Source organism: Mastigoproctus giganteus, chromosome 5 (assembly GCF_048544385.1).
Source record: "Mastigoproctus giganteus isolate SK-2022 chromosome 5, ASM4854438v1, whole genome shotgun sequence".
Taxonomy (NCBI): Eukaryota; Metazoa; Arthropoda; class Arachnida; order Uropygi; family Thelyphonidae; genus Mastigoproctus; species Mastigoproctus giganteus.
In genome coordinates, this window is record NC_143579.1 from 25495821 (window position 1) to 25784178 (window position 288358).

General features: G+C 37.2%; 1 protein-coding gene across 1 annotated transcript; it reads right to left on the bottom strand.

The window, feature by feature from the left end:
- Window positions 1–23781: 23781 nt before the first annotated feature.
- Window positions 23782–237768, bottom strand: LOC150085249 (centrosomal protein of 120 kDa-like). The gene is made up of 19 exons (XM_090374498.1): window positions 237513–237768; window positions 181033–181374; window positions 148133–148330; window positions 136769–136885; window positions 124644–124736; window positions 113403–113616; window positions 105998–106214; window positions 104647–104796; window positions 104211–104331; window positions 97159–97226; window positions 91306–91426; window positions 77515–77667; window positions 70416–70505; window positions 67920–68012; window positions 64907–65019; window positions 55049–55097; window positions 42343–42465; window positions 41760–42004; window positions 23782–24148 (listed from the first exon to the last, which is right to left on the bottom strand). The coding sequence occupies exons 1-19, from the start codon at window positions 237756–237758 to the stop codon at window positions 23782–23784; spliced, it is 3120 nt and encodes a 1039-aa protein (XP_090230624.1). The 5' UTR covers window positions 237759–237768.
- Between the last annotated feature and the right edge of the window lie 50590 nt (window positions 237769–288358).

Sequence of the window (288358 nt, forward strand, 5' to 3'; positions counted from 1 at the left end):
TGTCCACACATGTTATTAGTGGAGTCCCTCAGGGTTCATTGTTGGGTCATTGTTGTTTTCTGTATTTATAAATGATATTGATGATGGTATATCAAGCTTAATGTCCAAGTTTGCAGACGATACGAAGGTTGGCAGGGTTGTTAAGGACACTAATGACAGTATGCTGCTGCAACAGGATCTAGAAAAGTTGAGCAGATGGGCTGGGAGGTGGCAAATGAAGTTTAACACTGACAAATGTAAAGTACTACATGTGGGAAGCAGTAACCCCAGAGTAACGTATAAACTCTGTAGTATTACACTGACAGTGGTAGAGAATGAAAAGGACCTCGGGGTAATTGTGCAGGCAGATATGAAGTTTTCTGAGCAGTGCAGACGGTCTGCAAGAGTAGCTCATAGTGTCTTGTCAATGATATACAGGAATTTTTCTAGCAGGGATATGGAAGTGATTATCCCCTTGTATAAGGCAATGGTCAGGCCACACCTTGAGTACTGCATACAGGTCTGGAGGCCTCATTTTAAGAAGGATGTAGAGCTGTTTGAACGAGTACAGAGTAGGGCAACAAGATTAGTGAATAGAACAAAGGTTTACTCTTACGATGAAAGGCTTCGATTTTGCAAATACAGTGTCTGGAGACTAGGCACCTGCAAGGTGATCTGATTGAGGTGTATAAAGCTTTGAATGGTTTGAGCACATGCTCAATGCTGATAGGATTCTTCCTCTTGCTCAGAATTATCATCTGAGAGGGCATAAATTCAAATTGAGGAAAGACAGATGTGCCAAAGTTTGCCTTTAGCCAGCGGGTAGTTTGTTGGTGGAGCAGACTTCCATCCTTTTTTGTGGAAGTTGATAGCCTAAATGAATTTAAGGCTCAGCTGGACAGGTATTTGGAACGAACGAAGGGGTGCAATGGGAGCGTTTTTTTTTTTTTTTTTTTTTTTTTTTTTTGGTTAATGCTGCATAAGCTTGCTTTCTTGCATCATATACCTTTACTAATGCTAATGCTAAAACTAGCAACATCAGACTTTCACTTATTTCCTAATTTTTAAAAAAATATCTGCCTGGCATCCATTTTAGTTCAGACAGTGACATTATTGCTGCAGTGGATGGATTCCTAGAGGCCAAAGAGAAAACTTTCTTGGCAGCTGGAATCAAACGCATTGCAGCATTGGTGGAAAAAGTGTATTACTCCAAAGGGGACTATGTTTGAAAAGTAAATGTTACCAGACTCCTCAAATAAACTTTTCAAATATCCTTCCTATTTCAGGTGCATTTCAATTTTTTTCCGTTAAATTAACTTTATATAATTACTTTTATAATTTAATATAAATTATAAAAGTAATTACATAAAATCACAAATAAAGTAATTATATAATTACATACTATTTAGAATGCCATGTAAATATAATTAAATTATAACATAATTTAATTATATATACATAACATTCTAAATAGATGGCGTTACGAAATTTAATGAAATAATTGAATATTATCCGAGATACATTTTCAAAAAAATAGATAAACAGCCCGAGATACAGATTAAAAAGTAATTGTTGGATTTCTATTTATTCGATTTTAATGAAATTTGAAATAGCTCGACAAATATTTTTAAAAGTGCCAAATATAAAATAACATAAAAATCGTTTAATTTAGAGTTAAAAAGATGTTATACATGGGTAGGCAGACAGATCAGGGGGCTCACATCTGTTGAGTATGGGCTTGGCACACCCAGGGTCCTGAGCTGGATATCGTCATTCTTCTCTTGGCGACTCCTCTCACAGGGTAACTCAGGAATTTTTTTGCCTGGTGCACCTTGCACCAGGCAAAAGTTTCAGCTTCCTTGCACCGTATGGCGGATAATAATAATATCAGATGGACATGCCAAAGCTAATAGCAGCTTATGTATTTGCAAAGGCGCCTGAAAAGATAATTTGCAAAAAAAGAGAAAAAAAATTCCTTCCAGATCATAAAATTGTCGTGATGATAGCAAAATGAAATAAAAAAAAAATTAAAAAAAAAAAAAAAAAAATTTAAATAAAAAATAAATTTTTTATTTTTAAGTAGGTAGGTGACTAAATGTCCAAAACAACATCCCAACCCCAAAAATGTATTGGGGTTGTTTTATCCCGTTTTTTTCTTACAAAACTATTTTTCTGAACTAAATATGGGTGGTTTTAATAATAATGTATAATTTTGTTAATTTAGCATGGTAACGAAGGTTATTGTACATTTAACATTTTATTTTCTGCCCATTCAATAAAATGAATTGTATATGTATGCCTTTGTATAAGAAGCTATTCGAAGATTTGGTATTTAGCATTAGCTAAATACCAAATTTTTAGTATTTAGCATTAGCTAAATACTAAAAATGTTGACCCCACATAATAATGGGAAAAGGAGAGGACAAAAAAAAAAAAAAAATTAGCAAGGGCACATGATGCAAAAAAGCAAGCTTATATAGTATCAGCCAAAAAAAAAAAAAAAAAAAACAACACACAGACCCTTCTCATTCCACCCATCCACTCACTCCAAATGTTTGTCCAGTTCTGCCTTGAATCTGTTTAAGCTATCAACTTCCATGACTGATAGAAGTTTGTTCCAGCAATCAACTGACGGCTGGCTAAAGGCAAACTTCTGCACATCTATCCTACAACTGTCTTTCCTCAATTTGAATTTATGCCCTCTCAGGCAATTATTCTGAGCAAGAGGAAGAATCCCATCAGCATTGAGCATGCTCAAACCATTCAGGACTTTATACACCTCAGTCAGAACGCCTCACAGGTGCCTAGCCTCCAGACACTGCAATTTGCAAAACTTAAGCCTTTCTTCGTAAGAGCAGCCCTTTGTTCCGTTCACTAATCTTGTTGCCTTTCTCTGTACTCGTTCCAACAGCTCTACATTCTTCTTAAAATGAGCCCTCCAGACCTGTACACAGTACTCAAGATGTGGCCTGACCATTGCCTTATACAAGGGGATAATCACCTCCTTATCCCTGCTAGAAAAATTCCTGTATATCATTGACAAGACACCATGAGCTACTCTTTCAGACTGTCCGCACTACTTAGAAAACTTCATATCTGCCTGCACAATTACCTCCAGGTCCTTTTCACTCTCTACCACTGTCAGTGTAGTACCACACAGTTGATACATTACTCTGGGGTTACTGCTTCCCATATGCAGTACTTTACATTTGTCAATGTTAAACTTCCGTTGCGACCTCTCAGTCCATCTGCTCAACTTTTCTAGATCCTGTTGCAGCAGCATACTGTCATTAACAACCCTGCCGACCTTTGTATTGTCTGCAAACTTGGACATTAAGCCTGATATACCATCATCAATATCATTGATGAATACAAAAAACAACAATGAACCCAGCACTGAACCCTGGGGGTTTCCACTAATAGTCCACATTAGTCCACAAAGAACAGTGTCCATTGATTACCACTCTCTGTCTTCTCCCCCTCAACCACCCCTTTATCCATAGAAGCAATTTGCCTCCAATGCCACACTGCTATAATTTGTGCAGCAGTCTTCCATGTGCAACAGTATCAAAAGCCTTTCTAAGATCCAAATACATAATATCAAAGTTATTCCCTGCATCCAGTTCCTTTGTGACGTTAAGCTGTCTGGTGCATTTTGTCATGGCTACACTCATGGAGTAAGAGCACATCAGCTTTTCCAACATCTATGGCCGCTTCTGGACTAATATATGGGCTAAAAGGCATAAATACTGGACTGTTGATGATTGAAAAGCTATGATGTACTCTGAAAAATCCAAATTTTGCCTATACTTTAACTGTTATGAAGTGGATCTCCCTACTTGAAATTCCAAGCAGAATGAATCAAACTAGCTATACAAATATTCTGGATGATTAGGTTGCCTTTTGTTGAACGTTTGATGGACACTCATGATTTTGATAATTCTTTATTTCAGGGTGGCAACTCTCCAGTTCAAAGGGCCTTTACTGTTCTAAACTAGCACAAGGAACATGAGGAATGGCAAAGAGTCAGCTAGTCAAGTCATCACATATAAATCCTGTAGAGACCATCTTATGCAGAATGGACTAATATTCATATAAACTATTTAAGGGGTCTAGATGAATCCTTACCAATGAGAATTTAAGAAGTGAGTTGTGCTAAAGGAGGAGTTGCACATTGTGTAAATGCTATATTTCAGTGTTTCGTGCTTATTTCCTTTTTTTTCCCTCCCTTTGTGACTGACTTACTTACTCTCCTTTGTAAAATATATTTTGAATTTTGTATTTCTACAGTTGATTGATATTACTGGAAACAAAAACAAAAATCTATTTGTGCAGTGTTTTACAAAATGACATTACTCTTGCTAATATTAGGGTGCCTTCTAGAAAGCCAATAGATTTATAGATTGTTTAGCTTTTTATAGCTAGGTCCCAATTTTTCTTCAAGCTGTTTTGTCCCAATTTTTTCAACTTAGAATTTGTTTTGTCCCAATTATTTTTCAGCTAAAGAATTCATTTTGTCTTGGTTTTCATCTTTGAAAATCTACAGCCTTTAGTACACAGGGCTGAATCAATTCTTGAAAACATCACAATGATTATTGTTTTCGGCTTGTTTACAGACTAGGTTTACGATAACACACAATCTTTTAATAACCCATGCTGAAAGTACCTGTGCATTAAATATGGCAACTTACACAGGGCCTTATTCACTTTCAAACCTCAGTAGTTTCTGTTAGACTCTACAATGTTCAGATACAGCAGACCAGAAGATTGTGAAGAGTTTCATGAAAGTATCTACATGCAGATGGAATGGACAAGCAAGTGCAAATGTCTTATTACGGGTGACTTCGGTCTGCCCCAGATTGATTGGAATAAATTATTCAAGTACAAGGGGATATCAAAAAGTTTGTACCCTGACCTAGATAAAACATCAGTAGGGAGATGCTGCTTTTAATATAAGTTGTCTATATATTCAATAAACTAACGTGACATTTCATTCCCGCAGGTGATCATATGCCATAGGTGCAACCCGGTATCTGAAGAAAAATGCTATTTTTTGACAAAGTGGAGTATCAAGCAGTGATCAGGTTCTTGCATTTGTACAGCAAGAAAGCTCAGGAAATTGATGAAGAAATGAAATGAAATATGTATGGGCAGAATTGTTCGTTCTATGGCACTGTAAAAAAGTGTAAATGGGAGTTCCAGTGCAGCCGTACAAGTGTCTTTGATGAGCCAAGAGAAGGGAGGCCATTAAAATCCACAGACAGTGAGACTGTTGTAAAGGTTTGGCAACTGGTGGTGAGTGACAGGCAATTCATTTCATTGCAAATGCAGTGGGAATTAGTTATGGGCTGCATACAGCATTTTACATGACCATCTGCACATCTGTCTCTGCATGATGGGTACCAAGATTGCCGACGCCTTTGCAGAAGCAATGTTCTCACCAACTGTTGTATTTGTGTAATGCGGATATTGAGAACTTTATTTGGTCGGTGACAAATGACGAATGCTGGGTATACCAGTATTATCTGGAGATGCAAGACATGTCAAAGTAGCAGAAGCACACCTCCTCCCCACCTCCCCAAAAGGCAAAGACCACTCCATCTACGAAGAAGGTGATGTTGTCCATGTTTTGGGATGGAAAAGGGGTTATCCTGACAAACTACCTACCTTGTCATTCCACACTTACCGGAGAATACTACAGAAATATTTTGAAAAAGTTATGCAATGCTTTGAAGGTGAAAACGCATGGAATGTTAACCAAAGGTGTCCATCTTCTGTCAGACAATGCACTGGCTCACATGTCAGTTGCTACCAACAACTTTGTTGCCCAGTGCAACTTAAAACTACTGCAGCATCCATCCTATTCTCCTAACCTAGCACCGTCAGACTTCTTGTTTCGAGAAATGAAGAAACCATTGCATGGAAGCCACTTTGATTCATCTTAGAGGAAGTTATCAGTGAAGTGGAATCGTGGTTTCAGGCAAAATATGTGGAAATTTATGATCAAAGCATTAAAGTTCCTGTGAAGTTTCACCTTTCTAGGGCTATTATTTCTAGGTAAGGGTATGAAATTTTTGATATCCTCCTCATATTAAGTTATTAAAATATTAAGTTATAAAGTATTAAGCTACTTCCCCATGTTGAGTTCTCCTTGGGAGGGAAAATCAGCAGGGAAAAAAAGTTTTAAATAAACTACATTATTATTTGTATGAGTGTTTTTGAGAAAATACTAGGGGTGAGAATATTCTTGACTTCATCATCACTCACAAATCAGATGACATCAGAGAGCTTAAAGTACAGGAACCACTGTCAGGTAGTGATTATGCAATCGTCCATAGGAAGATGAAGAAAGATGTTGCAGTAGTTAAAGGTAAAGGCATGAATTTTAACTTCAGAAGAGGGAATTTTGATAGTTTAAGGTACTGTATGGCACCTATTAATCGGCTGGATTTTGGAATACCTTTAAAGCAAAAATCAGAGAAGCCATTAGCATTATTAGAGGCATATGATGCAAGAAAGCAAGCTTATGCAGCATTAGCCAAAAAAAACCCCACTCCCATTTCACCCCTCTGTTCGTTCCAAATACCTGTCCAGCTCAGCCTTAAATTTATTTAGGCTATCAACTTCCACAACAAAAGATGGAAGTCTGTTCCACCAACCAACTACATGCTGGCTAAAGGCAAACCTCTGCATATCTATCCTACAACTGTCTCTCCTCAATTTGAATTTATGCCCTATAAGGTGATTATTCTGAGCAAGAGGAAGAATCCCATCAGCATTGAGCATGCTCAAACCATTCATGGCTTTATACACCTCAGTCAGATCACCTTGCAGGTGCCTTGTCTCCAGACACTGTAATCTGCAAAACTTAAGCCTTTCTTCGTAAGAGCAACCCTTCCTTCCATTCACTAATCTTGTTGCCCTTCTCTGTACTCATTCCAACAGCTCTACATCTTTCTTAACATCCTTCTGCATACTTCCTTAAATGCATACCATTAAGAAAATAATGCAGGAGGGGTATGCTGAGATGGATGAATACAGAACTGTCTAGTCTAATAGAGCAGAAAAAGATAGCATGGGAATATCAATAGTATATCTGGATTTTAGCAAAGCATTTGACTCAGTCCCTCACGAGAGGTTACTGTACAAGCTGGAACAGGTTGAGATTATTGGAAAGATTTTAAGATGGGCCTGGGTGGCTGCAGAGCAGAAGCAGAGGGTTGTGATTAATGGATTTTTTTGAGATCATTATTATTGGCCATACAGTGCAAGGATTGTTATTATTGTTATTTGGTTTTTTTTAGGAGCATTAGCAACTAAGGCCATATTGCTCAGGGAATATGCGGTGGTCATTCCCTGACCTTTTCGCATCCTCCGTATTTGGTGGTGACGGGCTCGAACCCCGGTCTAATCAAGAAGCGTGTGCTACGCACTGCTGCTCCTTCCCACCTGGCTACGGAGGCGCACAGTGCAAGGAAGCCTGAGGCTTATGCTCAAGACCTTGGATTTGCCAAGCCCATACTCACGAGATGTGAGCCCCTGGGATAAAATTGGTGTATGTCAGAAGTGGGGATCCCTCAAAGAGCAGTTCTTGGACCATTGTTGTTTCTGATTTTCATAAACATCAATGAAAGGATAGGTGTGATGTCAAAATTTGCGGACAATGTAAAGATTGGTAGAGTTTTTAATGATCAGTGAGAAGCAGTGCTCCTTCAGGATGACTTGAACAAACTTCAAAAATGGTCAAAAAAGTGGCAGCCATGTTTTAATGCAGTAAAAGCAAGGTCTTACACTTGGGAAATAGCAACCCCAAAATAACTCATACAGTTGGTGGGGTTGAATTAAAAACAGTAAAGGAAGAAAGGAATCTGGGAGTTAAGATATGGGCAGATATGAAGTTTTCTGAGCAGTGTAAACAGGCAGCCATGACTAAGACCCATGGTGTCCTCCTATTGATGATTTATCAAATGTTGTTTTTCAACAGATATCAGAATAAACTCAGATAGTTTTGTCAATGATAGATCTTACAGATGCTGGATGCTTGAAGAAACCTACTGTCAAGCCATCCTATAGGGTCTGACAAGCTCTGTCCTGTGCTCTGCTGCTCCCACAGCCCAAAAGGGGACTCGCCTCCATGAATATTGAAAAATTGTATATAGATGTATAGACTATTTTATTCTTAATTACACTTTGTAACATCATCATTGCTCTATGCATATGTTAATTGTTTTCAATAGTATGAATCAGAGCTGTAATACTCAATACGTTCTACGTAGAGTATTACAGCTCAGATTCTTTTTAATTTTTAATTGTGTTAAATTGATTTTTAATTGTGTTAAATTGGTTTTTAATTATTTATTTTTTACTCTAATGTAAGTTTTCAATTTTTTCGTTTTAATTTCTGGAGAGTATCATACGGAAGTGTTCTACGTACTATATTGAGATAAACTCCTCTTATTATTTTACAAATGTTAATTGTTTTCATATATTATTACATTATTGATGTTCTGTATATTTGATACTACAAAGATAATACATGTTTAGTGTTATGTAAGCCACATGATAACTTTTGTAATTTTATTGGTTGATACTGTTTATTCCTCTTTAGTCTGTTCAGGGGGGTGAACTAATATGGTAATAAAGCAAATTTTAATAATTATTATTCTGTAGAGATAGAGAAGCCATAATCCCACCACATAAGGCAATTTGAAATACCATATTTGAAATACTGTGTTTAAGTATGGGGGCCTCATCTGAATAAACACTGAACTTTTTGAAAGAGTTTAGGTGAGATTGACAAAAGGGCAGCTGTATGAGGAAAGACTCTGATTATGTGGGCTACAGAGCTTGGCAACTAGGCACCTCAGACTGACCTGAATAAGGTTTATAAGGCTCTGAGAGAGGTAATTAAAATGAATGAAGGTGAAATTTTCACTGTTACAAAGAATTCCACAACTAGGGGCCATAAATTCAAATTAGAGGGGAAGAGGTTTAGACTAGTATTACAGTGTATGTTTTCTTTTACCCAAGTGGATCATTGATTGCTGGAACAAGTTGTCTTCGGAGGTAGTTGAGGCTGACAGCTTGAATAAATTGAAAGGTCAACTGGATAGTTACCTATGTGAGGAGAGGAGCACATAATTTGCATTTTCTTATCTACTTGTTTTCTTTTTTTTTTTTTTTTTTTTCCAGTGCAGCAAAAGCCTGTGGCTTTCTTGCACTATATGGTGAATACTATCTCCCAATCCAAAAGGGACTTTGTACTATGAAGATCCATGCAAATTCTGGTTTACTGTTTTTCTCTTTGTATAAATAAAACTCCTTGTTCCCATACTTGACTTTCTTCACTAGCAGTTTCTCATACTCAGATTTTGCTTGTCTAATCAGTTTGTGATTATTTTTCACATGAACTTAAATATTATTATAACGTTATTAATAATAATTATCATGATTACTACACAACCAGCTGTGGGTAGGAAGCTATTTTGCTTCTTTTTATAACCCTCTCCCATTTCACCCTCCTCCCATATTGGGTGACCAGTCAGAATATGGGATGTGTCTTTTGGCCCTAGGTGTTCACAGGCTGATTTGCATGTTGTTTCGAAAGAAAAATTTGGAATATTTCATTGGGGAAACTTTATACCCCCCTGCATGAAATTGGCTAATTGTAGTCAGTCAGTCTGTCTCCACTGGAATGAAGAGGCCTAAAGAATTTCTCTAGTCACAGACAGGAATTGAACCCAAACATCTCATTATTATTATTATTATTACAGTGTATGTCACTTATTGTGATCATTTATGCTATCACTTCTATGAAGTTCCAATCATATGTATACTAGAATAATAGAAAAAAATTACATTTATTGTAATCAGTGCTTCAGTTTTTGTTATTGCCTTATTGCAGTTTATGCATGTGCAGTGGAAGTGATTACGTTACATCACGATTTGTTCTTGAACTGCAACACATTGCACATCTCGTTACTGCTGTGTTGTTTTGTACAATTTGTATGGTTATTGGTGTCATTACTCCATGAAAGAAAGTAATGTGTCTGTACTCCTACCAATATGACTGTTTTACAGTAGAGCATTAAACCTTTTCTAATTATTTTGATTTTAATATATATTTTTTTGGTTTTCAGTAGTTGTATGGATTTCCAGAAACATTATGACAGTTTCATTTTTATTGATGACTTTCTCAAAGAATAGTGGACAGTCAAAGTATTTTTATACTGATTGATTTTTAATGTTTTCTATCTGTCCACTTCCACCTTTTTATGTACACATTTCCACTCTGCATTGATAAACAATGATGAACAGGTGCATTATTGTTTCATTGGTTAATGTTAGCTATATTCCAAAGTGATCACAATAAGTGGTATCCACCGTATATGAATTTGTGTCTCCTAATATTCTGTAACTAAACAATATCTGATTTTAAATTAGAAATTATATGAATCTAATTCTACTTGTCATTGTACTGATTTTAATAAAGTTTTAAATAAAGTTTAGACTCCACAGTAAATCAAGTTTGGTTAGTCTTTACAATCTGGTACACCTGATCAATCCTTGTGAGTAGCAGTGATGGAAAGGCGTAACCCTTCCCACTGGTTGCTTTTTACTTAGCATTAGTGGCATATACTGAAGAGGTCAGAGAGCTTCCAATCATTGTGAGGAAAGCAACAAGTAGGAGGGGGAGGACTAGGCCTGTCAATCACTTTTGTTCACAATGATCAATCAGAATGGGTACCAAGTTGTAGAGACTACCTAAAGTTTTGATTCCAAAAGATCTTATGATTCTTCAATAAACAGTCTTCCCCCCCTCCCCCCAGAATGCTGTTTTCTTTTTTCTTTCAGCAATGCTTCACTGTTGTGTGTCACCAGTATGGCCTGCAAAGCACTTCTGAGTTTGATGCCATTGGTTTAAAGCATAATAATGCCAGTCTTCAGAGTGCTTGCACAACTGCTGACACCATTAAAGATCTGGATTTTAAAGTAATACCACACTCTTGTTATTCTGACTTGGCTCAAAGTAACATCCTCTTTTTTGTACTACTCAAACAGGCATTAGACAAAAGCATTTCTACTCCAATGACAAGATCCAGAAAGTAGCCAAAGAAATTTTACACTAATGGTGGTATTCAGGCATTAGTTTTGCAGTGGAAGATATATGTTGCTAGAGAAGGAAATGGTGTGAAAAATGATGAAAATCCTTAACACAGGTTTGAATAAAGAATTGTTTAAATTTCACTCTTCTCTTATTTTTAATGCCAGGGTTTATTAAAATATTTGGCAAAAAATGTCTGTTTTATAAAACATTCTGTGTGGGAATTCCTTTTATGCAGCAAGTGTTTACATGGAAACATTTTTTTTATGTTAGAACTTATGTGGGTTATATTGTAATACTGATTTACTTCAGAAAACAAATGGTCCAAAGAAGGCATGTAAAACTTCAACAATTTAATGTTTGAACATAATAAATTAAACAAACAATACATACAAATCAAGTATTGTAAAAAATTTACAGCAAAATGCTATATTACACTGGATACAATTAATGTCTCAACCAGAAACTGCAACTTCTCATGATCATTCTTGAAATTGCTCCTTAGGATGCAAAGTGATGCTTTTTCCCCCCCTATTCACACACCACAAATTTAACCTCTTATATATCATCACTTTATCAAAAATTTCAAAATGTTAAAATGACAATAAAATAACACATTGTGAATCTAACAAGAGGTATAAAATTATACAACATACCAAGATTTATATATATTCATCCAATATGTGAGCAGATATGCATATATTGGAAGTCCACTGCATACATGTATTACACACACACACAAACTTTTTTTTTACATTCACTGTTTTAACACATGCACCGTGCTTACAAAACTAAAGAACAATCTTATACATAATAGTAAAGCAAGATGATAATCTTTTAATTAATGATATGTACAATTTATGGAAAGAAAGTTAGCAAGAAAGGCTGTGGTTAATCTGTGCATTAAGTACACTTTAGGGAAAAGTTGGATACACAAATAAAAACTCGCTAATTTTTCTTGAACAAAAACAAAATGTAATTCACATCAATGTGTCATTTAATCTTTAAAACTTCTGCTGAGTATTCACAGGAATTAAGAAGCAAAAAAAAAAAAAAAAAAAAAAATTGTACAATGAAAAACATCTGTACACACATCAATGAAAATTAACCCTCTGAGGGGAGCACCCTGAGAGAGTATGCCAGAGGTGATTCTTTATAATTTAAACAAAATCTATATGAGTGATCTGCATCATTGTTATTCGAAAAGTTTGGCCATAAAAAAAAAAATAAAACCCATCTTTTTGAGCATACTCATGCATATTAATTAACTTGTGTCGAAAAACAAAACTTTTAAATTAGCAGCATCTTTCCCATCCAATTACTGAAGCATGCTGCCATCACATTTTATCCATGCATCTCCCAATGGAAATGCCTGCTTATTTCTGATATTGTTTACATTTCTTGATGGAAGACAATTCATCACAGCATGTGAGTTATTCCATTTTAGTTTCAAGTTTTGTTTGCCAACAGCAGAGATAATGACCAAATGTGGTGTTTTTTAACACGTGAAAAAAAATGTCCACAATGCGTGCAAGAAGGCTCTTTTCTTTAAAAAATTATGTTTTTAATATAAAAAATGGATTATACACAATTGTGTTCATAACAGATTGAAAATAAAAGGTGGCATCCAAAAGTGAACAATATTAAATTTTTTTGACAATTTTAACGTTATAAAATAGCATATCTTATCCCAAGATGTTAGAAGGAAATTTGTTTGTTTGTTTGTTTGTTTATTTGGTTTTTAGGAGCATTAACAACTAAGGCCATATTGCTCCGGGATATGCGGTGGTCATTCCCTGACCTTTCCGCATCCTCCGTATTTGGTGGTGACGGGCTCGAACCCCGGTCTAATCAAGAAGCGTGTGCTACGCACTGCTGCTCCTTCCCACCTGGCTACGGAGGCGCCTAGGAAATTTGTATGCCCATCAGAGAGTTAAGAATAACAAATGGTGAGGATGATCTTACTTGCAATTGGTTTGAATGTACTATTTTTAAAAATTAAGTTTGGGTTTCAAACTTTAAAATAATAATCGTTGCAAATGCTGATGGAATTTTAAGAAAAATGGTAACAAGTTAGCAGGATGGCTGCATTATATTCAGAGTTTTTCAGGTAATTAATAATTTAAATACACAGTAGGCCTATAGAAAGCAACTCATGACATGATGAATGTGCATCATTACTGGGTGTTTTTTTGTGTGGGGGGGATTAATGGTTTAAATTGAATCTAGTGTGGGAAATATTTGCATTCTGTCATAGGAGTTATCTTCTTGAAGGCCTACAAGCATATTTATAGTTATGTTTGGCATGCAGTGCCTGGGTAGGATGTGACCAGCTGTTAGTGGAAATAGGATAGGGAGGGTCTGTGTTTGATGACCCTTTAAGGGAGAATATACAGAAAGATGCCAAAGAAAATAATGAAAACACATTAGTAGAACTAGTGATTTTAATGTGGATATAAAGAAGGTTCATATCAAAATCAGTAAATCTGTTTCAAACATGGCAATTGTAAAAGGAAATAAGCTTTATATTTTTAATTAAAGACTCAGATTAAAGATCCTGTTAGGTTTGTATTTATATACAAATGATGTAATGGAATGCAACCTTCCATTATCCAAGTTAATATAGCACTCTGTGTTCTCTTATTTTTCTTTTTATTTTATGGAACAGAATAAGAGTACGTCTGCCTGGTGCAAAGACTGATGATGGATGTTACAAACTAGATGTCACTTCTTAAAGGCAGTACGAAACCTTTCTGGCATTTGAAGTTAAAAAAAAATGTAATTTATTAAAATTATGTAAGTGTGAATTTCAGTATTCTCCTGTAGTATTTGCTTTTCTGCATCGCTATTTTTTAATTTGAAAAGTACAGCCAAAAAAATTCATTGGAGTCTGTTTATGTACAAAGTGTGCTGCATGGTAGCTTCTGTGTTAATTTTTCATAGTGCTTTGGTTTCAGTTTTGCTCACTTTGTGTCTCAGGAAATTTTTTTTTTTTTGAAAAAAAAAAAAAAAAAAAAAAAAGAGACTTATTAAAGATATCATATGTTTTTGTTTCCCCGGTAAATAATTTCTTTTGAATAACAGGGCTGTTGTTAAAATATTATTTATTCTGAATATCTAATACAGACAGGCCTCGCATAACGCGAGTTCGATTAATGCGATTTTCAGTTAACGCTATTTGAAAAATTATACCACTTTTCACTTTCCACGATGCAAATTTCCAGTTAACGCGATCTTTTTTTTTTTTTTTCCATGCGATAGTTGAAAAAGATTTGAATTGTGCGTTAAGCTTACCGCGAATCATACGGTCAATTAACAAACGTTTGCCTGCTACCCGCCTTGGTGTGTTCCATCAACTATCGGAAGAAGACGTGTTACTTGTTTGTCTCCTGCTAATAAAGTCAATGCACACTTGCATAAAAATTAAAATTTTTAAATGAGCCAGATGAAAATGCTACCGCGAAGGACATAACGGTAAAAGAATTAGATTAGATGAAATCTTTCATATCGCATAGAACCTCAAACAAAAGATTTGAGGTTCTCTGTGATATTTATTTCGCCAGGGCCCAGAGAAGATTGTTGTCGGCTATCGGAAATTGATTGATGAAAAGAAAAAGTCAACACTGTTCAAATATTTCCGCAACAGTCATTTCTTCATTGTGTATTTTATGTCAGAATTTCCCAAACTTTCTCGGTTCATGGTGCCCTTAGTGTCTCAGTAATTTTTTCAAGGTGCACCCAGACCAAAAGAAATACCTAACAGTCCCGTTTAGTAGTTAGGTCCAAACAACTTAATAAGAAATGTTGAAACCGTGAACTACCTCGAGCTAGTAGTTCGCGCAGTGTCTGACAGATGTTGAATATCGCTGTGTTTCCCTCGAAAATTTAAAATATTCCACGGCGCACAGTTTGGGAACCGCTGTTTTATGTAATAAACATTTAATTCCCTAATTATTTTCATTATCTTTTACATTGTATACAGCTAAAAAGTTATTTAAAAGGTATTTTTAAAATTCTTTATGGACATTCCAGAAGGTCAAGGACCAATTATAATTTTTCCTATTGATTATTATATTCGATTAATGCATTTCCGTTTTGCGCGATGCACTTGCGGGACAAATTAATCGCATTAATCGAGGCCAGCCTGTATAATGCCATAATGAAGAATAAATTTATAAAGTGCAGTTTCCAAACTATTTCTTGCCTTTTGTCCCATAAAAGCTAAATAATGTATAAAGTAAACCATGCACTCACTCTTGGATTTTTTTTTCCCTCCCACACCCAATACAGAATTAAACTGGAGATTAAGAATTATCTTCTGAGAGATGAATAACTCAGTCATGCTTAGGGGACACTGACCATGTATGACAATTTTCAGATAATAGCATATCAAAACGATGTCACCATAATATTAAAAATCATCCAATTATAGTAAAAAATTGTATTGGAAGAGGAAAATTTTCATATTGTCATGATTTGATGCAAAAAAAAAAAAAAAACCAGCAACATTCATTTTTTATGTCTTTATCTTATTAAAGAAGTTAAGGAGAGTTATTTTGAGAATGGTTTAATTTCTGGAGTTGACTAATGAAAGGGAGAAGGAATGGAGGTATTGTAACATAGAGTGGGGGGAGGGGAAGTTTTCACATTCATATCATAAATGAGATGTGATTTAACTGAAAGCCACTGACTTCTGATTCTTAATACAGATGATAGTACCAATGAAAAGAATTATTTGGGCTTTAATCAGAAATTATATAACTATCTATAAAAGGATCACATATATGCAAAAATCAATATTTTGAAGTTTACAGTTATCCAAGAATTTCTTGTCTCTACATAAAAAAATAATGTAACATATCTGAGTTACGTAACTACACTATGTGCAATTTTCTAATCTAAAAAAGTGGGCAACAATAAAACAGACCAGAGACTAATAATTATAATTACATTCAACCAGCACAAAAATCAGAATGGATTTTTCATATTTAACAAGCAGGAATACATAACTTCCAAAGAACAGTAATATGCATCTAAATTATATTTAACTACATTTTCTACAAAAAACATTACATCTAAATGGTATTTTAATCATCTGTATGTGTAAAATAGGAAAATATTAAATTTCACAAAATCTGTATAACTACTAAATGTAGTTTACACATTGTAAACACAAAATCACAGCTTATGACACAGATTGGAATCATAGGAAGACCGCAGTCTGCTGCATTTAAAAGAATCCATATCATCCATATATCATCAGTGTTCAGTAAACTATTCTTATACTTTACTGATAGTTACAGTGTGCATGTTATGACATATAAGAATGTCTTCCACGACGATATAGTGGGTTTGCAAATTGCCGTGCACTTTGAAAAGACCCAGTTCAAATCCCATCAAAGAATTTTGCAATACATTAAAACTTAAATTACCCAAAAATCTAGGTAATTTTTATTACGCCTAAAGTACTGTGTTGGAAACATATTAATGCATTTTAAACTTATATTATTCAAAAACAAGACAACTTTTAAAATCATCTGAATTTACTTTTCATTTTAAAAGAAACAGTACATAGTACATAAAGAACATTATTATATTATCTTAGATTGCCGGTTGATTTTTACAATGTATTGAGGATTGGGAAAGGAAAATCACTTAGTTTTGAATGATTGTCTTTTTTATTGCACAAGGTTTCCGGTGGGTAACTGAGCAGTTTAAGAACATGATTTTTTTTTTTTTTTTTTTTTAATTTCTGGTAAAGGATTTTGGGATTCTTCTTTTGATGCCATCTCCTATTGGAGATTGACGATTGCAAATATGTAATTTTCGAAAAGGCAAAAGTTAGGATAGGGAATGAAATTCTATACCAGCTATTGTCTGCCAAATTTTTATAAAATGAAAAATGGATAGGGGGAGTGGTTCATTAAACAAGGATTTGGAAAAAAAAAAAAAGTGTCAGATGAGCACAGAATTAAAAGTAAAGATGACATATACTAATTTAGTTTATAAAAAAGTGGGGAGGGGGGGGATCAGCAGAACATTCTAATTTATGGAAAACAACAGTCAAGGCTTAAGCATGCCTTTCTAAGGTGCGGTGCTAGCCAAAATAATCAAATAGAGATTTTGGAAGAAAACAGAGATGTTGGAAGACATAAATATTTCTAAGTTTACAAGGCTGTGCTTCTAACATTGCTTCATTCAACTGAAAAGCATGCTGGTTCAGTGTGATAACAGCTGAACACACGTGATGCAGTCCATTTTGTTGTCAAACAAAGCTTATCATCAGTGTTCTGCAAAAATCAGAGCATGAGAGGTATGTTCAGTATCTAAGAAACATATTATTGGAAAATGAAATTGGCATTTTTTTGAGTTGTTTTGTTTTCCCTGTGTATGTGAGGCAATACAATGGTAACTGAGCAGTGGTGTTACAGTGATATCACTGTGTATCACTGTAACTTGGTGTTACAGTGATACACAGTTTAGCTAATCTAAGCATGTAAATGACAAAGTCAAAATGCTATTCTTATAGTTTACTGATAGTTACAGTGTGCATGTTATCGTCCATGTTATGACATCTAAGAATGTTTTCTACGACGATATAGTGGGTTTGCAAATTGCCGTGCACTTCGAAAAGACCCAGTTCAAATCCCATCAAAGACTGGAGGAATTTTTTAGAACCTCTTCAAATGTTGCTGTAGCTAGCTGGTCTCACTGCTTGAGATCAGCTAGCCACAAGTTATGCTACGTTTTTCAGCCTGCACAACAAGCAAATTTTACTTTGAATACACATTTGTATTGACACAGTACACAATAAACATTATATGAAGTAACATAATATAGAAACTCGTGCACTATTACCAAAGTAGCCAACACACCCAATACCTCAAAGCAACAATACAGCAGAGTTTTTAAAGATTTTAATAAATTTAAGAATAATAATAGAGCAGACAACAGTAATGTGGGCTTTACGGTATGGAATGTACAAAATTGGAAGGTGGAGGAGATGCTTAATGTAGAAAGAAATTGTGGATGGATATGCATAGATATGCATAGGCTACCAAGACCATCTATTGTTTTACACAAAAAAAATTTCCAATAGGTCCATAGCATACCTCGGTTGTTTTTCTTTAAAATTGCGGCATTGAGTGCTGCTGATACCACAGAAAGAGACACAGGAGTTTTACTGAAAAAATAAAAAGGTGCTGGAATAAGACCAAGACATGGAGAATCAAGATCAACACCAAAAATTAAAATTCACTTCTTGATCCTTAAAAAAATAAACAAGTCAGTGTGGCAGAAAAATATTGAGAGGAAGACTGACACTTTGTAGAGGAGAATTATGAAAGCATATTTTTGAAACTAGCCACCTGGTGTCAACACAATGCATTTTTAAATTATACTGTATACTTTTTCAAAGTAAAATATAAGTATTAGAAGGCTTAATGTCTTTCTTGTTGCATTTAGATTTATTTTGAAAGATGGGTGAAAATTTTGCCTAATGCTATAATACAGCACCTCTCAACATGCCATTACAGAAATTTAAAATAGAATTACTGTAATAAGAAGGTTTTTCTGTAAGTAGATTATACATAACTTGCGATTTTCAAGTGATTGCTGAATTTGGTGAGCACTCCTTATTCAGCAATCACTTTTCATTCATAAATTATGTAATGTAATTTTTTTAAAATTTCAATCACCATTATTTCCTATAACTTCAAAACAGTTTTAATTACCTCTTGAGGTAATCACTTTATCTTCAACACTTAAATGCATATAAGATATTTTCTGGAGAAATATTCCAATTGTTATATTACATAAGAATAGAAGGCAGTGTTTAAAGATAGGGAATAAAACTGAAAAACCTTCACATTAATTTAAACTTGAATATATTATAGAAAAGTATTAGCATTAGCAGAGGCATATAATGCAAGAAAGCAAGCATTTCTAAATCTTGACTCTTCCTGTGTATTTAATAACTGTCTGACCATTACTCTTTTATTTCTTTCTTTCTGATGTTCCTACTATTCTGGCATCTTCTAGGCTTGGTAACCTATACACTTAACACACAACCTTTTTCTCTGATACATTTAACTTTTTTGGTTTGCTTGCATGTGATACATTTTTAAAAAAGCATATATTTTCTTTACTTTCTTTTTAAGCTTATTTCATTTAAAATTATTGCGTCCATCCATACTGCTTTTTATATTACATTAAATATAATTTTTCTTTTTATTAATCTTGTTTTATTTATATATATAAAGTATGTGTGTGCACACACACATGTACTACTGCAAGACAAAACAGAAAAACATTAAAATATAAGAATAGCAGAACATTTTCAGTGAAATTAAACAATATCTAAAATGGTGTAATCCATATTTATATTATCATGTTATTTCTAGTTTAAGTGGAAAGCTTTTTAAGTTTCTGTTTTGTAATATTTAAATGTTAAAACTATTTATGCTAAATCTAATTAAAAATTAAAGGGTGAAATTGATTAGAACGAGAATAGCAAATATTTTGGCTTCCTGGGACCAATCAGTTATGTATCCAGAAAATTTTATTTAGAGGGATATTTTCACAGACACAAGTTGGCATGGGCTAGTCAGGCTCACATAAGCCTGTCATTAGATTTTGGATGGGTGAAGATTTTGAGTGGCTGTGTCCTGGGGTAATGTGTGGGGACACAAATTTGCACACTGCAAGATCGAGCCTGTATGTTGCCATAAAAAGTGCACTGTGCAATTTGATGGTAAATTGGCTGCAATAAAACAGTAACAATGAACTGTAAACTCTTCTGACTTTGGTCTTATAGAGCATAAATGAAAATTTATTTAATTATGTCTCTGATTTTAAAGCATCTCTTACCAAGAGCAATATCCTTACCAAATATTTAAAAAAAAAAAGTGTGGATGTATTGGTGATGTATTGGAAATTACAGTATAGCAGTCATTTGGCATATAATGTACTCCTACTCTCATTTTTGTTTTCCCAGTACTTATATCACACCAAACTGATTCTATGTTACATGGCTCACCCACTTCAACTGGCTGCACTGCTTTAAGTTCTATGTGCTTCTTAACCAAGAGTATATCTCTGGCATCCTGTCCGAGTGGCATTATGTTTCTGATATCTTTATGTCAGCATTTCATGACTTAACTAATACATCATATTCACCAGATTTATTTACTATACGTCTAGCATTAATGGATAAGCAACTAAATGTGTGCCTGTCCATGTTTTTAGCAACCAACACAGCCCATGTGAACCCCAAGCAGGCCTTGTAATCCCCCTACACCCTGCATTCCAAGCTAGTGCATGTCCTGGTAGAAGCAATACAAGGATCAATTTTTCCTCTGCTTGTGGCTGCTTTTAAGCTATTAGTCTGTGTAACCTCCCCCCCCCTCCAAGCTAGTAGTTTTTTAACTTGGTTAACACTGCCTTAATAGCATCAGAAATTCTTCTTCTTCCATTCCTTCTATTTAAGTATGTCTCATCCCTGTAAAAACAGGCTCTCCCATTAACAGCTGAGATATTTGATTTTTGTTTGTTAGTTAATCTTTAGGTTTCAGTTGTGTGTTGAAAATATGGTAGTTCAAGTTAATTAGTATTAGCTGAAATTTAAATTCAACTACAGAGTTTCACAAAACTGTGTAGTTCATTATGTAGAAAGACAAAAAAAATGGCTTCGTCAGCTAAAAGAATAAATTTCCCCAAAAAATTCATGCCCATTTCTGCTTCAGATGTATACTTTAATTATTATTTTAAAGGCCGAGATGCTTAAAAATTAATATTTTAAATACTGTCTGTACTTAGCAAGTGCACAGTATAATTTAATACGGCTTTTATTTTTGATAATACAAATATTATGGGAGGAGGAATAGTTTCCTTATTTTAGTTAAGAAATTCCAAAGCAAATTTACTCTGTTTAACTTTCTTAATATCCATTCAAGTGTCAGTAAGTTAACAATCAACTATTTCTGAAGTAGTTTTGTTTAAGCAAAAAATTATAATTGAAGAAACTGAAGCACTTCTTCCTGTAGGTAAAAGATGCCTTTTCAAAAAGAACAGCTGAACAGACTAGTACATTCTGACATTTTGTAGTACATTCCTTCACGCATCATTTAGACAGCAGTTGCTATCTGTTTTCACAGTCACAAAACTTCCTTTTTTGATAAATAATTCTTTATTTTTCTTCTGCGAAACAAAGGCAGATTTTACACTATGCAGAGAGAAATATCTCAGTTTCTTCAATTATAATTTACCTGCACACAATAAGCACTTTAAAATGATGGGTTTATTATGTAATTAGAAAGGACTAGTTAACTAAGACCATCAGCATGTCATGTATAACTAATTGTCTTAACAATAGGCTTGTAAAACCTGCCAACAACAACAGGTGTGAGCTGGCCTGACTAAGCATGTGGCAGCATGCCCTTTGGTATAATATTATATTCAATTTGACATTCGTGGAAGAAAAAACCCTGCAGCATTATTATACCAGCTGCAATTGGTTAATAGTGTCCTATGCAACCCATTTTTAATAATGTAGTTCTTGAAGTTTGCAAAATGATTCAAAACAGCTTTGAGAACAAATTAAAAAACACCATAATATACATTATACAGAAGAAAACAATATTTTAATTATGCTGTTACAAATATAATGATATATCATTTTTTATTTACAAACTGTGTAACTATGGAATACTATACCAGCTGCTTTAAGGATGAAAACATGTAGTCATTTCTGAAACATCAGTATAATTAATGTATTGTTTCTCTTATGTAATGCATATTGCAATGTTCTTTAAGTAGTTAATCTTAGCTCATCATGTAATAGCATTTAGGCACTATATTAGATCTCAAATGTGTTCTAAAAAGGACATTACATGGTTTTTTTTATCAAGAAGTAATATCAAAGTGAAAGGTAAAGCCCATTTGTTATGTAAAATTTTTTGTTTTAATTTACAAAAGTTACAGAAAATAAGAAATGCTGCACTCATAAAAGTAAAGCTTTATCCCAACACAAATTTTTTTTTTTTTTTTTCTAGTTCCAGCTTAGTCTATTACATTTTCCCTTTCTTTTCTATTAGTTACACCTAATAACAATATTCTGAAAGGGACCTAGAAATATTGCCAATTCCGTTAAGTAGATAAATTGTATTAGAGCAAAAGTTCACTTTTATGTATACAATTGCATTCTTATTTTCTGTAACCAACTTTTACACAGTACAATTTTGATAAATGAATGAATAAATGAATAGTTATTGAACAAATAATCAAATGGTTCAATTGGTGTTTTCCTTGCACTTGAATATGATTTCTTGAACTATATCAGGGTTACAGAAGAGACTGTAATCACAGTTTCAACTTTTAATGGATTTTGAGAAGTCAGAAAGAGGGAGTGTTGGATTCAGTGGAGGGGAGGGAGAAGAATTCAAAGTATAGAAAAAACTTATTTAGTATTAGAAAAAAACAGTGCTTGATGATCCACCCCTTCCCCCCCAAAAAAGATTTATAAAATGCCCTCATTGAGGTAGGTCCTGATTCAAAAATGAGGGGGGTCCAGTCTGCTGGAGCAGTTTCTTTCTAGAATATTCATAATCTGAACTTGTGTATAAATGAATATTTACAAATGATGTGTTGCATTAATTACATAATAAAGATAGCATTTTCTCATTATGAAAAATGAAAATTAATATAAATCCTTATTAGAGTTCTTATAAATTCTTATAAAGAGTTCTTATATCAGATTTGAAATCTAGAAATGATTTTCAAATGGGGAAAGAAGTAAAAAAAAAGTTTTTCTAAGTGATAATAAAAAAGGGCTGATTATTTTTGGAGTTACTCTCATTTAATGATGCTACCGTAACTTATACTATTTATTTTTATGCAGAGAAGAAGCACAGTGCCTAATCTGTACTCAACAATAGAATTTAAGAGATGGAATGGAAATATAAAAAGATGAGTTTCTAGAAGAAAGGGAGGTAATTCCTAAATCCTTACAAATCACGTTGAAAGCTAAGTGAAGTATTAAATATACCTATTTGAGTCTTGCTGTACTTTTTTGTATTGCTATTAATATGTAGAGATTGCATGTGAATGCATCATGGAAGAAATTTAAAGGGCTTTATGCATATACTGTAGGCAACTTATATACATTCCTCTTGCCTTAAATTAAAAAAAAGAAAAATACTTAAATTTAGGAAGAAACCAATGTCCTTTCTTAAAAGGAGTAACAAAAACTGCTACTACAGAAAAGAATATTCCTAATTATAAGGTGGACTTATGTTTCATACAGAGTTGCACTGCTGCACAAAAGGTTTATACAAAAATAGTAGAATTTTTCCATTTTGAAAATTTAAGAAAACCAAAATATCATAATCAGTGGTACTAGTGCTGACTGTAATCTAAAGCAAGCATGATAAACTTACTTCAAACTTTTCTTATTCCTATGAACTAAACCTGATGACTTTCATATTCTATACTTCTATATGTCCTCAAATTACTAATTCTAAACTATTATCATGTTTCTTTTGTTAGTTTGCACTTTTGTTATTCAGAAATTTGTAAGAAAGAATCCCTTTAATAAAGATGGGAAAGATAAGGGTGGAGATTAAATTACATGTACCACAGAACTGCAATAAGTGTTTAAGGACAGAATGCATTCAAAAATAATGTAAATTCCTTTTTAAATGCTATCTCTTATTTAAAGACTCTTGTATATCACGTATATGATTGTTAAATTCAACAATAACCTTATCGTGTTCTGAATAACCACCAGTGTTCATTAACATATCTCTTTTTTTAATTAGTTTTTGAACATACTCATTAATTTTCTCATCTCTGCCAGATGAGCTTAGAGATGAAGATGGAATATTTCCTGGAATGGTAGCAGTTGTGTTAGTAGTGGTACTAGTGCTGACTGTATAGTCAGCCGTAGTCACTGTATTCATGACAGTTGTAGCTGCAGTTGTAACCTCTAAGGATGTTGGAGAACTATCCGATGAACTTCCAGATACAGCTGATGGTGGATTGTGTATCCTGGATAACAATGCTTTTAAGCTAGGAAACAGATAGTATTTTTTGAAATATTTATAATTTTATATTTCATTAATTACATAATTAAAATTTAAAAATTTATAATATACTACTAAGTAAAGAAGAATTAAATTTTTGCTGTATTTTTCATTAAGAGCCAATTTTTTTTTCTTTTTTTAGTGTTAATTGTGAAGACAAAATTTATATTTATAAAAATAATAAAAAAAGTATGCAGATACATTACAATATCTCGACTGACGAATACCATGCTTTCCCCAGAAGAGTTCCTAAATTGGAAGTGATTTTCCCATAGATATAATGGAAGAGTATGTGCCATTTTTTTTTTTTTGCATCTTGGTTAGAGTATACTAAACCTGCAGTATAGTATAGTATTAGAATGGACAAACAATGAACCAATTCATCAACCAGTAAGAAAGTTACTGGTTGATGCATTCATCATTTAGTTCTTTATTCTAAATACATAGTGTTTTTATACAAAAACACTATGTATTACACTTTTTCAATGTAGTCGCCAGACAAAAATGGCACATTTTTGCCACCTCTCAATAAGTGCAATTACACTTCTGCAGGTTAGTTTTGTAGAAGTCCTCTGACTGTCCTTCACAGCACAACTCAGCAGCAGAAAAGAGGATGAAATCTGAGGTTGCAAGGTTGGGGGAATAAGGAGTATGCAGCAATATTTCAAACACACATTCATGGGCATGCTTCACTCAGTATGCAAGGAATGTGGAGGGATATTATTATGGAGCAAGTGTGCACCTTTTAACAGCTTTCCCTGTCTTTTTTCTCTTATAGCAGCATGTAGATTTATGAGGTTGGAATAATACAGTCACAATACAGTCCTTTTTGAAGTTGTGTTTTGAATCTGTTAGCACTACACCCTGTTGATCCTAAAAAACTGACAGCATCACCTTGCCAGCACTTGGTTGCACCTTTGCCTTTTCGGGAGGGGGGGGGGTGGATGGAATTATGCATGCTTCCTTATGGATCCAGGTTTCATCCATGACGACTAGCCATGAAAAACTCCTCTTGCTTTTCCTGGCACATCAACAATATTTCTTGTACACAATGTGCCCTTTCCTTCTTCTGGTAAGTCTGGGAACTCATGTAGATCTGCAGCTAGTTCTTTAATGCTAATATGCTGATCTTCCAGGATTAATGCCTCAATTTTTGCAACACTCTCTTCTGTTACAGCAGTTGCCAGGCATCCTGGACCAAAGTTCTTCCAATGAATTATTTATATCAATGTGCAACAACACTAACTTAGAGAGTCTTCTCCATAAACAGCAATCATTTCTTTGTGGATTAATTTGGGTGTTTTCCCTTCCAGAAAAAGGAACCGAATCACTGTTCTCTATTCCACTTTATTCATCGTGACACTTCACTTCATTCAGCACTGCAAAAAAATAAAAAAAATAAATAAAAGGGCAACCCATGAATTGTCAAATTGAAATCGAAATTTGTGTGGTTGCTATGGAGATTTCAAAGTATCACATCTTTCTATCACTGCTTCTGGGTAAATACAAATATTTTTGAACCCCCCTCATATCACAGTAAAATCAAAGTGCAGTGTACTGACATATTATCCTTGTAGTAGGCACAGTGGTTATGACCACCATCCTTTTATACTGTGTGGTTTCAGGCAGAGTGCCCTGGGATTCTATCACTGCTTCTGGGTAAATACAAATATTTTTGAACCCCCCCTCATATCACAGTAAAAGCAAAGTGCAGTGTACTGACATATTATCCTTGTAGTAGGCACAGTGGTAATGACCACCATCCTTTTATACTGTGTGGTTTCAGGCAAAGAGTGCCCTGGGATCCTTGCCCATCCCCACACTCAAAAGGTTTTTCATTCAGCAAAACAGGAAAACTGACCAGTATGTGCAATTTACAGACAAAATGCACTGATACTTCACAGCCTCAGTAACTCTGGTACAAAAACAAACAAACAACTTACATGTGTCAATAAGATTTCATCCTGAAATCTAGCAATCGTATGGCCTTAGGATTGACAGATTTGAGAAGTTCTACTGTATGTAATTTATATATTAAAATTTATGTTGTTTTCTAAATTTCCCTGGTCGTAATTAGCATTAGCATTAGCAGATGCATTTGATGCAAGAAAGCAAGCTTATGCAGCATCAGCCAAAAAAAAAAAAAGTAAAATAAATAAATAAAAAATAACCACTTCCACTTCACCCCTCTGTTCGTTCGAAATACCTGTCCAGCTGAGCCTTAAACTTATTTAGGCTATCAACTTCCACGACAAGGGATGGAAGTCTGTTCCACTTACCAACCACCCGCTGGCTAAAGGCAAATTTCCGCACGTCTATCCTACATCTGTCTTTCCTCAATTTGAATTTATGCCCTCTCAAGTGATTATTCCGAGCAAGAGGAAGAATCCCATCAGCATTGAGCATGCTCAAACCATTCAAGGCTTTGTACACCTCTATCAGATCACCTCGCTGGTGCCTAGTCTCCAGACACTGTAATTCGCAAAACTTCAGCCTTTCTTCGTAAGAGCACCCCTTTGTTCCATTCACTAATCTTGTTGCCCTTCTCTGTACTCGTTCCAGCAGCTCTACATCCTTCTTGAAATGAAGCCTCCAGGCCTGTATACAGTACTCTAGGTGTGGCCTGACCATTGCCTTATACAAGGGAATAATCACCTCCTTATCCCTGCTAGAAAAATTCCTATATATCATTGGATATATAGGAATTTTTCTAGCAAGCTACTCTTACAGCCCGTCTGCACTGCTCAGAGAACTTCATATCTACCTGCCAAACCACCTCCCAGGTCCCTTTCATTCTCTACCACTGTCAGTGTAGAACCACAGAGTTGATACGTTGCTCTGGGGTTGCTGATTCCCATATGTAGTACTATACATTTGTCAATGTTAAACTTCATTTGCCACCTCTCAGCCCATCTGCTCAACCTTTCCAAATCCTGTTGCAGCAGCATAGTGTCAGTAGTGTCCTTGCCAACCCTGCCAACCTTTGTATCGTCTGCAAACTTGGACATTAAGCTTGATATACCATCATCAATATCATTTATAAATACAGAAAACAATAAAGGACCCAATACTGAACCCTGAGGGACTCCACTAATAACATTAGTCCACGATGAGCAGTGTCCATTGATTACCACTCTCTGTCTTCTCCCCCTCAACCACCCCTTTATCCACAGCAGCAATTTGCCTCCAATGCCACACTGCTCCAATTTGTGCAGCAGTCTTCCATGTGCAACAGTATCAAAAGCCTTTCTAAGATCCAAGTATATAATATCAAAGTTATTCCCTGCATCCAGTTCTTTTGTGACTGCATCATAGCATCCAATCAAATTGGTCAGGCAAGACTTCCCCTTAACAAAACCATGCTATGTCCGAGCTATAACTGAATTCTTGTCTAGATGATCCTGCAGTGCTTCTTTAACCAGTGCCTCCATTAATTTTCTGGGAACAGAAGTTAAACTCACAGGTCTATAATTACTTGTGACAGCCTTTGATCCTCCTTTGTGAATTGGGGTCACATTTGCACATCTCCAGTCCATGGGTACCTCCCCTGAGTCCAAGGAAGCTCTCATAATTATGGCTAAGGGTTTGCTTACTTCCTTTGCTGCCTCCTTTAATATAACTGGATAGATCCCATCCACCCCAGGTGCTTTTCTTGTGTTTATCTTCAACAATTTCTCCTCCACTTTACTCTCAGTTATTACAAGATTCTCTAGCTTACTGCCAGAGTTGAATACACCTCAGGCATTCCCCTCGCTGAATAACTCCTCATGTTTGAATGTAGATGCAAAATATTCATTTAGTTTGTTAGCCATCTGAGCAGATCATCAACAGTTGAACCATCGATATCAAGTGGACCAATCTGATTCATCCCCTTCCTTCTAGAGTTTACATAAGTAAAGAACTCTTTGCTGTTTTTCTTCGCATCCCTTGCCAAGGATTTCTCGTAACCTGCCTTCGCCTGCCTAACCTCCTTTGTAACTTGGTTACAGATCAAATTGTATCTATCATAGGCTTCTGTGTCTCGTGTTAATTTGTATGTATCCCATGCATTTTTCTTCTCTGCCATTTGCCTCATTAGTTCATCTGACATCCATTTAGGCCTAAACCTTGAACAATATTTCTTAGTTGGTATGTAAAGCCTAGTAGCTTCCAAGATAAGTTCTTTGAATGCTTCCCATTTTGAATTTGCTGTTGGTAACATCATCAGTTGATCCCGCTGTATAGAATTTAAATACTGTCTCAGTCCATCGTAGTCGCCTTTACGAAAGCAATACCCCTTCCCTTTACCCCTAATGGTAGTTACCTCTTTGAGTAAATCCCACTTCAGAACACTGTGATCACTACCACCTAGTGGTTCATTTATCTGCAGATTCTTAATGCATGAAGAATCACTACTGATAATCAAATTAAGAGTATTACTCCCTCTAGTTGCCTCCCGAACATGCTGATGTAGAAAACAATCATCCAATAAATCCACAAAAGCCTTGCTAGTGTGTGAGTGACCAGGCCCCAAATTCCAGTCAATATCTGGGAAATTAAAATCCCCCATTATAAGACTCTCTGATTTACTGGCCCACTCTATTTCTCTGTACAGTTTCTTATTATACTCATCAGAGTCATTAGGCCTATAGCACACTCCTACTCTCAATTTTGATCTCCCAATGCTTATGTCACACCAAACTGACTCGACACTGCACTGTCCAGCGATGTCGACTGGCTTCACTTCCTTGGATTTTATGTGTTTTTTAACTAATAGCATAACCCCTCCTCCCTTCCTATCCTGTCTATCCTTTCTGTAGACATTGTACTCCCCAAATTCCAGTTCTGCATTCCTTATATCTGTGTGACACCACGTCTCTGAAATCCCAACAATATCTGCCTTTGATGTTTTGAGCAATACCTCAAATTCATCAAATTTATTTACTAAACTCCTAGCATTGGTGTACACGCAAATATACATGCACCTGCTCTTCCTCTTAGCCACCCTAACACAACCCATGTGTTTACTTGTACTCCCATGTTTCCCAGCAGTCTCTGAAATATCCTGCATCTTATTTTCCAGGCTGCTGCTCATTCCAATAGAAGAAGTGGAAGAATCACTTTCTCCTCTGCCAGTGCCAGTAATAATGATCTAATAACCTATAATGGACAAATATATCAGGAAGAGCATTTTCATTTGTTGCATTGTTCCATCAGTTCTTTCTATCATAAAAATTTCTAAAGAGAGCTCCACTTGTCACAGTGGAACAATGTGACAAATGGAACTCTTGCCTCATGCTAAAATGATTATACATGTATTTTCAAGTAATACTGAATAAATACTTAAATTGCTATTATTATTTGTGACTTTATAAAAATTTTCATACTCTTATTTCACAAAAGTTTATGCCAGCCTGATATACTGAACATGTTTATAAAATATTGGTTAAATATATAAATGTTGAAAATATTTCATTCTTATTCATTTTACTTTTGAAAAGTAAACATACTGTAGAGATGTTAAATTGAGGAAATGTTTTTAAGTTTGAGCTTTGAGTTCATAAATTAAATTTGCAATCTCAAAGATATCAAATGTTCGTAAACAGTCCATAAATTGGGAGATCACTATATTTAAACAACCATATTACACTAAGGTACGATGGGAATACAGGTATACAGTAAAATACATTATAGATATAAATAAATAAATATCAGTTTACTGGGTAAAAACTTTTACAAGAATTGCCCAGTGTACCGCTCAAAAACCACAATGATACAAACTCAGTGAAGTTTTTTGAAAGGTGTCTTCACTAGCATCCCTCCCAACTAGAACATCTCATACAAGCTATATCTTCCCTTTGAAGATAATGGTCCACTAGGATAGCTCTGCAAACATATACATTATCCTTTATTGAAAAAAACTCACCAATTGCACCATCTGCAAAATAAGCAAACCTGAAAATCTCATCTTAATAGCTTACAGCAGTGGAAATTCTTCACAGGAATATATTGAAGCCTGCACAGCAACTGAACTGATTTTATCAATATTTTTTCTATGATGTTAGTGGGATCTAAACTAGTTCCCTAATCCCTCTAGATGTAAATGGTTTGAGAACCCAGTTGAAGGCTAGATTCTCGACTTATCAGTGAAGAGTAGTACGATACATTATTCCTGGGTTCAGCTGACATACTTCCACACCAATTTCAACAGGCTGTTTTTGCATATAGGAGTCAAGCAGCACAGACAACTGATCACTGTACATAAAGACTCCTCTCATGAAGCATTCTGTAGAAGATATGGCTAAATACAAGTTAAAACCGTGAAGCAAGTTGTCATACTGTGAAGTCTCTACGATGCCTCAAAATTAGAGCCAGATAACAGACATGTTGCATGATGATGACTGTTAATTATGCAACACCTGTCTTGGACAGATCTTCAATAGGCAGTTTACATGTTTTTAAGACCTGTCCAAGGTCCCCCACAACTCCATGTATAACTTTGTTTTTGGGATTTAAATTAAAAAAAAAAAAAAAAAAAAACAACAACAACAACAAAAACACAAATGTTCTTTTCTGTTTGTATTTTAGCTTTTGTGCACCAGTGTACATGACAAGTCTTCTGGCAAATACCACTTTTTAGGGTAAAACTCTTAAAAAGAAACTCCAGAACATTAAACAAATCACCAATCTAAATAGATATCCAAGTAATGCCACTAACACAATCACTGATGGTACCATAAAAAAGCAACCAGCAACAGAGCTTCCATTAACATCCCAAAAATATCTAGAATAGATATTTTTAAAATCTTAGAAATTTTTATATAACAATATACTCTAAAGGCTCTCTATCTTTGAAACAGGACTATGAGGTAATTCATAGACACCCCTCCCCCAAGAATCCTATCAATCACTACAAATAAAGATATAATGGTGTTTATACAAGTAAGTCTTAAAAGTATTATATAGGATTCTATACCCTTCAATGCCATAGTGGTTAGGAATCTCAAACCATCAGTTCTATCGACTAATTCTACTTATCATTAAAGAAAAACATTTTATGAAGAATGCCTCTTTTCAAGGGATATTCTGCATAAAATGTTTCTTTAGTACAGTGATGAATAGAAAGCAAGAGAATCCAGTTTAACAATGAATATTTCAGTTTTTTCAAAGACAGAATTTTTACAAGTCTAGATTTTAAGAATTCTATCAAATCTATTATACAAATCTGAAGCCTTTCTTTTGACACAGAATCTACCTAATGAAGAACCACTTCTATAGCCATTCCTCCAACACAGTCCTACTGAGGTAGTCCCTAATTCTAGTGAGACCACTCTACTTTGCTTTTCTAACTGCCTGTTTTTGAGTCTGCTGCCATGTGACATCAATGGGCCGCTGCTTATTGAATTCAGTGTATCCTGATAAGGATGCAATGAATTCAGAAAGGACAATGGTGCACTTGTACATATATATTCCTTTAAAACTTTAGGCCTTAAAACTGTAGTAATGTTTATAAATTTATTATGAGCATAAACAATACATAATCAAATTCCCGAATGGCACTGAAAACAGGTCCCAGATGAGTTACTTTTTAGCATATGTGCATAATTTGTTTTTTTTTGTTTTTTTTTTTTTTTTATGAAACCCCCAAACACAAGAGGTATTAGAACCTATAGTACTTAGTACCACCTTTGCCACGTCCATCTGTCCACATGCAACAACTTGACTTCCAGTGGACAGATTTTTATAAAATTTTATATTTGCACCTTTTAGAAAGATTTGTCAAGCCATTCGAAATTTCATTACACTTTGAAATAATAATTGTTGAAATCCAACAATTATTATTTTTTTGCTTGTCCATCTGCACACAATAACTTGACTCTCAGTGGATGGATTTTCGTGAAATTTTATATTTTGGTCTTTTAGAAAGATCTGTTAAGCCATCCAAAATTTCATTATAATCAAATCAATAGATATCCAACAATTATTTATTTTTTCCTACATATCAATTTCATCATTTATTTTTTCCTACATATCATGATGAAATTGCAACAATAATAGCACCAACTGATGATATCATCAACAGATTGTCAGATTTTAAGGATTTAAGAATAATTATTATTATTCATGTTTGTTTAATATCATTCACTAATGATATTAAACAATCACGACCAGATAATTTGTTACATAAATGAAAAAAATGCTGCAAGCTAGATCAGAATATATGTGCCTGCAATTCTGCCCAAAAATGATAGGAGGGATTATATGCTGAAAGCCTTGTGGATTAAATCAAGACTTGAGTGAATCTGCAAGACTGTAGTGGCAAAACATTTATCAGTGTGGCCCACAGTGGCAGGAAGAAGGAATCTATTTTGTAGAGATGATATTCTTTTGAACAAAGTTGGTGCAAGGATTTTTGCCAGTATCATCGAGGATACCTTAAAAGTTCAGGAAAACTGCTAGTTGGAGGGGGGAGAATGGTAACATAGACCCACATTTATGTGATCATACAAGTCAAAGTAATGCTTGCACATATCTCAAGGATTCTTGTTTGTTGTCACAACAGCCAACGTTGCCAAAATGTTCGGAGGGTGAGAATGTTTCAAATCAATGGGAAGATAAAGCTAGGGAAACAAGCCTAAAAACTTAAAGGATGTGTCAGCTTAGTAAACTATAGAAGAATACATTGTTTTAACTGTGTCTACAGTAATGTCAGGCAGGTTGTCAATAAAATGGGTGAATTTGAACTCCTGATTAGGACAACTACTCAGGACACTCAGAAATTGGGGATGACAAGTTCCAATATGGTATGTATAATGTATTTATGAAAGAAAGGAAAGATAGAAGGGATGGTAGGGTCATTAGAATTAGTAGAGGCATATGATGCAAGAAAGCAAGCTTAAACAGCATCAGCCAAAAAAAAGAAAAAAAAAAAGAACAAATGTTTGTCTAGTTCAGCCTTGAATTTATTTAAGCTATCAACTTCCACAATGACAGATGGAAGTTTGTTCCAACAATCAACTACCCACTGGCTAAAGGAAAAATTTTTGCACATCTATTTGACAACTGTCCTTCCTCAATTTCAGTTTATGCCCCCTCGGGTTTGTAATCTGAGCAAGAGATAGAATCCCATTAGGGATTCTATCTTTATATCATGGCAATATCATGGCAACTCGTTGTGAAGGTATTCACAATATGAGATATAACTTAAAACGATGCCGTTTTACCAATATTTTGATTTATTCAGATATAGCTATGTATTTCTGATGCATTTGTACTATATTTATACATAGTCTAGACTCCTTCATAGCTTGAGGCTTATGCCCTAAACGCTTGAGTCTGAACAGTAAATCTTAATTGTTTATACAGTAACGTTAGAAGTGTCGTCAATAAAATGAGCGAATTCGAACTGCTGGTTAAAACAAGTAACGCGGACATAATAGGGCTTACAGAGACGTGGTGCCACCCGGAAATTGGGGATGATGAGTTTCAGTACGGCTTGTATAATGTATTTAGGAAGGATAGAGTAGATAGAAGGGGTGGTGGGGTGATGCTTCTTATCAGAAGCAGCCTGAGTGCGACGATAGCTTTCCCGGATTCAGACATTTCACATGCTAGTATAGAGTCTGTATGGTGTGAGATAGTTGGAAACAAAGGTATAATGCGAGTAGAAGTTATCTACAGACCAGGTGATTGTGAAGATTATGACAAAAGCCTCTACATGCAAATGGAATGGGCAAGTAAGCGTCAATGCCTTATTATGGGTGATTTCAATTTGCCTCTAATTGATTGGAGTAAATGGGAAGGAAACTCGACATGGGGAACAAAATTTTTAAATCAACTAGATGACTGTTATTTGTATCAACATGTCAGGGAAAGTACTAGAGAAAAGAATATCCTAGACCTCATCATCACACATGAATCAGATGACATAACAGGGCTGATAGTAGAGGAACCAGTAGCAGGAAGTGATCACGGAGTTCTATGGTGGATGATGACGAGAGAGGTAGCAGAAGTAAAAGGCAAAGGAATGGGTTTTAATTTCAGAAAAGGAAATTACGATGCCTTAAGGTACTACATGGCCTCTATTAACTGGGTAGATATCGCGCTGAGAATGAATACAATTGAACTGTGGTACGCTTTTAAAACATTAATCACAGATGCCTTGAATGCGTATATACCATTAAAAAAATACTCCATGAGAAGGGTTCCAAGTTGGATGAATAGTGAAGTTGCCACATTACTTGAGCAGAAAAAGGTGACATGGAAAGGTTACAGAGCAATAAAAAGTACTGAAACCTATAACAGCTACAAGGTGATCTGTAATAGAGCCACAGAAAAGGTTCGACAGGCAAAGACAGTTTATGAGAAATCACTAGCAAACAGAGCAAAGAGGGGGGATAAAGAATTCTTCATATATATAAATGCCAAGAAGAGCAGGACAAACCAGATCGGACCTTTACGTAAGGGAAAGGGGATAGTAATAAATACACCAGCTGCCGTTGCAGATGAACTCAACAGTTATTTTGCATCGATATTTACAAATGAAAAGACTTTTGTGGCAATGGGAAATTGTGGGAGCGAAGTTGAAAAATATGTAATTAATGATATTGAAATTTCGCAAGATTATTTAATGAAAAAACTTTCGAGCCTACAGACCAGTAAGGCTCCTGGAGTTGATGGAATATACCCTATAATCTTAAGAGAGGCAGCAAGCGAGTGCATTGAACCATTGAGGCTAATTATGCGAGCATCACTAGACTCTGGGGAGATTCCCTTGGATTGGAAAAAGTGCAAATGTATCTCCCATACATAAGGGTGGCTCTAAAAGTGAAGTTGGAAATTATCGACCTGTCAGTCTGACTTCAGTAGTAGGGAAAATCATGGAGGCAATGATCAAGGGTGGAATTCAGGATCATTTGGATCGAATTGAAATTCTCAAGGATACTCAGCATGGTTTTGTAAAGGGAAAATCATGTTTCACAAATCTGGTTCGCTATTTCGAAAGGGTCACTCACGAGCTGGATTTAGGGAATAATTTCGACATTGTTTATTTAGATTTCAGCAAAGCTTTTGACTCAGTCCCACATGAGCGGTTGCTTTATAAGCTGAAACAGGTTGGAATCACTGGGAAAATCCTTAGATGGATAGAAGGATGGCTCCAGGGCAGGAGGCAGAGGGTTGTGATAAATGGCTATTCCTCAGATTGGGTTGATGTAAGAAGTGGGGTTCCCCAAGGATCAGTATTAGGACCACTGTTGTTTTTAATTTTCATAAACGACATTGATGAAGGGATAGAGGGCGTGATGTCTAAATTTGCAGATGATGTTAAAATTGGTAGAGTAGTTAATGATCACTGTCAAGCTGAGCTTCTCCAGAGAGACCTAGATAGACTTCAAGAATGGTCAGAAAAATGGCAGCTGTGCTTTAATCCAACAAAGTGTAAGGTATTACACCTGGGAAACAGTAATCCGAAAAAAACCTATTCACTTGGTGGAGTTCAACTAAACCCAGTACTGGAGGAAAGGGACTTGGGTGTTACGATACGGTCAGACATGAAATTCTCTGAGTATTGTAAACAGGTTGCAAGGAAGGCCCATGGTGTCGTATCGATGATCTATCGAACTTTTGCAAGTAGAGATAGGGACGTGATAATCCCATTATATAAGGCTTATGTTAGACCACACTTGGAATACTGTGTTCAAGTATGGAGACCGCACCTAAAGAAAGACATCGAGCTTCTTGAAAGGGTGCAAAGAAGGGTAACTCGTCTGGTGAGATCGGCAAAAGGGCGTCCTTATGAAGAAAGACTTCGAATATGTGGGTTGCAGAGTTTGGAAACTAGACACCTTAGAGAAGATTTGATTGAGGTGTTTAAGGCTCTGAGAGGCATCAGTAAAATGAATGAGGACAAAATTTTCAAGATTATAAATGATGCTAGAACTAGGGGACATAAATTCAAGTTACGGGGGGAAATGTTTAGATTGGACTGCAGGAAGTTTTATTTTAGCCAGCGAGTTATAAATTACTGGAATAAGTTGCCTTCATGGGTGGTAGAGGCCGACAGTTTGGGGAAATTCAAAGGTCATCTGGATAGTACTTTCGGGTAAGGGAAGCGCATAGGATGATAGGTTTAATTTCCTTTTTATTTATATTTTATTTTATTTATTTATTTTTATTTATTAATTATTATTATTTAGTTATTTATTTTTTGTTTTTATCATTGTTTTGTTCGGATTTTTTTTTTTTTTTTTTTTTTTTTGTGGCTGGTGCAGCATAAGCCATAGGCTTTCTTGCACCATGCGGCCGTTACTAATACTAATACTAATACTAACTGATTGGAATAAGCGTGGAGGGGAACTCACCATGGTTAACAAAATTTTTAAATAAGCTACATGATTATTATTTGTACCAGCCTTTAAAGAAAATACTAGGGGTAAGAATATTCTTGACCATCATTACTCATGCTATTAATTTTATTAGTGGAGTCTCTCAGAGTTTGGTGTTGGGCCCATTGTTGTTTTCTATATTTATCAATGATACTGATGAAGGCATATCAGGCTTAATGTCCAAGTTTGCAGATTGGTTGATTTGGTGTTTAATGGCACATTGGCAGCTGAGACCGTAATGCACCAAGTCAAACCAATTTTGCAGATGACACAAAAGTTGGCAGGGTGGTTAATGACAGAAATGACGGCACGCTACTGCAACAGAATCTACAAAAGTTAGGCCGATTGGCTGAGGAATGGCAATTGAAGTTTAATATTGATAAATGAAAAGTACTGCATATGGGTAGGGTAATCCCAGAGTAACGTACCAACAGTGTGATAGTACACACATAGTAGTGGAAAATGAAAACGACCTGGGGGTATTTGTGCAGTCAAATATGAAGTTCCCTGAGCAATGCAGACATGATGTCAGGACAGCTCATGGGGTTTTGTCAATGATATACAGGAATTTTTCTAGCAGGGAAAAGAGGTGATTATCTCATTGTATATGGCAATGGTCAGGCCACATCTTCAGTACTGCATACAGGTCTTGAGGCCTCATTTTAGGAAGGATATGAAGCTGCTCGAACAAGTACAGAAAAGGGGAAAGAGACTGGCAAGCAGAACAAAGGGGTGCCCCTACTAAAAAAGGTTTCAGTTCTGCAAACTGCAGCATCTGGAGAGTATGCATTAGCGAGGTGATCTGATTGAGGTGTTTAAGGCTTTGAATGGATTGACTAAGCCGAATGCTGATGGGATTCTTCCTCTTGCTCACACACATGCACGCACGCACGCACGCACGCAATGGGGCACAAATTCAAATTTAGGAAGGATGGTTACAGAATATGTGCTGATATTTGCCTTTAGCTAATAGGTGGTTGATTTTTGGAACAAACTGTTGTTGTTGTGGAAGATGACAGTTTAAATAAATTCAAGGAAGAACTAGAGAAACTATTGGAGGGAATGAATAAGTGAAATGGGAGGCATTTTTTTTTGGTTGATGCCATATAAACTTGCTTTTTTGCATCATTTGTCACTGCTATGTTCTGTAAAGATCATAATTCCACTGTATGAGACCACATTTAAAATACTGTGTCCAAGTATAGAGACCTCATCTGAAAAAAAGACTTCTTGAGAAATGGCAATTGAAGTTTAACATTGATAAATGCAAAGTACTGCATATGGGTAGCGGTAATCCCAGAGTAACATACCAACAGTGTCACACTACATACATAGTAGTGAGACTAATAACTGAGCTTCTTGAAAGGGTCCAAAGATGGGTAACTCGTGGTTAGATCGACAAAAGGGTGACTGTACAAAGAAAGGCTGAAAGGCTATAGAGTTTGGCACCAGGCACCTCAGAAGGGATTTGTTTGTTTGCTTAAGGGTTTTATGGTGCATCAGTGTCTGAGGCTATAATGCACCAAGTCAAAGAGGTATAAAATCTAAAAATATAATATTATCAGTATATTTAAGCTGTTTTCAGAAGCTGTTTTCTTTACTCAGTCAGTGTGAATGGGCTGGAAGTGGTCTCAAATTGAAGATATTTCTTTCTAGGTGTGCACAAAGTTGTTAAAATTTAAAAATTCTGAATAGTTTTATTTTATGGGATGGGCCAGTTTTGTACTACAAACGAGAATAGTTCAACATTCACTTCATAGATGGAGCCACAGGAAGATGTTAATTGTTAAATAAACACTGTCTATGTCCCCACGTTACGCATGTGAGCTCATACACCCATTGCCATTCATTACATTTAATACGTTCAGAACTCATCATTTTATTGTTATTAACTTCGAGTTTGTTTTTTGTTTTGAGTTTATTTAAGATAAGTAATTTAAGGATTTAGAAGTATGTCACTGTTAGAATGCAGAAGATTTGCCCATCCCGAAATGCTACTCTGACTGGTCACGTTGAATGTACCTTACGGCAAAGAAGAAACACGCCTTCTCGTGTTTCTGCAAATGCATTCAGGATCGTTCTGAAAGACAAATCCTGAATACATTTACACGTATATGTTGATACTACATGAGTACTATATTTCTTTAGGACAGTTGGAGAAAAACTCTGCTACCAATTGCTAAATTTTTGCAACGGGTACAGCTAGCTGTAGCCATTGCGTACGATAGGCCTAACCGATCTGGTCTCAAATTGAAGATATTTGTTCCTAGGTGTGCATTCATATTTGATATTTATTAGTTAAAGCGGTCCCAGCCAACCAATGGCAACCCCACTTTCCTAGGTGTGCAGAAACATGCCAAAATATAAAAATTAATAACAAAAAATCTGAATAGTTTTATTTTACAAAACTGGTCAATTTTCTCTACTAGCACTGCCTACTTTAAAAGAATGAATAGTTTTCATAACAGGTATAGCCATTGTATACGATAGGGATAACCGATTTGGTCTCAAATTTTCCTAGGTGTGAAGAAACATGGGAAAATATAAAAATTCCGAATAGTTTTATTTTACAGAAATAAGAAATGAGAAAGGATTCAACATGTACTGGCTTATCTGCTCATGATCAAACATTAAATAGATTTCTTTAGGACAGCTAGAGAAAAACTCTGCTACCAATTGCAAAATTTTCACAATGGGTACGGCTAGTAATTAATATATTGTTGTTAATGATATAAAGCATAAAACAATAAAAGATTCTAGATAAAATTATATAAATTAATACGTTGTAAAAACTTAAGTATATGTGACATGTTGTCATTGTCTGATAAAATCTGTCTGAGTGTATAAGGCTAAGACAGATGGGTAAAATATAAAAAATGATCATTATTAATGCACGAACATTCAATTAAAATATGCCCGACTGATAAAATGGCGTCACAATTTCTACACATAGGACAATTGTCTGCCCTCAGTAGATACCTCAGAGGGAACCAGACTTAGATTTATAAGGCTCTGAGGGGGGTCAGTAAAATAACTCAAGATGGAATTTTTGCTGTTATAAAGAATTTCAGAACCAGAGGCCATGCATTTAAATTACTGGGGAAAAGGTTTATACTAGATTGTCGGAAGTCTTCTAGCCAGCAAGTCATTGATTACTAGAATAAGTTTCATTCACAAGTAGGCTGAACAGTTTGAAGAAATTCAATAATTACCAATATGAGAAGGAAGTGCATATAAAATAAAATTTTATATTTTATTTTATTTTCCTTTTTTCCCCCCTTCTTCTTTCTGGCTGGTGCAGCAAAAGCCTGTGAATTCCTTGCGCTGCATGGCTAATAGTAAAACTACTGTTTTGTTTGGAGAAATGAATGGGCAACATGGTGGATGCGTAGAAACAAAATTTTCTCAGTTCAGGCATTAAAGTCATTGCTTTTTGCTCATTCCACTTTGTTATAAATTATTATTACAGCCACTCCCTGGCTTACGTAATACTTGACTTATGGATATTCGACTTTATGCAAGTTTTTGCCGGCCGATGCAAACTAAAAAAAAAAAAAAAAAAAACACGTGGAAATGTATTTTGCATCCTGTAGGAATAAATGGAGGTATCTTGAAAATATTGTAATGTGAACCCAATAACACATTTTTTTTTTGGTAATTCATTCTAAGACCTCTCAGAAGTTGAAATTTTTTGCTATATAACTAAGCTATTTATCTCTCTAAAAGGTCACTTTTATAATGGAAATTGCACTACACTTTCATTGTTGGCATATGTTCCATTATAAGAATCAATTTTGAATGCTTTTGTGATATTTTTCTAAAACACATTTCTCGAGGTCACTATGTGTTTCAGAAAATGTGTTGCACTTTCCAGTTTATTGGGCTTTTCTGTTAGCGCAATCTATTATAAATAGGTAGTAAACTTGATCTTATTGCATTTGCAATAATCCTGATAACTGAAATTGTGTGGGGGTTTTTACGTTATTATATTGAAATGTGTTTTCCCTTCACTGAAATTTTCAATCATATAAAAAACATAAATAAATTTTCAGCATTTTCTCTTCATTCTTATTTACTTATTACAATGGTGAAGGGAAAGGGAACAATGGAAAGTGTAAGTGCTGACAGTGCTAGGAAATAAAACAAAATTGATTTAGAAATGAAGATGATTAATTAAGACGTACGAAGCAGGACAAAGTTTGTCACCTACTGCACAGATTTAGGTCTCGCTGCTTCAACAGCAAATGCTATTTTAAGGGACAGTGTGCGTATAAAAGAACACGTTAAAGGATCAATGCATTTAAGATCAACGGTGATCACATAACAGTGTTCAGGTGCTATCTCAAAGATGGAAAAGCTATTAATAATATGGATGCAAAATCAGATTCAGAAGCAATGCCCCTGAGTCCAATGGATATTCAAGCAGTATTTATGAAGATATTAAAGATAAGTATGGAGAACCCCAAGGCAAGTTCATGGCAAGCAATGGGTGGTTTAATAGGTTCAAGCATTGCGCTGTTTTCCAAAACATTAAAGTATGCGGTGAAGTTGCCAGTGCCGATTCTGCAGCTGCAGAGAAATTTTGTGATGTGTTGGAAAAAACCCCTTCTAAATCTCCACAGCTCTCAACTTCTGCGGTGTGCTTATCAGCTGGAGAGTTAATTCTGGCAACGACGCTCAAAAGGTAAAACTTGCTGACATTATGTCTGTCTCCTCTCTGTTTTTGTAATTTTATAATTTTGAAATTTTTGTAATTTTGTACACTTCTGTAATTTTACCTATTACATGAGATAAAAAAAAATTGAATAAATAATTCTATTTACATGTTCGTTAAACATTTATTTTTTGCTTCAATCAAATTCGATCAAATTTGCAAGTGCTGCATAAGCATTTAGGAAAATTCTGACTTATGTAGAGTTTCGCGGAACGTAACCCTTACGTAAGTTGAGGAGTGGCTGTATTTGCTAATACGCCTGAAATGTCACATACTGACTGCATACATTAACTAACATGTTTATTTATCATATTACTTTTCTTCAAAAAAACATATCAGTTTTTAATTATAAATTATTTGATTTAATGTAGATTTTCATGCTACATAAGAGATTATATTCTAATAGTTGAAGGATAGTTTAAATGTAATGTAGATGGGATGGGTTGAGAAGCAAGATGGTATTGTTACAGTTTCTATACTTTTATCATCATAAAACTTTTGCTTAATAAAGTGCTTACCTGTCCACCTGTTCTTGAAATTTGGCTAAAACTTGTCTATCTAACTGAAGAGTCCCTTGCTCCTCTGCAGCCCAAACACATTGATGAAGTGTTATAAGTTCCTCATTTTTCCTCACAAGTTCTGCCTTTTCCATGGCTCGTAAACGCTGCTGCAGGATAGAGATCTGTCTTAATGCTTGTGTCAACTGCTGTTTATACTGCTGTTTTGATACTTTAGCTGATTCAAGCTTCTTGTAAAGCTCGGTCTAATGAAGAAAAGCAATTCTGTATTACATTTAAATTAGAAATTAAACGAGAATGACAGTTAGCCAAAAAAAATTTCGCCTTTATGCATGTGCAGTAACTAAGTAGTGTAGTAAGTTTCAGTGTGCATAAGAAAGACTCAGAAATTCTCCTTTAGGTTTTCCATTTAATATTACATATGAAATCTGAATAAATAAAAATGGAATTTCAAAAGTAACGTTTACGTAAACTTAATTTAGCGTCTAAAATAAATCAAATTTTATATATATTATATATATATATATTTTTTTTTTCCCCTCAATAATATATGGATATTATATAAAGCATAAAAACACAATACCTTTTCCATGTTCAGTATATTTATCTCTGCTTGCAGCCGTAGTTCAGGTCGGGAATTTTGTTTTTCCTGCAAGGTCTCAATGACCTGATTTCTTTCTCTCAATTTTTTGTCCAATTCTGTCATCTAAAAATATGATACAAATTAGTTCGAATGCTGATTAAAAGATTACAGATTACAGCTAGTATTGCTCCCTCAGAAACATAAGAAAAACATATCGACTATAAGATGGCTAATGTAATAAGAAGAAAAAAAAAAAAGCAATGTTGTCTTACAGCTGAAGATTGTAACAATATTATTTAACTATGATGTGGAGGGGGGGACTAGACTCAGTTAAGACATTTTAATAATGCAGGTATATAGAAGTTATTGAGAAAAAATATTTTCTGTCCCAAAATTAATACAAGATTTACTTTATAATTAAAATAAAATGAATTGCATTTCAGGAAATTTTTCTTGCCTTTTTTTAAACGATCTTGTTAATTAAAAATATTAACATGATAAGATCAATAAACTGACATATTTCTTAGCAAGATGGCACAGTTATCCTATCATAGTTATAAATAAATCAGTTTATTTGTATAAGGAATATAGTGTATACCAATATTCAAAACTCAGATGCTCTGAACAGCATGCAGGACAGATGAGTGACATTAAAGAAAATGTAAAAACACATTTGAATTTGTAAAAAGAAAAGCAAACCTATTATAATACAAATATATAGAAACTACACATAACAGGGATATTTATATATATACTACAACGTTCATTAATAATATGATTACAGCCTAGTTTTATACATCTTGAAATCAGGAGAATAAATATTTTTTAAGATAAGAGCTGGAAAATTTTAATTAAGTTTTATTTTTAATAGGAATCAAAGATGGTTTCATTTCTAGATGGGATGTTCTATACTAACTTGGTCCAAATCAAGGGTGAACATTGTATAATTTTAGTTTTCTAAAAGTGAGAAGAGATTTTAACTGAATAATCCTTTTCAAGAGAAGAGTAGCCTAAATTAAGGTAGATCTGAGATCTGAATTTAGTGTAACTGATAACTTGATTGAGTTCCATTTTGGAAGTTGGTAATTCTGAGAATAGCATTTTTTCTTAGATAATGAGGCACCAGCCCAGATTTCTGAGCTGTCTGTTTGTCTGTCTGTTGGATTTATTGGTGCAAGGGCTACTAAGGCCATAATGCACCTATCTGAGCTGTATGTCACTAAAGAAAGCAGGAAGCTGGAAGCATATCAGAGAGGAACTTTAGGTTTGCTATTATGGACCATGTTTTGTCTCATAATCTCTTGTTTTTTTCATAGAGGAAATTCTGAGCTGGTAAGGGTGAGCACAGAAGAGCATTTTATCATCAAAATGGATCCTCAGATCCTTGTGGACAGAGACCATTAGAACAAGCGGGAAATTAAGGAAAAAGGATCACCTTTTTCTTTGTGAAAGAGAAATGGACAGATTTCTAAGCATTAATTTTAAGACCAAAATCCATAAAGTGTTCATTAGTAGTTTTTAAAAACTTATTATTATATTGTAAGACAATGAATCAAATATGTGTGTAAAATGGTCCATATTTTTAGTTATCTGCACAGAAGATAAATGGAATACTAAGAATAAGGGAAGTAAGGAAACAAGGGAAGAAAGAAGAAGTGCAGACAGAGTCCCACCTTGAGGTATGCCAGCAGAGATAGATTTCAGCAACACACAATCTTCATAGAAAAAATTCAAAGTATAGTTAATTAGTGAGGCCCTTATAAAAGTTGATGTCAACCTGTGATACCATGGAAGTTCTCAAGATGGATTTAGATTTGGTTTTATGTTTTAATGCACAAAAATGACTAAGACTATATAATGTACCAGTACAACTCAAGAAAAAAAATTAATTTATCAATGTTAACTGTATCCAATGCAGAATGTATATCTGTATAGACCATATCTAGCTGGCTTTATGTTCAAACATGTTAGTAATGAGAAAAGAAGATCAAAAAAGATTAGTAATGAGAGATATATACCTATTTTGATTCTTAACTATTTCCTAACATTATGGAAGGAATTCCATAATGTATATTGGGAAATTAAGTTAGAAGAATTCGACACGTAAGCAGGTGAAGTTGAGCATTTTTTTTTTTTTGCAATAGTTTTAGAATAAAAGAAGAGGTACAAATAGGCCTGAAATCTTTTGATAAAGAGGTTTTAACTTTTTATATGGGAAAGACATATCCTATGATGAAAGTGACAGGATAACTTTTTAATCAACAAGGGCAAGAACAATTGCTTGAAATATAGGTTGTCATAGAGTAACCAGAAACCCAGAAACTTATGATCACGAATAAAAAAAAAAAAAAAAAAGAGTATTAAAACCTAAATTCCAGAACAATTAAAAAAAAAAAAAAAAAGGTGGGGTGGGGTGGGGTGGGGGGAGTTGAGAAATTTTCCATATTTACATCATATTTTCTCTACAAATGAAAAGGAAATATAAAAAAGAGAAAGCATGGTTTAATATATGGTAAAAAAATAACTTCAGTAATAGATATGAGAATAAATTAAGTAGTATTGCAATAAAATTAATTAGGAGTCAAGGGTTTTACTTATTATAATTCATTGAGAATTACTTAATTAAAATCTGGAAGGGAAGTAAACTTTCTGGGAAAATGTAAAAGACACACGAATACTGGTAGTCTTCTGGCAAAAACAGGAAAGTTAACCGGTATGTATTAATGCTTTCTACATATAACAGCAGTGGTGAGCTATAGTGGGCTCACGAGAGCCCATTGTTATTATTTTTTTAAATTTGCGAGCCCATTGTTGAGACGATCTTTTTTTTTTTTTTTTTTTTTTTTTTATTTGCGAGCCCATTGTTGAGATTTATTTTACAAATGAAATCCTGAATGCAATTATTGAGTATCCAGAACCGAAACTACAGTGGGGTGAGCGGGACCCCATTCCCAGCATTTTAATGGCGCAGTCGATCGGTTATGTATTTTAAAATTGCTTCATTTTTGATTTAATTACAGTCGGACCTCTGTTTAATGAACTCCTTTATAGCAAATTTTTTTGATTCCCCTTGGTAATTACATAAAATAGTTTCCACCGAACAAAGAAAATTTCCATGTAATGAACGGATTAGGAGAGACAACTGTGTATGCATTGTTCTCACCTCTGGCCTTTAAGCAATTTAGGTAATTAGAAAGTGCGAATTAAGGGTGAAAGGGATTACCGTTTCACAATGTTAGTGGTGTCCGTAAAACCTATGCAGTCACATACCGAGAAGTCGCGCTAGTCAATATACTTTCCATAGCCAATCAGAGGATTAAGAAGATTCTCGACACAGATTATAGCCTCTGGTCAACCTGTGTTGTGGTTCCCCTTTACTCTGACAAACGGACATATGTTTTTTGGAGACATGAGTGATCCATGCCTTCCAATAAATTTCTCATCTGTGTTTAGATGGTCACAGTAGCTGAATATCCGTGTGATTCCGACATTTTGCACTGTATTCAAAGAACTAGTGACAGTAGCAACGTAGAGTGGGGATTGAGGCAACTAAGATATTATATAAGCTTTACGAAGATGAAATGTCGGCAGATTTTGAAACTTTGTCGAGCCTTTCACTGTGTAGAAAATGCTCTAAAATATAATGACACACAGGCAATAATTAAAAAAAAAAAAACTGTATCACCAATCTCCAAAAAACTAGCATGAATTAAGGATGACTGCTAAAGAACTTGATGTGGAAACTGTAAAGATCGGTCGTGTGTTCGGGCCACGATGGGCAGCTTTTAGCTTGTGGACGGCAATTGTGGGTTGGAGGAATTATCCCGCTTTGTGCAAACATTTTGAATCAGAAGTTAAATATTCCGGATTATTAAATCGACTTTTAAATTTGGAATTTCTTAACCATTTAGCACGAATGGTTGACATCCTGCAAGAGCTCTCTTACCTTTCAGAAGCTTTACAGAATCACTATGGTAAAAGCAGATAAATTAATTCTTCGAACTATCAATGCTATTGCTAATTTGAAAAATTCTGAAGGAAATTATGAAGCTAAAATTGAGAGCATGTTGAAGTGGAAAGAATTTGAAGGAATCAAAATTGAAAGTAAAAAAATTACATTGTGACAAGTTATTAAATGCATTGTTTTATCCTTAAAGGATAACTTACTAATGGAACAGGGTGATTTTAAATTAAATAAAGAAAATAACGATATCGTGAATATGAAAGAACTTTCGTCTCGGTGGCAAGACAGTGAAAACAGAATAAGAAATTTAAGTTTTCTGATAAAATATGAAATAAAAATTAATGATTTTAGAGATTTTGTCGAAGACAGTTTATCTTTAAAATCGAGTAAAATTACCTTTTCAATTAAGAAAGCCAGAAATATCTTTGAAACCATTGCCATTAGCAGTGCTGAAGCTGAGTGAGCTTTCAGCATAATGAATACTATTGAGTGAATGAATGAATAATGTTGACAATTAAACATGTTGAAATGGAAAACCATTGCTTCAATTTGATCCGGATCGTTACATCAAATCATTCCTCTGTAATCATCGCTCAGCTATTGAGCAAAGCAAAAGACTGACAACAAATATTAATAAAGAAGTAAATTGGCAATTTTTAGAATAAATTTTTCTTGAATATTTGTGAATAATTTTTTTTCATGCAATCTGTGATTTTTTGTGTACTTTTTTCTAGAAAGTTTGTTTTTTATGTAATATTTGTTTTTATATTGTGGAATGCTTTGTGATAGTTTTTATGTTATTTGTAATATGGGAAATATTTCATGTTATTTTTTATTCGCAATATTAAAATTTTATCATGAAAAAAATATATCCATTATATTTCCCTAGTTGTTAAAAAAAAAGTTGCGCATATGCCGAGCACGTGTGATAGATGGTTTATGCGAAACGTCCTCCGCATTTCTTTTAGGCATTTTGATTTGTATATATCGATTACGAAATAAAAGAGCTTTTTTATTATAAATATTTTATTGATCATTCACAGATTTTCATAATTTCTGGAAGACAAGATACAATGGATTTATGATAACTAAAGTAAGAGATATGTATACTTGTGAGTGCAACGTATTTAAATATCTCTGTAAAATAGCTAGCACCGATTGATGTACCGATCTTGTAGTTGAAGCGACATACGCAACTGTTAGGGGCACCTAACAATGGAATGTAACGAAAATGCGAGACAACAAAAAAAGAAATTGTTTACAAATATTAGTATTGTTGAAATCATACTTACTGCAGTAGTAACTTCAGAAAGCATGATTGTGACGTCATACTATTCAAAAATTCTAAAAAGTTAGAACTCCAGACACCGTCGTATCCAGTTATCATCGTAAGGCAGGGCATAATGACCAGGTTTTTAAGTTTTTTTTTTTTTTTTTTTTAGATAGACCTAGGAACATTTTACACATACACTTATATGCATGGTTAAGGAGGTAATAAGCCACATCTGTCCCCCCTAAATTCGCCCCTGACTCGAGATATCATACAGGTCACGAAAAATGCATCATGCGCTATAATCACAGTACTAGTAGTGCAAGTGTGGGAAGCGCCTCTAGTGGAAACCGCGAATGACGTCACTTCTGTGACCGATCAAATTTACTCAGTAGAAAGTCGGAAAAACTGAAAGCCTATTGTTAAAATATTCACAGCTCACCACTGTACAACATGGCTTAATTTTTAATATAATAGGACTTCATTTTTAATAGCACAAGGGGGAAAAAATGCAAAGTCTAACTTAAGGCATTGATTTCTCAAACTGTAAGGTTACAATTTGAGAGACAAGTTATCCTACATTGTACTATTAATATTACTACAATGTAAGACAACTGGCTAGTCGTTGTCAGTAATTCTATTGTCAGGAAAATGGAAAATATATTCGGCAAAAAGGATAGGTGAAATAGGACCACGATATGTCTGCTAGGGACAAAAGTTGATGATGTTGCAGAGCAGATATCTTTTAAGGACACAAAAGGTGATATTGTTGTATAACATGGCTGTAAAATATGGGTATAAGCACTAATGACATTAATAGTAGGAGATCTACAGATTTACTAAAGAGGTACAGGATTACCCAGGTTTTCAACAATGAGTAATGCTACCCAATGTTGAAAATGATGCCAGTTAGGTTTAAATTTGAAAGTGTCTGTAATTCTGCCTATACATGATAGGAGAGAATATATGATGAGAGTCTTGTCGATCAATTTGCCCCTGGAGATATTGTGCAAGGCTCATGGAGTATAATTTTTCTCAGTGTGGTCTATGCTTGTTAACAAGAGAGACTACTTCTACAGGGATGGGACACACTTAAATAGAAAGGTTGGAAGAATATCTGCTGATGCTATTCAGGCAGTGTTAGGTGGGTCAGAAAACTGCTAGCTTGAGGAGATACACAGACTAATAGATTAGCAACAGTATCAAAAGCTTTCCTGAAATCCAAATATATGATATCAAAATTATTTTTTGCATCCAATTCCTTTGTAACCACATCATAATATCCTATAAAATTTGTCAGACAAGACTTTCCCTTAACAAACCCATGCTGTGTCTGAATTATTGCTGCAGTCTTGTCTAGATGATCCTGCAATGCATCTTTAACCAGTGACTCCATTATTTTACCCGGAACAGAAGTTAAACTAACTGGTCTGTAATTACTCGTGTCACCCTTCGATCCCCCTTTGTGAATTGGGGATACATTTGCACATCTCCAGTAAGTGGGAACCTCCCCTGAGTCCAAGGATGCTCTGATTGGATACCACGTCGTAGTATCCAATCAGATTGGTCAAATACTTAACAAACCCATACTGTGCCTGAAGTATAATTATGGCCTTGTCTAGTTGACCCTTCTTTTACCAATGACTCCATTAATATCCCTGGAACAGAAGTTAAAATAAGTGGTCTGTAATTACTCATGTCACCCTTTGATCCCCCTTTGTGAATTGGGGATACAAGTAAGAAGTAAGAAGGAAGTAAGTGATCAACTCTAACAATAGTTTCCTGTTAGAGTTTGATAAACTTCCGGCATCCACTTCCCTAAAGAACTCCTCGTATGAGAATGTGGATGCAAAATACTCCTTCAGTCTGTTAGCAACCTGAGTAGGCTCACCAACTGTCAAATCATCGATATCGAGTGGACCAATTTGATTGATCCTCCTTCTTCTAGAATTTACATAATTAAAGAAGTCTTTGCTGTTTTTCTTTGCATTCTTTACCAAAGATTTCTTGTGATCTGCCTTTGCTTGCCTGACCTCCTTTGTGATCAATTACAGACTAATTTATATCTACCATAGACTTTTGTGTAGCCTGATAATTTATATGCATCCCATTCATTTTGCTTCTCTGCCACCAGGCTTATCAGTTTATCTGACATCCATTTGAAGAGAATTTATTAGTTGGTATGAAAAGCCTAGTAGCATCTTTGATTAATTCCTTGAACACTTCCCATTTTGAATTTTCTGAGGGTAATAGCATCAGTTGGTCCCACTGTACAGAATTTAAAAACTGTCTGACACTGCTGTAGTCACCTTTAAGAAAGCACACCCCCTCCCTTTAACTTTGATGGTAGTTACATCTTTATGTAACTACCACCCAGTGGTTCTTTTATCTGCACATTTTTAATGCATGAATAATCACTGCTGATAATGAGATCAAGAGTATTACTCTCTCTTGTTTCCTTTCTAACATGGTGCTGTAGAAAACAGTCATCTAAAATCCACAAAAGTCTTGCTAGTCTGCGAGTGAGCAACCCACAAGTTCCAGTCAATATCTCGAAAGTTAAAATTCCCCATTATAAGAATTCTGATTGACTGGACCACTCTATTTCTCTGTACAGTGGTTTGCTATACTCATCAGAGTCATGAGGACTATAACACACTCCTATTCTCATTTTTGCTTTCCCAATTGCTTATGTCACACCAAACTGACTCAACATTGCACTGGCCACCCATGTCAACTGGATGCACTGCCTTAGATTTTATATTTTGGCATATTCTCTATACAAAATATGAACTAATAATGGCAGGAACTGAAGCCCATATCAATAAAACATATATCAATTAATGATCTAAAGAAATTGATCATTCAAAAGCACATGCATATATGTATATTTTAAAAACACTACAAATATGACTGAACTCAATAAAAAAGTACATCTTTGGTAAAACCATAAAAGATATATTTTCCTTAAAATATACTGGAAAATAATAAAAATTGGCAGGTGTGAACATGAATCCAATGGTTTGTTATAATAGCACTGTGTTTTTGATAAGTCTGGTGTCTCAGATGTCATTTCTGATGACTGTTGTTAATTAAACTTGGTTTTTATTTGTACATAGTGTTTGTGTTATTTCTTTGAAATGTGTTAAAATAAGATGAAAAACCTAAAATTCTATGTAGAAAGTTTTCTGAGGGCCAAATTAAAAAATTTTTAAGAAAAAGAAAAACATAGTGGAATATGTCATTGATAAAAAAAAAAAAAACCACAGATTTCTCGTGAAATAGGGAAGTCAACAATTAAATATTTTAGAAGGGCCAATTAAAGCTAGTTTCATTTATTTTATGTCGTTACAGTTAAAGGCAGCCCCCTCAGCCTATGGGCTTTCAAATCGCAGCAATGAACTCTTCGTTAATGTAATTAAATATTTTCCATGGAAAGGCTAAATTCAGGTTTAGAGCTTATTTAAAAAAAAAAAAAAATGCATAATGTTATTCTTATGCAACAATTTCTAAAAGCAATAAATATGACATAATATTTAAATTAATTTTTTTTAAAAAAATCTGAACTCCTATCAAGAACAGAAAGCCAGGGGCAGCTTATTCTCAGAAGAATATCAAGTGCTACTAACAGCCAAAAGAAAGCATCTGTGATACCAAAACTATATTACTAATATGATAAATTAACAGACAGAAACACAATAACACAAATAAAAGTAATATACTACTCATAATACATTTTATAAATCAAAATTTTATTATTGCAAAATTTATTAATTCAGTGATAAATAAAAACAGTTTAAAATACTGCTTTACATGTTTAACTCAGTGGTGAGCATGCAATTGGTGGCAGTGATTACAGTGTGCTGAAGTGGGATTTACTCAGAAGTAACTACCATCAGGGGTAAAGGGAAGGGTTTTTGCTTTCGTAAAAACGACTACGGAGGTCTGAGACAGTATTTAAATTCTATACAGGAGGACCAACTGATGATGTTACCAACAGCAAATTCGAAATGGGGGGCATTCAAAGAATTAATCTTGAAAGCTACAAGGCTTTACAAGCCAACTAAGAAATATTGTTCAAGGTTTAGGCCTAAATGGATGTCAGATGAACTAATGAGACATGTGGCAGAGAAGAAAAATGCATGGCATACATAAAAATTAATGGGTGACATGGAAGCCTATGATAGATATAAGCTGGTCTGTCACCAAGTCACAAAGGAGATAAGGCAGGCAAAGGCAGATTATGAGAAATCTTTGGCAAAGGATGCAAATAAAAACAGCAAAGAGTTCTTTACCTATTTAAACTCTAGAAGGAAAGGGATGAATCAGATTGGTCCACTGGATATTGATGGTTCAACTGTTGACGATCCTGCTCAGGTGGCTAACAAACTAAATAAGTCTTTTGCATCTACATTCACACATGAGAAGTTATTCAGGGAGGGGAATACCAGAGGTGAATTAAACTCTGGCAGTAGGTTAGATGATTCTGTAATACCCGAGAGGAAAGTGGAGGAGAAATTGTTGAAGATAAACATAAAAAAGGCACCTGGAGTGGATGGGATCTATCCAGTTATATTAAAGGAAGTAAGAAAACCTTTAGCCATAATCATGAGAGCTTCTTTGGACTCAGGGGTGGTACCCATGAACTGCAGATGTGAAAATGTGACCCCAATTCACAAAGGAGGATCAAAGGGTGACACAAGTAATTATAGACCTGTGAGTTTAACTTCTGTTCCAAGGAAATTAATGGAGGCACTGGTTAAAGAAGCACTGCAGGATCATCTAGACAAGTCTTCAGTTATAGCTCAGACACAGCGTGGTTTTATTAAGGGGAAATCTTGTCTGACCAATTTGATTGGATACTATGATGTGGTCACAAAGGAACTGGATGCAGGGAATAACTTTGATAGCATATATTTGGACCTTAAAAAGGCTTTTGATACAGTTGCATATGAAAGACTGCTGCACAAACTGGAGCAGTGTGCCATTAGAGGCAAACTGCTGCTATGGATAAAGGGATGGTTGAGTGAGAGAAGACAGAGTGGTAATCAATGGACACTGCTCTTCGTGGACTAATGTTATTAGTGGAGTGCTTCAGGGTTCAGTGTTGGGTCCACTGTTGTTTTCTGTATTTATAAATGATACTGATGATGGTATATCAAGCTTAATGTCCAAGTCTGCAGACGATATGAAGGTTGGCAGGGTTGTTAATGGCACTAACGACAGTATGCTGCTGCAACAGGATCTAGAAAAGTTGAGCAGATGGACTGAGAGGTGACAAATGAAGTTTAACATTGACAAATTTAAAGTATTACATATAGGAAGCAGTAACCCCAGAGTAACGTATCAACTGTGTGGTACTACACTGACAGTGGTACAGAATGAAAAGGACCTGGGGGTAAGCGTGCAGGCAGATATGAAGTTTTCTGAGCATTGCAGACGATCTGCAAGAGTAGCTCCTGATGTCTTGTCAATGATACACAGGAATTTTTCTAGCAGGGATAAGGAGGTTGTTATTCCCTTGTATAAGGCAATGGTCAGGCCACATGTTGAGTACTGTATACAGGTCTGGAGGCCTCATTTTAAGAAGGATGTAGAGCTTTTGGAACGAGTACAGAGAAGGGTAACAAGATTAGTGAATGGAATGAAGGGTTGCTCTTATGAAGGAAGGAAGGCTGAAGTTTTGCAGATTACAGTGTCTGAAGACTAGGCTTGTTTGTTATTTGTTATTTTGGTTTTTAGGAGCATTAGCAACTAAGGCCATATTGCTCCGGGATATGCGGTGGTCATTCCCTGACCTTTCCGCATCCTCCATATTTGGTGGTGACGGGCTCGAACCCCGGTTTAATCAAGAAGCGTGTGCTACACACTGCTGCTCCTTCCCACCTGGCTACGGAGGCGCCTCTCTGAAGACTAGGCACCTGCGAGGTGATCTGATTGAGGTGTATAAAGCCTTGAATGATTTGAGCATGCTCAATGCTGATGGGATTCTTCCTCTTGCTCAGAATAATCACCTGAGAGGGCATAAATTCAAATTGAGCAAAGACAGTTGTAAGATAGATGTGCGGAAGTTTGCCTTTAGCCAGCAGGTAGTTGATTGGTGGAACAGACTTCCATCTTTTGTTGTGGAAGTTGATAGCCTAAATAAATTTAAAGCTGAGCTGGACAGGTATTTGGAACGAACGGAGGGGTGAAATGGGAGTGGGTTTTTTTGGCTGATGCTGCATAAGCTTGCTTTCTTGCATCGTATGCCTCTACTAATGCTAACGGCCATTATACTATAGAATGTGCTGTCTTTCAAGTGCACATTTTTTAAAACCTTGTACTGGAAAGAAATAATTCAAAATTGTATGCTTTTTGACACTATCCTAAATTTTAAATGTAATATGAACTCAACTAAGAACATTTCTTTTTTTTTCTACATTTTCACATTTTCAAAATAATACCATTGGCTCATGTGCATTTGTTCTTGGCATTAGCATTAGTAGAGGCATATGATGCAAGAAAGCAATCTTATGCAGCATCAGGCCAAAAAAAAAAAAATGCGCTCCCATTTATCCCTCCATTCATTCCAGATACCCATCCAACTCAGCCTTAAATTTTTTTAGACTATCAACTTCCACAACAAAGGATGGAAGTCTGTTCCACCAATCAACTACCGGCTGGGGTTCTTAGATGCCTCCATAGCCAGGTGGGAAGGAGCAGTAGTGCATAGCACACGCTTCTTGATTACACCGGGGGTTCGAGCCCGTCACCACCAAATACGGAGGATGCGGAAAGGTCAGGGAATGACTATTGCATATTCTCAGAGCAATATGGCCTTAGTTGCTAATGCTACTAAAAACCAAATAACAACAACAACAAGCTGGGGTTCTTATTCAAATTCACCTCCCTTCTTTGGGTGTAGCATAATTTTTGCCATTGGAAGAAGACACATTTTTTAGGATCATGCAGCTCAGATTACCAGATAGCAGTGGCACTTGTGAAATTTAAACTAACATGTCCTTTGTTATTGGCTCTCAAGTTATTTACAGTGGCACATTTCATTTTCACTTGTGAAAACAAAACTCCCATGTTCCTTGATATTGGCATTTGAATTATGTAGTGCACACCAACAATTCAAGTTGGTCCTAAAGCATGCAACGGTAGCATTCTGTCAGAATTGGCAAGTTTGCTGATTTGCTATTTTATTTAGCAAGGTTACAATTATCAACTTTGCTAATTTTTAATGATCACATGCAATAGGTTTAATAAAAATGTGTTATTTTATTAGTTTAGGGCCAAACTTCATTAACAAAACAATTAATTACACAGATCGAAAGGAAACATAAGTAAAGAATACTAAAATTGATACCGATCACTTTGATAGATAATTTCTATTTATATTTAATAGCCACATTAGCACATTTTAGATATGTGCACCCATCGCAGAGTCAAAATACTTAAAATGTTAATTGCAGAATATTCTTTACTTGATGGAGGAGGTTTTTCTTTTCTTCCTGTAGTTCTTCAACTTTCTTTCTGAAAAAAAAAAAAATAAATAAAATAAATAAATAAAAAATAATTAATTAAAATATTTATGTACAAAACAATAATATTCATAATCACTCTGATGGTACAAATCAGCCATTTTGGATTATCCAGTTTTCCATTTACTATTTTCCTCCATGCTATACTATTTTCTGCTAGCTATTTAGTCAACATCAACCCCACTTCCTCTAATGCTTGCTTGACACTACTGTTCCACCTTTTTGTTCCCTCTAAACCTACTATTTATAAATTCATTTTTGCTCTGAACATTTGTTAGATAACCTTCCTTCTCCTATATTTTTGCACGCCCATACCATTTTAAGTTTTCTCAACTTACCATTTATTATATATGTATTTTTATTTAAACATTTGTAATAAAGTTCTGCCATTCCTTCCATCTATTAGTTTCATTTATTTTTCCTAAAATCCTCATTTCTGACATAGGTATTCCTTTATTTCTCACCCAGCTCTCAACTGGGTGAGAAATTTGGGGAGTACAATGTGTACAGAAAGGATAGATAGGACAGGACAGGACAGGAAGGGAGAAGAGGTTATGCTGTTAGTTAAGATACACACAAAATCTAAGGAAGTGCATCCAATTGATGTTGGTGGACAATACAATGTTGAATCTGTTTGGTGTGACATAAGCACTGGGAAAGCAAAAATGAGAGTAGATGTGTGTTATAGGCCTAATAAATCTGATGAGTATAATGAGCAATTGTGCAGAGAAATAGAGTGGGCCAGTAAATCAGACTGCCTTATAATGGGGAATTTTAATTTCCCAGAGATTGACTAGAATTTGTGGGTTGGTCACTCACACTAATGCTTTTGTGGATTTATTGGATGATTGTTTTCTACAGCAGCATGTTCGGGAGGCAACTGGAGGGAGTAATACTCTTGATCTGATTATCAGTAGTGATTCTTCATGCATTAAGAATCTGCAGATAAAGGAACCATTAGGTGGCAGTGATCACATCGTGCTGAAGTGGGATTTACTCAAAGAGGTAACTACCATCAGTGGTAAATGGAAAGGTTTTTGCTTTCGTGAAGGTGACTACGGTGGTCTGAGACAGTATTTAAATTCTATATAGTGGGACCAACTGATGATGTTACTAACAGCAAATTCAAAACGGGAAGCATTCAAAGAAATAATCTTGGAAGCTATTATGTTTTTCATACCAACTAAGAAATTTGTTCAAGATTTAGGCCTAAATGGATGTCAGATGAACTAATTAGACATGTGGCAGAGAAGAAAAATGCATGGTATATATATATATATATATATATATAAATTAACAGGTGAAACGGAAGCCTATGACAGATATAAGCTGGTCTGTAACCAAGTCACAAAGGAGATTAGGCGGGCAAAGGCAGATTATGAGAAATCTTTGGCAAGGGATGCAAAGAAAAACAGCAAAGAATTCTTTACTTATGTAAACTCTAGAAGGAAGGGGATGAATCAGATTGGTCCATTTGATATCGATGGTTGAACTGCTGATGATCCTGCACAGGTAGCTAACAAACTAAATGAATATTTTGCATCTACCTTCATACATTAGAAGTTATTCAGGGAGGGGAATGGCAGAGGTGTATTAAACTCTGGCAGTAAGCTAGATAATCTTGTAACAAGTGAGAGTAAAGTGTAGGAGGAATTGTTGAAGATAAACGTAAGAAAGGAACCTGAGGTGGATGGAATCTATCCAGATACATTAAAGGAGGTAAGCACACCCTTAGCCATAATTATGTGAGCTTCCTTGGATTCAGGTGAGGTACCCATGGGCTGGAGATGTGTAAATGTGACCCCAATCCACAAAGGAGGATCAAAGGGAGACACAGGTAATTACAGACCTGTTAGTTTAACTTCTGTTCCAGGGAAATTAATGGAGGCACTGGTTAAAGAAGCATTGCAGAATCATCTAAACAAGACTTCAGTTATAGCTTGGACACAGCATGGGTTTGTTAAGGGGAAGGCTTGTCTGACCAATATGATTGGATAATATGATATGGTTGCAAAGGAACTGGATGCAAAGAATAATTTTGATATGATATATTTGGATCTTAGAAAGCCTTTTGATACTGTTGCACATGGAAAACTGCTGCACAAATTGGAGCAGTGTGGCATTGGAGGCAAATTGCTGCTATGGATAAAGAGATGGTTGTGTGGGAGAAGATAGATTGATTGATTGATTGATTGGTTTGGTTTTTTATGGCGCATTGGCAGCTGTGGCCATAATGCGCCAGTGAAGATAGAGAAGACTAATCAATGGACACTGCTCCTTGTGGACTAGTGTTATAAGCGGAGTCCCTCAGGGTTTGGTGTTGGGTCTATTGTTGTTTTCTGTATTCATTAATGATATTGATGATGGTATATCAGGCTTAACGCCCAAGTTTGCAGACAATACGAAGGTCGGCAGGGTTGTTAATGACACTAATGATAGTATGCTGCTGCAATAGGATCTAGAAAAGTTGAGCTGATGGGCTGATAGGTGTCAACTGAAGTTTAACATTGACAAACGTAAAGTACTGCATATGGGAAGCAGTAACTCCAGAGTAACATATTAATTGTGTGGTACTACACTGACAGTAGAGAGTTAAAAGGACCTGGGGGTAATTGTGCCAGGAAGATATGAAGTTTCTGAGTAGTGGAGACGGTCTACAAGAGTAGCTCATGGTGTCTTGTCAATGATATACAGGAATTTTTCTAGCAGGGATAAGGAGGTGATTATCCTCTTGTATAAGGCAATGGTCAGGCCACACCTTGAGTACTGTATACATGTCTGGAGGCCTCATTTTAAGAAGGATGTAGAGCTTTTGGAACGAGTACAGAGAAGGGCAACGAGATTAGTGAATGGAACAATGGGTTGCTCTTATGAAGAAAGACTTAAGTTTTGGAAATTACAGTGTCTAGGCACCTGGGAAGTAATCTGATTGAGGAGTATAAAGCCTTCAGTGGTTTGAGCATGCTCAATGCTGATAGGATTCTTCCTCTTGCTCAGAATAATCGCCTGAGAGGGCATACATTCAAATTGAGGAAAGACAGTTGTAGGATAGATGTGCGGAAGTTTGCCTTTAGCCAACAGGTGGTTGATTGCTAGAACAAACTTCCATCTGTCATTGTAGAAGTTGATAGCTTAAACAGATTCAAGGCAAAACTAGACAAACATTTGGAGCAAGTGGATGGGTGAAATGAGAAGGGTGTGTGTGTGTGTGTGTGTTTTTTTGGCTGATGCTATATAAGCTTGCTTTCTTGCATCATATGAAAATATATCAATGTAGTGTTAGGTAGGTTAAAAAACTGCTTGTTTGGAGGGGAGGGGTATATATACAGAGTAATAATTTAATCCTTTGTGATCCAATGTTGCATCAGATGCACCTTTCTGTTTTGCCAATTATATAGCTTGTTTTCCACTCTTCTGAAGAAGTTGGTGTAATTATTGAACTGCATATAAATAATTTGCCAATACATTCAATAGTTAATAGCCAGTGGCTGCAGTTTGTTTTTCATTTTTACTGTTCACTACATATTTACTTTCTATCAGAAACTAAATGTTTTAGTTATGGTGTCAATATCTTGTAATGAAAAAATTTCTAATGAAAAATTGCTATAACTTTCTGAATAAGAATTTGATTTACTTTTGTCGGATAGTGAGGATGATGTTATTTTCAATCCTGATGATATATCTTGCAGCAGTGATTAATAATATGATGATGACCTGTCAACTAATGCTGGTGTGGGAAATTGAAGACCAAGGAAAATTAATGTTGTTTCATTCAAACAATTTCCCTCTTCTGTTTCAAACTGTGGATTTCATTCGAGTATTCCAAAAATCAAACTTGAATATTTTGAATGAAAAAATAATCATGCTAAAGAAAATCTTTCAGGTAAGTTAGCATTAGTAGAGGCATATGATGCAAGAAAGCAACCTTATGCAGCATCAGACAAAAAAAAAAACACCTCCCATTTCATCCCTCCATTTGTTCCAAATGTCTGTCCAGCTCAGTCTTAAATTTATTTAGGCTATCAACTTCAACAACAATAGATGGAATTGTTTCCCACCAATCAACTACCCGCTGGCTAAAGGCAAATTTCTGCGCATCTATTCTATAACTATCTTTCCTCATCTGTGCCCCCTCAGGTTCTTAATGTGAACAAACGGAAGAATCTAATCAACATTCAGCTTGCTCAACCCATTCAAGGCCTTATACACCTCAATCAGATCACCTTGCAGGTGCCTACTCTCCAGGCGCTGCAATTTGCAGAACTTAAGCTTTTCTTGGTAAGAGCACCCCTTTGTTCCCCTCACCAATCTTGTTGCTCTTCTTTGTACTCATTCTAGCAACTCTACATCCTTCCTAAAATGAGGCCTCCAGAACTGTACACAGTACTCTAGGTGTGGCCTGACCATTGCCTTATATAACTGGATAATCACCTCCCTGTCCCTGCCAGCAAAATTCCTATATATCATGGACAAGACTCCGTGACCTGCCATGGCAGCCCATCTGCGCTGCTAAGCAAACTTCATATTCAACTGCACAATTACCCCCAAGTCCTTTTCACTTTACCTGAGTGTAGTATCACACAGTTGGTACATTTCACTTCGGTTATTGCTACCCATATGCAGTACTTTGCATTTGTCGATGTTAAACTTCAGTTGTCACTTCTCCGCCCATTTTCCCAACTTATCTAGATCCAGTTGGAGTAGCATACTGTCTTTGCTGTCGTTAACAACCCTGCCAACCTTTGTATCATCTGCAAACTTGGACATTAAACCTGATGTACCTTCATCAATATCATTGATAAATATACAAAACAACAATGCATCCAACACCGAACCCTAGGGAACTCCACTAATAAGATTTGTCCATGAAGAGCAGTGTCCATTGATTACCACTCTCTGTCATCTCCCACTCAACCATCCCTTTATCCATTGTAGCAACTTACCCTTAATGCCATATCTCTCCAATTTGTACAGCAGTCTTCCATGTGCAACAGTATCACAGTATACTTCCTGATTGTTCCATATGGTGTAACTGGGTTTCAGTTTCAATAAATGAATTAAAGGTTTTTTTGGTGCAATTGTCAATACGGAACTAAATGAAAAACATCTATAAAGGAATACTGGTGGATTTCATTTGATCATTGACTGATTTTACACTAGCATTCAACTAGCAGAAGAACTATATAAACTGAATATATGCATAACAGGCACTGTTATGGAAAGCAAGAATTTTTTACTGATAGAGATCAAGATGACAAAGAAAATTTAAAACACAAGAGTCATTAGTTTCCAAAAGGACGATATAAAGTTTAAGTGCTGGAGTGGAAAGACAAAAGAACTGTACCTATGCTTTCTACTTTCTTTGATACTCAAACTGTGGTCACAACAGGTAAGGTAAAAGGAGGGGAAATCTTAAATATTGAAAAGCCAGTTGCTATTTGTGAATATAGAAAAAATATGGGAGCAGTAGGAGAGCTGACCATTACTGTGTGAGTTATTCTTTCACTCAGAAATCAATGAAATGGTGGAGAAAGTTGATTTTCTAACTATTAGAAGGTTTAAATTGTGAACAGCTTCATCTTGGTGAAGGTGACGGATTCATCTAAAAAAAAAACAAAAAAAAAATAAAACTTCGTCACAAGCAGTTTTGAAAAAAGTTGCTTGTTCAGCTAGGAGATGTCCAAAATAAGAACGTTCTTTCTAGAAAAAGGCCAACAAGTTCAGATTCCAAAGAGATTGAATGGCTGTTGTCATTTTGTGATGAAACAAGAAAATTCAAATAAGAGGAAAGACCTGCAGTATGTAGTGACAGAAGAGTTAGTGGTGGAAGAAAACAAACAGTTTAGTATTGTGAGACATGCTCCAGAAAACCAGGATTGTATCCTAGTGAATGTTTCAAGAAATACCACACATTTCTCTCCTCATGTAGGTAATTATCCAGTTGACCTTTGAATTTCTGCAAACTGTCACTCTCAACTATCTATGGAGGCAACTTGTTCCGGTAATCAATGACTTGATGGCTAAAAGAAAACTTCCTACAATCTACTTTAAACCTCTTCCCCTGTAATTTAAATTTATGGCCCCTACTTCTGGAATTCTTTATAAATGAAATTCTGCCTTCATTCATTTTTAACAACCGCTCTCAGAGCCTTATAAACTTCGATCAGGTCCTCCTGTAAGGTGCCCAGTTGCCAAGCTCACTCTGAAGCCCACATAATTGGAGCCTTTCCCTGTATGGTTGTCCTTTTGCCAATCTCATTATGTGAGTTATCCGTCTTTGGACCCTTTTCAAGCAGTTCATTTTTTTTTCAGATGAGGTCTCCATACTTGGATAGTATTTGAAATGTGGCCTTACAATTGGCTCATACAGTGGGATGTGACTCTCTACAGGATAATGTTCGATAAATTATCAATAGGTCACATTGAGCTTTCCTGGCCACCTGTTTACACTGCTCATAAAACTTCATATCTGTATGTATCATAACTCCCAGATCCCTTTCTTCCTCTAATGTTTTTAATTCACCCTCACAAGGTGTATAATTTATTTTGAGGGTGCTATTTCCCAATTGTAAGACCTTGCATTTAGCTGCAAAACATAGCTACCACTTTTTCTGACCATTTTTGAAGCCTGTTCAAGTCATCCTGAAGGAATACTGCTTAGCCCTGATCATTAATTAACAACTCTCCCAATCTTTACATTATCACTTTTTCTGACCATTTTTGAAGCCTGTTCAAGTCATCCTGAAGGAATACTGCTTAGCGCTGATCATTAATTAACAACTCTCCCAATCTTTACATTATCTGCAAATTTTTGCAACACATCCTTTATCCCTTCATTGACGTTTATGAAAATCAGAAACAAGAGTGGGGCAAGAAGTGATCCTTGGTCAACTTGTGGGATCAATGGATATTCTTCAGGTTGGTGTAATGTTAGTTACACCAACTTGAAGAATATCCATTGATCACAACCCTCTGTCTTCTACTCTATATTGTAAATTTAGATAAGTTTTATGTTGACCAGTACTTTCACTTCTAATTCTATTTCCTATTATAAACTTTTCTCTTCGTTTTCAGGGGAAGTCTCTCCTTCCTCCCCTCTTTTCTATTACTTTTCCTCCCTTACCTGTTCCCACTTCTCCCACTAGATGCCTTTCCATTTCACATATTCTTTGAGGTCTCCAGCTAGCTCTGGAAATCTCAGTATGTTTCTCACTCTGATAAAAGTCCTTTGTGCACCTCCACACAGCTAGGGATGGAAGTCAGGGACCAAGTGTTCCCTGCACCCTGGCTGCAAAGTCACCAGGTGCCAGCACTTGCATGCACACAAACTGGCTTCTGTCTTGCAGATGCTACAGTGGCATATAGGGGAACTCTGGAGACTGCTTACTTTAACTAATAACACTTTGTCTTTTGCTCTGCAGCCAGGCTTAGAATCTTTCCAGTAATCCCAACATGTTCCAGTTATATATAGTAACCTCTCATACAGTAAAATATGAGATAAATCCACTTTGGACTTATTGGTGGCAAAAGTGTATTGGCCACTTTACAGTTGATACACTTTTGCCACCAATGCTGTAATATGTTGATTCCAGCTTCAAACAATGTTCTTTCATGGGCCACCAGGAATGCATCAATTGTAGCAATGACATCAGTGGGAAAATGGATGCCAGCCAGGTACTTTTCAAATTAGAAAACAAGGAAAGTTCAATGTGCTACATCTGGTGGATATGGAGGATGGCCCAAGATTTCAAAGCCACACTAATGCAGTGCAGCCAGAGCAATGAGAGATTTGTGTGCAGGAATACTGTCCTAATAGAACAAGATGCAAATATCTCAAAAGGTCTGCATAATATACCCTTGTGACTCTCTAGCCTTGCTGGAGATAATCCACTAGTAACACTCCATCAGCATCCTAAAAACCTATGCCATCATCTTTCCAGCAAGAGGAACTGACTTGGCTTTCTTTGCAGGGGAAGAAGGGCTGTGTTTCCATTTTGGACTTCTCCTTTGCCTACATATCTCATCTATGGTTACAAACCTTGCAAGAAAAAATGCTGGATCTGCTTGAAAATGACGCAAATATTTACTTGACTTGGAATTCTTGTGTGTTTTTCATCTGCTTTCAATAATTTTGCTGACACTTTTTTCATAGTGAAAACCTCATGCCAACACCTTTTTCATAGTGGAAACCTCTGTTATTGTGCGGTACACATTCAGATGAGATGTCCAAGACACTGCAATGTACCAAACTGTCACTCGTCGATCACTAATCACCAGCACACTGTCAACTTCTGGAGAGATGGACATTGTAGAACTGGAAGTGGTTCATCTTCCAGGCTCTTCCTCTCTTGTTTAAATTCTGCTGCCCACTACTTAACCATGAAATAGCATATATACATTAAGTTTTTAGAGACAGAATTAGCAGAAGTCTATCTAATACAGATTGGGAGTTACAAGGTTCAGAGAATGAGATAGATAACTACAGATCTGTCAGTCTAACCTCTGAGGCGGGGAAAATAACAGAGTCAATATCTAAAGAAGTAATGCAAGTTCATCTTGATAATAGTGGAGCCATACAGAATGGGTTTTTTAAAGACAAACCATACCTAAGCCATCCGATTAGCTTCTGTGAGGTGAATGCAAAGAATAATTCTGACATAGATTTCATTAAAGCATTTGACACTGTACCACATGTGCAATTATTGTATAAATTGAAGCAATGTGGCATGGCCACTGCACTTCATGGATTAATGTAATGAGTAGGGCTACCACAGGCATCAGTGTTGGGCCCTTACTGTTTTCCATATTTATTCAAGCTTGATATCCAAGCTTGCTGATAATTCAAAGGTAGGCACAGTGTTTAATGACAGTAATCAAGGCATGCTGCTCCAAGAAAATGTAGATAAACTAAGCAGATAGGCTGAAAAGTGGCAACTGAGGTTTAAAATCAATAAATGCAAGGATAACTGCTGCCCAAGTGCAATAAATGCATTTGAGCAGTAGTAATCCCTGAATAACATACCACAGGTAGAACCAAACTCAAGGTATTTGATATGGAAAAAGACATGGGTAATTATACAGTATGACACGAAATTCTCTGAACAATGCAAACAGGCAGCTAGAACAGTCCATAGGATTCTTTCATTGGTGATATAGGATATATGCCAACAAGGACAAATAGGTGTTTATCCTATTGTATAAGGCAATGGTTAGGCTACATATGGAATACTGCATACAAGTTTGGAAACCTCATTTTAGGAAAAATATCAATCTGTTAGAAAGTATGCAGAGAAAAGCACCAAGATTAGTTGGTGACACAAAAGGAAAACTAAGGTTCTGTAAATTACAATCATTGGAAGTGCGGTATCAGTGTGGTGATCTAATAGAAGTGTAAAAGGCTTTAAAAGAGTTAAATAAACTAAACACTGATATCATCTTTACTTTTTTTTTTTTCAGATGACACACACACATGCATAAAAGGGGATATAGTTTTAAACTGGAAAAGGATAGTCACAAAAGAAATGTATGGAAATTTTCATTTATCCTGAGTAATAATTGATTGTTATAATAAATTTCTACCTAATGATTGGAAGTGGGTAGTCTGAATAAAAAAAAAAGGTGGCTTGAACAAATTACTATGAGGAGTAGGCAAATGTTGGGTAATTTTTTTGGTTCGTGCTGTATAAGCTTTTCTTCCTTGCAATTTGTTCCCAATACTAATACTAATAAACACTAACCTCTGTAATTTACATGTCAAAAAATTAATTATAATTTATTAGAAATTGAGTTAAAAATATTTACCTTTCCATTTCTAGTAAGTGATCACATTCATTCTTTATACGTGATACAACATCCTTTGTTTCTTGTTGCTGTCGGTGCTGTTGGTGTTTTAAGTCTGAAGTATCCCGGACTAACTGCAAACAGTATCAAAATAAATTAATAAATAAACTTATCACAAAACTTTCATTTATTGAGTTTTAGTTTTCTGCTTTTAAGAAATTGTTATTATTTGTTTTGTTATTTGTTTTTTTTAGGAGCATTAGCAACTAAGGCCATATTGCTCCGAGATATGCGGTGGTCATTCCCTGACCTTTCCGCATCCTCCGTATTTGGTGGTGACGGGCTCGAACCCCGGTCTAATCAAGAAGCGTGTGCTACGCACTGCTGCTCCTTCCCACCTGGCTATGGAGGTGTCCTATTAAGAAATAACTGTGAAGATAATTACATTGAGTTATATGGGTGGTGGATGGAATAATGGAACTACTTATTAAAAGTCATTCAGTATGGTGTTGATGCAGTATGTATCCAGGATAGGACTGATACAGTTTACAGAATCCACTAAACTGGAACTGTCCTACAGAGATCTGGCACCATTCATCAATAAAAAAAAAAAAAAAGAAAAAAAAAAGTTGTTAATTTGAGCAGGATGGATGGTGGCAAAAACCCGTGTTGTGAATACTGCTGCTGCTGCTCCAGAAGTCCACACAAATTTTCTATGGGACTGATATCAAGGGACTGCAATGGCCATAGCAGATGGTAACTTCATTCCTGTGATCTCTGGACAACTGCTTAACATTATAGATTCTGTGAATCATAGCACTGTCATCCTGGAGGACATTCATTCTGGTAGAGCAATAATGCTGCAGCATGGAGTGTAGATGATCACTCCAGATGCCTGCACAGCTCATGCTAGTAAGATAGTCATCTACTGGGATGAGTATCTTTCTCTCTCTGGAGGGGAGACACAAGCTTTGGTAATCTGACCACACCAGTACAGAACCACTCAAATTCTTGATTACTGGACGTGGACACTTCAAAACTTATGGTATCTTTGGCTGTCACCACGTCTGTTCACTGTGAAAAAGTGAAGGGAAATTCTCAGATCACATCATACACTCAGTGATCTGTGGCCTATGTTCCTAGCAACATGGGGCATATTGACAGGTAGTGGTGGTGGGTATTATGAGCACAAAACCCAGCCAGAGTATCCATCTTTGTGTAGCTCTCTTCTGACCATCATTACGGAGACAGATTGTCTGTAACCCAGACATTCTGTATATATGTGCAGAATGAATTCTGCACATATATACTTGGTATGCCATTGCTTGTCTTTTATGCTTTACAATCCAGACTAATAACTTGAAGTCTCTGTTGACACATATGCGCTGTCTGCTGTTACATTTTGATGACAATGACATCTTCTTGTCTTTCATGCTGACATTTTATGCCTTTGAGGCAGTTCCCCATGAAACATTAGTGAGTTTCATGTCTTTTTCACAAATGCTTCCACCAGCCGCCACGCTCCAATGATTTAATTCTATTCAAAGTTGCTCTTTTCATACCCACATACAGAGGAAAGCTGGGAAGCAAACTGCATGTCGTAACATCTTCAGATTTTCATACATGTCATGGGGTCCTGGTAACCAAAAGTTTCCATTATTCAGTTCATTAACTGTAGTTTGTTCAAGAAATGATATTTTTAGATTCATATTTTTATAAACCTTTCTTCACAAAAGTGATTATGGTGGATATGACTAAATTTATAGGCTTATTTAAACAACAAGATATTTATTACATTCCCTGAGAACATGATTTATATAAGGGAGCACAGTTTGCTTGAGAATATAATTTATATAAGGGCTATTTGAAAAGTAAGGTAGAAGATGCTTTATGAAAATAAATTCACAGGACAATGAAACAACACATAAATGAAGGCACATCAGTGCCTTTATTTATGTGTATTCATTTCTTGAACACATCAACCGTATAGTTTAACATTCTAAGTGTTATTTCCTAACTGTAATTGTGAACAGTCATTTGCATCTGTAAATATTTGAAAAAGCAAACTAATACTAACCTGTAATAAAATTACTTGAGGAGTAAGTAAGATATGCTAAGGCAGACTGATGAGGAAGTGAAGCGTAGTATTAATTTTGAACATGTAAACAAAATAGAAAGGCATTTGAACTGTATTTAACCATAAGTTTCTTTCAAGAACTTTTTTAAGTTACCTTATAACAGAAAGAATATGAACCTGAATGTTTCCAGATGGGTGGCAAGTAATGGAGCAACCCTGCTTTGAAGTTTCAACAAATGAAGATTAGATACTTTGCTTGCTGAACATGAGACTTTTTTGAAACATAAGACAGTTTGAAACTGATAATCAATGCATTTGCTGACCATAATGAATTTGTCACTAAAATTTTTAACAACTGAACTTTACAGAATCAAATAAACCATAGCACACATTCTATGAATGAAAGAAATGCACAGTCGGTAATTTATGTATTTGTTTCATCTGCAGAATGTTTGTTATAGAGAAAATACATAAAAACAATAATTTCATTCAAACTAGACATACTTAATACTACAAAAGGAAGACTTTTAATTATGAAGAGGATAATTTAATTATAAAAGAGATTTTGTTTCAGAAGAGAAAACTTTCATGCCAACTCTCTGACTTTTTCATTATACTTAGGTGATCCAGTATCACTCTTGCTATCTTTCATTGGAAAAGATTTTAGTAAAATTGTTTGCAATGGTCATGTGCATTTTTTTTTTTGGAATGATTAGTCTTTGAATCTTTTCATGGTCAACAGAGGTTTATATTTGGTATTTTTCATTATATTCAGTGCAACAACTGATCACCTTGAAGAGCTAGTATTTGACATATTAAAATCAACTATACCATTCAATATTTAGTTAATTTTACATTATTCACTAAAAAGAAAGAAACATGTTTTGTGCCCCCTATATATATATTAGTGAAGAATAATTAAGCTATCAGAGTCTGTAATTTCCTTTTGAAAGTTACCTCAGCTTCTCGATCTGCCAAACACCTTTTCTGCATGGTGGTATCTGCTAAAGCTTGTTTTAACTTTTCTTCTAAATTAATACATTCTTGAAGCTAGAAAAAAAACCACAGCATTTTCATAAAGTATATTACATTTTATTTATCTGTAATATAACAAAATTCTGCTTAACGGGTAATCAGAAATGGATCAAGTGTAGGTAACTGAATTGCAAACTTAGCTAATCTACTTTTTTTTTTTTATCATATAATATCATTAAAATCCTCCTATCCAATATAAATGAATTTTATCAAACACAGAATACAGTTTCTTAGGGTAGAAATATTAATGTGAGATACTTTTCTTGATGATTAGGCCTGACAAAATAATTCAAGATGCCACAAATTATTAAGTAGTTCCATTATTTTGTAATACTTAATATACAATAAGATTCACTTGATAACAACAATTTACGTTTCATTATAAAAAAAAAAATTCTATATATTGGCATGGGCAACTATAAATGATAAATACTATTTTTAATATTTAATAATGGAGCCAGAGAAGGAGGGGGGGGAGAGAATGATATATGTATCCCAAAGTTTTGATAATGCATGAGGGTTGAACAGAAAGTAAGGTCACAGGGACTTAATATATATCAAACTAGTGCCTATAAATTATTTGCACGCACGCACGCACGCACGCACGCGCGCGCGCACACACACACACACACACACGCACACGCACACACACACACACACACACACACACACACACACACAAGTTCGAAGAGATTGTCCACTGATTAATCAAACTGTTCATTTCAATGTTAAAGAAATTTAGATTTTTTGTATATAATACTCTATTTTGTTTTCTTGGTTGTTTGTTTGTTATTTGGTTTTTAGGAGCATTAGCAACTAAGGCCATATTGCTCCGGGATATGCGGTGGTCATTCCCTGACCTTTCTGCATCCTCCGTATTTGGTGGTGACGGGCTCGAACCCCGGTCTAATCAAGAAGCGTGTGCTACGCACTGTTGCTCCTTCCCATCTGGCTACGGAAGCGCTGTTTTCTTGGATCCTAGTTGATAAATCTTACATTAGTAATATAATGTGAATGAAACTGAATAGTTATTCACTGCATCAGGCATAAGTAGTCCAATAGCAAGAGTTTAGAGTACTAATTAAACCTTATTGTATATTTGTAATTTGTTTATTTCTTGCTTGTAATCTATAAATAAATTATACTTTTATTGAATATATTGATATATTTTTTTTATTTATTTAATTGTATCTAGCAGTAAATATGTTTTCCAATAGAAATAATGAGCATAATGTTATCAGGATGGTGTGAGCTTCAGCAGTGGTTCGACCACCAGCTGTAACAATGATAGTGGTGCATTTTGTTTTTTATTTGTGAAAACAAATTTTTGATTTGAAAAAAGCACATAGATGCCTTGAAAAGCAATATGAAAAGTAAATGCCTTGAAACTTTGGTGGCTCATTTTGGTGGAGAGTATTACCATACATAAATTGGGTGGATCACCAGGCACTCATTACTCTGGTTCCAAGCAAGATAATCTTAGCAAGGGATTCATCTGTTCGAAAAATTTGTGAAAACAAATTTTTGATTTGAAAAAAGCATATAGATGCCTTGAAAAGCAATATGAAAAGTAAATGCCTTGAAACTTTGGTGGCTCATTTTGGTGGAGAGTATTACCATACATTAATTGGGTGGATCACCAGGCACTCATTACTCTGGTTCCAAGCAAGATAATCTTAGCAAGGGATTCATCTGTTCGAAAATTTGCAAATATTTCACTAATAAAAATATATGGAACAAAACCAGAGTATGTCTCCTATGTTTTATTGAATATACTGATATAGTTTTGTAATTTATTTAATTTTATCTACCAGTAAATATGGTTTCCACTAGAAACAGTAAGCATATGGCTCAGGATGATGTGAATTTAACTCAGTAGTGGCTGTCACCAATTTTAACAATAATGATGGTGCATAGATTGAAAAACCCAAAATTTTATTATTTTTTTGTTAGACGCAAAAAATAATGATATTACTAACCAGCTAATCTGTTCTTATGGAAACTAAAGGGACTATGATTATCGACCATACACAAGCTAATGACACAAAACAAACAGGGCTGAAGACTTGATTGCAAAATATAAGGTATTTCTAGGTCAAATTATTTCCCCTATCTCTCCTTTAGGTTAAAATGACAGTGTTAGCAAGTCAAAATTTTCTTTCTTAATAATAGTGTACACTTTTAGGACGAAAATTCCATTATCTTTCATGTCAGATGCACTCTAAAATCAGTCAGTAAAATAATTTTAGCACCTGTAGCCTTCACTGTAACTGTATCACAACTTCACAGACATTTTATAGGAGGGTATTGAACATTAATAACACTAACTTTTGATAGAGGCAAGGTAGCTACTATTTTTGCCAGTGTTTTTATCTCTCTCTCACACACAATATACAACCTGCAAAAGAATATGCTAACCTTTCTTTGCATCATCAACTCTCTTTCTGTATCACGTCGTTTCCACTCATTAGTTAATGCTTGTAAATGTTGCTTTTCTTTTTCTTTTAGCTAAAAAATGATAAAGATGCATTTCATTAGTAACAATAAATAAAGTAATTTTATGTCTCTGAAAAAACAAAAAATTTATTATATAAATGATAGCAATCAACAACATATATATTTTATTACCATAGAAGTGTCAATGAATTTGAAGCTACCAGAATAAGAAAGAAAGTTTATAGAGAATCAGCAAAAAAAAAAAAAAAAAAAAACAACAAAAAAAAGAACCCCTTCCCATTTCACCCAACCATTTGCTTCAAAGCTTTGTCTAGTTGTTTGAATTTATTTCAACAATGAACACATCCACAACGAGAGATAGAACTTTGTTCCAGCAATCGACTACCTGCTAGCTAAAGGCATATTTCTGCACATCTATTCTACAACTGTCTTTCCTCAATTTGAATTTATGCCTTCTCAGGTTCATAATCTGAGCAAGAGAAAGAATCCCATCAGAATTCAGCATGCTGAACCCATTAAAAGCCTTATACACCTCAATCAGATCACCGCACAGGTGCTTAGTCTACAGATGCTGTATTTTGAAGAATTTAATCCTTTCTTGGTAAGAGGACCCCTTCATTTCCCACACCAATCTCGTTGCCCCTTCTCTGTACTTTGTCTAGCAATGCTACATCCTTTCTAAAATGAGGCCTCCAGACCTGTATACAGTACTCAAGGTTTGGCCTGACCTTATACAAAGAGATAACCACCTCCTTTTCCCTACTAGCATATTTCCCTATTCCTGTATACACCGCTCAGAAAAAATCATATCTGACTGCACAATTACCCCCAGGTCTTTTTCATTCTCTATCACTCTGGGTGTAGTACCACACAGTTCATACGTTTCTCTGGGGTTACTGTTTTGCATTTGTCAATGTTAAACTTCAGTTGCCACTTCTCAGCTTGTCTGCCCAACCTTTCTAAATCCTGTTGCAGTAGCGAACTGTCATTACTATCAGTAACAATCCTGCCAATCTTTGTATCACCTGCGAACTTGAACATTAAGCCTGATATATCTTCATCAATATCATTGATAAATATAGAAAATAACAATGGGCCAAACACCGAACCATGGGGTACTCGAGTAATAACGTTAGTCCGTGAAGAGCAGTGTCCATTGATTACCACTCTCTGTCTTCTCCCATTCAACCATTCTTGTATCCATTATAGAAACCTGCCCTTAATGCCATACTGCTCCAATTTGTACAGTAGTCTTCCACGTTTACACAAGTAATTATAGACCTGTTAGTTTAACTTCTGTTTCCAGGAAAATTAATGGAGGCACTGGTTAAAGAAGCACTGCAGGATCATCCAGACAAAACTTCACTTATAGTTCGGAAAGGGAAAGTCTTGCCTGACCAATCTGATTGGATACTATGATGTGGTCACAAAGGAACTGGATGCAGGGAATAACTCTGATATCATATATTTGGATCTTAGAAAGGCTTTTGATACTGTTGCACATGGAAGACTGCTGCACAAATTGGAGCAGTGTGGCATTGGAGGCAAATTGCTGCTATGGATAAAGGGATGGTTGAGTGGGAGAAGACAGAGAGTGGTAATCAATGGATACTGCTCATTGTGGACTAATGTTATTAGTGGAGTCCCTCAGGTTCAGTGTTGGGTCCATTGTTGTTTTCTGTATTTATAAATGATACTGATGATGGTATATCAAGCGTAATGTCTAAGTTTGCAGATGATATGAAGGTTGGCAGGGTTGTTAAGGACACCAATGACAGTATGCTACTGAAACAGGATCTACAAAAGTTGAGCAGATGGGCTGGAGGTGGCAAATGAAGTTTAACACTGACAAATGTAAAGTACTACATACGGGAAGCAGTAACCCCGGAGTAACGTATCAACTCTGTGGTATTACACTGACAGTGGTTGAGAGTGAAAAGGACCTTGGGGTAATTGTGCAGGCAGATATGAAGTTTTCTGAGTAGTGCAGACGGCCTGCAAGAGTAGCTCATGGTGTGTTGTCAATGATACACAGGAATTTTTCTAGCAGGGATAAGGAGGTAATATCCCCTTGTATAAGGCAATGATCAGGTCACACCTTGAGTACTATATACAGGTCTGGAGGCCTCATTTTAAGAAGGATGTAGAGCTGTTGGAATGAGTACAGAGAAGGGCAACCCTCTGAACAGAGGATTGCTCTTATGAAGAAAGGCTTAAGTTTTGCAAATTACAGTGTCTGGAGACTAGGCACCTGTGAGGTGATCTGATAGAGTGTATAAAGCCTTGAATGGTTTGAGCATGCTCAATGCTGATGGGATTCTTCCTCTTGCTCAGAATAATCACCTGAGAGGGCATAATTTCAGATTGAGGAAAGATAGATGTAGGATGGATATGCGGAAGTTTGCCTTTAGCCAGCAGGTAGTTGATCAGTGGAGCAGACTTCCATCCTTTGTTGTGGAAGTTGATAGCCTAAATAAATTTAAGGCTGAGCTGGACAGGTATTTGGAATGAACGGAGGGGTGAAATGGGAGCGTTCTTTTTTTTTTTTTTTTTCTGGCTGATGCTGCATAAGCTTGCTTTCTTGCATCATATGCCTCTACTAATGCTAATGTGCAACAGTATCAAAAGCTTTCCTGAAATTCAAGTATATGATATTAAAATTATTTTATGCATCAGTTCCTTTGTGACCACATCATAGTATCCAATCAAATTGGTCAGACAAGACTTTCCCTTAATAAACACATGCTGTGACTGAAATATTACTGCAGTCTTGTCTAGATCAGTGTTTCCCAAACTTTTTTAGTCATGGAACACTTTTCATTTCACAATATATATTTACGGAACACACAAAACACAAGTTTAGTGGGAGTCAAAGAAACGTTTGCTAATATTTTATTACATACGACACACCGTGTAACAAGCATCTTTATTTACACATGTAAAGCCGAAATTCAAATAACTGTCATCATACTTTTGTTTTGGTCTTTTATTAGTTGGTACCTGTTTTTTCGATTCGAATTTTTTGGGAACAAACGGCTGCGATTGTTCGTCCTCACTATGAAGTGTGACAATATTGTGCTCGTCTTCATTGACCACATTACAATACTAGAAGTACTTGCATCTCATTTTAAAGTTCCTTTTTCAACCACAAATCCATGGTAATTTATTTTAATAATATTTAATGATACTGATAATTATCAAAAGTTTTTTATTCAAGGAAGTAAGTTTAGTTATGATATTGGTTCGCTTCCCCCTCTTCTTCAATCCGTGTACTCCAACTTAAATCGCATACTTCTCCAAGCAAAAGCCCGCCAAAATAAAGTGTTCCGCAGTCTATCTGACTATTAGTTTATGCCAGTATATTAATAACCGAAAAATAATTGTTAAAAATTATAATGATACAAAAGTGGTGTATGCTACAAATATGCAAAATTTATTTATTTTATTTTATTTTAGTATTAGCAGAGGCATATGATACAAGAAAGTAAGCTTATACAGCATCATACAAAAAAAAAAATAAATAAATAAAAACCTTCCCATTTCACCCATCCGGTCACTCAAATGTTTGTCTAGTTCAGCTTTAAATTTATTTAAGCTATCAACTTCCACAACAATAGATGAAAGTCTGTAATTCTGTTCCAGCAATCAATTACTCGTTGGCTACTAAAGGCAAACTTCTGTACATCTATTCTACAACTGTCTTTCCTCAATTTGAATCTATGCCCCCTCAGGTTTTTAGTCTGAGCAAGCGGAAGTATCCCATCAGCATTGAGCCTGCTCAAACCAGTCAAGGCCTTATATACCTATATCAAATCACCTCGCAGGTGCCTAGTCTCCAGATGCTGCACCTTGCACAACTTAAGCCTTTCTTCATCTCACCAATCTTGTTCCCCTTTTCTGTACTTGTTCTAGCAACTCTGCATCCTTCCTAAAATGAGGCCTCCAGACCTGTATACAGTACTCAAGGTGTGGCCTGACCATTGCCTTATACAAAGAGATAATCACCTCCTAGTCTCTGCTAGCAGAATTCCTATATATTATTGCCAAAACTCCATGACATGCTCTGGCAGCCCATCTGCACTGCTCAGACAACTGCACAATTACCCCTAGGTATTTTTCATTCTCCACTGCCCTGGAGAATGAAAATTTTAAAATTTTAATTTTAAATTTTTAAAATAATTTTTTTATTATTTAAAAAAAATTGAAATATTAATTATGATTTTTCATGTAACACTTGTTCACATCTCAAGGAACACTAGCGTTCGGCCAAACACAGTTTGGGAAATGCTGGTCTAGATGATCCCGCAATGCTTCTTTAACCAGTGACTCCATTATTTTTCCTGGAACAGAAGTTAAACTAACAGGTCTGTAATTACCCATGTCACCTTTTGATCCTACTTTGTGAATTAGGGATACATTTGCACATCTTCAGTCTATGGGGAACTTCCCTGAATCCAAGGATGCTCTCATAATTATGGCTAAGGGTTTGCTTACTTCCTTTGTCACCTCCTTTAATAAAACTGGATAGATCCCACCCACTCCAGGTGCCGTTCTTAAGTTTAACTTCAACAATTTTTTCTCCACTTTGCTCTCATTTATTATCATTTTGCTCCCTGTTAGAGTTTAATAAACTTCCATCCTCAACTTCCCTACAGAATTCCCCATGTGTGAATGTAGATGCAAAATACTCATTCAGTTTGTCAGTGATCTGAGCAGGATTATTTACAGTTGATTCATTAATATCAAGTGGACAAACCTGATTCATCTACTTCCTTCTAGAGTTTATATAGGTAAAGATGTCTTTGCTGTTTTTCTTTGCATCCTTTGCCAAAGATTCCTTGTAATCTGCCTTTGTTTGCGTAACCTCCTTTGTAACTTGATTACAGACTATATACAGATTATATCTACTGTAGGCCTCCATGTCGCCTGATAATTTATATGCATCCTATGCATTTTGCTTCTCTGCCATGAGTCTCATTAGTTGATCTGACATCCATTTAGGCGTAAACCTTGAACAGCATTTTTTTAGGCATGAAAGTGTAATAGTTTCCAAGATGAATTCCTTGAATGCTTCTCATTTAGAAATGTGTTGTTCGTAACATCAGTTGGTCCCATTGTATAGAATTTAAAAACTGTCTGAGACCACTAGTCACCTTTACGAAAGCAAAAACTCTTTCCTTTACCGCTGATGGTAGTGACATCTTTAAGTAAATCCCACGTCAGTACACTGTGATCACTGCCACCTAGTGTTTCCCTTTATCAGCAAATTCTTAATGCATTAATAATCACTGCTGATAATCAGATCAAGAGTATTACTCCCTCTGGTTGCTCCTCGAACATGTTGCTGTAGAAAACAATCCTCCAATAAATCCACAAAAGTCTTGCTAGTGTGTGAGTGACCAACCCAAAAGTTCTCGTCAATATCTGGGAAGCTAAAACCCCCATTATAAGACATTCTGATTTACTGGCCCACTCTATTTCTCTGTACAGTTGTTGATTGTACTCATCAGAGTCATTATGCTTATATTACACTCCTACTCTCATTTTTGGTTTTCCGGTGCTTATGTTACACTAAACTGACTCACCATTGCACTGTCCATCTATATCAACTGGATGCACTTCCTTTGATTTTATGTGTTTCTTAACAAACAGCATAACTCCTCATCCCTTCGTATCCTGTCTGTACACATTGTACTCCCCAAATTTGATTTCTGCACCGCTTATATCTGTGTGACACCATGTGTCTGATATCTCAACAATATCTGCCTTTGATGTCTTAACCAGCACTTCCAATTCATCAAATTTATTTACTATAATCCTAGCATTGGTGTATATGCACCTGTTCTTAATCTTCATTACCCTAACACAGCCCATGCATTTACTCGTTTGGTTGTAAAACATCTAGTTTGGGTTTGGTGGGGTGCATGGGGGATAGGAAAATGGTGATTCTAGTCATAACTTCAAATCCATGTCCTCAAATTTTAAGGGTACAGCTTTAAAATTTCTTTTCAGGGTAACCACCAGACCGAAACAATTGGCTATACTCTAGAAGAAAACCAGATCATTAGGTGTATAATCTTACTGCCTTTATTCTGCTAACTGTGAATGAGTCTGATTAATGACCAACTTTTACCTCACCTACATCAATGTGCTACAAACAGGCAAACTAATGGAATAGACTTATCTGGGAAAATAACTAAACCTCTAAAACACTTCTGAATTAATTTCATCAATATATATATAGTATCAGTTCTAATCTCAGTAATTTCCATATCTGTCTACTGTGTTTCTCTGAGTCCAAACATCTTCTCTGACAGAATTTCAGTTATTGATTTCCTTGACCCTTCACTTATCTCATTTATCCTAATTATATGTTCTATGATTCCTTCCCCTTCAAAGATAGTACCAGTGTGTATGTTTGCTCCAGTATTCTTTCTCAGAGATCCCCTAACCTGGATTTTTTTTTTTAAATTCAAATTGTTTTTATTTCATTCTGTTAAATTCATTTGTTGGACAATATTTTCTGAATTTAGTGATCCACATACAGTTCTCTCCTACTTAGCATTCAAAATTATGCAACATTCTTAAAAACAAATTTGAGAATTCAGATTATTGGGGTGTGAGGGTGATTTATGAATTATAAAAAATCAGTCACCTAATTAAACTTGAGGATATAATGTGGAATTACTATTAAGTAGGTTTAGTAAGGACACAGTACCACATGAAGTATTTAATAAGTTTAACTGGAACAAGAGGACAATTATTACACTGTACTATTGCAGCCTTGGAGAGATTGTGTATCCCCCTGGACCCAAGCAGTCTCACTCAACAAATAAATAAATTGCTTATGTTTTGAATTTCTGTGTTGAAGTCCATCTTCAGGCCTGGCTTTTTGGTTTAGGGTAAGCATATAATCCTACTCTGAAAACAGAAATGTAGCCAATTTATTTGGCTACATTTCTGTTTTTGTTACTGGGACTATTGTAATAATTGTCCTATCGTACCAGTAAGCTAATTAAATTCATGTGGTAAAGTGTCTCTACTAAATCTAATCACTCACCTGATTTCTAAAGAGAACTTTTTGCTGTTCCTGCCATAATTCTAGTTCTAGAGCAGCTTGCATCATTTCATCTTCCGTCATCCTGAATACTTTTTGGTCCAAGCCCAATTCACTTAACTTTGGAAACTGTCCATCTGGTTTTTCACTAGAACACTAAAGTGATAACAATAGTAAAGTTTAGATATATATGAATTATAGTGCAATAAAAACCCAATATAACTTTTAAAAAAAATCTTATTATATAAATACATCAAATTTTTTGCTTTGATGACAATTGAGATGACAATTGAGATGATTTTGATGACAATTGAGAAACTACAAATAAAAGTTTATAGTCAAATTAATGATTAAAAGTACATAAAATCTGAATACAGATTATTTTTGTTAATGCAACTAAGGGAAGTAGCTTAAAGCTACTGAGGCCTCAGGAGTGGATGGCATACAGTTATACTAAAAAAAGATCTCCCTGGATTGAAGAAATGTTGATGTTGTCCCAGTCCATAAGGGAAGACTAAAGAGTTTGGTCAGGCACCTGCTTCCCTTTGTGATATATCTGGTAGGAGAATGGCAGAATTATTTAAGAAGTACGAGTCAATGTTGAAAAAAAGCCGTGAGTTAGGGTTGAATTTGAAAGTGTGCAGTTCTGCCCAGACATGATAGGAGAGGTATATGATGAGAGCCCTGTCAATCAATTTTGCCCTGGAGAGATTGTGCAATAATTGCTGATGGTATAGAGGCAGTGTTAGGCGGGTTGGAAAACTGCTAGCTTGAGGAGAGGGGGAACACAGACTAATAGATTAACAGCAACCACTGGAAGAGGTGAAGGTGAATCTTGCACTGTTTCTATTGGAATGAGCAGCAGCTGGGAAAACAAGGTGCATTGGAGTACAGCAAACTCCAATGCTAGGAGTTTGGTAAATAAATTTGACAAATTTGAGGTTTCGGTCAAAACATCAAAGGCAGATATTGTTGGGATATCAGAGACATGGTGTCACACAGATATAAAGAATGCAGAAATGGAATTTGGGAAGTACAATGTATACAGGAAGGATTGACAGGATAGGCAGGGAGGAGGAGTTATGGTATTAGTTAAGAAACACAAAATCCAAATAAGTACAGCCAGTTGACATGGATGGATAGACAGAGCAGTGTCGAGTCAGTTTGGTGTGACATAAGCACTGGGAAAGCAAAATAGAGAGGAGTGTGTTATAGGCCTCATGATAGGCCTAATGACTCCAATGAGTATAATAAACAGCTGTACAGAGAAATAGAGTGGGCCAGTAAACAGAGTGTTTTATAATGGGGGATTTTAATTTCCCAGATATTGACTGAAATTTGTGGGTTGATCATTCAGACACTAGCAAAGCTTTTGTGAATTTATTGGATTGTTTTCTATAGCAGCATATTCAGGAGGCAACTAGAGGGAATAATACTCTTGATCTGACTATCAGTAGTGATTCTTCATGCATCAAGAATCTGCAGATAAAGGAACCACTAGGTGGCAGTGATCACAGTGTGCTGAAGAGGGATTTACTCAAAGAGGTAACTACCATCAGGGGTAAAGGGAAAGGTTTTTGCTTTAGTAAAGGTGACTGCAGTGGTCTGAGACAGTATTTAAATTCTATATAGTGGGACCAACTGATGATGTTACCAACAGCAAATTCAAAACGGGAAATGATGGAAGCTATTATGCTTTTCATACCAATTAAGAAATATTGTTCAAGGTTTTGCCCTAAATGGATGTCAGATGAACTAATGAGACATGTTTTGATTTTTTTTTTTTTTTTTTGATTTGGTAGTTGTTGGCGCATCGGCTTCTGTGGCCATTTTGCACCTCCCAAGGTTTTTGCAGTACTTTGATCCAAGCCCGAGGCTGGAATCGAACCCGCGACCTTTGGGTTGCCGGGCAGGTACTTTACCCACTCGGCTAGCCCGGTCGGCTAATGAGACATGTGGCAGAGAAGTAAAATGCATGGAATACATATAAATTAACAGGTGACATGGAAGCCGATGACAGATATAAGCTGGTTTGTAACTTTGTTACAGAGGAGGTTGGGCAGGCAAAAGCAGATTACGAGAAATATTTGGCAAAGGATGCAAAGAAAAACAGCAGAGAGTTTTTTATTATGTAAATTTTATGTTTTTTATTATGTAAATAATAAAAAAATAATAACTCTTTGCTGATTCATCTCCTTCCTTCTAGAGAAAGAAGGGGATGAATCAGATTGCTCCACTTGATATCGATGGTTCAACTGTTGATGATCCTGCTCAAGTAGCTAACAAACGAAATGAGTATTTTGCAACTACATTCACACGAGGAGTTATTCAAGGAGGGGAATGCCACAGGTGAATTAAACTTTGGCAATGAGCTAGATGATTTTGTAATAACTGAGAGCAAAAAGAGGAAGAAATTGTTGATGATGAACATAAGAAAGGCAGTGGGGTAGATTGGAATCTATCCAGTTATATTAAAGGAGGCAGCAAAGAAAGTAAGCAAACCCTTAGCCATAATTATGAGCTTCCTTGAACTCAGGGAGGTACCCATGGACTGGAGACATGCAAATGTGACCCCAATTCACAACGGAGGATCACAGGACAACACAGGTAAAATAATTACAGATCTGTTAGTTTAAATTCTGTTCCAGGGAAATTAATGGAGGCACTTGTTAAAGAAGCACTGCAGGATTGCCTAAACAAGACTTCAGTTATAGCTCGGACACAGCATGGGTTTATTAAGGGGAAGTCTTGTCTGACCAAATTTGATTAGGTACTATGATGTGGTCACAAAGGAACTGGAAGCAAAGAATAATTTTGATATGATATATTTGGATCTTAGAAAGGCTTTTGATACTGTTCAACATGGAAGACTGCTGCACAAATTGGAGCAGTGAGACATTAGAGGCAAATTGCTGCTATGGATAAAGGGATGGTTGAAGGGAGAAGACAGAGTGGAAATCAATGGACACTGACCTTCGAGGACTTGTGTTATTAGTGGAGACCATAAATTCAAATTGAGGAAAGACAGTTGTAGGATAGATGTGTAGAAGTTTGCCTTTATCCAGTGGGTGGTTGATTGCTGGAACAAACTTCCATCTGTTATTGTAGAAGTTGATAGCTTAAATAGATCCAAGGCAGAACTAGACAAACATTTGGAGCGAGTGGATGGATGAAGTGAAGTTTTTTTTTTTTTTTTGTCTGATGCTATATAAGCTTGCTTTCCTGCATCACATGCCTTTATGAATGCTAATGCTAATACTACAAAAAGTATCCAGATATGGTGGTTTCATACTGATGTTGCTACTCACTTCAACAGCAAACAGTATGCCATTACTTCAACAGCATATCCAGTCCTCTTTGGAAGAAGTTGTATTTAAGTGGTATTCAAAAATTGAACAAGTTAGTGCATAGTATCATGTTAATTCATAGTAAAACACCGAAGTGGGTGAAATGGCATCGTCCTTGTTGTATCTCATATTGTGAATGCCTTCACAACGAGTTGCCCTGATATTGCACTACCTCGAATAAGCAACACTTCCCCAGTGGAGAAGACTAACGTTACTTATTCTTGGCGGATACCACCACTAGTGGGTGGTAGTGCAATATCAGGGAAACTCATTGTGAAGGCATTCACAATAAGAGATATAACAAAAATGACCCCACTTCACCCACTCTGGTGATTTACTACCAACTAATAAGATGCTATGCACTAACTTGTTCGATTAGTGAGGTTTCAGTAGTCTGTGGCTATTAGTTCTAAAATCTTTTTAGTGGTATTCACAGCAAGTTTCAGTGGCATTGGCGTGCGTGTTGTTGAGCTAAAGGCAGCAGCAGAAATGTTTGCAAAGCATTTGAAGTTATACAATTTTACTTGCAGATCAGGATGGCTGCAGCGATTTAGACAGAGGCACAATATCACTAATAGAAAGCTTTGTGGTGAAGACCAAAGTGGCAATGTTAAAGGTGTTGAGCCATTTAGAAAAAAATTAAATGAAATAATAATACAATCAAGACAAACTCTTGACAGTTTCTTCAAACCTTCATTATTACATTCAAAAACAAGTACAACTTCTGAGTCTTCTATCGATGGATAAATGTATTGTCTTTTTATTGTTTATTTTTTTTAAATATTGTTTATTTATTTTTTAAATTTATTTTCATGAGCACTACCTATATCATTTAATTTTCCATTTATTTGTGTTCTAAGTTTTTTTTTCTCTTTTAAGGCTATCTTTTGCTTCGCTAATTGCGACTATCGCTTGATCTGGATGACCTCCTCCCAATTAATCCAGATTAGCAAGGAATTACTGTATGTTTTTACTGAAAAAGATGGAGGCAAACATTTCTGAAACATATGGTTGATTAATGTGGCATAAAATTAAATTAATTATGCAGTATAGTGAGTGTTTATTACTAATATTGTTTGTCATTGCATTCACTAATTAAGTCCTTCAATCTTTCAAATTTATGGACATTTATTAAATTTTTTTCATCTTTCTTAATTTAAATACATGGGACGTGTTAGAGTAACAAAGAGTAAAAACAGTTGCATATAAAATTGCATGTACACTAATGCTAGGAGTATAATAAATAAATTTGATGAATTTGAAGTGCTGGCCAAGGTATCATTGTTGGGATATCAGAGACGTCGTGTCACACAGATATAAGGAATGCAGAATTGGAATTTTGGGAGTACAATGTGTACAGAAAGAACAGACAGGATAGAAAGGAAGGAGGGCTATGCTGTTAGTTAAGAAACACATAAAATATAAGGAAGTGTATCCAGTTAACATGGATGGACAGTGCAAAGCTGAGACATAAGCACTGTGAAAGCAAAACTGAGAGTGGGAGCATGTTATAGGCCAAATGACTCTGATGGGCATAATCAACAACCTTACAGAGAAATAGAGTGGGCCAGTAAATCAGATTGTCTTATAATAGAGGATTTTAACTTCCCAGATATAGATTGGAACTTGTGGGTTGGTCACTAGCAAGGATTTTGTGGATTTATTGGATGACTGTTTTCTACAGCAACATGTTCGAGAGGCAACCAGAGAGAGTAATACTTTTGATCTGATTATCAGCAAAGATTATTCATGCATTAAGAATTTGCAGATAAAGGAACCACTGGGTGACAGTGATCACAATGTACTGATGTGGGAATTACTTAAAGATGTAACTACCATCAAGGCTAAAGGGAAGGGCTATTGCTTTTGTAAAGGTGACTACAGAAGTCTCAGACAGTAGTAGTGGCATGTGGTGCAAGAAAGCAAATGTATGAGTTTATGCAGTATCAGCCAAAAAAAAAAAATCACATCATTCCTTCCAAATGCCTGTCCAGTTCCTCTTAAATTTATTTAACCTATCAACTTCCACAATGACAGATGGAAGTTTGTTCCAGCAATTAACCACCGCTGGCTAAAGGCAAATTTCCGCACATCTATTCTACATCTGTCTTTTCTTAATTTGAATTTATGCCCCCTTAGGTTCGTAATCTAAACAAGTGGAAGGATCCCATCAGAATTCAGCGTGTGCTCAACCCATTCGAGGCCTTATACACCTCAATCAGATCACCGCGCAGGTGCCTGGTCTCCAGCCACTGCAATTTGCAGAACTTAAACCTCTCTTGGTAAGAGGATCCCTTCATTCCCCTCACCAATCTTGTTGCCCTTCTCTGTACACGCTCAAGCAAATCTACATCCTTCCTAAAATGAGGCCTCCAGACCTGTACGCAGTACTCAAGGTGTGGCCTGACCATTGCCTTTCCCTGCTAGCAAAATTCCTATATATCATTGACAAAATCCCATGACCTGCCCTGGCAGCCTGTCTGCATTGCTCAGAAAACTTCATATCTGACTGCACAATTACTCCCAGGTCTTTTTCATTTTCTACCACCTTAAGTGTAGTACCACACACTTGGTACGTTTCTCTGGGGTTACTTCTACCCATATGCAGTACTTTGCATTTGTCAGTTTTTAAATGCGGTACAGTGGGATCAACTGATGATGTTACCAATGTTGAATCCTAAATGGGAAGCCTTCAGGGACTTAATTTTAGAGGCTACTAGGCTTTTCGTTCCAACTAAGAAATACTGTTCAAGGTTTAGGCCTAAATGGATGTCAGATGAACTAATGAGACTCGTGGCAGAGAAGAAAAATACATGGAATGCATATAAATTATCAAGCAACACAGAAGCCTATGGTAGATATCATCTGTATATAGTCTGTAATCAAGTTACAAAGGAGGTTAGGCAAGCGAAGGTAGATTATGAGAAATCTTTGGCAAAGGATGCAAAGAAAAACAGTAAAGACTTCTTTACTTATATAAACTGTAGAAGGAAGGGGATAACACGACGAATCAGGTTGGTCGACTTGATATCGATGGTTTGATTATTGATGATCCTTATCAGATAGCTGATAAACTGAACGAGTATTGTGCATCTACATTCACACATGAGGAATTCTGTAGGGAAGTGGAGGACATAAGCTTATTAAACTCTAACGGGGAGCTAAATGATTTTGTAATAAATGTGAGTAAGTGGAGGAGAAACTGTTGAAATTAAACATAAGAAAGGCACCTGGGCTGAATGGGATCTATCTGGCTATATTAAAGGAGGCGGCAAAGGAAGTAGAAAACCCTTAGTCATAATTATGAGAGCATCCTTGGACTCTGGGGAGGTCGCCACAGACTGGAGATGTGCAAATGTATCCCCAATTCACAAAGGGGATCAAAGGGCGACACAAGTAATTACAGACCTGTTAGTTTAACTTCTATTCTGAGAATCATAATAGAGTCACTGGTTAAAGAAGCATTGCAGGATCATCTAGACAAGATTGCAGGATCATCTAGACAAGACTGCAGTAATACTTCAGGCACAGCATGGGTTTGTTAAGAGGAAGTCTTGTCTGACTGACCAATCTGATTGGATACCATGATGTGGTCACAAAGGAACTGGATGCAAAAAAAATTATTTTGATATCGTATACTTGGATTTCACAAGGCATTTGATACTGTTGCTTATGGACGACTATAGTACTAATCGGAGCAGTATAGCATTATGGGCAAGTTGCTGCTGTGGATAAAGGGATGGTTGAGTGGGAGAAGACAGAGAGTGGTAATCAGTGGACACTGCTCTTCACGGACTAATGTTATTACTGAAGTTCCCCAGGGTTCCACGTTGAGCTCATCGTTGTTTTCTGTATTTATCAATGATAGTAATGAATGTATATCAGGCTTAATGTTCACGTTTGCAGACAATACAAAGATTGATAAGGTTGTTAGTGACAGTACATTACTGCAACAGGAACTAGAAAAGTTGAGCTGATGGGCTGAGAGGTGGCAACTGAAGTTTAATTTTGACAAATGCAAAATACTGCATATGGGTACCAGTAAACCCAGAGTAATGTACCAACTGTGTGGTACTACACTCAGGGTAGTGTGGAGAATGAAAAAGACCTGGGGTAATCGTGTGGTCATATATGAAGTTTTCTGAGCCGTGCAGACAAGCTGCAAGAGTAGCTCATTGGGTCTTGTCAACGATGTACAGGAATTTTTCTAGCAGGGATAAGGAGGTGATTATCCCCTTGCATAAGGCAATGGTCAGGCCACACCTTGAGTACTGTATATAGGTCTGGAGGCCTCAATTTAGGATGTAGAGCTGCTTAAACATGTTCAGAGAAGAGCAGTGAGATTGGTGAGTAGAACAAAAGGTTGCTCTTACGAAGAAAGGCTTAAGTTTTGCAAATTACAGTGTCTGGAGACTAGGCACCTGCAAGATGATCTGACTGAGGTGTATAAGGCCTTGAATTGTTTGAGCAAACTCAATGCTGATGGGATGCTTCCTCTTGCTCAGATTACGTACCTGAGGGGGTAAAAAGTTGAATTGAGGAAAGACTGTTATAGAATAGATGTTTGGAAATTTGCCTTTAGCCAGCAGGTGTTTGATTGCCGGAACAAACTTCCATCTGTAGATGTGGAAGTTGACAGCCTAAATAAATTCAATGGAGTGAATGGCTCGGTGAAAGCCTCAAAACTGAAAAACCAAGTGCAAACTACTCTGGTTAAAAATGACATTGTTTTATTAGGACACTCCATTGTCAGGGAAACGGGGAATATTTTTTGTAATAAAGATAGGTGGAGCAGAACCAGGGTATGTCTGCCGGGAGCAACTATTGATGATGTCACCAACAGATTGTCAGATTTTAAAGGGGGTAAAGAAAATATTATTATTCATGTGGGGACAAACGATATTAAATGTACAAAATCTGACGATTTGTTGGAAAAATACAGGACCATGCTGAGGAAATGTCGCGAGCTAGGCCATAATGTCTATGTTTCTGCAATTCTGCCCAGACAGGATAGGAGGGTTTATATGTTAAGAGCCTTGTGGATTAACTCAAGACTTGAAGGAATCTGCAAGGCTTTAGGGGGTAAATTTCTATCAGCATGGCCCACACTTGTAGGTAGAAGGAATTTGTTTTGTAGAGACGGGATACACTTAAACAAAGGTGGTGCAAAAGGTTTTGCCAGTATTATAGAGGATACCTTAAAGGTTCAGGGAAACTGCTAGTTAGGGGGGGGGGATGTGGGTAATACTGACATGCGTTTATCTGATAACATTGGTCAATGTAACTCTTGCACATACCTTAAGAGTTCTTATCTGTTACCCCAACTGGACGTATTATCTAGATGTTTTGGGGGCAAAGACGTTTTACGTGAGCGGGCAGCTAATATCAGGGAAGAGAGCCTAAAAAACTTCAAGGGTTGTGTTAAGGTTGTTAAATATACAAGAAAAGTAAATCTTAATTGTTTATACAGTAACGTTAGAAGTGTCGTCAATAAAATGAGTGAATTCGAACTGCTGGTTAAAACAAGTAACGCGGACATAATAGGGCTTACAGAGACGTGGTGCCACCAGGAAATTGGGGATGATGAGTTCCAGTACGGCTTGTATAATGTATTTAGGAAGGACAGAGTAGATAGAAGGGGTGGTGGGGTAATGCTTCTTATCAGAAGCAGCCTGAGTGTGACGATAGCTTTCCCGGATTCAGACATTTCACATGCTAGTATAGAGTCTGTATGGTGTGAGATAGTTGGAAACAAAGGTATAATGCGAGTAGGAGTAATCTACAGACCAGGTGATTGTGAAGATTATGACAAAAGCCTCTACATGCAAATGGAATGGGCAAGTAAGCGTCAATGCCTTATTATGGGTGATTTCAATTTGCCTCTAATTGATTGGAGTAAAGGGGAAGGAAACTCGACATGGGGAACGAAATTTTTAAATCAACTAGATGACTGTTATTTGTATCAACATGTCAGGGAAAGTACTAGAGAAAAGAATATCCTAGACCTCATCATCACACATGAATCAGATGACATAACAGGGCTGATAGTAGAGGAACCAGTAGCAGGAAGTGATCATGGAGTTTTACGGTGGATGATGACGAGAGAGGTAGCAGAAGTAAAAGGCAAAGGAATGGGTTTTAATTTCAGAAAAGGAAATTACGATGCCTTAAGGTACTACATGGCCTCTATTAACTGGGTAGATATCGCGCTGAGAATGAATACAATTGAACTGTGGTATGCTTTTAAAACATTAATCACAGATGCCTTGAATGTGTATATACCATTAAAAAAATACTCCACGAGAAGGGTTCCAAGTTGGATGAATAGTGAAGTTGCCACATTACTTGAGCAGAAAAAGGTGGCATGGAAAGGTTATAGAGCAATAAAAAGTACTGAAGCCTATAACAGCTACAAGGTGATCTGTAATAGAGCCACAGAAAAGGTTCGACAGGCAAAGGCAGTTTATGAGAAATCACTAGTAAACAGAGCAAAGAGGAGGGATAAAGAATTCTTCACATATATAAATGCCAAGAAGAGCAGGACAAACCAGATCGGACCTTTACATAAGGGAAAGGGGATAGTAATAAATACACCAGCTGCTGTTGCAGATGAACTCAACAGTTATTTTGCATCAATATTTTCAAATGAAAAGCCTTTTGTGGCAATGGGAAATTGTGGGAGCGAAGTTAAAAAATATGTAATTAATGATATTGAAATTTTGCAAGATTATTTAGCATTAGTAGAGGCATTTGATGCAAGAAAGCAAGCTTATGCAGCATCAGCCAAAAAAAAAAAAAAAAAAAAAAAACCCCACTTCCACTTCACCCCTCTGTTCGTTCAAGATACCTGTCCAGGTGAGCCTTAAACTTATTTAGGCTATCAACCTCCACTACAAGGGATGGAAGTCTGTTCCACCAACCAACCACCCACTGGCTAAAGGCAAATTTCCGCACGTCTATCCTACATCTGTTTTTCCTCAATTTGAATTTATGCTCTCTCAGGTGATTATTCTGAGCTAGAGGAAGAATCCCATCAGCATTGAGCATGCTCAAACCATTCAAGGCTTTATACACCTCTATCAGATCACCTCGCTGGTGCCTAGTCTCCAGACACTGTAATTTGCAAAACTTAAGCCTTTCTTCGTAAGAGCACCCCTTTGTTCCATTCACTAATCTTGTTTCCCTTCTCTGTACTCGTTCCAGCAGCTCTACATCCTTCTTGAAATGAGACCTCCAGACCTGTATACAGTACTCTAGGTGTGGCCTGACCATTGCCTTATACAAGGGAATAATCACCTCCTTATCCCTGCTGGAAAAATTCCTGTATATCATTGACAATACTCCATGAGCTACTCTTGCAGCCCGTCTGCACTGCTCAGAGAACTTCATATTTGCCTGCACAACCACCCCCAAGTCCCTTTCATTCTCTACCACTGTCAGTGTAGTACCACAGAGTTCATACGTTGCTCTGGGGTTGCTGTTTCCCATGTGTAGTACTTTACATTTGTCAATGTTAAACTTCATTTGCCACCTCTCAGCCCATCTGCTCAACCTTTCCAGATCCTGTTGCAGCAGCATAGTGTCAGTAGTGTCCTTGACAACCCTGCCAATCTTTGTATCGTCTGCAAACTTGGACATTAAGCTTGATATACCATCATCAATATCATTTATAAATACAGAAAACAATAATGGACCCAACACTGAGCCCTGAGGGACTCCACTAATAACATTAGTCCACGATGAGCAGTATCCATTGATTACCACTCTCTGTCTTCTTCCCCTCAACCACCCCTTTATCCACAGCAGAAATTTGCTACCAATGTCACACTGCTCCAATTTGTGCAGCAGTCTTCCATGTGCAACAGTATCAAAAGCCTTTCTAAGATCCAAGTATATAATATCAAAGTTTTTCCCTGCATCCAGTTCTTTTGTGACTGCATCATAGTATCCAATCAAATTGGTCAGGCAAGACTTCCCCTTAACAAAACCATGCTGTGTCCGAGCTATAACTGAAGTCTTGTCTAAATGATCCTGTAGTGCTTCTTTAACCAGTGCCTCCATTAATTTTCCTGGAACAGAAGTTAAGCTCACAGGTCTATAATTACTTGTGTCAGCCTTTGATACTCCTTTGTGAATTGGGGTCACATTTGCACATTTCCAGTCTATGGGTACCTCCCCTGAGTCCAAGGAAGCTCTCATATATTTAATGAAAAAACTTTTGAGCCTACAGACCAGTAAGGCTCCTGGAGTTGATGGAATATACCCTATAATCTTAAGAGAGGCGGCAAGCGAGTGCATTGAACCATTGAGGCTAATTATGCGAGCATCACTAGACTCTGGGGAGATTCCCTTGGATTGGAAAAGTGCAAATGTATCTCCCATACATAAGGGTGGCTCTAAAAGTGAAGTTGGAAATTATCGACCTGTCAGTCTGACTTCAGTAGTAGGGAAAATCATGGAGGCAATGATCAAGGGTGGAATTCAGGATCGTTTGGATCGAATTGAAATTCTCAAGGATACCAGCATGGTTTTGTAAAGGGAAAATCATGTTTAACAAATCTGGTTCGCTATTTCGAAAGGGTCACTCACGAGCTGGATTTAGGGAATAATTTCGACATTGTTTATTTAGATTTCAGCAAAGCTTTTGACTCAGTCCCACATGAGCGGTTGCTTTATAAGCTGGAACAGGTTGGAATCACTGGGAAAATCCTTAGATGGATAGAAGGATGGCTCCAGGGCAGGAGGCAGAGGGTTGTGATAAATGGCTATTCCTCAGATTGGGTTGATGTAAGAAGTGGGGTTCCCCAAGGATCAGTATTAGGACCACTGTTGTTTTTAATTTTCATAAACGACATTGATGAAGGGATAGAGGGCGTGATGTCTAAATTTGCAGATGATGTTAAAATTGGTAGAGTAGTTAATGATCACTGTCAAGCTGAGCTTCTTCAGAGAGACCTAGATAGATTTCAAGAATGGTCAGAAAAATGGCAGCTGTGCTTTAATCCAACAAAGTGTAAGGTATTACACCTGGGAAACAGTAATCCCAAAAAAACTTATTCACTTGGTGGAGTTCAACTAAATCCAGTACTGGAGGAAAGGGACTTGGGTGTTACGATACGGTCAGACATGAAATTCTCTGATTATTGTAAACAGGTTGCAAGGAAGGCCCATGGTGTCCTATCGATGATCTATCGAACTTTTGCAAGTAGAGATAGGGACGTGATAATCCCATTATATAAGGCTTATGTTAGACCACACTTGGAATACTGTGTTCAAGTGTGGAGACCGCACCTAAAGAAAGACATCGAGCTTCTTGAAAGGGTGCAAAGAAGGGTAACTCGCCTGGTGAGATTGGCAAAAGGGCGTCCTTATGAAGAAAGACTTCGAATATGTGGGTTGCAGAGTTTGGAAACTAGACACCTTAGAGGAGATTTGATTGAGGTGTTTAAGGCTCTGAGAGGCATCAGTAAAATGAATGAGGACAAAATTTTCAAGATTATAAATGATGCTAAGAACTAGGGGACATAAATTCAAGTTACGGGGGGAAATGTTTAGATTGGACTGCAGGAAGTTTTATTTTAGCCAGCGAGTTATAAATTACTGGAATAAGTTGCCTTCATGGGTGGTAGAGGCCAACAGTTTGGGGAAATTCAAAGGTCATCTGGATAGTACTTTCGGGTAAGGGAAGCGCATAGGATGATAGGTTTAATTTCCTTTTTATTATACTTTATTTTATTTATTTTTTATTTATTAATTATTATTATTTAGTTATTTATTTATTTTTTTTTGTTTTTATCATTGTTTTGTTTGGATTTTTTTTTGGCTGGTGCAGCATAAGCCATAAGCTTTCTTGCACCATGCGGCCGTTACTAATACTAATACTAATATGAAGAGTTTTTTTTTTTTTTTTTTTGGCTGATGCTGTATAAGCTTGCTTTCTTGCATTGTTTGCCTCTTCTAATGCTAATGCTAATTCCTTCCAAAATGAAAACTTAACTATACAATCCTAGAGTACTTTTAAAATAGAAGCTTTGCTATTTATTATTAACTGGAGCTTAATATTATTTTAGTTTACTTAGACATAATTATAGCCCTGACATTTTAAAAAAATGTGCCATCATAGAAAACAAATCTGAATAAATTTGCATTTAGTAACTATTACATAAGAAAGTAAACTGATATATACTATTCATGATTTACTTAGAGAATGCAAACCTTTTTTTGGTTTAATAACTTTACATACGTGATATAAAATTATTTTTTTAAAATAATTAAAACTATTAAAAGCTATAATAGTGGCTATCAGAGAGAAAGAAATAGAACTTCTTCCAGCGTTCACAACCCAGTATTTACAACAAAGAAATACAGAATGACAAATGCTAATAATAATCATTATACCAGTTAAAAAAAAAGAATAATATTTGATTCCTATGAAAAGAATGCATACTTGCTTAGAATGACAACTGTTACTATGTGAATGAAAACCATCCACTGATGCTGATGTAGGAATCTGTGTAACACCCATATCATCCAAGCTCATAACTGCATACAGTTCTGCCACTTCTTTCCTACAAACAAAAACATGTTTGCAGTGCATTCATAATAGCAAAGATATGTTCTGAGGTCTATAATCAAATGAAAAACTTTTAACTACAATAAATCTTTATAACAATATGCTAGCCAACTTTATTAAAATTACACTGGATTGCCAATTACTCTTTTTTTAAGGCTTTGATGCATTGAATACTTTGATCATAGTGCACCAGTTCATATGGTCTTAATCATGAATTATATCTGTACAAGTGTGTGTTAATTTTCATGTTTTTCAGACTGAAAAACATGAAACAACTTAGGAGAAGAAATCCCTACTCCTTCAAATGAGACTGGCTAACTACAGTCTCAATTAAAATTTTCTCCTTAGAAAGGTTAAATAAAACTACAACAAAAGTTTGCAGAAACAATCAAAGATAAACATGTGCTGTCTCCTCACTTATATACAAAAGTTAAAAAAAGTAGTGGCAGGTTTATTTACAAGTACTGTGTATATCAGGGGTGGCCAACTTAATTTGTGATGCGATCGGATTTTTTTCTTCAAAATGTGCCGCGATCTACCATCACAAAAAGTTCAATCAACACATATTGAAAAATGCTGTTTATAAATTTTAAAATTAAATACAATTGAAAATTCTTATTTTAAATTCATGGGTATTTAAATTTTTAATTTATGTAAAGTTTGTTTCTTAATGTCATCTGCCAAGCTTTCAAAATTGGGGATATACTGTGATAAGGCTAACTGTAAAGAATCTTCTGTATGCAAGTCCGTAAAAGTAGAGGAATTCTCTGTCTTTTTTTTTTTTTGTTTGTTTCCAAAAGTCTTTTTCTGATGACCTGGCTTTTAGGAAGATATTGTTCCATGATATAAAAATTTCATTTTCAAGTAATATTTTCTCCATGTGAAAAATCTCAGTGATTTTTTTCCTGCAATTTGTTTCGTATCTAAGCCGACCTTAAATGGACAAGAAATATATTGAACATATCTTCAATTGTTTTAAAATCACTGAATCTGGTTTCAAAATCATCCACAACTTTCTCAATTTCAGAAACATATTTCTCACTATTAATTTCAAAAACAGGATATTTTTGCAAATGATCTTGAATATTTGCAAAATTATTGAATTTTTTTTCTTTGAGATCCTTAGCCATTGCCAAAAATTGATATTTATATACAGAAATACTACTAATCATGTCACCCACATTTTTATTTTTTCCTTGTAATTCCAAATTCAGATCACTTAATTTACTGGTAAAATCTGCCAAAAAAGCCATATCATACAACCACACCGTATCTTGCAGCTGCTGATAATCATTTGCCCTTTGATCGACAAATTTTTTAATTTCATTCAGCAAATTTTGAAATCTGCAGAAACTTACCCCAACTCAGCCACCTCACATCTGTGTGTAATATCAGATCTGGTTCACTTTCATCGAGGTGCATTTTGAAGAGTCTCCTTTTAAGAGATTGTCCTCCGATGGAATTCACGATTTTGAAATCTATATACATAATACTTTTAGTATTTAATCTTTTGCTGGCTAACATTTTTTGGTGGATGATACAGTGGTAACTAAAAAAATCTGGTAATTCATCATTCTTTTGGCACAATGCGATGAATCTGTTAAGATGTTCTGCCATTGCTTTAGCTCCATCTGTTGTTATTGATATGAGCTTACATAGTGGTAATTTAATTTTTTCAATAAAATTTTTGAATTCATTAAATATATCAAGACCTCTAGTTCTTTCTTTTAACGAAACCACACCCAGCAATTCTTCTCTAATGGCAGAATCATCTAAAACAATATGAATAACAACGAGCAATTGAGCTGTATCACTGACGTCTGTAGATTCATCCAGTTGTAAAGAAAAGGAAACACAATTAGCAATATGAGCATGCAATTGTTCGCTCACATTTTTACTCATTTTTTTGATGTCGCATTACAGTATTTCAAGATAATTGCAGATCTTGAAGGGCACTTTTAATACCATTTTTGTTCTTAAAATTTTCAAAAAGAGAATCTATTATTTTTTAAAAATGCGTCTTTGATGAATTGACCATCAGAAAATGGTTTGTACTTTTTTGCAAGAAATGACTCACTTTAAATGATGCTTGCTACAGTTACTGCTTTAGATTGTAAATTAGATTTTACGAAGAAATTTTGTGCGAATAACCTAGTTTTAAGCTCTTTTAATTTATTTTTTCTAAGGTCACTATTAGGCAAAAAAACCGATTAGTATTTACCATGTAGTGCTTTGAAGTGCCTTTCTAAATTTCCTTTTTTGGGTATAGCCATGGAAGCATTGCATATCAAATAACATTTTTATTTTATCACTACAAAAAGAGTATTCTAGTTCCCACTCTTGATGAAAATGATATGTTTTATTCTTTTTCGTAGTATTAATTTTAAATCAAAGAGTATTAAATTAACGCATAAGCACTTTCCAGTTATTAATATTAAGTAAGCTAAATAAGAATTCGACACATATGTTATGCTCTCCTCAACGTAACTGTGTGAATTTTCGCTAGACAAGCCTAGCGGCTGCGCAGCGACAAGAGTGGTCATGTGGTTCAACAGATTTGTAATAAATGTATGCAGTGGGGCACATAATAATAATAATAACATTTAAATTTTGACTAATCTCTTTTTTTTATATATTTAAAATTAGTTGTGTTCGACCAAAATTAAAGCTGCGATTGACATGTTGGCCACCCCAGCTGTATACGATGTTATAGTCCCTTAATGTAATCTCGAATCTCCAACTTTATCTCAAACACACAAAGTACAAGGGTGGGGTCAATAAGTTAAAGGAAGAGGGAGGAATTTATGATGTACACTTGTTGTACTACCAGTTACCCATTAACGTACCTAATAACATTTTGCTGATGTTTTTTGATCTGAAGATATGGATGGAAAAAGTGACAGCCATTTCTGGTAATCAGTGGCAGATCCAGAAAAAAATGACAGGAGGGGCACCATTTTGTGCACTATAATGGCGATCACATTAGCATCAGTGTTGTCAACTGTAGTCAGCTGAAAAGAGTTGAGACACAATGCAAAAATAAATAAAATCTTTTGTTAACAATGAAAAAAAAAAAAAAAAAACTTTTTTGTAGATGTAAAATTGGGATTAAATTCCCTAAAGGGAATTCCCTTTAGGGGTTATCAGTTGGCCACATCTATTCATTGAAAACTCCTGGCAGTCTATGGGGGCCAGACATTTGATCAAAGCAATGTCCAGAGGTGGGCCCAGTGGGTTTTGAGAAGGTGACTTTAACATCAAGGCCAAGCCAAGAACTGGAAGACCAACATTTGTCATAAACAGTGAAAACAATGACCTCATTGACCAGCTCATTCAAAATAACAAGTGCATAACCACCAGACAAGTGATGGATGCTGTGAAAATGTCAAAGGGAAGCGTTTTGACCATCATCAACATACAGGTACAGAAATATTTGTTTTTGGTGGATACCTAAGCTGCTCACACTAGAGATGATGGCTGTGAGGAAAGAGATCTGTGAAGATCTTCTGGAGAGGTTTGGTGCTGGTGGTCCTAAGTGCTTTAACACGACTCTTCCATTATGACCCACAAACCAAATGCAAATCCATGAATTGGGCAACTCAATATCACTTGTAAACAAAAAAGCCAAAACTTTACTTTACAAATTGACAAAGCTTATGGTCACCTTCTTCTTGGATCAAAATGGCATCATTTTTATCAATTTCTTGAAAGCAGAACAGCTATGAACAAAGAAATATAGTACTTGTCCCTGGAAAAGCTTAATCAAACTCTGAAAAGACCTGACTGAATCAACAAGACATCAAGTTTCATCAGGATAATGCAAGGTCACACACAGCACAGATAACACTCTCAGAGATTGCCCAGCTGGGGTGGAGTATAATGTCTCATCCACCATAGGGCCCTGACCTTGGCCCAACAGATAATTTTTTGTTTGGTAGACTGAAGGCATACCCACATGGTAAGGCATTTGAGGATGATAAGGAACTCATTTCTGACATTAAACATTGGTGTAAACGTCAACCTCCTGATTTTTACAAAGTGCATTCACTGCCTGGAAAGAACACAGGAGAAAATGCCAGCGAAAGTGTTTCTTACATTGAGTGATATTTTCACAAAGAGTTGAAATATTGTATTTTACCTATGTGAAGTATTGTTACAATATCTCAGATAATAAAGATGTTATAGCTTATAGTGCATTACTTATTGACCCACCCTAGTATCTTGGAAAAGCATTTGCACCCCCAGCAATATGACAAATCTTGGAAAAGCATTTGTGCTCAGCAATATGACAAAAGTACTACAATTTTCTGGAGACAGCACCAATCACCTTGCACGATAATGGTATTTTACTAAATTACATAACTGCACTGGAATGAATTTATGAAACTTGGACTAGATCTTAGAAATCTGAACTCAATGCCAGTCTAATGAATGGTGCAACCAAAGTTCTCCTTGTTCAAAAATTCATACAGGAACAAGGAAATGCAAAAGCAATGTTGATTGTTGCATACAATGGGAATGCACGCAATAAAACATACAGTTAAGTATTCCAATACCAGAAATCAGAGGGATATGCAAAGATGACAGAAACAATAAAATCAAAATAATAATATTTGCTGTTCAAATTACAAATTTATGGCAGGTAGAACAATATATAGGATTAGGTTCATAAAAGGATGAATCAAGAGTTTTAAAGGATGATAATGCCTTGGTGTTTATCTCAGTGATAACTATATTATTATAATGTGAATTGTTATCTATAAGTGAACTACTGGAATTTATTATATTATTGTTTATGTTTGAACTGCTTATGCAACTGTCAATTAGGAAAGTTTAAAATTGTCTTTTTTAGTATTACTAAATAAAAAGACAAACTACACATCTTACAGGAAGTTGTGTAGTTAATAAATAAATAAATAAATCAAATAAAATAATGTAATTTACAGTGAACATAAAAAAATAATTATTCACATAATATTTCTCTGTGGTGATATCTACAGTTCATTATGGTGTGTGTAATCACTGTATTATTATTACTATTAACATCTATTTATTTCCGCAGAGGAATCACCATGGGATGGCTACCAGGAGGGTGTAAGAGCTAAGTTAAGGGCACTATGGGAAAAGCAATATGAGGTGTGGTGAATAACTGAGTATTCTGACCTGGGAGGGGCAACGTATAACTCAAAAAAAATTTATGTAAATGTTCATAATGCATAACAAAAAGTTGTTGCAAACAGCAAAGCTAGGTGTATAATTTATTTTACTTCTGTCGAGTTTTGAACTATGATTGATAGACCTGGAAAAAACCTGAGCTCTATTTTATAGTTTACAAGCATGCATCAGTGATCAAACTGAAGTATTCAAAGAAATAATTGGCAATTAGAAGTGGTTTAGTTACTTCATGTAGCTGAACCACTGTGGGAGTGCAAATGAGAATAATATATGGAATAATTGAATATATTTAATTATCATAGTTTAACCAAATTACTTTTAAAAGCTAGAAAGTTTTCTATTTGAATGAAAATCATAACAAATAATTATAAATACAAAGATTATATCATTTAATATATGAATAAATGGTACAGATTACATTTTTATATGGGAGAAAACAAGTCTTTAATCATTCTAGAAAATGCAAATAAATAGAGAAATAAAACTTTATAAGACAAACAAATCTAATCTGAAATAATACTTAAAAATAAAATGAGTGATACATTTCCTTACCCATCTAGGGATAAAACTGGAACTCTGCAGCTGCTGATCTTTCGTATTCCTGTTTTACCATGTTTATTCTGGAAAAAAATTAATTATATTGTTTAAAACAATATACAAGTGTGTAGTTATCAAGGATGTGAGTACTACTAATAAAATAATTAACCCACATTCACGAAGTGCAAGATAAAACTATTTCAGACTTTTTATTTGTTTTTTATTAAGAATATGTCTATCAAAGGCTGTTAACTGCTGATTTTTTATGTTTTCTTCTTGTGTAAACAGGTATGCATACAGTTCAAAATACAAATAAGAAAATTTCAGACAGGTCTTTTAAAATTGAATGCAGAAAAGCTACCCAAGTAACTTGATTCTTAATAAATTACAAGTTTGTTTTCAATGGATAATTAAAAGTATTAGCATTAGTAGAAGCATATGATGCAAGAAAGAAAGCTTATGCAGCATCAGCCAAAAAAAAAACTCCCATTTCACCCCTCCATTCGTTCTAAATGCCTGTCCAGCTGAGCCATAAATTTATTTTGGCTATTAGCTTCCACAACAAAAGATGGAAGCCTGTTCCACCAATCAACTACCTGCTGGCTAAAGGCAAATTTCCAGACATCTATTCTATAACTATCTTTCCTCAATTTGAGACTGTGCCCCCTCAGGTTCTTAGTCTGAGCAAGAGGAAGAATCCCATCAGCATTCAGCTTGCTCAACCTATTCAAGGCCTTATACACCTCAATCAGATCACCTTGCAGGTGCCTATTCTCCAGGCACCACAATTTGCAGAACATAAGCCTTTCTTGGTAAGAGCACCCCTTTGTTTCCCTTCCCAATCTTGTTGCCCTTCTTTGTACTCGTTCTAGCAACTCTACATCCTTCCTAAAATGAGGCCTCCATACCTGTATACAGTGCTCTAGATGTGGCCTGACCATTGCCTTGTATAATGGGATCATCACCTCCCTATCCCTGCTAGCAAAATTCCTATATATCATTGACAAGGCTCCATGACCTGCCCTGGCAGCCCATCTGCACTGCTCAGCGAACTTCATATTTGACTGCACAATTACCCCCAGGTCTTTTTCACTTTCTACTTCCCTGAGTGTAGTACCACACAGATTAGTACGTTTCTCTTCGGTTATTGCTACCCATATGCAGTACTTTGCATTTGTCAATGTTAAACTTCAGTTGCCACTTCTCAGCCCATTTTCCCAACTTATTTAGATTCAGTTAGAGTAGCATACTGTCTTTACCATTGTTAACAACCCTGCCAACCTTTGTACCATCTGCAAACTTAGACATTAAACCTGATATACCTTCATCAATATCATTGATAAATATACAAAACAACAATGGGCCCAACACTGAACCCCGAGGAACTCCACTAATAACATTTGTCCACGAAGAGCAGTGTCCATTGATTACCACTCTCTGTTGTCTCCCACTCAACCATCCCTTTATCCATTGTAGCAACTTACCCTTAATGCCATAACTCTCCAATTTGTACAGCAGTCTTCCATGTTGTGCAACAGTATCAAAAGCTTTCCTGAAATCCAAGTATATGATATCAAAATTATTTTTGGCATTCAGTTCCTTTGTGACTACATCATAGTATCCAATCAAATTGGTTAGACAAGACCTCCCTTTAACAAACCATGCTGTGTCTTAACTATTACTGGAGTCTTGTCTAGATGATCCTACAATGCTTCTTTAACCAGTGATTCCATTATTTTCCCCAGAACATAAGTTAAACAACAGGTCTGTAGTTACTTGTTTAAAGTAACTAAAAGTAAAATTTAGTATTATTAAAATAAGAAAAATGTTCTATGATTTTAAAATAGTTTAAAAACAGATGGGATTATCAAAAATAATTTTTACTATTATTATTCTTTTTAGAAAAGGTGAGGAAAGATAACTACAGATTGGATTTATGAAAATTTGCCTTTATTCAAAGAGCTGTTGTTGTTTGGGTTTTTCTGAAATATGAGTTATACAGTCACTCCCCGATTAATGTAAGGGTTGCGTTCTGTGGAACGCTACATAAGTCAGAATTTCTCTAAATAAATATTTAGGGAAATTCCGCACTCGCAACTATGTGCGCTGAATTTGATAGAAGCAAAAAAGAAATGTTCGATAAACATGTAAATAGAATTATTCAATTTTTTTTATCTCATGCGCAGGAAAAATTACAAAAGTGTACAAAATTACAAAAATTTCAAAATTATAAAATTACAAAAAGAGAGAGGAGACAGATAAGACAGACTTGCTGTTATGTCTGTCTCCTTAGTTACTGCCCAACTAAGGAGACAGACATAACAGCAAGTTTTACCTTTTGAGCATTGTTGCCAGAATTTACTCTCCAGCTGATAAGCACGCTGCTGCGGAAGTTGAGGGTTGTGTTGATTTAGAAGGGTTTTTTCCAACACATCACAAAATTTCTCTGCAACTGAAGAATTGACACTTCACTGCGTACTTTAATGTTTTGGAAACCAGTGATGCTTGAACCTACTAAACCACGCATTTCTTTCCACGAACTTGGCTGGGGGTTTTCCGTACTTATCATTATCATCATAAATACTTCTTCCTTGAATGGCCATTAGATTCAGGGGCATTTGCTTCTGAATCTGATTTTTCATTCATATTATTAATAGCTTTTCCATCTTCATATAGCACCTGAATGCTGATTTGTGATCACTGTTGGGGCAGACTGCCCCCGGTGTGAAATACGTTGATCCTTTAATGGTATTTTATATGTGTGCACTGTCCCTTAATATAGTATTCACTGTTAAAGTAGCGAGACCTAATTCTGTGTAATAGATGACAAACTTTTTAATCATCTTCATTTCTAAATCAATTTTGTTTTGTTTTGTTTCAAAACGAAACTTGCACTTTCCGTTGGTCGCGTTCCCCTTCACCATTGTAATAAGTAAATAGGAATGAAGAGAAGATTCTGAAAATTTATTTATGTTTTTTATATGATTGAAGATTTCAGTGAAGGGAAAACACATTTCACCATAATAATGTTGTTGTTGTTGTTTTTTAGGAGCATTAGCAACTAAGGCCATATTGCTCCAGGGATATGCGGTGGTCATTCTCTGACCTTTCTGCATCCTCAGTACTTGGTGGTCACGGGCTCGAACCCCGGTCTAATCAAGAAGCGTGTGCTATGCACTGTCGCTCCTGTCCACCTGGCTACGGAGGCGCCTACCATAATAATGTAAAAACCCACACAATTCCAGTTATCGGGATTATTGCAAATGCAATAAGATCAAGTTTACTACATGTTTATAGTTATATGCACTAACAGAAAAGCCCAATAAAGTGGAAAGTGCAAATTGTTTTTATTTTTTTATGGTAGTGACCTACAAAATTTGTTTTAGAAAAATATCACAAAGGCGTCCAAAACTGATTCTTATAATGACGGAACATATGATAATGATAATGATGTAGTGCAATTTCTATTATAAAAATGACCTTTTAGAGAGATAAACAGTTTAGTTATATGGCGAAAATAACAATGTGTTATTTGGGTCACATTACGGTATTTTCATGATACCTCCATTTATTCCTACGGGATGCAAAATATGTTTCCACAATTTTTTTAAGTTTGCACCGGCAGACAAAAAGTTATGTAAAGTCAGGGAGTGGCTGTATATAATATAATATATGATAAATTTTATATATATATATATATATATATATCATTAGAGTGCATAAAACATAAAATTAGCAGTTAAGTTATATATACACACAATACAATATATTATATACATTTTACTATAAAATATGTTCACAAGCCAATTTTTATGATTGTGCAAATTGAGAAACCGGAAAGGGGACCCTACTTCTTTTGCATGAGATTGGCTAACTTCAGCCTGAAAATAAGGGTCTTTGATGGGATTTTGAATCCAGACTTCTCAAATAAGTGACAAACCTACCATATTATCATGGAAAACAACCAAAGAGTAATCAGCCATTGGAAAAAGTTACCACCTAGCATTATAGAATAGCAGAGGTTATGTAGATCTGAAGAGGGATTATTATGGATATCTGGAAAAAGATAAAATATATAACTATAGAGGCACCTGGACAAAATCAAGTGGAAAAACCTTTCACCTAATTTCATCCAACCTTTGATGAAAACAGGTCAGTTTTTTAAAGCTCATTTGACCTATAATTAATGCCTAATGAGAAAAGTATGTATTATTGCAGGGGGGAAAAAAAAACAGTATACCACCACTACTGTAGTAATTAAAGTTATAACTGGCAAAGTTACTGCCCAACTACCAAAATATCTTATAAAATAATCTGAGCATTAAGAAATAAACAAATAAATTGTGAATAGACATCCATTTATAGCAATGCAACTGCCAATTGGGTGTCTATAGATGGGTGTAATAATAACAGTCAACACCTCCCTGCTGAATGAACTACACTCCCACATCCACCAATGGAGGACTTTACATAGTCTTGTCTTGTCTTGAAGACAAAACAATGTTGTCGCTGTAATTGATTTACTTTTATTTTTTATAAGGATGTAACCACGGTCCTCCTCCCTAATTTCTATGTTTCTTCTTGTCCCACTCTCCTTTTTGAATTTTGTGTATTCATGATGATCCCTTCATTATTGTCATTCAGGTTTCTCTAACGCTTTTTATTATAATTGTTTAACTATGTACAAATTAGTGCGAATGCATCATGTTAGTACACAGCCAAGAATGTTAATTGCAAGAAAACTGTTACTTTTTAATATTAAAATTAATATCAACAATAATAGTTTTAATTAAAAATAACAGTTAGTCAAGAAAACACTTACTTTTTAATATTAACAATAGTTTTAATTAAAAAATAAGTTTCCTTGCAATTAGTGTTATTACCTAATTCATTTAATTTCTTTTAATTCAAAATAAAAATAGTGCAGCATTTATTGTTACTAGGCTCCTATATTAATTTATTCTTCTAGACTTGACAATGATACTCACAAGGATTTTGAAACATTAAAATTGGCCTTTAATTGGTTGGGTTACTGGAATATTTTCTGTAAAGTTTTCTTTCCAGCTAGTTTCAATAAACTCAATAATTTTTTTGCCTTTAAGAATTGCATGGAGTGCATTGTTATTTAATCTGTTATTAGAATTATTTATTTCATATGTATGTCTTTCCCCAAGAAATGTGTATTAAGTACCTTGGTATTTAGGCAGCAGAATTTTCACTTTTCTAAGTGTAAATTTTGCTGCCTGAATACCATGCTATATTAGTATGTCGAGTGGTCAGGAGCGGAAGTGCAGTAGCACACGCTCTTTGAGTGGTTCAAGCCCCTGACTGCTAAATACGGTCGATCTGCCAACCAGCACTGGACCAGCGTGGCAAAGCGTGACCAGCGTGAAAATTTCAATTTCAGTTTATAACCCTAACTTATCTCCCAACACAGTTATAATGGGATATATATTTTTTAGTGTCAAGTATTAATTATCAGAGATAATTAATACTTGAGTATTAATTATGGTCCATTTCTCTCAGCATGAATTGTTGAGGAGGCTTCCATCCTGCAGTGGGTTGATAATGGCTGCACCTAACACTGCCTCGATAGCATCAGCAAATATTCTTGCACCCTTTCTATTTAAGTGTATCCCATCCCTCTAGAAGCAATCTCTCCTGTTAACAAGTACAGTCCAAGCTGAAAAAAATTCGACCCCTTGAGCTTTGCACAATCTTTCCAGGGCCGAATTGATCGACAAGGCTCTCATCATATACTCCCTCCTATTGTGTCTGGGCAGAATTGCAGACACTTTCAAATTCAACCCTATTTCATGGCTTTTTTTCAACAGTGACCTGTACTTGTTAAGCAATTCTGCCGGTCTCCTACTCTTGATATCATTAGTGCCAACGTGTACAACTATATCACCTTTTGTGCCCTTAAAAGATGATATCTGCTCTACAACGTTATCAACCTTTGCTCCTGGCAGACATACCCTGGTCCTGTTCCACCTATCCTTTTTACAAAGCATGTTCCCCGTTTCCCTGACAACAGAATCACCAACAACTACTAGTTCCTTTGGGACCAGCGCATTCTGCCTTGGGGGTTGCCGCTGTGTTGCACGACGACCAAGTGCAAGCTCTGGCGTTGATGTGGGCAGCTGAAAGCTTGATGGGCCCCTCAATTTAGTTCCTTCGAGGGCATCCACCCTGTCCTTGAAGCTCTCATATAGGCCCATAAGAACGCTGAGTTGTTGCCTGATTTCGATACACTCCTTGCATCGCGCACACACAAAGACATCCCCCATGGCAATATCATGTCCCATACCTGAATGATCCACAAACTTCATGCAAGCTGTGCATTTTAGAAGGCTGTGATTCAGAAGGCAACTGCCCCCCTCAGTTCTCCTCTGAGCCACAGCACTTCCATTAGCTTGAGCCTTTTGTTTTGCTGCTCTGGTCTGAGCCATGATTACTTTTAATTTAAATAAAATTTCAATTTCAGTTTATAACCCTAACTTATCTCCCAACACAGTTATAACGGGATATATATTTTTTAGTGTCAAGTATTAATTATCCCCGATAATTAATACTTGAGTATTAATTATGGTCCATTTCTCTCAGCATGAATTGTTGAGGAGACTTCCATCCTGCAGTGGGTTGATAATGGCTGCACTTTACCTTTTTTTTTTTATCTTTGTAGTATTCTGTGTAGTAAAATAGTGTTTTTATTTATTTTTTTGATCCATATAAGTCTTTAAGACATAAGCATGTTCTGTCTCTGTAATTAAAAAAAAGAAAAAAAAAAGTGATAACATAAATATATCCAAGTCACTCCCAGTGGTCTAGAAAATAAAGAAACAACCACCATCACATTCATCCTTCAATAGCATCTACTGAGTATTTGTTATTATTAGTTTTTTTTTTTTTATCGTTGTCTAAATCTTTTTGACATCCTACATATGGTCAGACTCCAATGAAACTATAATGATAAAGAATATTTGTAATAGCTCTACATAAATAATAAGTTACTTAACATCTATTACTTAATTCTGATTACGAGAAAAAAAAAAAAAGGTACTAACTGAAAAAGTTGTTGCAACTGCCTCCATTAATGGATACAAGTGTATTTTAGCAGTACCAAGAAGCCGATCTTTGTGATGTCCATACTTGTCTCTATCAAGCACTTCTACTAGAAGAGGAGTTCTAAAAAAGATATTTTTAATTTTAACAGGTTATAATTTTACTCTCATCTTAAATAGTTTAATTTTTTGGATCTCTACCATCTGGTCAAATGTGGATGCTTAAGTAAATGAAATGTATTTTGATACAATTAACATTTTATTAACTGGTGGAATAATGGATTACTTGTATACATGATAAGTTGTATTAACTCAGTAACTGGATTAGGTATCTAGAGATAATTAAGCCAAGCCATTTTAAAATCCAGAAAGAGAAATTACAGATTCATATTTTTAAAATCATTTTTATAGAGAAACAGGAAAAATCATTTGTGCTTACGCTTTGAATGTAGAAGAGAGCATGTAAGGAGTTGTAGCAAAATTAAAGGCACAATAACCATGTGGAATAATAACTTCAGATCCAGGATGAATATCAATGCAAGGATGAGAAAGGATAGCAGCAGTGCTTCCGAAGAATGGATAATAATACCTGAAATATAAAAGTATGTATATTTAAGTACCAAAGTTAATTTATACAAAATATGTAACATGAAAAACCTGCCAAAAAAATGCAGATTTTTATTTTTCAAATAAACAATTAGTACCAACAATAAAACCATGCTAAAAAGGTACAAATACACAAAATTTGATATGTGCGCTACAAATGCATTTTTAAATTTTTTTTTTCTCAAAGTAAGATTATACATTTTTTGAAAAGCAATTAACCTTATTAGTGCCTTACAGTACATAATATATTATATATGCTTAGTATGTTAATAAATATACACTGTATATTAACATACTAAAGCTGCACATGGAAAATACAGTACATGCCAATAAACATGTACTGTATTTTCCAACTACTGTATTTTTATTATTTTACTAGTGCACTGCAATTGTACATTACAGTAGTAACCTAAATATATACTCAGCATTACTACATAAAACAAAGTATATCATCTCATTACTGTCTGCTATTTGGAAATTTCACTGTAGATGTAGAGGATATTGTTTTGAAAAAAGTAACGACAAGTTTATTATTTTAACCATATTTTCAATTTTTTTTATTTTTTTTCCACTTGAAATTACAGTTTGGTTTTTGACAATAATTCTATTCTAAGCTGGGTAATCAAGTCAAATTAAGCAGAAATTAATATTTAAAAGAATTTATGTAAAAATTTTTCATTTTTACAAAGCTTAAAAATTTAAGTTTTGTAAAAAAAAGTAAAAAGAAATTTGTAAAAGTTTTTGATATGGGTGGGCTCCACAGAAAAAGGTTGCTCTATTAAAAATGATGTAAATGCATTAAATGCGATATTTGCTCTTTAAATGCATTTTGAAAAAGAAGTCTGCAATTCTAAATGTAAAATTCAAAGTAAGATTACACATTATTTTTTGAAAAGCAAGCTTTCAATAGGGGTGGGCTCTGTGGTCCCTCTCAAAAAAATGACTAAAGGGATCTCACACATGTTTGGAAAATTCACTTGTGAAAAGGTCAATAATACTCTAAACAAAAGACAGAAACTGCCAAAGAAAAATATATTAAATTCCAGTTTAATAATAATTCTTGATTGTTAATTTGTCTTTCAATAAATGGTAACTAATTTAAGCTTTATAAAAAAAATTGATAATTTATAAACCAGTCTTGTCATATCCAAGTTAAGGCAAATATAAAACAATTGATTACAAACCTCAGGAAGCAGTTAATATACGGTACTTGATGAGTTGTCCTAAGGCTTCGGAGATCTAAAGTAAAGAGGAAATTATGGGGAGAGTACATTGGTTGTGAGGTATTTGTAGCTGGGGTTGACACAGAACTGCCTGCAACAGTTTCATGATTAGGAGATGCAATAGGAATTACTGGATTTTCTGGTATGGAAGCTGGATTACTGGGATTATTCACAATTTCTGAAATATGAAGGATGTAAAGTTAGGCCTATGTTTTTGTATAAATACAATAAAACAGAAATTGATTATAACAACATAAACATGATCAGAAGCAGCATCTAAAAACATGTCACAAGATTTAAATTTTACTGTAGCCATAAGGTAGGTTTCATAAACACTAATACTCTAAATATATACTGAGCACTACTGTACAGTAATAACCTAAATAAATACTCAGAAAATTAATACTTGGAATGTGTTAATTCAGTGAATTAATATATCCCAATGATGAGGCATCAGTGGTTGAGTCCTCCACTTTATTATTCCCTGGTATGTTCATTCTCTCTTTCCATGTGGTCGATAACTTCTAGCAACATTTATTAAGTGGGTTTTATATTTCCTTTTCCATAATTTAGCACTGTGGTTTATGATAAATTTTTAAGCAGGTAAAAGAAACAAACCATCTCAACTGGCATTTTTTCAAAGTTTTTCAACTCTTGTAATTGCCTTCAAGTCATCCTTTACTGTTTCATGATATCAGTGAATTCACTGGGGGACTTTGTTTTATTTTTACCTGTTCAATTTTGCCACTGCTGGTTTTGATGAGCTCTGAGCTGAGTCAGACCATCTCAGTAGCTATCTCAAGTTTTTTTATATTTTCAATGTTTCTTAATTTCTTTGGCTACTATATCTGTATTTATTTTTTAGCCAGTGACCCTTATATTCAAGAATAACTGAATTATACAAACTGTTACTACTTTGCATTTTTTTTTTTTTTTGCTTTGTTCTTCCATTCCTTGTACATACTTTCTACTGAAATTTAAAAAATTCCCACATGAATTCTCAACCACTTTGATGCTTAATAGCTGTTGCTCTAATAATGTGTACACATGGATATATTTAATGCACTTTTAATACAATCGAGCAATAAATTAAGATAAATATAAAACAATTATAATGTACATAAATAAATATGTAAAGAAATTAGAGAATCTAATGATATGTAAATAATTTCAAGTCGTAGTTCATAAAATTAAGAATTTGTTTAGATGGCATTAGTGTAATTTAAATCAAACTAATTAATAAAAATTAAACATATTAATGTAATATAATTTGAAGTAATTAAGTACTGAAAATTAAACAATTTCCTTCATGAAAATGTTCAAATCAAATAGAACATGAAGAATAAAATTCTTTAAACAATAAATTTTAATTAATATTAAATTAAATTTAATTAATATTTAAGTCCCTCTCCAATCATCTGATCTTTTCCATTGAGCTGCGATGGAAGAAAAATAAAAATAACTGCTGTTCTTTTTTTTTTTTCCCATTACATATGATATCTGGCTTCAATTACTTCTACACACATTCTTATATCTCCAAATTGATATTCTTTTTGGTACTGTTATGCAAAACATTTTGACATTGCCATCTTTGATTCTGTCTGAATCAATAAGAACATTGTAATCACTTAATATCCTTTTTTCATGCACTTACTACTCTATTCTGTTCTGCTTTATTTCGTTCCAACTTGTAGCCCAGTTACAAATGTTCCCCATGACAATACAGTAGTTTAGCCACTTGTCACTCATTCAGAGAGGTCTGGGTTTGATTCCTGTCTTTGACTGGAGGAATTCTAAAGTTTTCTTCAATCAAAGCTGTAGTTAGCTGATCTCAGGCAGAGTGAGAAAGTTTTTACTCCACGAGTTATTTCATGTTTTTCAGCTTGCACAATATGCAGATTAGCCAACAGACACACACTTGTACAGACATAATATAAAATGGAGCAATATGGTCTAAGTCGCAGATGCACCTAAAATAAAAAACAGTAACAACAGTTACAAAAAACACTTTTTGTTATAATTTTTAATATTAGCCACTATCTTACCTCCTCTTGTGTCCTCTTGACTGTCAGAGTTATCAAAAACTAAACATTCTTAAACTGTTTCCTTGGATATAAATGTCTACAGGTAAATAAGACTGATCTATATAGCGTGAACTGTGGTACTGGGAGGCAAGAAAGGGCAAATGTTGTTGCCATTATCACTTAATAAAATTTCAGTGTAAGAATGTGTAGGTGCATCACCGAACAGTCACAATACTTTAATCTTTTCATTTACATTTAATTGTCCATTCTGAATGAATTCACTTCTTTTACGAAATAACTGTGAAACTATTCTGAAAAAGTTCAGAATTACACCATTAAATTCTCATTTAAGAGAAATATCCATTCTGCATAAATAAAATACATACAGTAAAAAGGCACTCTGAATAAGTAAAATACAAATCAATGAGTTTTGCTGTAGTTTTTATTTGGGTATCTTCCAATCATATGACATACCCACCCCCCACTAATCTTCCAATCAAATTACAGTTATTCTATCTACGGAAGTGTGAATACATATTAAACTTTAATAGTTGTGTTTTATGACATTTAAAATACAATGCAAGAACTGTTGGTTTTATAGGACATTAGCATTGTATGGGCCATATTATTGCAGCATACTGTGTATAATGTGAACGTATGCTCACAGGCTGATTTGCAAGATATGCAAGCTGGAAAAACACAGAATAGCTTATGAGAGAGAACTCTACTCCTCTCTGGCTAACTACAACCCTGAGTGAAGAAGCCTTTAAGAATGCCTCCAGTACAGTCTCTTGCAGGGTTTGAACATAGAACTCCTTAAAAAAGTGAAAAGTAAGTAAAACCACTTGTGGCTTCCAGGTAATGTAGTGCTTTTTGTTTAATAAAAACTTTTAAAAATTACTTGTACAAGTACAGACACTTTTTTATTTGCAATTATTTAAGTAGCAAATAAATACCAAAACCTATAAGAAAAAAGGCAAAATAAGTTGGGTTTCGGTGTGAGATTTCTGTTATTCAAGGCAGTCTCATCCCCCATTCAGCTCATTTATAATCAGGGTGTTTATCATCTACTTAACATAAATACAGTCATTTATGTTCATGCAAGGTTTTTAAACTTTCCAGGTCTTGGTTAACTTCCATAATCAGATTATCACAAACTACAGGCAAAAAGCTAAAAGTTCACCCATTTAGTTTGGTAGCATCTTTTCAAGAACAAAATTAAAGTGTACACACACACACACACATATATATATATATATATATATACAGGGTGTTTCAGTTAAACGTTTCAGAACTTCTAAGAGTGGTAGGGTACATCCTGACAACTCGAAATCATATAGCAATGTGGGGTCGGAAATGCTTTCCTGAAGCGGTGTTGTACACAGAAGCACCATAAAGAAAAGAGACCGTAAGTGAGAAATCGTTTTAATAATACATGAAAAGAAGCAAAAGGTACATGGATTAAAGTAAGTGTTCGAAGTTTCTTCCACGGGCCCATGCACGCCTCACATCTCCGACGCATGGACATCCGAACATTCTGGAATACTCCAGGCAGCGTGTCCAGACACAGCAACCGGAGGATTATGCACCTCGTATTGCTTTCGCACAGTGGTACCTTGGAAATTGTGCTACAAATCCCCTTTTTCCTGCTGAAGTGTTGTTTTCCGATGAGGCATCCTTCACAAGGGAAGGAATTTTCAACACGCATAACGACCATATCTGGGCGGTCGAGAACCCGCATGCAATACGACGTCATGCAGCACAGATTCGATTTTCGGTCAATGTATGGGCCGGTATTATGGGAGATCACCTCATCGGACCTTACCTGTTACCGTGTCGTCTAACCGGACCTATCTACTTGATCTTTCTGCAGCAAGTATTGCCACAACTTTTGAGAGATGAACAGATTTCTGCATCGACGCAACACACAATGTGGTTCCAACACGATGGAGCCCCTGCCCATTATAGCGGAGATGTTCGTAACTACCTGGATGTCACATTTGGTCAACAGTGGATCGGACGTGGTGGTCCCGTGCGTTGGCCTGCTCGGTCACCCGACCTATCATGTCTTGATTTTTATTTCTGGGGTCATATGAAATCGCTAGTTTATGACACCCCTGTTGACAATGCTGAGGAGCTGGTTGCAAGAATCGCAGTAGCTGCCGAAGAAATTCGAAATTCGCCTGGAGTATTCCAGAATGTTCGGATGTCCATGCGTCGGAGATGTGAGGCGTGTATTGTAGCCCGTGGAAGAAACTTCGAACACTTACTTTAATCCATGTACCTTTTGCTTCTTTTCATGTATTATTAAAACGATTTCTCACTTACGGTCTCTTTTCTTTATGGTGCTTCTGTGTACAACACCGCTTCAGGAAAGCATTTCCGACCCCACATTGCTATATGATTTCGAGTTGTCAGGATGTACCCTACCCCTCTTAGAAGTTCTGAAACGTTTAACTGAAACACCCTGTATATATAAAACCTCTTAACTTTCTTTTACATGGTTAATGACCATTTCATTTTGACATTATTTATTTGGACTTTAGTAGAGTATCTATCTCTGTTTTCACAATTACACAAGAGGAAACTGGGACAGCCAGTAATCACAGGTATGATCCTTAGCTGGATCACAGGATGGCTGCAAGGCAGGAAGTAGAGGGTTGTGATTAATGGTCATTTGTTGGGCAATATATGCTTCTTTGGCTTCAGTCTGTGGCATTCGTTTTTTTCCATTCCATGAATCCCACTTTGATTTAACCCTTTAAGTGAAACAACTCAGGACGTTCTGTTCTGCAATCTCCCACAACAGCTTGTTTGAAAAGGGCATATAAATCCAGCATCTCTTCATCTGTTGGTCTACTCTTTAACTTCTTTACATCTTCTGCAACTTTGTTAAATTTCTCATCTAGAGACATGTAACACTCACAGATGTTAACAGAATTTTAAAAAAACTGAAGTTCTACTCAGTAACTTAACTCAAATAAGCAATAATTATTTCAACTTAATGTGGAATGTCTCATTATACATATTTGAATAAAATTTAGCCATATTTGCATATACTAGAAATTTGGGAACAGAATGGTAGCAAAACATGAATTTAACTTAGTAGCAAAAATTCTACTTTGATTCGTTAATTTTTAAATCAAAGAAACATTCGGAAAGTTTCAAATTCTTATTCTTCTTGTAGATAACATCCACAAATATAGTTTCTGACCAAGTAAACATATTAAATTAAACTAATCAACAGATGGGTAAAAAAATCCTCATTGCAATATGCTCATTAATATAAAAAAAAAAAAAAAATTCACAAAGAGACACTTTGTACAGTGTTAAATGAGAGCAAAATTTCCAATTTTCTTACATAAAATGGGTTGATAGTTTTATATTTAGGAATTTAATCCATAAATCTCAATAAGGTTAAGGTTATATTTCAGATTGGACTAGCACTAAGAATAGGGTCACTCAGGAATTGGTACTGGGATCACTAATATTGGTATATATCATATGGATTTGCTCATTCATCAACAGTACATTAAAAGCCAGTGTGGGTTGCAAATCAGAACTGAACTTAGCCTTTCAATATGGGATGGTTGGATGTTACATCAGTAACCTTTCTGTGTATACAGCTGCAACTTGTCAGAACCTCCCAAAATCCACTGTTGCATATGTTATTCAAAGATGGAAGATGAGAAGTGATACCTTAATGAACAAAAGTTCTGGAAGTCTCATGAAATATGTTCCACGAGTTTGTGAGGCCTTCCAGACTTTTTTTTTTTTTTTTTATGAAGAGAATAGCTTGTGTCTCATACATATTATCTGTGGAAAACATGACAGAGCAGCTGGTATAAGAGGTCAGAGGAACATCTGTTAATATGCCAACCACCTGCAGGTAGCTGTATAGTTGTAACCTGATGCTCTGGGAAATTTTGCATTTCCAACTGGATTTGTGCAGGCAGGTGTGCAAGTGCAATAACAGTTTGGCTTTCACCATTTTCACCAGTTTGGTGATTCACTTATGTAAAAACATGATGCTATTGCACTAACCTTAAGTGAATTTCTCGTAGGTTGAGGCTATAGTCCTTCCAAATTCTTTCAGTTTGGCTTTCTTATACAGTATGGCCAATATTAACCCTTTCACAAGTGATTTTCTCGAACATGGGTTCTGTGTTATCAGTTTATGATAGGGGCATGAGATTCTTTTGAGTTTCAAGCCACTCTGTGGCATGAGTTTCTTTCATAAAATTTAGTGAAAACAAAAACTTTGTACATAAATGCTTTTAAAAATTAATTTCTTATTTTCACATGATTGTCAGAATTAGAGTAAAATTGTTTATTAATTAATAAAAAAAGAAAAAAAAATTACAAATAAAAAAAAAACCTCATCATTTAGTTTTTTTTGAAGCAATCATATCGTCTACATTTATTTATGTAATACTTCATTTGATTTCACCAACTTCTGCATCTGAATAGTAGTAGTAGTAGTAGTAGTAGTAATAGTAATAGTAGTAGTGGCGTGTGATGCAAGAAAGCAAGTGTATGAGCTTATGCAGCATCAGCCAAAAAAAAAAAAAAAAAATCACACCATTCCCTCCAAATGCCTGTCCAGTTCCTCCTTAAATTTATTTAACCTGTCAACTTCCACAACGACAGATGGAAGTTTGCTCCAGCAATTAACCACCCGCTGGCTAAAGGCAAATTTCCGCACATCTATTCTACATCTGTCTTTTCTTAATTTGAATTTATGCCTCCTTAGGTTCGTAATCTGAACTAGTGGAAGGATCCCATCAGAATTCAGCGTGCTCAACCCATTCAAGGCCTTATATACCTCAATCAGATCACCGAGCAGGTGCCTAGTCTCCAGCCACTGCAATTTGCAGAACTTAAGCCTCTCTTGGTAAGAGGATCCCTTCATTCCCCTCGCCAATCTTGTTGCCCTTCTCTGTACACGCTCAAGTAAATCTACATCCTTCCTAAAATGAGGCCTTCAGACCTATACGCAGTACTCAAGGTGTGGCCTGACCATTGCCTTATACAGAGGGACAAAATTGAAGAAATTCCAGAGAATTTCTTCAATTTTGGCTTTTGTAAGTTAAAATTGGCAACAACAGCTGATAGATGCAATGTCCCCCTCCCCACTTTCAAAGTCATGTTGTCATTTGTTAAAACTGTGTCCATTATTAGTTAGAACCACATATAAAGACAGTACATATTGAAAAATAACGGATTTTTCTTGGATATAATAATTCTACAAATAATTTGGCATTATCATGACTTATAGCGTATGCCTCTTGATCAATGCATGTATTGGCCAGATATAAATAATGAAATGATTTCAAACTTACCTCCATTTAATGAGGTTAGTGTACTTTCTGATAGAGTCTTATTATTCGCTTTATCTTTATTGTCTACATTTTGATCTTTATTTAATTTCAGTGGTGGAGAATGATCAGACTCAAGATGATTTTTATTTCCTTTACTGCTTGTTTTGCTTTCAGGTAGATTATCAGTCTGTACATCAGGAATTTTAGCATCTTCTATAATGAGTATGTCATCTACCTGAAAAAAAAAACAAAAAAAAAAAAAAAACAAACAAACACATATATCATATGATGATATGGAAAAGAAAAAAAACAAAAAAAAATTAACAAGCTATGTTCCTTGTTAACTCACATTATACAGGTTGTCTCAAAAATACACGGCATAACTTCAGGAATGAGTTACTCAAATGTAGAGAATAAAAATATTTTATATCAACATAGTTCCAGAAATGCTTGGTTTCCGTGTTTTGAAGGTCTGTCTATGACACTTAAATGTTCACATCACTTTATAGTAATTGTTCAAAATGTCCACCTTCTGCCTGAATACAGGCCTCACATCGACATCTCATGGACATGTGAAGACAATGCCAAATTCTTGGCATGTTTCGTATTGTCTCACAACTTGCCACAATTCGATTGCGGAGAGTTTCCACATCAGCCACCGGATGACGAATACACCAATGACTTTTAATGGCCCCACAAGAAAAAATCTAGTGGGTTTAAATTCTGTCAGTACCTTGTGATTCTGTCAGTACCTTGTGACGAAGGAAATGACATGCGGGAGATAAGACATTCCGTTTAATAACTTGGGAACCAAGCATTTCTGGAACTATGTTGATATAAAATATTTTTATTGTCTACATATGAGGAACTCATTCCTGAATTTATGCCGTGTATTTTTGAGACACCCTGTATACTTAATGTGAGTTAATAAATAAGTGCCCAAGCAAATTACCATTTATGTATTGTAAGGATCTTAGATAATATATCAACTTATTTATCAAATCACATTAAGTATTTAACTAGTGTAATGCCTGTAATTACTGAATTCCTTTCTGTACAGGGTTGTTAAAATTAAAGTATCCTTATATAGAGGGCTCTGGAGTGAATTCTAAGGCTCGTACTGAAGAGAAATTTGGACAACAGGCACAATAAAGAATGTGCTCGCCATTTATTGGAAAACAAAATTAGTTACAAAATTCGTCACTATGGTGCTGTGGCAATACAAATCACTTGAACAGCACTACAATTGTTCAATGTGTCCTTCATTGTGGTCGACAACAGTTTCCATTCGAAGAACAGCATTTTCTACAGCAGAACGTAGCATTCAACTGGAATAGCTAGCACATGATGTCTAATGCTGTCCTTCAGATCTGCCAGAGTTCGACATCCTTCCAAATACACCTGGTTCTTCAAGAAACCCCACAACCAGAAGTCGCATGGGGTGAGGTCCGGTGATCAGGGTGGCCAAGATGTCTGGAAACAATGGCTGATGACCCGTTTGTCTGTAAAGTTGCCAAAGCAATCTTTGGACACAACGGTGGATGTGGGGTGGCACACCATCTTGCATGAATATGGTATCCCGAAGGAATCCACATTGTTGCAGCTCTGGTATTGCAAAATTTGCCAACATTTCACAATATCGCTGTCCAGTGACAGAACAGGTGGGGGTCCAGTTGGTGTTACCTGTTCAAAAAAATATGGCTGAATCATGAATGTGGCCGTAAATCCACACCACACTGTCACTTTTGGAGAATGCAATGGGACCTCTTAGATAACTCGAGGGTTTTCTGTTGCCCAAATGCGACAGTTGTGCATATTCACTTGTCCATTTAAGCATAAGTGGGCTTCATCACTCCAAAGGATGTTCCATGGCCAAGTGATATCTACTGTCATTCACACCAGAAACTGAAGTGTGCATGTGAAACAAATATCTGCATCACCATGCTTTAGCTGCTGTATCATGTGCATCTTGTAAGGATAGTACTGCAACACCTGATGCATTACTAGCCTTACAGTGGAATACGGCACGTCCGGTTCACGAGAAACAGCTGGCACACTTGTGCTACCACGTGAAGATTGACTTGATAAATCCACGACAGCCATAGCCACATCTTAAACACGAGAGGAGTCCGCTCATTTTCAACCTCTACCTGGTTGAACACCAAGATGTCCTGTCGCTTCAAATTTCACAATCATTTTGTGGACAGCACAAATAGTCATAGATCCACGCTTTATGCACTTCTGATGCCGGATTCTCTGATAGCCGCAGCTGCATTGTTGCTGTTCTGATAGTACAGCTTCACTAATAGTGCCTTTTCCTGCAACGTTGCTGGCATTTCTGCTGTAGTGCAGGCAAACAGACTGCTTTGCTTTTATACAGTACAGTAGAGCTGAGTAGTGGTGCCGTGACAATAACTTACGATTATGCAAATAACTTACGTTATTTGCATAATCGTAATTAAGACAGTTACACGCCATACAGTGACAAATTTTGTAACAAATTATTTTTTTTCAACAAATGGTGAGTGCATTCTTTATTGTATCTGTTGTCCAACTTTCTCTTCAGTACGAGACTTAGAACTCGCTCCAGAGCCCTCTACATAGGGATGCTTTAATTTTAACAACCCTGTACTTATATTTATTTACAGCAGCTTGCCAAGGCCCAGCAACCATTTGCAGAAAGTGTTTGTTATGCAGACTCCAAGTATGTCAACTTTCATATCACATTTTACTAAATATAAATAATCCAAATGGCAAAATGGTGACACTTAAAGAAGATACACTAATATAAAATTTAAACAAAGTTCATGACTTTTACAAACCTTCATAATTTGTTAAATAAATATAGGACCACACTGAAAAAATTCTCCGAGTTAGGTCAGAATGTATGTGTCTGCAATTCAGCTCAGACACAATAGGAGAAATTTTATGCCGAAAGCCTTGTGGATGGTTATGAATGTGTGCATTTTTTTGAAAGGAGAAAATATTTAATATATTTTGCTTAATTATGCCACTAATATGCTGTTTGCACACTAGTGCAACCCTTGAGCCAACTGAGAATCATTTGTGTGGACCACCCTTTAACTCCCAAGAGCTATCTTTATGGTCCCTGGGCATTTTTGAATTTGACACCTGATTTACTGCATGTGTAGGAAAACTTTTTCATGTTGTGGATCATCTAAAATTCTAAAAATCTATCACAGGCCACATTCAACTAATAGATTATTTATTAAATTGCAGTAATTACACTTAATTTATATAAAATTATAGTAATGATTTACAAGTTAAAAAACAGTTCTCAGAATTTAAGGGGAGTAAAGAGAGGCAAATGTCAGATTTTAAGGGGGGATAAAGAGGGTATTATTATTCATGTGTGGGACTTAACTATATTAAACAAATGCAACCTGACCATTCGTTGAATAAATATAGGACCACACTGAAAAAATTCTCTGAGTTAGGTTAGAATGTATGTGTCTGCAATTCAGTTCAGACACAATAGTCATTAAGCCACGAACACATATATGCCATTAAGTGATGAAAAGTACTGAAGTTTAAAGTAGGAGGGATTTTATGCTGAAAGACTTGTGGATTAACTGAAGACTTGAGGGATCTGTAAGGCTCTAGGGGGAAACTTTTATCAGCATGCCCACACTTGTAGATAGAAGGAATCTATTTTGTATATGCTGAAAGCCTTATGGATTAACTGAAGACTTGAGAGAATCTGCAGGGCTCTAGGGGGAAATTTTTTTTTATCAGAATGGCTGATAAAAAAAAAAATGGTGGTGTGGTTGTGCTAGGATTTTGCTAGTATCATTGAGGATACTTTGGGGGTTCAGGAAAACTGCTTTTCCTGAGTCAGAAGTTATGTCTGCCAGTATAGAATCTGCACATTGTGAGTTAGTTGGAAGCTATTACATAATGAGAGTGGGAGTAAGCTACAGACCTGAAGATTGTGAAGAGTATGATGAGAGTCTCTACATGCAGATAGAATAGCAAGCAAGTGTGAATATCTTATTATGGGTGAATTCAATCTGTCCAAGATTGACTGGAATAAGTAGGAGGGAAACTCGTCATGAGGAACAAAATTTTTAAAAAACTAGGTGATTATTATCTGTACCAGCATGTTAGAGAAAATATTAGGTGTGAGAAATTCTTCACCTAATCATTACTCAAGAATCAGATGACATCACTGGACTTAAAGTATATGAACCACTGGCAGGTATTGATCGTGTGGTCATTAGTTGGAAGATGGAGAAAGATGTAGTAATTAAAGATAAAATCACGGTTTTAATTTCAGAAGAGGGGATTATGACACTTTAAGGTGCTATATGGAATCTATTAATTGAGTGGATTGCAGAGGGTAGGCGAATACATTTGAATTATAGAATGCCTTTAAAACAAAAATTACAGATGCCACGAACACATATATGCCATTAAGTGATGAAAAGTACTGAAGTTCAAAACAGCTATGAGTTGATCTGTAATAGTATCACAGATAAGGTGAGGGAGGCCAAGGCTGAGTATCAGAAAGCACTGGCTAAGAGAGCTAAGCATGGGGACAAGGAATTTTCATGTATGTGAATACAAAGAAGAAAAAAAAAATTAGAAAAAAAAAAAAATCAGATTGGACTGTTATGTACTAGATGTCGAAATGGGAATGTTGCTCATGAACTGAATAGGTAGATTGCATTGGTCTTTACTGACAAAAAAGACTTTATTTTGAACAGAGATTATGTGAGAGAGGTTGAGTCATATAAAATTAGTGATTTTGAAATTACTGATAACTGTTTATTAGATAAACTTTTGAGAATAAAAGCAAGAATAAAAGAGAATAAGGCTTCTGGAGTTGATGTCATATACCCAGTAATTTTGAAGGAGACAACCAGAGAATTAATTGAACCAGTGAGATTAATTATGAAGGCATCATTGGACTTGGAAGAGATTCCTTTGGATTGGAGAAGTGTCAATGTATTGCCAATAAATAAAGATGGTTCTAAGAGTGAAGTCGGTAACTACAGGCTGGTTAGTCTGACTTCATAAGCTGGATGTAGGGAACAAATTCAACATAGTTTATTTTGATTTTAGCAAAGCATTTGACTCAGTCCCTCATGAGAGGTTACTGTATAACTGGAACATGTTAGCATTAGCATTAGCAGAGGCATTTGATACAAGAAAGCAAGCTTATGCAGCATCAGCCAAAAAAATAAAAAATAAAATAAAATAAAAAAAAGAAACCACTTCCACTTCACCCCTCTGTTCGTTCAAAATACCAGTCCAGATGAGCCTTAAACTCATTTAGGCTATCAACTTCCACGACAAGGGATAGAAGTCTGTTCCACCAACCAACCAACCGCTGGCTAAAGGCAAATTTCTGCACGTCTATCCTACATCTGTCTTTCCTCAATTTGAATTTATGCCCTCTCAGGTGATTATTCTGAGCGAGAGGAAGAATCCCATCAGCATTGAGCATGCTCAAACCATTCAAGGCTTTATACACCTCTATCAGATCACCTCGCTGGTGCCTAGTCTCCAGACACTGTAATTTGCAAAACTTAAGCCTTTCTTCGTAAGAGCACCCCTTTGTTCCATTCACTAATCTTGTTGCCCTTCTCTGTACTCGTTCCAGCAGCTCTACATCCTTCTTGAAATGAGGCCTCCAGACCTGTATACAGTACTCTAGGTGTGGCCTGACCATTGCCTTATACAAGGGAATAATCACCTCCTTATCCCTGCTAGAAAAATTCCTATATATCATTGACAATACACCATGAGCTACTCTTGCAGCCCGTCTGCACTGCTCAGAGAACTTCATATCTGCCTGCACAACCACCCCCCGGTCCCTTTCATTCTCTACCACTGTCAGTGTAGTACCACTGAGTTGATACGTTGCTCTGGGGTTGCTGTTTCCCATGTGTGGTACTTTACATTTGTCAATGTTAAACTTCATTTGCCACCTCTCACCCATCTGCTCAACCTTTCCAGATCCTGTTGCAGCAGCATAGTGTCAGTAGTGTCCTTGACAACCCTGCCTACCTTTGTATCGTCTGCAAACCTTGACATTAAGCTTGATATACCATCATCAATATCATTTATGAATACAGAAAACAATAATGGAGCCAACACTGAGCCCTGAGGGACTCCACTAATAACATTAGTCCACGACGAGCAGTGTCCATTGATTACCACCTCTGTCTTCTCCCCCTCAGCCACCCCTTTATCCACAGCAGCAATTTGCTTCCAATGTCACACTGCTCCAATTTGTGCAGCAGTCTTCCATGTGCAACAGTATCAAAAGCCTTTCTAAGATCCAAGTATATAATATCAAAGTTATTCCCTGCATCCAGTTCTTTTGTGACTGCATCATAGTATCCAATCAAATTGGTCAGGCAAGACTTCCCCTTAACAAAACCATGCTGTGTCCGAGCTATAACTGAAGTCTTGTCTAAATGATCCTGCAGTGCTTCTTTAACTAGTGCCTCCATTAATTTTCATGGAACAGAAGTTAAACTCACAGGTCTATAATTACTTGTGTCAGCCTTTGATCCTCCTTTGTGAATTGGGGTCACATTTGCACATCTCCAGTCTGTGGGTACCTCCCATGAGTCCAAGGAAGCTCTCATAATTATGACTAAGGGTTTGCTTACTTCCTCTGCTGCCTCCTTTAATATAACTGGATAGATCCCATCCACTCGGGTGCCTTTCTTGTGTTTATCTTCAACAATTTCTCCTCCACTTTACTCTCAGTTATTACAAGGTTCTCTAGCTTACTGCTAGAGTTGAATACACCTCTGGCTTTCCCCTCGCTAAATAACTCCTCATGTGTGAATGTCGATGCAAAATATTCATTTAGTTTGTTAGCTACCTGAGCAAGATCATCAACAGTTGACCCATCGATATCAAGTGGTCCAATCTGATTCATCCTCTTCCTTCTAGAGTTTACATAAGTAAAGAACTCTTTGCTGTTTTTCTTTGCATCCCTTTTCAAAGATTTCTCGTAATCTGCCTTCGCCTGCCTAACCTCCTTTGTAACTTAGTTACAGATCAACTTGTATCTATCATAGGCTTCTGTGTCATGTTTTAATTTGTATGTATCCCATGCATGTTTCTTCTCTGCCATATGCCTCATCAGTTCATCTGACATCCATTTAGGCCTAAACTTTGAACAATATTTCTTGGTTGGTATGTAAAGCCTAGTAGCTTCCAAGATAAGTTCTTTGAATGCTTCTCATTTTGCATTTGCTGTTGGTAACATCATCAGTTGGTCCCACTGTATAGAATTTAAATACTGTCTCAGTCCATCGTAGTCGTCTTTACGAAAGCAATAACCCTTCCCTTTACCCCTAATGGTAGTTACCTCTTTGAGTAAATCCCACTTCAGCACACTGTGATCACTGCCACCTAGTGGTTCATTTATCTGCAGATTCTTAATGCATGAAGAATCACTGCTGATGATCAAATCAAGAGTATTCCTCCCTCTAGTTGCCTCCCGAACATGCTGATGCAGAAAACAATCATCCAATAAATCCACAAAAGCCTTGCTAGTGTGTGAGTGACCTGCCCCCAAATTCCAGTCAATATCTGGGAAATTAAAATCTCCCATTATAAGACTCTGATTTACTGGCCCACTCTATTTCCCTGTACAGTTTCTTATTATACTCATCAGAGTCATTAGGCCTATAGCACTCTCCTACTCTCAATTTTGATCTCCCAATGCTTATGTCACACCAAACTGACTCGACACTGCACTGTCCAGCAATGTCGACTGGCTTCACTTCCTTGGATTTTATGTATTTCTTAACTAATAGCATAACCCCTCCTCCCTTCCTATCCAGTCTATCCTTTCTGTAGACGTTGTACTCGCCAAATTTCAGTTCTGCATTCCTTATATCTGTGTGACACCACGTCTCTGATATCCCAACAATATCTGCCTTTGATGTTTTGAGCAATACCTCAAATTCATCAAATTTATTTACTAAACTCCTAGCATTGGTGTACACGCAAGTATACATGTACCTATTTCTATTCTTAGCTACCCTAACACAACCCATGTGTTTACTTGTACCGCAATGACTACCAGCAGTCTCTGAAATATCCTGCATCTTGTTTTTCAGGATTCTGCTCATTCCAAGAGAAGCAGTGTAAGAATCTCTTTCACCTCTGCCAGTGGCTACTGTTAATCTATTCGTCTTTGTCTCCCCCAAAGCTAGCAGTTTTCCGACCCACCTAACACTGCCTCGATAACATCAGCCAATATTCTTGCACCCTTTCTATTTAAGTGTATCCTATCCCTGTAGAAGCAATCTCTCCTGTTAACAAGTACAGTCCAGGCTGAAAAAAATTCTACCCCTTGAGCCTTGCACAATCTTTCCAGGAGCGAATTGATTGACAAGTCTCTCATAATATACTCCCTCCTATCGTGTCTAGGCAGAATTGCAGACATCTTCAAATTCAACCCTATTTCACGGCTTTTTTTCAACAGTGACCTGTACTTGTTAAGCAATTCTGCCAGTCTCCTACTCTATGTTAGGATTATTGAAAATATTCTAAAATGGATTGCATGGTAGGTGCAGAGCAGAAGGCTGTGATCAATGGATATTCTTCAGATTGGTGTAATGTCAGAAGTGGAGACCTCCAAGGATAAGTTCTTGGACCGCTGTTGTTTCTTATTTTCCTAAACAACATCAACGAAGGGATAAAGGAAGTAATGTCAAAATTTGCACTTGATATAAAGATTGGGAGAATCGTTAATGATCAGTGACAAGCAGGTGCTCCTTGAGGATAACATGAACAGGCTTCAGGATTGGTCAGAAAAGTCACAGCAATGTCTTAATGCAGCAAAATACAAGGCCTTACACTTGGGGAATAGCAAATCCAAAATAAATTATACACTTGGTGTTTTTTTTTTTTTTTTTTTTTTTTTTAGGAGCATTAGCAACCAAGGCCATATCGCTCCGGGGATATGCGGTGGTCATTCCCTGACCTTTCCGCATCCTCCGTATTTGGTAGTGACGGGCTCAAACCCCGGTCTAATCAAGAAGCGTGTGGGACTTGGTGGGACTGAATTAAAAACAGTAGAGGAAGAATGGGATTTGGGAGTTATGATATGAGCAGATATGAAGTTTTATGAGCAGTGTAAACAGGCAGCCAGAAAAGCCCATGGTGTCCTATTAATGATTTAGAGAACATTATCCTGTTGAGATCGGGAGGTCATAATTTCATTGTATAAGTCAATTGTAAGACTGCATTTGGAAAACTGTGTCCCAGTATGGAGACTTCATTTAAAAAAAGCTACTGCAACAGGATCTGGAAAGGTTGAGCAGATGGGTTGAGAGGTGGCAAATGAAGTTTAACATTGACAAATATAAAGTACTACATATGGGAAACAGCAACCCCAGAGCAACGTATCAACTCTGTGGTACTACACTGACAGTGGTAGAGATTGAAAAGGATCTGGGGGTAATTGTGCAGACAGATATGAAGTTCTCTGAGCAGTGCAGATGGGCTGCAAGAGTAGCTCATGGTGTCTTGTCAATGATATACAGGAGTTTTTCTAGCAGGGATAAGGAGGTGATTATTCCCTTGTATAAGGCAATGGTCAGGTCACACACCTTGAGTACTGTATACAGGTCTGGAGGCCTCATTTCAAGAAGGGTGTAGAGCTGCTGGAACGAGTACAGAGAAGGGCAACAAGATTAGTAAATGGAACAAAGGGTTGCTCTTAAGAAGAAAGGCTTAAGTTTTGCAAATTACAGTGTCTGGAGACTAGGCACCGACGAGGTGATCTGATAGAGGTGTCTAAAGCCTTGAATGGTTTGAGCATGCTCAATACCGATGGGATTCTTCCTCTTGCTCAGAATAATCACCTGAGAGGGCATAAATTCAGATTGAGGAAAGACAAATGTAGGATAGATGTGTGGAAATTTGCCTTTAGCCAGCGGGTAGTTGGTTGGTGGAACAGACTTCCATCCCTTGTTGTGGAAGTTGATAGCCTAAATAAATTTAAGGCTGAGCTGGACAGGTATTTGGAACGAACGAAGGGATGAAATGGGAGCGTTTTTTTTTTTTTTTTTTTTCTGGCTGATGCTGCATAAGCTTGCTTTCTTGCATCATATGTCTCTACTAATGCTAATGCTAATATGCAATGGGGTACAGGCCTTGTCACCAGCAGATTACCCTGTGCGAGTAATGTTCTGCCAGTGGTTCTTGCAGCAGTCTGCTACAACTCCTCACTTTCCTGCCTTAGTGATATTCACAGATGAAGCACAGTTCACATGAGACGGAATCCAAAACTTTCACAATCAGCATGTATGGGATGAGGAAAACCTACATGCAATTCTTCCATCACATCACCAACAGTTCAGCCTCAACATCTGGGCAGGTGTTTTCGGCGATAAGTTTTTTGGGCCCCATGTTCTACTTCCAAACAAACTCACAGGGCAGGCGTACAGAAACTTTTTGGAAAACTACATGCCTGATTTCTTGGACGACACACCACTGATCATTCGTCAACAAGCACACTTCATGCACAATGGCACTCCCACACATTTCAGCCACCTAGCCCACAATTACCCGAATCGAAGGTTTCCTGGTTGGTGGATAGGTAGAGGTGGACCAACTGTCTGGCCTCCACGCTCACTGATTTAAACCCACTAGATTTTTTCTTGTGGGGCCATTTAAAGTCATTGGTGTATTCGTTTCCGGTGGCTGATGTGGAAACTCTCTGCAATCGAATTGTGGCAGGTTGTGAGACAATACGAAACATGCCAGGAATTTGGCATCGTCTTCACGAGTCCATGAGATGTCGATGTGAGGCCTGTATTCAGGCAGAAGGTGGACATTTTGAACAATTACTATAAGGTGATGTGAACAGTTAAGTGTCATAGACAGACCTTCAAAACTCGGAAACCAAGCATTTCTGAAACTATGTTGATATAAAATATTTTTATTGTCTACATATGAGGAAGTTATTCCTGAAGTTATGCCGTGTATTTTTGAGACACCCTGTATATTGAAGCTTATTTCACTTTTATCGCATTTTAGAGAATTTTACAATTTAATAAATGATTTCAATTATTACATAGTAATTTATTCATTATAATCCAATTATACCAAACTGATAATATCCCACCAGTCTATTAAAATTTACTGATGATGCTGTACTACTATAACAAGTATTATACACAATGCAATTATTTCAATAGATCACTTTAAAAAATTCTTCATATACCATAACTACATTAATTATCGTGCAACTTAACATACCATATCTTTACAGAGAACAACAGAGGCACCAATTTGTGGTTCACTTCTAACATCCTCTACCAAATTCTCAGGTATGTCTGCAATGGAATATACCTAGATATATAATAAATAAACAAAATTTACCAATACGTATGGTTCTTTTAAAAATATATGTTTTAGTATTAGCCATGCAGTTAAAAAAAACTAAAGAATTTTGCAGCACCAGGCAAAATTAAGTTTTTTTCTGTTGCACTGTTAAGAAAAATATACCATATGCAAATACCACAGTGCTTTTTACAAAACAAACATTAAGTAAATAAATGCTGAAATAGATTATCTTAGTTTATCCACAGAATAACTTCAGAACTTTAATAAAATTTTGGACATGTCAGAAATGCACAATTTTCTTAAGAAAGTATATTCTAAGTGTAAAGTGAAATGAAAATGTATAATAAACTGTTCCAGAAAACTTAATTTCCAAGATATTGCTGTTTGAATGTTGAAGATACTGGGTGGAAAATGCTTTGGACTATACAAAATACTATGTGTTTTGTGAGCTGTGTTGCATATCTAAGTATAAACAGGATATACAAGGGGGTATCAAAAGGTTCGTACCCTTACCTAGAAATAACAGCCCTAGAAAGGTGAAACTTCAAGGAACTTTAATCCTTTTCTACGTACTCTCCATGTATAGTAACACATTTCTCCCATCTATTGATCAGTTGTAAAAAATTCAGAGCTACAGGGCTCAATAACTTCCACGATTTTTTAATATATTGATCAGTTTTTTAATGCCTTTATCATAGGAGTCTGCACTTTTTTCCTGAAACCATGATTACACTTCAATGATGACTTCCTGAGACGAATCAAAGCAGCATCCACGCAATGGTTTCTTCAAGTCTGATGGTGCTAGGTCAGGAGAATGTTGATAAAAGTTCTCAACATCCGTATTACACAAATCCAACAGTTGGCAAGAACATTGCATTCGACATTGCTTCTGCAAAGGCGTCAACAATCTTGGAACCTATTGTGTGGAGACCTTAGGCATGTGCAGATGGTCATGTAAAATTCTGTGGGCAGACCCATAACTAATTCCCACTGCATTTGTGATGAAATGAATTGTCACAAGTCTGTCACTCAACACCAGCTGCTCAACCTTTGCAACCGTCTCACTGTCTGAGGATGTTGATGGCCTTCCTTCTCTTGGCTTGTCAAAGACACTTGTATGCCTGCAATGGAACTCCAGTTTCCACTTTTTTACAGTGTCATAGGATGGATAATTCTGCCCATACACAGCTTTCATTTCTTTGTCAATTTCCTGAGTTTTCTTGCCATGCAAATGCTGTTATTGTTGTTATTTGGTTTTTAGGAGCATTAGCAACTAAGGCCATATTGCTCTGGGAATATGCGCTGGTTATTCCCTGACTTTTCCGCATCCTCTGTATTTGGTGGTGACGGGCACGAACCTCGGTCTAATCAAAAAGCGTGTGCTACGCACTGCTGCTCCTTCCCACCTGGCTACGGAGGCGCCCCATGCAAATGCAGGAACTTGATACTCCACTTTGTCAACCACAGCGTACTTCCTCAGTTTCCGGGCTCAACCTCTGGTGTACGATCTCCTACAGGAATGAAATTTCACATGTTAGTTATTGAATATGTAGACAACTTATATCAAAAATGGCATCTAGATCAGGGTATGAACTTTTGATACCCCCTTGTATATATAACTTTTATTAGTAGCCACTTTATACAGTGGATGGGGCTTATTGTGATCGATTTGGGACTGAGCCTTATTGATAATAATAACTGATTGATAACAATAACCGATGGAACAAGAATGCAACTGTTCAGCATTGTTTACTGATGCAGAGTGGAAATGTGTATATATAAAAAAGTGAAAGTGGACGGAAAAAAGCATGAAAATAAAGCAATATAAAATAATTTAATTTGACTGTTTAATTTAATTAAACTATTCACTATTTTTTGAAGAAATAGTGGACAGTCACCAATGAAAATGAAACTGTCATAATGTTTATGGAAATCCATACAAACCATTAAAATAATAAAGAAAATATTAAAATCAAGAATTAGAAAAGGGTTAATGCTCTACTGTAAAACAGCCAGATTGGTAGGAGTAGAGAGAGAGAGAGTGCTTTCTTTTTATGGAATGACAATACTGACAACCACACGAACTGTAAGAAGCAAAATCAGTAACTAGCCACATAATGTGTCAAAGTTCAAGAACAAATCAAGATGTTACTTGATCATTTCCAATGCACACATGTAAACCACGACAAGGCAAAAACACAACAACGTAAACCAAAGCCTGATTACAAAAAACAGCATTTTTTTATGTCTTCATATACATCTGATTGGGACTTCATAAAAGTGATTAACATTATCCAAATGATAACACATATGTGATTATAAAAAATGCCATGCACTGTATTAAATTCTAAATTATTCAAAGTGTAGCATCTGCACCCTCACCATCTGACAGTACACAGTGTCTGTATATTGCATGCAGGGGTGGGCCATCTTGAGGGTGCCTGAAAACCTAACTCTTACATATACATATGGAGAAAATTTTAAAGGGAGGTACCTCTGATTGTATGAATGGATAACACTTAATATTCTGGGAGAAAAATTGTACAATCCCCCTGCCAAAAAACCAATTACCTTGGCTATGTGGAAAAAAAAGTTCCTCCTGTCCCAAAAGCAAATAATTCTCAACTTCGTCTGACAAAAACAAGGGGTTGTTTTTGTCAAACAAAGTTGACAGAAACAAGAGTTTTCCATTTGCTGCTGTTTCAAACACAGGTATAAAAGAGGAACAGCAAGTTTTTTCTCATGTTTCCTATACAGAAATCAAAATATATAATATAGGTTTTCATCCTGCCAATTCGAAAAAAAAAAAAAAAATTAGAAATGAATGACAAGTATATACTATAAATGATGGACTCAGAAATAACTTAACATCCTCTCAACCCACCCTTCTTCAAAAAAAAAAAAAAATAAATAATAAATAAATAAAATAAAATAATAATAATAAATAAATAAAATGAAATCATTAAAATCTACACCCGATAATAGTGGTTCCTTAATCAGAGCAACCACAAACATATTGAAATATCAAATGAAAATTGATATTTACACAAAAAATTAATATATATAATTACATGCAATTAAGTTGAGGAGCTAACTCAATAAAACAGCATTTAAATATGAGAACATAGATACAGATATGGAATTTAAACCTACCAACAATATGAGGAACAGTATAAAAAAAAAAAAAAATTCCCTTGATATCAGTATCACTGAGGAGGCCTTAAGGGTTCAGAAAAAGTCAGAAGAGTTTTTGGGGAAACTTTTTGTTATGGGGGTAAAGATCAAGGGTAACTGTTATGATATGGGTCAACGTCTCAAGAGCGCTTTTGTTTGTTGCTGAAAAAGTTGATATTAAACATGAGCTGCTGGTAGTGAATATGAATGGGAAGCTAATTCTAGGGAAACAAGTTTTAAATAATTTCAAGGGATGTGTTAGGATAATACAATATACAAAAACACTTAGTCTTAATTGTGTATCTCAGGAGTGTTGTTCATAAAATGCAACACCTGGCTAAAACAGATAATGTTGACATAATAGGGCTAATGGAATGTGGTGTCACCTCAAAATAGGGAATGATGTGTTTCATTATGGTATGTATAATGTATTTAAGAAAGATGGGGGGGGAGGGGAGAAAGGAACCATGTTTCTTATCAAAAGCGGCCCGAGTGCAATAAAAGCTTTCCAAGATTCAGAACTTATGCAAGCCAGTGTAGATTCTGTGTGTTGTGAGATTTTTTAATTTATTTTTTAAAATGGTACTGTGCAGTCTCAGCCAGCTTTTGTGGCAAGCGAGCTGCAAGCAGAGATAAAATGAGAGTGGAGGTAAACTACACTACAGGCCAGACGACTGCGAAAACTGTGACAAGAGCCAGTAGCCCAGTAACCTATAATGCCATGACAGATAATGTTGACATAATAGGGATAGCAGAAATACAGGGACATTTAAATAAAAATGGAATTCTGAACGAATACACAACATGGGTTTGTTAAGGTAAAATGATGTTTAACCTGGTTTACTATTTTGACCCACCCACTCATGAGTCACATGGAGGAAATAATTTTGGCATTATTTGGATTTTAGCAAAGCATTTGAATCTTTCCTGTATGACAGGTTACTGTATGAGATGAATATGGGTATGATTCATATATGCATTGCAAGGTGCCTGCAGGGCAGGAGGCAGAGGGTTGTTGTTAATTTTTAGGTGCATCAGCAACTAAGTTCATATTGTTTAGTTTTTAGGAGCATTAGCAACTAAGACCATATTGCTCTGGGATATGCGGTGGTCATTCCATGACCTTTCCGCATCCTCCGTATTTGGTGGTGATGGGCTCGAACCCCGGTCTAATCAAGAAGCGTGTGCTACGCACTGCTGCTCCTTCCCACCTGGCTACGGAGGCACCAGTTCATATTGTACCACAGCATATTATCTGTAGAAGTATATATTCATGTACTGATTTACATGTCGTGCAGGCTGAAAAACTGGAATAATTCATGAAGCAAAACCCTACTCCCTCTGCCTGAGGTTGGCACTAACTACAGTACCAAATTTAAGAGTCCTTTAAAAATTCTTCTAGTAAACGACAAGACTCAAACCCAGATCTCCCCAAGTGAAAATTAAACAATACGGATAGTAGCCAAAAGCTACTATTCATATTGTGTTTTTAATGGTTTTATTTTGATATATATTTATAATAGTTTTAACCAGCTAAATTTAATTGATCTTATATGTGACATTCTTTATTGTTTTAATTGTTTTAATATTATTGAACAGTATTTGCAAGCACCTACCATTTATTCTATGTCTAATCTCTAAGGGATCTTTACTTAAAAGAAAGAAATCATTTTCTGTGAAATTCATGTGTGCGAGGTGTGGCTATTAAATAATGGCACTGTTGCAATAAAATAAATATGATGAAATAATTCGTACCTTACAAGTTATCCCCTTCAAAATAAAATAATTGCTTTCGAGTAATTACAGACCAGTTAGTTTAACTTCTGTTCCGGGTAAAATAATGGAGTCACTGGTTAAAGATGCATTGCAGGATCATCTAGACAAGACTGCAGCAATAATTCAAACACAGCATGGGTTTGTTAAGGGAAAGTCTTGTCTGACAAATTTGATTGGTTATTATGATGTGGTCACAAAGGAACTGGATGCGAAAAATAATTTTGATATCATATACTTGGATTTCAGGAAAGCTTTTGACACTGTTGCGCATGGAAGACTACTGTACAAATTGGAGCAGAATGGTATTAAGGGTAAGTTGCTACAATGGATAAAAGGATGGTTAAGTGGGAGAAGACAGAGGGTGGTAATCAATGGGTGCTGCTCTTCGTGGACTAATGTTATTAGTGGAGTCCCACAGGGTTCGGTGTTGGGTCCACTGTTGTTTTGTGTATTTATCAATGATATTGATGAAGGTATATCAGGCTTAATGTCGAAGTTTGCAGATGACACAAAGGTTGGCAGGGTTGTTAATGACAGTAATGGCAGTGTGCTACTGCAACAGGATCTAGATAATTTGGGCAGATGGGCTAAGAAGTGGCAACTGAAGTTCAACCTTGACAAATGCAAAGTACTGCATATGGGTAGAAGTAACCCCAGAGAAACGTACCAACTGTGTGGTACTACACTTAAGGTGGTAGAAAATGAAAAAGACCTGGGAGTAATTGTGCAGTCAGATATGAAGTATTCTGAGCAATGCAGACAGGCTGCTAGGGCAGGTCATGGGGTTTTGTCAATGATATATAGGAATTTTGCTAGCAGGGAAAAGGAGGTGATTGTCCCTCTGTATACGGCAATGGTCAGGCCACGCCTTGAGTATTGCGTACAAGTCTGGAGGCCTCATTTTAGGAAGGATGTAGATTTGCTTGAGCGTGTACAGAGAAGAGCAACACGATTGGTGAGGGGAATGAAGGGATTCTCTTACCAAGAGAGGCTTAAGTTCTGCAAATTGCAGTGGCTGGAGACTAGGCACTTGCGCGGTGATCTGATTGAGGTCTATAAGGCCTTGAATGGGTTGAGCACGCTGAATTCTGATGGGATCCTTCCACTTGTTCAGATTACGAACCTACGGGGACATAAGTTCAAATTAAGAAAGGATAGATGTAGAATAGATGTGCGGAAATTTGCCTTTAGCCAGCGGGTGGTTAATTGCTGGAACAAACTTCCATCTGTCGTTGTGGAAGTTGATAGGTTAAATAAATTTAAGGAGGAACTGGACAGGCATTTGGAGGGAATGGTGTGATGATTTTTTTTTTTTTTTTTTTTTTGGCTGATGCTGCATAAGCTCCTACACTTGCTTTCTTGCATCATGTGCCACTACTACTACTACTACTACTACTACTACATTTCTGGAGGTCATCTTCTGTAAGCCCTTGAACACTTTGGTAATTTTTTTTTCTGAATGTCTTTGATGGAATGAAAATGGATTCCCTTAAGTAAACTTTTCAGTTTAGGGAAGGAAAAAAGTCACAAGGGGCTAGGGATGGCAAGTAGGGTGCATTTGCACACAGAGAAGATATTTGTTTTCATCATGTTGATGAAATAGGGTGCCAATCATCCTCCCACAATTCAGGCCTCTTCTTTTGAATTTTTTCATGCAGCCTTGTCAGAATGTAGTATGTTTGATTGACAGTCTGATTTGGTGGAATGTATTCAGCCATAATAATTCCTTAAATATTGAAGAAAAAAAGAAGAATGGTTTTCATTTCTGATCCTGACATTCATGCTTTTTTTTTTGGTATGGGAGATTGTTTTGTCTTTCATTGTATCGACTGTCTTTTAGTTTCAGGGTTGTATTGAAGCAGCCAACTTTCACTGCAAGTAATTACAGTACTTAAAAAGTCTGGATCTTCTTCAAATTTTTTCAAAACATCTTCACAAACTTTGAGTCTTATCATTCTTTGATCTTCATTCAAAATTTTTGGCACCATATTGGCACACACTTTTCTCATGCATAAATTTTCAGTTAAAATTTGTCTAACTGTTTCTTTGTCTACATTGAGTTCTGATGTAACCGTTCTAATGCTTAAACAACAATTACTTCTAATCAATGTTTTTATTTGGTCCACATTTTCATCAGTTTTCATGGATATTGAATGGCACCTGGTCATTTATTGTCTTTAACATTCCTTCTGAAAATCTTTTATACCATTCAAACATGTGAGCTTTTGACATAGTATCTTCACATAAACTTGACATAACTCAAAACTATATTAATAAATTATTAATATAGCAAAAATATAAGGTAATGAAAACCTGTTGCACTGCAAAGTAAATGGGAGTGTTTGACCATGACTTGACAACTATGGAAAAGTTCAAGGTCAACATATGTGCTTTGTTTCACAGGTGGCACTTGGTGTGTAATGGCTGCTTGTGCAGTCTTGTTATTTCATAGCTACACTATATTCTCCTAAAAAAGTTGATCAATCAGATTCAATAGTTTTGAATTTCATCTTTAATTTCAAGTAAGATGATTATTATGGACTAAAAAGCTTCTTGGATTCTATCGGTTATGATGAAATACAAGAGAGAAAGTTCATCTGAGTTATGGGGGAACCTTCCATCTTGTATTTCGTTATAACTTAGGCATGCAAAATATGAGTATGAGAAATTACTAGCTAAGAATGGAGATAGGGAGTTTTATTCTTAAACATATATAGAGAGGAAAGGAATAAACCAAATAAAAACAATGCATTTAAAAAAAAAAAAAAAAAATTCTGTTTATACTCCGGGACAACCAAACGGTTAGAGGAGTTCACATGATAGATTGAATACAAGAAACAGCACCGTATTCAGTAGTCACGGGCTTGAACCCCGGTCACTCAAGGCATGTGTACTTAGGCACCCACGCGCCTGACCACTAGGCTACGGCAGCCTTTAGAAAGAATACAATCAAACAGTTGGAATGTAACTTGGCAAACAACTAGCTAAAGGTTCAAAGTCAACTGCTGTGCCTTTGTTTCACAGGTGGCACTTGGTGTGTTGTGGTTGCTTGCACAGTCTTGCTATTAATAGTCACTTCTTATAAACTACTTAAAGTGACTACCAAATGTTTTCAAACAGGATGATCCCAGAGGGTGCACTGCCTAGTGGAACTTGAGGGATAAGATGAAGAATAAGATCATCTCTCAAGGGACAGTTCATCATATTCAAGGGAGGATGGTTATGGTCTTAGTTAAGAATCATATAAATATCTAAGAAAGTGAATATACTTGATACATGTGACCAGCACAATTTTGAGTCAGTTTGGCGTGACAGAGCACTGGGAAAACAAAAATGAGGGTAGGAATGGAGACTAGGCACCTGCAAGGTGATCTGACTGAGGTGTATAAAGCCTTGAATGGTTTGAGCATGCTCAATGCTGATGGGGTTCTTCCTCTTGCTCAGAATAATCGCCTAAGAGGGCAGGCGCCTCCGTAGCCAGGTGGGAAGGAGCAGCAGTGCGTAGCACACGCTTCTTGATTAGACCGGGGTTCGAGCCCGTCACCACCAAATATGGAGAATGCGGAAAGGTCATGGAATGACCACCGTATATCCCGGAGCAATATGGCCTTAGTTGCTAATGCTCCTAAAAAAAAAACCAAATAACAAAATAACAATAGCCTAAGAGGGCATAAATTCAAATTGAGGAAAGACAGTTGTAGGATAGATGTGCGGAGGTTTGCCTTTAGCCAGCAGGTGGTTGATTGTTGGAGCAAACTTCCATCTGTTGTTGTAGAAGTTCATAGCTTAAACAGATTCAAGGCTGAACTAGACAAACATTTGGAGTGAGTGGATGGATGAAATGAGAAAGGGGTGTGATTTTTTTTTGGCTGATGCTATATAAGCTTGCTTTCTTGTATCACGTGCCCTTGCTAATGCTAATGCTATACCATTGTGGGCCTTTGCCAACATGCTGCCACAACATAGTTAATGTTGTGGCAGCATGGTTTTGTTGAATATAATCAATGTTCCCAGGCCAAACCATGAAAGAAAGCCTCAGACCATCATGCTGCCTCCAACAAACATCACTGTTAGCATGATACCATTTGGCAGGTAGCTTTCTCCAGCCATTGGCCAATCCCAGACATGACCATCAGATTAGTATACCATGTATTTGACTCAACATTTCAAAGCACAGCTTCCATTTCCATTGGTCTGTTATCCTTATAACAAGTCAGACAGCATCTGGCATTAGTTGGAATGATTAGTGACTTGTGAACAGTTGCATTACTGTGGTAAGCCATATTAAGCAGCATCATTCATACTATACTGATGCTGACATACATTCCAGTCATCTCACTGATTGCCTGTGTGTATGCTGCAGCAACATTGACCTTGTTCTGAACAGACAATCCTTTGCATGGCTCTCCTGTTGCATTCTGTCAGCTTTGGAGGTTTTCCAAATTGTTTTATGACAGTTTCGGCATCACTGCTTCCATTTGAAGATCACATCACCACTTGTTGACCTAGGACTGTTCAGTGCCATTGAAATGTCACTTACAGACTGTGTTGCACCGTATTATCATTCCATGCTGGAAGTTGGTTAATTGCATCAGTCGTGGCACCTTGCACTCACAATTTTACTACTGTCTCCTTATAGATCTACAAGCATATTTATAGTTGTGTCCGACATGTAATGTGCTTGAGTACTACATGGCCAACTATCAACGGAGGGCTGTCTGGATATTAATGATAGGGTAATGTATACTTTAATTTTAAAAATTTCCCTTTATGTATATTTAAATATGCTTGTTTTAATAATGACGTAAATGCAAGGGGACTTGTTCATATTTGAACTGTAATTTTTGCTGTTTATCCATAAACAATGAAAATTGCATGCGCACTTAGCTTGCTTATTGGCCTATCTGTGAGCCAATAAGCAATTTCCCCCATAGTACACAGCTGCAAATAGCAGTGACCATATAAATACAGTCGATTCCAGTTATTTGGGACACATGGGGGCTAGTGCATTTTGGCCCGATTAAGCGGCTGCCCCAATTATCCGAAGTTTCACGTAAATAGTTGGCCACCTCCGTAGCCAGGTGGGCAGGAGCAGCAGTGTGTAGCACACGCTTCTTGATTAGACCGGGGTTCAAGCCCGTGATCACCAAATACAGAGGATGCGGAAAGGTCAGGGAATGACCACCGCATATCACCGGAGCAATATGGCCTTAGTTGCTAATGCTCCTAAAAACCAAATAACAACAACAACAACAATGTAAATAGTTAAAAATACAATGCCCCCCCCCTTTACAATTGGTTCACTGTACAATCAAATCATGTTACGATGGAGTCACAATTGTAAAGTACTGTTCACTATACGATGTGCAGTAAGCGCCGGTCATTGTGATCACGTTTGTGAATTGAATTTTAATTCAATTAAACAGCGATTCTAATTAGCGAAAATAGGAGGAATATTATCCACAGGCTATAAAAGTAAAGATATATTAAGTACAAATTTACCCTTTATTACCTTACCAATTAAAAAATTAAATGATACGTGAAAATCAGAAGAATTAATACGTACTGCCGTAGCCTAGTGGTTAGGCGCGCGAGTGCATACAAAGTACACGTGTCTTGAGTGACCGGGGTTCAAGCCCGTGACTGCTGAATACGGTGCTGTTTCTTGTATTCTGTCTATCTTGTGAACTCCTCTGACCGTTTGGTCGTCCCGGAGTATAAACAGAAAATTTATTTTATTATTTTACATACTAACTAAACTAGTTGACATTTCTCTTCACTGTTATTTGTGGGTGGGGGTTAAAATTTAAAACAGTAAAAAGATAAGCAATCAATAACAAAGAAGACGGCACACACAAATTGCAAGTAACACAATATGCGCAAGTGAGAACGGAGTAACAAATTACGAGGCTTTAAAAATAGGAATGAAGAGAAGATTATGAAAATTATTTTTTTTATATGATTGAAGATTCCATAGAAGTGTAAACACATTTTACCATAATAACCCACAGAATTCCAGCTGTTGATATTATCCCAAATTCAATAAGATCGAGTTTACTATCAGTTTATGGTAGATTTCACTAACACAAAAGCCCAATAAACAGGTGACTGCTAATTGTTTTTATTGTTTTATGGTTGTGACCTCCAGAAATCCGACCGTACCACGTAGTTCGGTCGGAGACAATCGTAGGGTAATCTTCAGTGCTGCAGTCTCCTGCCCCAATTAAATGGCATTTTGTCCTAATTAAGCAAAGTAAACCTTGGCTATTTTCTCGATTGGGTTCTGTTTTTTAAGATTTTCTCCAAATAAACGGCTGCCCTGATTAACCGGTGGCCCAAATAACCGGAATCCACTGTATTAATAAAGTTAAAAGGCATTTATTTTGGACAATTGCTTGCTGCAGTTCTGTATGTGGACTCTCACAAAGAAGCTAACATCAGTGTTGGTGGTATAGCACCAGCCAATCGTATCTGTTATCAAAATGCAAGTACAAGATGATTTCCAAAGATGCTGATATTTCATCAGAGAGCATAGAAAGCTGAAGATGCCATCTAAACATTTGGAAAATCTCAGTAGGAAGAGGAATGCATTTCTTGACTAGACTGTGATATGCAATAAGACAAGGATTGATATCAAGGTTCACTACACACCTGAGATCAAACACAAAATGGTGTTACACAAATTCTCCATCACCAAAAAATTTGGAAACACAGAAGTCTGATTTCAGTCTTTTGCTACTCTGAAGGATTTCCTGATAAAAGATTAAAGCAACATTGAAGAAAATGAGTCCCAAAAGCACTCAAAGAAAGCACGCATTCTTCACAAAAATGCTCAGTGCATAGTGCTCAACAGAGATTGGAAGATTCTGAGCCTCCACCCTTACAGTATAGACATATCCATTTCAGCATCCCACTTCTAAACCACTGAAAGAATATCTGGAAGGACAAATGTTTGACAGCAACATGGCAGTGCATAATGATAAAATTTTTAATTTAAGGGGAAAAACACACTGTTAAATAATAAAAACAAACATATAATCACTGAATTGGAATATGAAAAGCAAGCATTGTTATATATTAATACAAACTTTAAATATTCCTTCCACTGATGTAGGATGATCATTTATATCGGTGCTATTCTTTACAAGATGAGTTAAGGGAATGTTAGCTACCCCAAGTGTTGCATCATCACAGCAAAACAGTATCTGTAAAACAAAAAAATATTAAAATTACAAGGATCCAGATGTACTTATATAATTATGTAAATGAATAAAATACTGAAAACAAATCTCCATAAATTATTAATAATATTTTTATTATTTCACATATCTATTTCCTAGATATGCCTTAATGCTAAACTCTTTATACACAACTGTATTGCATTAACTATGGTGTTATATCTATGATCACAACATAATTGGCTGAGTCCATAAAGGTCAAGATTATTGATTATGCAAGTAATCTACTTTTGCAATCAGCAACACAAACGATGGCTGAAATCACATTTATGCAAAATGCAAGACTATGTCTAACTAATTTAATGCCTGGGATAAACAGTTCATACTGCATCCCCTATAACTAAAATTCATTTCATTTAGAGGCATGGGTTAGAGCTTCATTTCCCCATTTCTTAGCATGGCCCCAACAGTACGAGCCATAATGAAAGTATATGGATCTATCTCTCTTCACTCAGAAGTTGTGTGTGTGTGTGTGTGTGTGTGTGTGATTAGATAAGAGTATGAGAAGGGGAGCTGACCTGTCAGGTGTAAGTTATAATGGAAAAAATTTAAATAGTGCCTGAAAAATAAAATTAAATTAACATATACAAACAGTACTTAATACTATAAAACCTAAGATTTTAACTACATTATCAAGGCCAGCAGCCAAAACCAAAGGAAATACAACAAGTAATGCCTCTATTTCAGTTATGACATATACATAGCAGGCAGACATATATATCATAGCCGACCCGACAGAGCCCAAAAAGAAAAAGCACAAGAAACTAATCAAATATAATTAAAAATAAAAGTAAAAAGCCAAATTAAGATAAAATGACAGGTCAGCTCCCCTTTTCATACTCTTATCTAATCTACATATCTATAATTAATTATGGTTGCTGGGTATTTCTGCTATCACTAGTAGTGCCCGGAGTCCATAAACCAGCTATATATATATATATATGATCAAATTAATCCAAAAATTAAATATATACAGTGGAACTTCTCTATTACGAACTTCTATTTAACGAATTTCTCTATATTACGAATTTTTTCGCAAAACATTGCACCTTGAAACGAAATTACATGTAAAATTAACCCCATATAGCGAAGTGTTAGTCTCTCTATAACGAATTTTTAAAAATATACGACCTCCTTCCCTCCGAAATTACGCATTAGCATCTGGAATTAATCATTCTTTTAGTGAATACTTGTGGTCATTGACGCCCGTAGGGAGGTCTTTGTTTCATTTTTGTTACAGTTATAAAACCAAATAGGTTTTCTTAAAAGTGGTCATGAACTTTACAATAAATAGGATAGATTTGTAAATTGATGTTGGCTCAGGGGAAAACGAAATTCGCTGCGGTAAGCCTTTAGCGTGCTGCGGCGGCAATACATAGAATGATGCCATAGTCGATTTTTAGTAACGAACGCCTACTGAGTGACATTCGCTTCTCACCTCAACCGTACCACGTGACCTTCCTGTCAATCATTATATGATATGTCCGTTCTCATCTAACTGGACTCCTAGTAGATGGTTTTCATGAAAAAATTTTTTTTTTTATTTAGTTCTTTTAGAACAATTTGTCATCAATCACATAGGCTATATGCTCTTGTATTTTTTTTTTTTTTTTGAAAAGTAACATACAGCATACATTAACCGTAAATTTTATATATGAATGAAAGTCGTATATTTCTTCAAAGTGATTGATAGGAAAAGTCACGTGATACTGTTGAATTGGCAAGCAAACGTCATTGAGTAGGCGGTACCTGTACTAACAATTCACTATATGGCCAGCGCAGCGAAGTTTGCGGTGTATGTATCGGCAAGAGCTACAGTCCAGTGATTTTTACATTTGGGGAAAAAATGTCGAAGAGAAAATGTTTAAGTATTAATGATAAAGTAAAGATTCTTCATGATATTGACCAGAGTTTTAAGAAAAAAGATATTGCGGAGAAATATGGCATACCTGCAAGCAGCTTATCTACGATTTTAAAAAATCGAGAATCAATTTTAAATGCAATTGAAGGAGCAGCAGACAAGAAGCGAATTAAGTTGTGTATATACGAAGATGTTGATAAAGCTGTTCTAAAATGGGTGCAAATGATACGTGAAAAGAATATACCAATATCGGGTCCAATAATTAAGCAACAAGCTCTGAAATTTGCACAGTCCCTGGGACATACAGAATTTAATGCGAGCACTGGGTGGCTAGATAAATTTAAGAAGCGCCACAGAATTGTGGAAAAGGTTATTTGTGGAGAAAGTGTTAATGTAAGTGAAGAAGATTGCAACAGTTGGAGGAACAATACCTTAAAGAAGATTTTGGAAGAATATGAACCTAAGGATGTTTTTAATGCTAACGAAATGGATTTATTATTTAAATGTTTACCGAATAGAACTCTTGCTTTTAAAGATGATAAATGTTTTGGCGGAAAACAAAGCAAAGAAAGAATCACTGTGCTAGTTGGAGCAAATATGACAGGAAGTGAAAAATTAAGACTTTTAGTAATAGGAAAATCAAAAAACCCAAGATGTTTTAGAGGCACAAAATCTTTGGAAGTTGACTACACCTTTAATAAAAAAGCATGGATGACCAGTGATATCTTTGAAGACTGGATATTAAAACTAGACAAGCGTATAACAAAAGAAAAAAGGAAAATCGTGTTGGTAACTGACAACTGTCCAGCACATCCTGCCAGTATTTCTGCCAAACTTAAAAGTGTGAAGTTATTGTTTTTACCACCAAACGTGACGTCAAAACTCCAGCCAATGGACCAAGGCATAATTAAAAATTTTAAATTTCATTATCGAAAGAGAATAATAATGAAGATTGTCAATGCGTTATCAGAAAATAGAAACTTGGAAGTTACAATTAACCTTAGAGATTGCATCTCTGAACTGGCAAAAGTTTGGACAAACGATGTCACTGAATACACTATTCAAAATTGTTTTTCGAAAGCGGGATTGGCATTGAATGCAGAAGTCGAACATCAACTGGATGAACAAGATGAACTGCCCCTTTCACAACTGAAAAACTTTTGGAAAATATTAGAATCGTCCGGAAACATCGAAAATGAAATAACACTGGATAGTTATGTTTATGTAGATCAAGACCTGACTACAACAGAACATCCAAATGAAGATGAAATACTGCTGAACAGTGTTAGACACGACCATGATCACGAAGAAATTAACGATGACGCTGAAGACACATCAGAACAACCCGTAGAAAAGCCAACTCGTGAAGAAATGATTAACGCTTTTAAAACGGTTCGTATGGGTCTACAGTTTTGTGAAAATGTTCCTGATAATGTTTTTAATGCTCCGAACAAATGTGAGGTTTTCTTTGAGAATCAGACATTTTTTAATTGTACTGTGCAAACAAAAATTACGGATTTTTTTTAATTTGTGATACTTACTGGCGAAAATTGTGTAAGCGTAATTTAAATAAGTGTTTTTGAAATAAAATACATTAAAAATAAATGTAGATTCATTTTCATTTTCTAATTAAATAACAATTTCTAATAAAAAAGATATTCTCTGTATAACGAAATTTCTCTATAACGAATTTTTTCGCTGGATTTATAGAATTCGTTATAGGGAAGTTCGACTGTATATATATATATATTTATTGTGTCTGTTTGCCTATTTTGCTGGATTAAAACTGTTAACTTAGCATTAGCATTTAGCATTGGTAGAGGCATGCAATGCAAGAAAGCAAGCATATGCAAAATCAGCCAATAAAAAAACTCCCATTTCACCCCTCCATTTGTTTCAAATGCCTGTCCAGCTCAGTCTTAAATTTATTTAGGCTATCAACTTCCACAACAAAAGATTAAAGTCTGTTCCACCAATCAACTACCAGCTGGCTAAAGGCAAATGTCTGCACATCTATTCTACAACTTGTTACCAACTTGTTTTGAACTTGCTATTACCAACAGCAAATTCAAAATGGGAAGCATTCAAAGAATTAATCTTGGAAGCTACTAGGCTTTACATACCAACAAAGAAATATTGTTCAAGGTTTAGGCCTAAATGGATGTCAGATGAACTAACGAGACATATGGCAGAGAAGAAAAATGCATGGGATACATATAAATTAATGGGTGACATGGAAGCTTATGATAGATATAAGCTGGTCTGTAACGAAGTCACAAAAAGAGATTAGGCAAGCAAAGACAGGTTATGAGAAATCTTTGGCAAAGCATGTAAACAAAAACAGCAAAGAGTTCTTTAGCTATGTAAACTCTAGAAGGAAAGAGATGAATCAGATTGGTCCACTTGATATCGATGGGTCAACTGTTGATGATCCTGCTCAGGTAGCTAACTAACTAAATGACTATTTTGCAGCGACATTCACACATGAGGAGTTATTCAGCGATGGGAATGCCAGAGGTGTATTCAACTCTGGCAGTAAGCTAGAGTATCTTGTAATAACTGAGAGTAAAGTGGAGGAGAAATTGTTGAAGATAAATACAAGAAAGGCACCTGGGGTGGATGGGATCTATCCAGTTATATTAAAGGAGGCAGCAAAGGAAGTAAGCAAACCCTTAGCCATAATAATGAGAGCTTCCTTGGACTCAGGGGAAGTACCCATGGACTGGAGATGTGCAAATGTGACCCCAATTCACATAGGAGGATCGAAGGGTGACACGAGTAATTATAGATCTGTTAGTTTAACTTCTGTTCCAGGAAAATTAATAGAGGAACTGGTTAAAGAAGCACTGCAGGATCATCTAGACAAGACTTCGGTTACAGCCCAGACACAGGATGGTTTTGTTAAGGGGAAAATCTTGCCTGACCAATTTGATTGGATACTACGGTGTGGTCACAAAGGAACTGGATGCAGGGAATAACTTTGATATTATATATTTGGATCTTAGAAAGGCTTTTGATACCATTGCACATGGAAGAATGCTGAACAAATTGGAGCAGTGTGGCATTGGAGGCAAATTGCTGCTATGGATAAAGGGATGGTTGAGTGGGAGAAGACAGATAGTGGTAATCATGGTCACTGCTCATCGTGGACAAATGTTATTAGTGGAGTCCCTCAGGGTTCAGTGTTGGGTCCATTGTTGTTTTCTGTATTTATAAATGATACTGATGATGGTATATCAAGCTTAATGTCCACGTTTGCAGACGATATGAAGGCTGGCAGGGTTGTTAAGGACACTAAAGACAGTAAGCTGCTGCAACGTGATCTAGAAAAGTTGAGCAGATGGGTTGAGAGGTGGCAAATGAAGTTTAATATTGACAAATTTAAAGTACTACATATGGGAAGCAGTAACACCAGAGTAACGTATCAACTCTGTGATACTATGCAGACAGTGGTAGAGAACAAAAAGGACCTGGGGATAATTGTGCAGGCAGATATGAAGTTTTCTCAGCAGTGTTGACAGTCTGCAAGAGTAGACTCATGGTTTCTTGTCAATGATATATAGGAATTTTTCTAGCAGAGATAAGGAGGTGATTATCCCCTTGTATAAGGCAATGGTCAGGCCACACCTTGAGTACTGTATACAGGTCTAGAGGCCTCATTTTAAGAAAGATGTAGAGCTGTTGGAACGAGTACAGAGAAGTGCAACAAGATTAGTAAATGGAACAAAGGGTTGCTCTTACAAAGAAAGGCGTAAGTTTTGCAAATTACAGTGTCTGGAGACTAGGCACCTGTGAGGTGATCTGATTGAGGTGTATAAAGCCTTGAATGGTTTGAGCATGCTCAATGCTGATAGGATTCTTCTTCTTGCTGAGAATAATCACTTGAGAGGGCACAAATTCAAACTGAGGAAAGACAGATGTAAGATAGATGTGCGGAAGTTTGCCTTTAGCCAGTTGGTTGGTGGAACAGACTTCCATCCTTTGTGTGGAAGTTGATAGCCTAAATAAATTAAAGGCTGGGCTGGACAGGTATTTTTAACGAACGGAGGGGTGAAATGGGAGAGGTTTTTTTTTTTTTTTTTCCTGATGCTGCATAAGCTTGCTTTCTTGCATCATGTGCCTCTACTAATGCTAATGTTAACTGTCTTTCCTCAAATTGAATTTGTGCCCCTCAGGTTCTTAATCTAAGCAAGAGGAAGAATCCCATCAGCATTCGGCTTGCTCAATCCTTTCAAGGCCTTATACACCTCAATCAGATCACCTCGCAGTTGCCTACTCCCCACGCACTGCAATTTTCAGAACTTAAGCCTTTCTTCATAAGAGCACCCCTTTGTTCCCTTCACCAATCTTGTTGCTCTTCTTTGTACTCGTTGTAGCAAATCTACATCCTTCTTCAAATGAGCACTCCAGACCTGTACAAAGTACTCTAGGTGTGACCTGACCACTAGCCGACCGGGCTAGCCGAGTGGGTAAAGTACCTGCCCGGCAACCCAAAGGTCGCGGGTTCGATTCCCGCCTCGGGCTTGGATCAAAGTACTGCAAAAACCTTGGGAGGTGCAATATGGCCACAGAAGCCGATGCGCCAACTACCAAATAAAAAAAAAAAAAAAAAAAGACCTGACCACTGCCTCGTATAATGGGATAATCACATCCTTATCCCTGCTAGCAAAATTCCTATATATCATTGACAAGACTCGATGACCTGCCCTGACAGCCTGTCTGCACTGCTCAGTGAACTTCATATTTGACTGCACAATTACTACCCAGATCTTTTTCACTTTGCACTTCCCTGAGCGTAGTACCAAAAAGTTGGTATGTTTCTCTTCGGTTATTGCTATCCATAAGCAGTACTTTGCATTTGTCAATGTTAAACTTCAGTTGCCACTTCTCAGCCCATTTAACAAACTTATCTAGATCCTGTTGGAGTATCATACTGTCTTTACTGTCGTTAACAACCTTGCCAACCTTTGTATCATCTGCAAATTTGGACATTAAACCTGATATATTTTCATCAATATTATTGACAAATATACAAAACAACAATTGGCCCAACACCAAACCCTGGGGATCTCCACTAATAACATTTGTCCACGAAGAGCAGTGTGTCCATTGATTACCACTCTCTGTCATCTCCCACTCAACCATCCCTTTATCCATTGTAGCAACTTACCCTTAATGCCATACCTCTCCAATTTCTACAGCAGTCTTCCATGTGCAACAGTATCAAAAACTTTCCTGAAATCCAAGTATAACATATCAAAATTATTTTTGGCATTCAGTTCCTTTGGGACCACGTCATAGTATCCAATCTAATTTGTAAGACAAGACCTCCCTTTAACAAACCCATGCTGTGTCTTAACTATTACTGCAGTCTTGTCTAGATGATTCTGCAATGCTTCTTTAACCACTGATTCCATTATTTTCCCAGGAACATAAGTTAAACTAATAGGTCTATAGTTACTTGTGTCACCTTTTGAACCCCCTGTGCGAAGTGTTGATATATTTGCACACCTCCAGTCCATGGGGACCTCCCCTGAATCCAAGGAAGCTCTCATAATTATGGCTAAGGGTTTGTTTACGTCTTTTTCTGCCTCCTTTAATATAACTGGATAGATCCCATCCATCCCAGGTGCCTTCCTTATGTTTAACTTCAACAATTTCTCCTCCACTTTGCTCTCAGTTATTACAAAATCACTTACCTCCCTGTTAGTGTTTGATAAACTTCTGGCACTCCCCTCATTGAATAACTCCGTCTGTGTGAATGTAGATGCAAAATACTCATTCAGTTTATCAGCTACCTGAGCATTATTATCAATAGTCAACCCATATATGTGTCACCTTTTGAACCCCCTGTGCGAAGTGTTGATATATTAACACTTATTTGATATATTAAAACTTAACATACACAAGTATGTTAAGTTGTCCAATCTGATTCATCCCTTTCCTTCTGCAGTTTACATAAGTAAAGAACGCATTGCATTTTTTCTTTGCATCCTTTGCCAAGGATTTCTTGTAATCTGCCTTTGCCTGCCTAACCTCCTTTGTGACTTGATTACAGACTAGCTTATATTTGCAATAGGCTTCTGTATCACCTGATACTTTATATGCATCCCATACACTTTTATTCTCTGCCACGAGTCTCATTAGTTCATCTGACATCCATTTAGGCCTAAACGTTGAACAGTATTTCTTAGTTGGAATGAAAAATCCTAGTAGCCTCCAAAATTAAGTCCCTGAAGGCTTCCCATTTAGAATTCATTGTTGGTAACATCATCAGTTGATCCCACTGTACAGAATTTAAAAACTGTCTGAGACCTCTATAGTCATCTTTATGAAAGCAATAGCCCTTCCCTTTAGCCTTGATGGTAGTTACATCTTTAAGTAATTCCCACATCAATACATTGTGATCACTGTCACCCAGTGGTTCCTTTATCTGCAAATTCTTAATGCATGAATAACCACTGCTGATAATCAGATCAAGAGTACTACTCCCTGTGATTGCCTCTCGAACATGTTGCTATAGAAAACAGTCATCCAATAAATCCACAAAATCTTGTTTGTGTGCGAGTGACCAACCCAAGAGTTTCTGGAGTTGTATAAACTTTGATGCAGACTGACAAAGTTTATGCAACTCTAGAAATAGTGTGAGAAAAAACAAACTTTCTTTAATACTGGCAGGCTACCAAACATACTGGCCTATGCCCTACCTGATACAAAAAATAAACTATTTTTTGTCCCTGTGAAGGCATTGGGATCCTGTGGAGGTATTAGGACTAATTCTGATTTGATATCCCCCCAGTTCCCCCACAGAAACACTGTGATAAATCTGGAATAGCAGCCCTGATCATTTTCAAACTCAGTTATATACGAAATGCATCCCTTAAGTTTTTGAATGAAGAACACACTTAAATTTCTCTAGGATTGAAGACCTAACTTTCTGTTATGTGTACATACATTTTTAGGAGCAATCACAAATATGTAAAGCTGCAGACAGAGATGGTGAAGAAAGTAGACTTTACCATGTCCGTACGTCTGTCCATCCACCCACAGGTAACAATTTGACTCTCAATGGATGAATTTCAACAAAATTTTATATTTGGGTCTTTTAGAAAGATTTGAAAAGTTATTCCAAATTTCATTTAAATAAGAGCAATAGAAATTTGTCAGTATTTTTTTTTCATAAAATTTCAAGTTATCTCTAAACATAAATGATAAATTAAATGCGTTTCAAATGTTTCCCTGTTACTTGAAAAGGAAATGTCAGATTGCTATCAAATTAGGTTCAATTTTGATTCAAGAGGCTGTAACCCACAGAAACTTATATTAGTTTTAGTTGTTCAAGTAGGAAAAGTCAAATCACCACTAAATTTGATGCAAGTTTTGCTGGTCTCCGGGAAGCTTTTAAGACCAATTAGAATTCCATAGTATCCCTAATGTCCTTCCTTGCAGAAATTTATATAAATAAACTATTTTTTGTACCTGTGAAGGCATTGGGATCCTGTGGAGGTATTAGGACTAATTCTGATTTGATATCCCCCCCCAGTTCCCCCACAGAAACACTGTGATAAATCTGGAATAGCAGTCCTGATCATTTTCAAAATTTCAGCACTTATTTAGAATATTCTCTAGACCTTTGAATCAAATATCATGTCAATACTACATCCACTGTGAACCTGCCCCCGACATCATGTTATGAAGTTTCAATAAACACTTCTTGAATACAGTAGTCTCAAGTTAAGTATCAGATAAGCAAATGTAACTGAAATGTAATGCAGTGAGTATATTACCTAATTTATTAAGGTTTTCTTTATCGATTTTATCATTTTAAAGTTATACAGTTCTTAAGTATGTTCTTGTCATTTTCAGGGATTTTTTTATAAATTTATTTTACAATAGTAAAGTTGGATTCGTTTATTCTGTGATTTTTGTGAATAGGTAATGAACTGCTATGTAACTCTCACTCTGAATATCAAAGAGTGACATTAAATAATTAACTTTTGCTTTATCTAAAATCAAGTTTCTGAGATTACAGCCAAACTCCACATTATTACTGTGGTACAATGTAATAATGAAGGTAGATAAATTTTCTTTATTTATAAAAATATGAAAAGAGATTAAAAAGTTCATATATCAACCTGTTTTGTTCAAAATGTACACATGCATTAGTGGTCCTGTTGTTACCAGTGGTTCCGAAATGTCAACTACATAGGCTTGACTGATTTAGTTCATGGCCATACTGAGAAGCACTTTGTGTCACTTTATGGTTCAATTAACTTCATTAATTAGTCAAAAATTATGTGAATTAGTGTGCTACATTTATCAATTTAGTGATATTTGCTTAGTCTGAAGTATATCTTGCATGCAAAATTATAGATATGACGAGATTATAAATTAATACAAGGCAGTGTTTCTGAAGAATTTTCTGGATAACTGGTTCAATTAAATGACAGTAAATCTTGAAGCACATAAAAAAAAAAAGTTGCCTAGCAACTTTTTTTTTTTTTATGTGATTCAAGATTTACAGGGTGTTTCAAAATATACAGGGTGTTTCAAAAATGATGGTCAATAATTTAAAGGTGAAAGGTACAAACTAAAATAAGCAAAAAAGTCCCAGTGAACATTGGGCCGCAAATGAACCGTTTTCGAGATAATGCACATTTTCTGTTAAGATCCACCACTGACTGTGGGAGCACTAGTTTAGCAAAAAGCTGCAAATCCTTTGCTAAGGGTGGTTTTATTAAACATTACATAATACATTTTTAATTTTTGGTTTCAACACCACAGGATTTTACAGATGTTACAAAAGGTGTTCAAAATGCTGTCCTTGCATCCATATGCAGCTTTGTAGTCTTCTCTGCATTGAGTTGAAATCCTCTCAGGCATTCCTGGGTCATTTCTGATTTGCTGAAAGGCTCCAACCCGACGCTGCAATTCCTCAACTGTGTTAATGTCAGAAGTGTACACCCAGCTTTTTACATGACCCCAGATACAAAAATCCATGGGATTTAAGTACTCTTCATTGCTGTAACCTCTTTCCATATTGACTATTCTTTGACAAGTACTAGTATGCCTGCTACATCTCACAGCATTGAGAGAGGGGAAAGGGAAAGAATGAGCATAACCTAACCAAAACAAATAAGTCAGTGGTGGATCCCAACCAGAAATGTGCAATATCTCGAAAACGATTCACTTAAGGACCCATATTTACTAGGTTTTTTTGCATATTGTAGTCTGTACAGTTCATCTTTAAATTATTGACCATCACTTTTGAAACACCCTGTATATTAGCCATCTATAATTATCTATAATTTATTTTAAATTCTCAACAGGAAAATTTAATATATTCTACATACCTTTAATGTGTCCTGATATTCAAAGAAATGCTGTAAAATTTGTGAGCTGCTACGAATTTTGACTGAAGCTCTTATAGCAGGAAAGGAAGGTTTTACCAGATCAAAAAAATTATCTGTTTTTACATCATTTCCAAAAAGTGATAAATAAAAATAAAACCCATGTAGAGGAGCTGTGAGTTTCATTTGGGAAGGTATCAACTGGAACAAATAAAATATTCTAAATAGTATTTTATAATAAAAAGAATTAAATATTACATTTCATAAAACAACAACAGAAATATGCCCTATTCTTGTATTTTTTTTGAAATGTATTTTTATATATTTCAGTGTTCACAGTAAAAGCTCAATTACCCAAAATGTCTCTCCATAACACTATACAATATAAGCCTTATTAAATGACTAATATTACAGCTGAAAGCTTGAAGTACTGTTGATTATCTATTAAGATTCTTAGCAAAGATTATTATCTTAGTACTCACCTCTAGATCTGTACGTGTTAGGGTTAAATTTACATAAAGGAAAGTAAAGAGAGTGAAAGTAAAAGTTTCCAATTATATTAACAGATTAATTAATTTAAAAACATGTCTCTAGGAAGAGGAAGTGCACCACGTTATCCTGGTTGTCATTTATAAAATTATATGAAGAAGATTCACATGTTGAAAAACCAGGTGCTGGATGAGAAGATTTCAATGTCGCCGTCATCAGATGGTGAATGACATTAGTTGTAAGTGTTGATTTATAGTATCGTAGCACCCAGGATGCATTACGTTAAACACGTGGAAATTTGATTCGTGTGAGCTGCCATATTGGTGATAGATTCGTGGGTAATTTAGTGTTTAAAATTTTGTATGATCTATTTTGGTGGAACCATTCTCTAGCTAGGGCTTCGTACTGGAATATCTTATAATTCTATTTAAGTTTAATCAGTGTAATTGTGTTATCTATTAATGGATCATGATTAAAAGAGTACACGTACTGACTGAGTTCAGTTCCTGGTTGGTCTGATTTGAAACTATTATAATGATAGTATGCTCTCGTACTGGCTGTTCTGGAAGTTCCATATTTTGTGGTGGTGCTACGTATGTAGCATGCATTACATCCAAGTTGGCATTTTATAAGGTATATTATATTGTTTATGTGGAGATTCCGTAGCCAGGTGAGTAGGAGCAGTAGTGCGTAGCACGATCTTCTTGATTAGACCGGGGTTCGAGCCCGTGACAACCAAAAATGGAGTATGTGGAAGGTCAGGGAATGACCACCATATATCCCCAGCACGGATAAAGGGTGAGGGTTGGCGTCAGGAAGGTCATCCAGCCATAAAAATTTTATGTCAAAACAATAATAAAAAAAAATTTAAAAATGCCGACCCCATATATATATATATATACACACACAGGGTGTCTCAAAAATATTGGTACAAATGTTTAGAGGAGGTAGGTAAAATTTAAAGGAATGTGAATCGCATAGGAACCCATAACCGGAAACATCACGGGAAAGTAGTAGCAGAGACACAAGAAGCAGAAATGACACAAGACAGTAATTAGTAGCAAACATTTATTTGACATAATATTAACAATGGAGTACGTGATGGATGCATTTCATCTGATTGAATAAGCCTTCCCGAGTGAAATAAGCCTCATCTGTGAACAAAACATAGGCTGGAACTGAAGTCTTGAACACTTTCTTGGAGAAACCACTGCGCAAAAGCCACACGTGCAGGATGATCTTGGGGGAGCAGAAACTGAACCCTTTGGAGATGAAAGGGGTGTAAGGAATCATCGTGCCAGACACACAGTACACTGCAATGAGAAACTCCTAAGGCAGAGGCAACGGCACGTGTGCTGGTAGTAGGATCATTCTGGATGGCATCCAACACATGTTCTTCCATGGCGGGAATTCATGTGGAACGTGGTCGACCCGCACTACTCCTGTTACCTCTAAATGACCCATAATTGCACAAATTCATGCATTAAGAATCTGAAGGTAAATAAACCACTAGGTGGCAGTGATCACAGTGTGCTGAAGTGGGATTTACTCAAAGAGGTAACTACCATTAGGGGTAAAGGGAAGGGTTATTGTGATGGACTGAGACAGTATTTAAATTCTATACAGTGGGACCAACTGATGATTTTACCAACAGCAAATTCAAAATGGGAAGCATTCAAAGAACTTATCTTGGAAGCTACTAGTCTTTACATACCAACTAAGAAATACTGTTCAAGGTTTAGGCCTAAGTGGATGTCAGATGAACTAATGAGACATATGGCACAGAAGAAAAATGCATGGGATACATACAAATTAACACGTGACACAGAAGCCTATGATAGATACAAGTTGATCTGTAACCAAGTTACAAAGGAGGTTAGGCAGGCGAAGGCAGATAACGAGAAATCTTTGGCAAGGGATGCAAAGAAAAACAGCATAGAGTTCTTTACTTATGTAAACTCTAGAAGGAAGAGGATGAATCAGATTGGTCCACTTGATATCGATGGGTCAACTGTTGATGATCCTGCTCAGGTAGCTAACAAACTAAATGAATATTTTGCATCGACATTCACACGTGAGGAGTTATTCAGTGAGGGGAATGCCAGAGGTGTATTCAACTCTGGCAGTAAGCTAGAGTATCTTGTAATAACTGAGAGTAAAGTGGAGGAGAAATTGTTGAAGATAAATACAAGAAAGGCACCTGGGGTGGATGGGATCTATCCAGTTATATTAAAGGAGGCAGCAAAGGAAGTAAGCAAATCCTTAGCCCTAATTATGAGAGCTTCCTTGGACTCAGGGGAAGTGACCATGGACTGGAGATGTGCAAATGTGACCCCAATTCACAAAGGAGGATCAAAGGGCGACACAAGTAATTATAGACCTGTTAGTTTAACTTCTGTTCCCGGAAAATTAATGGAGGCACTGGTTAAAGACGCACTGCAGGATCATTTAGACAAGACTTCAGTTATAGCTCAGACACAGCATGGTTTTGTTAAGGGGAAGTCTGGCCTGACCAATTTCATTGGATACTATGATGCAGTCACAAAAGAACTGGATGCAGAGAATAACTTTGATATTATATACTTGGATCTTAAAAAGGCTTTTGATACTGTTGCACATGGAAGACTTCTGCACAAATTGGAGCAGTGTGACATTGGAGGCAAACTGCTGCTATGGATAAAGGGGTGGTTGAGGGGGAGAAGACAGAGAGTGGTAATCAATAGACACTGCTCATCGTGGATTAATGTTATTAGTGGAGGTTATTAATGGACCTAATACTGAACCCTCGGGGTTCAGTATTAGGTCCATTATTGTTTTCTGTATTTATAAATGATATTGATGATGGTATATCAAGCTTAATATCCAAGTTTGCAGGCGATACGAAGGTTGGCAGAGTTGTCAAGGGCACTACTGACAATATGCTACTGCAACAGGATCTGGAAAGGTTGAGCAGATGGGCTGAGAGGTGGCAAATGAAGTTTAACATTGACAAATGTAAAGTACTACATATGGGAAACAGGAACCCCAGAGCAACGTATCAACTCTGTGGTACTACACTGACAGTGGTAGAGAATGAAAGGGACTTGGGGGTGGTTGTGCAGGCAGATATGAAGTTCTCTGAGCAGTGCAGACGGGCTGCAAGAGTAGCTCATGGAGTATTGTCAATGATATACAGGAATTTTTCCAGCAGGGATAAGGAGGTGATTATTCCATTGTATAAGGCGATGGTCAGGCCACACCTAGAGTACTGTATACAGGTCTGGAGGCCTCATTTCAAGAAGGATGTAGAGCTGCTGGAACGAGTACAGAGAAGGACAACAAGATTAGTGAATGGAACAAAGGGGTGCTCTTACGAAGAAAGGCTTAAGTTTTGCAAATTACAATGTCTGGGGACTAGGCATCAGCGAGGTGATCTGATAGAGGTGTATAAAGCCTTGAATGGTTTGAGCATGCTCAATGCTGATGGGATTCTTCCTCTTGCTCAGAATAATCACCTGAGAGGGCATAAATTCAAATTTGAGAAAAGACAGATGCACGATAGACGTGAGGAAATTTGCCTTTAGCCAGCGGGTGGTTGGTTGGTGGAACAGACTTCCATCCCTTGTTGTGGAAGTTGAATGCCTAAATAAGTTTAAGGCTCAGCTGGACAGGTATTTTGAACGAACAGAGGGGTGAAGTGGAAGTGGTTATTTTTTATTTATTTTTTTATTTTGGCTGATGCTGCATAAGCTTGCTTTCTTGCATCAAATGCCTCTACTAATGCTAATGCTAAAATTTTGATGCACACGCGCAAACAAACGGTAGTCTGGTACATGTCTGTCTGTCTGTCTGGGAAGCGTCTCCATAAATTCGTTGAGTGGCTCGTCCACTGCCCTCTGCTAATCCATACACTAGGTGCATGTTTGCCAGCTCACAGTTCGTACATTGATGCATGCTCTTTGTGCGGCGACTACTGCTTGAATGAATAAACCAGAAATTTTCCCTCTTGCGAACTGATGAACAGTGCCATTTACTGACTTACGGTGACGTTTCCGGTTATGGGTTTCTATGCAATTCACATTCCTTTAGATGTTACCTACTTCAATATCCAAGCTTAATATCCAAGTTCCCTGTATATAATGGGAAAAAAATATATATAATATATATATAATATATATATATATACAGGCATACCTCGGTTAACGTTACCTCTGATAACGAAGCTTCGATATAACGAAGTCCGCAATTTCAAGCCCCATTTAACATAAAAAAAATATTCCAGTTTAATCACCTGAAATCTAAACAAACTGACGAAATTACGGAAACCTTTTGGGCTTCTCGTGGTTCGTTCGAGAAATTTAAAAAACGGGCCAGGGTTCAAGTGTAAAATTAACAGGAGAAGCCGCAAATAAGTTTTCAGAAAAACTAAAGGAAATAATTGAACGTGAAAATTTTCCACCAAATTTGGTGTTCAGTGTTGACGAAAGCGGTTTGTTCTGGAAACGGCTACCAACAAAAAGTTTCATTTCTATTGAAGAAAAACCAGCTGCTGGGTTCAAAGCAGCTAAAGACCGTTTAATGTTACTCTTTCGATAAAATGCCTCTGGCGATTATAAATTAAAATTGTTATTAGTTTACCATTCAGAAAATCCGAGGGCGTTAAAAGGTAACATAAAAATGAATTTACCTGTAATATGGAAAGCAAATAGAAAAGCGTGGGTTACCAAGGAGTTATTTACTGATTGGTTTGTTAACCACTTTTGTCCTGAAGTAAAACGGTATTGTCAAAAAAAACAACTTTGAAGAAAAAGCTCTTTTGTTGTTAGCCAATGCTCCGGGACATCCTACTGATCTTAACATGTTGGACACATGCATTCCTGTCAAAGTTGTGTTTCTTCCAGCAAACACAACTTCTCTGATTCAACCATTGGATCAGGGAGTGATAGCATCATTTAAAGCTTATTATCTGCGTCGAACATTAAACAATTTAACTGAACTAGAGGATAAAGAGGAAATGACAGTTAAAACTTTTTGGAAAAACTACACCATTAAAAAGGCAATTGAAAACATTGATAGTTCTTGGAAAGAAGTCACTAAGAAATGCTTAAATGGAGTTTGGCGCAAAATATGGCCAGAAGTTGTACTAGAAGAAGAATATAGCATCCAAGAAATTAGAAATGAAGTTATCCAGATGGCTCAATCAATAGGTTTCGAAAATGTCGATGAAGAGGATGTTAGAAATTTATTGAATGCAGAAGATGATTGTTTTTCAGTGGAAGATTTAGAAAACCTTGTTAGCAACGAAGACAAAGTTAATGAAGACGAAGTTAAAGAAGTTCCTGCCGAAAAAGTGTTAACAAACAAAGGTTTAAAAAGCTGCTTAAATGACATTGAAAACGTTTAAATTTTTTTAGTGAAAATGATCCTGATTTAGGAAGAAGTTTTATTGTTAAGCGATCAGTGTTAAATGCAATAACTCCGTATAGGCAATTGTTAAATGAAAGAGAAAAAAAGCATAAGCAATCAACTTTAGACTCATATTTTAAAATGTGATTTCACTTTGTATGTAAGTTGACTGTTTATTTAATAAAACTTTTCTTTGTTCGAAAAAAAAGCTTTTCATTTTCTTTACGTAGGAACGTATCCCTATTCTGGCCATAGTATTTTTACCTCTGAAAACGAAGTTTCGCTTAACGAAGTAATTTCGTGGAACGCATCCTATTCGTTATTCGAGGTATGCCTGTATATATTTTTTTTTATGTCTTGAATATTGTATTTATATGTTTCCACGTATTTTTACTTAGTATATTATAAAATAGTACTTAGTTTATTATATGATGAAAAAAATCAGTGTAATGTTTGTCCCTCTAAAAATATTCTGGAGCTGAGGTGAAAGTTGACTATGATACGGAAGTGTCATAGTCACTATTGTATTTTGCGTATGATCAGTACTAATGTTATCAATGCAATGATTATTATAAATTTTTTCGTTTACAGCTAATATGGTTTCTTGAATTAACAGTTTGGTAAATTTTCTAGCTATAAAGGTTTTTGTTAGGTATAGTAGTTTTGTAGTCAAATATTCCTGCGAATGATTGTATTTAATCACATTATAGATTTGGTTTTATAATACTGATTTTTTTGTGTTGTAGGGGTGGTGGGAATGAAAATGTATGAATTTTCGTGTATGTTTGCATTTTGAGTTTGTTATCAGATTTATATATGGTCAGATTTAAAAAATTAATACTATTATCTTCTTCTAGTTCCAAAGTATATTTTAGTCTGTTGTGGAAGGAATTAAATTTTTGTAGGCGTTCATCGATGGGGGGGCTTTATTGCATATAATTAGCATTAGTAGAGCCATATGATGCAAGAAAGCAAGCTTATGCAGCATCAGCCAAAAAAAGCCATATGTCTCATTAGTTCGTCTGACATCCAAGGTTTAGGCCTAAACCTTGAACAATATTTCTTAGTTGGTATGTAAAGCCTAGTAGCTTACAAAATAAATTCTTTGAATGCTTCCCATTTTTCTGTTGGTAACATCATCAGTTGGTCCCACCGTATAGAATTTAAATACTGTCTCAGACCATCGTAGTCACCTTTACGAAAGCAAAAACCCTTCCCTTTACCCCTGATGGTAGTTACCTCTTTGAGTAAATCCCAGTTCAGCACAATGTGATTACTGCCACCTAGTGGTTCCTTTATCTGCAGATTCTTAATGCATGAAGAATCACTACTGATAATCAGATCAAGAGTATCACTCCCTCTACTTGCCTCCCGAACATGCTGATGTAGAAAACTATCATCCAATAAATCCGAAAAAGCCTTGCTAGTGTGTGAGTGACCAACCCACAAATTCCAGTCAATATCTGGGTAATTAAAATACCCCATTATATTACTCTGTGATTTACTGGCCCACTCTATTTTCCTGTACAGTTTCTTATTATACTCATCAGAGTCATTAGGCCTATAACACACACCTGCTCTCAATTTTGATCTCCCAAAGCTTATGTCACACCAAATTGACTCGACACTGCACTGTCCAGCAATGTCGACTGGTTTCACTTCCTTGGATTTTATGTGTTTCTTAATAGCATAACCCCTCCTCCATTCCTATCCTTCCTGTACTGCCCAAATTCCAGTTCTGCATTCCTTATATCTGTGTGACATCACGTCTCTGATATCCCAACAATATCTGCCTTTAATTTTTTGAGCAATACCTCAAATTCATCAAATTTATTTACCAAACTCCTAGCATTGGAGGGGGGGGTCTGAGTAGTGTGTATGCGGGGAGCATTGTTGAGGCGACGTTATGTCAAGGATCTAGGTATATTCCTACCACATGTACGCCATATCCAAAAATTTCATTATTTCATTCAGCATGTCCCCCCCCCCCCACTTTTTCTTGCTATTAATTTTGCCATGAATTGTCAAAATAATAGAGTAAGCTTATCTGGGAAAAAATCAAAACCTCCAAAACACTTCCTAGTTCATTTCACAAATATATGTGGTCTCAATTCTAATCTCAATGATGTCCATTTCCACTTGCAGCCTGCCAAACCCCATGTACTTTTTGTGACAGAATTTCAGTTATTGGTTGATTCAACTACTGCTCATCTCAGTTGCCCAAATTATTCGCTTTAAGATTCCTTTCATCTCAAAGGTGGTACTTGTGCATATGTCCGTTCTGATATTCCCTGACTTGGTAATTTGGAATCTCCTCTTTTCGACCTTCTCTGGCTTAAAATCTCTCTACCTCATTGTGTCAAATTCATCTGTTGTCTCTACCATTCTCACAACTTCACTAATCACTTTTTTTTTTTTTTTTTTTTTTTTTTTTTTTGATTTGGTAGTTGTTGGCGCATCGGCTTCTATGGCCATATTGCACCTCCCAAGGTTTTTGCAGTACTTTGATCCAAGCCCGAGGCGGGAATCGAACCCGCGACCTTTGGGTTGCCGGGCAGGTACTTTACCCACTCGGCTAGCCCGGTCGGCACTAATCACTTGGAGCTCTTTGACTTCCTCTCTTTGCAACTTGACTTTCTCCAGTCCAACTTTCCTAACAGTGAGGTAATTTTCCTTGGTCATTTTAATGTTCACAACTCCAGCTGGCTTCTGTTTTCCAGTCACACCGACCCAGCTGGTCGAGATGTTGAGGCTTTTGCAATTACTAATGACCTCGCACAGATTGTTCATTTAACTATAAGAATATCGGACAATCCTAACCATACAGCCAACACGCTTCATCTTTTGCTCACAAACAACCCTTCTAGGTACACGGTCGAAGTGAGTAGTCCTTTAGGCACCTCAGATCACAACTTTGTGATTGTCTCTTCTCCAATGGAGCCTTTATCTCATGGATATTCCCAACCTTGTGAATACAAGAATTGTTTCGCATTACAAGAATGCAAAATAGGATCACCTGTGATTTTTCTTCTTTTCCTTCGTCAGACAACTGTTTAAAAACTTCTGATGTCAACGTTTGCTCAGATTGTGTCAGTGAAATTATTCTTGTACGAATGGAATCTTTTATTCCACACTCCACTTTAAAATCTCGTCCTTTTTTTTTTATCTAAACCTTGGTTTTCCAATAAATGAGCTAAGGCTGTTCAAGAGAAGAATATTACATATCATAATTGGATTGTTTCCAATTCTTGAGTTTCATTTTCTGCCTACACCAAAGCTTGCAACAATTTGTAAAGTAGTTATTAATCAGTCCAAACTAGATTTTGAACAGGCTAAGAATAGAAAACTTGCATCTTGCCCTAATGGTAGCTGAGCATTCTGGTCTCTAGCCAAAGCTATTGGCTGCAACTTTTGCCCATCTCTGCTCCCACCTCAGTCAAAACCAGATGGTTCTATTGTCACTTCAGCAAAGGATAACGCTCAGCTGCTAGCATCCCATTTTTCTTCCAAATCATGTATTAATGATCTTGGTAAAACACCTCCCACCATTCCCAACACATTCCATTCAATGCCTCCTATGGTCTTCTGTCAAAAGGATTTTGACAAATTTTGATGCTTAGAAAGCCCCAGGTCCTGATGGTATTTCTCAACTTGTTCTCAAAACCTGTACTCCTGAACTTACTCCTGTTCTTTGCCACCTTTTTTCACTTTCTTATTCCAAAGGTGTTTTTCCTTCTGCTTGGAAATTTGCTCATATCCAGCCAGTTCCTAAAGAGGGTGATAAATCCTCCCATCCAATTATTGTCCTATTGCAATTACTTCTACACTTTCTAAAGTAATGGAGAAATCGGATATCATCTTTTAAGGGCACAAAAGGTGATATAGTTGTACACGTTGGCACTAATGATATTAAGAGAAGGAGACCAGCGGAATTACTTAACAAGTACAGGTCACTGTTGAAAAAAAGCCGTGAATTAGGGTTGAATTTGAAAGTGTCTGCAATTCTGTACAGACACGATAGGAGGGAGTATATGATGAGAGCCCTGTCGATCAATTCGGCCCTGGAAGGATTGTGCAAGGCTCAAGGGGTAGAAGTTTTTTCAGCCTGGTCTGTACTTGTTAACAGGAGAGAGTGCTACTACAGGGATGGGATACACTTAAATAGAAAGGGTGCAAGAATGTTTGCTGATGCTATCGAGGCAGTGTTAGGTGGGTCGGAAAACTGCTAGATTGGGGGGGATACAAGGACTAATAGATTAACAGTAGCCACTGGCAGAGGTGAAAGTGACTCTTGCACTGCTTCTATTGGAATGAGCCGCAGCCTGGAAAATAAGATGCAAGATAGTTCAGAGACTGCTGGGAATCATTGGGGTACAAATAAACACATAGGTTGTGTTAGGGTAGCTAAGAAAAAGAACAGGTGCATGTATACTTGTGTGTACACCAATGCTAGGATTTTAGTAAATAAATTTGATGAATTTGAGGTATTGCTCAAAACATCAAAGGCAGATATTGTGGGGATTTCAGCGACGTGGTGTCACACAGATATAAGGAATGCAGAACTGGAATTTGGGGAGTACAATGTCTACAGAAAGGATAGACAGGGTAGGAAGGAAGGAGGGGTTATGCTAAGAGTTAAGAAATACATAAAATCCAAGGAAGTGAAGATAGTGGACATTGCTGGAGAGTGCAGTGTCGAGTCAGTTTGGTGTGACATAAGCATTGGGAGATCAAAATTGAGAGTAGGAGTGTGCTATAGGCCTAATGACTCTAATGAGTATAATAAGAAACGGAACGGGAAAATAGAATGGGCCAGTAAATCAGAGAGTCTTATAATGGAGGATTTTAATTTCCCAAGATATTGACTGGAATTTGGGGGCTGGTCACTCACACACTAGCAAGGCTTTTGTGGATTTATTGGATGATTGTTTTCTACATCAGCATGTTCGGGAGGCAACTAGAGGGAGTAATACTCTTGATTTGATTATCAGTAGTGATTCTTCATGCATTAAGAATCTGCAGGTAAATGAACCACTAGGTGGCAGTGATCACAGTGTGCTGAATGGAATTTACTCAAAGAGGTAACTACCATTAGGGGTAAAGGGAAGGGTTATTCCTTTTGTAAAGGCGACTACGATGGACTGAGACAGTATTTAAATTATATACAGTGGGACCAACTGATGCTGTTAACAACAGCAAATTCAAAATGGGAAGCATTCAAAGAACTTATCTTGGAAGCTACTAGGCTTTACATACCAACTAAGAAATATTGTTCAAGGTTTAGGCCTAAGTGGATGTCAGATGAACTAATGAGACATATGGCAGAGAAGAAAAATGCATGGGATACATACAAATTAACACGTGACACAGAAGCCTATGACAGATACAAGTTGATCCGTAACCAAGTTACAAAGGTTAGGCAGGTGAAGGCAGATTACGAGAAATCTTTGGCAAGGGATGCAAAGAAAAACAGCAAAGAGTTCTTTACTTATGTAAACTCTAGAAGGAAGGGGATAAATCAGATTGGTCCACTTGATATCGATGGGTCAACTGTTGATGATCCTGCTCAGGTAGCTAACAAACTGAATGAATATTTTGCATCGACATTCACACATGAGGAGTTATTCAGCGAGGAGAATGCCAGAGGTGTATTCAATTCTGGCAGTAAGCTAGAATTGAATAACTGAGAATAACTAGAATAACTGAGAGTAAAGTGGGGGAGAAATTGGTGAAGATAAATACAAGAAAGGCACCTGGGGTGGATGGGATCTATCCAGTTATATTAAAGGAAGCAGCAAAGGAAGTAAGCAAACCCTCCCATAATTATGAGAGCTTCTTTGGACTCAGGGGAAGTACCCATGGACTGGAGATGTGCAAATGTAACCCCAATTCACAAAGGAGGATCAAAGGGCGACACAAATAATTATAGACCTGTTAGTTTAACTTCTGTTCCTGGAAAATTAATGGAGGCACTGGTTAAAGAAACACTGAAGGATCATCTAGACAAGACTTCAGTCATAGCTCAGACACAGCATGGTTTTGTTAAGGGGAAGTCTTGCCTGACCAATTTGATTGGATACTATGATGCAGTCACAAAAGAACTGGATGCAGGGAATAACTTTGATATTATATACTTGGATCTTAGAAAGGCTTTTGATACTGTTGCACATGGAAGACTGCTGCACAAATTGGAGCAGTGTGGCATTGGAGGCAAATTGCTGCTGTGGATAAAGGGGTGGTTGAGGGGGAGAAGACAGAGAGTGGTAATCAATGGACACTGCTCATCGTGGACTAATGTTATTAGTGGAGTCCCTCAGGGTTCAGTATTGGGTCCATCATTGTTTTCTGTATTTATAAATGATATTGAGATGGTATATCAAGCTTAATGTCCAAGTTTGCCGACGATACGAAGGTTGGCAGGGTTGTCAAGGACACTACTGACACTATGCTACTGCAACAGGATCTGGAAAGGTTGAGCAGATGGGCTTCGAGGTGGCAAATGAAGTTTAACATTGACAAATGTAAAGTACTACATATGGGAAACAGGAACCCCAGAGCAACGTATCAACTCTGTGGTACTACACTGACAGTGGTAGAGAATGAAAGGGACCTGGGGGTGGTTGTGCAGGCAGATATGAAGTTTTCTGAGAAGTGCAGACGGGCTGCAAGAGTAGCTCATGGTGTATTGTCGATGATATATAGGAATTTTTCTAGCAGGGATAAGGAGGTGATTATTCCCTTGTATAAGGCAATGGTCAGACCACACCTAGAGTACTGTATACATGTCTGGAGGCCTCATTTCAAGAAGGATGTAGAGATGCTGGAATGAGTACAGAGAAGGGCAACAAGATTAGTGAATGAAACAAAGGGGTGCTCTTACGAAAAAAGGCTTAAGTTTTGCAAATTACAGTGTCTGGAGACTAGGCACCGGCGAGGTGATCTGATAGAGGTGTATAAAGCCTTGAATGGTTTAAGCATGCTGAATGCTGATGGGATTCTTCCTCTTGCTCAGAATAATCACCTGAGAGGGCATAAATTCAAACTGAGAAATGACAAATGTAGGATAGACGTGAGGAAATTTGCCTTTAGCCAGCGGGTGGTTGGTTGGTGGAATAAACTTCCATCCCTTGTCGTGGAAGTTGATAGTTCCTAAATAAGTTTAAGGCTCAGCTGGACAGGTATTTCAAACGAACAGAGGGGTGAAGTGGAAGTGGTTATTTTTTATTTATTTATTATTTATTATTTTTTTTTTTTTGGCTGATGCTGCATAAGCTTGCTTTCTTGCATCAAATGCCTCTACTAATGCTAATGCTAAATCAATTAACCACCAACTCTTAAACTACCTAGAAACCTTCTGTCTGATCAACGATCGCCAATATGGATTCTGTCCGTGTCGATCCACTGGTGATATTCTCACTTATGCTACCGATTTATGGACAAATTCAATGGAAAAGTTTAGTGAAACACAAGCAGATGCTCTTGACATTTCAAAGGGCTTTCGATCGTGTTTGGCATAAAGGTCTTTTAAACAAGCTTCCATCTTATGGTTTGCCAAATGTTTTCTGCAATTGGTTATCCAATTTTCTCTGATCGCTCACTGAGGGTGATAATAGATGGCTCTTTGTCTTCTAACTTCTCCACTAATGCTGGTGTCCCCCAAGGTTCAGTTCTTTCCCCCACTCTTTTCCTCTTGTATGTTAATGGCCTTCTTCCATTGACTGGAAATCCCATCCATAGTTTTGCCAATGATAGCACATTGCATTCCACTTCCCGAATATCCGCAATCAGTTCCTTAAATGCCGATCTCCAGGTAATTCTGCAGTGGGGCAAAGACAACTTAGTTGATTTCAATCCTTCTAAAACCGAGCCTTGTCTTATATTTCGCAAAAAGGATTCCTCTGCTCCTTGCTTATCTTTGGTGACACTCTGAATTCTAGACAAAATGATATATCTCTTTTGATGATCAATCAATGCTCAATCAGCTTCAACTTCTCGAATATCCGCAATCAATTCCTTAAATGCCGATCTCCAGGTAATTCTGCAGTGGGGCAAAGACAACTTAGTTGATTTCAATCCGTCTAAAACCGAGTCTTGTCTTATATTTGAACTCTCTGGAACGGAACATGATATTGCCATGGGGGATGTCTTCGTGTGTGCGCGATGTAAGGAGTGTAAGGAAATCAGGCGACAACTCAGCATTGTTATGGGCCTATATGAGAGTTTGAAGGACAGGGTGGATGCTCTCGAAAGATCTAAATTAAGGGGCCCATCAGGCTCTCAGCTGCCCACATCAACGCCAGAGCTTGCACTTGGTCATCGCGCAACACAGCAGCAACCCCTAAGGCAGAATGCGCTGGTCCCACAGGAACTAGTAGTTGTTGGTGACTCTATTGTCAGGGAAACGGGGAACATGCTTTGTAAAAAGGATAGGTGGAACAGGACCAGGGTATGTCTGCCAGGGGCAAAGGTTGATGACGTTGTGGAGCGGATATCATCTTTCAAGGGCACAAAAGGTGATATAGTTGTACACGTTGGCACTAATGATATTAAGAGTAGGAGACCGGCAGAATTACTCAACAAGTACAGGTCACTGTTGAAAAAAAGCTGTGAAATAGGGTTGAATTTGAAAGTGTCTGCAATTCTGCCCAGACACGATAGGAGGGAGTACATGATGAGAGCCTTGTCGATCAATTCGGCCCTGGAAAGATTGTGCAAGGCTCAAGGGGTAGAATTTTTTTCAGCCTGGACTGTACTTGTTAACAGGAGAGATTGCTTCTACAGGGATGGGATACACTTAAACAGAAAGGGTGCAAGAATATTTGCCGATGCTATCGAGGCAGTGTTAGGTGGGTCGGAAAAATGCTAGTTTGGGGGGATACAAAGACTAAGAGTTTAACAGTAACCGCAGGCAGAGGTGAAGGTGATTCTTGCACAACTTCTATTAGAATAAGAAGCGACCGGGAGCGAGGGGTGTTGGGGGTTTCAGGGACGGATGGCAGTCATCATGGAATAATTGGGTATATGGGATGTGTTAGGGTAACAAGGAATAGGCATAGGAGCATGTATGCTTGCATGTATACCAATGCTAGAAGTATAGTATATAAATTTGATGAATTTGAAGTGTTGGTCAAGACATCAAAGGCGGATATTGTTGGGATAGCAGAGACGTGGTGTCACAAAGATATAAGGAATGCAGAACTGGAATTTGGGGAGTACAATGTGTACAGAAAGGATAGACAGGACAGTAAGGGAGGGGTGTTATGCTGTTAATTAAGAAAAACATAAAATCAAAGGAAGTGCACCCAGTTAATATAGATGAACAGTGCTCTGTTGAGTCAGTTTGGTGTGAGATAAGCACTGCGAAAGGAAAAATAAGAGTAGGAGTGTGTTATAGGCCTAATGACTTGAATGAGTATAATGAACAATTGTACAGAGAAATAGAGTGGGCCAGTTTTTTTTTTTTTTAGGAGCATTAGCAACTAAGGCCATATTGCTCCGGGAATATGCGATGGTCATTCCCTTGACCTTTCCGCATCCTCCGTATTTGGTGGTGACAGGCTCGAACCCCGGTCAAATCAAGAAGCATAGGCTACGCACTGCTGCTCCTTCCCACCTGGCTACGGAGACGCCCAGAGAGTGGGCCAGTAAATCAGAATGTCTTATAATGGGGGATTTCAACTTCCCAGATATTGACTGGAACTTGTGGATTGGTCACTCACACACTAGTCAGACTTTTGTGGATTTATTGGATGATTGTTTTCTGCAGCAGCATGTTCGGGAGGCAACCAGAGAAAGTAATACTCTTGATCTGGTTATCAGCGGTGATCATTCGTGTATTAAGAATTTGCAGATAAAGGAACCATTAGGTGGCAGTGATCACAGTGTGCTGAAGTGGGATTTACTCAAAGAGGTAACTACCGTCAGGGGTAAAGGAAAGGGTTTTTGCTTCCGTAAAGGGGAGTACAGTGGTCTCAGACAGTTTTTAAATTCTGTACAGTGGGATCAACTGACGATGTTACCAACAGTAAATTCTAAGTGGGAAGCATTCAAGGAATTAATCGTGGAAGCTACTAGACTTTTCATACCGATTAAGAAATATTGTTCAAGGTTTAGGCCTAAATGGTTATCAAATGAACTAATGAGGCTCGTGACAGAGAAGAAAAATGCATGGGATGCATATAAATTATCAGACGACGCAGAAGCCTGTGGCAGATATAAGCTAGTCTGTAATCAGGTCACAAAGGAGGTTCGGCAAGCGAAGGCGGATTACGAGAAATTTTTGGCAAAAGATGCTAAGAAAAACAGCAAGGATTTCTTTACTTATATAAACTCTAAAAGGAAGGGGATGAATATGATTGGTCCACTTGACATCGATGGTTCGACTGTTGATGATCCTGCTCAGATAGCAAACAAACTTGATGAGTATTTTGCATCTACATTCACACGTGAGGAATTATTACAGTTTGAAAATGGAAGAAGGTTATCAAATTGTAGCAGTGTGCTTAATGATTTTGTAATAACTGAGAGCAAAGTGGAGGAGAAATTGTTGAAGTTAAACATAAGAAAGGCACCTGGGGTGGATGGGATCTATCCAGTTATTTTAAAGGAGGCGGCAAAGCAACTAAGCAAACCCTTAGCCATAATTATGAGAGCATCCTTGGACTCAGGGGAGGTTCCCACTGACTGGAGATGTGCAAATGTATCCCCAATTCACAAAGGTGGATCGAAGGGTGACGCGAGTAATTACAGACCAGTTAGTTTAACTTCTGTTCCGGGTAAAATAATGGAGTCACTGGTTAAAGATGCATTGCAGGATCATCTAGACAAGACTGCAGCAATAATTCAGACACAGCATGGGTTTGTTAAGGGAAAGTCTTGTCTGACAAATTTGATTGGTTATTATGATGTGGTCACAAAGGAACTGGATGCAAAAAATAATTTTGATATCATATACTTGGATTTCAGGAAAGCTTTTGACACTGTTGCGCATGGAAGACTACTGTACAAATTGGAGCAGAATGGTATTAAGGGTTAGTTGCTACAATGGATAAAAGGATGGTTAAGTGGGAGAAGGGGGAGGGTGGTAATCAATGGGTGCTGCTCTTCGTGGACTAATGTTATTAGTGGAGTCCCACAGGGTTCGGTGTTGGATCCACTGTTGTTTTGTGTATTTATCAATGATATTGATGAAGGTATATCAGGCTTAATGTCGAAGTTTGCAGATGACACAAAGGTTGGCAGGGTTGTTAATGACAGTCATGGCAGTGTGCTACTGCAACACGATCTAGATAATTTGGGCAGATGGGCTAAGAAGTGGCAACTGAAGTTTAACCTTAACAAATGCAAAGTACTGCATATGGGTAGAAGTAACCCCAGAGAAACGTACCAACTGTGTGGTACTACACTTAAGGTGGTAGAAAATGAAAAAGACCTGGGAGTAATTGTGCAGTCAGATATGAAGTTTTCTGAGCAATGCAGACATGCTGCTAGGGCAGGTCATGGGGTTTTGTCAATGATATATAGGAATTTTGCTAGCAGGGAAAAGGACGTGATTGTCCCTCTGTATAAGGCAATGGTCAGGCCACGCCTTGAATACTGCGTACAGGTCTGGAGGCCTCATTTTAGGAAGGATGTAGATTTGCTTGAGCGTGTACAGAGAAGAGCAACACAATTGGTGAGGGGAATGAAGGGATCCTCTTACCAAGAGAGGCTTAAGTTCTGGAAATTGCAGTGGCTGGAGACTAGGCACCTGCGCGGTGATCTGATTGAGGTCTATAAGGCCTTGAATGGGTTGAGCACGCTGAATTCTGATGGGATCCTTCCACTTGTTCAGATTACGAACCTACGGGGACATAAGTTCAAATTAAGAAAGGACAGATGTAGAATAGATATGCGGAAATTTGCCTTTAGCCAGCGGGTGGTTACTTGCTGGAACAAACTTCCATCTGTCGTTGTGGAAGTTAGCATTAGCATCGGCATTAGTAGAGGCATATGATGCAAGAAAGCAAGCTTATTCAGCATCAGCCAAAAAAAAAAAAAAAAAACCCCACTCCCATTTCACCCCTCTGTTCGTTCGAAATACCTGTCCAGTTGAGCTTTAAATTTGTTTAGGCTATCAACTTCAACAACAAGTGATGGAAGTCGGTTCCACCAACCAACCACCCGCTGGCCAAAGGCAAATTTCCGCACATCTATCCGACATCCGTCCTTCCTCAATTTGAATTTATGTCCTCTGAGGTGATTATTCTGAGCAAGATGAAGAATCCCATTGGCATTGAGCATGCTCAAACCATTCAAAGCCTTATACACCTCTATCAGATCACCTCGCCGGTGCCTAGTCTCCAGACTCTGTAATTTGCAAAACTTAAGCCTTTCTTCGTAAGAGCAACCCTTTGTTCCATTCACTAATCTTGTTGCCCTTCTCTGTACCCGTTCCAGCAGTTCTACATCCTTCTTGAAATGAGGCCTCCAGACCTGTATACAGTACTCAAGATGTGGCCTAACCATTGCCTTATACAAGGGAATAATCACCTCCTTATCCCTGCTAGAAAAATTCCTGTATATCATTGACAAGACACCATGAGCTACTCTTGCACTCGTCTGCACTGCTCAGAGAACTTCATATCTGCCTGCACAATTACCCCCAGATCCTTTTCATTCTCCACCACTGTCAGTGTAGTACCGCAGAGTTGATACGTTGCTCTGGGGTTACTGTTTCCCATATGTAGTACTTTACATTTGTCAATGTTAAACTTCATTTGCCACCTCTCAGCCCATCTGTTCAACCTTTCCAGATCCTGTTGCAGCAGCATAGCGTCAGTAGTGTCCTTAACGACCCTGCCAACCTTTGTATCATCTGCAAACTTGGACATTAAACTTGACATCCCATCATCAATATCATTCATAAACACCGAAAACAACAACGGACCCAACACTGAACCTTGAGGAACTCCACTAATAACATTAGTCCACGTTGAGCAGTGTCCATTGATTACCACTCTCTGTCTTCTGCCACTCAACCAACCCCTTATCCATAGCAGCAATTTGCCTCCAATGCCACACTGCTCCAATTTGTGCAGCAGTCTTCCATGTGCAACAGTATCAAAAGCCTTTCTAAGATCCAAATATATAATATCAAAGTTATTCCCTGCATTCAGTTCTTTTGTGACTACATCATAGTATCCAATCAAATTGGTCAGGCAAGATCTGACCTTAACAAAACCATGCTGCATCTGAGCTATAACTGAATTCTTGTCTAGATGATCCTGCAGTGCTTCTTTAACCAGTGCCTCCATTAATTTACCTGGAACAGAAGTTAAACTAACAGGTCTATAATTACTTGTGTCAGCCTTTGATCCTCTTTTGTGAATTGGGGTTACATTTGCACATCTCCAGTCTATGGGTACCTCCCCTGAGTCCAAAGAAGCTCTCATAATTATGGCTAGGGGTTTGCATACTTCCTTTGCTGTCTCCTTTAATATAACTGGATAGATCCCATCCACCCCAGGTGACTTTTTTATGTTTATGCTCAACAATCTCTCCTCCACTTTCCTCTCAGTTATTACAAAATCATCTAGCTCACTGCCAATGTTTACTTTACCTACATCATTCTCCTTCCTGAATAACTCCTCATGCGTGAATGTAGATGCAAAATACTCGTTTAGATTGTTAGCCACCTGAGCAGGATCCTCAACTGTTGAACCATCAATATCCAGTGGACCAATCTGATTCATCCCTTTCCTTCTCGAGTTCAAATATGTAAAGAACTCTTTTCTGTTTTTCTTTGCATCCTTTGCTAAGGAATTTTCGTAGTCTGCCTTTGCCTGCCTAATCTCCTTTGTGACTTGGTTACAGACCAACTTATATCTATCATAGGCTTCCATGTCACCCATTAATTTGTATGTATCCCATGCATTTTTCTTCTCTGCCACATGTCTCATTAATTCATCTGACAACCTTTTAGGCCTAAACCTTGAACAATATTTCTTAGTTGGTATGTAAAGCCTGGTAGCCTCCAAGATTAGTTCCTTGAAGGCTTCCCATTTTGAGTTTGCTGTTGGTAACATCATCAGTTGGTCCCACTGTATAGAATTTAAATACTGTCTCAGACCATCATAGTCGCCATTACGAAAACAAAAACCCTTCCCTTTACCTCTGATGGTAGTTACCTCCTTGAGTAAATCCCACTTCAACACACTGTGATCACTGCCACCTGGTGGTTCATTTATCTGCAGGTTCTTAATGCATGAAGAATCACTACTGATAATCAGATCAAGAGTATTGCTCCCTCTTGTTGCCTCACGAACATGCTGATGTAGAAAACAATCATCCAATAAATCCACAAAAGCCTTGCTAGTGTGCGAGTGACCAACCCACAAATTCCAGTCAATATCTGGGAAATTAAAATCCCCCATTATAAGACTCTCTGATTTATTGGCCCACTCTATTTCCCTGTACAGTTTCTTATTATACTCATCAGAGTCATTAGGCCTATAGCACACTCCTACTCTCAGTTTTGATTTCCCTATGCTTATGTCACACCAAACTGACTCGACACTGCCCTGTCCATCGATGTCGACTGGCTTCACTTCCTTGGACTTTATGTGTTTCTTAATTAATAGCATAACCCCTCCTCCCCTCCTGTCCTGTCTATCCTTTCTATACACATTGTATTCCCCAAATTCCAGTTCCGCATTACTTATATCTGTGTGACACCACGTCTCTGATATCCCAACAATATCTGCCTTTGATGTTTTGAGCAATACCTCAAATTCATCAAATTTAAATAAATTTGATGAATTTGAGGCCAACCTTTCCTGCCAACCTTTCCTTCCCTGCCAACCTTTGTATATTATAACCTATAGTACTTAATCCCATGCTTAGGTTGGAGGTTGAGAAGATAAAAGAAGATATTTGTTGATATTAGACTTGAACTTCTGTAGACTGTAATTTTCATGAAATATGAATGAAGATTTTTCCAGAAAATGGCTGTTGAATGAATAAACAAAGAAGATGAAACGTTGGTTCTGTGAGATTGAAGTTGGACAGTAAATGGGTTCTAGATTCCATTCAGAAGAGGGCAGTTAGATTAATTAATAACTCCTCTCTAACAGAGTCTCTCCACTCGCTATCTCATAGACATACTGTTTCTGCTGCATGCCTTTTCTACAGATACTTTCATGGGCACTGTTCTTCTGAATTGGCTTCTATTATTCCCGCTCTTCACTTCCTTGGACTTTATGTGTTTCTTAATTAATAGCATAACCCCTCCTCCCCTCCTGTCCTGTCTATCCTTTCTATACACATTGTATTCCCCAAATTCCAGTTCCGCATTACTTATATCTGTGTGACACCACGTCTCTGATATCCCAACAATATCTGCCTTTGATGTTTTGAGCAATACCTCAAATTCATCAAATTTAAATAAATTTAAGGAGGAACTGGACAGGCATTTGGAGGGAATGGTGTGATTTTTTTTTTTTTTTTTTTTTTTTTGGCTGATGCTGCATAAGCTCCTACACTTGCTTTTTTGCATCACGTGCCACTACTACTACTACTACTACTACTACTACTACTACTACTATTTCGCAAAAAGGATTCTTCTGCTCCTATGCTTATCTTTGGTGACCTCTGATTTCTAGACAAAATGATATATCTCTTTTGATGATTACCCTGACTTATAATCTCTCTTGGCACAAGCACATTACAAATATTGCTTCCTCTGCATCTAAAAAATTTGGTTTTCTCTTTTGCTGTCAGCCTTACTTTTCTTCCAAACAGCTGTTCACTCTGTATAAATCGAAAAATCCACCCTACCATGGAATATTCTTTCCACATCTGGGGCGGTGCCTCCAAAACCTCTCTCAGGGTTCTAGATTCCATTCAGAAGAGGGCAGTTAGATTAATTAATAACTCCTCTCTAACAGAGTCTCTCCACTCTCTATCTCATAGACATACTGTTTCTGCTGCATGCCTTTTCTACAGATACTTTCATGGGCACTGTTCTTCTGAATTGGCTTCTATTATTCCCGCTCTCTCTTTCAAAACAGTCCGAACATGTGCTGCCACCAGCCAACATCCATTTACTGTCCAACTTCAATCTCACAGAACCAACGTTTCATCTTCTTTGTTTATTCATTCAACAGCCATTTTCTGGAAAAATCTTCATTCATATTTCATGAAAATTACAGTCTACAGAAGTTCAAGTCTAATATCAACAAATATCTTCTTTTATCTTCTCAACCTCCAACCTAAGCATGGGATTAAGTACTATAGGTTATAATATACAAAGGTTGGCAGGGTTGTTAAGGACACTACTGACGCTATGCTACTGCAACAAGATCTGGAAAGGTTGAGCAGATGGGCTGAGAGGTGGAAAATGAAGTTTAACATTGACAAATGTAAAGTACTACATATGGGAAACAGCAACCCCAGAACAACACATTAACTCTGTGGTACTACACTGACAGTGGTAGAGAATGAAAAGGACCTGGGGGATAATTGTGCAGGCAGATATGAAGTTCTCTGAGCAGTGCAGACGGGTTGCAAGAGTAGCTCATGGTGTCTTGTCAATGATATACAGGAATTTTTCTAGCAGGGATAAGGAGGTGATTATTCCCTTGTATAAGGCAATGGTCAGGCCACACCTTGAGTACTGTATACAGGTCTGGAGGCCTCATTTCAAGAAGGATGTAGAGCTGCTGGAACGAGTACAGAGAAGGGCAACAAGATTAGTGAATGGAACAAAGGGGTACTCTTACGAAGAAAGGCTTAAGTTTTGCAAATTACAGTGTCTGGAGACTAGGCACCAGCGAAGTGATCTGATAGAGGTGTATAAAGCCTTGAATGGTTTGAGCATGCTCAATGCTGATGGGATTCTTCCTCTTGCTCAGAATAATCACCTGAGAGGGCATAAATTCAAATTGAGGAAAGACAGATGTAGGATAGACATGCGAAAATTTGCCTTTAGCCAGCGGGTAGTTGGTTGGTGGAACAGACTTCCATCATTTGTCGTGGAAGTTGATAGCCTAAATAAATTTAAGGCTCAGCTGGACAGGTATTTCGAACGAACGGAGGGGTGAAGTGGAAGCGTTTTTTTTTGGCTGATGCTGCATAAGCTTGCTTTCTTGCATCATATGCCTCTACTAATGCCTCTCGTGTTCCGGGTTTTCATTAAAAAAAAAAAAATAATAAATAAAATAATACTGTTACTTTTGTAAAGTAAAGGTTACTTATACTAGATAATAAAATTATCTAATTCGGCTGAGCTACATAATTTCAACTTTTGAAATACCTACGAGCTACCTGTTTACCACAATTAAAAACCTACAATGCCATTACTATGCACTACTTAATACTACACTATGATACTATATTCATGTCAAATCACTGATACAAAAGCTGTATGAGTATCAATTTCATATGTTATGTATTATGTGATAAAGCTAGGTTAATAAAACCTGCATGTATTGTGATAAATTATTAGCATTAGCATTAGCAGAGGCATATGATGCAAGAAAGCAAGCTTATTCAGCATCAGCCAAAAAAAAAAAAAAAACCCCACTCCCATTTCACCCCTCCGTTCGTTCGAAATACCTGTCCATTATAGTTTATAACCTCTTCAAATGCCACTACAAAACTATGTAGGAACTTCCAAATATCGCTATTTCAATGCTAAAACAGTGGTGGCAAATTTTGAATGCTCTTATTGATAGAACTAGGCAGTACTACACTCAGGGCAGTGGAGAATGAAAAGGACCTGGGGGTAATTTTGCAGTCAGAAGTTTGCTGAGCATTGCAGACAGGCTGCAAGGGTAGCTCATGGTGTCTTGTTAATATTATACAGGAATTTTGCTAGCAGGGATATGGATGTGATTGTTCCCTTGTATAAGGAAATGGTCAGGCCACACCTTGGGTACTACATACAGGTCTGGAGGCCTCATTTTAGGAAAGTTGTCGAGGTGCTGGAACGAGTACAGAGAAGGGCAATGAGATTGTCAAGTGGAACAAAGGGTTGGTGTTACCAAGAAAAGCTTAAGTTCTTCAAATTGCAGCTTCTGGAGACTGAGCACCTGTGAGGTGATCTAACTGAGGAGTAAAAGGCCTTGAATGGTCTGAACAAGCTCATTGCTGATGGGAATATTTTCTTTCCAAGATTAATCGCCTGAGGATATAAATTCAAATTCAGGAAAGACAATTGTAGAATAGATGTTTGGAAATTCGCCTTTAGCCAGTGGGTGGCTGATCATTGGAACAAACTTCCATCTGTTGTAGTGGAGGTTAACAACTTAAATAAGTTCAAAGGAGAACCAGACAAAAATTTTTGGAGTGAATGGATGGGTGAAAAGGGAGGTTTCTTTTTTTTGGCTGATGCTATATAAGCTTGCTTTCTTGAATCATATGCCTCTACTCATCACAATGGCAGCAGAAATCAAGTGTGGTTTTTAACCAATTGGAAGGGCTAAGTAAAGAACAGATGCACCAAATTAATCACAGAATTACAAATAATTACTGCACTACTAAGTTTAAATCAAAAGTTGTAAAAACAATAATTTTAAATAAAATTCCACTTAGTGGCTTCCAAAAAAAGCTAGTTCAGATAACCTTGTATTGCAAAGTAATAAGTCTAAAAATCATTGCATAAATTGAAATAAAGTAAAATAATGGTATGTTGACAGTATATAATAGAATATAAACGTGACAAAAATCATTAAAAAAATAAAAATATTACATTTATGTCTACCTTTTTTTCAATGTATAATTTTATTTTAATTTGTATGGCGAGTCTTTAGTGCTCAAAAGTTTAATTTTAGTCTAATAACTTTGTAACAAAACAGCCAACTCTAATTCAAGAATGATTGGAAATAATCACCCTTGCTAGACCTATTTAATAATATTTCTATGTTTTTTTTATTTTTACAATACTTAAAATTATTATTAACCAGGAAGAAAAATTAATGAGAAATAACACTTAAACTACCTTATTATTAGGTAGTTTAAGTGTTATTTACTAAAATTGTTATTATTAACTTCTAAATTATTAATTATAATATTAATAATTTTAACAATTTGATAATTTACAATGAAAAAATGCACTACTGTTATTATGAATATATTTTACTTTTCAGTGCATATGGTATCATTAACATAAAAAACATTTTTGATTATATTTTATTATTATTATTATTTTTTTGGTTAATAGAATTAATAAAATTTAGATTTTTTTGAAAATTTAAATTTTTCATAAACAGATAATTACATTTAATAAGAATAATTAATTACTTATTAAATGTAATTAAGTAATAAATAATTCAATTATTTAGATAAAATTCAATCTTTTGCACTACAAGCAGGATTTCAGAAATAAAAAAAGAAATAGGTAGTCCCATCAGGCTTCTATGCCACCATGTTTGTGTGTTGTGATTGGAATGCCATCACTACTGCCACGCTAACAAACACAAAAATATTTTTATAAAAAGCATATATTTAGTTTCAGAATTGCTTTGATTCTTTTTTCTGACCTTAATGCCCTTAGTCCAGTTTATGCTGGAAGACATTCTTGGATTCACTTTTATCTGCAAAGGGATCATTCTGAACCTCATCTCCCCCGCCTCCCCAAGCTATTTTCACACTGTAAAACCCCCTTTGCTTGCCCAGCTATTAACTGAAAATCCTTTAAAGAAAAGAAAAAGTTTATTTTTAGTTTTTCTGTTAAAAATTCAAGAAACCTCTGGTGAATATAAAACAAGAGAATTTTTATGCAAGTGCCATTGTGTTAAAATCAGTAAAAAGGCTTTGTTGGTTTGCCTATCTGGTCTTGAATCAGTGTCCACAGATCTTCCTCTTCACTATGTAAACAGGAAGGTCACATGGGTTAAGGTCATAGCTATATGATAAGTGTGGATTTGATTTGATATGGTATTTGATTTTGTCAGAATTTTAATATTCTTAAAAATTAGCATGCATGCTACCTAACAATATTTTCAATATATAAGTTTGTTGCCTGATGGTTTATCTGTAGATTTTTATGTACAGAAATAGTTATTATGTTTATCACATTTCTGTTACAATGTATTTTTTGCAATTTAGGCCCTTCACAGTTTTCTCAAAATAGCTGCCCTTCTTTAAACTCATCAATGAGACTCTTGCAGCATCTTATAAACTTATATCATGGTTATATTCAACTACATGTAAATTTTTTGGGTTGCACTGTTCTGTGATTAAGACCAAAAGTATCATGTATTAACTTTGAAACTAGTTACTAAATGATAATTTCTGCACATGAAAAAGCATAAGAGATAACTGCCTATTGTAGCGAGTCATGAAAAAAAAAAACAATATGAACAAATGAGTTTCTCCATTTAATAGACAAAAGCATACTTTGTTCATTTAACAGAAAACCCCCCTCAAAAGTAACATTAAACTGGACCCCTCCCTCTCTCTCTCTCTCTCTCTCTCTCTCTCTCTCTCTCTCTCTCTCCCTCCCTCCCTCCCTCCCTCCCTCCCTTGTCTATTCTTCCTAAACATTTCTTAAAAACTTCATGGGCTACAGAGCTTGGCAACCATGCACCATAGAGGGGGATCTGACTGAAGTTTATAAGGTTCTGAGAGGGGTTAGCAAAATGAATGAAGGTGGAATTTTCACTGTTATAAAGAATTCCAGAACTAGGCCATAAATTCAAATTACAGGGGAAGAGGTTTAGACTACATTGTAGAAGGTTCCTTTTAGCAGTAAGCTGTTGATTACTGGAACAAGTTGCCCCCACAGTTATTTTAGGCTGACAAATTTGAAGAAATTCAGAGGTTAATTGGATATTAGTTATCTATGTGAGGAAGAAAGTGCATAATTTGTATTTTCTTATCTACTTTTTCTTTTCTTTTTTCAAAATTTTTTGGCTGGTGCAGTAAAAGCCTGTGGCTTCACTGCACTGCATGGCTAATACTAGTGCTAATACATGTACATCCATAGAAAAACTCATTGTCACTTTTATTTGGGTGACCCCAAGTTTCTGTTGGCTCTCTTATGTTAGTGTTAGTTTTCATACTCAAGATTTTAAACTCCCTTATTTTATTAGCAAAGCTCCTAACATTGCTGCTATAAACACAGTTTAGACTAAGTATTTTTTGTCCTGTTTGCTATCCTAACACCTTTAAAGATTTTGTAGGCAGCTTGTTTCTCTAGCCAACTTCTGCTCATTTAACGTATAAAATTCCACACCTTCCAATGCCTGACATTTGTACTATCTATCACTCACTCACTCACACTCTCACACACACACACACACACACACACACACACACACACACACACACACACACACACACACACACACACACCTCAAAAAGTTGTAGGGGTTTCACAGGCCCTGACAAGTGGCCAACTTCGTTTTTTATTTACAGAAAAGTTTTTTAAGTTTTCTGAATTCTGATTGCAGTATTTATTTTATGTGACTTTTTAATTTTTAATAAAAAATGCTCTTTTTTACAAATTATTTTTAAAGAAATAAAAAATATATTATTTCAGCTGAAAATGAGACAAAAAAAGTTGCCATAGTTATAAGCATGAAACTAATAATAACTTCCATTTTTCAGTGCAGAAAACCATTAAGATCTTGAAAACTAACACCAACACATATATTATCTAAGCAAGCAGAAATTTGTAGAAACTTCTACATCAATTCTGCCAAAAAAAAGGGGGGAGCCATTACAGTAATAAAATATAAACATGAATACAGAAATGTGAAACTAATAAACTAATAGTTACTTCCATTTATCAGTGCAGAAAACGAATAAGAAGACAGTACTTCAAAATTAGTGCACATCCACTTTTTTCCACCTTAGAATTCTGTTTGTTTGTTTCAATATGCATTCAGCAATATTTCTTAATTCAAAATATTTTAATATCAAAAGATTGAGTAGTTCTTTATATATAAAAAAAAAAAAAAAAAAAACTGAAAAACCAGAGTCCTTATTATTCATTTAACAAATCTGTACACAGAAATTATTAAAAAAGTTTAAAGGTGGTTTTTCTTCCACCACTCCACATCAAACTAGGGTTCATGAAAAATTTTGCAAAGGTTTTGGAAGTGAACAGTCCTGCATTCACATACTTACAAGAGAAATTTCCAATATTTAGTATGGAGAAGATTAAAGCAGGAGCGTTTGTTGGTCCACAAATAAGACAACTTTTCAAAGATGAACAATTCGAATGTGTCCTTGGTGATAGCGAGAAATCGGTGTGGAAAGCCTTTCGAAATGTTTCAACTAGTTTTCTAGGAAATGTTAAAGCTGGCAACTACAGGCAGCTTGTGGAATATCTTATTACTGCTTATGAAAAACCAGGGTGAAACATGACATTGAAGATGTATTTCTTCCACTCACACCTGAATTTTTTCCCGCCAAACTGTGGTGCCATCAGCGACAAACATGGTGAGCGTTTCCATTATAGACATTGCAGCGATGGAACAGAGATGAAAAAGCAAATGGAGTGCCGCCATGTTAGCCAGTTATTGTTGGATGGTGAAAAGAGATGCTTCTGAAGCTGAATACAAGTGAAAGGTGAAAAGGTCCCATGTCTGATATACTGTGTTCATAGCTACATCTTACTGCCATATAAATAAAAAATACCTTGTATAAATGTAAAAAAAACTACTTTTTTTGAAAACAAGTGCCAATCTGCACCATTTAAGCACCATTTCTGTATTTAGCACCCCAAAATCTGTAAAATAAACTTACTTTCATGCCTGTAACAAGATATGACCCAAAATTTGTTGTTCAGTGTAATATGTTTTGTTTTAGCAATAATCATTGACTTTTTCTGGTAAACCTTTACTTTGACCTAGTCCTAAAAGAACAAAAAAAAATATATATATATATATATATTATTAGGGTCAAATCAGTGCTATTTGTAGGTCACTTGTGGGCTAACATACACTGTACATCAGTATGGATTGTGAAAACACTGTACACCAGTACAGGGGTTTTGCTACCTGTCACCTGTACAGAAAGCCTCAGCTTTAAACTTGCTAGAAACTGGAAGAATTCTTGAATTCATTTGGGGCATTAGTTAGCCACTCTTAAGTGTGTGTGTGGAGTAATGCTTTTCTCTAGGAGTTATTCTTTGGTTTCAGCCAGCATATAATACAAATCTATTCATGAATACTCTGGTAGAGATAAAATACACTACTGCATTATGGTCATAAGACACAGATACACTACAAATACTGATGGTTTTATGTTGCATCAATGACAGACATTAATGTCAAGTGAGTTTTTCACAGGTATGCCAAAGTGTGATGAATGTACTGTCCTGTATAAAGATCATTTCCTGTAAATTTTGGCAGGGATGACTTCAGAAAAAGTAAAATTTAAAAGCAGAGCAAGATATCTTTCTGAATTTTCATTAACATTGGTAGAGCTTTTGTATTGGTGATTTTGCACAAATATAGTATCATATAACAAGTAGTGAAGTCCATAGTAGTGGAATTGTATTAATTTAATTGTGCTAAATATGTAGGTTGTAATCACATGGGTTGGCATATATATTTTTTTTGTTTCTGCTAAGAAATTTTATTTCTAGTAAGCTATACTAATTTAAAATTCTACAAATGTAAAAGTACAGCGTAATACGTATAATGTAAACTTGATCAGTTTAGTGTATTATCCTCAAATTAAATTGAATTTAAGTGGAAATCATGCCTTGAACTATAGCAGCAAAGCAACAGGCTCAAAGTAGTGGGAGTGTTGTGGCTCAGGGAGGCCTGAAAGGGATGATTATCCTAGGAATTACAGCCTAAAAAAATTTTCTGCTTGTGCAATGTATGTGTACTTTCTGGAACAGGCCATGATACAGCCATGATAAAGCCAAGGGAATGTCTTTGTGTATTCAATGCAGTGTGGAGAAATTAGGGAACAACTCAGTGTTCTGATGGACATTTTATGAGAACTTGAAGAGTAGGGTGGACGCTCTTGAAGAAATTAAAATGGAAGAGGGGATCAAGTTCTCAGCTGCCCAGCACAATGCCAGAGCTCACACTTGTGCATCAGGTAACACAGCAGCAATCTCCAAGGTGGAAAATGCTGGTCTCACAAGAGATAGTTCTTTTTGGTGACTCTATTCTCAGGGAAATGGGAAATATATTGTGCAAGAAGGAAGGTGGAATAGGATCAGGGTATATCTGCCAGGGGCAAAAGTAGATGTTGTAGAGCAGATATCTTTTAAGGGCATGAAAAAAAAGTGATATTGTTGTATATGTGGGCACTAATGATATTAAGGGTAGGAGATCTGAGGAATAACTAAACAAGTATAGGGCAGTGTTGAGAAAAAGGCTCACATCTGGTGAGTATGGGCTTGGCACACCCGGGGTCCTGAGCAGGATATCATCATTCATCTCTTTCTTGGTGATTCCTTTCCACTTCTGACTCTTTGTTTTCTCTCTCGCTCTCTTTCAGGGTAATTCAGAATTTTTTTTTTTTTTTTTTTTGGCTGGTGCAGCATAAGCCTCAGGCTTCCTTGCACCATATGGCTAATAATAATAACCTTTTAAGAGTTCCCATGTGTTTTCCAGTTATGTTTTTCTAGTTAATTATTCATAAAAACCCTTAAAATATTCTTCTTAAGTAAGAGACAATGTAATATTTAGAAGAGAGCACAAACAGCGGCCAGTTGATGCACCATTGAAATACTGGAGCAGAACCTGTGAGTTCAGCATACCTAAAATTCGACTAATTACTCATCAAAAGTCATAAAATGTTTCTCCCAAGGTTGAAACATGCCATATCTAGAATTGGTGAGTGTAACAGTGAGTTATCTTTAACTAAAATGGCAATCATTTAATGTGAAATCAAACTATCAGAGTAGGATGTGAAAGGTCTTACGCATTAGCAATACACAAACATTGCAAAAAAGGTTCACGTGGTACCTGCCTGGTACTTTGACCTAATTATTCTGCAGAAACTGTTAAAATACCATCTTCAGAAACAACTCAAGTAAAACCAGGTCTACATTTAGAAGGTAGAAAAAATCATTAAGCTTAAGCCAACCAAAAATGTAAAATTTTATTTTGCAAAGGACCTGACAGGTCATGCATAACCACTGCCAGAATGAATGCAAATAAGAAATCATAAGGGAAAAATATCACAAACTACATAACCATTAGCATTATTATCAAGAAAAGGTAAGAAATGAAGCCGAAAAATATAAATCATTAAAATGCTTTGTTTAATGTAAAATAAGCTTTAAATGCTTTATTTTAGCTTTTCAGTGCTACTCCATTTAATAATGTGTACAATGTTCTCTAACTGTCAATGGTTCATGAATATATGAATGATAGTAATATTCAGAACAATTTCTACAATACAGTGAAAATGAATATGGGAAAATAATGCAAGAAAAAAAAACAAAACAAAACTTTCATTTTCTTCTCAAAACAGGACTGGGAAGATCACATGACTAGTTTTCATTTTATGCACTAAGATAATTAAAATACGGACACACTAGAAAAAAAATTAGCCACCTGTGAAATTTTTCAGTTAATGATGTGTAACCCCTCCATTTTATATCAATATTAGGTCATTCTGTAAACAGTTAAGGCTGTAATTCATTCAGTTTCATGGATGTTACTGTTGTTTTTGCTTTCCGTTCAAGACAGCCCCTCCCATGTTCTTTATAGCAGGGGTTCTTAAACTGTGGGTCACGACCCCCGGAGGAGTGAAGAAAAAGATTCTGGGGGTCGCAGAAAACATTGACAAACATGATTAAATTAAATATTTATTATAGAACTATTGAAATTATTATACACCAGTGGTTGTTAAACTGTGGGTCGTGAAAAAAAAAAAAAGAATCTGGGGTCACTAATAATTTTGTCTTATGAAAAGGGGTCGTGGATAAAAAAAAGTTTAAGAACCTGTGCTTTATAGGATTTAAATCTGAGGACTTGGCTCATCAATTTAAATGCCCTACCATTCCCTCATGTTCCTTGTGCCAGTTAAAAACAGCAGAAGCTCTGTGAACCAGACAACTGTCCAGTTCAGAGGGTCTCCTGTATTTTGGGAATATCAAAATCACAAGTGTCCCTCGAATGTTCAGCAAAAGGCACAAACTGAAATCATTCCGATTCATCCTAGTTGGAATTTCAAGTAAGGGACCCACCAGGTTGTACGACACCTTGCACACAGTCTGGATGAATGCCTCATTGTGTCTCCTGTACACTTGGTTCCTGGCATCATTAGAGCATAGGAAAAATTTGGATTTGTCAGATCACACAATAGTTTTCCGATCATTAGGACTTCAGTTTTTATGTCTTTTAGCCCATAAAATTCAGGCATTTTTGTTTACTAGATGCAATATTCTTCACCAATCACAATCACTTAGCACAGATTTTTGACCACAATGCTGAAACTGATTTCTGGTGGATTTTGATTCACACCATTCCTTAAATACTCTTATTATGATTTTTTTTTTATGAGACACCAACATATTCGACTACTTCTTTAACAGGATGTCCTTTAGACCTGCTAAATGCTCTCACTAACATCTTTTGTGCACCCAACCTTTAGGAGTAAAAATTCTTGCTTTGATCACAGCTGGTATATCTGTAAATAGAGAAAATGGGTTAACTTTATATTCTACTTGCAGTGCTATAAGCATAGATGATAACACACTCAATCTGTTATATGTCCTACATGCACAATTTTTTGTCTGGCATCTGTATACACAGAAAAATTTCTAAAGCATATTTCTTTTTCTTTCTAAAATGCATTTTCTGTCCAAATTAGAACCATATAATTCTAAAATATAGTACAATTTCCATAGCAATTAGCCAATTTTTTTGCAGATAGATCATCTTTAATTTAGAGATGCTTTAAAATACAGAATTTTAGAAGTTTTAAATATTACTTGTGCCTAAATGAATAAGTTGACACTTTTGATAATCATCATCAAGGAACAGTTGTTTTTTTTCAAGCAATTTTGCATTAATTTTCACTACTAAAATTTTACCAAAGAAGGTTATTATCCAAACTTTACCTACCCGACTAAGATTTTCAGCAAATGCCAAGGTAACTGAAAAGATATATCGTTCTGTAGTTTCATCTTCAGGACCAATCTGATAAAATCCTTCTTCTGTACTAAGCCTGGGTATTAGGCTGTTATGTTTAAAAGATAGATTTGGGGAAACATTTACACGTGGGTAATTATCTATCTTCTTTTGATGATTTGGCAAACCATTTTGTTCAAATGATGTCTGCTGCAGCATTTTCTGATGAGCAACTTCTCTTGATTGAATTTCATCCTTTTCCAAACGTATTGATAAAAGAATTTCTGGCTTGCACTTCTGATACTTTGGATTCAGTAATGGATACCATATAGAAGGCTAAATCAAACAGCAAAAATAATTACATATTTTGGGGATAAACTGAACTAAATATCAAAATATTGGATTAAATAACTGCAATACATGAGTCACAATATTAATAAGCAAACATATTTTCTTATCAAATGACATTATGTTGTAATATCATGTAAATTACAATTTACTTATTCTAAATTTTCTTTCCAATAAAAAAGAAAATAGGATAGGGGTGTAATGCAGATATTTATAGTGTTTTTAAAGTCAATAAAGCCATACAACTGCATATATCTTCACTTATAATTGTGGAAATACCATATGATTTGGTTTATGTGTAAATCAGAATTTAACAACAGATGGTAGCACACATAGCAAACATGCAAAGTCCCTTGTAGAGTTATGCTGTTCATTTTCTGAGTAACCATGGAAGATATGTTAATCTTTAATAGGAATTTTTTATTGTGGAGTAATGTTTCAAATTGAATTCCTTTGCAGAAGTTAAACAGGAATATAGACAGTGTTATATTTAAAGACATATTAGTTATCAAGTTTGCCATATGAAAATTGTGAGACTGGCTGTGTGGCTAAAGAACCAATGCAGCAGGCCTAAAAATTCCAGGATATTGGCAATTTCTTTATGGAAATAGTTAATCCAGCAATAATATCTGGAAATGTTTGAGAGGTTCATAGATCAATCAGACAACATGGAATGTTGGGAAGGAGATTTCCCACAAGACATATGTGTGTATGCAACTATGCACGTGCATGCAAACCAGTGCGTTAAATGCTGACATTTTCCAAGAAATGCTTCAGCATGTCACTTGCTTCACTGAAAATGTGCCGTCTGGTCCACACTTATTTAGCACAGAATGGCAAGCACTTACAATCCCTTTTAACACATTGCAGCTTTAAACAAAAAGTCTACATATCAGTCAAAACATAAGTTTGCTCCTGCAACTGGAAATATATATGCAATTGTATATGTTCAGCAAATGACTCTGTATGAAGGAATCTACATGCATAAGCTGATGCTATCGAGGCAGTATTAGGTGGGTCGGAAAACTGCCAGCTTGGGGGAATGCACAGACTAAAAGGTTAACAGTGGCCACAAGCAGACGCAAAAGTGATTCTTACATTACTTCTATTAGAATGAGCATCAATCTAGAAAGCAAGGTAATGGAGATTTCCAGGACTGTTGGGAGTCATAGTGGAGCAAGTAAATACATGGGCTGTGTTAGGGTAACCAAGAGTAGGAACAGGTGCATGTATACTTGCATGTACACCAATACTAGGAGAATAGTTAATAAATTTGATGAGCTTGAAGTGCTAATCAAGACATCAAAGGCAGATATTGTTGGGATATCAGAGACGTGGTGTCACACAGATACAAGCAGTGCAGAATTGGAATTTGGGGAGTATAATGTGTACAGGAAGAATAGACAGGACAGGAAGGGAGGAGGGGTTATGCTGTTAGTTAAGAAACACAAAATCTGAGGAAGTGCATCCAATTGATGTTGATGGACAATACAGTGTTTGGTATGAAGTAAGCACTGGGAAAGGAAAAATGAGAGTAGGTGTGTGTTATAGGCCTAATGAATCTGATGAGTATAATGAGCAATTGTGCAAAGAAATAGAGTGGACCAGTAAATCAGAATGTCTTATAATGGGGGATTTTAACTTTACAGATATTAACTGGAACTTGTGGGTAGTTCACTCGCACACTAGCAAGACTTTTGTGGATTTACTGGATGATTATTTTCTCCAGCAACATGTTCGAGAGGCAACCAGAGGAAGTAATACTCTTGATCTGATTATCAGTAGTGATTATTCATGCATTAAGAATTTAGATAAAGGAACCACTGGGTGACAGTGATCACAATGTACTGATGTGGGAATTACTTAAAGATGTAACTACCATCAAGGCTAAAGGGAAGGGCTTTTGCTTATTAATGGTGATTACAGAGGTCTCAGATGGTTTTTAAATTCTGTACAGTGGGATCAACTGATGATGTTACAAATGTTGAATTCTAAATGGGAAGCCTTCGGGGACTTAATTTTGGAGGCTACTAGGCTTTTCATTCCAACTAAGAAATACTGTTCACGGTTTAGGCATAAATGGATGTCAGATGAATTGATGAGGCTCGTGGCAGAAAAGAAGATTGCATGGGATGCATATAAAGTATCAGGTGATACAGAAGCCTATGGCAGGTATAAAATAGTGTGTAATCAAGTCACAAAGGAGGTTAGACAGGCAAAGGCAGATTAAGAGAAATCTTTGGCAAAAGGATGCAAAGAAAAACAGCAAAGAGTTCTTTACTTATGTAAACTCTAGAAGGAAAGGGATAAATCAGATTGGACCACTTAGCATGGATGGGTTGACTATCGATAGTCGTGCTCAGGCAGCTGATAAACTGAATGAGTATTTTACATCTACATTCACACATACAGAGTTATTCAATGAGGGGAGTGCCAGAAGATTATCATATGCTAACAGGGAGCTAAGTGATTTTGTAATAACTCAGAGCAAAGTGGAGGAGAAATTGTTGAAGTTAAACATGAGGAAGGCACCTGGGGTGAATGGGATCTATCGAGTTATATTAAAGGTGGCAGCAAAGGAAGTAAGCAAACCCTTAGCCATAATTATGAGAGCTTCCTTGGACTCAGGGGAGGTCCTCATGGACTGAGGGGTGCAAATGTATCACCAATTCACAAAGTGAGTTCAAAATTTGACACAAGTAACTATAGACTTATTAGTTTAACTTACGTTCTGGGGAAAATAATGGAATCACTGGTTAAAGATGCACTGCAAGATCATCTTGACAAGACTGCAGTAATAGTTAAGACACAGAATGGGTTTGTTAAAAGGTTTGTCTTGTCTGACCAATTTGATTGGATGCAGTGATGTGGTCACAAAGGAACTGAATGCCAAAAATAATTTTGATATCATATACTTGGATATCAGGAAAGCTTTTGATACTGTTGCACATGGAAGACTGCTGTAGAAATTGGAGAGGTATGGCATTAAGGGTAAGTTGCTACAATGGATAAAGGGATTGTTGTGTGGGAGACAACAGAGAGTGGTAATCAATGGATACTGCTCTTCGTGGACAAATGTTATTAGTGGAGTTCCCCAGGGTTGTTTTGTATATTTATCAATGATATCATTGAAGGTATATCAGGTTTAATGTCCAAGTTTACAGAAGATACAAAGGTTGGTAGGATTGTTAATGACAGTAATGACAGTATGCTACTGGATCTAGATAAGCTGTGAAAATGAGCTGAGATGTGGCAACTGAAGTTTAACATTGACAAATGCAAAGTACTGCATATGGGTAGCAATAATTGAAGAGAAACGTACCAACTGTGTGGTACTACACTCAGGGAAGTGTAAAGTGAAAAAGACCTGGCGGTAATTGTGCAGTCAAATAATAAGTTCACTGAGTAGTGCAGATGAGCTGCCAAGGCAGGTCATGGAGTCTTGTCAATGATATATAGGAATTTTACTAATAGGGATAGGAAGGTGATTATCACATTATAAAAGGCAATGGTCAGACCACACCTAGAGTACAGTACTGTGTACAGGTCTGGAGGCCTCATTTTAGGAAGGATGTAGAGTTGCTAGAACGATTACAAAGAAGAGCAACAAGATTGGTGTGGGCAATGTATGGATATGATCCATATCCACACATTCCAGATCCAGAGAATAAGATTAAAAATCCTAATAGAAAACAATGTCATCATGAAGGCCAAAACAGGTGTGGTAGTCAAAATTGTATGTGCTGTTGCACTTTTTTAATGAGGGAATGGTGTTAGTAGAATTCATTCTGAGATGTCACTATTAATGCAGACTATTGACAAAAAGTTTTAAAAGGTGAAGAAAGACAATATGCCATAGACAATCTGAAAAATGCTGAAATCTTTGGTTCCAATCATCATGACAATGCACTATGTTACACATCATTTGCCATCTGGAAATTTTTGACACACAATTCATTCCCATCGCCCTATTTGCGTGATTTGGCATCATCCAACTGTTGGCTATTAAAACAGAATATGAAAGGAAAATGATTTTAGTTAATTCAAGAAATCCAATCAAAAAAAAGATGGTGAACTGCCTAAAAGCATTTATAAAGAAAGACTTCCAAAACTGTTTTGATCAGTGGTAAACTAAACAAATATTTAAAAGTCAGTGCTCTAATTGAATTATTGGAAAATAAAGTATCATTCCTAAATTATATGGAAAAAACTATACTCCATTTCTTTTTTCTTTTTCTTTTTTTTTTACAAAAACCCTAAACACGAGAGGTATTAGAACATATAGTACTTAGTATCATGCTTGGGTTGGAGGTTGAGTAGGCGAAAGAAGATATTTGTTGACATTGGACTTGAACTTCGGTAGACTGTAATTTTCAGCAAAGACATATGAAGGTTGTTCCAGAAAACGGCAGTTGAATGAATAAATGAGGAAGATGAAAAGTTGGTTCTGTGAGTTTGAAGTTGGACAGTAAATAGATGTTGGCTGGTGGCGGCACACATTCAGACTCTTTTCAAAGAAAGAGCAGGAATAATAGAATCCAACTGAGAAGAACAGTGCCCATGGATATTTCTGTAGAAAAGGAATGCAGCAGAAACAGTATATCTATTAGACAGCGAGTGGAGAGACTCTGTTAGAGATGAGTCATTAATTAACCCTCTTCTGAATGAAATCTAGAAGCCTGAGAAAGGTTTTGGAGGCACTGCCCCAGATGTAGGAACAATATTCCATGGTAGGGCATTTGCAACTTGTACAGAGTGAACAGCTGTTTGGAAGAAAAGTAACGTTGAGAGTGAAAGAGAAAACCAAGTTTATTAAATGCAGAGGAAGCAATATTTGTAATGTGCTCGTGTCAAGAAAGATTAGAAGTCAGGGTAATCCCCAAAAGAGTTATATCAACCTGTCTAGAAATCAGAGTGTCACAAAAGATAAGCATAGGAGCAGAAGAATCCTTTTTGCAAGATATAAGAAGATATAAATAAGCCAAGACTGAGTTTTAGAAAGACTGAAATCAACTAAGTTGTCTTTGCCCCACTGAAGAATTACCTGGAGATCAGCATTTAAGGAATTGATTGCAGATATTCGAGAAGTTGAAGCTGATTGAGCAGGGCAAGGTTTCTCACAATGGAAAGTGGGATGCAATGTGTTATCATCGGCAAAACTATGGATAGGATTTCAGTCGATGGATGAAGGTTATTAATATACAAGAGGAAATGAGTGGGGAAAGAACTGAACCCTGGGGGGGAAAAAGCATTAGTAGAGAAGTTAGATGACAGAGTGCCATCTACCATCACCCACAGTGAGCAATCAGAGAGAAAACTGGATAACCAACTACAAAAAACAGTTGGCAAACCATAAGATGGAAGCTTATTTAGAAGACCTTTACACCAAACACGATCATAAGCCTTTGAGATGTCAAGAACAACTGCTTATGTTTCACCAAACTTTTCCATTAAATTTATCCATAAATGGGTAACATAAGCGAGAATATCACCAGTGGATCGACACTGACGGAATATGTACTGGCGATCGTTGATTTGACAGAAGGTTTCTCGGTAGTTTAAGAGTTTGTGGTTAATTAATTTCTCCATTACTTTAGAAAGAGTAGAAGTAATTGCAATGGGACGATAATTGGATGGGAGGGATTTGTCACCCTTTTTAGGAAGGCTCGATATGAGCAAATTTCCAAGCAGAAGGAAAAACACCTTTGAAATAAGAAAGTGAAAAAAGGCAGCAAAGAAGAGGAGTAAGTTCAGGAGCACAGATTTTGAGAACAAGTGGATAATATACTATCAGAAACTGGAGTTTTCTTAGCATCAAGATTCGTCAAAATCCTTCTGACATCCTTTTGATGGAAGACTACAGGAGGCACTGAATGGAGCATGCTGAGAATGGTGGGAGGTGTTTTAAGAAGATAATTAATACATGAGTTGGAAGAAAATTGGGATGCTCGCAGGTGAGCTTTATCCTTGGCTGAAGTGTGAACAGAACCATCTGGTTTTGATAGAGGTGGAGCAGAGATGTGCAAAAGTTGTGGCCAATAGCTTTGGCAAGAGACCAGAATGCTCAGCTACCATTAGGGCAAGAAGCAAGTTTTCTATTCTTAGCCTGTTCAAAATCTAGTTTGGACTGATTAATAACTGCTTTACAATTGTTGCGAGCTTTGGTGTAGGTATAAAATGAAACTGAAGAATTGGAAACAAGCCAATTACAATATGCAACATTTTTCTCCTGAACAGCCTTAGCACATTTATTGGAAAATCAAGGTTTAGATAAAGGACAAGATTTTAAAGTGGAGTGTGGGATAAAGGATTCCATTCCTACAAGAATAATTTCACTGACACAATCTGAGCAAACATTGACATCAGAAGTTTTGAAACGGTAGTCTGACAAGGGAAAAGAAAAGAAATCTCGCAGGTCATCCCATTTTGCATTCTTGTAATGCCAAACAACACAATGTTGGGAATAGCCATGAGATAAAGGCTCCATTGGAGAAGAGACAATCACCAAGTTGTGATCTGATGTGCCTAAAGGACCACTCACTTCGACCGTGTACCTAGAAGGGTTGTTTGTGAGCAAAAGATGAAGCGTGTTGGCTGTATGGTTAGGATTGTCCGATATTCTTGTAGGTAAATGAACAATCGGTGTGAGGTCATTAGTAATTGCAAAAGCCTCAGCATCCCGACCAGCTGGGTCAGTGCGACTAGAAAACAGAAGCTAGCTGGCGTTGGGAAAATTAAAATCAGCAAGGAAAATTACCTCACTGTTAGAAAAGTTGGACTGGAGAAAGTCAAGTTTCAAAGAGAGGAAGTCAAAGAGCTCCAAGTGATTAGTGGAGTTGAGAGAACAGTAGAGACAACAGATGATTTGACACAATGAGGTAGAGAGATTTTAAGCCAGAGAAGATCGAAAAGAGAAGATTCCAAATTACCAAGTCATAAACTAATTAAGTCTATGTGAACTTAATTGGTTTATTGATATCTAAAATACAAGAAACAAATGTTTTCTGTATTTTAGAAATCCAGATCATTTAACTAAATGGACTGCCTTTGCTAAACCCATGTTGGGGGTCTGTTTTCAAGTTTTTTTTTTTTTTTTTTAAATGAGAAGACAGTGGCTGACTTTGGCTGGGACACAGTGGCAAAAAAAAATCTTATCAAACTTAAAAAAGAATTAACTGGGCTCAGAATAGAGCAAAGTACCACCCCAATTCATCACACTTGTTGGCAATGTCATGTATATATTTGAATATTAAAAACAAGACAATTTATTAATCCTCCATTGCTTGTACCCAAAATGGAACAAGTATGATTACATGGTATCTGCCCATTGCTTGTACCCAAAATGGAACAAGTATGATTACATGGTATCTGCAAGGCACCTTTTTTTTTTTGCTTTAATTATAAAAAAATAAAATAATTCACAGCTTTTTTTGCTAAATTAAAAACAACATTTTATTAATTTCTATTAATTATTATTATTTGCCAGACTTATTTATCAAATATAAAACAGAAATAAACAAGAGAAACCAAAAATAATGTTTTTACCATATATTTTAAAATTTTCATGGTTATTTATCTTCCAAACTGAAACAGAGATACATGGGAGAATTTAATTTCATTTACATATTAAAAAAAAAAACAAAAAAAACAAAAACAGAAAAATTTAAAAAAAAGTGGCATCTGTCATGCCATGTTAGCAGTGGAGAGTTAATGAGTGTTCTGTTTCATAAAATTTTACATTTTGAACTCTTGAGAAACAGCAAATTAATTCGGTGCAACAAAGGAACAGGGTGTGGGAAACTTTTGTTTCTTGTATTTTAGAGAAAATAAACCAATCATTTTGTGATTTCATATAGAGTACAATGTTTTTCATATAATTTAAGAATTAAATAACCCACACGATGTCCTTCGGTTAATAAAGGTAACTGATTTTAAGTTACAGTACAAGATTGTAGGTTATTTAATAAATAGGGTATAACGTAAGTCACTTTACTGAAAGAAAATGTATCTGCAACAGATACAGATAATTTTCAGCAGAAAGAGAACTGTCAAAAAATTGGGGATGTTTGTGTATGTGTGTGGGGGGGGGGATTACAACTCTGTGCAAATAGTTTAAAAAAAAAATAAAAATTGCACAGAGTTGTAGTCCCCCCCAAAAAACTCCCAGCCCAAACAGTACCAACACATGGTACATTAAATTTATAAACTACTAGTATTAGTAGAGGCAAATGATGCAAGAAAGAAAGTTGATAAAACATCAGCAAAAAAAAAAAAAAAATCCCATATCACCTGTCCATGCAGTCCAATAATTTGTCTAGTCCTTCTTTGAATTTATTCACACTACTCACTTACAAAAGACGGAAGTTTGTTCTAACGATCAACAACCAGCTGGCTGAAAGCAAACTTATACACATCTGTCCTGCAACCAATTTTCCTCAATATCAATTTACGTCTCCTCATGTGTGTGTGTAATCTCAACAAGAGGAAGAATGCCATCAATGCTGAGCTCCCTTAATACATTCAAAGCCTTAAATACCTGGGTCAGATCACTTCACCTAACAGGTGTCTAGTCTCCAGACATTGCAATTAGCAAAACTGAAGCCATTCTTGTTAACACCACCATTTTGTTCAACTCACCAATCTCATTGCATTTCTGTGCACCCATTCCAGCAGATAAACAGCCTTTCTAAAATGAGGCTTTCAGACCTATATGCATTACTCAAGGTGTAGCCTAACCATTGCCTTGTGCAATGGGATAACCACCTCCTTATTCCCAAGAGCAAAGTTCCTGTATACCATTGACAAAATCTCAATAGCCATTCTGGCAGCCTGTCACTTCAAAGAACTGAATACCTGACTGCACAATTATCCCCAAGTCTTTTATATTTTCCACTATCCTGAGCATAGTACCACAGTATGTTAATCTGGGATTAGAACTACTCATATGCACTACCTTGCATTTGTCAATTTAATTTTCAACTGCCATTTCTCAACCCATCTGCTTCACTTTTTCTAGACCATTTCAGTAGCTTATCTTGATTATTGTCATTAACTACTCTGCCAACCTTGATATCATTAGTAGAGACATATCTGGTGAGTATGGGCTTGGCACACCCAGGGTCCCGAGCTGGATATCATCATTCTTCTCTTTCTTGGTGATTCCCTTTTCCCTCTCTCTGAGTAACTCAAGAATTTTTGGCTGGTGCAGCAAAAGCCTTAGACTCCCTTGCACCATATAGCTAATGATAATAATAATATGATGCAAAAAAGGAAGCTTATACATCAGCCAAAAAAAAAAAAAAATTCCCATTTCACCCATCTATTTACTCCAAACATTTCTCTATTTCTGCAGTGAATTTATTTAAGCTGTCCACTTCTACAACAACAGATGAAAGTTTGTTCCAAAAATCAACCACTGGCTAAAGGCACATTTCCATACATCTATTCTACAACTGTCTTTCCTCAATTTGAGTTTATGTCCCCTCAGGCAATTAATCTGGGCAAGAGGAAGGATTCCATCAGCACTGAGCTTGCTCAAACCATTCAAGGCCTTATACACCTCAATCAAATCACCTTGTAGGTGCCTAGTCTCCAGACACTGTAATTTGCAAAACTTAAGCCTTTCTTCCTAAGTGCAACCCTTTGTTACATTCACTAATCTTGTTCTTCTCTGTACTCATTCCACCAGCTCTACATCCTTCCTAAAACGAGGCCTCCAGATCTGTGTACAGTACTCAAAGTGTGGCCTGACCACTGCCTTATACAAGGGGATAATCACCTCCTTAGCCCTGCTAGAAAAATTCCTGTATATCATTGACAAGAAACCATGAGCTACTATTGCAGACCATCTGCACTGCTCAGAAAACTTCATATCTTACTGCACAATTACCCAAGGTCCTTTTCATTCTCTACCATCTGCAAAGACATAAGCCCAATGTCTAAGTATCTACTTAGACATTAAGCCTGATATATCTTCATCAATATCATTAATGAAAATAGAAAACAACAATTGGTCCAGCACTGGACCCAGGGAGACACCACTGATAACATTAGTCCAAGAAGAGCAGTGTCCATTAATAACCATTTCCTGTCTTTATCCATAACATTAACTTGTCCTTAATGCCATACTAAGTGGTAGATGACTCTCATCAACCGATGCAATAACACCACTTTGCCTATTGGAGGCTTGAAGTGATGGAACCTATGTTTAGTCTCCAGAATGAACTCCAGCAACCCCCCCCCCCCACAGCTCATCCATCATCCAGTATGACTGATGGTCCTCTAGGCACACAGATCACAATTTCGTGATAGTCTCTTCTCCAATGGAGCCTTTCTCAACATCGTGTTGTTTGGTATTACAATGCAAAATGGGATGATCTGCGAGATTTATTCTCTTCTATCCTTGGTCAGATTACAATCAGTCCTCGTATAGCACGATAGTTGTGTTCCTAGAAACCCTTGTGCAATGCAAAATCGTGCAATATAAACAGCAGGCCCTATGGGAAAAATAGGGTTAGGTGCCGACCACCCAAGATTGAACACACATTTGTAACCAAAACATTACCAAACACAATAAATAATCGCAAAAAAATACTTATGTATTTTATTATGACTATTACGTAATAAAATATTGCTAATGCTTTTGCTTTTATCGTAAGCAAACTTGTTTTTTGTTTGATTTTCTATCCAAACAGATGACGGCCGTTCCATCTCTTCCAATTCTTTGTGTCTTAATCTAATGGATTTTACACTTCCTGCTATCAAAGTTGTTTTTATTTTCTCTGCATTCTTTGTAATTCTCGGCGTTGCCTCATTTAGGTCTGTAGCACGTGCAATATCACATGGTCTTTCATTTCGCTCAAAGCGTTTCACAATTTCATATTTTTTCTCTATCGACAGAGGCGGACTGGCCATAAGCCTTACCGGGAAAACCCCGGTGGGCCGGAGGCCGGTGTGATTTTGGCCATAAACCATAGTATGAGGCCACTATAAATTTTCCCGGGTAAGAATTTTTGATCCAGTCCGCCTCTGTTTATTGATATTGCTTTTCTTTTTCTCTCTGAATCTGCAGTGTCTTCACCAGGACGCTTCCTTTTTACACATTTTAAGTATTTTACTCATTTTTAGGGAATAAAGCACAATTACAAACTGAGGAGGCACGCTTGATATGCATAAACAAAGCTGCGTTCGTGTAGCAACTGAATAAACAACACCGTAAAGGCAGAGATACACTATTAACACCTCACATTTTTACTAAAGCACATTTCAAGGGGTTACTGCCATAAAACAATAAAAACAATTTCCAGTTGCGTCTCTGCTAGTGGAATCTGTTATAAACTGGTAGTAAACTCGATCTAATTGCATTTGCGATAATACCGATAGCTGGAATAGTGTGGGTTTTTACCTTATTATGGTGAAATGTGTTTCCCCTTCACTGATATAAAAAACATAAATACATTTTCAGAATCTTCTTTTCATTCCTATCGTGTTGCATTCGGTTTGGGTGATTCTGCGTTCGACTGCCATTTCTTGTAAATACAAAGGCAAACCGTGCATAAGTGAATTCGGTTCGTGTTATATAAGATATCGTTCCCCTATTTATAAATTGTGTATGATTGAATTCGTGTAATGTAAACACGTGTTATACGAGGACTGACTGTACTGTTTTAAATCTTCTGATTTCAGCATTTGCTCAGATCATGTCAGTGAAATTATTCTTGTGGGGTTCAATTCCTTTATTCCACAATCCACCTTAAAATCTTGTCCTTTATCTAAACTTCGGTTTTCCAATAAATGTGCTAAGAACGTTCAAGATAAGAATGTTGCATATCATAATTGGCTTGTATCGAAAATCTCCAGGTTCATCTTCTGCCTACATCAAAGCTCACAACAATTGTAAAGCAGTTATTAATCAGTCCAAACTAGTTCTTTCAAACAGGCTAAGAGTAGAAAACTCGCTTCTTGCCCAAAATGGTAGTCGAGTATTGTGGTCTCTTGCCGAAACAATTGGCCACAAATTTTGACCATCTCTGTTCCCACCTCTGTCAAAATCAGATGGTTCTATTGCTTCAGCCAAAGATAAAGCTGACCTGCCAGCATCCTAATTTACTTCAATGTATTGTATTGATGATCTTCGTAAACCACCTCCTACCATTCCCAGTTCACTCCATTCAAAGCCCCCTGTGGTCTTATAATAAAAGGATGTCAGAAGGATTTTGAACAATCTTGATGCTAAGAAAGCTACAAGTCCTGATGGTATTTCTCTACTTGTTCTCAAAACTTGAGCTCCTCACTTACTCCTGTTCTGTATAATCTCCTTTCCTCTTTATTATTCCAAAGAGGCTTGGAATAATAAAGCTTCTGCTTGGAAATTTGCTCATATCCAGCCAGTTACTTAAAATTGTCACAAATCCTTCCTATCCAATTATCGTCCCATTACACGGAGAAATCAATTAACTGACAACCCTTAAATTATCTAGAGGCCTTCTATCTGATCAATGATCACTAGAGTGGATTCCGTTAGTTAGTGTAGATCTAATGATGATATTTTGGCTTATGTTACCCCTATATGGAGAAATTCAATGGAGCAGTTTAGTGAAACTCAACCAGTTGCTCTTAACATTTCAAAGGCTTTTGATAGTGTTTGGCATAAAGGTGTCTTCTAAATAAGCTTCCATTTATGGTTTGCCAACTGTTTTTTAGAAATTGGGTATCCAGTTTTCTCTTTGATTGCTTACTATGAATGATAGTAGATGTCTCTCTCTGTCTTCAAACTTCTCCACTAATGCTAGTGTTCCAGATGGTTCAGTTCTTATTCTCACTCTTTTCCTTTTGTATATTAATGACCTTCTTCCATTGACCGGAAATCCTATCCATAGTTCTGCTGATGACAGCACATTGCATTCCACTTTCCAGTTTGAGAAACTTTGCCCTGCACAAACAGTTTCAACTTCTTGAATATCCAATACCAATTCCTTTAATGCTGATCTCCAGGTAATTCTCTGGTGAAGCAAAGATAACATAGTTGATTTCAAACCTTCTAAAACTCAGTACTGTCTTATATCTTGCAAAAAGGATTCTTCTCCACTAATGCTAGTTTTCTCCATGGTTCAGTTCTTATTTTCACTCTTTTCCTTTTGTATATTAATGACCTTCTTCCATTGACCGGAAATCTTCAATTATTATAGCTTAAAGCTTATCTTCAATGACATTCTGATTTCTAGGCAAGATGATATATCTCTATTGGGGATTAGCATTAGCATTAGTAGAGGCATTTGATGCAAGAAAGCAAGCTTATGCAGCATCAGCCAAAAAAAAAAAAAAAAAACCACTTCCACTTCACCCCTCTGTTCGTTCAAAATACCTGTCCAGCTGAGCCTTAAACTTATTTAGGCTATCAACTTCCACGACAAGGGATGGAAGTCTGTTCCACCAACCAACCAGTTGCTGGCTAAAGGCAAATTTCTGCAGGTCTATCCTACATCTGTCTTTCCTCAATTTGAATTTATGCCCTCTCAGGTGATTATTCTGAGCGAGAGGAAGAATCCCATCAGCATTCAGCATGCTCAAACCATTCAATGCTTTATACACCTCTATCAGATCACCTCGCTGGTGCCTAGTCTCCAGACACTGTAATTTGCAAAACTTAAGCCTTTCTTTGTAAGAGCTCCCCTTTGTTCCATTCACTAATCTCGTTGCCCTTCTATGTACTCGTTCTAGCAGCTCTACATCCTTCTTGAAATGAGGCCTCCAGACCAGTATACAGTACTCTCGGTGTGGCCTGACCATTGCCTTATACAAGGGAATAATCACCTCCTTATCCCTGCTAGAAAAATTCCTATATATCATTGACAATACACCATGAGCTACTCTTGCAGCCCATCTGCACTGCTCAGAGAACTTCATATCTGCCTGCACAACCACCCCCAGGTCCCTTTCATTCTCTACCACTGTAATACCACAGAGTTGATATGTTGCTCTGGGGATGCTGTTTCCCATGTGTAGTACTTTACATTTGTCAATGTTAAACTTCATTTGCCACCTCTCAGCCCATCTGCTCAACCTTTCCAGATCCTGTTGCAGCAGCATAGTGTCAGTAGTGTCCTTGACAACCCTGCCAACCTTCGTATCGTCTGCAAACTTTGACATTAAGCTTGATATACCATCATCAATATCATATATAAATACAGAAAACATTAATGGACCCAACACTGAACCCTGAGGGACTCCACTAATAACATTAGTCCACGATGAACAGTGTCCATTGATTACCACTCTCTGTCTTCTCCCTCTCAACCACCCCTTTACCCATAGCAGCAATATGCCTCCAATGCCACACTGCTCCAATTTGTGCAGCAGTCTTCCATGTGCAACAGTATCAAAAGCCTTTCTAAGATCCAAGTATATAATATCAAAGTTATTCCCTACATCCAGTTCTTTTGTGACTGCATCATAGTATCCAATCAAATTGGTCAGGCAAGGCTTCCCCTTAACAAAACTATGCTGTGTCCGAGCTATAACTGAAGTCTCGTTTAGATGATCCTGCAGTGCTTCTTTAACCAGTGTCTCCATTAATTTTCCTGGAACAGGAGTTAAACTCAGAGGTCTATAATTACTTGTGTCAGCCTTTGATCCTCCTTTGTGAATTGGGGTCACATTTACACATCTTCAGTCTGTGGGTACCTCCCCTGAGTCCAAGGAAGCTCTCATAATTATAGCTAAGGGTTTGCTTACTTCCTTTTCTGCCTCCTTTAATATAACTGGATAGATCCCATCCAGCCCACGTGCCTTTCTTGTGTTTATCTTCAACAATTTCTCCTCCACTTTACTCTCGGTTATTACAAGATTCTCTAGCTTACTGCCAGAGTTGAATACACCTCTGACATTCCCCTCGCTGAATAACTTCTCACGTGTGAATGTCGATGCAAAATATTCATTTGGTTTGTTAGCTACCTGAGCAGGATCATCAACATTTGACCCTTCGATATCAAGTGGAATTATCTGATTCATCCCCTTCCTTCTAGAGTTTACATAAGTAAAGAACTCTTTGCTGTTTTTCTTTGCATCCCTTGCCAAAGATTTCTCGTAATCTGCCTTAGCCTGCCTAACCTCCTTTGTAACTTGGTTACATATCAACTTGTATCTATTATGCTTCTGTGTCACGTGTTAATTTGTATGTATCCCATGCATTTTTTTTCTCTGCCATATGTCTCATTAGTTCATCTGACATCCATTTAGGCCTAAACCTTGAACAATATTTCTTAGTTGGTATGCAATGCCTAGTAGCTTCCAAGATAAGTTCTTTGAATGCTTCCCATTTTGAATTTGCTTTTGGTAACATCATCAGTTGGTCCAACTGTATAGAATTTAAATACTGTCTCAGTCCATCGTAGTCACCTTTACGAAAGCAATAACCCTTCCCTTAACCCCTAATGGTAGTTACCTCTTTGAGTAAATCCCACTTCAGCACACTGTGATCATTGCCACCTAGTGGTTCATTTGTCTGCAGATTCTTAATGCATGAAGAATCATTACTGATAATCAAATCAAGGGTATTACTCCCTCTAGTTGCCTCCCATCAACATGCTGATGTAGAAAGCAATCATCCAATAAATCCACAAAAGCCTTGCTAGTGTGTGAGTGACCAGCTGCCAAATTCCAGTCAATATCTGGGAAATTAAAATCCCCCATTATAAGACTCTCTGATTTACTGGCCCACTCTATTTCCCTGTACAGTTTCTTATTATGCTCATCAGAATCATTAGGACTATAGCACACTCCTACTCTCAATTTTGATCTCCCAATGCTTATGTCACACCAAACTGACTCGACACTGCACTGTCTAGCGATGTCGAATGGCTTCACTTCCTTGGATTTTATGTGTTTCTTAACTAATAGCATAACCCCTCCTCCTTTCCTATCCTGTCTATCCTTTCTGTAGCCGTTGTACTCCCCAAATTCCAGTTCTGCATTCCTTATATCTGTATGACACCACATCTCTGATATCCCAACAATATCTGCCTTTGAAGTTTTGAGCAATACCTCAAATTCATCAAATTTATTTACTAAACTTCTAGGATTGCTGTACACGTAAGTATACATGCACCTGTTTCTATTCTTAGCTATCCTAACACAACCCATGTGTTTACTTGTACCGCAATGACTCCCAGTAGTAGTCTCTGAAATATCCTGCATCTTGTTTTTCAGGCTTCTGCTCATTCCAACAGAAGCAGTGCAAGAATCTCTTTCAACTCTGCCAGTGGCCACTGTTAATCTATTAGTCTTTGTCTTCCCCCAAGCTAGCAGTTTTCCGACCCACCTAACACTGCCTTGATAGCATCAGCAAATATTCTTGCACCCTTTCTATTTAAGTGTATCCCATCCCTGTAGAAGCAATCTCTCCTGTTAACAAGTACAAGTAGTGTTAACAAGTACTGTTCAAGGTTTAGGTCTAAATCGATGTCAGATGAATTAATGAGGCTCGGGGCAGAGAAGAAAAAAGTATGGCATGCATATAAATTATCAGGTGACACAGAAGCCTATTGCACATATAAAATGTGTGTGTAATCAAGTCACAAAGGAGGTTAAACAGGCAAAGTCAGATTATCAGAAATATTTGGCAAAGAATGCAAAGAGTTCTTTACTTATTTGAACTCTAGAAGGAAAGGGATGAATCAGATTGGACCACTTAATATAGGTGATGTGACTTTTGATGATCATGCTGAGGAAGCTGATAAACTAAATGGGTATTCTGCATCTACATACACATGAGGAGTTATTAGCTTTGTAAGGGCACGTCATGCAAGAAAGCAAGCTTATATATAGCATCAGCCAAAAAAAAAAAAAAAAAAAAAACCCTTCTCATTTCACCCATTCACTCGCTCCAAATGTTTGTCCAGTTCTGTCTTAAATCTGCTTAAGCTATCAACTTCTACGACCGATGGAAGTTTGTTCCAGCAATCATCCACCCGCTGGCTAAATGCAAACTTCCACACATCTCTCCTACAACCGTCTTTCCTCAATTTGAATTTATGCCCTCTCAGGCGATTATTCTCAGCAAGAGAAAGAATCCTATCTGTATTGAGCATGCTCAAACCATTCAAGATTTATACACCTGAATCAGATCACCTCGCTGGTGCCTAGTCTCCAGACACTGTAATTTGCAAAACTTAAGCTTTTCTTCGTAAGAGCAACCCTTTGTTCCATTCATTAATCTTGTTGCCCTTCTGTGTACTCGTTCCAACAGCTCTACATTCTTCTTAAAATGAGGCCTCCAGACCTGTATACAGTATTCAAGGTGTGGCCTGACCACTGCCTTATACAAGGGGATAATCACCTCCTTATCCCTGCTAGAAAAATTCCTGTATATCAATGACAAGACACCATGAGCTACTCTTGCAGACTGTCTAGTTTGTTAGCTACCTGAGCATGATCATCAACAGTTGAACCATCGATATCAAGTGGACCAATCTGATTCATCCCCTTCCTTCTAGAGTTTACATAAGTAAAGAACTCTTTGCTGTTTTTCTTTGCATCCTTTGCCAAAGATTTCTCGTAATCTGCCTAACCTACTTTGTAACTTGGTTACAGACAGCTTATATCTATCATAGGCTTCTGTGTCACGTGTTAATTTATATGTATCCCATGCATTTTTCTTCTCTGTCACATGTCTAATTAGTTCATCTGACATCCATTTAAGCTTAAATCTTGAACAGTATTTCTTTGTTGGTATGAAAAGCGTAGTAGCTTCCATGATTAATTCTTTGAATGCTTCCCATTTTGAATTTGCTGTTGGTAACATCATCAGTTGGTTCCAATGAACAGAATTTAAATACTGTCTCAGACCACCGTAGTCACCTTTACGAAAGCAAAAACCTTCCCTTTACCCTTGATGGTAGTTACCTCTTTGAGTAAATCCCACTTCAGCACACTGTGATCACTGCCACCTAGTGGTTCCTTTATCCGCAGATTCTTGATGCATGAAGAATCACTACTGATAACCAGATTAGCATTAGCATTAGTAGAAGCATATGATCCAAGAAAGAAAGCTTATGCAGCATCAGCCAAAAAAAAAAAAAACCCCACTTCCACTTCACTCCCTCTAGTTGCCTCTCGAACATGCTGCTGTAGAAATCAATCATACAATAAATCCACAAAAGCCTTGCTAGTGTGTGAGTGACCAACTCACAAATTCCAGTCTATATCCAGGAAATTAAAATCCCCCATTATAAGACACTCTTATTTACTGTCCCACTCTATTTCTCTGCACAATTGCTCATTATACTCATCAGATCCATTAAGCCTATAACACACACCTACTCTCATTTTTCCTTTCCCAGTGCTTATGTCACACCAAACAGACTCAACATTGCATTGTCCACCAACATCAACTGGATGCACTTTCTGAGATTTTGTGTGTTTCTTAATTAACAGCATAACCCCTCCTCTCTTTCTGTCCTGTCTATCCTTTCTGTACACATTGTACTCCCCAAATTTCAGTTCTGCACTGCTTATGTCTGTGTGACGCCATGTCTCTGATATGCCAACAATATCTGCCTTTGATGTCTTGACTAGCACTTCAAGCTTATTGAATTTATCAACTATACTCCTAGCATTTGGTGTACATGCAAGTATACATGCACCTGTTTCTACTCTTAGTTACCGAACACAGCCCATGTGTTTACTTGTTCCACTATGACTTCCAGCAGTCCTGGAAATCCCCATCGCCTTGCTTTCCAGGCTGCTGCTCAATTGCATTTCAATAGAAGTAGTTCAAGAATCACTTTTACCTCTGCCAGCGGCTACTGTTAATCTATTAGTACATGTATCCCCCGCCCAAGCTAGCAGGTTTCCGACCCACCTAACTCTGCCTTGATAGCATCAGCAAATATTCTTGCACCCTTTCTATTTAAGTGTATTCCATCCCTGTAGAAGCAGTCTCTCCTGTTAACAAGCACAGACCAGGCTGAGAAAAATTCTACCCCTTGGGCCTTGCACAATCTTTCCTGGGTCAAATTGATCAACAAGGCTCTCATCATATACTGGTGATGTCTGGGCAGAATTGCAGACAATTTTTCTTGTCTTGATGTCCGGACACTGGAGTGCCAGATTTTCGAAACTTGTTTAATCTGAAAGAGTTTATTATTGGTTTGGGAATGTCATAGTGCTCTCCATTCTGATAGGCATACAGCATGAATCATTAGTGCATAGTCTGAGGCTAGAACAGGGATATTGGTTAAATTTAAGCTGGTTGGGGTTTTTGCAACTTTATCAGCCAGTTTATTGCCTAAAATACCAGAATGTGCTGATACCCAACAAAAGGTGACTAGTTGGTGGCCTTCTTCAATCTTCAGTAATAATTTTCTAATTTAATTTATAACAGGGTGAAATTTATCTGAGGAATTACACAATACCTTGATTGAGCTGAGGGAATCAGTGTAAATTACTGATTTTAAAGAACAGTCAGGAGAGATTTTTTAAAGCTAGTTTGATTGTGAATAATTCAGCTGAAAAGATAGGGCTGCTGATACAATTGTACTCGGAAACACTGCAGCTGCTCCAACTTTTGAATTGGATTTAGAGCCATCTGTGTATATTGGTAAAAAATCAATATATCTTTGAGTGTGAACTGCATGAACTTGTCTAATATTTGATACTTGCAAAACATTCTCTCCCCACTGACAGAGGTAAGTAGCACAGGTTGGTATAGGAGGTGGAACCCAGGATGGTTGAGTACAAGTTGCTACCTGTTGTACGGAATGGATGGAAACATTCCAAACCTGCAGTAGTTCAAAAAGGCAATGATCAGCTGGTTTTACTAAGCAAGGTTTATTGCTGTACAGATTTTCTAATGGTGGATTGAAAAGGTATGACTGAATGGGATGCAAAGCACAACTTTGTATCTTAACAGAATACTTCAGCAATAGCAATTTCCTACGTAAAAATAGTGGCGGCTCGTGAGCATCATGTAAAAGCAGTGGGACCAACTGATGGTGTTACCAACAGCAAATTCAAAATGGGAAGCATTCAAAGAACTTATCTTGGAAGCTACTAGGCTTTACATACCAACTAAGAAATATTGTTCAAGGTTTAGGCCAAAATGGATGTCAGATGAACTAATGAGGCATATGGCAGAGAAGAAAAATGCATGGGATACTTACAAATTAACACATGACACAGAAGCCTATGATAGATACAAGTTGATATGCAACCAAGTTACAAAGGAGGTTAGGCAGGCGAAGGCAGATTACGAGAAATCCTTGGCAAGGGATGCAAAGAAAAACAGCAAAGAGTTCTTTACTTATGTAAACTCTAGAAGGAAGGGGATGAATCAGATTGGTCCACTTGATATTGATGGGTCAACTGTTGATGATCCTGCTCAGGTAGCTAACAAACTAAATGAATATTTTGCATCGACATTCACACATGAGGAGTTATTCAGCAAGGGGAATGCCAGAGGTGTATTCAACTCTAGCAGTAAGCTACAGAATCTTGAAATAACTGGGAGTAAAGTGGAGGAGAAACTGTTGAAGATAAACACAAGAAAGGCACCTGGGGTGGATGGGATCTATCCAGTTATATTAAAGGAGGCAGCAAAGGAAGTAAGCAAACCCTTAGCCATAGTTATGAGAGCTTCCTTGGACTCAGGGGAGGTACCCATGGACTGGAAATGTGCAAATGTGACCCCAATTCACAAAGGAGGATCAAAGGCTGAAACAAGTAATTATAGACCTGTGAGCTTAACTTCTGTTCCAGGAAAATTAATGGAGGCACTGGTTAAAGAAGCACTGCAGGATCATTTAGACAAGACTTCAGTTATAGCTCAGACACAGCATGGTTTTGTTAAGGGGAAGTCTTGCCTGACCAACTTGATTGGATACTATGATGCAGTCACAAAAGAGCTGGATGCAGGGAATAACTTTGATATTATATACTTGGATCTTAGAAAGGCTTTTGATACTGTTGCACATGGAAGACTGCTACACAAATTGGAGCAGTGTGACATTGGAGGCAAATTGCTGCTATGGATAAAGGGGTGGTTGAGGGGGAGAAGACAGAGAGTGGTAATCAATGGACACTGCTCATCGTGGACTGATGTTATTAGTGGAGTCCCTCAGGGCTCAGTGTTGGGTCCATTGTTGTTTTCTGTATTTATAAATGATATTGATGATGGTATATCAAGCTTAATGTCCAAGTTTGCAGATGATACAAAGGTTGGCAGGGTTGTCAAGGACACTACTGACACTATGCTGCTGCAAAAGGATCTGGAAAGGTTGAGCAGATGGGCTGAGAGGTGGCAAATGAAGTTTAATATTGACAAATGTAAAGTACTACACATGGGAAACAGCAACCCCAGAGCAACGTATCAACTCTGTGGTACTACACTGACAGTGGTAGAGAATGAAAGGGACTTGGGGGTGGTTGTGCAGGCAGATATGAAGTTCTCTGAGCAGTGCAGACGGGCTGCAAGAGTAGCTCATGGAGTATTGTCAATGATATACAGGAATTTTTCCAGCAGGGATAAGGAGGTGATTGTTCCATTGTATAAGGCAATGGTCAGGCCACACCTAGAGTACTGTATACAGGTCTGGAGGCCTCATTTCAAGAAGGATGTAGAGCTGCTGGAACGAGTACAGAGAAGGGCAACAAGATTAGTGAATGGAACAAAGGGGTGCTCTTACGAAGAAAGGCTTAAGTTTTGCAAATTACAGTGTCTGGAGACTAGGCACCAGCGAGGTGATCTGATAGAGGTGTATAAAGCCTTGAATGGTTTAAGCATGCTCAATGCTGATGGGATTCTTCCTCTAGCTCAGAAAAATCACCTGAGAGGGCATAAATTCAAATTGAGGAAAGACAGACGTAGGGTAGACGTGCGGAAATTTGCCTTTAGCCAGCGGGTGGTTGGTTGGTGGAACAGACTGCCATCCCTTGTGGTGGAGGTTGATAGCCTAAATAAATTTAAGGCTCAGCTGGACAGGTATTTTGAACGAACAGAGCGTGAAGTGGAAGTGGGTTTTTTTTTTTTTTTTTTGGCTGATGCTGCATAAGCTTGCTTTCTTGCATCAAATGCCTCTACTAATGCTAATGCTAATGCTAAAGCTATGTTCTGAATGCGCAAAGTGCAATCCTCAGTGCACTGTGTTGAACTGGATCAAGCCAGCGTAATGCACTCTTTCTGGCAGAGTCATAAATGGGAGCTCCATAATCAAGATGGGATCTGATTAATGCCCTGTATAATTGAAGAAGGGAGTGTAAGCTTAAGCTTATTTTGGAAAAGAAAGAAAGAAAAAAAAAAATTTGTGGGGAACGTTTGGACTTACCTAGGGGAGGTCAGGTCAAAATTCAGGGAATCATGGGTAAAAATGGGATATATAAGGACTGGTTCAGTGGCATTAAGTAATTGTATAGGAGTGGAGAGAGAAGGAGTTGTAGAGGGAGTAGTTATTGAGGGAGGAGTTGCATGAGAGTAATAGTCGGGAAACAGCGAGAATATTGTCGGATTACAGACGAGAGGATTTGCCGGTGTAAGGGCATGAGTTGTTCGGAGTTAACAAGTTTGGAAGCAGCGAGTAAGTTAGTAATTGAGGCAAGTCATGTTTGGGAATTGTAATTAGTTACGGTTATGCAACTAGTAGTTTCAAGTGTTAATAAAGTTAAAATAAGTGAGCAGTTAATAAGTATATACCACTTCAAAGTGAATTTTATAGAGGAGAGTTTAATCTGATGTGGAAACCGTCAAAGAAAGTGCTAGAAGATAAAGGAACTGGTCCAAAAGGGCGGAGAAGTGAAAATAATTATAAATACTGTTTCGTATTATTATTTCTAGTCAAGAGAATAATCCAAAAAAGGGGAAGAAAGGCATTCTGAAATCCTAACTGTGATATTTTGAACTAGCCTAAGAAATAACTGGATAAACAAATTGGATATTGTAAAGGAACTATTGTTTCAATTTAGTAACAAGATATGCTGAATGAACTTATTGTTTTGGTTTATCCCAGTGAGGAATGTTTTGTAATATGAAGAGTTTTGTTGATCAATTTTGTAAACCTTTAAGTCAATTTCTATAATTAAACATGTTAAACTTTTTAAGTGTGTTTGTCAATTGCCTCACTCAATTCCTAGCTAAAAGTGCAATTAAACCTGAAATCTTGTAGAAGCAGTCAGAGGCCCAAGGATAACTTCATAGTTTCCATAAATAAAATTAAAGTAGGGTTTAGCTTAGTAGCTAAGGGTATACGGTAATAATCAAAAACCAAAGAAATTATGCCTACAATTCGCGAGGCAAAGTATAAAACAATACCCTTACAACTGACGAGCTAACCAGGATTACAATTGGCAAGTCAATGCAATAAGGTAAAAGGTAATGCCTACAGGAAGTACGATCCGCACCCCACATTTGAGCAGATAAATGTTCTGAGTATGTTTATCTTTTTTAGGCAGGCAGTATGTACTTTTTTAATGTGCTCTAAGAAATTTAGCTTGTTGTCCATGATTAATCCTAGGGGGCTTAGAGGGGAACAGGTATCCTGTGTGTTATCAGACACTCAGCCTAAAACACTGATGGATCCAATATCTCTCTATTACAGAAGATTTAGGAGAAGTCCGGTTGGCCTGCCTCCCTAAAATCCACTCATGCACACCTTCTCGATGGTAAGCCCTGTTACGTCACTTAGGTGGCAACGAACGTGTAGAGTGGTTCTCTTCAAGACGCCTGGTCAGCGTGAAGAGGAAAAGACCAAACCCTCCAGCAATGAGAGCACAACAATACAAATGGCCCTCAGTCCCCAGCAGTTTTCACTCTCCCTCTTACGGCAGCGAGAGGATCAGAGTGGAAGCAGAGGGTGCTAAGAATCTCTGGGTACGACCAGGCTGCCATGCACGGAAATTGAACTTGGCCTGTTATAACGTACGATCACTCATCGGTGAAGACAGGATATTAGAGCTGGAAAAGGAATTAGAAAATGTGAATTGGAATATCATCGGTTTGGCTGAAACAAGAAGAAGAAATGAATCACTTATAAGTTTATCAAGTGGAAATCTGCTGTACACCAATGGAAACAGTGAAAGGAGTGAAGGTGGAGTTGGGTTTCTGGTCCATAAAGATTTTAAAAACAACATTTTGGAATTCAAAAGTACATCACCAAGAGTGTCAAGACTAATACTCAAGATTTCTAAGAGATACAAGCTAAAGATTATAATGATTTATGCACCAACATCGAGCCATGATGACGAAGAGGTTGAAGAAATGTACACTGAAATTGAGAGTCTTCTAGATGAGCAGAAAACGCACTACACTATTATTATGGGGGACTTCAATGCTAAGGTTGGAAAAAGGCAAAACAGCGCAGAAAGAGGAACTATAGGAAATTTTGGAATTGGTGAAAGAAATAAAAGAGGTGAAAGACTTGTGGAATTTGCAGAATCTCAAGGACTGTCAGTAATGAACACTTTTTTCAAGAAAAGGGTGAACAGAAAGTGGACATGGAAGAGTCCAAGTGGATTAACAACTAATGAAATCGACTTCATCCTCACTAACAGAAGATATATTGTGAGTGATGTTACCGTCCTGAATAAGGTAAATGTTGGAAGTGATCACAGAATGGTAAGATGTACACTTGATATAGATGTAGGAAAGGAAAGGAAAAAACTGACTCGAGTAAATAATACAAAGGTCTTTGAAATAACAGAGGAGGAGAAAAAGCAGTATGTACTGGAACTTAAGAACAAGTTTGAGCTTCTGCAGACTGCTCAGGACCAAGATATCGACGAGGAATATTACAACTTTCTGAAAGTGATAAAGCCCAAGAAACCTATAGGGAAACAGAAATCCAAAGAAGAAAAAATTAGTCAAGAAACACTTGTCATGATGAACCAAAGACGACTAATGAAGAGCAAGAAAAACACTGACAGGGAGAAAATTGAGTATACTGAGTTATGCAAAGCCATTAGAAAGAGACTCAGAGAGGACATAAGAAGATTTAACACAAGAAAAGTAGAACAAGCATTAAGGGAAAACAAAGGATTTAAATCAGCAGCCATGAGCAGTAATACAGAAAGACAAATGATACTGAAACTGAAGAATAGCGATGGTGTACTTATAAACAGCAGAGAAGGCATAATTCAAATAGCAGAAGACTACTATAGAGAATTATACAAGGAGCGAGGGAATGATACCAGCAGTGGGGAAGATGGATTGCAAAGTAGCAACACATACGACATACCTGATATTCTTCCTGATGAGGTAGAACATGCATTGAAGAAAATGAAGAATCGGAAAGCTCCGGGGGAAGATGAAGTTACTGTAGAGTTGTTAAAATTGGGAGGAAGAGACATAACACAAAAACTGGCAAGGCTCTTCACAAAGTGCATTAGAAAAGGTGTGATGCCTAAGCAGTGGAATAATGCAATCATAGTTTTGCTGCATAAGAAAGGAGATAAATCAGAAATTGGAAATTATAGACCAATTAGCTTGTTATCCCATATCTACAAGTTGTTCACAAGGGTCATTACTAACAGATTAGAAAGAATACTGGATGAGAATCAACCGAAAGAGCAAGCTGGCTTTAGGACAGGATTCTCAACTATGGATCACCTTCACGTAATATCACAGCTAATGGAGAAAGCAAATGAATATAAAACACCATTATGCCTGGCATTTGTGGATTATGAAAAGGCATTTGACTCCATACAGCATAAGGCAATGTTTCGGGCACTGGAAAGACAAGGCATAGATACTCCATATATTATGATTTTGAAGAAAATATATGAGAGTGCTACATCCTTTATTAGACTAGACAAAGACAGTAGCAAATTTAAAATCGAGAAAGGAGTTCGACAAGGAGACACAATATCTCCGAAGCTGTTTACTGCTGCGCTTGAGGAAGCTTTCAGAAGATTAGACTGGTCGCAGAAAGGAGTCAATGTGAACGGAGAGTACCTAAACCATTTACGATTTGCAGATGACATTGTGGTCATAAGCCACGATCCCAAAGAATTAGAGGAAAATCTTAATCAGTTATGCATAGTTAGTAAGGATTTTGGACTAAAAATGAATATGGCTAAAACAAAAGTAATGATGAACAAGTATGCCACGGAAAGGGAAATAATGATTGAAGGAGCAGTAATTGAAAAGGTGGAGTCATATACTTATCTGGGACAAGTTATTAGCTGTAATAATGATAAATGGCTGGAAGTCAAGAGAAGAATAAATTTTGGATGGATAGCATTCAGGAAATATAGTCACATACTGAAGAGCAATATCCCAGTTTGTCTGAAACGTAAAATAATGAATCAATGTATACTCCCCACCATGACTTATGGAAGTGAAACTTGGGCACTCACCAAAAGAATGGAAGAGAAGCTAAGAACTACACAGCGAAGAATGGAACGAATTATATTGGGAATCAGACTGTTAGATAAGAAGAGAAACACATGGATTAGGCAGCAAACTCAAGTAAAGGACATTCTTATCAAAACTAAAGAACTAAAATGGTCTTGGGCAGGACACATAGCTCGAAGACATGATGACAGATGGACTAAGAAAATAACAGAATGGTACCCAAGAGGAGCCACAAGAAAACCTGGAAGACAAAGGCGGAGATGGATAGATGAAATTCATGAGTTTTTGAGTAGTAAATGGATGGCCAGTGCTCAAAACAGAAGGAACTGGAAAGTTGCTGGAGAGGCCTTCATCCTGCAGTGGATTGAAAATGGCTGATGATGATGATGATGATGAATCCTAGAAATCTAATGTTACTAGTGACTGGGATGGAGATATTAGAGATGTGAAGTTCAAGATCTAGATGAAATTTGTGTTGTCTACAAAAATGGATAGCAACTGTTTTCTGCTGCGAAAGCCTATAGCTGTTAAGGCTGGCCCACTGCTGTATATTATTTAGTGATATCTGAAGCTGTCGTTCAATAGATCTCATATTTTGGGAATGACAGGAGATGGAAAGGTCATCTGCATAATGGTAAGTTTCTTCAGTATTCGGAAGTTTAGTGATAGAATCTATTCTAAGAGCGAAAAGAGTGGCAATCAGCACTGATCCCTGTGGACCACCGTCTTCCTGAATGAAAGTTGCAGAAAGGGTACGTTGGTATCGAACTTGAAACGATCTAGTACATAGAAAATTCTTTACAAAAATAGGAAGGTTGCCCAGCAGACCAAGAGAGTAAAGATCTCTTAGTATGCCATGCCACCAGGTGGTATCAAAAGCCTTCTCTATATCTATGGAAACCATTACTATACGTTCATGCTTAATAAAGGCATTACGAATGGCTAATTCAGCCTTAACCATACGGTCCAAGCATGACCTGTTTTGACGAAAGTCATACCGACTATTGCTCATTAACCGTTCTGACTCAATGATCCAGGCAAGTCTACAGTGGACAATTTTTTCTAGGATTTTGCTGAGGCAGCTTGAGAGGGACATTGGTCTATAGCTATGAGGATTGGTTGGATCTTTTCCAGGTTTTAGAAATGCCAAAACAGTAGAATGATGCCAAGAAGCTGGATAAACATTTTCTAGAAAAATACGGTTGTAAGAGACCAGAAGGAGACGCAAAGCTTTGTCATCAAGATGTAACAAGACATAATAGATTCCATCTGGTCTGGCAGCACCATTGTGGGATGTTCCAATGGCTTGCAAGAGTTCTGAATATTGTAGAGGTTTGTTATGTTTGTTGTTGTTATTTGGTTTTTAGGAGCATTAGCAACTAAGGTCATATAGCTCTGGGGATATGGGGATATTCGAGCCCATGACCACCAAATACATCCTCCGTATTTGGTGGTCATGGGCTCGTACCCTAGTCTAATCAAGAAGCGTGTGCTAAGCACTGCTGCTCCTGCCCACCTGGCTACGGAGGCGCCATAGAGGTTTGTTATATGGCAGGAGGAAGTTAACAGAGTGCTGTTCTGCAGTGTTTTTAATTCTCTGGAAAGATGGAGTATAAGCTGCTGCTGCCACTGAGATTTCAGCAAACGTGTTGTCCAAAGCATTTGCGATATCTAAAGGACTAGACAGATCTCGCCCATTACAGGACACAATTGGAGAAAGTACAGTAGAAAAATTACCAGAAAGCTGTCTAATTTTTTTCCATATTATTTTGGTGCCAGTGTTTTTGTTAATGTTTTATGCAAAATGGGTCCAGGATTCTTTCTTGGCTTGCCTTTGTATAAAATGTGCTTTTGCCTTTAATTTCTTAAAATTAATGAGATTGGGTGTGGTTCGACATTGCCGAAATAAATTTCAAGCTTTATTTTTGGCTTTCTTTGCTTTGGTGCAATCCTCATTCCACCAGTAATTATAACACTTTTGGCCTGGGGGATTTGATAGTGGTATTGTGTCTTTAGCCACATTTAGAAGATGCAACGCGATGTAATTTGTCACATTATCAATCGGCTGAAGGCGGATTTTTTCCTCATCTAGGGCAATTGATGACTGAAATTTTGCTCAATTTGTACATACAAATTTCCATTTTCTGCAGGGGCTTAGTTGGAGTAAATGCTATCAAAAAGTTGCATACTATTGGAAAATGGTCACTGCTCATGGGGTCATTTATTACATGCCACTCTATGGTGGGGACCAGTACTGGAGAACAAATTGAGAGATTTATTGCTGAAGTTTGTCCAGTTGGGAGCTGTACGTGCATGGGTGCACCAGTGTTGAGTATGGTGAGATTTAGTTTGTTTGTTTGTTATTTGGTTTTTAGGAGCATTAGCAACTAAGGCCATATTGCTCTGTGAATATGCGGTGGTCATCCCTGACCTTTCAGCATCCTTCGTATTTGGTGGTGACGGGCTCGAACCCCGGTCTAATCAAGAAGCGTGTGCTACGCACTGCTGCTCCTTCCCACCTGGCTCAGAGGCACCGTGAGATTTAGTGCCTCTAAAAGCTTTCAATGAGTCGACTCCGTCTATCAAATTTAGTAGCTCCCCATAAGGGGTGGTGCCCATTAAAATCCCCTAATATACAGAGAGGTAGAGGTATCTGTATGAAGAGGTCTTCAAGATCTTTTAAAGAGTAAGTATGGTTTGGCAGTAGATAGATGGAGACAAGTGTTATTGCAATATGGAGAGTTATACAAATAGCAACAGCTTCTATTTCCATTTGAAGTGGGATATGATTAGTTGGGATCTTTGAATTTACAAGGATTGCTACACCACCATGGGCGGCATTAGCTATATTTCGATCTCTTCGATAAAGACAATAGTCCTTTATCGAAGGAGAAATTTGCGCGGTTAGGTACGTTTCCTGAAGAAAAAGGGCAACTGGAGAATACTGGCTAATTAGATCTTGGATATCGTCTGTGTTGCAACGAAAGCCTCTGCAGTACCATTTTAAAATACGAGGCATTATTTGTTTTTAGTTGATGGAGCTGATTCTGACTGCTTTTTGAAGGTGACTGGTTTATGATGTTCCAATTTCTGTTTGTCTTTTTTTTGGAAAACTGGCCGACCAGTGTCCATTTCTTCTTCTTCTTCGGCAGAGATTTCTAAAATTGGATCTTCCTGTATAGGTGTGCCATCTGTGTCCACGGTTGTGTCCTAAATATTTTTCATGGCATTTGAGTTTGTAATACGAGATGTGGTAGCAATCACTGGAGGAGGCGGTGCTGCTGGAATTGTTAAAGGATATTATTTGATTGGTCTGAAGTCTTGAATTGTTGCTTGCATACACTTGGCTGTAGTTCAGTGAGGACATTTCTAGTCCAATCAGAAATTGATTTAGTAGTTAGGACTGTGACATCAGTTTGAATGGAGACTGTTTGATATTTTTTTACAGCATTTGCATAGGTAATATTTTGGTTTATAGTTGGTGCAACTAGTTTTCTGGCTTCCTGATAGCTTTGTTCTCAATCTTGTATTTCATTATTTTTTTCTCGGCTTTCCATTTTTCACACGCCTTGGAATATGCAGGATGGTCACCCTTGCAATTTGGATAGGTCATTTTTGTAGATGTACAGTCACTTTGTGTGGGGTCTGAGGATCCACAGTTGGGGCAAACAGGAACTCCTCTACATAAAGTTTGAGAATGGCCATACTTTTGGCATTTATAAGCATCTTAAAGGGTTGGGATGTAGGGGTGAATGCAGTTTTTTTTTTTTTTTTTGTTATTTAGTTTTTAGGGGCATTAGCAACTAAGGCCATATTGCTCGGAAGATATGCAGTGGTCATTCCACTGACCTTTCCACATCCTCCATATTTGGTGGTCTAATCAAGAAGCGTGTGCACGCACTGCTGCTCCTGCCCACCTGGCTACAGAGGCGCCGTGAATGCGGCAAAATAAATAATCTGCTTTTACAGCCGAGGGTAAATTAGCGTATTGAAGGTAAGAATAATATTTCTGGTAGGTGTCAGTTGATTATCTTTTTTAATCATTATTCTTTTTTGCTACAATTACATTTTGTCCCTGTAGTTCTTGGGTAATTTCATCCTTGCTGACATTTAATAAATCCCAACTCGATATGACACCCTCAGATGAATTTAGGGTTGCATGAGGAGATATTTTGACAAGAGTGCCAGTAAAGCTTGTTAATTGTATGAACTTTTCAGAATGTCTTTGGTTCATGGTTTCTATTAGTAAGTCTCCTGATTGCAATCCCTTCACCATCTTCAGAGATCCTGCAATAACCTCCAGATGTTTCTGTATCACAAAGGGAGATAATTTACTCATAGGCTGATTACTTAGAGAGTGGAAGATTAAGAAAGATGGGCTGGGTTGCTCCATCCGATCAGTCTTCTATCTTTTAAGATTGTCATTTTCCATGTCTACATGGTTTGTATTTGTTCATGTTTGCTCCTTTTAGCCCTTGGCAAGAGGACTTATCTGCCAAGGTTTCGGGCCCTGCGATGGGGAGGCTGGAGCAGTGCCGCTAGGAGGCCATGTGGTTGAAGCATTTAGCATTAGCAGAGGCATATCATGCAAGAAAGCAAGCTTATGCAGCATCAGCCAAAAAAAAAAAAAAAACCCTTCCACTTCACCCTTCCGTTTGTTCGAAATATCTGTCTAGCTGAGCCTTAAATTTATTTAGGCTATCCACTTCCACAACAAGGGATGGAAGTCTGTTCCACCACCCAACTACCCGCTGGCTAAAGGCAAATTTCCACACATCTGTCCTACATCTGTCTTTCCTCAATTTGAATTTATGCCCTCTCAGGTGATTATTCTGAACAAGAGGCAGAATACCATCAGCATTGAGCATGCTCAAACCATTCAAAGCTTTATACATCTCTATCAGATCACCTTGCCGGTGCCTAGTCTCCAGACACCATAATTTGCAAAACTTAAGCTTTTCTTCGTAAGAGCAACCCTTTGTTCCATTCACTAATCTTGTTGCCCTTCTCTGTACTCGTTCCAGCAGCTCTACATCCTTCTTGAAATGAGGCCTCCAGACTTGTATACAGTACTCAAGGTGTGGCCCGACCATTGCCTTATACAAGGGAATAATCACCTCCTTATCCCTGATAGAAAAATTCCTGTTTATCATTGACAAGACACCATGAGCTACTCTTGCAGCCCGTCTGCACTGCTCAGAGAACTTCATATCTTCAATTACCCCCAAGTCCTTTTCATTCTGTACCACTGTCAGTGTAGTACCATAGAGTTGATACGTTGCTCTGCGCTTGCTGTTTCCCATATGTAGTACTTTACATTTGTCATTATTAAACTTCATTTGCCACCTCTCAGCCCATTTGCTCAACCATTCCAGATCCTGTTGCAGCAGCACAGCGTCAGTAGTGTCCTTAACAACCCTGCCAACCTTTGTATCGTCTGCAAACTTGGACATTAAGCTTGATATACCATCATCAATATTATTTATAAATACAGAAAACAATAATGGACCCAACACTGAACCCCGAGGGACTCCACTAATAACATTAGTCTACAATGAGCAGTGTCCATTGATTACCACTCTCTGTCTTCTCCCCCTCAACCACCCCTTTTATCCATTGCAGCAATTTGCCTCCAAAGCCACACTGCTCCAATTTGTGCAGCAGTCTTCCACGTGCAACAGTATCAAAAGCCTTTCTAAGATCCAAGTATATAATATCAAAGTTATTCCCTACATCCAGTTCTTTTGTGACTGCATCATAGTGTCCAATCAAATTGGTCAGGCAAGACTTCCCCTTAACAAAACCATGCTGTGTCCGAGCTATAATTGAAGTCTTGTTTAGATGATCCTGCAGTGCTTCTTTAACCAGTGTCTCCATTAATTTTCCTGGAACAGAAGTTAAACTCAGAGGTCTATAATTACTTGTGTCAGCCTTTGATCCTCCTTTGTGAATTGGCGTCACATTTGCACATATCCAGTCTATGGGTACCTCCCCTGAGTCCAAGGAAGCTCTCATAACTATGGCTAAGGGTTTGCTTACTTCCTTTGCTGCCTCCTTTAATATAACTGGATAGATCCCATCCACTCCAGGTGCCTTTCTTGTGTTTATCTTCAACAATTTCTCCTCCACTTTACTCTCAGTTATTACAAGATTATCTAGCTTACCCAGAGTTGAATACACCTCTGGCATTCCCCTCGCTGAATAACTCCTCATGTGTGAATGTCGATGCAAAATATTCATTCAGTTTGTTAGCTACCTCAGCAGGATCATCAACAGTTGACCCATCGATATCAAATGGACCAATCTGATTCATCCCCTTCCTTCTAGAGTTTACATAAGTAAAGAACTCTTTGCTGTTTTTCTTTGCATCCCTTGCCAAAGATTTCTCGTAATCTGCCTTCACCTGCCTAACCTCCTTTGTAACTTGGTTACAGATCAACTTATATCTATCATAGGCTTCTGTGTCGCGTGTTAATTTATATGTATCCCATGCATTTTTCTTCTCTGCCATATGTCACATTAGTTCATCTGACATCCATTTAGGCCTAAACCTTGAACAATATTTCTTAGTTGGTATGTAAAGCCTAGTAGCTTCCAAGATAGGTTCTTTGAATGCTTCCCATTTTGAAGTGTTAGTCAGTTAGTGGAAATATAAATATAAGGATGAATAAAGAAAGGTGAGATTCCTTTCTGTGTTCTAACTTGCAGCTTTTAAGTGTAGAATGGTTTTAAAAATAAGACTGCTAACTTAGAAATAACTTTAACCGCTTTTGATGGGCACTTTATAGATCGCAGAAAAATCACTTGACCTCCAATTCACTTGGCACCCGGGGGCAATGCTGATGGGATTCTTCCTCTTGCTCAGATTAAGACCTGAGGGGACATAGATTCAAATTGAGAAAAGACACTTGTAGAATAGATGTGCGGAAATTTGCCTTTAACCAGCGTATAGTTGACTGGTGTAGTTGTGGAAGTTGATAACCTAAATAAATTTAAGGCTGAGGTGGACAGGCATTTGGAACGAACAGATGGGTGAAATGGGAGGTTTTTTTTGGCTGATGCTGCATAAGCTTGCTTTCTTGCATCGTATGCCTCTACTAATGCTAATTATGTTCAGAGTCTGAAGAGCACAATTGAATAAACTGGAGGTTGTTCAGTTGATATCCTACTAATACCTGACATGGTTGGCAGACTGATAAAAAAATGAGAGTGGAGAAAGCCCTGCCTCTCTGGCATTCTTGGTTTACTGTGAAAATATTTTAACTGACGGTAAATACCATCACACTGAGGTAGTTATGTCACTGGATCAATAAAATCAATGGATGCTGCACATTAATTTCAAAGTCAGCAAAAAATGAGAGTTTAATGTATTTTAAATATTGAATGCAAGGGATTGAAGACAACAGTACTTCATTACTGTAATTTATTTCAGTAAAAAAAAAAAATTAAACAAGCATATTTATATTACTTTCTACTTAGCAAAAAAAAAAAAACTTCATTATATAAATGTATCCATAATGCTCAATTCAAAATATATACTTAATAATCAAATACTACTCTTCAAAATAATTAAAATGTAACGAAAAACTCTAATTTCAAAAACACAATCTAGATGAAAAACGAAATCTAATAATTATACTAAGGAAACTACAAAAAAGAGTATTCTATTATTATTTTATAATTCAATCATCGTAACAAAAAAATAATTCTACAAATCTCTACAAAGAATGTATTCTTCTCACTAAATAAACTTACTCATTAGGGAATTGCAAAATATGTAGAAAAATTACCAATTAGCACTGGATGAATATTTTTTGTTTTTTAAACACTAAAGAGCCCTTTTGTTTTTTTTTAAATGGAACTATCATTGCGCTACAGGATTATCTGTATTTATGCTCTTCTGAATATAGTATCCATTAATTTTGAAAATTTCCAGCACCCAAAGGCTGGCAAAATGATGGTATAAATTAGTTTATCTTTGTTTATATACGTTTATATTTGTTTCCCGGCTTAATGGTGATGTTTGTTCAATTAACACTTTTGAGAGATAAATGACCACCCAATTTATACTAAAATGATGTTGGTATAAACTGTATTGTAAAGTAAGCTTATATTTGTTTCACAACATAATGGTCATGTTTCTTCTTTTAAAACTTTTGAGAGATATCTACGTTGTTTGTATGTTAAATGCTTTTCCCTTAAGTGTATCTGAGTTTTGACCTATGTGCTCTTGTATAACTGTTTTTAATTTATATTGTTAACTGCTAGTTCTAATTGTAATTTTTGTATAATTTAACATGGATTATCACTGCATTGTGTTAGCCCTCTTTGCTCCTATAAAGTGCATATTAATACAAATGAGCCTGTACAGCACAGCATACAAAAACATTAGATTTATTACTTATAGGTTAAGAGAGAGAAATACAGGATCTCCCATATGCCTGAAATCATAGGAAAAATAATTAATTCATATATTTTCATCTCTGTAGCTCCAAGGTAACACTAAGTAAGGAACAATGAGTCCAGATAATTCTCCTTGTAGGAAATCATAGTCAGAGAGAAAGAGATCCCTGCATCCACACTGCGAGTCAATAACACAAAGCTGTGTTAAAAAAAACTTCTTGCAAAGTTAGGAAAACAGGATCCATATATTCCTGGTGCAGAAAGTATTCTGACGTTCCATGTTCCTATCTTTATACATCCGTTCCTAGTTTTCAGCTTTCCATCACCCCAATACAACCTTCCTCTAGAATTTGGATTGTTTTCATTATTATGGCCTCTGATACTTCTTCTGTAATGTTTTGTCAAGTTTCTTTGCAGGGGGCCCAATTCCACTTGCATGTCTGTGTATATTAAGCTGTTGATCCATCAAGCTGACCATAGGAATGAATATCATGGTGAGGCCCTAAATCTTGTCCATGATCTATGCCACTGAGCCGGGATAGGTTCTTCCGCTTTAAGAGCAATTTCTCAAACCTGGAACAAGAGAATTCCTCTCATCCACCCCTTAGGCTGTTGGCCTTTGTGGAGTGGAATGTTTATCCTGATATTCACTCAATACCCAGAGCTGTGTTAGTCACCTTATAATGCTTCCACACTCTATTGGGAGTTGCAGTTGGAATTTTCCCTCCATAGAGTTTGAGACCATAGGCATTTCTCAAATTCTTCAGCACTTTCAGAGAGTTTTACAACACTATGCTCATCAAAAAATGAATGTTCCTGTATTATTTTTAATTGAGTTTTGGTTTCTGTTTTATTTATTTATTTATTTTTTTGATAACCCAAATTTTGCTCTAAGTTAATGCAGGAAAATTTTTCTTTAGGATGTTAGTATTAGTATTAATAGTGGCAAATGATGCAAGAAAGCAAGCTTAATACAGAATCAGCTAAAAAAAATCCCATTTCATCTATCCATCCTCTCAAGTAGTTTGTCTAGATTTTCCTTGAATTTATACAAACTATCCACATCCACAACAATGGAAGAAGCTTTTTCCAGCAATCAACCACCTTTTGGCTAAAGGCAAACTATTTGAATTTAAATTATTTGAATTGAACTTCCTCAATTTGAATTTATGCACCTTCATGTGCTGTTGCTGTTGTTGTTGTTGTTGTTTTTGGTTTTTTAGGAGCATTAGCAACTAAGGCCATATTGCTCCGGGGATATGCGGTGGTCATTCCCTGACCTTTCTGCATTCTCCGTATTTGGTGGGCACGGGCTCGAACCCCTATTTAATCAAGAAGCGTGTGCTACGCAGTGCTGCTCCTGCCCACCTGGCTACGGAGGCACCATCTTCATGTACACAGTCTGAGCAAGAAGAAGAATCCCATCTGCATTGAGTTTGCTCAAACCTAGACACTGAAATTTGCAGAACTTGCCTTTCTTGGTAAGAGCAGCCCTGTGTTTCCTCACCAATCTTGTTGCCATTCTCTGCACCCATTTCAGCAGCTCTATATCCTTCCTAAACTGAGGCCTCCAGGCCTGTATGCAATACTCAAGATGTGGCCTGACCACTACTTTATACAGGGTGTTTCAAAAATGATGGTCAATAATTTAAAGGTGAAAAGTACAAACTAAAATAGGCAAAAAAGTCCCAGTGAACATGGAGCCGCAAATGAACCGTTTTCAAGATAATGCACATTTTCTGTTAAGATCCGCCACTTTCATGGGAGCACTAGTTTAGTGCTCCCATAGTCAGTGGCGTATTATTAGATAATACATTTTTAATTTTTGGTTTCAACACCACAGGATTTTACAGATGTTACATGTTACAGGATGTTACAAAAGGTGTTCAAAATGCTGTCCTTGCATCCGTATGCAGCTTTGTAGTCTTCTCTGCATTGAATTCCGAATCCTCTGAGGCATTCCTGGGTCATTTCTGATTTGTTTAAAGGCTCTTTCAACCGTGTTAATGTCAGTAGTGTACACCAAGCTTTTTACATGACCCCAGATATAAAAATCCATAGGATTTAAGTCTGGTGATCTTGGAGGCCACATTACAGGCCCACTTCTACCTATCCACCATTGACCATATCTTCTAGTTAGATACCGAGTCACAACTCGAGCAAAATGTGCTGGTGCACCATAATGCACAAACCACATGTTCTGGCGTTGCTGAAGTGAAACATTATCATCATCTAGGAGGAAGAACATTCTGCAGGAACTGAAGGTACAGCTTACCTGTTAGGCAGAAAGTTTGGTTCAATTAGACAGTCTCCTAGTAGTCCTGCCCAGACATTCAATGAGAAATGTTGCTGATGTTGTGACTCATGAATTACATTAGGATTTTCATCACACCAAACGTGACAGTTATGAAAATTAAAAATACCATCACAAGTAAATCCAGCTTCGTCAGTGAACAAGATGTTTAAAAATTGGGGGTTCAGGACACGTTGTTGCATCCACTGGCAGAAGTTAACTCTGGGAGAGTAGTCTGTATTGCTGAGACCTTGTACATGCTGGATATGGTAAGGGTACAGTAATTGGCAATGTAGAGTTCGCCACACACTGCTATCACTCAGTACACGCTCTTGCAGAACAACCCTCCTTGTCGAAATTCATGGATTTTGTTCTATTCTTTCCAACACCCTTTCCTCAACATCAAGTGTTATGCTTGTGGGCCAACCTGCTCATACTCCATGTGCGAAATGCCCATGTTCTCTAAGGCATTGATGTACCCTGATGAATGTGCACCTGTTGGGCTGCCTTTAGTCGGAAAATACTTCTTGGTACAAACGTGCAGTCTCGAATGCACTCCCATTGGCTTTACCATACATGAAGTGCATGTCCGCATGCTCTTCGTTGCTGTAACCTCTTTCCATGTTGACCATCCTTTGACAAGTACTAGTATGCCTGCTACATCTCAGAGTATTGAGAGAGGGGAAAGGGAGAGAATGAGCATAACCTAACCTAAACAAACAAGTCACTTAAGGACCCATGTTTACTAGGCTTTTTTGCATATTGTAGTCTGTACAGTTCACCTTTAAATTATTGACCTTCACTTTTGAAACACCCCGTATAATGAAATAATCCCCTTCTTATCCCCACTAGCAAAATTGCTGTATGTCATCACTGAGTTGTTTTAATATTTTTTTGATCTTGTTATACAATATGTCAGAATAAGAATAAAATTTTCTCATTTTTAAACTATTGCTGACCTTTTTCCCCAAAAAACTGACTGGTGTATAAGACTCACCAGCATCTGCTGTTGGATTTGAATTTTGTGTACTCATTAAAGGGTTAGATTTTGTCAGCACCTGGAGCTTTGTTCGCTTGTAAGTCATTGTCAGTTGCATGAGAGCCATTTTGATCCCCCTTTTTTCAATTTTTTTTTATTTTGCTATTTTAACATTTGAAACTCGCAGTGCTTTCCAAGGTAATTTTGTGGCACAGCAGTTTATCAAACATATGAGAAATCATTATTAGTGGACTTGTAAAAAACAACAACAAGAATATGGGTTCACTTCATCAACCAGTTCTTTAGGGAAAAAGGCAAGCAATAGTTTAAAAAGTGAAACTAAAAAAATGTATTCTTAATTCTCACAGTACATTGCTTAATGAATGAAATGAAATGAAAGCCAGAAAAATGAATGAATTAAAGTGTAAGTGCATGAGAAAAAGAAAACAAACCATAAATGCTACAGTTAAGTACACTAACCCTAGTTTTAATTAGTATTTAAATTTACATTACACATCACTGCATCCCCCCCCCCAGTGTGTGAGGAAAAAAGATGAATGAGTGTGAATGAAAAAAAAAAAAGTATAAAATTAGAACGCAAGTAGAGTGAGAATGCAGATTATGAATGAAGTAAACGTGTGTCTCTCCCACCCCTTCGCCTGGTGGGTTCTTCACTGCCAACTAACATATTCCACTCCTGGAGTGGTATGGGCAGCTTAACCTTCACACTGGATTTGACACTACTTGGACATGACAGTGACAAAGACATTCTGTGGCTTTGCTGCCAACATGCCATTGGCGATCTGAACTGGGTACTCTAACCTGGTTCTCTTTAAAACCCCATCTCCAGGCAGGGGAGGGAGGAGACAGGTCTCTGTCTCCTCTCCTCCCTGCCTACCCCCATACTTTGCCTGGTGGGGCTCGTCTCCACTGACCTCTTTGGGGATGCCTACTCTATCATCCCTATTCTTCTATCTGTTTTCCCTTCAGTCTCCCCCCCCCTTCTCTCACTAAACCAACTGAGTACACTCCTTAACAATGCCGCCAAATTCTAATCAACGTCTAAATTCTACCGTTTTCTTGTAAATCTCTTTCTGCCAAATTCTAGTGTATACCCCCTTTTTTTATTTTTTTTTTTAGGCCTTACCACTGAAATCCTTGGAAATTAGGTGGTGGAGCCTGCCAGAGTACTTAAATAGTCTACTGGGTGCTTGCTTAGCACTTCCGTAGCCAGGTGGGAAGGAGCAGCAGTGCGTAGCACATGCTTCTTGATTAGACCGGGGTTCGAGCCCGTCACCATCAAATACGGAGGATGCGGAAAGGTCTATCGTCCTTTCCGCATCCACTGCATATTCCTGGAGCAATATGGCCTTAGTTGCTAATGCTCCAAAAAAACAAATAACAACAACTGGGTGCTTGACCTGCCTCTTCATGGCAAAGTGTGGGCAACGGTGGGTCCCAATAGGGCTCAACGGCTAAATGGTCAGAGAAATAACAGAACATAATGCTACACAACAGACTACTCCCCACATACTTTTTAAATCTCTGGCCTCCACAGAGTTCTGTGTCACTCACAAAGAATACAATGTGAAGATGGGGGGAAACTCCTGGTGCCATCAGACAACTAACACACTTTACAGTACATTGCTTAATATGATCTTGCCAACCAGATGGTTAAACAGAAGAAAAATGACCCTTAAAACTGGCAGGTCTCATATGTGATTTCGTGTGACTGCAAACAAGTTAAGCTGCACAATTTCTCTTCCAGTTCGTTTACAGTAAGCATCATATTGCTCAACTCCAAGGCAGTGGTAGCTGGACAACTAGAACCAACAAGTTTAAAACTTGTATGTGAATGTTGACACAAAATATTTATTTACCTCAATTAGCAATCTATTCAGGGTCATCGGTACTTTTATTGTTACCATTCTCTAGTGATCAATATTGTTTAGCCCTTTCCTTCTTAGGTTCTTATGTCCATATATGCAAAGAACACTATTACTGTTCTTCGTTCCTCTTGATCAGGATCTCTTGATAATGTTAAGTCATGCCATCTTTTTTTTTTCAGAATTTTTTTTCTGCCATTCTATATTCATTGATTCTTCTGTCATTCAGTCTGGGCTACTTTGGTAGCTTGTCAATGATGTAGGCTTCTAATTATTTCCTTAAACACTTCCATTTAGCATTTATATTTGTTATAAATACCAATTCTTCCCATTGAATATAATTGAAATTTGTCCCCTAGGAAAAGTAAAGACGCTTTTGTACCTTTAACCAAGATTAGTTACACGGATGTAATTTTGATCTGCTTTTTAGCTGTTCTGTACTCAAAACTATTTTATCTTTCAGGAGTCACTTGCTGGCTATCCAAGGTAACCTTCTCTGACAGTTTATTGAAACTCAAGAAATCTACTGAATGAAGTCAAAATGATGCTCAGAGGCATAGGAATCTATATTTGAATATTTGATTTTGTGAGATTTTGAGTAGGTTAACAATAATTATCTCTTGATATATTTCACATTAATAAACTGTGTTCAATGCCTGTTTATGATTCCTTTATTGGAAGATTTTTTGATGTAATCAAGTAAAGTAATACAGTATCTTATTTTTTCCCCGTTGTTAGCATTAGCAAGGGCACATGATGCAAGAAAGCAAGTTATATAGCATCAGCCAAAAAAAAAAAAAAAAAAAACCCCTTATTTCACCCATCCCGTCGCTCCAAATGTTTGTCAAGTTCTGCCTTGAATCTATTTAAGCTATCAACTTCTACAACAGATGGAAGTTTGTTCTAGAAATCAACCACCTGCTGGCTAAAGGCAAACTTCTGCACATCTATCCTACAACCGTCTTTCCTCAATTTGAATTTATGCCCTCTCAGGTGATTATTCTGAGCAAGAGGAAGAATCCCATCAGCAATGAGCATGCTCAACCCATTCAAGGCTTTATACACCTCAATCAGATCACCTCGCAGGTGCCTAGTCTCCAGAAACAGTAATTTGCAAAACTTAAGCCTTTCTTCGTAAGAGCAACCCTTTGTTCCATTCACTAATCCTGTTGCCCTTCTCTTTACTCGTTCCAACAGCTCTACATCCTTCTTAAAATGAGACCTCCAGACCTGTATACAGTACTCAAGGTGTGCTGACCATTGCCTTATTAGCATTAGCATTAGCATTAGTAGAGGCATTTGATGCAAGAAAGCAAGCTTATGCAGCATCAGCCAAAAAAAAAAAAAAAAAAAAAAAAAAGTAACATAAATAAATAAAAATAACCACTTCCACTTCACCCCTCTGTTCGTTCGAAATACCTGTCCAGCTGAGCCTTAAACTTATTTAGGCTATCAACTTCCACGACAAGGGATGGAAGTCTGTTCCACCCACCAACCACCCGCTGGCTAAAGGCAAACTTCCGCACATCTATCCTACATCTGTCTTTGCTCAATTTGAATTTATGCCCTCTCAGGTGATTTTTCTGAGCTAGAGGAAGAATCCCATCAGCATTGAGCATGCTCAAACCATTCAAGGCTTTGTACACCTCTATCAGATCACCCCGCTGGTGCCTAGTTTCCAGACACTGTAATTTGCAAAACTTAAGCCTTTCTTCGTAAGAGAACCCCTTTGTCCCATTCACCAATCTAGTTGCTCTTCTCTGTACTCGTTCCAGCAGCTCTACATCCTTCCTGAAATGAGGCCTCCAGGCCTGTATACAGTACTCTAGGTGTGGCCTGACCATTGCCTTATACAAGGGAATAATCACCTCCTTATCCCTGCTAGAAAAATTCCTATATATCATTGACAATACACCATGAGCTACTCTTGCAGCTCGTCTGCACTGCTCAGAGAACTTCATATCTGCCTGCAACACCACCCCCAGGTCCCTTTCATTCTCTACCACTGTCAGTGTAGTACCACAGAGTTGATACGTTGCTCTGGGGTTGCTGTTTCCCATATGTAGTACTTTACATTTGTCAATGTTAAACTTCATTTGCCACCTCGAAGCCCATCTGCTCAACCTTTCCAAATCCTGTTGCAGCAGCATAGTGTCAGTAGTGTCCTTGACAACCCTGCCAACCTTCGTATCGTCTGCAAACTTGGACATTAAGCCTGATATACCATCATCAATATCATTTATAAATACAGAAAACAATAAAGGCCCCAATACTGAACCCTGAGGGACTCCACTAATAACATTAGTCCACGATGAGCAGTGTCCATTGATTACCACTCTCTGTCTTCTCCCCCTCAACCACCCCTTTATCCATAGCAGCAACTTGCCTCCAATGCCACACTGCTCCAATTTGTGCAGCAGTCTTCCATGTGCAACAGTATCAAAAGCCTTTCTAAGATCCAAGTATATAATATCAAAGTTATTCCCTGCATCCAGTTCTTTTGTGACTGCATCATAGTATCCAATCAAATTGGTCAGGCAAGACTTCCCCTTAACAAAACCATGCTGTGTCCTAGCTATAACTGAAGTCTTGTCTAGATGATCCTGCAGTGCTTCTTTCACCAGTGCCTCCATTAATTTTCCGGGAACAGAAGTTAAACTCACAGGTCTATAATTACTTGTGTCAGCCTTTGATCCCCCTTTGTGAATTGGGGTCACATTTGCACATCTCCAGTCAATGGGTACCTCCCCTGAGTCCAAGGAAGCTCTCATAATTATGGCTAAGGGTTTGCTTACCTCCTTTGCTGCCTCCTTTAATATAACTGGATAGATCCCATCCACCCCAGGTGCCTTTCTTGTGTTTATCTTCAACAATTTCTCCTCCACTTTGCTCTCAGTTATTACAAGATTCTCTAGCTTACTGCTAGAGTTGAATACACCTCTGGCATTCCCCTCGCTGAATAACTCCTCATGTGTGAATGTCGATGCAAAATATTCATTTAGTTTGTTAGCTACCCGAGCAGGGTCATCAACAGTTGACCCATCGATCTCAAGTGGACCAATCTGATTCATCCCCTTCCTTCTAGAGTTTACATAAGTAAAGAACTCTTTGCTGTTTTTCTTCGCATCCCTTGCCAAGGATCTCTCGTAATCTGCCTTCGCCTGCCTAACCTCCTTTGTAACTTGGTTACAGATCAACTTGTATCTATCACAGGCGTCCGTGTCACGTGTTAATTTGTATGTATCCCATGCATTTTTCTTCTCTGCCATATGCCTCATTAGTTCATCTGACAACCATTTAGGCCTAAACCTTGAACAATATTTCTTAGTTGGTATGTAAAGCCTAGTAGCTTCCACGATAAGTTCTTTGAATGTTTCCCATTTTGAATTTGCTGTTGGCAATATCATCAGTTGATCCCACTGTATAGAATTTAAATACTGTCTCAGTCCATTGTAGTCGCCTTTACGAAAGCAATACCCCTTCCCTTTACCCCTAATGGTAGTTACCTCTTTGAGTAACTCCCACTTCAGCACACTGTGATCACTGCCACCAAGTGGTTCATTTATCTGCAGATTCTTAATGCATGAAGAATCACTACTGATAATCAAATCAAGAGTATTACTCCCTCTAGTTGCCTCCCGAACATGCTGATGTAGAAAACAATCATCCAATAAATCCACAAAAGCCTTGCTACTGTGCGAGTGACCAGCCCCCAAATTCCAGTCAATATCTGGGAAATTAAAATCCCCCATTATAAGACTCTCTGATTTACTGGCCCACTCTATTTCTCCGAACAGTTTCTTATTATACTCATCAGAGTCATTAGGCCTATAGCACACTCCTACTCTCAATTTTGATCTCCCAATGCTTATGTCACACCAAACTGACTCGACACTGCACTGTCCAGCGATGTCGACTGGCTTCACTTCCTTGGATTTTATGTGTTTTTTAACTAATAGCATAACCCCTCCTCCCTTCCTATCCTGTCTATCCTTTCTGTAGACATTGTACTCCCCAAATTCCAGTTCTGCATTTCTTATATCTGTGTGACACCACGTCTCTGAAATCCCCACAATATCTGCCTTTGATGTTTTGAGCAATACCTCAAATTCATCAAATTTATTTACTAAACTCCTAGCATTGGTGTACACACAAGTATACATGCACCTGTTCTTTTTCTTAGCTACCCTAACACAACCCATGTGTTTACTTGTACCCCAATGATTCCCAGCAGTCTCTGAAATATCCTGCATCTTATTTTCCAGGCTGCGGCTCATTCCAATAGAAGCAGTGCAAGAATCACTTTCACCTCTGCCAGTGGCTACTGTTAATCTATTAGTCCTTGTATCCCCCCAATCTAGCAGTTTTCCGACCCACCTAACATTGCCTCGATAGCATCAGCAAACATTCTTGCACCCTTTCTATTTAAGTGTATCCCATCCCTGTAGAAGCAGTCTCTCCTGTTAACAAGTACAGACCAGGCTGAAAAAAATTCTACCCCTTGAGCCCTGCACAATCTTTCCAGGGCCGAATTGATTGACAGGGCTCTCATCATATACTCCCTCCTATCGTGTCTGGGCAATTCTGCCCAGACACGATAGGAGGGGATATAAGGGGATAATCACCCTTATATCCCCTCCTAACTTATAAAGGGGATAATCACCTCCTTATCACTGCTAGAAAAATTCCCATATATCACTGACAAGACACCATGAGCTACTCTTGCAGACCTTCTGCACTGCTCAGAAAACTTCATATCTGCCTGCACAACTATCCCCTAGTCCTTTTCATTCTCTACCACTGTCTGGTACCTAAACACAGAGAACCAAGTGTTAAAATCAAAATTAGAGGTTACAACTGAGGAGAAGAACAACTATAAAACAATGAACACATTAACCTATGCCCAATGTGCAAAGGTTAATGGCAAACAGGAAATAACTAAAGCAAAACAAATAGCTACTAAGCAACCTAATATAAACAAGGAAAGCAACATTATTATTCTAAAAGCAAAAAGTGACTCTACTCATAAAACCAGTGAGGCAGTTAAGGACACAGTGGTAACAAAGCTGAGGCCTCATCTGAGAGAAATAAAGAAAAACAACATGCGGAAAATCAGGAATAATGGAGTTCCGATTGAGGTAGCAAGCAAAGAAGATCTAAGAAAAATAGAAAACCATCCTGAAATGGAAAAACTGGGCTTGCTCCCTGAAAAACCAAAAGGGAAAAACCCTAATATTATAATCTTTGACGTACCTGTGTCAGTAACAGAAAAAGAATTCATGATGGATATCTACTTCAAAAACTTTAACAATGAATTAACAATAGATGAATTTGCTGCTGAATTCCTGCTGAAAAGAGCAACAAAAAAACAAGAGGAATGGACAACTCAACATAATTGCAGAAATTTGGAAGGTATTGCAGGGAACAGAGAATCTATGCTGGCTGGACCAGTCATACATTTAGAGAACACTTCCCTATCCAAAGTTGCTTCAATTGCCATAAATATGGTCACATTGTCAGATTGTGCAGTAACTGGCCATGATCACAAAAATTGCAAAAATAAGTCTCAGCAGCCAAAATGTGCTACCTGCAAGGCAGCACATTTTGAAATAGCACAGAAATAGCACCAGATAAATGCCCCAGTTATAAAAAAAATGGCAAAACTTATTCAATCTAGAACTATGGGCCAGATTGAAAACGTAAATGTGAGTAGGGCTTTAAATCTTGTCCAATTGAATGCTCAAAGAGGAAGAGCCGTTGTAGATCAGATCAAACTCAAATTGGAAGAAAATAATATAGATATCTTGGTACTCCAGGAACCCTACACACATATGGGTAGGGTTCAGAGATACTATAAAATACTATAAGAAGCTATAAAATAATAGAATACACCTCAGGTGTCCCTTCTACAGCAATAGTAGTTAAAAATACTGACCTTACAGTCACAAAGGTGGGTCACCTGTGCTCCCCAGTGGGAGTGTGTGCCCATATCACCAGTGCGGTAGGACAGTTTTACATTATTTCACTATATTCCAGACCAGGTGAAGATATAAATCCAACTATTGAATACCTACAACTAGTCACAAACTTGCTACCTACTGCAAATATTATAGTGTGTGCCGGTCAACTGCCGGTCAGCCTTATGGCATAGCCGTACGGAAGACAGAGCAGGCACACACAATGGCCAGATACTTTCAGACTATATAGCCACCTCACCCTTTCAAGTGCTAAACCAACTAAATAACCTCCCAACTTTTAGTAGTACTGTGTGGGAGAGTGACAATGATGTTACTCTTGCCACCAATTCAATAGCTTATAAAATCACAGACTGGTGTGTCCAACCAGCCTGGACCACATCAGATCACAGAGTCATTTCCTTCAAACTAAACAGGCAATTACAAACAACCCAACACTCCCTGTTGGATATCAAAAGGTATAACCTTAAAAAGGCAAACTGGCAGATTTTTGCAGAACATACAGCAGCTGAGCTGCAAAAACAGGAAAACGAGTGGTCTAGATCAGACAACTGTAGCCCGGACGAGCAAGCACTGATTATGACAAACATTTAACAAAAATAGCAACCCTGTCCATCCCACGGAAAAAAACGAGGAAGCAGACAGTTCCCTGGTAGTGCCCCGAAATGACTATACTCAGAAGTAGGGTACACCAGGCGAAGAGACATTTTCAACGAGCCAGAACATCTTGGCCACAAAATGAGGTGGATGCACTGAGAGATTCTTATAGAACTCTCAGGAATCAGTATACAGCCCTCATAAGAGACAAGAAAAAGGAATGCTGGGGGCACTTGGTGGGAACTACTGGAAATAATAACCCTTGGGGAGTTGTCTACAGAATAGTGACCAACAAGCTGCCAAGAGGAGATGCCTTAGAAACTACTGTCAAACCAGATGGAAGCCCAACCCTGTGTTGGGTGCAGGGCTCCCACTCCTGGGTTTTTCCACCCAGATCTGGGTTTTTTGATTGTCATCTGGGTTGATAGGTTTTTTTCACAAAAATATCTCATTATCTGGGTTTTTTCGGTAATTTTTAATTTTAAGTCAAAATTTATTTTTATTTCTTGTAAATACAATAAAATTTAATACATTTAATAACAGTTTACAATTTTCTTAATTTTATATTCTAACAATACTGATCATAATTTGTAATATCTCAAGTGCTTATACAAAATACTACAAATGTAAAAGGATTTCAAAGTTTTCACAGGGTTCTACACTATGATTTTCGTTCGTGTTACTAACATGTATGCGCAGCCTATTGAGCAGGCGGTCTTTACTGCACAGTCGTTCGTGATTGTTCGTGGTATTATTGCATTATTTGGTGTGATTTTTACATATATGCGTGTACTACATACAGTGATATAATAAATTTAAATTGTAGTGACTATTTCTATTTTATGTTAATGGATTAGTGATTTATTTTTTATTTTATAGAACATTTTAAATAAGATAACTGCTAATTAGCCACACCCACAAATTGCCCACAATGTCTGAAACTTGTTCTCCACAGAGAAAGATGAGTAAACGGTGGTATACTCAAAATTTTAGAAATGAATGGTTAGAAGATCCGGAATTAAAGGATTGGTTGAAAGAAGACAGTAATGAAAAAGGTGCATCTTACTGTATTTGTTGTGAAATGAAATTAAAGAATGCCAATAAATCGATGTTACTAGTGCATAAAAATACAGTTAAACATAAAAAAATGTGCAAATATTGCTAAGACAAGTTCAATGTTAGACAAGTTCTTCACAAAACGTAAACCTATGGAGAATGAAGAAGTAGCAAAGGAAGAGTTAACAATTGCTGCACTAATTTCTGAGCATAATATTCCATTTGGGCAATGTGATCACCTTATAGAAGCATGTAAGCATTTCATGATAGCAATATTGCAAAACAAATTCAGATAAAGGCGACTAAAGTCTCTTATCTTATACAAGATGGCATAGCCTATCATGAAAAAATATACATTTCTAACATATGCAGAAACAACAAGTTTTCAATGATAATAGATGAAAGTACAGATTTATCTTTATCGCAAGTTCTAGCTGTTGTTGTTAGATATTTTGATATTCAAACACTTGATGTTGTAGATGTGTTACTTGACACTGTTTGTGTCGAAAATGGTCTTCAGAAGGGCTTTATCAAGCTGTAAAAGATCTTTTTATAGGAAAAAAACATTCAAATAAGTAATCTCGTTGGCTTTGGAAGTGATAATTGTGCCACTATGATGGGTACTAAGAGTGGGTTCCAGTCATTGCTAAAAAAAGGATGTACATCAGTATTTATAATGGGATGTGTTTGCCATTCTTTTGCATTATGTGCTAGTCATTCAGTCAAGGTACTACCATCATATCTAGAAATATTTATAAAAGATATCTCTTGTTATTTTTCCCGTAGTAGTAAAAGATTAAACGAGTTCAAAATGATTCAAGATGTTGTAGATACTGTTAAGCATAAAATCCTCAAATTAGCACAAACACGTTGGTTATCCCATGGCAATGTAATAAAAATTATTATTGAGCAGTGGGATGCGTTAGTTCTTTATTTTCAGTCTCAATCAAAAATTGACAAAATCGATGGTGCAGGGAATATTTACAATACTATGATCACCAAAGGAACTAAGCATATGTTGTTGTTTTTAGGATATGTACTGGAGAAAATAAACTGCCCGAATATTGAATTTCAATCTGAGCATTTCAGATTGCACTTACTTCATTCAATGGTGTCAATTGAGCATAAAAATATTCTTAGTTTTTTCATAAAAGAAGAAGTCATTACTTCGTGCAAGCTGGTTGAAATTGATCCAAGCAATGCAATAAATCATAAGCCTCTGAATAAAATATATTTGGGAGGCCGTTGTATGGCCTTATTAAATTCAACACCACTTGGTGACAGTGAAAGCAGGTTTAAAAATGATTGTTTAAAATTTCTTGTTGAACTTTGTATGGAAATCAGAAAAAGATTTCCTCTAAATGATGATGGAATTATCGCCAGTCTCAATGTTCTTGATCCAGCAGTGATACATGATTGTGCCAATTCGCCTTCCTCAATTTTCCATTTAGCAGTGCAGTTCACTCACCTTGTTTCTGAAGACAAACTAGATCTTCTAGATGATGAATGGAGATCATTTCGTTTAAATCAAGATTTAGATTTCTCTTACAAAACCATCCCTGAGTTTTGGTATCTGTTACGTAATGTAAAAGATGGCTTTAATAATTCTAAATATGAGATTTTATCTAACTTTATGACCAGTCTAACTATTTTACCTCACTCTTCGGCAAGCGTAGAAAGAATCTTCTCCCAAGTAAACCATTTAAAAACAAAAGCCACAAACTCCCTTAAACCAGAAACTATGAAAAATCCGACTAATGGCAAAACAGGCGATAAATAGATCTAATCAAAATTGCTATACATGGAAACCTAAATCAGAATTGGTAAAAGAAGTCATACAAGGAACTTGTCATAAAAGATACGAAGAACGTTTGAAAAAAATGAAAGAACTTCAAAAAATAAATGTGGAGGGAACTGAATGGGATGAAAATTCTGATTATAATTAAATAAAAGATATTTTTGCATGGTAAGTTTTATCTTATTTGTGTTGCTATACTATATGATGAAAACTAGGTTTTTTTTGGGTTTATTTAAGTTGCAATCTAAGTTTTTTTAAAATTTGTGAGTGGGAGCCCTGGTTGGGTGGATTCTGTAAATAACATCCTAGACAGTATCATTCAGACTGAAACTGGAAATCATTCCCCCACCCAGCTAAACATTATAAAAGAAAACACTGAATATGACAATGCCAATATTGAACCTCTGTTCACTATACAAGACTTAGAAATAGCACAATCTAAAACCAAAAACAATAAATGCCCAGGTTTTGACCTCTTAGAGGTTGAGATTATCAAAAAATTAGCAGAAATAGCACCAGATAAATTAATAGCACTATATAATAACTGTATGACAGAAGGTATATTCCCAAAAATATGGAAACAAGCTGTGTTAAGATTAATCCTCAGAAACCCTGAAAAACTCCCTACTGATCCCAAATCATATAGACCAATAGTCCTACTCCCTGTACTAGGGAAAATATATGAAAGACTAATATATAGCAGATTAGCTCAATATTACACAGAAGCAGGTTTGCATTCCAACAATCAGTACGGTTTTAAGCAGGACAATTCTACGGAGGATGCCATGCACCACCTACTGACAACAGTTAAAAACACAGAGGAGAAATATATGCTGGCAATCTCCATTGCCTTTGCTGGGGCACTGACTCACTCTGGTGGCCTAGTGTCCTTAGAAGACTTCGCCAGGCAAATGCCTCACGAAAGGTAATAAACAGCTACCTTACAGACAGAAGTGTCTCAGTACGCACAAGGTTCCAGGAATTGACACGCCTCTGTGAATAAAGGCTGCCCTCAGGGTCAATCCTTGGCCCTTTCTTTTTGGAACATTGTTCTGGACGAATTTCTGGCCTTGGATCTCGACCCCGTGGAAAGCCTGGCCTTTGCAGATAACATGATTTTCCTTGTAAAAAGGTAATTCATGAGTGGTTGTAGAGCAAAGATCAAATGCCGGCCTCTTGCAGCTGCAGGAGTGGGCACAAATGCACAATGCTCAAAATATCGCCTGCAGGAGTGGGCACAAATGCACATGCTCAAAATATCGCCTGAAAAAACCAAACAAATACTTCTAAAAGGCAATTTGGACACAAGAAGACGTCCACAAATCAAAATTAACACAACCACTATAAAAATGGTAACAGAACTAAAATATCTTGGAGTGGTCTCTGATTCAAAATTAACTTTTTACCCCCATTTGATCTACTTGGCGAAGAAAGTGAGAAATTATGCAGGTATGATTACCAGGATCAGTCGAGCAGACTGGGGACTCAAAAGAAAGACCCTGGCAATCATATACCGTGCAATGTTCCTACCTGTTATCACCTATGGAGTCGGTGCGTGGTTCATCCGCTCAGCCATAGTAAGAAATAGGAATAAATTACAATCGATACAAAGGACAATACTACTCACTATTACCAGAGCATGTCGCACAGTAAGCACACCTGCACTACAGTTGCTGGCCGGAACTCTCCCACTTTACCTGGAAGTAGCCAAAAAGAGGCTTATATTATAGATTTAAAAAGGGCATACCCACAGAATTTCTGGGGATAGCCCTTGATACAACCAACACCTTCAATGATGAAAGAAAAAGAATAGCCAAAAAGCTCCATGAGCTATGGCAAACAAAGTGGGAGCAGGAAACCAGAGGTCTGGTTACCAAACGGTTTCTGCCACGGGTGTCAATGGTTAGCCCAAAGCTACCTAAGTGGTATGCCCCTGGCCTTTTTACAACATTTATATTGACAGGTCACAGCTCCCTAAAGGCGAAACTAACCTCCTTAGGCCTGACCGATGATCCAAACTGCACCTGTGGTGAAAGTGAAGACTGGGCACACATTCTATATGAATGTATAATATATGACATCCCCAGAACAGAGCTAATAGCACAGATTGGTCCCCTTCCCAGGGGAGAAGAACATCTGTTCATCATAGAAGAGCAAAGCTATAAAGCTTTTACATCTTTCACACAGAAAGTATTCGAAATGCGCAGAGCAATGCAAAGATTTTGGCAATTCAGCCCCCCCAGCAATTAAACAATAATCAATAGTAAAATTGCCCAAGTTTCCCACCACACCCAGATGATGCCTTAAAAACTGTTAGGATAGCAGTATTCTGCAACCTGACATAACAAAACTCCAAGGATTACCCTGCCATGTGTAGGAACCTGGGGCCCCCACACCAAATAAGTAACCATGTAGGGGAGGGAGATGTGCAGGCAGCCAGGGAAGCAGATTAACTGAAAAATATCAGTAAGCTAGTAGCAAGGGGATGCAATGTAGAATGAAAGAAGAATGAATGAATGAGAATGAAAGATAGAATAAATAGGCTGGGCACTGAGTGAACTAGGAATTATGGTAAAAGGGAATAAATGGCAGTTTTGGTGAAAGAAAGAGTGACCTAGCATGAGGGAAAGAGAGAGAGTGAATGGGAATGAGCGGAAGAGCAAATGTAATTGGCCGAAAGAATACAAAGTTAAAAATAACTTACATTACTTTATATATACTGTACCAACAAACATTTACTAACCACATAAACACTATCATTGCATTCTCCCCTGGCCTGCAAAAAAAAAAAAAAACAAAAAAAAAACTTGCGGCTAGGCCTGCACCACAACTGAAGAATAACAGTAAGTTGCGGTGCCCAGAGAGTGCAGTGCAGAAAGTAAGAGTCGAATAAATGAGATGAGAGCTAGAAGAATGAATAAAAGTATAAGCGTGTGAGAAAAAGAACACAAACCATAAATGCTACAGTTAAGTACACACTAACCCTAGTTTTAATTAGTATTTAAATTTATATTTAAATTTACACTACACATCATTGCATCCCCTCCTGGTGTGTGAGAAAAAGATGAATGGGTTGAGTGAAAAAAATAAAAAAATAAAATAAAAATAAAAAATATATATATATATATATATAAAAAAAAAAATTATAAAATAAGAAAAAAGTATTAAAAAAAAAGAAATAAAAAAAAAAAAGAATGCAAGTAGAGTGAGAATGCAGATTATGAATGAAGTAAATGTGTGTCTCTCCCACCCCCTCACCTGTTGGGTTCCCCACTGCAAGCTAACATATCCCACCCCTGGAGCGGGATGGGCAGCTTGACCTTCATACTGGATTCGACACTGCTTGGACATGACACCAACGAAGACATTCTGCGGCTTTGCTGCCAATACGCCATTGGCGATCTGAACTGGGTACTCTAACCTGGTTCCCTTTAAAACCCCATCCCCGGGCAGGGGAGGGAGGAGAAGGATCTCTGTCTCCTCCCTCCTACCCCCCCCCCATACTTCGCCTGGTGGGGCTCGTCTCCACTGACATCTTTAGGGATGCCTACTCTATCGCGTCTATTCTTCTATCTGTTTCCCCCTCAGTCTTCAGTCTCCACCCCCTCTCTCACTATATCGACACTAAAAACCCTTAGCAATACTGCCAAATTATAATCAACATCTAAATTCTACCGGTTTTATGTAAATCTCTAAGACAACTAACACTATTAGTTTTTATCTAGCATATAGCCTCACATGTCTAAATTTAAAAACATCAAAATTTTGCCCGACCTATTTGGCCTTTAACACATCTCTTTAGTGTTAAACCCCAACCAGTGATTTCCTAACAGCAATCCCATTAAGCATTAATGTCAAATGCAAATTTTTTTTTTTTTTTAATAGGTCCTAGCCACTGAAATCCCAGGAAACTAGGTGGCAGGACCTGCCAGAGCAATTTGTTGTGATACTGGATACACCCGGCTAGCCTCCATGTGGCAGGGTATGGGCAACGTCGGGCCCCACTAGGGGCCTGGTGGCCAATAAGCCGGATAAAAAATGGGCAAAGCGTATCACACGGCACAGACACAGCCCACACACTTTTAAGTCTCTGGCTTGACATTGTACTGTCCCCGATACAGCGAAACACATGCAGATGCCAGGTGCCATCTGACACGAATATACCTTATACCTTGTCAGTGTGGTACCACAGAGATGATACTTTACTCTGGAATTACTGCTTACCATATGTAGTACTTTACATTTGTCAATGTTAAACTTCATTTGCCACCTCTCAGCCCATCTGCCCAATTTTTCTAGATCCTGTTGCAGCAGTGTACTGGCATTAGTGTCATTAACAACCCTGCCAACCTTCGTATTGTCTGCAAACTTGGACATTAAGCCTGATATACCATCATCGATATCATTTATAAATACAGAAAACAACAATGGACCGAACACTGAACCCTGAGGAACTCCATTAATAACATTAGTCCACAAAGCATAGTGTCCACTGATTACCACTCTCTGTCTTCTCCCAATCAACCATCCCTTTATCCATAGCAGCAATTTGACTCCAATGCCACACTGCTCCAATTTGTGCAGCAGTCTTCCATGTGCAACAGTATCAAAGGCCTTTCTAAGACCCAAATATATGATATCAAAGTTATTCTTTGCATCCAGTTCCTTTGTGACTACATCATAGTATCCAATCAAATTAGTCAAAGAAGACTTCCCTTTAACAAATCCATGCTGTGTCCGAGCTATAACTGAAGTCTTGTCTAGATGATCCTGCAATGCTTCTTTAACCAATGCCTCCATTAATTTCCCTGGAATAGAAGTTATACTAACAGGTCTGTAATTACCTCTCCCTTTGATCCTCCTTTGTGGATTGGGATCACATTTGCACATCTCCAGTCATCCCTTGAGTCCAGGGAAGCTCTCATAATTGTGGCTAAGGGTTTGCTTACTTCCTTTGCCTCCTCCTTTAATATAACTGGATAGATTCCATCCACCCTAGGTGCCTTTCTTATGTTTATCTTCAACAATTTCTCCTCCACTTTATTCTCAGTTATCACAAGATTATCTAGCTTACTGCCAGAGTTTAATACACCTCTGACATTCCCCTCCCTGAATGTAGTGAATTCCCCTCGTGTGTGAATGTAGATGCAAAATATTCATTTAGTTTGTTAGGTACATGAGCAGGTCATCAACAGTTGAACCATCGATATCAAGTGGACCAATCTGATTCATCCCCTTCCTTCTAGAGTTTACATAAGTAAAGAACTATTTGCTGTTTTTCTTTGCCAAAGATGTCTCATAATATGCCTTCACCTGCCTAAACTCCTTTGTAACTTAGTTACAGACCAGCTTATATCTATCATAGGGTTCTGTGTCACATGTTAATTTATATGTATCCCATGCATTTTTCTTCTCTGTCACATGTCTAATTAGTTCATCTGACATCCATTTAGGCCTAAATCTTGAACAATATTTCTTTGTTGGTGTGAAAAGCCTAGTAGCTTCCAAGATTAATTCTTTGAATGCTTCCCATTTTGAATTTGCTGTTGGTAACATCATCGGCTGGTCCTACCATATAGAATTTAAATACTGTCTTAGACTTGTGACACATCTCTCATGTGTTCATATAGAAAGCAGTTATCTAGCCAGTCCAAAAATGTACTGTGCCTGAGTGAACAACATGCACAAGTTCTAGTTAATAAGCACAAAGAAGTTAATACTTTAAAAATTAAAAGCAACTCCTCCCCTCCACATAACGTATTTTGATTGCAGCAGTTTGTGTGTATTTGGATACACAATTTGAACGTTAAAATTCAAATTGTACATCCATATACACACAGTGCTGTAAATACCCACCTGGGAAGAGCCGAATATGTTGCTCATTCTATAAATAGCACAAAGAACAGTTCAAATTTGTTTGTATGGATATTCATATTCATGAGAGAAAAAAATAAATGTTTTTTCTTATATTTTCATTTATATATAAATGAAACAAAGGTTATGGAGATGTATATAATCATAACCTTTGTAATGATGACATAAAACTAACAAATGAGAGGACATAACAAGGAACAATACAGCATTCCAAGAATACTGTGTTAATAAGTTGAAAGAGCAAGACAGAATTAAAGGGTTTCTATTATGATATTGTCTTCTCCAAAAACAAGCTATGTAATTTATTAACAATAATTTAAATAATAAACCTTGACCAATATAGTTCAATGACATTAATAAATTTTTATTGTGACAAAGTGCTAAGCAGCTGTCACATAACAGTATTCAATAATTGAGAAATTTCGTGTTGATTCCAATTTAGAATATTTTTTTATTACAGCTCAGCTTCTTCATATCAGTGTTAGTCTCCTATATTTTCAAATTTTTATACTTCATCTTTATTGACATATTATGAAGTATTTAATCAACAGGTGCTGTACATATGAAGAAATCATAAATGTTCATTGGTAAAGCATCTACCTTTTTTAAAATTTTAATATAGTCATAGTTGTCATAATAGTATTAATTAGTAGGAAATTTGGTGTTGATTCTTGTTTAGAATTTTTTAATTTTACAGGTTATTTTCACTAGTCCCCTAGACTTAACAGAATTTTATACTGTATTTTTAATAACACATTATGATAATGCAATATCAATAGATATTGCAGGTATGAATGTGAATATGAATTTGCAGATATGAATATGAAGAAATCATGTGTTTGGTATGTGCTACCTTGCTTCTACATTTTTTGCAATTATTTAACATATTCATAAAGCATGCTGGCTACAAATAATAGTTTTGCATACCCTTGACTTTTCATGCGCTAATCGAATATCTAGAATTGTATAGCCAATAACTTCTTTCTTGCCACATTCTCTATCTGCTGCATACCATAAAAGTTTCACCGGTGTCCGCTGAAGGCGATGTAACTGTAGGCCTTTCCGATCTACTTCCCATGCAAGTTCTGTATTAAAATCTGGAGACTGCACGTGTGGTACTGGATCTGTAGACATTATTTCACCTCCAAATTTGGCTTCTCCAATTAGAAACATGTTCCGCCGACGTGGAAAATTGCGACCTGCAAAACGCTATATACTTACTTGCCAAATTTTTAAAAAATATACTTCAGGATTACAGAGTTGATTTTTATAAATGGCATTACTGCTATCAGTATTCCCTTTCTAAAAGTGAAATACTCATTTTACTTAACATCATCCAATATTAACAAATGAATTTTAATAATTGATATATGCTGTTAACATACAAGAGTGAAATGCATAAATTTATTACAGACTCTGTCCCCCCCCCCCAAAAAAAAACAGACTTTTATTTATTAAGCATGAAGCAACCTTATATAAGTAGACACTGATATATGTCTTTTCAAATTCATTTGAAACATTTATATCATCATATACTATTTTCTCATTAATCAAGTTCAGTAATCTAAATATTACTGAGTTATTATGTTTGATAAATCTGAGATTTATCAAACATAATAACAAAAAGAATATACTAATCCAAAATAGACCTATTATGCAATAGCTTTTATTTTTATAAAAAATTAAGATATTTGCCTAAAGCTAACAAATTTAACTTTTAAAACATTACACAAGAAGAAAAAAAATCACATATACATTATTATTGAAATTCAGAAATAAATTTGAATTTAATTCTTATCTCTGAAGAATGCTGTGTCTATTTCTCTAATCAATAAAGGGTGGCTAGTATCAAAATGCTCTCCCTCCAGCACTTATGCCTTCCCACAGCAGGTTAGCAGTTTTGCTACATGTCATTTGTTTGGAGAGGTTTGGGTTCAAATCCTGTCAGAGAATGAGGAATTTCTAAAGGAATTTTCAATTGGGGCTATAGTTAGCTGATCTCTGGTGAGGGGAGTAGGGTCTTATCCCATAAGTTATTCTGGATTTTTCAGTCACAACATACAAATTGGCATGCAAACGCTCCTATAGACATAACATATAAAATTGTTTAACATAACCCAAGTTGCTAATGCACCTAAAAACTAGCAGCTATTTGATTTACATGGATAAGGGTGACCATACAAGAAAAGACTGATTATGTGGGTTACTGAGATTGGCAACTAGGCACCTCAGAGGGACCTGATTCAGGTTTATAAGCTCTGAGAGGGATTAGTAATATGAATGAAAGCAGAACTTTCACTGTTATAAAGAATTCCAGAATTTGGAGGCATAAATTCAAATTACAGGGGAAGAAGTTTACACTAGATCGTAGGAAGTTTTCTTTTAGCCAACGAGTCAATGATTGCTAGAACAGGTTGCCTTTGCAGGTAGTTGAGGCTGACAGTTTGAATGAATTCAAAGGTCAACTGGAGAGTTACCTAAGTGAGGAGGGAAGAATATATAATTTGTATTTTTTTATCTATTTGGTGTTTTTTTTTTTTTTTTATTTTTGCCAGTGCAACAAAAGCCTGAAGCTTCTTTGCACTATATGGCAAATACTACTACTACTAATAACAGCATCTTTCTTGAAGCATTCAAAATCAGTTAATGATTATCCAAACAGAAATCCACAGGCAGAAAAATGTTAAGCTAAAAAAAGACAATTTAAAAACTTTTTTTTTTTTTTTTTAATGAAAATCACAAGCATGAGAAGTATCAGAACTATTACTATCTCCATTTGTCTGTCCATCCACATATAACAAAGGGGCTCCCAGTGGCCAGATTTTCATTAAATTTTATATTAGATATTTGTACAGCCAATGCAAATTTCATTAAAATTGAACAGAAATCCAGCAATTATTATTTATTTTTTCGATGCAAATTGTTAGGAAAAAAGAAATTCAAGATTAAATGGAGTTTTAATGCACTATTGTTAGCTACTACTGGTCTGTACATGCTTATGTAAGAGACTTGCGAATGTAAAAAGTTGCTTGTGAAGAGAGATACACATAGAATGAGAAATGGGACTTAAAAGTGTATGATAGAAGAGAAATAAATATTATACAGTTGTAATTAAATTGAATGGCTAAGTTTAGAGAACATAAAACTATAAAAGCTTTATTAAGTGTTCTAGAAGTTATAATTTTAGTAATTAATTCATAAAGAGATAACTATATTTACTTTTCACTTCTATTAATCACAGAAAAAGAACAAAAATTCAATTATTTAAAAAAAAAAAAAAAAAAAAATTGAATGCACTTGAAAGGTAACAGTCGCTACATTAACTAATAATTTTTTTTTTTTTTTTGGTATTTTGATATTACATTTTATAATTTCTAAATTTAAATTCTGACTAATCAACTGCTTTTTTCCCAATGGGAAAAGTTTGATCTCCATCCCTCAATTTACTCTTAAAGCATCAATGTGCTTTTGAAATGAATGATAAACTGATCTTATTTGAAGAGAAAAAAAATAATAACATAACAGTTGTAGCATGAGGAGTTGCAACACAAACTACCATCGTACACTTAGCTCTTCTACTGTACACAACAAAACGTGTATACTTATCAGTAAACTTGATCCTTGAGACTTGTCACAGGTATTCTCTCAGGTATGACAAGCTAGGGATTACTACCTGGGAGTCTAAAACGCACTGATATTCAGGTGACACTTGAGTCAAGTGGATGAAATTTTGGTGAAGTTCATTTGTTCTGTGACAAACAGATCCTCTGCTTGCACTCTCACAATTGTGGGACAGTGAATAACCAAAGGCATAAACTCATATGCAATTCCCAAAACATGGCACCTACTATAATGGAGCTGACTACCCTGGTGTGAACTAAATAAGAAGTGGTCAAGGTGTGGAGTACAAACCACACAGAGGAATGCCACATCTTTCTGTTACCAAGCAATACTAGGCGGTAGATGACCCTTCAACAAGTGCTATACTACAAATTTGCTTATTTGAGGCTTGTAGTGGTGAAACCCATGTTTAATAACCAGAGCAAAGTTATGGCACCACTCTTCCATCATGCAGTATGATTGATGTCTTTTGAGATTATGGCGATCATGGCTAGATCCTTACATTTTGAGAGTACAGCACTAAAACAGTGTTCACAGGCTGGGTCCTAGATAGTCCACTGTGCCAAACCTATTGGTAACTCTCTAGGAGGCATCTGGATCAGCTTGTGCATAATCTTGCTACGTCTATTCTGCCAGAAATTAACTGGAAGGAGTCTGTGCAGTATATACAGGGTGTCTCAAAAATATTGGTACAAATGTTTAGGGGAGGTAGGTAACATCTAAAGGAATGTGAATCGCATAGGAACCCATAACCGGAAATGTCACCGTAAGTCGGTACACTCCGCTGTTCATCAGTTCGCGAAAGGGAAAATTTCTGGTTTACTCATTCAAGCAGTAGTTGCTGCACGAAGAGCATGCATCGATATACGAACTGTGAGCTGGCAGACATGCACCTAGTGTATGGATTATCAGAGGGCAATGGACGAGCCGCTCAACGAATTTATGGAGAATGCTTCCCAGACAGACATGTACCGGACCACCGTTTGTTTGCGCGTGTGCATCAAAATTTGTGCGATTATGGGTCATTTAGAGGTAACAGGAGTAGTGCGGGCAGACCACGTTCGATGCAAACTGCTGCCATGGAAGAAAGTGTGTTGAATGCCATCCAGAATAATCCTACTACCAGCACGTGCCGTTGCCTCTCACTTGGGAGTGTCTCGTTGCAGTGTACAGTGTGTCTGGCACGACGATTCCTTACACCCCTTTCATCTCCAAAGGGTTCAGTTACTGCTCCCCCAAGATCAATCTTGCACGTGTGGCTTTTGCACAGTGGTTTCTCCAAGAAAGTGTTCAAGACTTGAATTTTCCAGCCTATGTTTTGCTCACGGATGAGGCTTATTTCACTCGGGAAGGCTTATTCAATCGGCACAATGATCATGTGTGGACTCACGACAACCCACACGGTGTGTGCCCCCATGCGGCACAACATCGCTTTGCAATAAATGTGTGGGCAGGTATGGTCGGTGACTGCTTAGTCGGCCCATACCTGTTATCATCCCGCATGAACTCCGCTAAATATCGGATCTTTCTTGAACAAGTTCTACCAGGATTACTTGACGATGTTCCAGCAAATGTGAGACGCAACGTTTGGTTTCAACAAGATGAGCGCCTGCCCATTATGGAAGGTGTGTTCGTGACCATTTGAACAGGCGTTTTGGGCGTCGATGGATTGGCCGTGGTGGACCTGTTGCCTGGCCCCCACGCTCACCTGATTTATCGAGCCTTGATGTCTTTCTGTGGGGCCCTCAAATCTATTGTGTATGAATCGCCTGTGGAGATGGAAATGGATCTCCTGGGGAGACTCGTCTGTGATGCTGCTACTGTCAAAGAAACTCCCGGTGTGTTCGATCATGTCCGCCAAACAATGCTGCGTCGGTGTCACGCATGCATCGCGTCTCATGGTGGAACCTTCGAGCATCTGTTGTAACATCATGAAATGCATCCATCTCGTACTCCATTGTTAATATTATGTCAAATATTTGCCACTAATTACTGTCTTGTGCCTCTGCTACTACTTTTCTGTGACGTTTCCGGTTATAGGTTCCTATGCGATTCACATTCCTTTAGATGTTACCTACCTCCCCTAAACGTTTGTACCAATATTTTTGAGACACCCTATATATACAAGGCAGCATTGTCAAGGCCACGTTATGTCAGGAGCTGGGTATATTCTTGCTGTGTGTATGCCATATTCAAAAATTTCATTACTTCATATCTCTACACCTTTTCTTTGCTACTTAGTAACATCATGAAGAGTCAGTTTAACAGAAATTTATCTGCAAAAAGATCTAAACCTCCCAAACAATTCCCCATTCATTTCACAAATATTCCTCAGTTCGAATCTAAATGATGGTCTATTTCGACTTACAGTCTGGCAAGCTCACTTACTTTTTCTGACAGAAGCCCAATTCTTGGTTATTTCAACCAATGCCAGGGCCTGATTAAGGATGAAATATGCCTCTGGCCATATTTAAATTTGAGCCACCTTTAATATATATATATATATATATATATATATATATATATATACACACACAAAAACGATGGTCAATAATTTAAAGGTGAAAAGTACAAACTAAAATAAGAAAAAAAGTCCCAGTGAATATTGGGCTGCAAATGAACAGTTTTCGAGATAATGCACATTTTCTGTTAAGATCCGACACTCACTATGGGAGCACTCTAGGAGGGTAGTCTGTGTTGCTGAGACCTTGTACACGCTGGATATGGTAGGGGTACAGTAATTGGCGATGTAAAATTCGCCACACACTGCTATGACTCAATACATGCTCTTGCAGAGCAACCCTCCTTGTCGAAATTCCTGGATTTTGTTCTATTCTTTCAAACACCCTTTCCTCAACATCAAGCGTTATGCTTGTGGGCCAACCTGCTAGTACTCCATGTGCGAAGTGCCCATGTTCTCTAAGGAGCTGATGTACCCTGATGAATGTGCACCTGTTGGGCTGCCTTCGGTGGGGAAATGCTTCTTGGTACAAACATACAGTCGAGCGCAGTGCCGTCGGCATTACCATACATGAAGTGCATGACTGCATACTTTTCGTTGCTGTAACCTCTTTCCATGTTGACTATCCTTTGACAAGTACTATTATGCCTGCTACATCTCAGAGTATTGAGAGAGGGGAAAAGGAGAGAATGAGCATAACCTAACCTAAACGAACAAGTCAGTGGTGGATCCCAACTAGAAATGTGTAATATCTCGAAAACCATTCACTTAAGGACCCATGTTTACTAGGCTTTTTTTGCATATTGTAGTCTGTACAGTTCACCTTTAAATTATTGACCATCACTTTTGAAACACCCTGTATATATATAGGCAAACAGATTAGATAAGTGTATGGGTAGGAGTGCAAATCCATAATCCATTATTATATATTGTTATTTATTTATTTTTTGTTCTTTTTTGATGTTCCGTTTTATCTCTACAACCTATTATTAATTATATATATTATAAGTATATGTATATATATAAGTATGTATATTTCATGCATACATATAAATACAAATACTACATAGATTTTTATATTTATATTGTGAATAATAATTACTTGATAAAAATGTAAACTAAGAGGTGAAAAATGTTTTATGTTTTTTGATTTGAAAAATAAAGTAATAATAAAAACACTATTATAATAAAGTAATAAAAAAATTTTAATAGAAACTTTTAACTTATTTATTGTACAATAAAAAAGTACAATAAGATTAAAATGTAAACACTTAACAAGTTAAGTTGAAAAATGTTTTTATATTACATGTTTTGTTGGTTTATTATTATTATTAGAAATTTTTATCACTATTTTAGAAAATATTTACAGTGAGAATGATGTCCCTTTTTGCATGAGGTCACTGGCCATGGCCAGTTTGGCCATAGCATTAACACGGCCCTGACCACTGCTCATCTCAGTTCTAATTATTCACTCTATGATTCCTACTGCTTCAAAGGTGATACTTGTGCATCAATCTACTCTGATATTCCCTATCAAAGACTTAATAAATTAGAATCTCTTCTTTTCAATCTTCTCTGGCTTAAAATCTCTCTACACCATTCTATCAAATTCAACTGTTGGATCTCTCAATCTCCCAAATTCCATTAAACACATGGAACTCTGACTTTCTCTCTTTGAAGCGCAACTTTATCCAGTCCAACTTTCCTAACAATGAGGTAATTTTTCTTGGTAATTTTAATGTTCACAACTAAAGCTGGCTTCACTTTTCTAGTCACACAGACCTAGCTGGTTGAGAAGCAATTAATGGCTTTTACAATTACCAATGATCTCACAAGACTGTTCATTTACCTACCATAATACTAGACAATCCTAACTACACTTCTAGACACAGTTCTAACAATCGTAGACACAGCACGGGTTTGTTAAGGGAAGTCTTGTCTGGCCAATTTGATTGGATACTATGATATGGTCACAAAGGAACTGGCTGCAAAAAATAATTTTGATATCATATACTTGGATTTCAGGAAAGCTTTTGATACCGTTTCACATGGAAGACTACTATACAAATTTGAGCAGTATAGCATTAGGGGCAAATTGCTGCCATGGATAAAGGGATGGTTGAGTAGGCAAAGACAGAGAGTGGTAATCAATGGATGCTGCTCTTTGTGGACTAATGTTATTAATGGAATCCCCCAGGTTTCAGTGTTGGGTTCATTATTGTATTCTGTATTTATTAATGATATTGATGAAGTTAGATCAGGCTTAATGTCCAAGTTTGCAGACGATACAAAAGTTGGCAGAGTTGTTAATGACACTAATGAGAGTATGCTACTGCAACAGGACCTAGAAAAGCTGAGCAGATGGACCGACAGGTGGCAACTGAAGTTTAAAATTGACAAATGTAAAGAACTGCATATTGATAACAGTAACACCAGAGTAAAGTATAAACTGTGTAGTAGAGAATGAAAAAGACCTGGGACTAATTGTGCAGTGCATACAGTCTGCAAGAGTAGCTCATGGTGTCTTGTCAATGATATACAGGAATTTTTCTAGCAGGGATAAGGAGGTGATTATCCCTATGTATAAAGAAATAGTCAGGCCACACCTTGAGTACTGTATACAGGTCTGGAGGTCTCATTTTAGGAAGGATGTAGAGCTGCTTGAACAAGTAAAGGGAAGGGCAACGAGATTAGTACATGGAACAAAGGGTTGCTCTTAGGAAGAAAGGCTTAAGTTCTGCAAACTGCAGTGTCTGGAGACTATGCACCTAAGAGGTGATCTGATTGAGGTGTATAAGGCCTTGAATGGTTTGAGCAAACTCAATGCTGACAGGATTCTTCCTCTTGTCCAGATTAATTGCCTGAGAGGACATTCAAACTGAGGAAAGACAGTTGTAGAATAGATGTGCAGAAATTTGCCTTTAGCCAGCGGGTGGTTGGTTGCTGGAACAAATTTTCATCTGTCATTGTAGAAGTTGGCAGGTTAAATAAATTCAAGGCAGAACTACACAAACATTTGGAGTGAATGGATGGGTGAAATAGGAAGGTTTTTTTTTTTTTTTTTGGCTGATGCTATATAAGCTTGCTTCTTTGCATCATATGCCTCTACTAATGCTAATGCACACCCAACAATCTTGTTCTTTATCTCATGAAGAACCCTTCTAAACACATGGATGAGGTGAATGGTGCTCTAGGCACTGCAGTTCATGACTTTATGATGTCTCATCTCAGACAGTCATTGTCTTGCGGCCAATCACAACCTCGTTTTGTTTGGCATTACAAGAATGCAAAATGTGTTGCTCTGTGAGGTTTCCATTATTCTTTTCTTTGGCTGGATTACCATTTAAAATCTTCTGATGTCAATATCTGCTTAGATTGTGTCAGTGAAATTGTTATTTTTGTAGGGATGAAATCCTTTATGCCACACTCCACCTTAAAATTCCGTCCTTTATCTAAACCTGGGTTTTCCAATAAATGTCCTGAGGCGGTTCAAGATAAAAACGTTGCATATTGCAATTCCAGGTCCATTTTCTGCCTACATGAAAGCTTGCAACAATTGTAAAGCAGTTATTAATTAGTCCAAACTACATTTTGAACAGGCTAAGAGTAGAAAACTTACTTCTAGTCCAAATGGTTGTCGAGCATTCTGCTCACTTGCCAAAGCTATTGGTCTCAACTTCTGTCCATCTCTATTTCAACCTCTGTCAAAATCAGATGGTTCTATTGCCACCTATTGCCACCAGGCATATCTTTAGATAAAGCTGACCTGCTAGCATCCTATATTTCGTCTAACTCATGTATTGTTGATCTTGATAAACATCCTCCTACCATTCTCAATACATTTCATTCCATGCCTCCTATGGTCTTCTATCAAAAAAAGTCAGCAGAATTTTGACCAGTCTTGATGCCAAGAAAGTGTCAGGTCCTGATGGGATTCCTCCACTTGTTCTCAAAACCTTTTCTATGTTGCATTTTTACACTTTCTTATTAACCACGAACTCCTAAACTACCTTGAAACTTTCCATATTATCAATGATTGCCAATATGATTTCTATCAGTGTTGATACACTGGCTTATGATACCCATGTATGGGAAAATTTAATGGAAAGGTTTGGTGAAACTCAAGCAGTTTCTCATGAAAAGCTTTTGATTGTGTGTGACATAAAGGTCTTCTAAATAAGCTTCCATCTTAAAGATTCCCAACTGATTTTTGTAACTGTGTTTCCAGTGTTCTATCTGACCACTCACTGCAGGTGATGGTAGATGGCTGTCTTCTAACTTCTCCGCTAAGGCTATTGTTCCCCTAGGTTCAGTTCTTTCTCCCACTTTTTTTCTCTTGTATATTAATGACTTTCTTCCATTGACCAGAAATCCTATCCATAGTTTTTCTGATGATAGCACATTGCATTCCACATTGAGAAAACTTGCCCTGTAACAAACAGCTTCAACTTCTTGAATATCCACTACCAGTTTCTTAAATGCTGATTTCCAGATCTTTCAATGGGGTATTGATAACTTAATTAATTTCAACCCTTCTAAAACTCAGCCGCATCAGTTACAGATTTGTTTTATATATCACAAATTTTTCTGCTCCTGTGCTTATCTTTGATGACAGTCCGATTTATAAACAAGGTCACACATCTCTATTAGGGATTACTCTGACTTCTAATTTTTCTTTGCATAAGCACATCACAAATATGCTTCCTCTGTATATAAAAAACAGGGTTTTCTCTTTCGCTCTTGGTGTTACTTTTCTTCTAAACAGCTACTCACTCCGTACAAATCTCAACTCCCCTTACCATAGAATATTGTTTCCACATCAGTGTTAGTGGCTCCCACAAACTTTCTCAGGAAGAACCAGAGTTTTAGAAGTGCTTCTAGACTCTATTCAAAAGAGGACAGTTAGGTTAATTAATGACCCATCTCTTACAAAGTTTCTCCACTCTCTGTCTCACAGAATCATCGGGAATGTTCTGAATTGGTTCCAATAATTCACCCTCTCTCTTTCAAAGCAGTCCAAATATGTGCCACAACCAGTTGACATCCTTTTACTGTCCATCTTCAAACTCACACAACCAACTTTTCTTGTTTCTCATTCTTTCCTTCACATATTCCTTCCTCTCTTCACATGTATTTCCTGAAAATTATAATTTGCAAAAATTCAGGTCTAATGTCAACAAGTACCTTTTTTCATCTTCATATTCTTCAAACCATGCACGGAACCAAGTATTATAGGTTCTAATAACTTTTTTTTTTGTGGTTTTCATAAAAAAAAAACTGATGATATTTTTAGACTAAACTGAGGATGAGGAGCAACTCTTCCATTGAGAAAAAAGCAGTTTATTAGGAAGTTTTAAATTTAGAAGTTGTAAGATCTAAATGATAATACTTAATCTGATTTCAGCATCAAATTTAAAAATTTCAACCGAAATAGGAGAAAAATGGTCCACAAGACAAACAGCCTAAACCTCAAATTAGTGAGATAGCATCTGTCTCACACGAGAGGTATTAGAACCTATAGTACTTGGTACTGTGCTTGGGTTGGAGGTTGAGTAGGCGAAAGAAGATATTTGTTGACACTGGACTTGAACTTCTGTAGACTGTAATTTTCAGGAAATAAGTATGAAGGAAGGTTGTTCCAGAAAACAGCAGTTGAATGAATAAACAAGGAAGATGAAAAGTTGGTTCTGTGAGTTTAAAGTTGGACAGTAAATGGATGTTGGCTGGTGGCGGCATGTGTTCGGACTGTTTTGAAAGAGAGAGCGGGAATTATAGAAGCCAATTCAGAAGAACACTGCCTATGGAAGTATTTGTAGACGAGGCATGCAGCAGAAACAGTACGTCTCTGAGGTTTGCCCTCTCAGAATGCCCTCTTCTGAATGGAATCTAGAAGCCTGAGAGAGGTTTTGGGGGGCACCGCCCCAGACGTGGGAACAATATTCCATGGTAGGGCGGATTTGTACCCATGGCAGTATCTGTAGAAAAGGCATGCAGCAAAAACAGTACATCTATGAGACCACGAGTGGAGAGACTCTGTTAGAGATGAATCGTTAATTAACCTAACTGTCCTCTTCTGAATGGAATCTAGAAACCTGAGAGAGGTTTTGGGGGCACCGCACCAGATGTGGGAACAATATTCCATGGTAGGGCGGATTTGCAATTTGTACAGGGTGAACAGCTGTTTGGAAGAAAAGTAACGCTGAGAGCAAAAGAGAAAACCAAGTTTTTTAGATGCAGAGGAAGCAATATTTGTAATGTGCTTGTGCCAAGAGAGATTAAAAGTCAGGGTAATCCCCAAAAGAGATATATCATTTTCCATAGAAATCGGAGTGTCACTAATGATAAGTATAGGAGCAGAAGAATCCTTTTTGCGAGATATAAGACAAGACTGAGTTTTAGAAGTGCTTTTCAAAAAGAAATAACACTAGGATTCAGTTTTAGAGTCAAACAAGTTGTCTAGTTCCATCTAGAGAATCATCTACAGATCAGCATTTAATCAATCGGGAGCACCAGAAAATGTAACAGTTATAATCATGTGGAGTGTGCAATACTTTACTGACTAACTGCTATTATTTTATTTCTTTGGTGATGAAACATAAAGGAACAAATTTTATACATTTTCATGAAGCTATCTTGTTTTGTTTTTATCTAGTTCAGCTTTACTATCTGAGCAGCTTCTTCTTCTGTATCTTTTTCTATGATCCGTACTAAATACATTATTTTCTGTTTCATTTGATTCACTTTCATTGTTTTGTCTATTGCTAAGTTCTCGTTCTCACTGATGCAATGGTTTTGCCATTTCATACTTGTATGAAGATGTCAAGAAATCACTTTGAGAATATAAGGTTTTGCTTTCGAATTTTCTGAGTTTTTTAGCCTGCACAATAGGAAATTAACACATTTATGAGACATAATACACAAAAAAAATATTACATCAATACCATACCAAACCAGAGCACTATTACCAAAGTAATCAAAGCATCAAAAAGATCTTAAAATGCAACCAACCAATCTCTATATCCTACAACAACTTTACCCTCCTGAAATCCTATTGCATATTTCAAACTATTTATTTACATTGAGTACCGTCAAAATTCTCTAACATTAATGGTAGCATGGAGCATCTGATACCTCATGCCATCTGCAGCACTGATATTGAAGTCGGTACAGCAAAATTTCAACAGAAGTATGAAAGCTAATACAAATTTTTAGGCACCAGATGGAACTATTGGTTAATTTTTTAAACAACTGTTAATTTAACAATAAAAATTATAGTTTCAGTGTTAAGCACACTGCACACAACTACCTCAGGATTGAGGACCTGGTCAATATCATGATAGTGGGTGCCTGAAGCATGGATCAAGCTATTGCGGAGGTGGTACAGAAATCCTACTATCCCCATTCTACAGTATCAAGAGTGTATCGGGAATAAGCCATTTCCGGAATAACATCTCATTGTAGACAGCGCTGTGGGCAGAGAAAGGTGGTGAATGAATGTGGCCGTCAACATCTGTCTCACATTGTTTCAGCCAACGAGACAGCGACAGTGACACAAATCACTGCTGACTTCGAGGGAGGTGCCAGAAATATCTCCACCAAGACCATCAGGCGATCATTAGCTGCAATAGGTTATGGGAGCCACCGACCCACCAGAGTTCCATTGCCAACACCACGACACAGGACTCGTGTTGGTGAAAGAACATCGACACTGGACCTTGGATAATTGGAGATGGGTCTCCTAGTCTGATGAGTCCTGTTTCCAGTTATTTCAAGCGGATGGGAGGGTGCATATTTGGCAGAAATTGCACAAAGCTATGCACCAGTCATGTCAACAAGGAACTGTTCAGGCAGGTGGATGGTTGGTAATGGTCTAGGGTGTGTTCAACTGGCACAAGTTGGGACCTCTGGTAAGTGTGCCAGGTCCAGGTTACTTATATATCCTTGCAGACCATCTGCATTCATTCATGGTCATCATGAATCCACAGGGCAATGGACTCTTCCAGCAGGACAATGCACCTCCCCACAGAGACGTGGTGCCTAGAACATGGTTAAAAGAACATTCTGCAGATTTTCCCACCATGGAATGGCCTCCCTGTTCACTGGACATGAACCCTGTGGAGGATCTTTGAGATACTGTGGAAAGGTGCATTTGAGCTTTGGATCCTCCACCCAGGAATGTGACGGAATTATGGACAGCAGTTTTTTTTTTTTTTTTATGAAAACCCCAAACACAAAAGGTATGAAAACCTATAGTACTTAGTACCGTGCATGGGTTGAAGGAGAAGTATGGGGGGAGGGGGAGGCCGGAAACTTTGCTCTAGAGACGAAACATGGGTTTCACCACTTCAAGCCTCCAATAAGCAAAGTGGTGGTATTGCACCGGTTGATGAGAGTCATCTACCACCTGTAAACAGCAAGCATGGATGGAAATATCTGTGGAATGCTTTTGTGAACTAGTGGACTCAATGTTTTGCAGTGTGACTCCTTATTTGGGCGAAAGGTGGGCCTACCCGTTTCTAAGTAAGTATCCAAGATTTCTGTCCACTCAGTATACTTTTGGTTGCTTCCAATGAACAAGATTTATCAAAGTAGAAAAAGTGGAATGTGTTATACCAGATGTAGCCAACCCACAGCCCATATGACACTTGTAGCCCATAGAACCCTTGTTGGTAGCCCACCTCCCAATGTGAAAATGTTACAAAAAAAATTATACAACCAGTCTGAAAATCATATACAGCAGAACTTTCCAAAGTGTCTGTCACTTTACGTCCCAAACGGCATCACCATATTTTGGAATCACATTATCCTACTTATTTCCTTTCACTGCATATACTGATAAAATTGATTGATCAGTCGTAATTTAATACAGCATCTAATATTAGCATTAGTAGAGGCATATGATGCAAGAAAGAAAGTTTATACAACATCAGCAAAAAAAAAAAAAAACTTCCCATTACACCCATCTGTTCGCTCCAAATGTTTGTATAGTTCTGTGAACTGTCAACTTCTAAATGACAGATGGAAGTTTGTTCCAGCAATCAACCACCTGCTGGCTTAAGGCAAATTTCCACCCATCTATTCTACAACTGTCTTTCCTCAATTTGAATTTATGTCCCCTCAGATGATTAATCTGGGCAAAATAAAGAATCCCATCAGCAATAAGCTTGCTCACACCATTCAAGACCTTATCAGATCACCTCACAGGCGCTAGTCGCAAGACACAGTAATTTGCAAAACTTAAAGCCTTTCTTCATAAGTGCAACCCTTTGTTCCAATCTCTAAACTTATTGCCCTTCTCTGTACTCATTCCAGCAGCTCTACATCCTTCCTAAAATGAAGCCTGCAGACATGTAAACAGTACTCAAAGTTTGGACTGACCATTGCCTTGTACAAGGGGATAATCACCTCCTTATTGTTGTGAGAAAAATTCCTGTATATCATTGACAAAACACCATGAGGTACTCTTGCAGATTGTCTGCACTGCAGAATTACCCCCAGGTACTTTTCATCATCTCCCACCCTGAGTGTAGTACCACACAGTTGATATGTTACCCTGCAGTTACTGCTACCCATATGCAGTACTTTACATTTGTCAATGTTAAACTTCAGTTGTCACCTCTCAGTCAATTTTAACTTATAGATCTTGTTGCAGCAGTGTACTGTTATTAGTGTTATTAACAACCCTGCCAACCTTCGTATCATTTGCAAACTTAGATATTAAACCTTCATTAATATCATTGATATATATAGAGAAAACAACAAATGGCCCGAAACATACCCACGGGGAACACCACAAATAACATTAGTCAAAGATGAGCGGTGTCAATTGATTACTATTCTGTCTTCTCCCATTCAACCATCCCTCTATCATAGCAGTAATTTGCCCTTATTTCCATACTGCTCCAATTTGTAAAGTAGTCTTCCATGTGCAACAGTATCAAAAGCTTTCCTAAGATCGAAGTATATGATATCAAAATTATTTTTTGCATTCAGTTCCTTTGTGACCTAATTATAGTATCCAATCAAATTGGTCAGAAAAGACTTCCAATTAACAAACCCATGCTGTGTCCTGACTATAACTGAAGTCTTGTCTAGTTGATCCTGCAGTGCCTCCATTAATTTCCCTGGAACAGAAGTTAAACTAACAGGTCTGTAATTACTTGTCAGTCACCCCTTGATCCTCCTTTGTGAATTGGGGCCACATTTGCACATCTCCAGTCCATGTGTACCTCCCCTGAGTCCAAGGAAGCTCTCATAATTATGGCTAAGGACTTGCTTACTTCCTTTGCTGAAGTAATATAATTGGATAGATTCCAATCCACACCAGGTGCCTTTCTTATGTTTATCTTTAACAATTTCCCCTCCACTTTGCTCTCAGTTCTTACGTTTGGTTTGGTTTGTTAGGGTTTTATGGGCGCATTAGCAACTAAGGCTATGATGCGCCAAAACTAGGTTCTCAGTTCTTACAAAATCATTTAGCTCACTACCATAGTTTAATACACCTCTGGCATTCTCCTCCTTGAATAACTTCTCACGTGTAAATGTAAAGGCAAAATACTCATTTAGTTTGTTAGCTACCTGAGCAGGATCATTAACAGTCAAACCATCAATATGAAGTGGAATAATCTAATTCATCCCTTTCTTCTAGAGTTTACATAAGTAAAGAACTCCTTGCTGTTTTTCTTTGCATCCTTTGCCAAAGATTTCTCGTAATCTGCCTAACTTCCTTTGTGACTTGATTACAGACTAGCTTATATCTTTCAGAGGCTTCAGTGTCACCTCTTAATTTATATGATCGTTTGTTTGTTTGTTATTTGGTTTTTAGGAGCATTAGCAACTAAGGCCATATTGCGCCGGGGATATGCGGTGGTCATTCCCTGACCTTTCCGCATCCTCCGTATTTGGTGGGCACGGGCTCGAACCCCGGTCTAATCAAGAAGCGTGTGTGCTACGCACTGCTGCTCTTGCCCACCTGGCTATGGAGGCGCCATTAATTTATATGAATCCCATGCATTTTTCTTCTCTACCACATCAGTTTATCTGCCATCCATTTAGGCCTAAACCATGAACAATATTTCTTAGTTGGCATGAAAAGCCTAGTAGCATCCAAGGTTCTTTGAATGCTTCCCATTTAGAATTTGCTGTTGGTAACATCATCAGTTGGTCCCACTGTATAGACTTTAAAAACTGTCTCAGACCACTGTAGTCACCTTTACAAAAGCAAAAACTCTTCCCTTTACCCCTGATGGTAGTTACCTCTTTGAGTAAATCCCACATCAGAACACTGCGATCACTGCCACCAAGTGGTTCCTTTATCTGCAGATTATTAATGCACGAAGAATCACTATTGATAAATCAGATCACGTTTGTTACTCCCTCTGGTTACTTCTCTAACATTCTGCTGTAGAAAACGATCATCCAATAAATCCAAAAAACCTTGCTAGTGTGCAAATGACCAACCCACGAGTTCCAGTCAATATCTGGGAAATTAAAACCCCTATTAAAAGACAATCTGATTTACTGGCCCACTACTTCTCTGTACAGTTGTTCGTTATACTCATCAGAGTCATTAGGCCTATAACACACTCCTACTCAACTCTGCTTTCCCAGTGCTTATGTCACACCAAACTGACTCAACATTGCACTGTCCACCTCTGGCTGCACTTCCTTTGATTTTATGTGTTTCTTAACTAATAGCATAACCCTTCCTCCCTTTCTGTACACATTGTGCCCCCCATATTCTAATTCTGCATTCCTTATACTGTATCTGTGTGCCACCATGTCTCTGGTATCACAACAATATCTGCCTTTGATGTTTTCACCAGCACCTCAAATTCATTAAATTTATTTACTACACTCCTAGCATGGGTGCACACGCAGGTATACATGCACCTGTTTTTATTCTTAGCTAACCTAACACAGCCAATATATTTACTTGTTCCACAATGACTCCCAGAAGTCTCTGAAATCCCCGGCATCTTGTTTTCCCGGCTGCCGCTCATTCCAATAAAAGCAGTGCAAGAATCCCTTTCATCTCTGCCAGTGGCTACTGTTATATTCTATTAGTCCGTGTACCCCCAAGCTAGCAATTTTCCAACCCAACTAACACTGCCTGGATAGCATCAGAAAATATCCTTGCACCCTTTCTATTTAAGTGTATACCATTCCTGTAGAAGCAGTCTCTCCTGCTAACAAGCACAGAACAGGCTGAGAAAAATTTTACTCCATGACCCTTGCACTGTCTCTCCAGGGCTGAACTGATTGACAAGGCTCTCATTATATACTTCCTCCTATCATGTGTGGGCAGAATTGCAGACACCTTCAAATTCAACCCTAACTTGCAGCTTTTTTTCAACGTTGACCTGTACTTGTTAAGCAATTCCGCCATTCTCCTACTCTTAACATCATTGGTACCAATGATATACCTTTGGTGCTCTTAAAAGATATCTGCTCTACAACGTCATCAACTTTTGCCTCTGCAGACATACCCTGGTCCTGTTCCATCTATCCTTTTTACACAATTTATTCCCCATTTTCCTGAAAATAGAGTGACCGACTACAAATATCAAAATTTCTAAATTTACGTTTATTTCATCACGTGCTTCGTAATTGGAGGTTGGTGAGATGCACACTATAATGAAGTTCTGTTTCTGATCAAGTGTCAAATGGTGAAGAATCCAGTGATCACAGATTTGCAACATTTTAAGGTGTTCTGTAACAATCATGTGTGCCATATGAGATTGATTTTCTGGTGTTTTGCTGGTGGGGGTGGAATTCTGTTGCCTTCATCAAGAACTTTCTAGCCTTTGCAAATTTCTTGAAGTGGATAGAAGCCCTTGACTGTCCAACCCCAACTTGTCAACTAAAGGGATATTGGGTCAGATTCTTAACCTTCTTTAACATGCCTATGCCACTTGAAAATCGCAGTTTTCTTGAAACACTTTTCTCCATAAAATTTCAACATTGCTCTTGCAGTCTCTGTAACCATCATACCGCACTGAACATAACAGCAAATAACAAAATGTTGTTCAGTCTTCAAATACTCCATTATGCAGCTCAAAATGAATCATGCTTACAACATACACTTTACCAGAGATGTCAGAAATTACAAATGTATTAGTGTATTCTTGGACATACACTCTCTGCCATCTACTGGCATTTCACCAAACCTTGAGTGGTTGTACAGTGGTGCTGCCATTCCATGAATTAAATAATCAGCCTGTGTATTTAAAGCATAATTGAGGACAGAGTCAATTAAGCAAAAAAATTCCATTACATACTTTGTTGGCAAAGAGAATGCACTCCTAAAATGATAGAAGGAACATATAGAAAATTTAGTCCTTGAGGTAGTCACAGACATTCTCTCAGATATGCCAGACAAGCTGTACTTGCTACCTGGGAGTTTAAAACACTGATGGAACTGATATTTGGGTGACACTCAAGTCAAGTGGACCCAATTTCGGCGCAGTCCGGACGGTCTGTGCCAGCCAAATGCACTGCTTGTTTCTTTGTTTATTTGGTTTTTAGGAGCATTAGCAGCTAAGGCCATATTGCTCCGGGGATATGCTGTGGTCATTCCCTGACCTTTCCGCATCCTCTGTATTTGGTGATCACTGGCTCGAACCCCTGTCTAATCAAGAAGCGTGTGCTACGCACTGCTGCTCCTGTCCACCTGGCTACGGAGGCGCCAATGCAGCGCTTGCACCTTCACAATGGTGCGACTGTTAGTAATCCTGGATATAACCTCCATGCACAAGCACACGGTGGGTGACCACCCAGGTGTGAACCAATGTATGCAGGGGTCAAGGTGTGGCACCCACACCATATAGAGGAATGCCGCTCCTCTATGTTATCAGGCAGTACTAGGTGGTAGATGACTCTCATCAACCGGTGAAATACCACCACTTTGCTTATTGGAGGCTTGAAGGTGGTGGAACCCATGTTTAGTCTCCAGAGCCAAGTTTCAGTCAATCTTTTCCCATCTCTTCCATTATGCAGTATGATTGATGACTTTTGAGGATATGATGAACATCGTGGCGAGATCCAATCTTCCTTACATTTCGAGGGTACAGCTCTAAAACAGTGTTCGCAGTCCAGCAGCTAGTTAGTACACCAGACCAAACCTATTGGTAACTCTTTAGGAGGCTTTCGGATAAGCTAGTGTATAATCTTGCTACCTCTACTCTGCCAGACAGTGACTGGAGGGAGTCCGAGTAGTGTATATGCGGGGGATATTGTCGAGGCCACGTTATGTCAAGGATCTGGGTATATTCTTACCATGTGTATGCCATATCCAAAAATTTCATTACTTCATACAGCATGTCCCACCCACTTCTTCTTACTATTGAATACAGCATGAATTGTCAAACTAATAGAGTAAGCTTATCTGCGAAAAGATCTAAAACTCCCAAACACTTCCTAGTTCATTTCACCAATATACGTGGTCTGAATTCTAATCTCAACGATGTCCATTTCCACTTGCAGTCTGCCAAACCACATGTACTGACAGAATCTCAGTTATGAAGTTGATTTAACTACTACTCATCTCAGTTACCCAAATTATTCCTGTATGATTCCTTTCGCCTCAAAGGTGGTACTTGTGCATATGTCAGTTCCGATATTCCCTGTCAGGGACTTGGTAATTTGGAATCTCTTCTTTTCGATCTTCTCTGGCTTAAAATCTCTCAGATCGTGTCAGTAAAATTATTCGTGTAGGAATCCTTTATTCCGCACTCCACTTTAAAATCTCGTCCTTTATCTAAACCTTGGTTTTCCAATAAATGTGCTAAGGCTGTTCAAGAGAAGAACATTGCATATCGTAATTGGCTTGTTTCCAATTCTTCAGTTTCATTTTCTGCCTACACCAAAGCTCGCAACAATTGTAAAGCAGTTATTAATCAGTCCAAACTAGAATTTGAACGGGATAAGGGTAGAAAACTTGATTCTTGCCCTGATGGTAGCCAAACATTCTGGTCTCTTGCCCATCTCTGCTCCCACCTCTGCCCAAACCCGATCGTTCTGTTGTCACTTCAGCCAAAGATAAAGCTGACCTGCTAGTATCCCATTTTTCTTCCAACTCATGTAATAATGATCTTGGAAAAACACTTCTCACCATTCTCAACACGCTCCATTCAATGCCACCTGTGGTCTTCTGTCATAAGGATGTCAGAAGGATTTTGACGAATATTGATTCTAAGAAAGCTCCAGGTCCTGATGTTATTTCTCCACTTGTTCTCAAAACCTGTGCTCCTGAACTTACTCCTGTTCTTTGCCGCCTTTTTTTCACTTTCTTATTCCAAAGGTGTTTTTTCTTCTGCTTGGAAATTTGCTCACATCCAGCGAGTTTCTAAAAAGGGTGACAAATCCCTCCCATTCAATTATTTCTACTCTTTCTAAAGTAATGGAGAAATCAATTAACCACCAACTATTAAACTACCTAGAAACCTTTCGTCTGATCAACGATCGCCAGTATGGATTCCGTCATGTAGATCCACTGGTGATATTCTGGCTTATGTTGCCCATTTATGGACAACTTCAATGGAAAAGTTTGGTGAAACACAAGCAGTTGCTCTTGACATCTCAAAGGCTTTCGATCATGTTTGGCATAAAGATCTTCTAAACAAGCTTCCATGTTATGGTTTGCCAACTGTTTTTTGTAATTGGTTTTCCAATTTTCTCTCTGATCGCTCACTGAGGGTGATGGCTCTCTGTCTTCTAACTTTTCCACTAATGCCGGTGTCCCCCAAGGTCCAGTTCTTTACCCCACTATTTTCCTCTTGTATATTAATGACCTTCTTCCATCGACTGAAAATTCTATCCATAGTTTTGCCAACGACAGCACATTGCATTCTACTTTCCGTTTTGAGAAACCGTGTCCTGCTCAATCAGCTTCAACTTCTCGAATATCTGCTACCAATTCCTGAAATGCCGATCTCCAGGTAATTCTCCAATGGGGGAAAACACAACTTAGTTGATTTCAATCCTTCTAAAACTCAGCCTTGTCTAATATCTTGGAAAAAGGATTCTTCTTCTCCTATGCTTATTTTTGGCGGCACTCCAATTTCTAGGCAAAATGATATATCTCTTTTGGGGATTACCCTGACTTCTAATCTCTCTTGGCACAAGCACATTACAAATATTGCTTCCTCTGCATCTAAAAAACTTGGTTTTCTCTTTTGCTCTCGGCATTACTTTTCTTCCAAACAGCTGTTCACCCTGTACAAATTGCAAATCCACCCTACCATGGAATATTGTTCCCACATCTGGGGCAGTGCCCCCCAAAACCTCTCTCAGGTTTCTAGATTCCATTCAGAAGAGGACAGTTAGGTTAATTAACGATTCATCTCTAACAGAGTCTCTCCACTCGTGGTCTCATAGATGTACTGTTTTTGCTGCATGCCTTTTCTACAGATACTGCCATGGGTACTGTTCTTTTGAATTGGCTTCTATAATTCTCGCAATCTCTTTCAAAACAGTCTGAACACTTGCCGCCACCAGCCAACATCCAGTTACTGTCCAACTTCAAACTCACAGAACCAACTTTTTATCTTCCTCGTTTATTCATTCAACTGCCGTTTTCTGGAACAACCTTCCTTCATACGTATTTCCCGAAAATTATAGTGTACAGAAGTTCAAGTCTAATATCAACAAATATCTTCTTTCGTCTTCTCAACCTCCAACCCAAGCACAGTACTAAGTACTATGGGTTCTAATACCTCTCGTGTTTGGGGTTTTCATTAAAAAAAATATATATATAAAAGCACAATTTACTAATTTAGTATACGTTTCAATTTAAGGAACGATCTCTCTAAGTGTCCATGTATTTAATATGATATAATAATCACATAGACAGTAAGAGCTGGCAGTTAATGGCCTTCTCAGAAGGAACTGAAATACAAATTATAAAGATAACTGGCATGCCACCAATAAAATGAAGAATAGACTTCAAGTGACTTGTCCCACTGGGCTCTTACTAAACTGTCAGATAACAAAAGGCAATTGGACTTGGAGAAGAAATCATGAAGAGGTTATGATTTGAAATACTGAGAGGAACTTCAGTTCATAATTTCTAACATTAACTTGTACTTTGGATGGATGTTGTGAGGAAAAGATCAAGTATATTAAATGTGAATAGTTTGGGTTACATAGTATTCTAGTAGGTAAATGAACTATTTGTATGAGATCATTAGTGAAAGTAAGAGCTTCGACATCTCTTTCAATTTAGCTATTGCCAAAATAAAATGAAAGTCAGCTGTAAAATTAATTCACTGTTAATTATGTGAGATTGATTTTTAAATCAAAACTCAAAGAAGTTGAATGGTTCCATGTGATTTCAGAGAGAGAGAGAGAGAGAGAGCACTAATGATTATGACAGAATGGGGTAAGGATCTATAAATCCAAGGGGATTTAAAGAGGAGATTAGAGATGCCACCTTTAAAGCAGAAGAAATCAGTGTGATTAATTAGCACAAATGAGAAGAATTGTGGTTGAGGAAATGGATGCCTGAAATTCTATTAAAAAGTTAGGTTTAGAAAAGCAAAGTTCACTGAGACTACATATATTTGTGAAGCTGAATAGTAAATTTTTCAGAGCTTTGATCTTTCATGTAACAATCTGTTCCTAATAATCAAATTACATTATGCAATCAATTTTCAAAAATGTGCTGTTTATCTGCATTTCTCTGTGTTTTTTTTTTTTTTTTTTTTTTTTAAGAATTTGGGTATGCTAATTCTGAAAATGACCTGGAGTAGTGTGACATTAAGGGCAAGTTGCTATGGCTAAACGGATAGTGTTGAGTGGAAGAAGACAGTGGTTATTAATGTAAAATGCTTTTCATAGACTATTATTAGTGGAGCCCCCCAGGGTTTGGTGATAATCCCATTATTGTTTTCTATATTTATTAAAAATGTTGATAAATGTATATCAGGCTTACTGTCTAAGTTTGCAGATAATACGAAGGTTGACAGTTGCTCAATTTGAATCTATGCCCCCTCAGGTTCTTAATCTGAGAAAGAGATTTGGGGGAGTAAAATGTGTACAGAAAGGATAGGAAAGAAGGAGGGATTATGCTATTAGTTAAGAAACACAAAATCCAAGGAAGTGAAACCAGACGACATTGCTGGACAGTGCAGTGTCGAGTCAGTATGGTGTGACTTAAGCATTGGGAGATCAAAATTGAGAGTAGGAGTGTGCTATAGGTCTAATGACTCTGATGAGTATAATAAGAAACTGTACAGGGAAATAGAGTGGGCCAGTAAATCAGAGTCTTATAACGGGGGATTTTAATTTCCCAGATACTGACTGGAATTTGTGAGTTGGTCACTCACACACTAGCAAGGCATTTGGGGATTTATTGGATGATTGTTTTCTACATCAGCATGTTCAGGAAGCAACTAGGGGGAGTAATACTCTTGATTTGATTATCAGTAGTGATTCTTCATGCATTAAGAATCTGCAGATAAAGGAACCACTAGGTGGCAGTGATCAAAGTGTGCTGAAGTGGGATTTACTCAAAGAGATAGCTACCATCAGGGGTAAAAGGAAACGTTTTTGATTTCGCACAGGCGACTACGATGGTCAGAGACAGTATTTAAATTCTATACGGTGCAACCAACTGATGATATTACCAACAGCAAATTCAAAATGGGAAGCATTCAAAGAACTTATCTTGGAAGCTACTAGGATTTACATACCAACTAAAAAATATTGTTCAAGGTTTAGGCCTAAATGGATGTCAGATGAACTAATGAGACATATGGTAGAGAAGAAAAATGCATGGGATACATATAAATTAACACGTCACACAGAAGCCTATGATAGATACAAGTTGATCTGTAACCAAGTTACAAAGGAGGTTAGGCAGGCGAAGGCAGATTACTAGAAATCTTTGGCAAGGGATGCAAAGAAAAACAGCAAAGAGTTCTTTACTTATATAAACTCTAGAAGGAAGGGGATGAATCAGATTGGTCCACTTGATATCGATGGTTCAACTGTTGATGATCCTGCTCAGGTAGTTAACAAACTAAATGAATATTTTGCATCAACATTCACACATGGAGTTATTCAGCGAGGGGAATGCCAGAGGTGTATTCAACTCTGACAGTAAGCCAGATAATCTTGTAATAACTGAGAGTAAAGTGGAGGAGAAATTGTTGAAGATAAACACAAGAAAGGTACCTGGGGTGGATGGGATCTATCCAGTTATATTAAAGGAGGCAGCAAAGCTTTAGCCATAATTATGAGAGCTTCCTTGGACTCAGGGGAGGTACCCATAGACTGGAGATGTGCAAATGTGACCCGAATTCTCAAAGGGGCATCAAAGGTTGACACAAGTAATTATAGTCTTGTGAGTTTAACTTCTTTTCCTGGAAAATTAATGGAGGCACCGGTTAAAGAAGCACTGCAGGATCATCTAGACAAGACTTCAGTTATAGCTTGGACACAGCACGGTTTTGTTAAGGGAAAGTCTTGCCTGACCAATCTGATTGGATACTATGATGCAGTCACAAAAGAATTGGATGCAGGGAATAACTTTGATATTATATACTTGGATCTTAGAAAGGCTTTTGATACTGTTGCACATGGAAGACTGCTGAACAAATTGGAGTAGTTTGGCATTGGAGGCAAATTGCTGCTATGGATAAAGGGGTGGTTGAGAGGGGAGAAGACAGAGAGTGGTAATCAAGGGACACTGCTCATCGTGGACTAATGTCATTAGTGGAGTCCCTCAGGGTTCAGTGTTGGGTCCATTATTTTTTTCTGTATTTATAAATAATATTGATGATGGCATATCAAGCTTAATGTCCATGTTTGCAGACGATACAAAGGTTGGCAGGGTTGTTAAGGACACTACTGACACTATGCTCCTGCAACAGGAATTGGAAAAGTTGAGCAGATGGGCTGAGAAGTGGCAAATGAAGTTTAACATTGACAAATGTAAAGTACATATTGGAAACAGCAACCGCAGAGCAACGTATCAACTCTGTGGTACTACACTGACAGTGGTAGAGAATGAAAAGGACCTGGGGGTAATTGTGCAGGCAGATATGAAGTTCTCTGAGCAGTGCAGATGAGCTGCAAGAGTAGCTCATGGTGTCTTGTCAATGATATACAGGAATTTTTCTAGCAGGGATAAGGAGGCAATTATTCCCTTGTATAAGGCAATGGTCAGGCCACACCTTGAATACTGTATACAGGTCTGGAGGCCTCATTTCAAGAAGGATGTAGAGCTGCTGGAACGAGTACAGAGAAGAAGGGCAACAAGATTAGTGAATGGAACAATGGGGTGCTCTTACGAAGAAAGGCTTTAGTTTTGCAAATTACAGTGTCTGGAGACTAAGTACCAGCGAGGTGATCTGATAGAGGTGTATAAAGCCTTGAAAGGTTTGAGCATGCTCAATGCTGATGGGATTCTTCCTCTTGCTCAAATAATCACTCGAGAGGGCATAAATTCAAATTGAGGAAAGACAGATGTAGGATAGATGTGCAGAAATTTGCCTTTAGCCAGCGGGTAGTTGGTTGGTAGAGCGGACTTCCATCACTTGTTGTGGAAGTTGATAGCCTAAATAAATTTAAGGCTCAGCTGGACTGGTATTTCGAACGAACGGAGGGGTGAAGTGGAAGTTTTTTTTTTTTTTTTGGCTGATGCTGCATAAGCTTGCTTTCTTGCATCATATGCCTCTACTAATGCTCATGCATGGGTTAGCATTAGCTAACTCATGGGTTAGCTAATGCTAACCCATGCATAAGTAAATTCCTTCCATATGCTGAGGATTTAGCCAACAAATGGCTTTTAGACTAAACCACTGCACAACGTCAGGCATCTCTCATATTGTGGAGTTACACTTCACAACTGGGTTGTCACTATTGCAACACCAGGGTACCTGCCCACCCACCTATGAGAAGCCAATAAGCTTTGAAACGGTGCAACACCAGAGTACCTACCGCCTACCAAGGAGCGGCCAACAAGCCCTGAAACGGTGCTACCTGCGGGAGCTTGATGCTGCCAGAGTTACCAAGAATAGAGAACAGTCTTCCCTAATGGGGAAGCATTCCCTATTTCAGAAATTTATGAGTGAGGAGTAACTGCCCCTTTCCTCTTTTGATGGCATTTCTTCTTTTTAATCTCCTACTATCACTCTCCTCCACCTTTTTGCTTTCCTAAGTCTAATAGGGACAGATATGTGGATAACAGTTTTTTTTATCCCATACCATTTTACAAATGGTGCTGTCTGGGCAGTGGTATCTGTCGAGAATAAGTAACAATAGTCTTTTCCAAAGGTGAAGTTTTACTTATCAAGGTAGTGCAATTCCATGGAAACTTGTTGTGAAGGTATTCACAATATGATATATAATTAAAACGCATTAAACCTACCTTGGTGGTACAAATGATGTGTGTGTGTGTGTGTGTGTGTGTGTGTGTGTGTGTGTGTGTGTGTGTGTGTGTGTGTGTGTGTGTGTGTGTGTTGTGTGTGTGCTTTACCCTATGCATAAGTTCCTTTATACTCTGAGGCTTTAGCCAACAAATGTATTTTATGCATAATTTATATGAGTTTTATCTATATTGATTGAATGCCTGGTCCCACAGTGCATCACCAGTTTGTTTGGAGTGGGCTGTTTTGATGTTATAGTAGTAGTGGCACATGTTGTAAGAAAAAAAGCTTATAAAGCATCAACAAACCCCTCCCTCCCACATCACTTGTCCATTCCCTCCAATAATTTGTCTAGTTCTGCCCTGAATTTATTCAAACTACTCACTTACCAAAAGATGGAAGTGTTGTTCCAACAATCAATAGCACATCTATCCAAAACCATTCTTCATCGATTTGAATTTATGCCCCCTCATGTTTGTAGCCTGAGCAAGAGAAAGAATGCCAACAGCACTGAGCTTGCTCAATCCATTCAAAGCCTTAAACACTTTAATCAGATCAACTCATAGGTGCCTAGTCTCCAGATGCTGCAATTTGTAGAACAGATGCCTTTCTTGTAAGATTACCCTTTTGTTCCCTTTATCAACCTCATTTCCCTTCTCTGCACCTGTTCAAGAAGATAAGCTGCCCATTCCAGCATGTATAACACATTACAAGTGGAGTTTTTTCATAGTCAGTAAGGAATCAATACCACTGCAGCTCATTATAGAGAAATAATTTCTTATTGACAAAAATACAGGCAAGACCATCACAGCCATGTGGCTAAGGACAGGAATTTAAAAAATTTAAGCATGCTTTAAATAACAAGATCAGAATCATAAATAAATAACAAATGACATTCTTTGGTACCTAGGCTATAGTGTTTTAAGACAATATTTTGACATTTTAAGACAATATTTTGTATATATTTTATACCAATGCATAAAATATATATAAAATACATTTTATTCATTTAGTTGACATTTGGTATACGACTTTACAAATGTCTTTTATTTTAATGAAAGAACGTTCGTGTACAGGCTAAAAATTGTTGTTGGCTTGCCTGACAATTGTGATTAATGTGATAGTAATCTGGCAAGATTTGAAGTGATGGAGCCTTCAACTGTTTAGATCACATTGTACACATTTTATTTTTGCATTTAAGATACTTGCAAAATTCAGAACACACCTTGCCAAATTCAGAACATGCTAAAGTATGGGGATGCATCTCAAGCCTTTTCTTCCATAGTGGTAGTATGAAGCTGGAAATCAAGTGACCTCGAAGAACTTTTTTTTCCCCTCCCTGCTTTAGCAAAACATTTGTGACAGTCAATTCTTTGTTGATTATTTAAAGTGAAGAGTTGGATAATTACCTGTCCATTTGTTGGAGTCTATTCAGTTTAGAGATGTAGAGTTGCACAGTCCTTGTATTCTATTTGGATGGGGCAGTAGTGACTGTGGCTGTGAGTTTCAGAGAAACAGCCACTTCTGAGAGTAGTTTGCACAGGATAGCTATATTTCCTTTTTTTATCAGTATATGCAAGGGGTTCTGGTACATTTGCTAAATGGATATGATGAATGGAAATCCTATTATGCAGTTTAGCCATCCGAGGACCACTTTTTGTGGACTTTTATCTTAGCAAGAGTCCACTTTGAGTAACAGAGTATCTTAAATGCAAATATCCAATGGATTAGGCTTATTCTTGAAATTATAGATGATTTACACAGATTTCTTATTGTTGATGGTTAAATTGAGGGTGTCAAGGTACTGGACCAGAGTTGCTACTAATTCAATGGTGTCCCAACTAATTTTTTGTGAAGATTTTTAAATTATCAGCATATGGGATAATGTTGGGAGTGATTTGAAATAGTGGATGTAGTGAGGCTCAAAAATGATCGCTGAAAGTAGTTCTTGAGGTATACCAGCAGATATAATGGCTATGATATCCTTGAAACTAGATTTGAACAGAAAGAATCTGTGGTTGAGACTATATAAGAGATAGGTGGTGACTTTGGAATCTTGAAGTTATTCTTCACAATTTTCAGTTCATTGTTCCAATGAGATTATCAAATGCTGATTTAATATCTAGGTAGAGAATATCCAAATAAGTGTATCAGACTGTATCTGAACAAGCGTGTCGACCAGATCAGTAATGTTGGATATACCTATTGGGCCACAGTGAGCATTGCTAGAACTACATCTGTGAACCAAATTTTGCAAATATGGAGGAAGAGCTTTATCAACTACTTTTGGGGTTGTTGAGGCAACTGCAATAAGTGTACAGCTGAAGTCTCCATGTGAGTACCTGGTCTTGGAAACAAGATTGATTTTTGTAGCTTCTCTAATTCTAGGTAAGTATGTTTGACTGATGCATTTCTTGGTGATGCACATTAGAGTGGTTATATAAGCACTGGAGGCCTTGATGAAAGTTGGTAAGCCATCTGGATGAGATTATGTTGTCTTGGTGCAGAGAGTTTATTATTTGTTGAATAATAGGCTGATTGACTAGCTGGTTTAAGAGTGGACAGTGGTTTTGTTGATTTATTAGGCAGATAGTTCTGAAGGTGGCAACCTTAGCCTTAATACCTAATCAATTATTAACAAGGTCGAGTAAATATTCTTCGAAAAATAATTGATTAATTTCAATCTTTGAAATTTCTAGTTACTTTAATGTGGTTGAGAGAACATAGTTTTTTTTGTAAAAGCTCTCTTATCGCTCTGCTTTCTGTTCAAGATGATGGTCTTATATACTTGCATTTTTATGAGTTGAAAGAGTGCTCTCTATTTTTTTTTTTTTTTTTTTTTAAGTTCAGGCAATGCAGGGGAGTTCATCCTTTCTTCCATTCCTTATGACTTTTCTGCTTATTTTTAAAATAAAATTTTATTTCAAAGTGTGAACCATGGCATAGCATGTGATGTTATAGTAACCTCTCTGTATGCTGCTTTGTTGGTTAAATGAGTAAGTTATTTTATTAATAGTTTAGTTGCTTCATGAATGGGTAAGTTGTACAGATTATCCCAGGAATAAAATTTTTGGTGATCCAGTAATTTGTCTCTTATTAAAGTTTAATGATGTAATTAATTTCTATTTTCACAGAATGGAAGGGTTTTTATAGCAGGTGGTAAGACAGCTTGAAGTTCCAGTTGGTTGTGGTCTGATTTGAACTCGACAACAAAGATCTGCACCGTATATATTGTGATATCTGCAAATTAACCTCAAGAATTGGGTTACTTCCGTTGTATGGAGTGTCAGACAGAGACGACATTTTCTAAGAGATATAAATGTACTCTGCAGTTGGAAAGTGGGGAGTAGGTTGAATATATAGAAATGACTATGTTGCTTCCTCCTCTACGCAAGTGATGGTATCTTTGGTTGGATTAGATGAGCAGTAGAGAATGAACATCTCCAGATCAGAGCCACTGACATGCAAAATAAATGAGATAGCTTCAAAATTATTTGAAAGAGAATTACATTAGCAGAGGCGTATGATGCAAGAAAGCAAGCTTATATAGCGTCAGCAAAAAAAACCTTTCCATTTCACTCATCAATTAACTCCAAATGTTTGTCTAGTTCTGCCTTAAATTTATTCAAGCTGTCAACTTCTATGACATATGGAAGTTTGTAATGGCAATCAGCCACCTGCTGGCTAAAGGCAAATTTCTGCACATCTATTCTGCAACTTTCTTTCCTCAATTTGAATTTATGTCCCCTCAGGCGACTAGTCTAGACAAGAGGAAGAATCCCATCAGCATTAAGCTTGCTCAAACCACTTAAAGCCTTATATACCTTATCAGATCACCTTACAGGTGCTTAGTCTCCAGACAATGCAATTTGCAGAACTTAAGTCTTTCTTTGAAAGAGCAATACTTTGTTCCATTGATCAATCTAGTTTCCCTTCTCTGTACTCATTCGAGCAGCTCTACATCATTCCTAAAATGAGGTCTCCAGACGTGTATACAGTACTCAAGGTGTGGCCTAACCATTTCAAAATACAAGGGGATAATCACCTCCTCATCCCTGATAGAAAAATTCCTAAATATCATTGACAAGACACGAGCCATTCTTGCAGACTGTCTGCACTGTTCAGAAAACTTCATATCTGACTGCACAATTACCTCCAAGCTTTTTCATTCTCTACCAACCTATGTGTAGTACCACACAGTTGGTAAATTTTTCTGGGGTTACTTTTACCTATATATAGTGCTTTGCATTAGTCATTGTTAAACTTTGGTTGCCACTTCTCAGCCCATCTGCCTAACTTTCTAGATCCTGTTGCAGTAGCACACTGCCAATACTCTAAATAACAACACTGCATCACGGTATCATCTCCAAACGTGGCTATTACGCCTGATATACCTTCATCAATATTATTGATAAATATACAAAACAACAGTAGGCCCAACATCGACTCTTGCAGGACACCACTAATAATATTAGTCCACGAACAGCAGTGTCCACTGATTACCACTGTCTTCTCCCACTCAACTATCCCTTTATCCATAGCAGCAATTTGCCTTTAATGCCATACTGCTCCAACTTGTACAGTAGTTTTCCATGTGCAACGGTATCAAAAGCTTTTCTAAAATCTAAGTATATATCAAAATAATTTTTTGCATCCAGTTCCTTTGTGACCTCATTGTAGTTGTTATTTGGTTTTTAGGAGCATTAGCAACTAAGGCCATATTGCTCCGGGATATGCGGTGGTCATTCCCTAGCCTTTTTCCGCATCCTCCATATTTGGTGGTGACGGGCGCGAACCCCGGTCTAATCAAGAAGAGTGTGCTATGCACTGCTGCTCCTTCCCACCTGGCTACGGAGGCGCCCCTCATTGTAGTATCCAATCAAATTGGTCAGACAAGACTTCCTCTTAACAAACCCATGCTGTATCTGAGTTATAACTGCAGTCTTGTCTTCATGATCCTGTAGTGCTTCTTTAACCAGTGCCTACATTAATTTCACAGGAACAGAAGTTAAACTAAGAGGTCTGTAATTACTTGTGTCACCCTTTGTGAATTGGGATCACACTTGTACATCTCCAGTCCATGGGGGAACTCCCGTGAGTCCAAGTAAGATCCCATAATTATGACTAAAGGGTTTGCTTACTTCTTTTGCTGCCTCCTTTAATATAACTGTATGGATTCGTCCATTATAGGTGCCTTTCTTATGTTTAACTTCAACAATTTCTCCTCCTCTTTGCTCTCAGTTATTATAAAATTATTTATCTCCCTGCCAGAGTTTGGTAAACTTCTGGCATTCCCCTCCCTGAATAACTCCTCATGGGTGAATGTAGATGTAAAATTCTCATTCAGTTTGTCAGTTATCTGAGAAGGGTCCTCAACAGTCGGACCATCCATAGCAAGTGGATCAATCTGATTTATCCCCTTCCTTCTTGAGGTTACATAAGTAAAGAACACTTTACTGTTTTTCTTTGGATCCTTTGCCAAAGGTTTCTCGTATTCTGCCTTTGTCTGCCTAACCTCCTTTGCAACTTGTTTACACACTAGCTTATATCTACCATAGGCTTCTGTGTCACCTGATGATTTAAACCCATCCAATGTATTTTTCTTCTCTGCCATAAGTCTCATTAGTTCATCTGACATCAATTTAGGCCTAAACCTTGAACAGTATTTCTTAGTTGGGCCAGAAAGCCTAGTAGCTTCGAAGATTACTTCCTTGAATGCTCCCCATTTAGAATTTGTTGTTGGTAACATCATCAGTTGGTCCCACTGTATAGACTTTAAAAACTGTCTCAGACCATCGTAGTCATCTTTACAAAAGCAAAAACCCTTCCCTTTACCTCTGACAGTAGTTACAACTTTGAGTAAATTCAACATCAGCACACTGTGATCACTGCCACCTAGTGGTTCCATTATCTGCAGATTCTTAATGCATGAAGAATCACCATTGATAATCAGATAAAGTTTGTTACTCTGTCTGGTTGCCTCTCTAACATGCTGCTGTTGTAAACAATCATCCAATAAATCCAAAAAAAGACTTGCTAGTGTGCAACTGACCAACCCAGAAGTCCCAATCAGTATCTTAGAAATTAAAGTCCCCCATTATAAGACAATCTGATTTACTGGCCCACTATTTCTCTGCACAGCTCTTCATTATATTCATCAGTGTCACTAGGACTATAATACCCCAGGAACTCACATCTGGTGAGTATTGGCTTGGGTCACCTAGGGTCCTGGGCTGGGGCTGGATACCATCATCCTTCTCTTTTCTGGTGATTCCCTTTTACTTTTACTGTTGTTACCCATCTCTCTCTCTCTCTCTCTCTCTCTCAGGGTAACACAAGTTTTTTTTTTTGGCTGGTGCAGCAAAAGCCTCAGGCTTTCTTGCACCATATGGCTAAATATAATAATAATAACATATTTCTACCCTCAATTTCACTTTCCCAATGCTTATGTCACACCAAACTGACTCAACATTGCATTGTCCACCCATGTCAACTGGATGCACTTCCCTAGATTTTGTGTTTCTTAACTAACAGCATAATCCCTCCTCTCCTCTCCTCATTGTACACACTGTACTCCTCAAATTCCAATTCTGCATTCCTTATATGTGTGACACCATGTCTCTGATATCCCAACTATTAGTGCTACTTTTTTTTTTATAAAAACCACAAAACACGAGAGGTATTAGAACCTATAGTACTTAGTACCTTGCTTGGGTTCGAAGTTGAGAAGATGAAAGAAGATATTTGTTGACATTAGACTTGAACATCTGTAGACTGTAATTTTCAGGAAATAGGTATGAAGTAAAGTTGTTCCAGAAAATGGCAGCTGAATGAATAAATGAGGAAGATGAAAAGTTGGTTCTGTGAGTTTGAAGTTAGACAGTAAATGGATGTTGGCTGGTGGCATCACATGTTTGGACTGTTTTGAAAGAGAGAGCTGGAATTATAGAAGCCAATTCAGAAAAACAGTGCCCATGGAAGTATCTGTAGAAAAGGCCTGTAGCAGAAACAGTCCACCTATGAGACAGAGAATGGAGAGACTCTGTTAGAGAGGAGTCAGTAATTAACCTAACTACCCTCTTCTGAATGGAATCTAGAAGCCTGAGAGAGGTTTTGGGGGCACTGCCCCAGATTTGGGAAAATATTCCATGGAGGGGCGGATTAGCAATTTGTACAGAGTGAACAGCTGTTTGGAAGAAAATTAAAGGCAAGAGCGAAAGACAAAACCAAGTTTTTTAGATGCAGAGGAAGCAATATTTGTAATGTGCTTGTGCCAAGAGAGATTAGAAGTCAGGGTAATCCCCAAAAGAGATATATCATTTTGCCTAGAAATCGGTGTGTCACCAAAGATAAGCATAGGAGCAGAAGAATCCTTTTGCAAGATATAAGACAAAGACTTGAGTTTTACAAGGATTGAAATCAACTGGTAGCTGGTAGATGACTCACATCAACCGGTGCAATACCACCACTTTGAATTACCTGGAGAATTACCTGGGGATTGGCATTTAAGGAATTGGTAGCGGATATTCGAGAAGTTGAAGCTGATTGAGCAGGGCAAGGTTTCTGAAAATGTAAAGTAGAATGCGATGTGCTTTCATTGACAAAACTATGGATAGGATTTCCAGTCAATGCAAGAAGGTCATTAAAATACAAGAGGAAAAGAGTGAGGGAAAGAACTGAACCTTAGGGGACACCGGCATTAGTGGAAAAGTCAGAAGACAGAGCCATCTCACCCTCGGTAAGCAATCAGAGAGAAAACTGGATAACCAATTACAAAAAAACAGTTGGCAAACAATAAGATGGTTATGTTGTTATTTGATTTTTAGGAGCATTAGCAACTAAGGCCATATTGCTCCAGGGGGATATGCGGTGGTCATTTCCTGACCTTTCTGCATCCTCCGTATTTGGTGGTCACGGGCTTGAACCCAGGTCTAATTAAGAAGCATGTGCTATGCACTGCTGCTCCTGCCCACCTGGCTACGGAGGCGCCACCATAAGATGGAAGCTTGTTTAGAAGATCTTTATGCCAAACACGATCGAAAGCCTTTGATATGTCAAGAGCAACTGCTTGTGCTTCACCGAACTTTTCCATTGAATTTGTCCATAAATGGGAAACATAAGCCAGAATATCACCAGTGGATCGACACTGACGGAATCCATACTGGCAATCATTGATCAGAAGAAAGGTTTCTAGGTAGTTTTAAGAGTTTGCGGTTAATTGATTTCTCCATTACTTTAGAAAGAGTACAAGTAATTGCAATGGGAAAATAATTGGATGGAAGGAATTTGTCAACTTTTTTAGCAACTGGCTGGATGTGAGCAAATTTCCAAGCAGAAGGAAAAACACCTTTGGAATAAGAAAATGAAAAAAGGCGGCAAAGAACAGGAGTAAGTTCAGGAGCACAGGTTTTGAAAACAAGTGGAGAAATAACACCAGGACCTGGAGCTTTCTTAGAATCAAGATTCATCAAAATTCTTTTGACATCTTTTTGACAGAAGACACTGAATGGAGTGTGTTGGGAGAGGGAGGTGTTTTTCCAAGATCATTAATACATGAGTTGGAAGAAAAATGGGATGCTAGTAGGTCAGCTTTATCCTTGGCTGAAGTGACAACAGAACCATCTGGTTTTGACAGAGGTGGGAGCAGAGATGGACATAAGTTGCGGCCAATAGCTTTGGCAAGAGACCAGAATGCTTGGCTACCATTAGGGCAAGAAGCAAGTTTTCTACTCTTAGCGTGTTCAAAATCTAGTTTGGATTAATTAATAACCGCTTTACAATTTTTGCGAGTTTTGGTGTAGCCTGAAAATGAAACTGAAGAATTGGAAACAAGCCAATTATGAGATGCAATGTTCTTCTCTTGAACAGCCTTAGCACATTTATTGGAAAACCAATTAGATAATGGACAAAATTTTAAAGTGGAGTGTGGAATAAAGGATTCCATCCCTACAAGAATAATTTCACTGACACAATCTGAGCAAACGTTGACATCAGAAGTTTTGAAACAGTAGTCCGAACAAGGAAAAAAAAATATCGCAGGTCATCCTATTTTGCATTCTTGTAATGCCAAACAACACGAGGTTAGGAATGGCCATGAGATAAAGGGTCCATTGGAGAAGGGACAATCACCAAGTTGTGACCTGAGGTGCCTAAAGGACCACTCACTTTGACCGTGTACTTAGAAGTGTTGTTTGTGAGAAAAAGATCAAGTGGGTTGGCTGTATGGTTAGGATTATCCGGTATTCTTGTGGGTAAATGAACAATTTGTGCAAGGTCATTAGTAATTGCAAAAGCCTCAGCATCTCAACCAGCTGGCTCGGTATGACTAGAAAATGGAAGCCAGCTGGAGTTGTGAACATTGAAATCACCAAGGAAAATTACTTCACTGTTAGGAAAGTTGGAGAGGGGAAAGCCAAGTTGCAAACAGAGGAAGTTGAAGAGCTCCAAGTGATTAGTGCAGTCGGGAGAACAGTAGAGAGACAACAGATGAATTTGACACAATGAGGTAGAGAGATTTTAAGCCAGAGAAGATCGAAAAGAGGAGATTCCAAATTACCAAATCTCTGACAGGGAATATTGGAACGGACACATGCACAAGTACCACCTTTGAGGCGAAAGAATCATACAGCGAATAATTTGGGCAACTAAGATGAGCAGTAGTTGAATCAACCAATAACTGAGATTCTGTCAAAATAAGTACATGGGGTTTGGCATACTGCAAGTGGAAATGGATATCGTTGATATTAGAACTGAGACCACGTATATTTCTGAAATGAACTAGGAAGTGTTTGGGAGTTTTTTTTCTTTTCGCAGTTAAGCTTACTTTATTAGTTTGACAATTCATGATGTATTCAATAGTAGGAAAAAGTGAGTGGGACATGCTGTATGAAGTAATGAAATTGGTAAGAATATACCCAGATCCTTGACATAAGGTGGCCTCGACAATGCTCACCGCATACACACTACTCGGACTCCCTCCAGTCACTATCTGGCAGAGTAGAGGTAGCAAGATTATACACTAGCTGATCTGGAAGCCTCCTAGAGAGTTATCAATAGGTTCAGTCTGGTGTACTAACTAGCAGCCGGCCTGCAAACACTGATTTAGAGCTGTACCCTCGAAATGTAAAGAATATTGGATCTCGCCACGACGTTCATCATAAACTCAAAAGTGATCAGTCATATTGCATGATGGAACAGATGGGGAAGGGTTGACCGGAACTTAGCACTGGAGACTAAACATGGGTTCCACCACTTCAAGCCTCCAATAAGCAAAGTGGTGGTATTGCACCAGTTGATGTGAGTCATCTACCAGCTAATATTGCCTGGTAACATAGTGGGGCGGCTTTCCTCTATGTGGTGTGGGCGCCACCCCTCGACCCCTGCTTACGTTGGTTCACACCTGGGTGGTCACCCACCATGTACTTGTGCATGGAGGTTATACCCAGGATTACTAACAGTCCCACCATCGAGAAGGTGCAAGCAGAAGATATGGCTGTCACAGACCATCTGAACTATGCCAAAATTGGGTCCACTTGACTTGAATGTCACCCAAATATCAGTTCCATTGGCGTTTTAGACTCCCAGGTAGCAAGTATAGCTTGTCTGGCATATCTGAGAGAATGTCTGTGACAACCTCAAGGGCCCCTCAGGTAAGTGATCTGAGCAAGAGGTAGAATCCCATCAGCACTGAGCTTGCTCAAACCATTCAAGGCCTTATACTCCTCAGTTATTTCCTCTTGTAAGCGCCTGGTCTCCAGAAGCTACAATTTGCAGAACTTATGCCTTTCTTACTAACAGCAACCCTTTGTTCCATTCACCAATCTCGTTGCCCTTCTTTGTTCCAGCAGTTCTACATCTTTCCTAAAATGAGGCCTCCAGACCTGTATACAGTACTCAAGGTGTGGCCTGACCATTGCCTTTTACAGGCCAGATTATATGGAATAAGGAAAAAATTTAATACAATGAAATTTAACAAAATTTATAAGGGCTACTACAACGTTATATTATGAATGTGGAATCACAAGAGGAAAAGAGTTGGTGAGATGATAAAACCCAAAATATCATCAGAAATATGAAACCATATTTTGAAAATCTAAAACACGAGTAGCCACATTTTTTTTGAGCACTGTTTTGAAGGGGCAACCTTCAAAACAGTGCTTCACTGTTCCATTTAAGAACAAAATTGTTGTCTAGGCCATATATATAGCAGATAATACAAAATACCTTCATAGAGGATAAACTAGTAACAGGAGTGGAAGATGAATAACAAAAAAAAAAAAGTGTTGATGACCTCATTCCTTGAAGAAAATACCAGCTGCTTTTTGCAGCTGGTATTCAAGGCTAAGTTCAGCAAAAATGCAACCACACATGACTGCATATTAAGAAGGCCTCTCCAACAACTTTCCAGTTCCTTCTGTTTTGAGCACTGGCCATCCATTTACTACCCACAAACTCATGAATTTTATCTATCCATCTCCATCTTTGTCTTCCAGATTTTCTTCTAGCTCCTCTTAGGTAGAATTCTGTTATTTTCTTAGTCCATCTGTCATCATGTCTTCGAGCTATGTGTCCTGCCCAAGACCATTTTAGTTCTTTAGTTATGATAAGAATGTCCTTTACTTGAGTTTGCTGCCTAATCCATGTGTTTCTCTTCTTATCTAACAGTCTGATTCCCAATATAATTCGTTCCATTCTTCGCTGTGTAGTTCTCAGGTTCTCTTCTATTCTTTTGGTGAGTGCCCAAGTTTCACTTCCATAAGTCATGGTGGGGAGTATACATTGGTTCATTATTTTACGTTTCAGACAAACTGGGATATTGCTCTTCAGTATGTGACTATATTTCCTGAATGCTAACCATCCAAAATTTATTCTTCTCTTGAATTCCAGCCATTTATAATTATTACAGCTAATAACTTGTCCCAGATAAGTATATGACTCCACCTTTTCAATTACTGCTCCTTCAATCATTATTTCCCTTTCTATGGTATACTTGTTCATCGTTACTTTTGTTTTAGTCATATTCAGTCCAAAATCCTTACTAACTGTGCATAACTGATTAAGATTTTCCTCTAATTCTTTGGGATTGTGGCTTATGACCACAATGTCATCTGCGAATCGTAGATGGTTTATGTACTCTCCACTCACATTGACTCCTTTCTGCGACCAGTCTAATCTTCTGAAAGCTTCCTCAAGGGGAGCAGTAAACAGTTTCAGAGATATTGTGTCTCCTTGTCAAACTCCTTTCTCGATTTTAAATTTCTTACTGTCTTTGTCTAGTCTAATAAAGGAGGTAGCACTCTCATATATTTTCTTCAAAATCATAATATATGGGGTATATATGCCTTGTCTTTCCAGTGCCGAAACATTGCCTTATGCTGTATGTAGTCAAATGCCTTTTCATAATCTACAAATGCCAGGCATAATGGTGTTTTATATTCATTTGCTTTTTCCATTAGCTGTGATATTACATGAAGGTGATCCATAGTTGAGAATCCTGTCCTAAAGCCAGTTTGCTCTTTCGGTTGATTCTCATCAAGTATTCTTCCTAATCTGTTAGTAATGACCCTTGTGAACAACTTGTAGATGTGGGATAACAAGCTAATTGGTCTATAATTTCCAATTTCTGATTTATCTCCTTTCTTATGCAGCAAAACTATGTTTGCATTATTCCACTGCTTAGGCGTCACACCTTTTCTAATGTACTTTGTGAAGAGCCTTGCCAGTTTTTGTGTTATGTCTCTTCCTCCTAATTTTAACAACTCGACAGCAATTTCATCTTCCCCTGGGGCTTTCTGATTGTAATATTATTTGATAATTACATTTTTAAATCATGTTTATTGTCAGACTAATGGTTTTGTTTTTGTTCATGGTTCCACCTTCTGATACCTTTATGCAGGATGCTTTATGTTAATGCTATAGGAAAATTAGAATTAGCAAAGGCACATGATGCAAGAAAGCAAGTTTATATGTCCTTGAGGTTGTCAAAGACATTCTCTCAGATATGCCAGACAAGCTGTACTTGCTACCTGGGAGTCGAAAACACTGATATTCGGATGACACTCAAGTAAAGTGGACCCAATTTCGGTGAAGTCCGGACGGTCTGTGACAGCCAAATCCTCTGCTTGCACCATCACGATGGTGGAACTGTTAGTAATCCTGGGTATAACCTCCATGCACAAGTACATGGTGGGTGACCACCCAGGTGTGAACCAACGTAAGCAGGGGTCGAGGGGTGGCGCCCACACCACATAGAGGAAAGCCGCCCCACTATGTTACCAGGCAATATTAGCTGGTAGATGACTCACATCAACTGGTGCAATACCACCACTTTGCTTATTGGAGGCTTGAAGTGGTGGAACCCATGTTTAGTCTCCAGTGCTAAGTTCCGGTCAACCCTTCCCCATCTGTTCCATCATGCAATATGACTGATCACTTTTGAGTTTATGATGAACGTCGTGGCGAGATCCAATATTCTTTACATTTCGAGGGTACAGCTCTAAATCAGTGTTTGCAGGCTGGCTGCTAGTTAGTACACCAGACTGAACCTATTGATAACTCTCTAGGAGGCTTCCAGATCAGCTAGTGTATAATCTTGCTACCTCTACTCTGCCAGATAGTGACTGGAGGGAGTCCGAGTAGTGTGTATGCGGTGAGCATTGTCGAGGCCACCTTATGTCAAGGATCTGGGTATATTCTTACCACGGGTACGCTATATCCAAAAATTTCATTACTTCATACAGCATGTCCCACTCACTTTTTCCTACTATTGAATACATCATGAATTGTCAAACTAATAAAGTAAGCTTATCTGCGAAAAGATCAAAAACTCCCAAACACTTCCTAGTTCATTTCAGAAATATACGTGGTCTCAGTTCTAATATCAACGATATCCATTTCCACTTGCAGTATGCCAAACCCCATGTACTTATTTTGACAGAATCTCAGTTATTGGTTGATTCAACTACTGCTCATCTTAGTTGCCCAAATTATTCGCTGTATGATTCTTTCGCCTCAAAGGTGGTACTTGTGCAGTGTCCGTTCCAATATTCCCTGTCAGAGATTTGGTAATTTGGAATCTCCTCTTTTCGATCTTCTCTGGCTTAAAATCTCTCTACCTCATTGTGTCAAATTCATCTGTTGTCTCTCTACTGTTCTCCCGACTGCACTAATCACTTGGAGCTCTTCAACTTCCTCTGTTTGCAACTTGGCTTTCCCCTCTCCAACTTTCCTAACAGTGAAGTAATTTTCCTTGGTGATTTCAATGTTCACAACTCCAGCTGGCTTCCATTTTCTAGTCATACCGAGCCAGCTGGAGGGAGTCCGAGTAGTGTGGTACTTGTGCATATGTCAAAGGTGGTACTTGTGCATATGTCCGTTCTGATATTCCCTGTCAGAGACTTGGCAATTTGGAATCTTTTCTCTTTGATCTTCTCTGGCTAAAAATCTCTCTACCTCATTGTGTCAAATTCATCTGTTGTTTCTACCATTCTCCCAACTCCACTAATCGCTTGGAGCTCTTCAACTTCCTCTCTTTGCAACTTGGCTTTCTCCAGTCCAACTTTCCTAACAGTGAGGTAATTTTCCTTGGTGATTTTAATGTTCACAACTTCAACTTGCTTCCATTTTCTAGTCACACTGACCCAGCTGGCTGAGATTCTGAGGCTTTTGCAATTACTAATGACCTTGCACAGATTGTTCATTTACCTGCAAGAATACTGGACAATCCCAATCATACAGCCAACACGCTTGATCTTTTTCTCACAAACAACCCTTCTAGGTACACGGTCAAAGTGAGAGGTCCTTTAAGCACTTCAGATCACAACCTGGTGATTGTCTCTTCTCCAATGGAGCCTTTATGTCATGGCTATTCACAACCTTGTGTTTTTTGGCATTACAAGAATGCAAAATGGGATGATCTGTGAGATTTCTTTTCTTCATTTCCTTGGTCAGATTACTGTTTCAAAATTTCTGGTTTTAACATTTGCTCAGATCGTGTCAGTGAAATTATTCTTGCAGGAATGGAATCCTTTATCCCCAAACTCCACTTTAAAATCTCGTCCTTTATCTAAACCTTGGTTTTCCAATAAATGAGCTAAGGCTGTTCAAGAGAAGAATGTTGCATATCTTAATTGGCTTGTTTCCAATTCTTGAGTTTCATTTTCTACCTACACCAAATCTCGCAACAATTGATAGGCAATTATTAATCAGTCCAAACTAGAGTTTGAACAGGCTAAGAGTAGAAAACTTGCTTCTTGCCCTAATGGTAGCCAAGCATTCTGGTCTCTTGCCAAAGCTATTGGCCGCAACTTTTGCTCATCTCTGCTACCACCTCTGTCCAAACCAGATGGTTCCGTTGTCACTTCAGCCAAGGATAAAGCTGACCTGCTAGCATCCCATTTTTCTTCCAACTCATGTATTAATGATCTTGGTAAAATACCTCCCACCATGCCCAACACACTCCATTCAATGCCTCCTGTGGTCTTCCATCAAAAGAATGTCAGAAGGATTTTGACGAATCGTGATGCTAAGAAAACTCCAGGTTCTGAAGGTATATTCTCCACTTGTTCTTAAAACCTGTGCTCCTGAACTTACTCCTATTCTTTGCTGCTTTTTTCACTTTCTTATTCCAAAGGTGTTTTTCCTTCTGTTTGGAAATTTGCTTATATCCAGCCAGTTCCTAAAAAGGGTGACAAATTCTTCCTATCCAATTATCGTCTCATTGCAATTACTTCTACTCTTTCTAAAGTAATGGAGAAATCAATTAACCGCCAACTCTTAAACTACCTAGAAACCTTCTGTCTGATCAACGATCGATCGCCAGTATGGATTCCGTCAGTGTCGACCCACAGGTGATATTCTGGCTTATGTTACCCTTTTGTTATGGTTATTGAGTTCCAACTTATGCTATTTCGATTGAAATATATAACATTTTGTGTATGTGTATATATATATATATATATATATATATATATATTTAAAAAAAAAAGATTTTCAAAAATATTTTATTATCAAATTAAACATAAGTAAGAATAGGTAACTCTCGTATAACATGGTAGTTAGTTTCCTATAAAATCTCATATAGTGCGAAACCGTGTTATATGGGACTAAGAACCAGTACAACAAGGGGAGAGTTACGTACCAAAAGCTAACAAAAATACATAATTTTTTATAACTGTCAAAAACTTAATTTTTATTAAAAATAGTAATAACTGAACAAACGTCTTACGAACTGTGTTATATGCAGGGTGTCTGAAAAATATTGGTACAAACGTTTAGGGGAGGTAGGTAACATATAAAGCAGGGGTGGGCAACAGTCGGCCCGCGGGCCACATCCGGCCCACGACGATGTTGAATCCGGCCCCCTCGGTAAATGCATAAATATAGAAAATCCATACCTGACTACACTCGCCGTAAACGTTCGGCTTAATTCGGTTCAATCGGGAATCGCGGCCAGTAAGTACAACAGTAACCAAGTGATTCTACGCAGCGTCAAAGAGTTATTTCCTAATTATTATTGTAGCATCGATCGAACGAAGTTCCTTTGGGTTTGACTTCTTATTGAAAAACATAATATTGGTGCAAGATATTTTATGTTTTATGCCTTTTCTAATTATTACAATTTTTAATTTAATATAATTTATAGCCCATAAAATGAGCCAATTAAAAAAAAAAAAGAAAAATTGATGCCGAATGCCGCATTTTCAATGATAATTGGACATTCAGATATTTAATTGCAAATATAGACGATAAAGCTGTTTGTTTGGTTTGTAACGAAACTATTTCCGTTTTTAAAGAATATAATCTAAAAAGGCATTTTTCAAAAAAAAAACATTTCGTAAAATATAAGCTATTTTCACCGGAACAAATGAAAATTGAAGCAAAAAATTTAAAATGTGGTTTGCGTAAGCAACAAAATACTTTGAAGATTTTGTCAAAACAGATAGAGCTCTGACAAATTTAAATATTGTATTTACTTTTTTTAAAAATACATTAATAATTTGGTAATTCAAGTAATATAACATTTTTTAGGTTCTGATTTTTTTTATTAAATCGCTCAATCTATTCTGGCCCGCATCATGATGCGAAAATTTCATTCGGCCCGCTGACGAAAAAAGTTGCCCACCCCTGATCTAAAGGAATGTGAGTCACAAAGGAACCCATAACCGGAAACGTCACCGTAAGTCGGTACATGGTGCTGTTCATCAGTTTGCGAGAGGGAAAATATCTGGTTTACTCATTCAAGCAATAGTCGCCGCACAAAGGGCATGCATCGATATACGAACTGTGAGCTGGCAGACATGCATCTAGTGTATGGATTAGCAGAGGGCCCACACGGTGTGCGCACAACATTGCTTCGCGATAAATGTGTGGGCAGGTATGGTCGGTGACTGCTTAGTCGGCCCATACCTGTTACCATCTCGCATGAACTCCGCTAAATATCGGATCTTTCTAGAACAAGTTCTACCAGAGTTACTTCACGATCTTCCAGCAAATGTGAGACGCAACATTTGGTTTCAACGTGACGGGGCGCCTGCCCATTATGGAAGGTGTATTCGTGACCATTTGAACAAGCATTCTGGGCGTCGATGGATTGGCTGTGGTGGACCCGTTTCCTGGCCCCCACACTCACCTGATTCCTCGAGCCTTGATTTCTTTCTGTGGGGGGCCCTCAAATCTATCGTGTATGAATCGCCTGTGGAGACGGAAATGGATCTCGTACTGTCAAAGAAACTCCAGGTGTGTTTGACCGTGTCCGCCAATCCATGCTGCGTCGGTGTCACGCATGCATCGCATCTCATGGTGGAACTCTCCAGCATCTGCTGTAACATCATGAAATGCATCCATCTCGTACTCCATTGTTAATATCATGTCAAATAAACGTTTGCCACTAATTACTGTCTTATGTCATTTCTGCTTCTTGTGCCTCTGCTACTACTTTCCTGTGATGCTTCCGGTTATGGGTTCCTATGCGATTCACATTCCTTTAAATGTTACCTACCTCCCCTAAACATTTGCACCAATATTTCTGAGACGCCCTATATATATCAGATAATGTACGTTCATTTTATTTTCTTTCTCTTCATTGCTGTTAAGCACACAATCAAACGAGAACATTTTTCTGTTGCAGAATATCTTCATCTTTTGAACTTTCTTCTGTGCAGAATCTAGATTTTGTCTATCTTCTGCTTTCTTTAAAAAATCAGTAGTCTGGGATTGTTTGCTTTTGCTTGATATATCTTTGTAAATTGCATGGTATGGAGCTAAGCATTTTTGAAGCCCCCTTTTGATCTTTGTGTCGAAGGATCTGCATTCAAAAAATAAGATTCTAATTGCTTGGCTAAGTTTATGTGTTCTGTATGCTTTTTAGTATAAAATTTGGAACCTCCAATGCATTTTCCACCAAATCCACTTCGCCAGCCTCTTTTTCTACTAGTAATTCTTGAAAGTCTTCAGTAGTCATTTCAAAACCTACCATTCCTACTGACTTAGCAAGTTCTACTATCGCACTGATTCCATTTTCTGCTGGTTTGACCATATTTCCTGAATGAACTGACTCTGGCTATACATTTTTCCAACACGCATGTGTTGACGGTTTTACTTTTTTCAGTGATAAAGCTTGATTCTGATACAGTCCGCAATTGAAAAATATTTCCATGCCTCCATAACGTCAATAGATTCGTAATCATTTTTTTCCAAAATCCATTGTAACGATTTTCTGATGTAATGAGTTTTAAAGGTAATAATGCCTTGATCTAATGTTTGTTTGTTTTGTTTTTTTTGGAGCATTAGCAACTAAGGCCATATTGCTCCGGAATATACGGTGGTCATTCCCTGACCTTTCCGCATCCTCCGTATTTGGTGGTGACGGGCTCGAACCCGGGTCTAATCAAGAAGCGTGTGCTACGCACTGCTGCTCCTTCCCACCTGGCTACGGAGACGCCCCCTCGATCTAATGACTGAATTAAAGAAGTTGTATTAGGTGGTAGGAATATTACTTCATTTTGGATGACAAATCTTTTGGATGGCTTAGCGCATTATCCAATAGCAATAAAACTTTTAAATCTAGATATTTCCGCTTTAAATAGCTTTCCATGGCTGGCACAAAGCAATTTAGAAACCATTCTTTAAATAAATTGGCGGTTATCCAAATTATGGCTAAGTTCCTTAGGAGTAATTTAGGGCTGAAATTTAATTCACAACAAATAAATTATTTCAATATGGTTCTTAAGAACAAAGTTTAGTAATACATACCCGGAAAAATTTATAATCGATCAAATAAAAAACAAAATAACCTTACAAAAATCTTAAAAGTCATGAACTGCATGCTTTGAAGTCACAATTTTTTATGGTCTCATTTGTTATTTGGTTTTTAGGAGCATTAGCAACTAAGGCCATATTGCTCTGGGATATGCGGTGGTCATTCCCTGACCTTTCTGCACATCCTCTGTATTTGGTGGTGACGGGCTCGAACCCCGGTCTAATCAAGAAGCGTATGCTACGCACTGCTGCTCCTTCCCACCTGGCTATGGAGGCGCCTATTTTTTTACGGTCTCAAAAAAACACAAGTTCAATAGTACAGAACCTAACACGGGGATTTCCCAATAATTTTTTTTTGCATAACGACTAGCGAGTCAACAGCAGGGATTCACAAAAAGAGAATGGAAAGGTTGAAAAATTACATCCAAAATAATGTCAGGATTTTCTCCGCACAAAATCTCAAAAATACCGTGTTATGAGAGGTTTTCTGAAATTCTCTAACTGTGTTGGAGCAAAACCGTATTATATAAGTACTGTGTTGTGCGAGGATTGCTGCAATTTATCAATCGTGTTAGAGCAAAACCGTGTTGTAGAAGTACCATGTTATACGGGGGTTGCCTGTATTGCTAATCAGTAAAATAAAAAGTTATTGAAAAATAAGAATTAGCAATACCTCATGTACAATGTTTTAATTTTAGTTTAGTATTAGTAGGAGCAAAATGATGCAAGGAAACAGGCTTATATAAATTCAGTCAAAAAATAAATAAAAAACAAGCACCACACTTCATTTTCCAATGCCTTCTAATAAGTTGTCTAATTATCTAATCCTCGTTTAAATTTATTCAAATTGTGAATATGAACAAGAATGTGCTACATGGCTTGTAATGTGATGCTGATTTAATAATATATTTATCATGATTTCAACAACTTCCACAACACAAAATGGAAGTTCATTCCAACAGCCAATTACTCTGTGGGTGAAAATCAATTTTTGCACATCTTATCAATCTAGTTTGATTATTATGAACATATTTTGCTTAATACATTACAGTAATACCCAGAAGTTACGCGATAGGTGGGTCCGACGAAAATCGCGTAAGTCGAATTCGCGTAAGTCGGGGTACAACTTTGCATATAAATACATATAAATTTTGCTTAATTGGGACCAAGGACTAACAAAAACACTAATTTAGAAGAAAAATATTAATAAAATTGCAGTTCTTTATACATATTAATACAAAATATGTATTAAAAAAACAAATGACTTACGTTAAAAAGTTATTTCAATGTCGATGGCTTCATAAAATCTAACAAATTCGTCTGACGACACAGCGCCTTCTTTTTTCACGCAGAATTTCTTCGTAGCAAGCTAATAATTTTTTTATTCTTTGCTTTGTAGCTATAACGCGTTCTTCGTTGGAATCTATGTTTTCTAAAATTTTTAAGCCCTTTACAATTGAGCCCTTTTCAATTTTCGTAACCTGTCAAGTTTGCAATTGTCATGTGCTTTTTGCCGTTGCTTCATTTAGGCCTGTAGCATGTGCAATATCACATGGTCTTTCATTTCGCTCAAAGCGTTTCACAATTTCATATTTTTTCTCTATCGACAGAGGCGGACTGGCCATAAGCCTTACCGGGGAAACCCCGGTGGGCCAGTGTGATTTTGGCCATAAACCATAGTATGAGGCCACTATAAATTTTTGACCCAGTCCGCCTCTGTTTATCGATAATTGCTTTTCTTTTTCTCTCTGAATCTGCAGTGTCTTCACCAGGACGCTTCCTTTTCACACCTTTTAATTAAGTTATTTTACTCATTTTTAGGGAATAAAGCACAATTACAAAACGAGGAGGCACGCTTGATACACATAAACAAAGCTGCACGCATGTAGCAACTGAATAAACAACACCATAAAGGCAGAGATACACTATTAACACCTCACATTTCTAGGGGTTACTACCATAAAACAATAAAAATCCAGTTGCGTTTCTGCTAGTGAAATCTGTTATAAACTCGATCTAATTGCATTTGCGATTATACCGATAGCTGGAATTGTGTTGGTTTTTACGTTATTATGGTGAAATGTGTTTCCCCTTCACTGATATAAAAAACATAAAAGCAGCAAAGTTGAATTTTGTTCATCTTTCGCTCTCATTCTCCGCTGTCGCACCGTATATCTATAACATATGAAAAACGATCTTGAAGATAGTGGGCGGCAGCGTTGCCAAACGAAAAAATCAAGAACCGCATAACTCCGAGTTCGCGTAAGTCGGGGTATTACTGTACTTTATAAAGCCCCTTGACAGACAAAATACAGTGGGTGTACACTTACACTGATGGAGGTAGAAGTACCTAGTGATCATTTAATTTGGTAGTACAGTAATACCCCGAAGTTACGCGATAGGTGGGTCCGACGAAAATCGCGTAAGTCGAATTCGCGTAAGTCGGGGTACAACTTTGCATATAAATACATATAAATTTTGCTTAATTGGGACCAAGGACTAACAAAAACACTAGTTTAGAAGAAAAATATTAATAAAATTGCAGTTCTTTATACATATTAATACAAAATATGTATTAAAAAAACAAATGACTTACGTTAAAAAGTTATTTCGATGTCGATGGCTTCATAAAATCTAACAAATTCGTCTGACGACACAGCGCGTTCTTTTTTTCACGCAGAATTTCTTCGTAGCAAGCTAATAATTTTTTTATTCCTTGCTTTGTAGCTATAACGCGTTCTTCGTTGGAGTCTATGTTTTCTAAAATTTTTAAGCCCTTTACAATTGAGCCCTTTTCAATTTTCAACCTGTCAAGTTTGCAATTGTCATGTGCTTTTCGCCGTTGCTTCATTTAGGCCTGTAGCACGTGCAATATCACATGGTCTTTCATTTCGCTCAAAGCGTTTCACAATTTCATATTTTTTTCTCTATCGACAGAGGCGGACTGGCAATAAGCCTTACCGGGGAAACCCCGGTGGGCCAGTGTGATTTTGGCCATAAACCATAGTATGAGGCCACTATAAATTTTTGACCCAGTCCGCCTCTGTTTATCGATAATTGCTTTTCTTTTTCTCTCTGAATCTGCAGTGTCTTCACCAGGACGCTTCCTTTTCACACCTTTTAATTAAGTTATTTTACTCATTTTTAGGGAATAAAGCACAATTACAAAACGAGGAGGCACGCTTGATACACATAAACAAAGCTGCACGCATGTAGCAACTGAATAAACAACACCATAAAGGCAGAGATACACTATTAACACCTCACATTTCTAGGGGTTACTACCATAAAACAATAAAAATCCAGTTGCGTTTCTGCTAGTGAAATCTGTTATAAACTCGATCTAATTGCATTTGCGATTATACCGATAGCTGGAATTGTGTTGGTTTTTACGTTATTATGGTGAAATGTGTTTCCCCTTCACTGATATAAAAAACATAAAAGCAGCAAAGTTGAATTTTGTTCATCTTTCGCTCTCATTCTCCGCTGTCGCACCGTATATCTATAACATATGAAAAACGATCTTGAAGATAGTGGGCGGCAGCGTTGCCAAACGAAAAAATCAAGAACCGCATAACTCCGAGTTCGCGTAAGTCGGGGTATTACTGTACTTTATAAAGCCCCTTGACAGACAAAATACAGTGGGTGTACACTTACACTGATGGAGGTAGAAGTACCTAGTGATCATTTAATTTGGTAGTACAGTAATACCCCGAAGTTACGCGATAGGTGGGTCCGACGAAAATCGCGTAAGTCGAATTCGCGTAAGTCGGGGTACAACTTTGCATATAAATACATATAAATTTTGCTTAATTGGGACCAAGGACTAACAAAAACACTAGTTTAGAAGAAAAATATTAATAAAATTGCAGTTCTTTATACATATTAATACAAAATATGTATTAAAAAAACAAATGACTTACGTTAAAAAGTTATTTCGATGTCGATGGCTTCATAAAATCTAACAAATTCGTCTGACGACACAGCGCGTTCTTTTTTTCACGCAGAATTTCTTCGTAGCAAGCTAATAATTTTTTTATTCCTTGCTTTGTAGCTATAACGCGTTCTTCGTTGGAGTCTATGTTTTCTAAAATTTTTAAGCCCTTTACAATTGAGCCCTTTTCAATTTTCAACCTGTCAAGTTTGCAATTGTCATGTGCTTTTCGCCGTTGCTTCATTTAGGCCTGTAGCACGTGCAATATCACATGGTCTTTCATTTCGCTCAAAGCGTTTCACAATTTCATATTTTTTTCTCTATCGACAGAGGCGGACTGGCAATAAGCCTTACCGGGGAAACCCCGGTGGGCCAGTGTGATTTTGGCCATAAACCATAGTATGAGGCCACTATAAATTTTCCCGGGTAAGAATTTTTGACCCAGTCCGCCTCTGTTTATCGATAATTGCTTTTCTTTTTCTCTCTGAATCTGCAGTGTCTTCACCAGGACGCTTCCTTTTCATTTTTAGGGAAGAAAGCACAATTACAAAACGAGGAGGCACGCTTGATACGCATAAACAAAGCTGGGCCCATGTAGCAACTGAATAAACAACACCATAAAGGCAGAGATACACTATTAACACCTCACATTTCTAGGGGTTACTACCATAAAACAATAAAAATCCAGTTGCGTTTCTGCTAGTGGTATCTGTTATAAACTGGTAGTAAACTCGATCTAATTGCATTTGCGATTATACCGATAGCTGGAATTGTGTTGGTTTTTACATTATTATGGTGAAAGTGTGTTTCCCCTTCACTGATATAAAAAACATAAAAGCAGCAAAGTTGAATTTTGTTCATCTTTCGCTCTCATTCTCCACCGTCGCACCGTATATCGATAACATATGAAAAACGACCTTGAAGATAGTGGGCGGCAGCGTTGCCAAACGAAAAAATCAGGAACCGCGTAACTCCGAGTTCGCGTAAGTCGGGGTATTACTGTAAATGTTTTTGAAAAAATCAACCGTATTCAAAGATATTTGATAATTTATGTTGTGATGAGTTGATACTGTGATTATGCATTTAGTATATTTCTACAATACATATGCAAATTAGTAATTTTTCTTTA

Excerpts from the sequence above, each read along its gene's own strand:
- LOC150085249 (XM_090374498.1), bottom strand. The coding sequence starts at position 237,758 with ATGTTTCTAATTGGAGAAGCCAAATTTGGAGGTGAAATAATGTCTACA. Across the intron at positions 104,797-105,997 it reads TATATTAACTGCTTCCTGAG|GTATTATTATCCATTCTTCG; the intron begins GTTTGTAATCAA and ends TTTATATTTCAG. Across the intron at positions 42,466-55,048 it reads AGAAAAACCTCCTCCATCAA|ATGACAGAATTGGACAAAAA; the intron begins GTAAAGAATATT and ends TCATATTTTTAG.